Source organism: Bactrocera oleae, chromosome 3 (assembly GCF_042242935.1).
Source record: "Bactrocera oleae isolate idBacOlea1 chromosome 3, idBacOlea1, whole genome shotgun sequence".
Classification (NCBI taxonomy): domain Eukaryota; kingdom Metazoa; phylum Arthropoda; class Insecta; order Diptera; family Tephritidae; genus Bactrocera; species Bactrocera oleae.
In genome coordinates this window covers 22,823,374-23,111,731 of record NC_091537.1, presented here as the reverse complement: position 1 = coordinate 23,111,731, position 288,358 = coordinate 22,823,374, and the positions used below count along the sequence as shown (strand labels likewise).

The 288,358-nt window shown below is 35.8% G+C and overlaps 3 protein-coding genes and 1 long non-coding RNA gene across 8 annotated transcripts; 2 read left to right on the top strand and 2 right to left on the bottom strand.

Annotated features, from left to right (window-relative positions):
- Window positions 1-26,285: 26,285 nt before the first annotated feature.
- On the top strand, window positions 26,286-30,865 carry Lip4 (Lipase 4). Its single transcript, XM_014238142.3, has 5 exons — window positions 26,286-27,233; window positions 27,317-27,494; window positions 29,504-29,865; window positions 29,932-30,090; window positions 30,249-30,865. Exons 1-5 carry the CDS (start codon window positions 26,985-26,987, stop codon window positions 30,639-30,641), a joined length of 1,341 nt encoding a protein of 446 aa, XP_014093617.2. The 5' UTR covers window positions 26,286-26,984; the 3' UTR covers window positions 30,642-30,865.
- Window positions 30,866-53,577: 22,712 nt separating this feature from the next.
- Window positions 53,578-248,814, top strand: Trim9 (E3 ubiquitin-protein ligase Trim9). 4 transcript variants are annotated; one of them, XM_036366684.2, is made up of 11 exons: window positions 53,578-53,811; window positions 54,739-56,294; window positions 229,294-229,389; window positions 230,432-230,563; window positions 231,179-231,280; window positions 232,181-232,340; window positions 235,073-235,105; window positions 236,891-237,030; window positions 238,749-238,887; window positions 240,847-241,080; window positions 244,823-248,814. In XM_036366684.2, exons 2-11 carry the CDS (start codon window positions 55,329-55,331, stop codon window positions 245,110-245,112), a joined length of 2,292 nt encoding a protein of 763 aa, XP_036222577.2. In that variant the 5' UTR covers window positions 53,578-53,811; window positions 54,739-55,328; the 3' UTR covers window positions 245,113-248,814. The 4 variants fall into 4 exon arrangements, with proteins under 4 accessions (XP_036222577.2, XP_069962342.1, XP_069962343.1 ...); XM_070106241.1 differs by having other exon boundaries at window positions 54,713-56,294; XM_036366685.2 differs by having other exon boundaries at window positions 53,585-53,636.
- On the bottom strand, window positions 207,604-212,745 carry LOC138855921 (uncharacterized). Of its 2 annotated transcripts, none has more exons than XR_011395055.1 (3): window positions 212,683-212,745; window positions 207,830-208,279; window positions 207,604-207,671 (listed from the first exon to the last, which is right to left on the bottom strand). It is a non-coding gene; the product is annotated as an uncharacterized lncRNA (long non-coding RNA). The 2 variants fall into 2 exon arrangements; XR_011395054.1 differs by lacking the exon at window positions 212,683-212,745 and adding an exon at window positions 212,425-212,660.
- A 4,745-nt stretch (window positions 248,815-253,559) lies between the features above and the next one.
- LOC106626226 (lipase 1) lies at window positions 253,560-256,953 on the bottom strand. The gene is made up of 6 exons (XM_036366689.2): window positions 256,835-256,953; window positions 256,608-256,781; window positions 255,998-256,175; window positions 255,708-255,922; window positions 254,108-254,386; window positions 253,560-254,032 (listed from the first exon to the last, which is right to left on the bottom strand). Exons 2-6 carry the CDS (start codon window positions 256,728-256,730, stop codon window positions 253,640-253,642), a joined length of 1,188 nt encoding a protein of 395 aa, XP_036222582.2. The 5' UTR covers window positions 256,731-256,781; window positions 256,835-256,953; the 3' UTR covers window positions 253,560-253,639.
- Window positions 256,954-288,358: the final 31,405 nt, after the last annotated feature.

Genomic DNA, 288,358 nt, shown 5'->3' with positions numbered 1-288,358 from the left:
AGATCGATAGCTTAAAAACAGCGTATAAAAATGAGCCGAAAAACGAAAAAAATTAAAATTCAAAAATTTTCTAACAACGAATGTTTTTTTAGGCGTGTATGTTTCAATGAGTAAATTTTTTTTTTTTGAGTTAGTCCTTTTGACAGCTGTTACTTTATTTATAATCACGCGCTGTCCACTTTATAGAAGATAATGCGGAAGGATCTTGGTTTGTGGGCTTACGAATTACAGCTTGTGCAAGAATTGAAGTCAAATGACTGTCAAACAGGTCGCACGTTCGGTGAATGGGAACGAGATGACCATCGAACCCTATTTAACAAGAAAATTTGTTCAGCGATGCAGTGTACTTTTAGATGAATGGATACTAGAGTGGGTCAAAAAAAATCGAATGTGTTTTTTCGACTCGTACTCTGGAAAATTGGTTGATAGACACCTCTACCGGTTTCCAATTTTTTTTTTTATTGTCAGATAAAAAAAAATCATATCTCCCTTCCATCTACTTGAAAAATATCACGTTTCATAGATTTTGTAGGAAACTGGATGTTCTATCAAATGCTCTCAGACGTGTGGATAGCGCTACATGCTTTACTGACAACGAAAGAATCGATCTATTGAAGAAAAAATTTAGTGAGCGTATTCTCTCGCGTCGTAGGCTTTTGGCGTGGCCTACAAGATCGTACGAAGGTTATGTTATGTGAAGTCGCTTGTTTACGCAGTAGAGCATATTCAGCGCGTTATTGCTGAAATACGGTCCTAATTGCTGCAAAAGGTGGGCGAAAACTGCACCGCTCGGCTGGAACTTATTCGAGCCAGCCGCGGCGGCCACTTAACCGAAATCATTTATAAAACAAAATGGTACACCCTTATCTGTATAATAAAGCTAAATTCTTGGCCATAACTTTAAATTATACGAGTTTTTTTTCTTCATGAGAACCACATGTAAAAAAAAAAACACTCCTTATATATTTCCTAATAGTACCGCATAGTATTTCTTGATTTGAAAAATAATTATTTAATCAAGAAACATGCGTTTTGAATGGACGTTGTCGGTCTAAAATTTAGCATAATGTGTATAATATACGTTTATAATATGTAAGTATTTATATAGATACATATTTATTTTCAGGTAGCACTTTGTCCACAATGCAATTCTAAAATTAATTTCTCAATAAAAGCATAGACGACTAAAGTGATTATTGTGACTAATGTAAGGAAATTAGATGGTAAATGACATAAGAAAATCGACATAATTTCCAATTTGCAGCAAAGGATGATGTCATTTGATGTCAACATTCCCATATAAAGGTATTCAGTAGTGTATATACAAAGGCAAAATCATCAAAGGAGCTGCACAGGTATACATTTAATCGAATGAAGTGCTGCTACGCTTTAAATGGGAAACAATGCAAAGGAAGGTGTTTCATTCAGATACATATCTATATAAGTATGCATGTAGGACAATGGTTAATGGAATGACATTCACCCAGTTATGTGGAATGCCTTTGAAGAGCAAATTCAATTTAACTAAAATTTCATAAATGCAAGACAAGTAATAATTCAGAATTAAGTGTATTTATTAGTTGGCTTAGATACGTTTCTATTTGACACTAAAAAGCAGCAATAAACGATTCAATTATTGTATTCTTGCTGTGAATTTTCTGAGAAAATTTAGCACAGTAATATATATATATACCTATATATATGTATATATAATATATATTATAGAGATTTCAACGAACATAAAACCTACTGATTTTTTAAAATAAACAGATATTGTGAAGGGAAAATTTTTGATTGAAAATAAGGTTTTTTTTATATTTACTCAAAGTAAGGAGAAAAAATAATTATTTTAAATTAAAAAAATACAGTGGATTTTATATGTAAAAAGTTTAGTTTACACCAAACTTACTTAACGCGTAAGAAACAAAGTTTTTATACAAGATAAAAATAAAAAACTCCAAACTTGGCTTTTTGAGTTTTTCACACAAATTTTGAGTTATGTGAGAAAGGTAGATCTGTTCATTATCTACAACTTTGCCATATAACTTTATTTTTATCGGGCTCGTAGTTTTGCCGGAAATCGAATAAACCGGTTTTAACTCTTAAAAATTGAATCCGCACCCCCCTTCCCCCACCCGACTACAGATCGCCCTTAAATTATTTTTTCTTTCAGTTTTGTTATTTTATATTTTATACTCAATTGGTTTCAACCTACTATGATGTTTTTTTTACTTTTTATTTAACATTTTCACAAGCTTTTGCACTGGCCTATTTACTTATGCATACATGTATATAGTTGATTATTTCAAATTCAAATTTAAATAACTAAAAAAAATGTGTTTTAGAGCAATATGAAAATATATTGAGAACTTATTGTTCCAGTGCACGCACGTAAATAGTATGTTTATATGTATATGCATATAATATTTTTAATAATTGAAAATCATAAAGTAGGAAAGTCTTAAAGTTAAATATTTGTTTTCTTTTTCAATTTCATGGCTAAACAACTACAAATTTTATATTGTTTGTACATGTTTTGCTTTCTTTTCCAGAGAAGAGTGGGATAAGGGTGAAGTAGACAGAGATACAGGGATAAGTAACCATACGGATGAAATTAAAAAATAACCGCTCATAGATGGCTGGCTTGCGAAGACATAACTGTGCTTTCTAAGCCTCCACAAGCATCATTGTAATCACAAAAACTTTCGGTCATTGAATTAGACGCACTCCAAGCTTTTTGTTGTGTTGTTTTAAAATAATATTTATTTTGATTAACAAAAACAAAAAATTAAAATTAACAAAGCAATCGTCAAACGTCAAAAAATGGATATCTTTCAGTTACAAGGACTATCGAATCGAACTATTGCCAGACATGTGTAAGATAAAGGGGTTTTTTTTTGGACATGTGGGGTTCAAGAAGAAATAAAACGAATATAATTTAATGTTATAGCCAAGAACTTAATTTAATTGTAAATATAATGGCTGACCAAAATAAACTTCAATCGAGATGCCCAATTTTCGACCCCCTTTTGCAGGGAATCTTCTCTTTAAAAGTCAATTATCTCGTGGTTATTTGCGTAGACAAGCGACTTCAAATAACCCTCACGCCACAGGTCCACGGCGCGGTATAATGCGCTCACCAAAAGTTTCCTTCAATAAATTCTTTGTTCTGTTGGCTGCATGGCATTTAGCGCCGTCTTGTTCGAACCAAAGGTCGTCCACATCATAATTCAATTCAGGCACGAAAATGTTATTAATCATGGCTCTATGGCGTTCCCCATTGACTGTAACATTATGGCCGGCTTTAATTTTGAAGAAATATATACCAATGATTCCCTTTGTCCATAGAGCAAACCATAGAGTGACTTTTTGAGCATGTCACGGCATCTCAACAATGGCTTGTGGATTATTATCATTCCAAATGCGCCAATTTTGTTTTTTATCGTAACGGGACGTAAAATTGTTACAATTGTCCCAATTATTACAAAGTCAGTGTTCAGCGTACAATCAGTAATGCAAAACATCTTTAAGCCAGAGATATTAATTATATATTAATATTTTGGCTTCTGAGGAGAATTTTTTTTTATAATATTTGGTTTGATGGTCATTGCACCGTCATTCGTTGTCCAATTTTTCGCCACTTTATCTAATATATCCGGTCTCGCCAATAACTCGTCAAATATTGGTTTCTAATTGATCAATCATAACTGATTTATAAGCATAGATCAAAGGATTAACGTAACCCTACAAATCGCATGACCTCAGTTCTTGAAATAATTCAGTCACATTAAGCTGGTTCCAATTATATTTGGTGTGTGGATATTTCATGTCCTTGCTTAATGTTTTGTTGCATCCCTCCGCTAGAACCTTTTTTTTTCTAAATGCATGGAAACCCGTTTACTTAAAGTAAACATTCCAACAAGTGGCATTCGTTCATTAATCGATAACCATGATCTTAGCACAATGTGTAATAAAATATTTTAAATGTACCTACGTATGTTCGAGTACGTACATACCTATGTATATACAACAGCATTGATTTAACCACAAATTCACAGTGCAAACAGTGTGCAAATATAATATATTGAAATCACTCCTAACGAAGAGCAATCCGTATAAACAAACACTGAGGGTAAAAATCTAAAGTGCTATGATGTGGAAATTTAAATATCCTTGCGGTCATCAATGTAATGGAAGACAGTGATTTGAAAAATAATGCAAAATATATGTTAAGGGAAGCGTGTGATCATTTGTAAATATTTCGGATTGGTGTAGTAGTACAGTGTTCGCCCATTTGCTTGAAACAAATGCGTGAAATGTTGATATGTTCTTCAGTTACTATTCTTCAAAGGAGAGAAAAACAACCCGAAGAAGGGTTGGGTAGTATTGGAAAATAGCCTTTTAAAAATTGAAGAGGTATGCTAATCTACTTAGTCTTGCCATAAATTCTGTTAAAAAGTTCACAATGCATACAGAGAGGACAAATTTCCAGAAAAAATACGAAACGGCTTAAAAGGAGTTGGTATTAGAATTCAACAATAGGCGTGGCACTGCCCACCTTTAAGTAAAAAACCATAGCTCAGGCTAATTGGGCAGATTAATCAAGTTCAATCAAATTCAGTAGGTAACATTATCCTAACATCTCTATATTACGGTGTAAAAATTGGCTACATTGAACTAAAACCACGCCTACTTCCCATATGACACAATTTTATATTCCGTATTCTTTCACTTTACGGTATACAAATCAAGCAACAATGACTATATCGGTATAAAACTTTGCGCAAATAATGCCTTTAAGGTATGCCATCTTAATTCTAAAATTTGTCAAAATCAAATAAATGTTCAAGCTCGCAGATACCGAAAATGTGGGTCCCAGTGCCTAAAGCTGACTTTTTATCGAAAATATCGATCAATGTGTCAGATATATTATTGAAATTCGGAGAGAATCTTTTTCTAACAATAGCGTACCCTTGTGTCAAAAATGGATAGAATCGGGTCAATACTTCCCCTAGTCCCCATTTACCTAATTTAAAGATTTTCAAACTTCCGGTTGACTTTATATCGTATATACCGGTAAATATGTGAGATACCTTTAAGAAATTAAAATAGCATTTTTATCTAATAACAATATATTCTTATGCCGAAAAGGGATCAAATCGGGACAATGCTACACCTAGTCCTTATATCTCCATAAAATTGTATGAAAACATATTCCTGAATATACCTGAATAATGTCACAAGTTAACGCAATCAGTCCAGACCTTCTACTTGCCCAAATACACCCGATTTTATTTTATTTTCTAATTAAAATATAAATAAAATACTTAAAAGCTTGGATACTTGGACGGTATGCTGATTTTTTCAATGCAAACTCGACTGCTGTCTGTACTCGTCGAGTAGATACGGAGATTGATTCTCCAGCTGCTAATAATGCTGTGGCAAATGTCACTGTTACATAACTTGGGTCAGTAAAAATGTCACTGGTAAAAAGCCAATAAAGCATTGGCCTCAAAACGCTTCCCTGGGGAACACCCGCTTCTATCGGTTGCAAATTAGAATCTTGTTTAATGCGGAAGTATCTATCTTTTCGCAATATTTCGCAATATTGTTTGGGTAACATGCATTTTAATTTGAGCAGCAGACCCGAATGCCAAACTTTGTCAAAAGCTTGAGACACGTCCAATAAGGCCGCCAAACAAACATTCTATTTTCGATTAATGATATCGGACTTTGATATATCAAAGCTTTCATAAACATAATGTAGTTTAGCCCTGCATATGAATGAAATTGGTGTAAGCCCCTTTACGACATTATAGTGATTTCCGTTTCACTGGTTGATTTTTCCTCATATTTCAATTATATTAAATTTAACTTCTTTGAGTTGAGGTTGAGTTTTTATTGAAAATATCTCATTTCAGTTAACTAGGTTGATTTTAATACCAATATCTCTGATATACAGTATACATATATAGTATATACATATAAATACAGTAATGAGACTAGGTGAGTCTACGACCTATAATATACGTTTATAAGATACCAAACACGATTGTAATCCTTTCACACTTTCGTCGAATAATGAATGAATGTTGAATAAATAATATTTCCAAAAGAAAACGTTGGAGACCCTATAAAGTAAATACATATATAAATTATCAGCGTAAAGGGCTGAGTCAATTTAACCAGGTCCGTCGTCTGCCCGTATGTACATGTATACACGAACTTGTCTCTTTGTTTTTAAGAAATCGGTCTTAAATTTTACACATGTCTTTTCTCGAACCGACATTATAGCATATAACTGCTATGCAAACTGATCGCTCAAAATCAAGTTATTGTATGGAAAACTTTTTTATATGTTTTATTCTTAGATCTCTTCTGAGATACTAGTAAATCGACCGTACCGTGCGCATCAAAATCAGGTTTACCATTGTCGAGTAATACCAAGCCATATACTATATATCTATATTCTATACTAATATTATAAATGCGAAAGTCCGTTTGTTTGTTAAGCTTTCACGCAAAAACTACTTAACAGATTATCATGAAATTTTGTACATATACTCTTAGAGGTGTCAGAATGAACATAGGATACTTTTTATTACAAAATTTATAAATTTTTTACGGATTATTAAAAAAATTATTTTGGAAGATTATATATGTTTGGAAAATAAATTTGAAAATTTTGAAATTGAAAAAAAAAAGTTTGGCAGAAATGATTGTTTGTCGAAAAAATTAAAAATGAAAGAAAACATAAATGTATAAAAAACGTAAATCAGAGAAATAACACAAATATTATTAGTTACTCTTATTAAATATAAAAATGCCTCGAAAGCGGAAATCGGCGCTGTCAAGAAATTCTACGCCGGTGCGTAAGGCTAAATTAAAAACTATAATCCAATGGATCCATATCTACTATAATGATATCAGTTATTTATTTGATGGATTCGATGCGAGCGAAGCCGCGGGTAAAAGCTAGTATACTATAAAGAGAAGTTCGACAAAGTACATATGTAAATACATATATCGGGTGTATACATCGTGTCTCGATAACTTTGCATTATACAGTTTATAGGTTCTTATTCTGAAACATGGCATTCTTATAATGGCGGTTTCCTTGACCAAGAGTATACATAAGACGAAGCAATCAATAAATAATGCTAACTTCCCCGCGCCAATTTCGAGCAGCATCGCCACCGTTCCACCCCGCCATTTTTTTGGCGTAAACATTTTTTAAAATTGAAAATAAATAACAGCACTTACATACACACATGTGGGTAAAGGAACACATTTATTGAACTCGAATCGGTCTCTCGGTTTTCCGATCTCATGCGTACATTATTTTGTTACGGTTGTTGGTTTGATTGCTCACAGCAACTCCGCCCAACCTCTCCCCTTCGAGCAACGCAAATTTGAAATGTTGATTTATGAGCTCTAATATTCTTTAAAGAAAGTAAAAGTAACGCATGAAAAGTGCGCACAATTTTGCTTTTGCTTTGAGTGTGTGTGGATGTGGATGAATCCATTGAGATGATTTTTGATGGCTCGTTAAGAATAGAGGGGTGCCTTATATTGCAATTTTTTTACATTCTCATGTAGACTCTTCTTGTAATTCGATACATAATGGCATCGATACACGTAGCCGGTGTGCTCTCCATCCGCTTACTGTGTATCATAAATATATATTTGCGTACATACATCATATAAGAAGGGACAGATCAACGAGGAAGTGTGTGGATTGTAAAATTTAGCCGGCGAATAGGTAATATTTTACCCATTGGCATTATGCAAAGCAACCCTGTGTTTTTGCTTTTGTACGCAGGTTGGCGGTGGAATGGCGATAAAAAATGTTAGCGGTGTGAGTCCTTTCCGTTAGGGGCGTAATTTTCAACCATTTAAACATTATTCGATCATTGCATTTTATGAAACGATGAAACGAATATTATTAAAATTCATGAATTTTTTATGGTCTCCGACTTCTTTCCGTTACATTCGCCAAGTTTGTCATGCTTTTGCATAAAAAAAAAACGATTACATAGTCAAGAGTTGGCGTTTTTCGTTTGCTCTCATTCCTCTCCTTCTTTATTCAACATTGCTTTTAATTCAGGCAAATTGTGAAGTTATTTAGCGCATAAGTCTGTTGATAGGGAGGAATTGGCAACCTGAGGGAGGTGTGTAAGCAGGAATGACGTGAGAGAAAAGTTGAAAGTTGACTCAGGTTGAAAATTCCTTTGCATTTCCTTGAACTTGTCTGCAGAAAAGTGGAGTAAGTTTATGTAAAAAATAAAAATAAAAAAGTTAAGTTAATGAGCCAAAGTCAGTTTATGTGGCGGGCTATGGTAAAAGGAAAAATACGGCTTTATTAAACTTCCCGTTAAGAAATGTTGCTAGCTGACTATCAGCACTTGCGATGCAACTCTTGTTTTTAAGTAGGGGGAAGCATCGAAAGCTGGAATGCGGAACTTTGATTCGCTAAACTTAACCTACTCTCCCACTGTACCACCTGATTAAGTATTACTTTTTGGGAGTGATAGGACACTTAAGCCTCCTCTATGGTACCAACTGACGGACGCCTAATCTAATCTAATATATATGTCTCAGTTTTATCATGATTGAGGCTGCCGCTACGCTGACAGCTTTCCATTTCTCAGTGGACTGACAACCCTGACATCTGACGCATGCGCAACTGTGTTGCAATCCTATCTTTGGTGAAGCAATTTTTCTTTTCGCGTCAAAAAACGTTTTAGTAACCCGTTAGGTTTGTTTTCTATGAACACATATAATATTTCGAATAATTTGCGATTTGAGCAATTCACAATCGTAAAACTGGCTTAAAATATGCAAAATAACGCTTGATTGTATTGAAGATGGCGGTTATAACACTTTAATGAAGTATCCGTAAAACTCTCTTGGACGAATTCAAGTCGATAACTTTGTTGTTGCTTTCACATATAAATTTTTTTGACAAGAGCGCTGCTCTCTGCAAAGTTAGCGAGCAAAGAAATAGCGAATCGAAGACTGCTCTTATAGACTCAGACACCGATTAGTTAGCTACTTAACTGATTCATTATGAGTGAGAGTCAAAGGCCATTATGGGCTTATATAATGTTAGTTGATATTCTATTTCTTCAATTATAATAATAAATTTCAGAAGTGTTTGCGCTCAATTTCCTTTTGTGACTATCTCGTATATATAATATTTAAGTACACAAACAAGTATATTTTACATAAAATGTTTGTACGTTTCTTTATACTGAGTCATACGAAGTCACTTTTTAATTAGTCTTCTTTTGTTGCGGGTTAAAGGATATTGCAGCTACTCTACCAACAAGTCAACTATCGCAACGCCAAAGTTCATCATTAATTTGCGGAAGCAAGTTTCTCTGACGGCTCTGTTAATGAAAAAAAGAGTTAAATATTTGAAAAAGCAGAATTAAATAAACTTTAAGAAAAATATGTATGAATTCAATGTTAAAAGCTCTAGATCTTTAAAAAGTAAAGTAAATTTACTTGCATGAGAATGTTAGCTAACAGCGCTGGTGTTATAAATTGAACATAATGTTCTCATTCAAAGTGATTGTTGGTAACTGCAGCCGTCCGTACGTTAACGGTGCATTTGTGGTGCTGGTGGTGATTTAAATTTCTTTTGCAATAGCTAGAGACATTTGATAAATATCATCCATGCATACAATTTTGACCAAAAATATTTAATTGATATTTTAGATCCATATAGTATTGTATGTATGTACCTACATAAAAAAAAAAAATTATGCTTCATGTACTAGATACTAGAGTCAAAGAAAATCGTCATCATATTAAAACCAGTAATTTGTCCATTTCAATTTTTGTAGAGCCACGGATTTCTTTATAAATGCTCACTTGTGCAAATTTAAATCATTATGACATTTCCATACGAATAGTATAACTGAATAGTTCAATTTGACTGCGAACTAATACATATTTACGACCAACACTGACTTCATAAGGCAAAAAGAGAGTTTTGCTTTTATACCAATGACTCCACAGATATACAAATGATTACATGAATGTAGTAAGTGCATTTAAATTTGCTATCAAACCGTCTTAGAATCAAATTTGATTTATGTATGCATGCGCGAGCACAAGTACTACAGCTGTTGAAACGACGAAACGAAAAGTGTGGCCACTGTTTAAAATAAATACTATATGAGTGAAGGGAATTCCTTGCGGATTTATTATAAAAAAAAACATAAAAGCAAGAAAAAACGTTCACAATTCCATACCCAAAGATTAATACAAAAACTTGATTTTTATCGGACATGATTATGGATAGCTGCAATATATGCTATAGTGGTCCGAATAATTTCTTCGAACGTACTTTGTCAAATAGAAAAGTTTTGCATACAAGGACTTGAGTTAATCGGTCTAAATTATTTCTTTGAACTAAAATTTGTGTTAAATTTCGTAAAAATATTGCGCCCAATAAAAAAGTTTTCCATACAAGCACTGAATTTTGATCAATCAGTGTGTATGGCAGCTATATGCTATAGTAGTCGGATCTAAAATATTTCTTCGGAGATTGTACCGTTGTCGTGGAAATAATCAGTGCCAAATTTCGTGAAGATATATCGTTAAATAAAAAAGTTTTCCATACAAGGGCATGATTTCGATCGTTTAGTTTAGATGAGCCATTTCTTGAGAAGAAAAGAACGAGTACAAAAATTTAGATCGATAACTCCGAAACTGAGGAACTTATAAGGTCGCCGACATTTTCTTTAGGGTGTTACAAACTTCGTAGCAAACTTAATATACCCTGTTCAGGGTATAGAAACCGAGAAATAGTGTAACATAAACTAATCCCAAAATCCAAAGAAAATTTTATTATTTTTTAATAATTTGGAGTGCAACGGCAACACTGTTTATCATTGCGGAAAGCCAATCTGCACGCCAATTCAAGCAAAGTGCTCTCTCCCACATTCTGTTGATGATGGTACTTGTCTACACTCGTAAAGATAAAGCCAAGGATAAGGCTAACAAGCATTCATACGTTTCTCTCTTAAACTCCTTCGAATTGCCGCTTTATACTGCAAATTTTGCCGTCTTTCCGCTGCCAGTGCTGCCCCCATGCCAATTTAGTTGTGCCTAGGTATTAACGGCATTAGTTGTCAGAAATCGAGTGTTACTAGTCAAACAAATTGTGTATTTAAATCATAGGTTGAGCGATGTGTTTAGGTTCATGAATCCGTTCAAATGGTAAAAATCATTCTAAGCACTTGCATTTGAATTCAAGTGCCTTGTAAGTAGTCAAGGTTCGAAGATTAATTTGCAAAATCAAAACATTCAGTTATTTATACATTAATGTGTGCATGTATGTGTAAAAATAAATAATAACGCAACAACTCGAATTCCTTACGATTACTTTTATCGACTGGAGATTGTAAAGAAATGCCATTTCCCATTGAAAACTAGTAAGGTTTTCAAACATTTACTTTGACTTGTGAAAATAAGAAAGTTTTAAGAGTTTAGTATGTAAAACTCGAAAGAAATTTCACAGAAAAGACGCAATTGCCAATAAAGCCACTCAAACTTAAGAGATTTTAAGTTAAGAAATTTTATTTGTTTGTTCTACAAATTTATCTAAATACATACCTTAAATTGAAGTATTTGAAAATAGAGCACTGAATTTCTTGAAGTTTAAACAGAGACCTTTATTGAAGTTATTTGAATGGTAAATATGTATGTTAAAGAAATATATACAAGCTCCAGTTAAAGTAAAAATAAATCTATACCTACATATGCATTTGTATTGGGTTGGCGACTAAGTAATTGCGGATTTTTTTTTAAATATATAAAAAATATATATACTTGTAAGTTACGTTCAGTGGCAGGAAAAGCGAAATTCGACATTTATTTTATTTTTTTCTGGATTACATTAAGTAAGCGCATATACTCAATGTTGTGATTTATCGGAGGTTAATCTAAACCGATAAGACCGTACTACTGTCGGTTATATTATACTTTCAATGCTTTTAATAAAAAAACTTTAAATATTTTATCTTCAGTTATTTTTCTTTATTTTGAGACGCTCTTGTCCCATTATGTTCCTATGACAACTTTTGATCTTAAAGTCGAATAATATTGTTCATGAGTTTCTGTTGTTATAGGCAATACGTACGTAAATATTAGCTGTCTTCGATTTACCATGCGATACTCTCCAGAGAACCTGTGCAATAATGTTATGATTCTTTCTTAGTGAAGAAATTCTTTTTGTCGAGTTAAAAAACTTTGCTGTAATCCTTTATTATTGTTTTATATAATTTCTTAAATTGATATTAAGTCTAATGTTTTAAAAATATAAGAAAAATAAGAAATTTGTATTTAAATTTGTCGCTTGAACCATTCACAACAGAACTAAACTTAAAATAATCTAAGATATTGAAAACAAAACTTGGTAGCATTGAAAGTAGCGGCTATACCACTTTAAGTGGTCATTCCATGTGACGATCTGTTCTTTAGGGATTAAATGCAGGGGATGAGCTATTATAATGAATATAATAATTCGGTCAAGTCGTGTATGAGATTCGATGGAGGAAACTTTGAAAAACAGAGTTTTGAAAAGAATGCGTTTAAGTTTCACGTCCGCTTAGAATCGCTTTGAACATTTCATTCTTCGACTTCGAATTTAAAAAAATTACTTTAATCCCGTATTCTAGACATGTTAAGAAAGCAATTTAAGAAGAAAAAAAAATAGATTTTTTGAGCTCATCCCATCAAAAGCGAGCAGAAAAATGGCGAATCGAACACAGCCATGGCAACTGTTTATAATATTTAATTTTCTGTTTGGTGCAGCGAAACACACCAGAACACTTTTAGTATTGTACAAAATATATTGTTGCCTCTTAACAAATAAGCAGCTTTGTAAAACTTTAATTAATTATCTTTTAACAGTTCTGAAATATTTCATATTAGTAAAGTTCAACCATCAGCGCCATCCACTCACCACTGAGTTGCGGCCAACCATCAGATGCTGCATGGATTATTGTACAACCATAATTCCCGTTAAAACATCTACTTTAAATTACTCGAGATGTTTGTAGGTGCGCAAATACATACACATATGCATATGTATGTGAATGGATGTATGAGTGAGAGTACATTAAACTCTTTGCTTAATATTCAAAAGCATCATCCGCATTTAATGAGGAAAGTGTTAATTAAACAGCCAAGTGATGCATGGAAAGATTATGCCGAACTGAAAGCAAAATAATGGACACCGGCAACAGCGAAGGGCTTGTGGCGAAAGGAATTAACTCGATGCAACGTGAACGGTGGGCATTGTTCAAAAGTAGAATTAGGTGTTTCATAAATAAGCCAGAATATTTGATAGAATATTTGATAATGCAGCATAAGCGAGGAAAAGCGGTAACCGTTCCGAGATGCGATTCTGTAATCAATTAGCGGATTAAGAACCGCAGCACTATTGACATAGCTTAACAATTAATAACTATAATTAAATTTTCATGCAGTTATTATACAAAATTCAAAGCTAGAAAATACTAAATACTAATTACTAATCCGTAATAGAAGTAATTGCGAACATACTAGTATAATAAATTGAACTAATTAATAAGTATATAAACTTAAAAAGTTTAGTTATGCCAATATGCTCAGAATTCAATCGAGTTCATAGACCAACGTCTATGACTTTCAATCCGTCCGTGCGCTACCTTCATGAAACTCAGATCACGTTTAAATACAGGTTGGTTGAAAAGTTACTGTCCTCACCAAACGTGGTCGTACTAGGCTTGAAGACGATCCACGCGAAAGACGATCAACCGCTACCACACCAGAAATCATTGAGCAAGTTCATAATATTGTTAGTGAAGATTCAACGAGTACTTCATATTTTACCTGGAGAATTACATATGAAAGAGCTGTTTGGAAAGTTATTGCCGCACACGTTAACAATTCAACAAAAAAACTGAATCGAAAACAATTTCTCAGCATAATTTGGAGCGAATAAAATCGATTTCTTGCGTCGTTTTATAACTATGGATGAGACTTGCATCTGCCACCATGATCCTAAATTGAAAAAAGAACGATTACAGTGGACTGAAGCTGGTTGTTCAGCTCCGAAGCAGGTTAAGTCACAACGATCACCCAAAAAGGTTATGGCATCAGGTTTTTGGGATGCAAAAGGAATTTTGTTGATGATTATCTGCAGAACGGTAAAACTATCAACTCTGAATAGTATATCAGCCTTTTGGATCAGCTGCATGAAAAAAACTCCATGGAAAAAATCGCCAAACAAACTTTTTGCGTCGTAAACAAACAGCTACCAAACACACACTAATTGACATATGGAGAGCAAACTTCACACATAATGTTCATAAAAAGGATAGTACCAATCTAGGAAAAGAACTTATCGATTTGGCTTGCGCAGGTAGTTTAAATGAATATTTGTCTGTCACTTCCAAGAAGTTATACCAGTACCTATCTTTAGATATAGTTGAGAGTTTTAGGTTTTCGTTAATAAACTAATGATGTTGATGAAAATATGGACTAATATGAGAAAATAGTTTGAATAAAGTAGTTAAATGTAATTATTACGATTTTCGATTATTGTTTTTCTGGAAATGTAGTAAATAATATTAAAATTTGCGAGATGAAATGTAAATTGGCTTAATTCAAAGCGATGTGTATAAGTGTAAGTGTACGATTTATCTTTAGGTACAGTAAATATTTTTGAAGATTTTTTTAGATTCATTCCAGTTGCCGCTGTTTCTGGTAAAGCTCTAGTCGGGTCAATAAAGAACTACAAGTATCTATGGTAGAAAATATTGGCGTGCATTGTATATACATATATATGTATGTCTGATCAAAGTTATGTTCGATCCTATTTTTCTCTTTCAATTTACATTTGCACTGTCTATAGTTTTAGTTTAGCTATTAACGCAGCTTGCGATAAGGGCATAAAGAATGCGTTAGGAATTGTAGGCGATATTAAGCCTTTTTTCAGTGACCCAAAAGATAAAATGTTTCTGAAAGATGAATTTTCAAAAATTACAAAAAATTGAGCAAAGACGGGAAAAATTAAAATCCATATGTCTTGCAAGGTGGACTTTCACCAAATACAAGAGTAAGAGCATTTCTCAAACTATAATTAGCTGACATTAAAGCTCTGGAGATGTAGAAAAAACGTGACACTGCACAAAAGGCCGCTCAGCTTTAGACAGAAATATTGACTAAAGAATTTCAAATTGCCTGACACATGATCCATCCATGGTATCCATCAATTTTATCGATGAATGGGAATTGCAGACTTCGATCAAGAGAAGTCACAAAATTGTCGGATATTGGCAAATAAGTACATATGTACAAGTATGTATTAAATATTATATCGTCTATTGCTCTATATCATCTCTATCGCTATGTATTTAAATAGGGTTAGCAATATGTGGTTGACTTTAAGGTACATAATAATATATCTTCATCCGAACATATCCCTTCATCCAAACGTAATCTTTAAAAAGTATACAACACGTGAAAATTTAGTTTCTTATTGTCATTTATGTATTTTGCGATATAAAATAAAAAGCGATGATTTTATAAATTTTTATAAAATTTGAGTGTCAGAATTTGAGAAAAAGGCAACACCAAGTATGCAAATATATATGTAGTGTATATGTATATATATGTGTATATAAGGAATGTATTAATGGCATTGACAATTAAGCGCTCAATTAACTTTTGCACGCTTCCATATAAAATTTTTCAAGCATAAAATTTCGTTTTATGCGATAAACGCTTCCACCGAAAATGAAGAATATTAAAGCAAAGAAAAAATAAAGCGGAAGAAATTTTAAATGTGCATATAGATACGCGGATCCTCTCTATAAAAATATACCTACATATATATATTTTTGTATATATGTACATATATAAAAATGGATGTACATATACGGACTTTAAAGGCAATACGTATGTGTTGTATCTATGAGTGGGAATATTGTCTGGTCGTATAAATATGAGAATTGATATAAGGGTGTATATTCGTATTTATGTATACATGCACATTCCTTACACCTGAAGTGTCTTATGGTACATAAACACTTGAAGTCAAGACTACGAGACGTAATTCGTAAATATACATACACATTTGTACATCGAGTAAATTAAAAATTAAAAAAAAAAGATAGTAATAAATAATCCAGCGAAGCATATAAACACAACCCTCTGCGTTCTTGCACTGTAGCAACCACGCACTAAATATTTTGTTCATTCTTTCCTTGTTCTGTTGCTCTTCACACTCACTGGAAGATTTCACACTGTGCTCCAATTACCATCACCGGCCTATCTGACTTTACAATTACAAATTGCTTGACATTCATAATGACTGAATTAACGCCCAGCACACATCCTCACGCGCACGATTGTGTATGCATGCAGGTTGTTGGAGCAACTCCACTTGCTGCTTTTCTACACAGTCAGTGATCACCCAGGCGACAACCAGCTGGCAGCGACAACTTCTCGCCACAGTCAATTTGCCAGCACAATACGAGTAATTGCTTAGACATACATGTGATAAGTGGCGGCGACAGCAGAAAGGGCGACACAGACGACCGCTCACTTGGTCGGAACTCGGCAGAAGTCACTCAGCACTCCTTGGAGGCGCGCGGTAGCATCAATCCGACATGATTACTTGGCAGCCACCCGCTCGATTAATTTATGTTTTTAATACTCGTATGTAGACATATCCTCGGTCTGTTTCTGGTGCAAAAATAATGACAGAATTTTTGTAGTCGTTCTTGCATCTGTTGCTGACAATTTAAGAATGTGTCAAAATTATAAAAAATATATTAAAAACTGCTTAATGATAAATGCCAAAAAGTACTGGTGGTTATTTTTATTACGGTTAAGCAGAGAGTGCCATATACTTTCATGGAAGAAGATATGTATTCTTGTCACTGAAATAACTCATTCACAATTACCTTAGATGGGGAAAAATATACATATAAAATTTTAATTGGGAAAATATTTAGATATATCGAGGCCAACGATGCTCTTCGGTTATCTACTTATAGGTGGCGCCACAAAATAGTGTCACTCTTATTTATATAAATAATGTAAAAGTTTAATTATACAAAAATTTATTTATGGTCTGACTTTTCATTATAATTCCATGCTAAAATCAATTTCGACTAATTCATTTTTATATACAAGGTACGAGGAGTACCTTTTAGTATCAGTCTCTCAAATAGTTATAATAGATCGCTTAAGACTGGTTTTTCAGATAATTTATATGCTTAATTTATATCGCTACTTCTAATATGATTTAATTTTATACATATGAACCGACTGCGTTTCGTTAAAACTTAGGTTAGGTCCGCCGAAATGATCTCAAATACTCTCCTAAATTTGGGCGCTTTGAGCCTATCATAAATTTGTTGAGGCGTCCAATGTCAGTTTCGGCTATGTTTCCTGGTTTGCCGAAGGTATGACAGCCAAGATGTTTCATTCTACCTCACATTCTTCCATATAACTTTGACAATTAGCGTTCGATTGGATTTTTAGCGTTGCAGCATGAATGCTTACAATTGTGGCAAGACGGACTTTGCTCAGAGCAAGTAGTTCAGTAGATCTCTTGCATTCTACTGAAGGCCAGAATGATGAACAGAATCTGGTCGCCAACCAATTACTGGTAAGCGCAAACGAGGTGCCAGAATGCAAGATGACAACGTAGGTCCAACTCGTTCCGATTTTGATGTGGGCGAGGCTAGCTCTGGCTACCTCATCGGCTTTGTAGTTTCTAGTGATTCCGCTATGATCAGGCATCCAAACAAGTCTGATGGTGAAGTAGCTTTATTTCTAGTGAGGATAGCCACTTCTGAGTAACTTTGAGCGCACAGTTTGCGAGCTTAATGCTAGTATCGCCGCTCTGCTGTCGGAGTCAGTGCTCTCCTGCTTACCTAACTTAATAGCAGCCACTTCTGCCTGAAAAATATTACAGTAGTCCGATAGCCTAAAGCTAAGCTTGAGGGAGAGGTTCTTACATAAGACTCCCCCTCCATCCTTCCCTCCTAGCTTCGCCCTATCCGTGACAAAGCTTACAGCGCCTCTTCTCAGCTAACGACATCACAAAATGTGTACTTGCAAATTGAAAAAAAAATTGTATTTATTTCAGTAATGACTTGCTTATTTAAGTAAACACATTACTATAACTATTTTCCAAATACATGATAATGATATAATAATAATATAAAAATTGTGCTTGTAAAATAGCGAATCCAAATCATTAAGTCTCCTTACTTATGTATGTCTGATAGCTGAATGATAAATACGATATAATATAAAGGGGTAGTCTAGAGGCCGGAGTTCCTAGTGATTTTGGCTATTAATAAAAAAGCAATTGATTATTCACAATTCGTTTACATTTTCATAGAGTTATGCGCCCATGAAGTATAGGGGGAAAGACTTTTTTTTAGATTTTTTAACTTTCTGAATTTTCAAATAGAATACAAATTAGAAACTTAACATTTTTGTTGATTCATACGATATAAAGATTTTAGGCCGAATTTTGAAAAGAAATTGATTAATTATACCTTGAAATATCGTGTCCAATGCATTGAAGTAAATAGTTTCATGAAAAACGCCCTTAAAGATTTACGTTATGATAAAACCGGTCAAGTTGCCACCACATTAAAACGGGCATAATTTTGAAAATAATTTGCATTATGAAAAGTCCTTTTAGTAAAATATTTTTGAGTATCTAACTATCAAAATATTTTAAGTTTATTTTTTTCGAAATTCGTATTTCTTGCTTTTTAATAAGAATTATCTTGTTATAAAAGGTGATAATAAGAATGTAAACTAATAAACTTCTTGGCTGACATTATTAGATGCTTCAATACACGAAATATTTGTTTTTATCTAAGCGGCTTAGCAGAAATAAATAAATTTGATATAGGCAACCTAGAAAATAGATGAGACAATTTGGTAAATTATTGAAAAAAAACGAAAAATGTTAAGAACAAAATTGTCACCAAATTTTGTGTAAACATCTGTCGTAACAAAGCGATAGCTTTAATCTAATACCAAAGGGACAAAAATCACTATATACCATAGCGGTGGCAAGCAGACGGTATTGAATATGTAGCTTAATATAATATATAATATTTGGTATAGCTCTCTTGGACTCGTTATTTCTCTGCTCGCTACTGCTCTCTTGCTAAAAAAACTAGATGTAAAAACAAAGTTATCGAGTTGAATTCGTACAAGAGCAAGCATTCGAATATCTCACTAAAGTGGTATAACCGCTATCTTCAATGCTACCAAGTATTGTTTTCAATATTTTAGATCTGTTTTACTATTGTTAATGGTTCAAATGACAAATAAAAATACAAAATGTATTATTTTTTAGTCAGTCTATTTGCTAAATTAAAATATTCTTAGCAAAACAGCCCAATTCGATGTAACTGATTATAGTAAGATACCTTGTATACTACCTAAAACTAAAATTTTTATTTTTTTTATTTTAGGATATAAACTCACTATATAATTCCAAATATTCCAAAAAAAGATCAGCAAAGGAAAATATATTATTAAAGATTTTATAATTTTTATATATATTAAAAGTGAAATTAATGCTTTCGATTTTTAAATAGGACAGGGGATGGGAAGGCGGGTGTAGGATTTATTTTTATTATCTTAATATCTCAAAAATGTTGTGTCTAAATTTCAAGTCGATTGGAGAAAAATTACGAAGTTATTATGCACCGATCCTTTTGAAAATTTCAACAATGTTTTGATCAACTGAAACCGCAAACCGAACCGCCTCTTTTTACTGGCCTTGAACTCAACCATTTCAACCGTTCAAAATGAGAATCCCCAACAAGCATTTTTAAATTAAATAATACATGATAATACTGCCATACAAATTTGCTTGAATGCAACGCCATGAGATGTCATTTTTTGTTGGCATACTTTTAAAGTGATTTTTTTTTTGTAAATATTTTTGAGATGAGTGTGAATCCAGTACACAAAACTTTTATTTTGACAAAAATTAAGGAAGGATAAAGGAAAACATACAGCAAATTTGGCGAGAAACATACAAAGAAAGCAAGCCGACGTTTCAGAGAAGATCGTTGATGAAATTTCGAAGAAGAAATTCCAGAAGCACTTTACATTAAAATTTCTTTAATTAAAAGTCTACATTTTGTATGGCATGTCAAATGTGTATGTATATAATAATTACTATTTATATATATCTTCCATACTTGGTTTTATGATTAACGCTATAAAGTTTTACTAAATATTTTACACGAATTCGATCTCAATTACCTCAAGCCTATTATTTTCGTACATACATATTATGTACATATGTAAGTATGAATACGTATATGTATGGGTTTTTTGAAAACTGAACCGGTTCCTGAACCGATATATGTATTTTCTGAGTGGTTTGAACCACTGAACCGAAAAGTTACGTTTTTTGTAGTGGTTTGTAGCCCTGGTTTCCATATAATTTACGAGGTAACGCTGGAGAGTTTTTTATTAAACCGGGGTAGATAATTTTTGAAAACAAAAAAAAAAACCATAGGACGATGAAACCCATCGGAAACGAAAGTTTAAATAGCAAACATTAAACGAAAATAATTTACCTGCGAGTTCGGGAAAAGGAAAAGGAGGAGGTTGGTTGGATATAAAAAATAAGAAGGTAAATTTACACCAAATTTCGTGAAAGAAAACCCATTTTTGTACATGATGAAAATAAAAAACCCAAAAACTATGTTATTTGAATTTTTATACTCTCGCAACCTGTTGCTACAGAGTATAATAGTTTTGTTCACCTAACGGATGTTTGTATCACCTAAAACTAATCGAGTTAGATATAGGGTTATATATATATAAATGATCAGGATGAAGAGACGAATTGAAATCCGGGTGACTGTCTGTCCGTCCGTCCGTCCGTGTAAGCTCTAACTTGAGTAAAAATTGAGATATCTTTATAAAACTTGGTAGACATGTTTCTTGGTACCGTGAGACGGTTGGTATTGCAGATGGGCGTAATCGGACCACTGCCACGCCCACAAAACGCCATTAATCAAAAACAAATAACTTGCCATAACTAAGCTCCGCAATAAGATACAAGACTGTTATTTGGTACACAAGATCACATTAGGGAGGGGCATTTGCAGTTAAAACTTTTTTTTAAAAAGTGGGTGTGGTCCCGCCTCTAATAGGTTTAATATGCACATCTCCTAAACCGCTAATGCTATAATAACAAAATTCACTAAAAGCAAATGTTTTTAGCACTTCTATTGACGGTGTGAAAATAGTTGAAATCAGGTGGCAACTCCGCCCACTCCCCATATAACGGTACTGTTAAAAACTACTAAAAGCGCGATAAATCAAGCACTAAACACGCCAGAGACATTAAATTTTATCTCTGAGATGATATAAATAGGCTTTATAGGAACCGCGTTCAAAATTAGTCAGTGAGCGTGGAACAGCCCACTTTTAGGTGAAAACCCATATCTTGAGATCTGCTTAACCGATTTCAACCAAATTCGGTGCATAACGTTCTTTTCATGTTTCTATGTCATAGTGCGAAAATGGGCGAAATCGGACTACAACCACGCTTACTTCCCATGTAACACCATTTTCAATTCCATCTGATTCTTTCACTTTCCACTATGCAAATCAGGTAACAATGATTATATCGGGGTAAAACTTTGCGTGAATAATGCAATTAAAGTATGCCACCTTGCGGCCAAAAATTGTCTAAATCGAACCAAAACTGTTCAAACCCCTAAGTACTAAATATGTGGACCCCAGTGCCTATAGTTGACCTTCTACCGAAAATATCAGTCAATCCACAAAGAAATCTCAAACGAGTATACCATTTGACTTTGCGAGAGTATAAAATGTTTGGTTACATCCGAACTTAGCCCTTCCTTACTTGTTCACATAAATTTTGAGGTTATGTAAAATAAGTCAATATACAAAAGTTATAGATCTTTTCATTACCTACAACATAGCCATATAACTTTTTCTATATGAATCGTAGTTATGCCCGAAATCGAGATAAAACGTTCAACGTTTAACCCTTACAAATTCAATCTTCTTTTTCCCGACCTCAGATCGCCCGTAAATTATTTTTGCTTTAATGTTTGTGATTGTATCTTTCCTTTTCGATGACTTTCAATCGGCTATGCATTTTTTTCTTTTTTATGTTGTTGTAGCGGCAGAATTCTGCCGAGTTGACAGTCCTTGGCCGGAATAAATCCGGGTCCGTTCCGGTTACGTAGACCCGACTGTCGGGGGAACGGTCTTTCTCTCTCTTTCTTTTTTATCATTTTCAATGCACCTTGCACTACTCTACCTATACTACCCAGAGTAATTGCTGCCATTGCCAAGTTTTATAATGTTCCATTAGTTTTTAAAAAAAGAATTTAATTGTTTCATAAAAGGAAAATGTAAAAAATGGGAATCAACCCTACTCGGCTCTTAAATAGAATATAGGTATACTATATTGTATGCGGTGTACGTAAGTACTTATTTGCCGTAAGTTGCGCAATTAGCGTGTTGTCATTAATTTTCGAACAAAACGAATTCTTAGTATAATAAAAAAAAAGCTTACTAACAACGCTTCATTGATTGCTGAAATTAAAATGATGTTTTTTTGCAAGCATTACAATAATAAAATAAAGTAAGAAATGGCTAAATTCTAATACAGGGGAATATTATATACCCTCGTATTTAAAAAAAAATGAAGGCGTGTAAATATTTCCAGTTGCAATATACTTGTAATTTTATAATAGAGACTGGTGCATATTTTTATATTACGAAAACTCTACGTATATGAACAGGGTATATTAAATTTTCCACGATGTTTGTAACACCCAGATGGAAACGTTGGAAACCCTATATAATCTATATACATATATAGATGACGAGCTGAGTCGATTTAGCCATGTCCCTCTGTCTGTATACTAGCCCCTCGCGAGCTAGTCCCTCGTGAACTAGTCCCTTAGTTTTTGATATATCGATCTCAAATTTTGCATACTTCCATTTCTTGACATCGGACCACTATAGCATAACGCTGCCATACAAACTGAACGATCGGAGTCAAGTGCTTGTATTAAAAGCTTTTTCATTTGACGAGATATCTCCACGAAATTTGGCATGGATTATTGTTTAAAGCTATGGTGCAATCTTCGTTCCGAAATTGTTCAGTTCAGATCATTGCTGTATATACTTAGCTGCCATATAAACTGTCCCATCAAAATCAAGTACTTGTAAGAAAACTTGAACCTGTGAAGGGTGTGAAAGATTCGATGCAGCCGAAGTTATCGTTTTTTTTTTTAACTTACATATTAAGTTAATTAATTAAGTTTAATAAAGGAAACAGTAACTATTATCGTATTGTCGGGTTGTTTTTTTAATATAAATGGATTTCTAGTTCAAGCATGTTATCGAAAGAGTGTTTCATCTACCTGGAAATCTATATATATAAACACTGCTGTTACTAGTTAGATGAACATGCAAAGATTACATTATATTTAATGCTAATTACATCATTTTTATTTCGATGTTCGTTTCTTCTAAAATGAGGTTTATTTTTATTGTTTTGGCAATGTTTAGTTTTATGGACGTTTAGTCATTTGCGCACAAAGTTCAAAATAATTTCACGCTTTTTATTAAAAGTATAGTTCTGTTGCATTTTATTACTTAGCTGATAAAATTTTTATGTGGCGTTTCTGTGATGCATGCCCAATCAAATAATGTTGTTGGATTCTATCTACGTTAGCAATTTTCTGGGGTGTAGTTTTTTTTTTAATTTTTAGACTCATACGAGTGTATTCATATCTGCGTATACTTGTACTTTGTCATCAAAGTAAGGGTGAAGTATTTTACTCACAAAAGTATGAAACGGTGAAGTCAGATACATGAATCACTTTTCTTTAATGAACCAGATACTTCAGTGCAAACGTAAACCTCATATAGAAGGAATTGGTATATGCAGTGGTCGGTCTTTGATTTTAAACGTTTACCTTTCAACTCTACATACTAATTGTTGGATCATTTGCAAATATATTCTAAGTTTCTATGAAATATGGACAATTTTAAAGTTATTGTATATAAGTATCCACCCTAATGTGTGTAAGTTGACACATGTCTACTAGCACCGATCGTCTAAAGACATGACTCATTATTTCATGTAAAAGTTATATTTATTTACGTTCCGTCGTCAAAGTATTTGCGTGTATGGTTTTGTTGTAGTAGAAGAAAATGTTGATTAAACTAAATAAATTATATATAATATGAGTTTAATGCTTTTCTGCCTGGCAGCGATAATTTATTGCATATTTTCGTCTAAATTACGCACCGATAGATATGCATATATATACATATATTGACGTATGGAATAAAGTTAGCTTATCTCGACACCCCAATCCCAATGCTTAAGATATATATTCTATCTTAGATAATCCAGCTTTCCAATATTTGAAACTGGTTCGAAGAATGCAATAATCCTTTATGCTTTTGTTATTGACATGCCCCAGGTAGCAGAGCTGCGTTACAGGCCTTGAGCTCGCTAACAGTGCTAAATGAGTGCATGACCTCACTAGCAGCAGCATCAAGCTATTTCCATATTAAACTTGTCTGGGTGCCAGGCCACAGCGGAATCGTTGGAAACTGTAAAGCCGATGTGTTGGCATGAAAGGGCACCGTTACCCAAATCCCATCAGGGTGGGAATGAGCAGGTGTTCTCCTGTCTTTGTGCCTTCGGTTGCTGGATCTATGGGCTTTGCGCGAGCTCAGAAACCGTTGGTCAGCTACCGGTACTTGTGGGGTTGGGAAAGGCTTCTGGCCCAGAGTGGAACGAAAAAGGTCCATTGAACCGCTAGCCCTTAGCAAAGTTCTTATCGCCGTAATAATAGGTATCCTAACTGGGTACTGTCCTATTGGCTCTCACGCGGTGAGGTTAAAGATTTTAGTGAACTCAACTTGTCAAAGTAGCAGGAAGGAACAAGAAATGGAATCAACTTGACCTTTTCTCCTCGACTGTCCAGCTTTCGTCAGACTAAGGTTGAAGCATCTCGGTTGCAATACTCTTTACGAACCCTGCGAATTGGCTGGAACTGATGTTAACCGCTTCACTAAATTTTTGGTTGCTCCTAGGCGCTTTATTGATATGCGACGGACTTTTTAATCCATACCTCGGAGTTCTGGGTATCACAACGAACTGGCGTGTCTAGCTGTTGAAGTGGGACTATTCGTGGGCCCACGAAAAATCAGTATTTACCTAACCTAAGCTTAAGTATAATTTTGAACGGGTAATCCGTAATCGGGCCACTATAGTATATTGCTGACACACAAACTGAACAATCGGAAGCAAGTACTTATATGTAAAGCTTTTTCATTTGATTTTTTATCAGATATCTTCAAGGAATTTGGTATGGATTATTGTCCAAGGCAACGGTGGAATTCACGAAGAAGTTGAGTCACTATGGCATATACCATTCATATTTAGCTACAATACAAACTGACCCATCATCTCTGTCATATGATCTATTTTTAGCCATAAACTTGGTATATAACAGTTTAAAATTCAGAACAGTTTGGAGATTTGGTACCATCGACGAGACACAAAGTGTTTTTTGTTTTTGTGGATAAAAAATGTGCAGTTTTTTTATAAACTGAACAATAACTTTACTTTCGGATCACATCTGGACACCATGTACTTGTTTCACACAAGGCTAGTCTGAACTAAAACCTCTCATATGTTTCGCAGATGTGATGGCGAGTTGCGCTCAATTTGAGAAGTTAATAATTATGATTATGCATAGCTTTCTCAATTAATAGATATTTATACGGGGTAACCCTATTATAACTCTCAGCAGCTATGTATGCTTGAACTTGAGTAGCTATAAGTTAATTCCGTGATTTGCTGAGTACTATAATCAAAGGTACGGGTTGCAGACGTTCAAAGATGCTATGCAATACGAGAGAGCAAGTAAAGTATGAAAAGTGAAACTAGTGGACTGAACTTTGAGAATATCGCATTAACATGAAGTGAATTAAGAATTGCTCTTTAATTGTTTAGAAGATTTAGAAAAACTAGAACTTTTAATGCATTGAAATAAATTCATAAAAATACCATAAAAATCAGCTAATGCGAAATGTTGCCAACTACACATTGCAGCAACAGAAATACATAAAGTTCAGTGATTGTGAGAGCATGCGAATCTGAATCAAAGCGTAAGTAGTTAGCGGCTGGGCACTATCAGCGTTCGCGCACAACAAAACAGTCGGCAATTGGTGATCGTGTGTAAAAGAACGAATATTTACGATTAAGTTGTGTTTTCATTAATGCCGCGTTTGAGATTTCCGACTTGAGAGTGTATATGCAAATGCTGCAGAAGTGTGTGTAAATAAAGACAAATCCAATTTATTTGCTTATAGAGCATCGTTTGCTTGATTAATGGTATGGATCGGAGCTATAATAGTGCGGACACTCGCCTTTATGCGTCATGTGTCATCCGCTGATAAGCGTCTCTTCCATTGACCAACACTTTCGTTAATCAGTAGCGTTTATTTTAAAATAATAAACACAAAAGGGAAAAGCAACAATAATCACTTCGTATCAATACGTATAATATTGGTCAGTGTCACGCTGTGTGGGACCAAACGGTAATCGCATTCAATGTTTAATCGTCAAACAACAGAGTTGTGAAAAACGTTTGTATATTGTGCGCTCTACGTTGCCTTAAGAAAAGTGAAGCGTTGAAAAGTGATATTTAAAAACTCGCGTGCCATAGCATCAAATGTGCATACACAACAAGTGGCGAGCCCCTTTTTGTATGACAGCAAACACACATAAATAGTTTACATACTGATAAAAAAAAAGAAGAAAAAAGCTAATAAACAGACTTTCCGCTCGAATCTTGCTTTCCAGCGTTCAGTTTTAAGTTGCCCGCCACGCAATCGACAACAACATGTCACGCTTCAAAAATTTGCTTCTCTCATTCTTGGTAATTTGCGTCTGCTTGGATAGCAATGCCGAGGAGGCGAATACTTGGTCATTGAAATTTGGTGATCTCTCGTTGTTCAATATACCGCAGTTCGGCCGCTCGTTCATTGAAGCGGTTGGTGTGGTTACTGATCATCCTTTTAACATAGTGGATATTTTGCCACGTGGTTCCGGTGCAAATACAAACATTCCAGAGGATGCACATCTGAAGACGGTAAAAAGTTTTAGCATAACGTAGTTATTATGTGTAACTGTGGTTTAAGTTAAAAGTTTAATCAATACTTGTTTTACGTTTAGCCGGAATTAATAAAGAAATATGGGTACCCTGCTGAAATCCATCACGTAATCACCGATGACGGTTACATTTTGGAGCTGCATCGCATTGCTCGAGCAGGTGCTACGCCAATTTTGCTAATGCACGGTTTATTAGACTCGTCGGCGACATGGGTTATGATGGGACCTGATAAGGGACTTGGTAAGTGATAACAACAAGTATTAAATTTGTCGAGTGAAAAAAACATCAGGCAGCAAAGAGAAACAACAATAACAATATACATATGTACGTTTAAAAGTGAATTTCTTAGAGCTTTCCGCAGTCGTGTTTTAATCCAGAACCGAGATACTTATAATATTTCGATGGTCAGATATTAATTTTGTTATATTTGTGAATAATTCCTCTACCATTACTACAGTTAAATTATTTTACCAATTAATAGAAAAGTATTGTGTATAAGTGTTATTTGCGAACTAGTCCCTCAGTTTTTGAAATATCGACCTGCTATTTTTGCACACATAATTTTCTCCCAAAGAAGCTGCTCATTTGTCAGAAGCGCCGATATCGGCCCACTATAGCATATAGATGTCATACAAACTGATTGATCAAAATCAAGTTTTGTATTTCACGAGATAATTTCACGAAATTTAGGACAGATTATTGTTCGAAACAACGACACAATTTCCGAAGATACCATATAGTTGCCATACAAACTGATTGTTAAAAATCAAGGTAAAACTATTTTTTTAAGCTCCTATGCTATAAGAAATAGGTATATCTATGAAGGGCATTATAGCTTCAGTGTAGCCGAAGATAACGTTTTTCCTTGTTTTATTTAAAATTTTCTTTTATTTCGTAAAAGTGACATTTGCGTCGTCTGTATTTGATAATATCTAAGCTGCTCTCGAACATATCAGAGCGCATAACTCGAAAAGTATTTGCCGGATTTACTTCAAACTTTCAAAAAAAAAAAAAAAATTTAAAAAATCCTTACTAGCCCTAATTCCTAAAATTCTATGATCATTATCGTTTCGAAATTAAACTTCTGCGATTTTAGTACTAATACTGAATAGTACTTCACCAGAAGAGTGGATTCCAGTTTGTGTTATTTTGGGTCAAGTACATGGTATTCATTAAATAACAACTAAGAAAAAATGCCGTAAATGCGGATTAGGCAATACCTTGAGCTAAATGAAAAATAGGACAGCAACAAACCGTTTTTCATCTGCTGAGTAATGTCCCATTGTTTTACTTTCTCCCACGCATTAAAATCATTAATATCAAATTCATTTCGCCACCTCTTCTCAAAACTATTATTTCTTTAATAACATCATAATTTAAAGTCTTGAATACATTTAAACATATTAACCAAATCTAGCGCAATCTTTTTACTATTGTCAGTAACTAATCAGCAACTGACACAATACAGATACAAATTATTATGTTAAAGATACTATTGAATATCAAGTGTAATTCCCATTGGGGGGAACACTGTATATAATTAATCATATTCATTTCATTTGAATTCCTCTTTCGATAACCTTTCATGATTATTGTGATGGGTCCGAGGTCCAAAATAAAAATAGAAGTAATCAAAATAATAGTAGAGATCACAAATAAAACAAGAAAAAACCCTTCACCGGTATATTTCTTATGACATAAAAGGGTATAAAAAGATCTTTATCTTGATTTTAATTGATCGGACGGACATGGCTAAGTCGACTCAGGAGATCATTTATATATATTTTATAGGGTCTACGACGTGTCTTTTATAATGTTACATACTTCGTAGCAAACTTAATATACCCTGATCGTGGCAAACTTAATATACTCTGCAATGAAGTCAACCAGAAGTAAGAACAAGAAAAAACGTTAGCTTCAGTTGCACCGAAGCTATAATACCCTTCCGAAATGCAAAGGCTCCTTACTTGATTCTGATCATTCAGTTTGTATGGCAGTTATATGCTATAGTGATCTGATATCGGCCGTTCCGACAATTCTTATTGAGAAAAGGACAGGTGCAAACATGGCTAAACCAACTCAGCTCATCATGCTGATAATTTATGTATATATTTTATAAGGACTGCGACGTTTCCTTCTGGGTATTACGAAGTTCATAGCAAACTTAATATACCCTGTTCAGGGCATAAAAAAAGAAAATGAAATTTATTGATAAAAAGTTGTTCAAATATACACATAATACCTCACAGCATATCTCCTCTACAATACCGGCTATGATGTATGGATGCCAAATGTGAGGGGCAATACGTACTCACGCAATCATACCAAGTACAGTACGAAGCATGCTAAATTTTGGGATTACACCTTTCACGAAATGGGGAAATATGATCTCCCCGCAAGCATTGATTACATTTTGGAGGAGACGGAAAATGATCAATTACATTATATAGGTCATTCACAGGGCACCATGACCTTTTGGATAATGTGCAGTGAACATCCTGAGTACAGTGAGAAAATCATTTTGATGCAAGCATTGGCCCCAGTAGCTTACGTTAAGCACAGCAAGAGTCCGGTGGTCGAGTTTTTGGCTTTCTTCCAGGATCCCCTCAGTGTGCGTAGAATTATAATATATTTATATCAAAATATTTAAAAAATTACAGTTTTATTATCCCGTTAGGTGCTCTTAAAGCTGATTGGTGCGCATGAGTTTTTGCCTGGTAACGAGTTCATGACAATGTTCGGTCAACTGATCTGCGATGAAGACACATTTACGTTGGATATTTGTTCCGATGTGATATTTTTGATTGCTGGTTTCGATAAAGCACAGGCCAATGAGGTAAGGGCTAGCCAAATAGTCTGTAAGTTGCCTTTGGTTGCAAAAAGCAACGGGTTCGAGGTTAAGTTTCTGCAATACGTGGCAATGATCAAGAATAGATATGAAATATTGGATGTATATACTTGTAAGTTTTATTTTTATTAATTTTTTTTGCATAGACAATGCTTCCAGTCGTCCTCGGTCATTCGCCTGCTGGCGCCTCTACCAAGCAAATGCAACACTTCGGTCAATTAAAACGTTCGGGACACTTCCGGCAATTCGATCACGGTTGGATACGGAATTACTGGATATACAACAATGTGTCACCACCGGAATATAATTTTGCGAATGTTCGTAACAAGGTGGCGCTACACTATTCTCAGAACGATTGGCTGGCTACGCCAGACGACGTCGAACACTTACATCTTCAGCTGCCGAATGTAATCGGCAAATTTTTGGTGAGCTACCCAAGCTTCAATCACTTAGACTTTGTTTGGGGTGTCGATGCACGGAAGCTGCTTTATGATCGTGTCTTGCGACTGATGAGCTTAGTTGAGCGTGGTGAATTTTAAAATACATTACTATATATATGTATATGTTATTATTAGTATGTATTGTACATAGTAGAAAACTGTAGACTCAAGTGGAATTGAGTAGTTGTAACTACCTAAAGTTTATAAGTATGGAATAACTTATATGCAGGTATTATAGTTTGTGTATAGTTGTATGTTTGTTAATTTTTTATCACGTATCTTATATTACAAGAACTTGAAATAAAATGTAACATAAGAGCGAACTTTGCTTTTATTAAATTTATATCTCAAGTGAAAGAATCAAACGAAAGAATTCATAATTTTAGTTATTATTTATTATATACATATACAGGCACATGCATACATACAGCCTTGCGTCTTTCAATTTAGAATTTCATTCAGCTTTAAGTAAACACGAATGGTAATATTTAGCCCTGTGGTGCAGATGTGTGCAGTTATGTACAGACTGTGCTCCACACACTGGCATTTAACACCGAAAGAGCTTTTAAATTTAAGGAATATGCTCTTGGAGTATTCCTGGACATTTTTGGAGCAATCAATAACGTTTCTTGGCATCTATTCCGAATAGTATAAAGTCAATAGGTGTTGATCCTGCTATACAACGTTGGCTATACAATTGGTTGAACATTAATGGGGAATAAACTGTTAAGGAACTTAGATGACAAAGCTTCTAAGATAGTGGCATATGCAGACGAAATTGCTATCTTAGTAACGGTAAGGAGTCTACACAACATTAGCAGTATTATGACCACCACTCTCAATACAGTCCAGAGTTGGCCATCGGGAAAATACAAAATCCCTTCTTCCTTTAATAAATGGGACATAACTCTCTCTCAAGGACCGCACCAAATACCCTGGGGTAGTCTTGGACAGTAAACTGCTGTGGAGGCACAATGTGAAAGGAAGAGTAAGAAAGCTCAGCGAGGCCTTTAATGCATAGAGGCAGATGCTCGCCATAACCTCGGGGCTTTCTCCTTCTCTCGTGCACAGCTGCTACACAGCAATTGTAAGACCAATTCTGCTCTACGGACTGTGGATAGGCTATCTGCCTACCGGAAGCCAATGGAAAAGGTTCAGCAGCTCGCTGCGCTGTGCACTGTGCGGGAGCTCTAAGAACCACTTCAACGGCGGCTCTTCAGCTAGTGCTAAACCTGGAAAGTGCACAGCAAAATCGGCTGAGCGACTACTGGCTGCAGGAGAATTTACATACAGAACCTTCGGACATATATATGCAGCTCGGTGATGGTGGTTTGACAAACACCGACTACATGATCCCACTTTTCAATTGAGAAAGAAGGTTCAGAGTAAATATAGAAAGACATGGTCATGGACATTACACATTTATATGGTTGTATATTTCAAGCAGAGGCCTTTGCTATTGTATGTATTTTGCTATATAATTAAAATATTGAAATATCAACAAATATAATATTAAAGAATTAATGCTAAGACTTTTGACTAATTTCTGTAGCAGAAAACCCCTTTCACATAAATACATAATACTATGTTGAAATGTGTGTACATTTATTAAATGTTTGTAATTTATAATTATAAAAGATAGTAAAAAACTGTCTCTGCAAAATTCGTATATCACTTACATAATAGATAACCTGTTTCAAATATTTATGTTTTTATAGCACAATATTCACAATGTTTCTTTATTTTAATAAAAGTATTCAGTTACTAGTTAACTACTATTTGTCAAAACTAAGTGAAGTGACTTTTTTGGCGCGTCAATTATCAGTAATCATTAGAGGTTCCCATTCAGACTCCATATTAGCAACTGCTTAAATGGGCAAGTGTAGAAATTTTTATCCAAATTGATAACCTCAGAGTGAAAAATAAACATTTATTTGATATTAAATAATGGTTTATCATATATAAACATAACAATCAATATTAACAAAATTAAATTCCTAACCATATGAAAATTTTTGTGTTATTTGTTGTTGTAAAGACTTTATTATTTGCAGCATTACATTGCAAGATTATATCATGTATGTATATGTAAATACTGCATAGTACATAGAAATCAGCAGCTTCGACATTCAAGTTAAACTAAGCCAAGTAAATGTTTTATAAATAGAGATTACTACTGTTTGGTCACGTGCTTCTTTATACCATGCAACATACATAAATGTAGGGTATATTAAGTTTGCCACGATATTTGTAACACCCAAAAGGAAACGTCTGAGGTCCTATAAAATATATATATATAAATGATCAGCAGGACGAGCCGAGGCGACTTAGCCATGGCCGTCTGTCTGTCTGTATAACATACATATATGTACGTGAACTAGTTCATTCATATCTGTTTGCAAAGAGATGGCGTAACTCGATTATTATTCCATTGTTCCAATATTCCGAACATACGTTGGAAAGCTTTTGTCCTTTTGCGTCTTTTTCAGTATATGTCATTTATTTTAAGCATAATAAACAATAATTTCGGCAATGTCTCCTGGTTCGCCGAAGGTAAGGCCAACTCGTGAAAAAGCTTTAGAGTGGTCTTCTCAACATTGCACCTGTCGGCAATATTCATGGGTACTACGTGCACCGTAGGTACCAATGAGAGCCTTTCTTTCGACACGCTCAAGCTTCTTAGCGAGTGTAAATGTTGTATGAGAAAGTTACTGCATGTTTGGAACAAAAAGCTTTCGAATCAAAGTACAATCGAGGCGACCCAAATCGAAAGCCTGATCAAAGGCGATAAGAATGACTTCAACCTGAGTACAATCGGCAGTCCATTGAATGGTTGTCGGGTAAACGTCGTTAAAACGTCCGAAAACACAATAAGCGGCCGGCCAATATTTTTGATTTTTTGAATACCGATAAGTACCTGAATCAAAGGCACTCAAACATTTTCTCATTCAATCTGAATATTATACGTGAGCACTACCTAACCAGATGAGTTCAAGCGTATGCAAGAATAACCAATATACTCGTAAATTGAGAGTATGTGCTATCGTAAATACCCAATACATATGGATGTGTGGATGGATCTCAAAACACATGCACCCAGGCTTTGGCAAATTTTGGCAATTTCCATATAAAACGAAACAAAACAGTGCAACATGTTCGACATTTGTGGTTTCCATAGCCTCCATAGAGGGGCAGCAGTTGCGTGCAGTGCAGCAAAGAGACGCCTTAAGCAAACAAGCGCACATAAATACACAAACACGCCTGCCAACATCTGCGCCGGCACATTTACCGAGCTGACAGCTTGTGATGGAAACTGACGTGATAAGAGGATATGCTAATATGTGCTGTGGCAGCGCGGCTAGAGCAAATAGACCCTCAATGCGGGGCAACAAAGAGTTAAACAGCAGAGTGAGTGGAACCGAAAAAAGAATACAAGATAACCTAAGCGCAGAAAAGTGGGTGTGTGAAAAATCAGCGTTCGCTTCGATTTCCAAATATTGACTGCCATATAAGATTTTAACATGTTTCGCTGCATGAGCAATACACACGCTCTCGGAAAATGCCGTAATGCGCTGCCTCAGCGCCATTTCTTGTGTTGGACAAACAATAGCTTGGTGTGGTTTTAGGCGCAGAGCATTGTATGCTTTGACACAAACACATAGGATAACGGTCTCACACTTATACACACAGGCATACATGCAGTACTTTGGACTGCCACATACGCGACGTGTGGCAAGTGGCATGTTCCAATTGCCATTGAGTGACAGTGTCCCTTGAGGCGAGCGACTCCACACACATACACACATGTTAGTACTCATTCAGTTCGGCTCTTGTTTGTACATGTTACATATTTTGAAGCTTGCCTTTAACCCTCTTCGGGATCTTCACGCCCTCAGGCGTTGTTCTAATAAGCTGACTTTTTACTCTCACACATTTTTAATCGGATTTTGCTTTACAAGTAATTCGTGTGTGCTCCTGTTCTCTAAGTAAGAACGTGTTGCGTACAAACCAAGGCATTAAAGGTTCCCACAAATTGAACGAATTAAAGACGTATGAAGTACTAAATTTGGATACTGTTCAACATTAATCTACCTTGAACCCAATCTGATGAACAGAAACTATTCCAGATCTAAGTACAGATACAATCCAGGATCTTTAAGTATCAAATCTTTGATATTTTGTACCTCCTCGTCTACCCTCGAAGGCCTCCTCGTCGGTGGAGGTTGAAAGTCGTCCAGAGTGCGGTTCGTCTTTAACTTTTTTTTGAAGGCTTTAAACTCGTTGTACCACTTACATGTACCACGCCATAGTTTGATAAGCAAATGCCTTCCGCAACATTTCCAACGAGTCCGTGCACAAGAATATTATTTCCGCAAATAAAATTTGATGCATGATCAACCATGTAACTCGGAAATAATTAAACCTTTTGACAAACAGTCCTACCAACCCACAATTTTCCTACCTTCCTGATGCCCGGGAGTTGTAAATGAAAAAATCACCTTCCTTTTCGATCATAGTACATCAATATGAAGAGTGGGGTAGGACGGAAAACTCTTATTGATATGGAAACTACCAACTTAGGTCCAAAACCACTTACAAGTAGACGAGGTGTGTTCAAAAAATAAATGGAATTTAAAAATTTTAAATTTCACGGCTATGGAAAGTCGAATTGTAATTTACTTTTTATTATGTTGTAAACGAGTATATATCAAGGAATGCCCCTAATAAAAACCTGCAGTAAAACTTTGGTGAATCACTGACTTCAAATTCTTTTAAATTGGTACTCCAAAAATCAAAATGTTTATTTCAGTGAGTTTCTTTCTGATACATTTTATGCTAACTTATTTGCATACATTTCTTATACATATATGCATTTGATGTGAGTTTGTGTGAAAAAGTCTACACACTCTAACATATGTAAACTTCTGTTTAAACTAATTGCAAATATTTCTTAAAGTTTTATCTTGTAAATGTGTTTAGTCCTCGTATGTGTACATATGTGTGGTATGTATGTATAAACATGTACAACTCTTCGTAATAGCATCTTAGACTTTACGTACTTCTTAAGTTTAGATACTTTGTAATTTTACGAGCCGAATTGTTTTGAACTTTGTCGGAATTTCTTTGTTGGCTATAAAGCTGCTTGCAACATATAGACATACATATGAATGTACAAGTAGATGTACTGTGCTTTGTACTTTTTTGTGGCAGTATAATTACAATTAATGCAGTACGGTAGCCTAGGGACGCAGAAATAATTTCCTTAAATGATTGGCTCACAGTTTCGTGATAATAGGTTCACACTACAGCTGTTTCTACACTTTCAAAAGACTGAAGAAACAGCCCCCTTCGACTTTGTTATTTTGTTTGAATTGTAGAGAACGCTTTACCTAACTTTGTCAATGATCTAAAAAAATAAAATAAACTAGAAGAAAAATGTCAACTTCGGCTGCACCGAAGCTACAATTTCCTTCACAAATAAAAGAGCTTTCATAAAAAGTTTGCCTTGGACAATAATCTGTGCCAAATTTTGTAAAGATATCTCGTCAAATACAATGGTTTCCATACAAGCACATGATTGATAGTACAATTTTTATGGCAGCTATATGCTATAGTGATCCGATCAGAACAATTTTTTCGGACATTATACCACTGCTTTGCGCAATAATCCATGCCAAATTTATATTTGTATACATATATTTATACCCTTAACGGGGTATATTACGTTTGCCACCAAATCTGTAAAACCCAGATGGAAACGTCGGAGATCCTATAAAATATATACATAAATGATTTAGTCATGTCCGCCTATCTGTCCGTCTGTCTGTATATGTGCAAAATAGTCCCGCAGTTTTTAATCTATCGATCTGAAATTTGGCACCTGTTCTTTTCTCAATAAGAAGCTGCTCATTTGTCGGAACGGCCGATATCGGACCACTATAGCATATAGCTGCCATACAAACTGAACAATAAGAAGCAAGCACTTCAATGGGGAATTTTTTATTTGACTATGTATCTTTCTGACATTTGGCATGGATAATTATTAAAGGCAATAATGCAATTTTCGAAGAAATTGTTTATTCATTGTTAAGCATATTTTGTATACCCTATTTCCCTAATATCTAAAATTGGCAGTCAATTTTAAAGCAACAACGAAAGCCGCTTAATTGTTAATTGTTAAAGAGTGGATATGGAAGAAGATGAGGTGGAATCATCTGTGGTTGGTGGGAATAGAAATTAAACGCCTAAACATAATAGTATTGGCCACAAGACGCTTTCCCGACTTATTAGATCGGATACAGGCGTTCTATTTTTATGGCTGCATAAATGGCTGCATATAGTAGTCCAAGCGCCATCTCTGGATCAGTCAACGAACCTAACTTACTGGGTGGATTAGAGTTACTGAACACGTTCAACTCCAACGTGATTGTCGAGAGGGAAAGGTTTTATTTACAATTACCATGATTGATATGTATTTATTATTATTTGATTACAATTTTTTCTCTTGCATCTATCTAACTAAAAATCTCTCTTTTGAAATATGTAAGTGCTTTCGACGAATAAAGCTAAAAGTTTATAAGTCTATAAACGGACGTGGTCTAAACCTATGTATGGTGTAAAAGCATGGAGGCAACATTAGATGATGTAGCTCTAAAGCTCATCTCTAGCTCTAGAGAAAGAGTAATGGTGCGTCATTGTGAACTCGGCCAAAATCACGCAGACATTTATAGGCTCAAACATGGAAGATTTTTAGAACAGAGATATAAAACTGTATTATCTGTCGATAGAAGCGGCTATCTCTACGTATATTCCTTGAACCCCAGTCATAACATTTTTTCTTACCTTTTATTTAATTTTTTTTTTGTGAAGACCTCAAACAAATTTGATATGGGAAAATTCATATGGTAGATTTCAGAAACATGCTTCCTGTCATTTGGGAAATTCATCCAACTAAAGTGGGAGTATGTATGCTATTAGTGCCTAACATCTTCTTGTTTTGTCACCAGCAAACTAATATTAAACAATTGTTATTATAGCATAGCACTTAGGCCCAAGTAAAAGGTCGCTGTCAGGAAGCATTTAAGTGATGCAGGCGATTATGTTGAAAACACACTCAAACTAAACCAACATATAAACATATGAGTACTGTTTCATACAGTAGGAGGGGCATATCACACAGATGCGTGCTACATACAGTGGGAGATGTAAGTGCTGGTGGAGAAGAGCAAGGGAATCAAAACTACATGACACGAGAGTGAAAGGTTGCACATAGTTTAATAATTGGGCATATGTATGTATGTACATATGTTGCTTAACGCACCTTGGTCATTATTGCTACAACAATTTGCAACAATTACGAAAATAATACAAGACCCACAATCGTGTTAAACTAACAAAGCGTACTGAATACTGTGGGGCGATGAGCATCTTGTAAGACCAGCTGGATGCGCTGCTTCGCTTATAAATTCCTTACATATGTTTGTCACATAGCAGAGTCGTCGGTTAGTTGTGGCATGTGGCATGTTGTCGTCTTTTTGTCGTCCTCTTCGCCATCAGCGTTTGCGTCTTGGGAATAGTACACAGTTGATGTTGGTGTTGGTGTTGGATGCTTTCCATCGGATCCTTCTGGTTTCGTTCACAATGCAAAGTAATTAAGCTGGCGAAATTCTACACTACATATTGCCACTAAATTTTCCTGTTCGCAATTGCTCTTAAAACCATTTTACTGACTGTTATCGTTGTTATTGTTGCGCAAGTTCGTGTGGTCGCCGCTTTTGTTTGCTCGCCAGACGCCTGCTCGACCTCAAAATGTTGCCAGCTTGGCTTCTTTACACAAACCAACACAAGCGTTATTTGTTGTATCTTCATTGAAAATTTGAGTATGTTTTCAATTGAGGCAACATCTTGTAGACAACAATAGAAACAATAACAACAACATTAAATGTTTAAAGAATACAATAGCCGGCAAACAAGTAAACGTTACTATTAAAACACCAAACAGCAAACAAAGCAAAAAAGGTAGTAAGGGGTGCATAGGCGCGGTGTTCTGTTCAAGGGTTGCTTTTACTACTGACTCTGAGGCTGTATTTTCTGTATGTTACTCTCTACGTTACCTCTATTTCGTCATAATTATGACTAAAATCTTTTAACAAACTACAATTATGAAATTCAATATTCCTCAACTACGTTCGATAGGGGTGAGGAAAGCAGCAGCAGAAATATTATTTATGTGTGCTGTGCTGTCAACTTCAGTCTCCAGTACCACTATGTCTCTAACATTAAAGCCTTTGTGATCGTTGTCCAAGCAAAAAATATTAATGTTAATTATAATAAAGACACTAGCTTATGTATGTGCATAAACCCATTGACTACCGCATCACTCGGAAGTAATAGTCGTTCTCTAACTCTTCTCTCACTATTTCTCTCTCTTCGACCTGCTGATATGTAAATTTGAGCTCGTCGCATTTGAATACATTGTAAATGCTCCTATGATTTCATAATTTCTAAGCAAATGATATGAAAGCTTGAAAGTTGAAAGCTTTAATCTGATCTGACTGGTCACTGCCGTTGCCTTTTTCATTAATGACATAAGCAGTTATACTTTACGGTATTACACACATTAGAATATGCATATATAAGGTTGGTATTATTGGAAAAACAGTAGACTGTAATTGCCTGCTACATTGGTCTCAACAGCTTTCATTATAACGGGTGTTTTTTTCGACGTGTTGGTTTCAATGAGGCAATACTTTTTTGGAGTTGGTCTTTTTGACAGCTGTTATTTGCTTTATACTCAGTTTGCAAATCTTGCAAATTTATTACTAAAATAATGGTTCGGTTCGCCCGATGCATCGCGAGCTGCGTCTAATATTCAGTCGATATAATCGCTCAGCAGGGTCGGTAATTCGCGCCGCACTATTGCTGCTGTGGAGTAGTGTACCGAAAATAGGCCCAAAACGAGGTAGCCACCGATTCCGATTTTCACAAGAAAATTTTATTCAGCGACGAAGCTCACTTTTGGTGGAATGCGTACTTCAATAAACAAATTATACACAAGCTATTGTTGAGATGCCGTTTCATCCTCAAAAAGTCACTGTTTGGGGTGCTCTTTGGGCAGAGGGAATCATTGCTCCATATTTTTTCAAAAATAAAGCCGGCCATACATGTACTGTAACAATCAACAGCTATAGAAGCGTGATTAATGACTTTTCATACCTGAATTGAGAATGTTGAAGTCGACGACCTTTGGTTCCAACAAGACGGTGCTACATGCCTCACATCAATATTCGGTCTGCCAATACGATATCGTAGACTTTTGTTACGTTTTGTAACGAAGCTGTTTTTGGGGCACTTTGCTTATCAAAAATCGACGCACTAGAATTCTTCTTAGGTCCACGCCGCTATGACATTGGATCTACTAAGTCAATTTAATAAATATTTTTGAGAGGTCTGTTCAAGGGAATCATTGGTCTGTAAATTTATAATCTTACTTAAGTTACACATTACACCCAGGTCGTAGGTTCGACCACATTTGCCAACGAACAATTTTTTATTATGGTCGTTCTCGTCTATATGTAATATTCGATTAAAAAAATCTCTTGGTGTTAATATTTTTGTTTAATAATAAAATGTACAATATTGAGGTTTACCAGCTGACAAATAATATCTTCCAAGCGATGAATTCCATTCAGTGCTTGCCTCTTGAGCTCTTTATTTAAAGTGCCATGTAAAAATAATAATAATAACAGAACAAATAAAAAAAGGCGCATGGAGAATTTATTTTTATACTCCGCCCCATTGATTCAATTCCTCCAAAGATTTACTTTTGCTTCATCAATGCTCTGGCGTATGAGTAACGGCAGACACTCCGACTGTCTGCAGCCCATACATTACGATAAGTATTGGTGTGATGTGGACAACAAACAACGGTAATAGTTGAAAATTGAATTGGACCACAAGCTGTGAGCGAGGCGTTGCATAAACTCAACAAGGAAATCAGGAAGAAGCAACTGTTGAAGGCGAAAGAACAAGCGCAATAATAATCAGAAAACATACAGAAACATATGAAAGGAGAAACAAAGCAAAATTATTGAAAGACACTGAACAATAAAGACCAGGACAAAGACTAAAATAAAAAAAGGGAATGGAAAGCAAACCATAAAAGTGAATATTCTGCAATTTTAAAAGCAAAAATAAAACTTTACGCTGTTAGCAGTTGCCAACGTCATGTTTAGACGTTTATTTTTAACATGAGCCATTTGCCGGTTAAATACGCGCATATCCTTCCTAATTTCATTTGGCGCATCGTCGCCTTCGTTGGATCGCACTTACTCTTCATGCTGGCCATTCCAGCATATAACTTAAAGGCTTGTTGCATATTTTTGGGGGCATTACATAACAGCCACAATATATACGACAGCATTGCAGGCGGCGCACAGTGGAAGTGCATTGGCAAAATATCAATTTTTGGGCTGTTATAATACCCTAAACAGGGTATATTAAGTTTGACACAATGCTTGTAACATCCAAAAGGAAACGACGGCGACCCTATAAAAAAAAATATATACAAGTATATAAATAAATGATCAGCATGACGAGCTAAGTCGATTTAGCATTAGTCGTCTGTCTGTCCGCCTGTATTTCCCCTGCGGGTTTGGGGAAAGAATATGCCCGCGGCAAGGCATGCCTGTCGTAAAAGGCGACTAAAAGCCAATATGCACTATGACTGTTATTATATTCTTTGCCCAGTAATATCAGCATAGTATATGGAGTGATAGTGCTATAATACTCAGCTTGAACTGATATTAGAAACACTTTAAATGAAAAAGCAAATAAAAAGACATTTGAAGTTCAAGCGACAAATGTCACCAGTCATTTGAGTAATGGGGAGCTCAACTGGCAGTAGTTTAGGCTACGCAGTCTGACCGGAGACTTTCCGGTACCACGGGGAGCAGAAAGCCCTTGGACTTCTGTTCAATCTGCTCATTGGGTTCGGCCCTTTGGGGAGTATCGTGGTGGCTGTGGTTTAAACCTAAATGCTGGAAGAACTGAATTTTCAGTTCGAAAAAAGAAGTTACACAAGTAACTGGGTGCCGTACCCGAAAACGGAAGAGGTTTTAGGTCGGCCTCGAATCATACCAAGATGGTAGTGTGGACCCAGACACACTGCCACTGGTATCCAAATAAATACTTGCATAAGCTCGTTTTGTTTGGGGCGCTGATCAACGCATTGTATTGATCCGTTGTGTTTTGAACACCGTGAGGTAAGGCCGTCGCCGGCAGGTACTCACGTAAATCTACAACGAAAGTTGTCCGCCTGTATATACACCAACTAGTCTTGCAGTTTTTAAGATATCGATCGTAAATTTTGCATACTATTTTTTACCCAAGCAGCTGCTCATTTATCCGGCGATATCGGACCACTATAGCATACGAGTATATCTACCATATAAGTACAACTGACCGATCAAACTCAAATCCTTATATGGAAAACTCTTTTATTTGTTAAGGTATATTCACGAAATTCGGCATAGATTATTATCCAAGGCATCGCTACAATCTCCCAACATATTGTTCAGATCGGAACACTATAGCTTATAACTACCATTCAAACTGACCGATTAAAATCAGAATAAAGATGATTTAATACCTTTTTATGCTATAAAAATACATCTGTGGAGGGTATTATAGCTTCGGTGCAGCCGAAGTTACCGCTTTACTGTTTTTCAAAATATTCTCCATTAAGATCTATACACTTTTGGAAGCGTTTGAACCAATTTTCGAAGCACTTTTGTCATTTTGATTAAGGTATCTCCAAAACTTGCGTTCTGAAAGCAATAACCGCCTTTTCAGGTATCGGAAAACGTGGACCTCTCAGTTTATTTTCTACGTACGGAAATAAAAAGAATTACACGGTGACTAGTCAGAACTATAAGGTGGGGATAATTCCTCAAATCGATGTTTTTAGTGCTCAAAAATGCAGTTTCAATCGATGTGTGAGAGCTCGCATTGTCGTGGTGAAGAGTGATCCGTCTTCGGCGGTTGGTTTTCTTGATTTTTTGAAAGTCATCTGGCAAACAAATAATTGTGTACCACTCAGAATTTACTGTTCCATGTTGTTCTAGTGGTATGGTTGCGACATGTCCAGTTCTTTCAAACCATTTGCTTGGAAGTACTGGCGCGAACAACTTTTGTTGGATTTGGCTCATCTTAAAACACAACTACAAACGACTGCTGTTTACTTTCGGGCTCATACGCATAAGTCTTCGATTTATCACCTGTCACAATGTCATAGAAGTGTTTCGAAGCACCGCTAGCGTATTTATTTAACATTTCTCTCGACTAATCGGTAAGAAACTTTTTTTGAGCGATTGAAAAATTGTGTGGGATCCAACGTGAACAAATTATTACGGCCTATAGTTGTCTCACACACACGTTAGGTCACATGATGATCTTGCAATATCTGTTTTCTCACAGTATGAATAGTTTCCGGAACAAAAACTGATTTGGACGACCTTCGCGAAATTCGTCTTGAACTTATCTACGACCTCGTTTGAATTGACCACAAAAAATGGAATTAAATTCATCGATACACTATCGCTGAGTTAATCCACGTCGAAAGATGTGAAAAATAATCGCGCTAAAATGTTCGCGATTTAATTCCAATTTTAGGCGAGATGAATATTTAAAGTTACTGAAAGTAAGTGTAGTAATGCAACTATTTATTGATATATTGACTCGGTCTTGTTCGATCTTTGCTGTACTTTGTAATTATAGTTTAGGGAATATTCTTTCGATATATTTATCATTTATCGATTATCGCAGAGTCGAAATTATTAATTCGGAAATTAATGTGCCGACAAAACTGTTTGAACTCTTTTCTCACTTTTATTCCTTTAGAATATTGTCCAGATTATATATAAAGGCCTTCCACTGTGCGGCGAGTTGCCATGCCAGATATTTGGAAGCCAACATTGGGGAGCTCAACTAGAACGCCAGCAGCAGAACTGCTAAAGTAGAAAAATAAAGGGTGTGGGGCTCAAAGCCAAACCACATGAATATTGGTGAGTACACTTTCCGAAAAATGCATACGCGAATATGTACATACATACATATACAAGTAACTGTAACTATGTGAGCGCGCGAAAAAAGCGTTGAAAGGTGCCAAAACCGCGTTGTGCTTGAGTGTGAGAGATTGCCATACCAGTGAAAGAGAAATGCAAATAAAAGTTCAGTGCTAAAAAATTGCAAAAACAAAAATTCTGAATAAAATACAAAAGGGCTCACCCACAGTGACTACCAGTGTCCTTCGCAACAAATTTTAAACTTTTTTCATTTATATATTTTTTTTTTTTGCAAAACTAATATTATGCTGAAAACTTGTATGCATGCATATATGTTTGGGCGTGAAAGTGAGTGGGAAAGTGTTGGAAAACGCTTGCGCATTAGAAACGCTTAATGACAGCGTGTAAAAGTTACATCCCACTTACAATCATTTTTTCACAATGTGCAATTTTTAATATAATTTATACTTAATATCTCATTATTCATTTATTACGCTTGTGTAGCCCACTCTTGCTGACTTAATAACATATATACTTATTCAGCCATAATTTTTAAATATTTATTAAACATTTTCCATTTTATTTATACACTTCATCCTTCCATAGTATTTTTGCACTTTATGACTTTCATATAAAGTCCAGTTTATTTTATAGTGTCTCTTGAGTAAAGTCATTTACTCCTCGGTACTTCAAAGCAATGTCCACATTCTCGTATGAACAATTAAGCAGCAATATGGTCCGCCAGCAGTTGACGGCATCTTTCTGTATATTTTGTAGAGTTGAATTCCAACTTTGCCCCAACTGCATTGCTGTCAAAAAAGTGTAGCGCAACTGCAGCTGTTACTTAAATTTTTATTTTTGAACTTTTGACAGTAAAGCTTTATGTGCGCTTTTTCACTTTTAATATTTTTCGCTGGTATTTATCGCACGCGTTTTATAACCACAATGTTCCCAACCAACTCACCACCTAGGAAGCATTTTTTTGTCTTCCCACTCGCCCATTTTACAGTCAATGAAATTTTCAGCTCTTCTTTGAATTGGCTTTTATCCCCCCCGACTAGTGACTGTGGTCTATGAAAATATTAAAATAAATGCTGTTGATTTTTCTGGAGCCTTTATGAGCGTCAAAACAAAGAGTGCCGAATTTTTTCATTTATTCATGGCAAATATTTGGATAAAAACAGATTTAAATTTTCGGTCCATAGGCGAACATTTGCATACTTCCGCTTTTGTGTAGATTGTGCAAACAATAACTTTAGACACGACAAATTAGCCTGTCATCAAAACAAGTCAGTTTATTTCGTGATGTGCGAAAATAATTGGTATTTTTTCGGTGGCTAATTAACCGCCGATCTATTTTTGGTTTTTGTTAAAAAAAATGTTTAAAAAACTTTCGAAAAGTAAGGTGTTTATGAGAGAAGTAATCAAAAACAAGTAAGGATGTAACCGAACATTTTATACTCTAGTAATTTGCAAGGATCAAAGGGAAATATCTCTTACTACATATTTTTGCCAATATTCCAGAAAAAGATGCTCTCTGAGTTTGATTGAAGTACCTGAGTTTGATTAAAGTACCTCAAGTACCATCACTATTATATAAGGAGTAAAGTCAACCAGATATTTGAAAATCCTTATAGTAGTTTTATGGGGGCTAGGACAAGTTATAACCCGATTTTATCTATATTACAAAAATACACTGTTAACAGAAAAACACGCTCTCTTAATTTCATTAAGATAACTCATATATCTGATATGACGTGATTTGGCAGCTGGTGGCCGCCATGTTTGTTTACGGATTTGAGTCAAACGTTTCACGCTTTAGTACAACGCTTGAAATTGTCCAAGATTATTACGCAAATTTACGTTCTCAAAAAAGAAAAAAACGCTCATTGGAAAATAATTTTTTCAACAAAGTTTGGCAACTCTTTAATTGCTTTAGGCCCACGTTCAAATCATAAATCATAAATAGAATAACACTATCTGCTTACTAAAATACAACAGAACTAAGTTTGACCAAGTTTTAGTGTTTAATTTCATTTTAACATCACCTCGTTCTTGTTGGTAGAATCCAGATATGTATATAACCCTATATCTATCATGATTAGTTTGCGGAGATACAAACAACCGTGCGGTGAACACATGTAACTATATTATACTCTGTAGAAACATGTTGCAAGTGATTTAATACGATTAAGTCAATCTGACTAACAGAAATTCATATACTCACCATTTTAGAGTGACGATACGATATTTTACATATGGACTTCAATACCATACACAATTCGTATGGATCGTATCATTCAAGTAGTTTATGAGATGTAAAATTTATCCTAAACGTGTGTACCGTGGCTACTTTTTGAGTTAATCCCTATGCAAGTCTGCTATATTATCCATATATATTTTTATTTATTATATAGATTTTACCATTCTTACACTTAAACATATATGGGCAAACCGAAATGTTTCAACAGACCTTGGATGAGAGAGATGCAGTTCTTTATGAAATACGAATATGAAGAATGAACATAGAGTTCGCTGCCACGCCCACTTCTCAAACAAATGTTAACCCTCACTGTGAACCATACTGTGTGCTGTTGCGAAAGTAGAAAAGGTATACAATTTTTAGATTGCATAAAGTGTAATTTTATTTACATGCAAGTAAATAAACATAAATTTGAAAACAGATTTTAACAAATGTTTAGTAATTTGTATTGCTGCCTTCATTATAGATTTTTAAGAGTTTCGACTTGATTATTTAACTGTATTTAGTTTTGCTTTTTCACCTTTAGGTGAAAACCTATCTATGGAACTACTCCACCAATTTTAACTTATTTTAGTGCATTACATTATCCGGACAATCTTATGCCATATTACATTATGAAAATCGGACCACAACCACGCCTACTCAAATATCATAACTTTATATTTCTTCTCATTATTTCATTTTACAGTGCATAAATCGAGAGTCAATGACGTTATCGAAATAAAACTATGTGCAAATACGGCCTTTACGGTATGCCATCTCATATCTAAACAATTCTGAAGTCAGTACATAATTTTTCAAGTCTGCCTTTTAATCGAAAATATCGGTCAATCTATGAGGTATCTTAATAAACCGCAGAAAAAATCTTTTTCTGGTAATAATATGATGAGATGTTTCCACCCTACTTTCTTTCTAGCAGCTTTTGCAGCTAGCCTCTGTTAAGATTATTAACCTGTGAGAACCCCCTTTTGGCTGCTATCAAACTGGAGGTAGACGTACTGCTTCGAAGTGCAGTCTGAGTAAGAACGGTGCAAGCTAGTCAAAGAGGGTCGGTCTTCACTAGAAATAAACAATTTTTAACATCAGGCTCATTTGAGAGCCTGGTCACAGCGGAACACAGGCAACTGTATAGCCGATGAGTTTGCCAGGGGGTACACTCTTGTCACGCTCACATTGGAATGGGATTGAGTTGGATCTCCATTTTTAACCTAACTTTACTCAACAACTAGGGAGGGGCTAGCCTTACAGAGGGTAAAGAGCTCACTGGATCACTTACTATCGATTTTAGGCCAAAAGGATCTTGAGGCAGCGCATAAACCGATAGTAGCCAAGTTATCCAGTAGTAAAACAGACGAGAAGAGTAAAGTGTCGACCCGCCCAAAATGACTCGATTATTAGTTACGACGCTGAGTTACCCTTGCGTCAGCTCATACACGGTAGTCAAGAACCTTATATATAAGATATAAGGTATGTGTATTCAGCGACAATGATTGCAATCAAATAAAAAAAATTAAGGCACTAAACTTATTAAAATCCAAGCACAAAAAATACGAAAATAAAGCATGTATTGACCAAATATTGGCAAAACTTAGAAAAACATTGCATACAAGTAAGGAAGGTCTAAGTTCGGGTGTAACCGAATATTTTATACTCTCGCAACATACAAGTATCACGGCCGGGGAAATACCTTCACGTATTGATGAAATTTAATATGAAACTAGTGCAAGTGATGACGCGGTTTTATCCATTTTCGGTCCAAGGCCAAGCTGTCATTACAAAAATTATCTCCCCGAATTTCAATATTACACCTCACAAATTGACTGATATATTCGGTAAAAAATCGGTAAACACTAAGGTCCATATATTTAGAGTCTGAGTCCTTGAAAATTTGTAGTCCGATTTTAACAATTTTTGGACGTAAGATGAAATACCTTGAGGGCACTGTTTATGCAAAGTTTCATTCCGATAACTTCAATGATGTTTGATTTGTATACTGCAAGGTCAAAGAACTAGTTAGAACTTAATTGTTTGCCATATGTTATGGGATCTCCTTCACTAATGCGATCCCCTGCACCAAATTACAGTCTTGTACCTTAATTTACGACTTAGTTATACCACTTTATAGGTTCTCTATTAATGGCGATTTGTAGGCGTGGCAACGATACGAATTTGCCAAGGAATATGCGTACAAAGTTGCATTAAGATATCCCAATTTTTACTCAAGTTATGGCTTGCACGAACGGACAGACGACTCCTTGACTTTCCGAATTTCATAACTTATAATAACTTTATAACTTACTCGATAAGATAAGGTGTTGCAAAAAACAGTTAGGTGAACAAAACTATTATACTCAGTAGCAACAAGTTGCGAGAGTATAAAAATCCATGATGGACAACAAACAACCAAAAGCAATGTTTGTATGTTCGTGTATATTAATCTCATTCAAACATTTCATGTGTGTTTAGGGAATTGTGATAAAACATGACTCAAATGAAGACATTGACACATGTGTGTTTTACTGCCACTCTTACACAAATAAACAAACAAACCGCCGGCGGGACGGATCGCGTGGTTATTTTACGAGGGCAATCGTTAGGCTAGTGGGTTTCGGTCTCGAATTGCGTAGGTATGATTCTGACGCGCTTTTGTCGGTACAGTTTGAAATTCCACAAATTAATCTCTTAGGGTCTAGAGTCACTATATTTGGTTTTTAAAATTTTCTTCTGCGCTTAATGGAAATTTTAATATGCTAGTTTTCTACATCTTGATTTACAGAAAGCTACTGACATATCAAACCACCGTCGTGTTTATATATACAAATATATATATTTCCAATAAAATTGTTTATATTTTATACCTTTTTGCTGTTTTGCTGTATTGTATACGTCGTTAACTAAGAACATAGAGAGTCGGTCAATCAGTTCGGTTGGTCAACAAATACTGCGTTAGGCCACTGACTGATAAATATCGATTTCCTTATATATTTACCTTTGGTGTTACTTATAAAGATTGTGTGCCTTGCTGACTTCCCTACACTTTGTATTCCTCGCAATTGCACAACTTATTTGCTTTTCTTTTTCCATACGAATAGGAGAAGTTGCCCAAGAATTACTACTTTCATTCGCCTAACGTTTTTTCGTTTTATAAAAATCTAGCAATAACTAGCTTATGTATTATATTTCTTCCTTCCTTTTTCCACGCTTGGATTCGGTTCTGCAGTTCCGCCGCACCTAATTGTCAATCAGAGTCCGGTATTAAGTTATGAATCCAGTGAGTGAAATTGTCATATACTTGTATATGTACATATGTATATGTTAAACCTCGTGTTTCTTATGATTGATCAACTTCAAAAAATTTAAGCATAATCATCAATTCGCTGTGTTCTAGAGATTTTTCTAATATTCAAGTCTTTATGTTTAATATTGCCTTATGAGATCTTCAAAGTGTTAGCTACCACATTAAACAGTTTTTTACGATCTTTAAAAATAATTTGTGGATTTATTTCACACATTTGATATAGTACAATGGTAAAGGCGGAGTCATCCAATTTTGGCGGAGAGTTATCGAATATCTAAAGTACTATAATAACTTGATTTCATTACGCTATTTACTGTTTGTACTATCTATTGTATAAGCAAATAAGATGATGTTAATCAAAATCGTGCTGTATTGGAAATCGGTGTGGTAGTAATTTCATTTTCCGGTGCTAGAAATAATCTGGGAATGGTATTTTCGCAAAATCGTGTAGTTCTGTAAAATACTTTATGAAATGTGTTGGGAACTTAAAAAGTACGTTCTAGTAGTATTGCTTAGAGACAAAATTCATACAAATTTGATACATTCCAACTATGTTTATATGCTCGAAAAAAATGCAGGCAGTCCTAGGTGATTACTTGGTTACTTGCAAAGGAACATGTTTATACTCTTGATGAAGGAATTGTTCCCTTTTTTGTATGTATGTCATTTGAAAAGATTCGAAAGACTATAAAAAAGAAGAGTAATTTTCACGCTTTTAAAAAATAGTCATCTTTTCTATTTCTAGTAGTCCATTTTACAAGTAACCAATCTACCATCATAGCCAACAGATATTTGTGTGAGACTATTTAATACCTAAAACTATCTCAAAGCTATGTGTTAGCGGCTAAATCATACCCAAATTCAACTTATAGTGTGTAATGCGGGTTACTCTATTTAAAGATTACTTGCACAATTTTTTGCAGGGTTGTATTCAGCATGTGCATACATACATACAGTAAACGTTATGCTTGCTTTGTGTTGTTTTCTATTACAACTTATGTGAGCTATCGATTTACACTTTTGATTAATTACCTCTCAGACATACTCACACAAAAACCGACACATATGTATTACTTGTAGTTATTAAAAAATGGGTGTCAAGCGCTTGGGCATATGTTTATGGATGTATGTATGTGCAGTTATGCTCGTAACATTTATCGCGACTTCTCCATGGCAAATCTTTGGGAAAGAATCGTTATTGCAGGGACATCAAAGCGCTTCAGTCAAAAAGCAAAAAGATAAAAAAAAAACCAAAATATACACCGGGTAGTGGTGCAAAATCGATATCGGTATCAGGTATTTATTGTAAGCAAATGCTCACTATATAAAGGTATGTATGCAGGTCATACATACAAATACCTATACAATTATGTTCGTTTTAATAGCAGTGGGAGTTGCGATATGCTTCAATGAAAAAACTGAATTAATTGCAAGAGCAATTTAACTTTAAAGTGTTGAGACGAGGTGTTAAAAAGTAAGAAAAATTCGGACATCGCATATTTTTTATATAAAACGACCACAGGGCACTATTAATGTTTAATATAAGATATGAAATCGCATAAAACCAAACCAAGTCTGCTTGACTTTACTTGCAGAAAAATTCATTGATGAAAAAGCAGCTCGAATTCTGTAATATCGAATGCCATCTGCAAAAGAATATATGTATATAAAATAACCACTTTGGAGTTTATGTTTGCTTTGTTAAGCCGATTTTATTTTTCTTCTGAAAAAATTTAGATTTTGATTGATTTTCGTCATCTGATGTAAAATTATATTTAAAAGTATTCGAGTTAACGTTTTTCATTTTTGCAAGTTGCAAATTTTTGTTAATGAAACATCGAATTCAGCAATTACTCTAGCTGGATGTTCAATGTAGTACTTTTAGATCAAAATAAAATGTATAACTCAGAAGTTAAGGGTGAAAAGGAAGTATTTATCCTAGAACGATATAAAAACTATATTCCATATACGGTAGATCCGAATGTTCTCTTTGGTCAAATGGAAGTCCAAATACCGGGGAATCAGAATCATTGAAAGAGTGTGAGACAAGGAAGTAAGCGAAAGGAAGAAAGGTCAGTCCGATCTTAGATCTTTAGAGAAGATTTTATGACATGATACGTTCAAAATCCGGAAAATGTGGGTAAGCCATAAGATCCGAATATATGTATATCAGCACAACCTGTTGCAGGCTCGTAAAATCCGAAAAATCCGCAGATCTGGCAGCGCTGACTATGGCTGAAAGAGTATCATTACTGTTAAGGTAACTCAGTTAGAGTTATTTGTGACAAATAAATGTAGTTACGGTAAAATATAATTGGCCGTTCCTCAAGAGTCTATAAATTTACTAAAACTTGCACGGTACATATTTTCTACCACGACAGTGGTGTCAAGCTGCCTAAAAATTAAAAAAAAAACAAAAAGGTTGGTTGTTGCCAGAAATAAAATTTAATCGTCAAAACTATTCTAGTATTGTATGTTGAAGGATACAGTTCTGACGGAGAAGATTGCAGAACCTTAAGTATTTGCTTTGCTTGTCGTACAGTGGTGGATGGCGTATATATTGAATTTAAGGCTTAATTGACCTGCTCAAATATATATATTCAATCCATAGAATAGGTTATGCTGCCTTCGAAGAATGGCTCAAAACAGACGAGTAGCGGTATAAAAGATTTCTTTAGACACAACAATATTGGTAAAAGAAGTTGGATTACGCTATTCCTTGACTTAAACTTCAATGAAAATGTAGGAGAAAATATTGATTGAGTGCATGTTTTCAAAAAAATATGTACAAATAAGAACTTCTTGTTGAATGTAGAGCGCCAACCAGTTAGGGTGATAGGTGCATGGGATGAATGGAATACTGCCAAGATGTGGCGACAAAGCCTAATATTACTTAAATTATCATTTTATTATATTTCGCAATTGTAAGTTTTAGTTTTTTTAGTGAATTACAAGACTTATCGTAAAGAATTATTCGTATAATGTAATTGATACATACTAACATATATGCTAGTATTCCTCTACCTCGGATTTGATGATCCGAAAACAAGTTGAATTCAAAGTGTACTTCATCATATAAACCTTCCCGATTTTCTCATTCCTATATGAACACTGCTATTTTCGTGAACATAGCTGTACATACATTCGTCAAGGCAGCTTAACTTCGCACTTATGTACATCCGTACACACATGCGCACTCAACAATGATTGCATTGGAATACTTATGATATGCGATCAACAAATTATAGTTTGTAAATTATTATCGATGGCAAACAGTAGAAAGAAAGCAATAACAACACAAATAAATATTTATAAAAACGTTGACACTTCTATGCTTATACATATGTATGTATGTACCTATGCACAATATACATCGATGGCTCTCCATAAATGTACAAGTATATATATTTACATAGTTATACATGTAAATGTGTGACTTGTAAGAATGTTAAATGTCACCGCTTAGTGCAGACATTTTGATGGACTGGCCACAATTAGCTTTTAAAGTAGCTAAAAAAAGCTGTCTGGCTGATATTAACCAACTTTCCTCGCTAAAATCACGTTGGTGAGGAAACCATTAAACGTAGATACATACATATGTATGCATGTATGTATATCAAATAACCACATTTTTTCCAATAAAAATACAAAAGATCTGAACAAGATCTAAGTTAAAATTGTTCAAGAGAACATAAGTGGAAACAGCATGTAACAGGTTGAATTAGTTTTTGTATTTCTGATCTGTGTCCCTTTGCTCCGCCGCAGCATTTTCGTGCATGAAAATAAGGAATTCAAATATCAACCACGTCTATCCCCATGCAAAGGTTATGTTGAAAACCACTAAAAGTGTGTTAACTCGCTAAAAAAGTACGTCAGCTTATTAACACGAAGGGACTTATCAAACTGAAAACTTGAAAAAATAATATTAAAAAAAGTTTTATTCAGCAGCATCTAAGGTACGCTCACGAGTGCTTTTTTTATAGCATAATTGGTATTAAATGATTTTTATTCAGATTTGGATCGGTCAGTTTGCATGGCAGCTATATGCTATAGTGGAGATTGTCTCCGATCACTATTGGATATTGTATCGATGCCTTATATACAGCAAGCAACTTTTTTATTCAATTCAATAAAAAATACACTGTGCCATTAGATTCTACAGCGAAGTAGTACACTACAAAAATTTGGGAACCCTATTCAAAAATTCAAATATTTCAGTTAAAATAAACAGTTGCAGGTTCAATGTTCGAAGCACTGTTGCAATCCACCATGAAAGTGCTGCTGCAAACAAGTTGGACGTTCGCTCAACACGTTCCACAGCAGCGAACATGCTGCGATATGTTCGTAGCGTTGCTGTATTGGTTTATCGCCAGAACGGCCAAATTCAGTTATCTTGTTGTTGGCTAGACATCGCGAGTGAAAGACGTGCGTACGGTTGCTAGAATTTTGTTGATTGGATTTTCTTCACGGTGAATTGAATGAAAAGTGTGAATAAATTGCTGATTAAACGTTAAATGAGGGATGTTTGAAAAACAAAAAAAAAAACATTTGATGAAGAAGAGAATGTAAACTAAAAAGTTAAAGAGGTTAAAAAAATATATTTTTGCGTAGTGAACGGAAATTGGAAAAGTGTTGGCTGTCAAGGTGAGCGACGCTTGTGAGATAGTGCTGAGAAAACGTTGATTGAAAATCATTTCCTTGATTACGCTAAGTGCAAAATATTTTAATCTAATGGAAAAGGCAGCGGATTTTATGGCCAAATATACATATCTACATGTTCAGAAAATATAGAGATAGCGTTATTTTGTTTGTGTTATTGTTTAAGTTGTGCTATAGTGAGTTTTTCAATTTGCCGCAAATCATAACGGCAAACACTGTTCCGTGCCTCCTACGAGCAGGTGGAAGAGTTTGGGGTGCGGATTAGCATGTGTTGCGCCGCTGTGGCAAAGTGTGAAATGTGAAGCAGAAAGAATAGGAAACAGGAAGTGTTGTTGCACTTAGAGATTGACGTTGCAAAGTTTGAAAATTCACGCTGATGTGCGCTTTTGTCTGATAACCGGTGTTTGTGTTTATTCTTTAATGTCGATCATAAGTGGGTGCTCCACAGCTGGTGTAAATATTGATGATTATGTGTTTTGATTGAAAATAGAAGAGTAAAGAATAAATTTGTCCGCAAAAAGAAATATCGTAATTTAAGCGCGGATTTTTTGAGACGATTATAAATGGTGGGCTAATATTATATATTATTTGAAAGGATTACATGAAATAAAAATTTTCATACAGAAAAATAAATAAATAAATAATAATAATAATTCTGAACCTAGAACCCTAAAATATATATACCAATACAGTCGTGTTCGTTAAAGGGCTCAAATATCATGTTTTTTCTTAATAAATTGCGAAAGTTTTAATGTGAAAATGAGTTTTTCAATGCAAATAAATCAATTACTATAAAAAAATTGCTGATGTATAACTATGTTGATATATTTAAAACTTATTTTTCTACAAATGTTCACATATAATTTTAAATTACTAAATTTTTCAGTAAAATTTGTTTACTACCTCCAACAGGATTGTCAATAATACTCGTTTATGGCATGGTGCAAACTGAAATCAAAAATACCGACATAAATTTATATCGGATGCAAAAAGAAAAAGTGAATTTGTTATAATAAAAAATAAATAAATAAAATAAAAATTACAAATAGAAACCTGAGCAAAATACAGAAAATAAATTAGAAAACAAAAAAACTTCGTGCATGGAATGTAAACATAGATTTTTTGAAACATAAAATAGCTGCAGGTGAAAATAAATGGCTATAAAGAAGTGTACTTTCATGTGTAACATAAATATAATCTAATATATAAAATTATCGTACTATATAAAAATATATTAATATAAAGTGCGCTCGAAAAAAATTGTATTAAAATATTTCAAAAATATTTTGGAAATAAAATATACCATAGAGCAACAAACAAACTGAAAAGAAATCATAAACAAGCGGACGTGTGCTTCAGAGTTCAGCGGAAGTGAGAGTGTAAATGGTGAATTGCAAAATGTATTGAGTGTGAATAGTGAATTGGAAAATGTATTAAGTTCACAACTTTGAAATTGTAAACTCCGATACTAACAGTGAAATCAGTCACATCACAACGCTAGCATGGAGGAGGAACTACGCTGCCCGACATGCAAACAACTTTTCGCAAATCCGGTGCTGTTGCCCTGTTTCCACGCCCTCTGCTTGGGCTGTGCACTTGACATACAGACTGCGTACACACCCGCTGCGGCCTTGGCTGCCGCCAACGCAAGTGTTGGCCACGTCTCGAACGGCAATATCAACGGCGGCTGTCTAATACACTCCCATCCATTGCATGGCGGCGCGACAGCTCATGGTAATAGCATAACCACAACAGCAACGGTACACTCGCATGCTGGCATTAGCGCCCCAGTAGCGCCACCTTCACATCCACCATCGACACGTCACTCATCGAATAGTTCAGCCGCTAGCACCGCCAGCTCGGCTACAGGTAGCGAAAGTGTTACATCCGATCAGGATCAAGCAGATAAGGTGAGCATTTTGAGTGAGGCCGACTCTGGGGTGGTTTGCTGTTCGAACACATCACGTCCGGTTTCATACGCTGGCACTGCACAGTTACAAGGTTTGCTGCAGGGTGCTGCTGCTGCGCCACCAGGTGCTGCTTTTTACTTAACTTGCCCACTCTGTCGGAAGCTGGTGTTCTTTGATGAGGGTGGGGTGCGCAATTTACTAGCCTATCGTACCATGGAATCAATTGTTGATCGTTTTTGTGCACGCGAGGCGCTACGCTGTCAAATGTGCGAGACAGATCCAAAGGTCGCATCGATTGTATGTGAGCAATGCGAAATACGCTACTGCGATGCATGTCGGGAGCTATGCCATCCAGCACGTGGCCCGCTGGCCAAACACAATTTGGTGAAACCGCGTAATGCAGCATCGCAGAGAGAGTCTGTGTGCGGTGAACACGGAGATACATTATCGATGTACTGCTTTGTGTGCAAAATGCCCGCCTGCCCACAATGCATAGCAGAGAAACAACATCCCGGACATGAGGTGCAATCCATCAGCGTCACTTGCAAGGCACAAAAGGTCAGTGTTTAGATGTCAATATTCGTATAATTATTTTTCTTAGAAATTATTATTTTATTTGCTTAATTAAAAATATTGCATAATATGCAAGGTGATGACATTAAATAAAGTAAAGCATAACTTATTATATAAAATATGTTAAATTAAATAACTTTATCATCATCGTATGGCGTTACAGCTCCTTGTGAGCTTTGGCCGTCTGTACATGTGCCCTCCAGACATCTCGGTCATTGGCAGTTTCTTTAAAATTTTGTATGTCAAGCTTCTTCATGTCTTTCTCGAGTTCGTCAATCCATCTTGATTGCGGTGACCTCTTTTCTTCTGCGCTCTCTTGTTTTCCATTCTCATTACATGGCCGAGCCATCTTAGTCGATGCGCTTTGATAAAGCGTATAACAACTTCTAGCTCATGGTTCCAAAGATTTTTTTTAGGATTTTCTTTCAAAGATTTGCAGTTTGGTTTTCGCCTCCTCGATTAGAGTCCATGATTCTGCTCCGTAGCACAATACTGGTCGAATGATGGGTTTTTAGAGGGCCAGTTTACATAGCCTATTGAGTAACTTTGATTTGAACTCTTTCATTAGAGGCGTGTTTGACCTATTGGCGGCTTGTATTCTATCTTCGATACTCAGGCTTGTTGAGTTCTCGATACTGAATTCGAACTATAAGCAAGTAAAGGCTTTCACAGTTTCAATATGGAGTACCTTACAAACTTGAGTAATTTAGAAACTTAATTTCATAAGTCTTAGTTATTCCATTGTATTCTTCCTTTGCAAATACTTATACCTGACCCTTAATGAAGTTGAAAAGAAAACGAAGTAAAGTTAAACAAAACCTAAAAAGAAAAATCGCGTTTTCCCGCAATCTCATGAATAATAAGGAAGTGAACTAGCACACACTGTGAAAAATAAATGGTAAATAAATCAAAACATTACAACACACTGCAAAATAAAAGAACAGCAAAGCATATCGTAAACCAAAACAAACAACATTGTGTTATCTAACACCTTGCCCAAAATTAACACTCGATTTTTGTGCTAAAACATAGAGCAGTGAACATAAAAGGCAAAACCACAATCTGCACTTCCTACTTTCTTTTACAGGCACCTTCGGCAGCCTTTCCTGCCTGTGTCAGCGAAAATCCCTTCGCCACTCCATTGACCAAACTCACAACTCCCTCCAGTTAACTGTATCTTAGCCGTATCTTAAATTTTTAGACTTCGTTATTTGGTTTGTCCTGACCGCTCTGACAGCCATTTCCGCCTGCTCAGCAGAAGAAATTTTAATCGAGCCTAGAGCAACCGTGTAGTTGGTGGTATTGGCACGTCACTACCAGCCCACATCTAGTATGGTTGTAGTAGTGATTGTGAGATGTGCGAGTATTGTGAAAAGAAGAGACCTCTGCAGCACAATTTATTGCTTTGGAGCTGTCATTCTTGACTTGGGGCGCATTTGTCATGCTGGGGGTGGAGCTGGTAGCGAGTGTCCGAGTGTGTTGCGTTGCCTCTATAAGCACAAACTTTTGTATAACGGTGTTAGTAACGGATGCATACATATTTAGTGATTTCTTACAATTTTCCTTGAAGCTAATACTTCTTGTTGCTTGCGGTAAATATGGTATATGTATATGTGTATTTGTATTTACTAGAAACCCAAACAAAGCATAGCGGTGTCTGTTGGTAGGCGTTGTTTTGTGAAAGGAGTGAGCTTTAGGGTTGAATTTGCAGGGCGATAAATTAATCGAAGACTTAACTGCCATCTTAAATAGTAACTACCATGTGATTTTATTGTTACTTTATTCCTCGCCACACATACACATTTCTCGGACAATTATTATTCTTTTTGCTGTTTGTTGGCATTGTCATTGCTTTGTTGTTTTGGGGAAGACATTTAACAACAACCCAAATATTCCGATTTCTGCACATTTCGGCCAAGTCAACAAAAGCGGGCTGGTTGTTTGATCACCCAATTTTTATTTGCAATATAGATGCATACATACTTATACACAGGGTGACTTACATGTAAGTATTATCCAACTGGGCCGTCAATGTACATAACTGCTTCAAATGTGGATTCTTTATACCCTGGACAGAGTATATTAAGTAAGCCACGTAATTTCTAACACGCAAAAGGAACTGTCGGAGACTATACAAAGTCGTTTTTTACTCACCAAGAAGCTGCTCATTTGTCGGAACCGCCGATATCGGACTACTATAGCGTATAGCTGCCATACAAACTGAACGATCAAACTCAAAGTCTTGTGTGGAAACTTTTTATTTGTGAACGGTATAAAATCATCGGTGAAACCGAAGTTAACGTTTGTTCTTGTTTTGTTTGATTTGTTCTACATTTTTTGTTCGCTCTGTCCTAAGTACGTTTACTAAGTGGTAATTTATGTTCATTCCCATTGGCTATTTGATTTTGCTTTGTTTGATGAACCTACTCATGCGAATTTTTATTTACAGAGTATTTATCTCCTACATATGGCATCCACATATTTGAGAAACCAACATAACTCTATGTATATGTATGTTTATATGTTTTAAGTTTCTAAAACGAATGTATAAGTGTAAAAGTACAAAAAAGTGTTTTTTAAATTTTGAAAACACTCAATATGAGATTGAACAGAACATTTTCTTTTTACTGCAAAGACACTTACTCTATCAATCTCCACTGAAAACTGCAACAAATTGTAAGGTTAGGTACTGCTTTACTACTAACATTTGTCAATGAAGTACAGAATAAGTAAACATTTTTTCGAGATCAGAGCAATCAGCTGTTTATTCGCATCATTAATCAAGTGATATCTAGAAAAGTAAGAAGAAATTCACAAACCCCACCTAACTTAAATATTGATGATTTATTTACATTAACTCAGTATATGCGCGAACTAGCCCCTTAGTTTTTGAGATCTCAATATGAAAAGTCTTGATTTCGGTTCGTGTTAAAATAACCTTTGATACTATCAGTAATATTTAAAAAAAACTTGGCATATAAAACAATTTACATTTTTAAAGAGCATTTTATTACTTCTTTATTTGATTAAGCATTTTTAATGATATTGCTAATCAATTTAGTTAACAATCATAACCTAAAAATAAATACCAATACTTGCTTCCACATTTTTCACTTGAATCGATTTTAAAACCGCACGTAAATGTGAGTTTCTATTATAATCTACATAAGCCTTGGAGTTTACAACCATCCATCTTGACAAGAGCTACCCTTACTTGGATTTCACGGCTTAATAAATAAATAATTTTTTTTTATTGTCTTATTTAATTCTATAATTCTATTCTTATATAGTCCTAAATTTTCAAGTTGAACCGAGTAATAGATTTGGAGATACAGCCTTGAAAAGTTCGCGCTCGAGGTCAGCTACATATATAGTCACTTAAAACTTTAAACGCGTTTTTCTTTGTGTTTTTAAAGTCGGTTGTCAAGATTTCTCACGAACTGTTCAAACATTCGAAATATAATCAACGGATTTTATACAGGTCTTTAAGATATAATTTAGAAGGCCTTGAACGAAGGATTTTGATTTTTGTCTAATTACAACTATTAAAAAAAATGTCAAGAAATTTTCACCAAAATACTCATTTATTTTTGTAAAAACGTCTGCCAAAAATAAAATTTTCACTTGTTTTGTTTTTCCGTCGTTGAATATCTAGTTTATAGTCTTAATAAAAACACGTATTTTTTTCTTTTTATTTTTGATAAGCCTGTAAAAGTTCTGTTGCCAACGTGAATAAGAAAAAAATTTACTTAAATATTTAAATTTTTATATGAAATTTTTTTTTCTGAAAATGGATCTTTATTTCGTTCTAGGAAACCCATGTAACCCCTAATATCGATTTTTTTTATTTTTTAAGAAATATGTTAATTAGCCAGATACTTGGTGTACACAAACAAGTGTAAAAATATACAAATGGTATTACCTGCAGCAGCTGCTTTGTGAATCGAAGGTAAATATGGAAAAGTAAATAAAACTAACTATTTCGCAACTACCTGATACTACTCACTCACTATTATCAATGCTGTGAACGTGTTTGCGGACATGCACAAGTGCATCATACTCGTATATACATGTATCTACAAAAAACCATTAAATTTGCAGTGTACAATACAGTCAAGAGTCAGCGATTCTGTTGTAATGACGAATATCTTACCACTGCTTTTCATTTAGGTGACCGTGAACTTGCTGACGCGACTTAGCGAAGTGTGACTAATGATAGATAAGGTGAAAAGCAGCGAAACAGGTTGACGCGATCGGTATGCCACACTGGCCGCAGAAGTGCTAAAATTTGCTCTAACGCTCGCAAATTTACATAAATACACAACTAAATATTCATACATATGTTTATCTATGGTACTCTGTTGTTAACAACAATTACAGCATTTTATCGTTTCGCTTTCAACCACAACCAGCACATACACCGAGAGCGCTGGCATGTAAGCGATATGTGCGCACAGTTAGTCACTTTTTTTCCAATTTTTGCATATCTTATCTGGTATACTCCACCTCACCAGGTGTGTTTGCCGTTGCTGTGTTGTGTTTTTTTGTAAGTGTCAAATAATCTTTGTATGCTTAATGTGTAGCCAACCACTTTTTTGCTACGACCGTCTCCTCGGTGACTTCGCCAGCTACGAGCTTAATAAAGCGAAAAAAATAAAAAAGTTCGATTTGTCAGCTGTCACTGTGTAACATTTTTCATCTTCCAAACTCATTGCTTTGGTTTACCTTTCATTTGCTTGAGTCTGTTCGTCATTTTACACTCTCAACTGATAGAAAAATGTCTCTTTAGTAAATTTTAATTTTCATGCAAATATTCGTCCGTAGTCACAATATCCCAAACAACAATGCGAGTCAGACCCATATTGTATGTGCTCCTTTTCTGGCGTCTGAACTGTTAAATGGCACAGAAGACATTTCTCCAGTTAAATTAAATAACAATTTAACATTACTTTAGCGAGTTATCACCAGTGTCTTTTATTTAATTTTCTGATATTTTTACATTCCACAATATACATATGTATTTACATAGGTGCTTTCTTCTTGCTCATATATGAACAAATGTGATGTGAATATTCATTGGGTAAAGTAACTAAACTGTCATGTGCAAGCTTTAAAATTCTTTAGCCAGCCGAATAACAGCAAACAAGAAATTTTAAACTATTTTAGAAATAGAAGACAAATACTAAATATGACAATTGTGATGGAGGAATTCGAACTACGGAAATTTAAAGTAAATATAAATGTAGGACAAGAAATACAAATAAAATAAGAAAAACCGTCAACTTCGGTTGCACCGAAGCAATAATATCTTCACATCACAAATACAAAAGATTTCATACAAGAACTTGGTTTGGAACGTTCAGTTATATATTATAGTGGTTGGATCTAAAAAATTTCTTTGGAGATTGTATCGCTGCTTTAGGCAAGAAACCCTGCCAAATTTCGTGAAGATGTCTTGTAAAATAAAAACGTTTTCTTACAAAGACATGATTTCAATCGTTCAGTTTATAAGGCAGTTAATGCTATTGTGATCCTATATCGACTTCATGAGGACAGACCAAAATTTTATAGTTTAAATGGTTGAAAATTATATTTTATAAGATAAATCATCAAATTTTACCCAAAAATGGAACAGTGCTTGTGCAAACCGAATCGATAAGAAAAAAGTTTCCTAGATTGGTACAACCTTTATTATGTTCGCGTCAAGTTTGAACTCCATATGTTAATTAGTTTGGCGATTTTTACCGTGAAAAAAAATTGCACGAGTTTGCTTGAAATTTTGAGTTTCCAATTGTATCACATCTGTGGAATCGTTGAAACTGTTGCAGAAATGTTTGAGGAGTCTACTTTTTTACGAACACAATTATTTGAGTGGCACAAAGTTTTTAGTTAAGGTCGTGAAGTCATCGAAAACTTTATTAATGACGATTAAAAATTAAAGAAAAAGTGTTTGCTAAACGTCAGGTTGGCCTCAGAGATGACACATGTTGTTTAATGAGACGTGGGTTTATGAATATGACTTTGAAACTGTCCACTAATCCAGCGAATGGCGCTTCATAAATAAGCCGAAACTTAAAAATTCAAAGTTCGCTGGCTTACGGCTTTTATAACAAGTTTATGGCAAATTGGCTGAAGCGTAGACATGCTTGTATCGGTTCTGGAGTCTATTTGAAGGCGATAATAAAGATTTGAATTAAAATACTTGCGAATTTAGTTTAGTTTTTGTTAGTCCGGTTCAAATATTTAAATATATTTGGTACTTGCTACTTAAACGTAGAATGGTTTCTGAAGTAGGCAGAATTGTAACGCGCTTAAGTCGTAGAAAAAATATAAAATCGGTGCTCTTTATACTTACTACTGTGTTCAAAAAGTAAGGTGGGGTGGTTATCGCGGTGTGGTGTGCTATGAAACGGTCTGAATTATGTGCGAACAACTCTTGGTTCCTTCATAACTATTATATAATGCACCCTGCCATACTGCATGGGTTCTTCGCTACTTTTTTCCCAAAGACCCGACTCAAATCGATCCGCAACCACCGCATTCGCCTATTTTGGCTGCTTTTGACTTCAGGTTATTCAAAACACTTACCGAAAAAACCGAATAGAATTAGTTCTTGAAGGCTATACCGGAAAAATACTATTCCGACTGTTGCAAGTGCTGGAAAAAGCGTTGGCAAAATGCGCGGTATCAGACGTTGAAGGGTGATTTGAAAGTATTAATAAAGAATTTACATTTAGTAAACCAATTCACTTTGCATTTTAATCACAGTAGTCTATATCGTTAACTGGTACATATGCTTTCAGTTCATTAAATTTCAACAAATTATTTCCAAATGTGCATTTAAAATTTTAAAGTGGCTTTGAAAAAGAATATTTAAAACGAAATAATGCGAAATACGATGCTATTGGCAACGCCAATTACTAGAATTAATGCACACATTTACCGTATTACCGAAACTCTGCCGCTCGCCAATCGGCAAAGTCAATAAGTTCGTTTAAATTGCATATTTAAATAAAATATTTAACGAATTGACAGCATTTTTAATGAACCCGTGTTTGCTATCACTTCAATTGATTTACAACATTAATTTTTATTTTTCAATTATCCACATCGCGATTGTCGCACATTTATATACATACATATATAATATATTTATGCGTTAATGCGTTAATTACGAACGATTTTGTGATTTTTCCGGTGTCATGGACATTTTTTATTTTTAATTAATTATCCTTTTCACACACAATGCAGGAAGGAAGCACCACAAAACATTTAACGCGACTATGGACTAAGGTGGTAATGGTTTCGGCTGCCCTGACTGAACAAGTGATGCATCTATGCTTGATGGATGTATGGTAATTAAAGAGTAGATGACACCTGAAACAATCCTCCATTCACCAAAAAGCATGCACACAGCACGCGTAGTAATAGAGTTGAATGCTTGTTACTTTTACGGCTTGACCCCGTAAAGTAGGCTTGATATTCATAAATTTATGCTATATAATTACAACGGCATAGCCACCTTTTTGTGTGCGTGTAAGTGACTGCGCCCACCCGCAGTTAGGTATAATAGAGCGTTGAAAAAATTACGCAGGCACGCATATATCTAGATAAGCGCAAATAAATGACACAAACACGCAGCATATATGTTCATATATTCCAACAAAGCGATAAAGAGATAACACCTTCACCGTGAAATACCGTTGCGCACACTTAAAACATATAAATATTCATATGTATGTATTAGCATATAAGTCCAACTATATGTATGTACGACTGTTGCATGCCACACAACAGGGTTGGGCCGCTTCCCTACTGCGCAGCAATAAATCCACGCACACAAACGAGTATTTAAAGTACGCATAGGCTCTGTGCTGTCCATCACAAGCGCGGATAAAAGGATAATGTGAGCAAGGCCTGCTCTCACACTTAAATCAGCAACACGTTCCATACGCTCCGCTTTACGGCCGCTCCTTCGTAGGTATGATGATGATTAAATCAACTTAATTGCCAGCGCAACACGAATTGTCAGCAGAGAAAAATTACCGCAGCAACAACAAACGCCATGAATACAACAAAAAGAGAAAAAAAAAGATAAACCAAAAAAAAACCAATTAACAAAGGGGAAAACGGCGTATTGAAAAGAAGAAAAAAGGTGCAAACAAAAGTTGGTCGCGGTAATGACAATACAATGCCAGTGACAGCTGAGAAATGTGATGTGTACGTTGCGTGAGTGCGGAATGTGGGCCTGGATATGATGGCGAGCGTACACATTTGCTCACACACATGCCAAAACGCGCAGCTTTTAATGCCTGTCATAATTTATTAACAAAGAATAATCACAACGCAATAAAGGATACACCAAATGCTCACTGTACCGCGATAAAGGATATTCTGACAACAGGAGCTGGAAGCAGCTACGTAGTTATATTTAAATAAACTCAAACTTTTGGCAGGATTCACCGTTAGCATGTGATTTAAGCGACCCGATTCCTTTACACTTGGATGCTGAGTCAAAGGTGTAGTGGAAAAGATTTTCAAAGTTTATAAAAAAACCTTCCATTAAGGTTATTTTTGTTTCATTCCGAAGTTCATACTTCTTTGTTTGCTGTTTTAAAATATTCGTAATCCGAGTTCATTTAAACTTAACTCCACATTTAGTTATTTACGAATAAATTCGACCTTTTCACATATACTCGTATATTAGGTTCAAGAGGGTATATCGTACCTATAACAGTTGCCACAGGTGTATATGTGTATGTAGTTACATTTAAGCGATTTTAATAATTGGAGCACAAGAGGCCTATGCAGAGCTGTAAAATGCAAATTTGGGAAATTTTTATTGAAAAGGTAAAAATTATTGCACGCGCTACTTCAAACAGAATGCAAAGCCCACAAAAGAGCTACATATGAGTATAGGGAGAGTAGGGACATGAATAAATGTACATATGTAATTCTCATTTGCATACCTACATACACAAAACGGAATTCGCCATAAGATTCACGTACCGGTCCAACTTTAATAAAACTTAATTTTTGAAAATATTCCTGTGACTTTTTTCAGGTTTCTTAATTAAAATATTTCTTATTGCATTTTATTTTTAATTAGAATGAAGAAATTAAATATTTCATTAGGTGAATTCAAGAGTCAAGAAGAGGGCACCACCTTGGTGTATAGGTTAGAGTTAATTCTTATCTTCTCTTCTTCTATTACATTGTACTTGAATTCGATTTCATATACCAAAAGTCCAAAACATGTTTTCTAAAATGAGGGCCAACTCTTCACAGACAATGGCAATCCTACGACCACATATTTTGTTCAGGAAGAATAAAGATAAAAAATATTATATGTATATTTATTCTGTAAAAAAAATATATCTCTATGCATTTGAATATGTACAAAAAAATCTATTCCAACTAAGTTGTAAATATATATATTTGAATAAGCTCAAAGTATTTTTATACCCTTAACAGAGTATATTAAGTTTGGCATGATGTTTGTTACACCCGAAAAGAAACGTCGTAAACCCCATAAAATATATTTATATCACATATAAACAGCGTGACGAACTGAGTTGATTTAGTCATGTTTTTGAGATATCGATTTAAAATTGCACATGTCCTTTTCTCTCCAAGAAGCTGCTCATTTATCGTTAACGCCGAAATTTTTGTTAAGATCGGATAACTAGAGGATATAGCTGTCATACAAACTGACCAGTCAAGATCATCCTTATATGGAACATTTTTTTAATTGACAAGATTTTTCCATGAAATATCGCTTGGATTATTATTCAAACCACGCTACAAGCTCTGAATAAATACAGGTAAAAATACACCTGTGAAGGGTATTATAGCTCTGGTCCAGCCGAAGTAAATGTTTTTTTCGTATTCCTATTTAAATATTATTAAATATTCATATTTACATATATATTAATTATTCAGTGTTTTTAGTTATCTGTAACTGAATTTAAATGGTTTGGTCGGTTGTTTGATTTGTTTCTAATTTTTCGTTTTTGTACAGTTAATGAAACTTAATTCCCAAATCCCCGCACTAATTGAATGCTTTTGATTACTTCTTCCATACCATCGGTTTTGATTAAATATTTTTTTATCAGTCAATGCCTATAATTAGTGCTAATTACATTAAATTTTAAGTTCTTTGCAAGTCGACAAAAACTTGTTGGACATTAAATACAAATTAAAAATCGAATAATTAATTGTTTTGTTAGCGTTAGGCAAATATGGACTGAGTAATAGCTGATTGTTGAGCTGAAATTTACGTGAAAGAGGTTACGGTCGGTGAGCAAAAGCGTTGACTATGCTGGAATATTGAAAAATGTTACAAAAATGTTTGGCCAGAGTATAATAATATTGCTTATAATATTATAAATATTTAATCTGCTATTACAGTTACAATATACAAATTTACAAACAAGGCATAACATATGTAACCGTTATTCTAGTTATCTGTTGCCTAGCTAGACGAACAATTATATAACATGTTTATGATTGCCGTAGTCTTTATAATTAAGTGTTTTTATTCTATTTAAAGGAACTATAGTCCCTATTTGGAGTTTCAACTCAACTGTATTTTGGTTGAAGTTTTAAAACCCGTTACTATCGATATCAACTCAAACCGCCAAAAAAATGTTTCAGTTGAAATGTTGTCAAACTTAAACTTTTTAGTGGTATTGTGGATCAATTCTGTGCCGGTGGGGTTGACTATAATAACAACAAATTACAACTGAATTGAATCATTTTAATTTTTCGTTTAAAAACTTTCAGCTGTTAAATAATCTGTCAAATATTCACTTTCTAGGTTGGCAACACCAATCAAGCTTCAACTGAAAAAAGCTGAGGTTCGTAATACCTAAAAAGAGTTTGATTAATCTGAAGGTGCCTTATGTATTCCAGAAAGCAACTTGTGGAATTCATTCCAAACTCCACAACTGACATGGCATTATGTCTTGCAAACCATACAACTATTGATGTGTGAACTTTGCCGATAGTCATGGTAATAAAATTTTTATCAGCGACTCCGTAGTGGTACCAGTCAATTTTATTAGTGGGAGGTCACTCAACTCTGCGCATTAATTTCGATTTCAATCCGAACAACCAACAACAAAAACAAAATTAAATCAAATAAAAACCAATGCTGCTCCGCTTCCTTGCCTAGTCTACTCGACTAAAGTGTTTCTAGCGCTGTTGTTGTATCGCCAGTAGCTAATTAAATTAAATCAATGTATTCAATCTCGATTCGGCAGTACTGAGTTAGGTTCATGTGTTTATTTTTCGGTATTCAATTGACTTCTGTTTTTCAAATTGTGTTAAGACAGTGCATGGAACTAGACACAGAACTAGAGATATGTAAGTGTGTGCGAAATCGGAAGTATAGAGTATTAAGTTGATACCGATTTGGGCTGAATAAATCATTATCATATTAGTAAACTTCCTTACAAATCATTCCAACTACTTCATGCTGAAGTAAATAATATATATATTTAATAAAAATTAATTTTGCGGTTTATACACTGATTAGAAGAGTCGAAATGAAATCATAATGGAGCTTATAATGGCACGGACACCATCGGGTGTATCCACGCCCTTTTTTGGTACGCCATTTACTATCAAAACACCTGCAAAGCATTCAACACAATCCCCTCCTGCTTGGTAATGAGCATTACGCCCACAAGCCATTGTTCCAGTTTATTCACTTTTTACATCCATTTTCTAGCGCCATAAATAGTTGTTGAAAATGATTAAAACTACAATGGAAAATATAAATAAAAAAGTGCATGCAAAGGAAAGCGCTACTAAAATGGCAATTATATCGTAAAACATTTACGGCCTACGCCCCTCATACATACGTAGAAACGCCATGCACATATTACGAACCCATTCACCCGGTAGGCACCCGCTACAAAATATTAGGAACAATATATTGTTCCAAGCACTCTTGACAATTGCTCCCCAACATGCAAACAACGCATAAATAACAACACGTGAAATTATAGTTAGAATATACACCATCATACATATATGGTGTATAACTATATATGGCACATATCTATATAAGTAGGAGGCATGAACACGGGCCTAATCGCGGCGCTTGGAACCTAAAATATGACTCTGGTGTGGTAGGGTGTTAATTGCTTAGCTGCCACACACTCTTAGACCCTTTGCTGACTTTTAGTTAGTACATATTTCTGCCCATTGGAGATTGTCCGATTGCAGGGTCCACATGCATGACATAGAGTTGGCTGCTAGTGTGTTGATGTTTTCAAACACGAACACTTTTACAACATTTTAATGCTAGATGATTAGTCGCTAAATATATATAATATATATAGTATATGATATAAGCTGAGGAGTATGCTTAATCGTTCATGTTTCGTTTGCAATTTCATTTTACCGCTTAATTTTATATATTGACCAGAATTTTATATAAAGATAATATTAACATCGATACATGTTAGTATAGAGATTTATTGTTTCATAAATTACTTGTTTAAAGCTGTCGAAAAGTGATTTTAGTCTCCGGGGTTCTCAATTGTCTAAACTAAACTAACCCTTATCTCTATAGTTTATATCGATCGGTGGGTATTTCTATTATTATTGTTAAAATTTGCAAGAAATCGAAATCGGAACTGATATATTCGTGCGATACGTATATTTTTTTAAATATGAGATGTACTCAGAGATATGAAAAAAAAACAATTCTATAAAATTTGTTTGTCAGTAAATTATTTTATTTTATAAAAGTTAAAACATATCATCAGTAAATAAGGTTTCGATTTGTCTTTGCAGAAATTTGAAAAAAAAGTTAATAATTTTAAAAGTACTGGCCGATTTTATTGATGCAGTTCCAATCGAAAAGGTTAATCGTCACTAATCCTTGACAATTCATCTAAAATTAATCGAACAAAAGAACTCGATTTATAAGTAAATAATCCAGTAGCTGCTCGCAGCTGTTTTTATTTGGACTTAACCAAATGGGAACATTTTTTCCAGATACCTAAGGAAATTTTTTCCCAGATCTTCAAGAAAAAACCAACAGTTAAGTGTTTATAAAAAATCGAAATTAAGAAAATCCTTGGATTAGTTTGTCGCTAGCTTTTGATGTTTTCAAAAAGCTATATACCGAGCGGTTTTCGAGGTACAATGATTAGCGATTCAAAAAACATAGTTTTGAGAAAAACGCATTTGAAGTTTTACACGAACATTCCAGAGCGCCCGAGAACGCTTATACCTTAATAAAATGCAAAAAAAATTCTGTCTATGAATAAAACAAATTTGAGAATTTTTTTGTTTGTTGTTCATCGAAACTCTCACATTTTATTAATTAATTTGCTCTATGAGTACCATTTTTATAAGTATGTACAAAAATATGTAAAATATGAATTATATATTTACACTCGTCTACATTTTTATACACTTTTTATCAGCTGATTCTAGGAAACCACTTGCCAGTTTTTGCAAATCAATAAAGAAATCTAATCAAACCTCTGATAACTGCGCAAGGTCATATATATTTTTAAAGAGCTTACTAATAGCACTTGCCGAGAGATAGAAAATATAGAAATTGAAAGAAATTCACAGCTAAATAAAACAAAGTGTTTACTATTTACGCTAGTTGCACCCTCGCAAACGCTAAGCCATAAAATGAAGCGAAAACTTAGTCGGAGCCGCAACTGGCGCGAGCCAAAGCAAAAATGTGTTGACAGTTGGTGCTTAAAATTCGAATGAGAATAAAATATACGAGTATGGGAGATGGAGTGGTGTTTGTCTTGTTTGCATACATACCTGTGCGTTTATTTATGACATGAAGCCTGACTGTAGAGAAGGGCGTTTAGAGCCATAGAGCTGCTTGCCAAACACTGGGAGACAGAAGTGTCACATATGTCAATGCGTTCTTCTTGTTGTTGTACAACGTGTTATAATAGTGCTGATAAACGGGTAGCGAAACTGCCACATGCCACAAAAGTTTACGCATGTGTTAATGGTGATTGACTTTTATATAAATACGAAGCATTGGAACTTAAAAGATTAGGCGATAATGCGCGTGCGTTAAGTGCGGTTGACGCCGCCGCTTAAAGTGTCGCCTAGACCAAATATACATACATACAAAGATACGTAAATATATATGTGTATGTGTATACATGTGCGCTTGTTGTGCATGATAATATGTATATACATTCCCGTGCATCGTATTTGGCTTTTTGTGGCTGCCAAACCAAACATTTTTGTGACAGCACCAAACAAACGGTGATACAAACAAAAATGCAATTAAATAAAGTGATAAAATTTACCCAAAAAATACAAAAACAACGAACGAAAACAGCTACATAAATGAAGCGCACTTCATATGGCAGTCACATTAAAGTGCAACAAAAAAGTCGTAAATTCATATTTTATAACTTTTTGGTCATAAAAATATATTTTTTTTTTGTATTTCCCCTCATTCTACCGCAACACTAATGTTTTTTTTTTTAATTATACAGCGTAAAAAATTCAAAATACTATCACAAAGCTCGCATCGGGTTGTAAATGTAAGATAATGTTTTCCACTATCTGTTTGGTTTGTTTATGCTTAATTTGACGAAGTTGATTTTTCATTAAAGTTCAGTTAAGTTCGAATACTTGCACTTTAAGTAGCCAAATGCTTGCACATTTATTTGAAAAGGCATTGTGTGGCATTGTGGAGTGTGTTTGACAGGCGCCATAAATTACCGTATTGGTCATATGTGCATTTATGACACATATACATACATACATGCATTCCATGTAACACTGACTTACGCCGCGCACTCGAAGGGAGAGATTCATTCCGAAGTTCAATGGTTTTTCCTTCAACTTATACATTTATTTTTTATTTCCGTTGTGCCTTATCAAATTCTCAATTAATAGGAAATTACTTGACTTTTAGTCTTCCTCAGATTGTGCCACGATAAAAACGAAACTTAATGTGGGAAGTACAATTTTCATAAAAAAAATCATTAAAATATCACATGATTGCATCTGGCTTATTTCACAATTCACGCAGAGGAAAACTGACTGAATTACGCTCATAATTTATAAATACGTATACTTCAAATACATATACATATGTATGTTCACACAAAATTTAAAGTTTTATATTTGGCCAAAAATAAAATTTAAACAAGTAAGGAAGCGCTAAATTCGGCTGTAACCGAACATTTTATATTGACTCAAGGATATAAAAGATTTTCGTATATATTTTAATTGGTAGGAAGTATTATATCCATTATTTACAATCACAATATAAAGTCAACCGCAAGTTAGAAAATACTTATATTAGATATATAGGCGCTAAGGGAAGTATTGACCCGATTTTACCAATTTTTGGCGTAATGGCATGCTGTCATCACAAAAATATTCTCCACAAATTTCCATACTATATCTATCCCACAGCTCAATGCGCTGCAGTCCAGTTATTTAGTGTCTGGGTCCCTGAAAACTAATAACCCGATTTCGACAATTTATGGGGTTTTCTCCAGATATATTCATTGGTGTTTGATGGAATTTAAAGTTGTATTATATAAGAAGTAGGCATGATTGTTGTCATTTTTACAGTGTGTAATAGTAATGGCTGGGTAACCACACATACCAAATTTGGTTGAAATTGGTCGAGTAGTTTCTAAGATATAAGATTTTGCCTACGGGTGGCCGTGACATGCCCGTTGACCAATTTTTACACCGGCTCCTATAAAGCTCTTCCCATCATCTTAGTTGTGAAATTTAATGTTTGTCGCGCATCACTCGTATTCAGTGAGTTATCTCACTTTTCGTAGTTTTCAGCGTAACCGTTATATAAGAAGTGGGCGTGGTTATTATTTGATTTTACTCATTTTCACAGCGTATGAAGAAATGTTAAAATGACTTTTTCTCTGCAAGTTTGGTTGCTTTACCTACCTTACCCTTGTAACTGCGATCCCTTATACCAAATCACAATTATGTATCTTAAGGGGTTACATGGGATTCGTCGGGTAAAAAAAAAGACCTATTTCCAATAACTTTTTTTCTATATAAAAAATTATTTATTTAATTCAAACTTTTTCCTGTTTTAAAGATACACATTTAAAGAATAATTTTAAGATTTTCAAAAAAAAAATTAAAACTCCGCCATTTTAAGGTCATTTCCGGTGACTACTCGAAAAAAAGATGCGTCCGCGTTGTCAGCATAACTCCTGACAGGAATATCTAAAATGGATAAAAAAATATATGTGTTTTAGTTAAGACCATAAACTCGAACGAAGGAAAAAAAGTTTAAAGTGGAATTTTGGCAGACCTTTTTCCAACAAAATGAAAATTGCGGTCAAATTGGCTCGATATTTATTTTTTAAATAGTTGTTCAAACACCTCTATAAAATTTCATCAAGATCGGTTGAGTAGTTTTCGAGAAGTCTTGACAACCGACTGTGAAAACACAGTTTCGAGAAGAAAAACGTTTAAAGTTTTAAGTGACCATATAGCTGACCTCGAGTTCGCAACTTTTCAAAGATGTATCTCGAAAATTGTTGCTGGTATCAACTTGAGAATTTAGGACATACTTCTAGAGGTGTTATAGAATTAAATAAGACAATACAAAAAACATTTTATTTGTAGCCGTGAACCCCATGTAACCCTTTAAATAAATATTTGGTTATGGCACATGTAACATGATTCATCAATATATCTCAATTTTTACTCAAGTTTACTCGGAATTCAAATCGTCTCGTCATCCTGATCATTCATATATACTAACATGTATATAACTCCATATCTATCTCGGTTTTAGGTGATACAAACAACCGTTAGGTGAACAAAACTATTATACTTTGTAACAATATGTTGCGAGGGTATAATTATACATATACAAACTTTTACCGTTTGTAAAAATTTAGTTTTTATCAACACGCAAACTCAACATCAAATTCGAATAAGAAAAAACATTATAAGAATACCCTTGACAAATACAGAAGTTTCCATACAAGAATTTCATTTTGACATATCATAATGTCTTTGTTATATAGTGGTCCTATCTGGTAAATTTTTATGTAGTGCTGATAATAACCTCTGCTAAATTTCGTGTAGATATCTCGTCAACTAAAAAAATTTTTCATACAAAAACTTGATTTTGATTGTTCAGTTTGTATAGCAGCTTTATGCTATAGTAATCCTATCGGCGAAATTTCTTCAATAATAATTCCTTGGGCAATAATCTAAATTTCATGAAGATAGTTTTTAAAACAAAAAGAGTTTTTCAACAAGAACCGATAACGGCGGTTCTGACAGACGAGCAACTTCTTTGGGTGAAAAGAACGTGTGCAAAATTTTCAGAGCGATATCTCTAAAACATAGCAATTATCTCGCTGATTATGTATGTATGTATATAAATTATAGATATATGTATATAGAGTCTTTTGGGTGTTACAAACTTTGTGGCAAATGCAATATTTCCTGTTCAGGGTATAACAAGCAGTTATACCAATAACACGATAACCATTTATAAATCTGTGCAGACATATGTACATACATATGCATGTGTGCGAAAATCAAAATTTATTCTGAATTGTGCTGCACAATAGCCGATTTAGTTGCTTTTCAAACCGTTTTGTGCGGTTTTTTGTTTTGTGCAATTCCTCACGGTAATCAAATTGTACCAGCAATAAAATTATAATTCATTTTACCGCATTCAAATCGGCGGTACAAAATACTGCTAGAAAAAAAATGTTTTAATCTATGGCAGCACACCGCATGTGCAACATTTTAATCGATTTCAGCGTTAGTTCGATTTATTTACTAATAAATATTTTCCATTTATTTGCGATATTAAAAGTTTTGCATGAAATTACATTGAACATGGACCCTTTTTATACTCCTCTATCAGCTATGTATATATTATACATATATATAAATATACACTTTTGAATTCATGATAATAATTAATCTGCATATTACACACTTAAATATATACATATACAATCGGATATAGCAATTTGAAAAGATAAACCTTGGCATGCGCTTAGCTAAAAAATTACTGTTGAAAATCAGCGCAGTTAATAAAAAGTGACACATATGTAAATATATAAATAACTCTAAAGTAGTCTGGTCAAAAAATACTTCTACTGCTTTAATTATTTTTTAGTTTCTTTTATACTTTTTTTTATAGCTTTCTTTATTTAAAATCTGTAAATTTTAAAATTTTTTAGTTGAACTTAAAACAAAATTGCCGGCTTCAATTATCTAGTATTAGGAGATTGGCCAGTCCAACAAACAACTTTTATAAGGGGTTAGAGGAAGTCAAAACTTTCAATCCATTTTTCTAAAGTTTAACAACTTAGAAATATTTCTGAAAATTTGAAGTAAGCCCGAAAAATACCTTTCGATTTATTCGATAATTAGCAAATGGTTTTCGGGCATTCTGAAAATTTCGAGAGCAGGTAACTAGCAGCCAGCAGTGTTAAACTTCAAATGCAATGTATTTTTAATAGGGGACCACTCTAACTCGAAAACCGCTCGGTAAATTTTAATGAAATTCATACAGCTTCTTGAAAACATAAAAAACTAATGAGAAACTGTAAGAAAGAATTTTTAATTTAAACTTTTTTGGTTTGGTATATGGAAAAAATTTTTACAAAAAAATAATTTGCTGGCGTACAAATTATAGAAAATTGCAATTTTTTCATGTCTCTGACTACACCTAACTCCAGTCGTTTAGTTTAATATGAACACATAGAGAAAGGCTTTAGTAAGATCTACAAATATCAACTTGATAATTGCACGCAAAGCATTTTGAGATTTTAGCCACCAAATTTTTGAAGTTGTCTGGTCGATTAATTGTAGATTATAGATACTGTTGGCAGAAGATATGTTAGGGAACTAGGGTTGTTGTAATAATACAACTGTGAAATAGAGTCCAGCTAAGAGGGACTGGAGAAGTAAAACTTATGAGTTATTTTCACTTACTTATTTTGGTTTTGATATCACTGTGACTCTAAAAACATACAGACAAATAGATTTGTTCAAAAATTTCATATAGATTACAGGAATTTCAAACCGAGCTGCTTTAAAGATTCGAATTAAATCATTTTTGTTTTATATCTCTGGTTAATTTCGTTTGACCATTTTTATAGATTTTCAATAGAGTTGAGAACTGCAAATTCCGATGGCTATGTCTAGGTTTCCACGTTTCAGTATGGGATCCAAGCTTGCAACTATCTTGCCTTGTGTACAGTAAATTTTAAATAAATCTCAATTTTTCACAAAATTTGAGAAAGAATCATTACAACAATAATGTGTTATTCTTTTCAATTTAAACGCTCGATAAATAAGAATTTGGTCCTCTCAACATAAGATCAGCGACGCTCCTGTAATTTCGACTCTAATAGTACTTCGTCTCAATAATAAATTTTATCCATTCCGGCCATCAAGTTTAAATTTCTATCTTAACTAAATACAACTTTTTACCATGAACAGACAGACAGAATTCTAAATAAAGTAGTCTTTTATAAAATCTTGTGCACGTTGTTTGCGAAATTTGTTCAGAGGCTAATTTTATTTATGTTTGTATTTTTTTGTGTTGAAGGTTTTGCTGCATAATTGCTTATCAAATTTGCTTATATAATATTATATTCACATAGAATGAGCCACTCATTATGGTGTGACATAATTATTGGCTTGATATACATATGTATGCATTTAATAATAATTGCTTAAACTTTTTGCGATAACTTCCACGAATCAATATTTTCTTATCTCGTATACAGTTGTACTCGTATATATACCGTACATACAGGTGTGTTAGGTAGTACCCATATATTTCCCGAAACTTTCGAAAATGATAGATAGTTAAATATACAACAACTGATATTCCGTCAAACATACTATGTGTGAATGGAGGCTATATAATGGCACGATCTAATTATAATTTTTGGAATTGAATAAAAAAACCTTGAAAGGTTATAATGACCCCACTACATATACATATGTACAGGTTGGTTGAAAAGTGTCTGCGCTCGAAATGAAAAAATATTGTTTTTGGTATGAAATTAATTTTTTTATTCAACATAATCTCCCTTAACTTCAATTCACTTACTCCAATGATTTTCCAATAATTTTATGCCATCCTTATAATGATTTTCGGGAAGCCCTGCAAAATACCCGTCTACGGCTGTAATAGCTTCTTCATTTGACGAGAAACGCTTTCCACGAAGGAATTGTTTCGGGTTTCTGAAGAGGTAGTAGTCGCTGAGAGCCAAATCTGGTGAATACGGTGGATGCTAAGCAATTCGTACTTTAATTCGTTGAATTTTGTCATTGTTAAAACACCTTTGTGAGTTGGTGCATTGCCTTGATGAAAAATGAGTTTTTTGTGCTGCGAACCAGGCCTCTTCTCACGAATTTTTTCAGCCAGCTGATCCAAAAGGCTCCAATAATATTCAGAGTTTGATTGTTTTACCTTTCTGCAGATAATCAATCAGCAAAATTCCTTTTTGTATTCAAAAAAACTGATTCCATAACCTTCTTTCCTGATCGTTGTGACTTCACTTGCTTTGGAGCTGAACAACCAGCTTCAGTTCACTGTAAACAATCTTGTTTTAATTTAGGATCATGGTCCATGGTAGATCCAAGTCTCATCCATAGTTATAAAACGACGCAAGAAATCGGATTGATTCTGCTTAAAACGCTCCAAATTATGCTGAGAAGTTTGTTTTCGATCCAGTTTTTGTTGAATTTTTAACGTGTGCGGCACTAACTTTTCAAACAGTACTCGTTCGTCTGAGATACCTATGGCATTAGCAATTTCACGCTTAGTCAAACTTGGATCTTCACTAAGAATATTAAGAACTTGGTCAATGATTTCTGGTATGGTTGCGGTTTTTGGTTGTCCTTCGCATGGATCGTCTTCAAGCCTATTACGACCACGTTTAAATTCCCCAGCCCAAAATTCAACGATGAGTTTTGAAGGTAAGGACTCCTTATACTCTTCTAACAATTGTTCATAAATTTTCTTTACTTTTAAACCTTTCAAACCAAAGAATCTTATCACTGCGCGATATTCAGTTTTTTCTATATTAAAAATTTACTCCAACACGTCAACTTCAAATTAATTGACAGAATGAGTTGTAACTTTGCATGTGTTCTCACGACAGATGTACCAACTTGAGAAAAACAGATTTGCAGCTAGTAGTGCTATTTCTTGGTAAGCACTACTCACTTTTCTACCAACCTGTATATTTACTGGCACGGTTTTCTCCTCCTATACATATTGTATTTTACGTTCCATTGCAAAGTTCATTTAACTACTAAAGTTCGAAATACCGTTATGTGAAAGTAAGCCATTTTTGGCCAAATTGGTGAAATATAAAAAAAAAAAAATTGGTAGGTATATATGTATATAATTATATACTATTTTTACATAATTCATATCTATCGCCTAACACACAGGTGTACCTATGTACAATACATAGTTTGCCCATATAACCGCTCTAAATGATACCATTCACTAGCTATTAGTAACATAGCTGAAAATATTTTTCGATTTGTTATATCCTCAGTAGTTAACCCTTCACAATTTCTGTTTTACCGCGTTGTTATAAGGAATGTTTTCAGAAGTTCAGTACAGCTTCACGTAAGTGGCTTGTGGTAATGGGGAATGGTTTGCAGGTGGAGAGGCGAAAGATGTCTTAAATTGATTGGCTAAGGTGACAAATTTATAAGCTTTTCAAAAATGGATAAATTGACAAAAAAAAGAAAATTTAGATGTTTCTGTCAGAGACTTATAAGAAAATAAAACTTTACAATTACCAAACAGGTTCAAATACAACCTTGCGCTTGTCTAGTTTTAAATAGATTTAAGATTTATTACTTATTGTTAGGTATAGTTTAAACAAGCAAATCCAATAAATTGAAGTAAAATAAAAACAAACTAAACAAAAATATTGGCAACAATGGCATTGACAGGTGCTGTTGGTCCAGTAGTGGCGCACATTCCAGCAATTACAAATATATTCAAATATACAGTATTAGAATATCAGCATGTAAATCTAATTTCAGTCGTATGTATGAATGTATGCATGTATATAATTAATTCGGAGGTCTTGTAAGTGACATTGATTTATTATTTATAAATACAACAAGAAAAGCAATAAATAATAATTAATTCCAATTTTCTCTTTTGCACTTCTTTTCGAACAGCTTTTGTTTAAGTATAACAAGCTCATTACAAAGTCATATCAATTTATAATCAATATCTTCCATTCTCTTTCAGGTATGTACTCGTATATGTACTAGAAAAACTTATTGAATATATTCAATACTGTCTACACTGCAATTAAAAGGTATGAATTAAAAAATTAAAATATATATACTTAAACCATATACCTACATATATTTTAATTAACCTAATTTAATTTCATTTTATTTCATTTATTGAAAACGGTCGATAATTCTAAGTAAATGAAATTCTTATGTATATGTCCGTATGTTAATAGTATCGAAAAGCTACATTTCTTTGAACTTAATAGTTTAATATATATATGTAAGTACATACCTCAAAATCTCCAATAGTATTTTTATATTGAAATAGTTTTTCTTATTAAAAAATTTATTTATTATTTTTCGAACGCGGCGCTCATAAAGGATGATTTTTTGTTTAACATGAGCATCGAAATTGTCGATCACTTTTTGCAGCAATTAAGGCCGACAGCAATAACGCGGCGAATATTGTCTTCCAAAGCGTCAATCATCTCGAGCTTATCTGAGCTCCAGTTTTTGCGCGCAATGGCAGATGGACTCTTTCGGATGTTCTTGGATACATCCATTCGATCCATGGTTGCTCGAATTACCGACTCTGCTAGCCGATTATGTCCACCGAATATTGATGCGTCGCCCTAACCGAACCATTATTTTGATAATAAATTTGCAGGATTTACAGACGTTGTTCCGGATTAAGTCTGTTCATTATGAAAAAGCAAATCAAATTGAGTATAAATCAAGCCAAGCTGTCAAAAAGACCAATTCCGAAAAAGTATTGCCTCATTGAAAACCACACGTTTAAAAAAAACACCCTTTGTTTTTGTATAAGTATAAGTAAACTCCACTAACGTCAACGGTTTTTAAACTAAATATTTTAAAATAAATATATACATACATACACATATATGTACAGTTACAAACATAAGATATATGTTCATAAATTCATACATACTCGTACATAAGTACTACACCCTATTTAATGCAGTAAAATGTACGTGCTCTTCAAAATATGTTTGTCACTTTTGCGCCGGCAGCAACGATTGCCGTTATTTAATATACAGTTCTGCAAGTTATCTTTTTTTTTGTTCGCAGCATTATTAAAATGAATTTCGAATTTTACACAAACAGGCTTTTAATATCCCCGGGCTGCAATTTCCACATTGTACCTTACTTTCAGTGCACTCTCCTGCTCTCCGCGCGTTTTTTTCCTGTTGACACCCAAATGAAAAATCCTGTAAATATTTATGTGCTCTGGCCTGGAGCTTAATATTGATTAAAAGTGAACTGTTTGCGACAACCAACCGACGGCATGACTGACTGCCAGTGTCAAATTTCATCAAATATGTGTGTGTGAGTGTTTGCAAACATTTCGTTGTCTGAGCAACACAGGGACATATAGACAAACGAAATGAGACGCAACAGTCTATGCGATGCGATGCATAGTGGAGCTTTCATTCCGTTACAGCTGTAGTATTTGTTTGTTTTGATTTGCATTAAGTTCAGTATTAAACTTTTTTTATTTGTCCAGATACTAAGTGTTGCATCGATTTTTTATTTCGCCAACAATAAATATAATATCTTTATATAAAAAGTGAGTGATGAATGGATACATACATATGTATGTACTTATGTATCGTATATGCAAAACGAAATCACAAAACTATAGTTATTATTAAGACCAGAAAGAGAAAAAAATATAAAAGCGAAAACAAGAAAAACGTCAACTACTGCACCGCTGCTTTGTTGTCCTTCACAAAAAAAAAAGGGTTCCATACAAGAATTCGATTTTTATCGTTCAGTTGGTATGGAAACTATAGCATATAGTAGTCCGATCTAAAAAAAATTGTTTCTAGTATTATAGCGTTGCCTTGGATAATAATTCGTGTAAAATGTCGTGAAGATATCTCATAAAATAAAAAAGTTTTCCATACAAGAACTGGATTCCGATACATAGTTGAATTTGTATGCTAGCTATATGCTATAGTGGTCTGATATCGGCGCTTTCGACAAATGAACAGTTTCTTGCAGAGAAAAGGACGTGTGCAAAATTTCAGTTCGATATCTCAAAAATTAAAGGACTAGTTCGCTGTCACTGCTAATCCACTCAGCTTGTCAAGCTGATCATTTTGATACGACGTTGCCTTCTATGTGTTACAAAATTCGTGGCAAACTTAACATACCCTGTTCAGGCCTTAATGAACAAAGTTCCATACTTATCAGTTATGAAACTCACAAGAATACCATTGACAATAGCGAAAATCATATCTTCCGCTATTTTGATAAAAAATAAAAATAAAAACAAGATATACCAAAAGTAAATACGCGCAAAATACAAATGGAACAAATAAAATATTGCACAGGCTTATCTGCTAAGACAGCGTCGGTTGGCGGCGGTCTGTAAAGAAATGTGGCCTAACCGGACCGTTGGAGATAAGTAAATAGTTTAGGGTCAAGAAAAACCCCCAATAGAATTTAACTGCTACAAAAAATAAAAAAAGAACATTTAAAAAGTCACCGCGACCTTTCACCTTTTTGGCGCTGTTTGCTCTGTATAAATAATATATTCGTGAATTGCTAAAGTCGGCTGCCGCCGTCATCAATTTCATAGGCCTTCTTACTTGCTTCTTTTGCGATGCTCTTTGCTTATCATTACCATTTAAGTGCAGCAGTTTGAGTTAACTGCCCTGCTGTCAAGTTTTTAAAGCTCTCCTACATAAACATTCTGTTAACCTTTTATTTCTTATTTGTTTGCAACGCAGAAACAACTACAAGAGAATCAAAGCAAAAGCAAGCGTAGGCTTAATAAATCAATTTACGTTGTCCTGTCTATTTAAATGGCTTTTAATTCTAATTCATACTTGTACAAATTCCCGCCTTGGGTGAGTCCATTCTCTGGCAAGCGATTTTTTGTCGCCATATTTAATGAAATTTTCTTGACACTTAATTGAGCTTTTGCTACCCTCCAATGTAGTCTGCATATTCCTGTGGTAGTCAAAATAAACACTCGCCGGTGTAATATTCATATTTGTTTGCATCCGGCGGTTTTTTACGGTTTTAAGCTGGTAAAAAAGAGACACTAATTAAAATAAATGATGCTGTGGCACGTGAGCGGGTCGCGCCATTAAAATGTGCGTAAGGAAGAGGATGACTAATAAAGAGCGCAGCGATAAGAAGGAACGCGGAGTTAGGTAGTTTTTAGTAAATCCATTCATGTTTATGTTTTATAATAAGAAAGTTTCCGAATAATTTAGTATCTGTAATTTCATGGGCTTTTTATAAATTTACACTAGTTTTCCTAGCGTGCATTTGTTGTCGTGACAAAAACAAAATCACAATAAAAATATCAATTATAAGCGTTATTTAGTAAACAATTATATTTTAAGTACATAATCTTTGGGATGTTTGTTAAAACTTGACATTTTGTTACAATTAAGTATTATTTGTAGAAGAAATGGGTCAAGGAAAGCACTGCACAGCGGCAGAGCTTAAGCTTATTAAAAATTTGCAAAATAACGGCTATACCAAAAAGAAAATTTCAAAAATAAGAAAAAGAAATCAAAAATTTTAGTTTACTGCTTTAAAACCTCCAAAAAAAGCGAAAAACGACGTCTCAGGACGGCAATTACAGAGAGATTTTATCAAAACGCGATCCCTTCAAGTCCTATGTAGCTATCAAAAGAGAATTGGGTGTAGAAATTTCTTCGAGAACTGTAGTGTGTCGCCTTTTAGAAAATTATCTCTTCGGAAGGTTGTCCCGGAAAGTCCCAATGTTGACAAAAAGACAGCGGGACAATTGGATTGCTTTTGCTTCAGCCTACATCAATTGGACCGGTGAAGTAAATGCAAAACAAGTGACGTAAGATCCTTTGGTCCGATGAATCTATAATAAATATGGTAGGTAGCGTTGGAAAAGATTGGTTTCGACGCCCGAAGAATGCTAAAATTAATCCCTAATACACGACAAAAATTTTCAAACACGAAGATGGTAATATAATATCATATAATATATAGGGATATTTTTCGTGATACGGAGTTGGACTGTTGTTTTGAATTTAGAAAATCGTGGATCATTATCACTGCCTTAGAATTTAAAAAGATGTAATGCTTTCTTATGCTGAATGGAACTTGCCTTTAGTGGGACAGTTCCAGCATGGCAATGACCCGAAGCATACCTCGGGTGCGGTCAAGACATGGCTATAGAATTAAGGAATCGAAGTTATGACTTGGCCGGCGCAATCTTTGGATTTCAATCCTATCCTGCGGAAGATTGTAACGGAAAAATTGTGACCCATTAAATCACGAAATAAGGAGGAACTATGGAAAAAGGTCCAAGATGCAAGGTTCAATTCCGAATTTAGTCTGTAAAGCTCTAGTGGTATCGATGCCGTAAAGGTGCGCTGTCGTACTCACAAATTAAGGTTTTGCAACAAAATTATAACTTATATGCTATTTATACTATTTACGAGTTTTGGTTCCATGATTCTATTTTATTGTGAATTGAAATTCCTGACAGTTCTTTAAAAATAAATTTTATTAACTATAAAAAATAATTTTTTCTTCCTAAAAAGTGTGCTTATTTTTTGTCTTTTTTTTTTGCAAATAGTTGTATATAAAATATTGATACTTTTTTATTGTCAGTAATGGGATATTTCATTAATTTAAATTTAATGTCGTTAGAGCTCAAATTTTTTGTTATCTAAAGTTTGAAAATATGTCGCGATTTTCACCTAGTTACACCCTGAACAGGGAATTTGTAACACCCAGAAGAAAACGTTGGAGACCCCATAAAATATATATACACAAATTTTTGAGATATCGATATTTTGCACATGTTCTTTTCTCCCCTAAAAGCTACGCATTGGTCGGAACCACCGATATTGGACCACTATAGAATATAGCTGCATGCATACTCATAGATCAAACTCAGGACATTGTATTGAAAACTTTTTTTTTCGATTTACGAAATTTGGCATGGCAAATTGTTAAGATCGGACAACTATTGCATATATCTGCCATACAAACTGACTTATCAGAATCCAGCCTTTGTATGGAAAACTTTTTTTATTTAACGAGATACAAGTATATTCACGAAATTTAGCACGTGTTATTGCTTATGGCAGTGCTATAATCTCCGAGCAAATTGTTCAGATCGGATCACTATAGCGTATATCTGTCATACAAACCGACCGATCTTGTGTTTTAAAACATGTTGTCACGTAATAGCGTTGTCAAATCAACAAAGGTAACCTTGATCGTCATGTATTAAAATTACAGTACTCTGCTATTACAAAAATTATATTTAAATTAACTACACAGCATAAAGAAACAAAATTGATTTTCTTCGATATTTTTATTTAGCGTACATTAAAAATTTCAATTCATAATGATGTATTCCATTCCATACTCCTGAAATTCCTCTTTCACACGCCAAATCACCGTATTTAAATAAGCACATACTTTTAGGCGTCCACAACCCACTCTAATGGATAATTTTCTAACGCAAACTTTCGGAAACTTTCATTAGACACAGATCGCTCACTAAGTAGAAAAGTTTTGTTGTTGCGGCATTTTTGTTGTAGTCGCAACAATAAAATTCAATTAAAAAGTGCTGACGCGTAACATGAATGTCAACAACGAGATTTCAAATTGGCAATGGCAAAACTACTGCGGCAACACTAACGAGCAACAACAACATGTCAGCGAAGACCATTGATGGCAGCTCAGCAGTTGTTAGCAGCTAAGTTGCTAACCCTAAGGCATAACTATTGAAACGCTGACAAATAGCTTTGCTTTTGTCCGCGCCGGCTGCCTGTTCTCATACATACATGCATATTAATGTTGTACACGCATCCACAGCATTTATCTAATTGCCGCACAACGTCCGCTGGTTTGCGGTTTCCAGTTGAACGGAATTACAACAGTGGCGACAAGAAATAATTGCTAATACAATAATCAGCCGAAATACCAACAAAGCATCGAAGCACAAGCAGACAGCTAAGAAAAAGAAAGCTTTACTCAAAAATAGCTCCATCTTTCCCAACGAACGACACACTAATGACACGAGCATCATCAAGAGTGACGGTGATGCTGGTGGTGGTGGCTGTGAGATTGTAGCTGCTGACTCGCAAAGTTATGACGAGAAGAAATGAAATTAGTTGAAGTAAACTAATATAATGCGTAGGCCAAGCGCCGAAATGTCCTGCACAACATTTGCGAACTTGCTTTGTGCCTTTTGTGTTCGGTTGAAAGACAGTGTTGACCATTAATGTTGATTGCGATGATGATGATGCGAATGAGGCTAGAGCGCTGTCTATAAGAGTAGGTCCTGGGCATTTAGTAGCTCTTCCTCTTCGAATTGCCAATGAACACGACAACGGCTTTGTCTGCTGATATTTGCTCAACATTAATTTTTATACAATGTGAATTGGTATTGTTTGTTGTTGTGGTTGGGCGCTTGTTTGCGCTGCTGTCGCGACTCAAGCACCATCTCCCATATTTGTTTGGCCACTTTATTGCGTTATTTCAATTAAAATACTCAGATGGACGGCGTTATCAAGATCTAGCGCTAAGTTGTTCTATGATTTTAAGCGCCGCAAAGCGTTATGGATTTCATCATGTCAGAAAATGTGCGGCACCAGCTGTAGCGTTGCCAATTAATTCTTGTTCTATTCCGTTATTATCAGTGCTGCCATTACGCGTAAGTATCTATATACATCGACTTAAGCAGTTTGCTTTGACGCCTTGTCCATTTTTAATTCAATTATGCTTGGCTTTTACCGACCGCTCACAGCATCAGATCAGCACTTTTCGCATTCCTTACGAAATTCATTATTGGCATTTTTCTTTTTGCTATCATGTGCGGGCATTTCGCCTCGAAACTTTCGTCTTTTCATTACTTTGCCTATCTAATTTGTCTTCTTCATTTCATATAAATATAAACAGAACAAAAAAATTAATGAGCGCTAATTTAGTGAGATTATGCCATTAGGGTTTGATGTATTTTGTCTTTTTTCATCCTTATTCCAGTATTTTATTATTCAATTAGTGTATTTGTTTTTTTTTTACTCTTCAAAGTTGCTGAGATTTTTCATTTAGAGCTCTGTTGCGGCCATTTTATTGCTGCAAGTTGTATCCTTCTTTTCTACACCATTGCTCCCAATTTATTATTTAAGTTACCCAAATTTACTGATATAAATTACATTTCGCCTTAAAATCGTTTCGGCCTCATTCGAGGTTGCCAAACTCCTTTGTAAATGCTAATGACGGCCATTACTTTCACGATTCTGGTCGCCGCTCGTCATTTAGAAGTCATTTTATCGTGTCCGGTCCTAATCATCCTTTATCAGCAAGTCGCTCCTATAGCTAATGTCAGTAAAGTGAGATTGGAACAGTTATTAAATTGCATAAAATGAAAATATTTCTTTGTAATCGGTAATAATATATATACATCGGTATTTTAATTTAACTACTTTACTATGTTACAACAACAAAGGCTTTCCTTTAATTTGTATGCCCTGAGCAGGATATTTGAAGTTTGAAATGAAGTTTGCAGCACCTAGTACGAAACGTCGGAGACCCAAAAAAAGAATTTTTCAGATCGGACCAGTATAGCAAATATCTGCCATACAAATTGAACGATCAAAATCATGTCCTTGTATGGAAAACATTTTTTATTTGTCGAGATATCGTCACGAACTTTGGCCTGGATTATTGTACAAGGCTACTCAACACTATTCCAAGAATTTTTTGAGATCGGCATATAGCTACCGTACAAACTGACCGATCAAAATTCAAGTTTGAAATGGAATCTTTTTTATTTGTGAAGGGTATTATAAATGCGGTGCAACCAAATTAATTGTTTTTCTCGTCATAAATTAAACTGAATTTTCTTTAATCATTGTGCTTGTTTCAAAAGCCAAAATTTGTTTCGGTAGTTAACGGATAACTGATATTAAGTTAATCGAAAGAAGAAAATAAAAAGTTTCAAAAATTTCGCTTTTCTTGCCAATGTGAAAATCGTAGTCGAAGTGTTGAAAAGAAATTTTTTTTTTGTTTTTTTAATAGTCAATTGTCAGAGTTTTTGCAGTAATAAACTTATATTTAATTTTTAATTGGAATTTTTAATTTTAATTGAAAAAAATGCCAACGTTTTATTACGAGTTTATTAAATAAATTTTTAATTGACTTAATTATTTGCAAAACTTTTCGAACCAACAATTGAAATACGAGTTTTTTTCCATTATTTACCAAATACAATTTTGACTTTAACTAACCACATAAATATTTTCCGGCGTGTGCGTATAATACCCGCACCTTGTCTGTTTGTGAAGGGGGTAAGATAAAGAGGAACGTCACCACAAACACAACTTCCCGACACATATGTATGCCAACAAATATGTGGTTACAGTCAGTGAGGCAATAAAGGCGAGGTACTATGGCAAAACTGCCGACGACGGGCAGAACAAGTTCAACAATGAAACTAAAAGTGCGTTGAAGCAGAGGAGAAAGTTGCAAGCCGGCACAAAAGCTGGAGAAAAAAAGAAATGGGCAAACCTGGAGCGGTATGCAGCACAGTACATTTGGCAAAGTAGCAGTGAATTGGCCGTGCAACTATGCAGTGCGACGGTGAGGAGTATTTATTGTGCAAGATAGTTAAGCCAAAGCTAAAAACGAGAGCTGGCGGTAGTTGGCAGGATATACTCGTATGTATATAATGTGACAAAGAAAGTTTGCTGGAGTTTTTCCTCTATATTCCAAGGAGAAATGCACATGGCATGCCAGGGATAGTATGTGTAAAGTATTAACAAGCCAGCAAAGTTGAAAATTTCAACAATAAGTTTTATCAAATTTCCAAGCCCCAACATATTCATGATAGTGTGGTAAACACATAGATGTGCTACTTTTGCAATATACTCGCACTTTACACTTCGATGCATACGCATACATACGCTAGTGGCTCATAGGTGCAACATATGCTTTGGCACGTGTAGTGTGCCGCAATTCAAAAACATGAGTAATTATAAAACTTGTGGTCGACTCCACCTATCATACATTTGACTAGTTGTTTACACATAAAGGTATGTGCAATTGTGTTTCTATATAAATTTGAATTTGGGCAACAATTTTGTGTAGTTATTTTGTTAGGGCAAATACATATACATATATGTGCATTAGAGCGGGTTGATTTACATGGAGCCAAAAAAACGAAAAGATCGATCATTCTGAACATCTTTGCCTAATTAATTTAAGTGAAATTTTTTTTCGGGATTTTAAAAATTTATTTTTTTTTTTGTTTTATTTTTCTGTCATTATTAAGTATGTATTAGATAACAGTTCTGCAATATTACAAGCTCTTAGCTTTTTAAATAAAGGCAGCCAACTGGTAAGTAGAAAAATTCAATAGTTGATTGTATGGGAGTTATGTAATATATTTGGCCGATCTGTCTGATTCCGACTATTATCAATAAAATCTCAAAATGCACCTATGTCTTAAATTTCATTAGAATTGCTCAAAAATTTAGGAAAAAAATCTTATGACCCCTAAAAAAACTCCACTTAAAACTCACTGGCTCGAAACCGGTTTTGGACCTATATTCTCCCAGGCAAATATGTTCAGAATGATCAATGCAACATTTCTTGCATACGCGATTTTTTAGAAAAAAATAGACCCGCTCTAATGTACATACATATGTATGTATGTATGTATAAAATCTATAAAGAATGCATCCTGGCTTCTCACAACACAAAAACTGTTTGTGGAGTATGCTTATAGAGTATATAGATAATTTCGCAATTCTAGCCATACTCCTTCACAAAATACCCATACACACTACGCTATAGTGAATGTTCCACGGCAGTGACCTCGCTCTCACATTGTACGGCATTTTGCTCAACAGATGAGCAATTATTGTAATGAATTACGAAACATTGAAGAAGACATTGAAATTTTCTGGGAATATTATTGAAATTCAAAATGCTGTTAGAAAAAGGGTGGATCAATTCCCAAGCAAGTTCACATTCCACTTCACGGCATTGCACTTCGAGCACAGCATTTATTGTAAGTTCTCTAATACATATGTACATCCTAAGCCGATATTATCTAAAAACAAGAAAAAATGTTAACTTCGATTGCACCGAAGCGAGAATATCCTTCACAAATAATAAAAGTTTCTATACACGAACTTGATTTTGATCGATCAATTTGTATGACAGCTATACGCTATAGTAGTCTGATCTGAACAATTTCTTAGCAGATTCTATCGTTGCTTCAAGTAATAATCTTTGCCAAATTTCGTGAAGATATCTTGTCAAATAAAAAAGTTTTTCATACAAGAACTTAATTCGATCATCCAGTTTATATGGCAGCTATATGCGATAGTAGCCCGATATTGGCGGTTCCGACAAATGGGCAGCTTCTTTGGGAGAAAAGAATGTTTGCTAAATTTCAGATCGATACCTCAAAAACTGACGGTCGCGTTCACGTATACACAGGCAGACGGACAGAAGGACACACAGACGGTCATGACCCTTATAGGGTCCTCGACGTTTCCTTCTGAGAAACTTCGTAGCAAACTTAATATACGCTGTTCAGGGTTCAGGGTATAAGAGCGAAATAAAATGTATAATACGCAGAAGAAATGCCATACAAAGTTATTTCCGTTACGATCTTATTATTATTTTTCGCAAAAAAACTCACACGCCCACTGCCTTGCATATTTTTCTTGCAATTACGCGCTTCCTGTTTCCTGGAAAACAGAAACCGAGAAAAGTAAATAAAACTCGCGGAGCAACGTGCACAAGCAACATGTGTAAGGGTGCCACAGTCTACATGTTATCATACTTGTTTCTATTATTGTAGTCCGTGTTGTTGGCGTGTTTGTGTGCATAGGCATACGTGCATATATTGTGCATACACACATACATACACATATATGCAAATTTATTACGTTTGCTTTAGTAAGCATAGCAAAGACGCAATGAGACCTATCTCCCTTTTCTGGTTGCGGGGGGTGGGGAAAATAAACCGTCAAAAAAGTGAGTTGCTTAAAGAAGTTATTTGAAAGGAAATTGAGGGCTGCACAATGTACATACATACCCCTAGAAAAATGTAAACTGGTTTCAAAAATTCCTCATTCAGATTTCGTCTGTTTTTTTTTTTTTGTATCGAATACAAATTTGCACTGCCTAGCTTAAATGATGCAGAAAAGCACAAACCCATAGGCCAAATCATTGTGGGACCAGTTCTAGTTCCTAGAGGGTAGCTCTCTATAACTGTAAGTTGTCAAACCGTTACAAAAAATGAAAATAGCTCGCCTAGTACCGCTGGCTTGGGAAACTTGCGCTCTTGTACACATGTTCTGTTGCTTTCTCTTTGCAATACGTTTCACTGTCTCCGCGCCTGCAAATATGCAATGACATTACGGCGCATTCTGATACACCACCATTGGTATTTGCACAGTGTTCCGAGTGTAGCAATAGCATTCGCAAGTAAATGGAATTCAATTCGCGCGTGTGTGTGAATATTCAACTATATATATGTGTGTGTATACATATGGTGGCTTACAGTAGTATTGCTGATGTGACTTGGCTTGTTCTGCTGTATTGAAATCCCTTTTCTTATTATTCTGCTCGCATTTACGTTTTTTTTTCACAATCATTTCTACCGTATTCAAATGTAGGAATGCTTTAACCAACCTCTCCTAAAAGCCGTGTCTAACTGACTGGTAACCGTCAATGAGCTGCTGAAAACTTCCCACCTATGTTCAAGTGTGGTTTCTTGTTGGTTTTTTTTTTTTTTGTTATTTTGTTCGTTTGCACGACACTTTTGTTCGCATACATTTTAATGATTTCACTCGGAAAGTCATGTCGCGACATGTGTGCAATTGTTTCGTCACAGAGAAGGTTAAATGTTAAATGTACTTGCAACACTCCACCTTTCAGTGGTTCGAGCTCCTGCTATGGGGCGTGTGTGTACGCTGGAATAATGGGAGACAACTGGGTGGTGGCAGCTAGCTGATGAGGCTCATGTTGGTTTTACGCCACAATGCACACTTGCAACATTCCGTTGCATTCCAGTTTTTACATACTGTGTTTTGCGGAAATGTGCAAATATATTTTTTGCAGCTTCACTGTGTATGCGGGAGGCTTTAATGAAAGTCATGGAAATTTAAGTTTGCCTTAAATATTGCTGTAGATAAAAAAATGTTCAGAAAACTATGAAGAATTGAGTATTTGTGAAACACTTAAATGACATCCATAATAGAATTCGCAGGCTCATTTCTTATAGCATAAAAGTGTAAAAAGAGTTTAATCTTTATATTGGCTGGTCAGTTCATATGGCACCAATATGCTATAGTGGTCCAATACGATCTGATGTATTTTGATATTGCTGTCTTGCCTTAGATATTAATTTGTACTAAATTTCGTGCAAATATCTTGCCAAATAAAAAACTTTTGATCGGTAAATTTCTATAGCAGCTATATGCAATAGGAGTCCGATTCGAACATGTTAAGATATTGTAGTTTTACCTTGAAAAATAATGTATAGTAAATTTCGTGAAGATATCTTATCGAACAAAAATTTTTTCCAGGTAAGGACTTGATGAGCTGAACTCTTTATGCTAGCTCTCTGCGTGAACTGTTTTGCATTGAAAGTTTGACTAAAAGCTTCCAATTAGGCTTACTCTTATAGAAATCTCATATACTATTATATATTATCGATACACTTAATTTTAAACCTTTCGAACACTTTTTTGCAAGTTTACTTAGCAACTATTTTGTTATTCATTCATTTATTGTATCTATTTATAGAAGCTTGTGTACTCTTATTCCGCACTTAGATTGTGGAGATGTACCCCTAGCTAGATACTAGTATGTAATATACCAAACCATATGAGTAACATATGTAAATATTGCCCTGTTTTACCTGCTCTTCATACATTTTTAACTCATTCACTTTATACTGCCTCGAGCAGCACTCTTTCACTCGTTGAAGCTGCTTCTTTGTATTACCCTTACTCAGCGACAAAAGGATGTTAAAGTATGTGCTGCTGATTCCGGGAAGCGCTTCTGTATACAAATCCACGCATGTGTTTATGCGTTTGCGCTGGTGTTTGTGACAAAAGACATAACATCATAAGCCGCAAAGCAAGCAAAAGTAGAATATATTTCTGCTTAGAATTGTGTGTTTTGAGCACGAAAGTGCATTAAAAGGTGCAACAAAAAAGTGCTGTACCCCAGTAAATATAAGGGGGCGTAGATGAAGTTGTATTGCCTAAAGTGGATAAGCAGCAGCTGTAAAACCAGAATTGGAAAGAAAACAAAAACAAACAACCGTAGACGTGCAGCAAAATGCAACACAATGCCGCCAGTAACAATGGAAGAAAAACAGCATTGCAGGAGTTGCCAACATCAGTAAATGCACTGCGAAAACATATGTACCGTTATGCAATCGCATAACAAAGTCGTTGGAGCACGAAGTCACGACTGTATTTCTGTTTCTGTGTGTTTGTAGTTGATGTGTTGCCTGTTGCAAAGGTAGAAATTGACTTTTGCTGACGCTGAAGTGGCGAAAATAGAAGCATACTTCTAGGAAAAGTTATACCGTTATGTGATTGTGGACCAGTAGAGTAGATGTTAGCATTAGGTCGCATCATTCCTTTGATTATAACAGCAACCAGCTTACATAGCTTTGCTTGAGTTTATCTTTGTGCCGCTCTTCGGCTTGACTCCATAGCTCCATGTAGCTTCTCCGGCTATTCGTTAACTCATTTGTTGGTATGCTTGCTTTGTTATGCAGTCGTTCTCGGGCGTTTTTTTGCTTTGTTATTTCAGTGCTCTTGCTTTGTTGTCTGTTTTTATTGTCAAGTTTTGCTTTCGGTTTCGTGGTTACCTCGTTTGTAATCGTTGCATCGTTGTCTTCAGCTTTGCTTATGTTGTCGACCAGCAGGCATTTGCCGCCATCTCAAGTACTTGAGATGTGTGATTAATTTGTATTTCTGTCTTCAATTCATACAGCTTTGTGTCGTATGCTTACAACTCATTGGATTGCGAGGGTTGCTTATATATTTCGGTAATGGAGAACAAAAACGAATATAAATCATCGAAAATTATTGCTTTTCAAAATATTTTTCATTACGATCTATATACAGGGTTTTCCAATAAGAGTGATACACAATTTCTTGAAATTATCGAATCTCCAAACATTTCTCGCAATAAATCGGTTATTGCACGTACTCTGTGTCGCGTCGCCCCGTCTTGTTGCTACCAGATGTTGTCAATATAAACTTCTTTCAATTGCGGTCATAAAAAGTTGGGTATCATCGATCTATATCGCTCTACATGAACAACGGTATCATCAGCTTCATTTCGAAAGAAGTACGGATCGATGATTCCGCCAGACCAAAATCAACACCAAACTGTCAATTTAGGTGATTGTAATGGTTGTTCGAATCGACATTTTTGTTAATGTACCGCAACATTCACCGTAACCATAACGACCATAAAATTGCAAAAGCACGCGAAAAGTTGCAATTGGAGAACGATTATTTTGATAGTAAAACTGAATAAACATTGTTCTTGCGTATATCTTTCCACGATGAAAGTGTAAACATTATTGAATACAATGAAAAAAAATTACAGATCATGACATATTAAAAATGGCCGAAACGACACTTTGAAATCATTTCATCCCTATTGGAAAACCTAATACTTTTGCATGCGCTTGAACCAATTGTCGAAAATCAGGTGTCGAAAAACGTTGACCTTTTAGTTTATTTGTCAAGAATAAAAAGAAGTCATTCGTTGCTAATTTAGGATTATTCGGTAGATGACTTATCAAATCGATGTTTTGAGTGCTCAAAAAATGCAGTTGTTTCAGTCAATGTGTGAGAGATCGCATCTTTGGCGGTTGCTTTTGCTGTTTTCTTGAAAGACAACTGGCAAACAAATCGTTGTAAACCACTCGGAACTTACTCTTCTGCGTTGTTCTAGTGATATAGTTGCAAGCCGTCCAGTTTTTCCGAAATGATATACAAACATTTGCTTGGAAGTGCGCGAACAAATTTGCGTCGTGCGCGAACAAATTTTATTGGATTCGGCTCATCTTGACACGCCCATACAATGACTACTGTTTACTTTCGGGGTCAAACGCGTAAAATCACAATTCATCATCTGTCACGATGTCATAGATATATTTCGAAGCACCGCTATCGTTTCTTTGTTTAACATTTGTCTGGACTAATCGACACGAGCCCTTTTTTCAGCGACTTGGAAATTTTTTTTACAATCAAATGCTCCTGTCACCCAACGATCTTGCAAAGTCAGTTTGCGCACAATATCAATAGTTTCCGGAACAACAACTGATTTTGAACGACCTTCACGAAATTCGTCTTGGAGTGATCTACAACCTCGATTAAACTCACCATACCATCGATAAGCCACCACCAAAAATTGAATTAAGTTCCTCGATGCACTGTTGATTAGTGAATACACGTCGAAAGTTGTAGAAACGAATCAATAGGAAATATTTTCGATTTAATACAATTTTTTGGCCGAGATGAATTTTTACAGTTACTGTAAATAACACAAATAGCGCTCGTATGTCAAAACGTTCTTTGTAACATAATATCAAAAATGTCAAACCTTACGATAAAGTTGTGAGTTTCTAGATTGCAGCATTAGGGTTGCCAAGTCCTTAAATATAAAAGGCAACCCGCGTATACAATTTTTCATTTCTGTAAACTCATTTAGTTCCATTTGAGTCAAGGACATCAACAATATATCCGCTTTTGTAAAATGATGTACATACCGACTTTTTTTAATTGTGTAATTTGAAATGAGCTCTTGTTGGGCCTTAGCTTTGAAAACGAGATCTCATTCAGACACAATTTCATCTAAACGACATAAAATATATCAATTACTGCAACAACTAAGCCCTCATGCAACAGTCGTTGAACTTTAAGCGCTGCCGCAGCTACCGTGATCATCAGCAAACAGAGTGGAAAAATATTTTCTCTACTCAAAAAAGTTACATATTCTTAAACTCGCACTTCAGTGTGCGCAAAGCCATAAACACAAGGCTTGGCGAGTAACACTTCTAAGTGTATACAAATACATATGTATATATATAATAACTGTGTATACTTGTACTCATATGTGATTGCATGAAGAAAGGCTTGAAAACATGCAACAAAACTGCTGTATGCCAAATTGTATTGCATACATGTAGGCGCGCAAGCCTATGCAGCTCAGCCGGAGAAGCATGAATCAACAGAATTTTAATTGAATTTACTAGTGGCATAGTGTACTATGGCACAAGCATACCAGCAAGCGTCTGAGAAAGCAGCAGAAAAAGTAGAAGTCAGCATCAAACAACAACAGTAATTTGTCACGTGAAGTTATGCGCAAGCACTGCTTGCAGCTGTGCTGCGTTGCTGTTGTGGAATGTGGCATACAACGTTGTTATGCATTTGCTGTTGCATACATTGCGGCGCAAAGGCTTACAAGTGTTTGCTTGCATACTAACAAATTATTACAAGCGCTTGCTTCTACAAGCGGCTGGCTGGCTGCTTCGGCTTGTGGCTTCATGCGTATGTTGGCGCATTGCTAGTGTCGCCGCTTTGTGTGTGTGTGTTGATGCAACACTTGGCGTTAAAGCAATAACAACACAATATGGGTGTCGCCAGTACATGTTGTCTTAGCAAATATTTGATGCTGGTGTCTTTTTCTGCAGCACACAATTTCGCTCTTCAGCTCCCTGCAAGCCCTCTCAGCGCAGCTCTTGTCAGCCATCAGCCAAACTGTCTGCCGCTTGACTAGTAAATTTTCAACTGATGACAGGCATAAATGACAAATTGATTGCTTTTGTAGCTAAGGCCCCATCTCCTTGTCGTGGTGCTCTAACTTCAATTTCAAACTTTCGCAAGTTTTCTGCATTTATTTTGTGTATTTATTTATTTCTTTCCAACGCACGTCCATTACGTGCGCCCTTTACAAGTTGACACTGAAATATGTATGCCTCTGTGTATATTTTGGTTCGTCATGGCTATTGCTTACATCAATATCGTGTTATCTATTGTCCTTTCTTTGTGCAGTTTTCGGTTTGGCTACGCGCCTGTGTGTGTGTGTGTCTGTGTATTGTGCAATAATTTTGTTATGCAGCTGATTGAATTTGAAGAGAAGTTTCCCTGCTCAAAGTTAACATTTTCACATTTTAATTTATGTAGCTCTAATAGAATTTTCGGAAATGAAGTAAACTGAAGTAGCTGTAAATTAAAGATATAATGGATTCTGCATGCAGAAGACACTTGCTACTGCGTGGGCTGGTGTAGTTTTTCTATGAGGTTTTCCTTTTATTTACCGGAAATTTAATAAATGTTATGCAAATTAAAAAAAGAAAGTAAGAACTGTAAACTTGTTAGGTACTACTTAGGTAGTTTCACTACAGATCTCTTCATTTGAGCGCATTCGAATGCTTAAATAATAAAATATTGCAAATTTAATTAAAAAAGTATTTGTTAGCAAAGAAAATACACTGTAGTTGAATGTACTAAACCTAAATCGCTATGAAAATTTTCTTATTTTTCATATTTTCACAAATATGAAAACCTAATAAGCATGTTGTCTACAAAGTTTTCCAAAGATCAATTTGTACAATAAATGCAGAAAATACACATTTGAACTCAATATGTCTTACTTGTATGTTTTAATTCCAATTTTATCTTGAATTTTGACTATAAGCTGACTAAAATATTTTGCATTGCAATACTTTTAAGCATTTTCATTAACATTTAAAGTACATCTAGAGGGAAATTTGAAATTTAAGTTATACCTTTAGAAGTAACATACTAAAATTTTAAATCGATATCTCAAATAGTGTATGACACACACACAACTTTCTAAACATTCAAAGACCAGCTGGAATATGCGTCAGTGAAGCTCTAAGAACAACACCAAGTGAGATGATGCCATTTTACATTTACTGCCAACAGACTTGTGCTGTAAGCAACTGGCAGCAAGTCAGTTCTTAATACTTTATCTATAATAAGATACTTAATAAGTTTCCATTTCTACGCAATACCAGGGATTTTCGATATTCTTTGGAATTGAACTTAAATTCGGTCATCAATATTGCCTTCCTTTCCATAGAAGAGTGTGAAAGGGGTGAGGTGAACAGAAATACAGAGATAAGCATCTATACGGATGGGGCCAAACTAGATAATCTAGTAGGAGGTGGTATCATTTCAGCAAAATTATACACCAGAATCGCCTACCAGACCACTTAAAGAAAGACTTTTTGTTCTGACAAAGAGTGTGCTTACAACAAAAAAATATAATTTATATATACAGATAGCCAAGCGGCTTTGAAATCTCTAAAGTCTCTTGGGGTTTCATCGAAGACAGTGAAGGAATGCATTGATCCTTTAGTGGATCTGACATCCTATTTCATGTTAAACCTGCAATGGCTTCTAGCACATAGTGATACTTCTGGTAAATGTGGAGCAGATGAACTAGTCAGAGCAAGCGCCACCTTACAATTAGACTCCAAAAAAGAGGAGTTATTTAATCGACAATCATGATATAGATATACATATATAACTGAACCTCCGTGGAGTGAATCCGCAACTTATTCAAAAAGCAGACAACCGTGTCATAAATTGATATGGGCCACACATGCCATCTATTAAAATTCAACAGCAGTGACATAAGAATTCTAACAGGAGTGCTAAGCCGTCATATGACAGAAAACTGGGAATACCATACAGCGAATAATGCTTCGAATTGGGAAAATAATCGCAAATATCAGTCGAGCGTTGCTTGGTGATTTTTCGAAGGTTGCACAGATAAAACTTTTTTTATTAAAGTACTTCATCAGTAGCACAGGGTGGTTCAGAGAGGACATAATATACTTGTAGTGAGGAAATTTTAGTCCCAGTGTTTCACAATGACCCTTCTTAAGGTCTGAAAATTGATTTCAATCAGTGGAATGAAATAAACAATCATTATAGAGTCTCCGACGTTTCCTTTTGGGTAATAGAAACATCCTGATAAACCCTTCAGGGTTTATTCAGGTTACAATTCCGCTGTAAATATGCCGTATTGTGCATTTAAAATAATATATATATGTAATAAATATGAAAACCCCATTACCATTTGCTGACATTAATTAGAAACGACGCCTGTATATCCTGCAGACGTTCTTCAAACTTACGACCTTCATCTTCCTTAAATTTTGGTATTAAATAAAAGCTGGTGAAAGAAACTTAAAAACATGAAGAGAATGAAGAAATTAGCTGCAGTGCTATCAAATCCGATAGAAATTGTGTTCGACGGAAAATTATATGTGTGTGTGTGGATAGACGGCACCATACAGACACAGTGTTATACAGGGTGTTGTAGGTGAACTACTGCTGCATGAGCATCTAGGCGCGCACTCAGAAAGTTAATTATTGACAGACAGCACAGTTTGAAAGAGACGGGAAACGCTATTAAACACCAAAAGCAGGAATGAGCGGTGAATGCAGGAGGCGAGCCTAAAGTTGATTTTAATTTATGCGAAAAAAGCTGGAAAAACACACACACAATAACTTGTGGGGGAGTGTATTTGTTGGTGTGTGTATGTGCAAGTGTGGCTAAGTGCGCATAATGAAGAAAATGCCGCAAATTAGTAGCTGCCTAATATAGTGCGAGCACTAAGAGTGCGCTATATACACACAAACACACACACATGCTTACAAAAAAGCCTGCTTTTGTTTGTGTGGATTGAGTAGCTCTTTGAAATATGCAAATGCAGGCGGGCAAGCAAGTATTTGAGTGTGTCACTTTGTTGGAGTACTATATTAAAATTTATTCAATGCAAAGTTAGTTTCGTTATACAAACATACATTATATACATATGTATATATTGCGGACGCCCTTTCTGTAATTTAATATTCATAATGGCTTGTGTGCGCCGTTGCAGTAAGTAGACAAGCTTTTAAAAAGTTAATTAACGAGCTAGTATTTATGAAAATTGCCAATTTAGCAGTCTACGCGAAAGCTTTCTTCTTTTTTGAAAAGCTTGGGTTTCATAAATGGCAATTCAGGCGCGCAAAGTTGTGGGCACTTTTGATTGGAAATCGATTTTTAATCAGAATCACATTTAAGAATCGAAATTTCGTACTTCGTAGCGATTTAAACATCTTAAATTACTTCGAGTATTCTTAAAAGGTAGTTTAATAAAGTGCTATAGTCCAGCTATAAGACCATAGAGTACACGAATTAAATTATGAGTTCAGGGTCGTATTCAAGTAAGTAAGTTAACAAAAACTAAATATATATTAGATATTGTCAATTTTGACAAATACTTGACATTTGTAGCATTCAAAATAACAAAAGTAGTTTAAAATCTAAAAAGTAAAGAATACACAAGAAGAATTTAACTTTATGTTAAAGATACGGGTTTGTATTATGTTTTAAAAATGATTTCGGGCTGGTTTGAATAAATTCCAGTCAAGAAGACCAATTTTCGACCACTTTTTGGAGCAATTGGTAGCGTAAAGTTCGTCTACATCAACATCCTCAATTCAGGTACGAAGATGTTATTAATTATGTCTCTATAACATTCTCCATAGTGTGAAACATTATGGCAGACTTAATTTTTGAATAAAAATGGACCAACGATTCCCTTTGTCTCAACAATGGCTTGTGAACCAACATCACTCCAAATGCGGCAATTTTGTTACCTAATAACGAAAATTGGAATCGGTGGCCATCTCGTTTTGGGCATATTTATCGAACGTGTCATGGGTTTAATAATCGTTCAGATTCAATCCCTGCACAAGCTTGATTTTGTAAGGCAGGCAATAAATTTGCACGATGAAATGACAAACCGAACTGAGCATAAATCAAGTAATAGCTGTCAATAAGACCAACTCCGAAAAAAGTATTGCCTCATTGAAAACCACACGTCTAAAGACAAAACTCTTTATTACAAGTATTGGTTTACTAAGTTGCATTCGTAAGAGCAATTAAGGGATTCTTTCAATTCAATTCTTTAAAACCAGCACTGATTTAATTTAGCCACTTTTCGTTAAGCAAAATGCCCTTTATTTTTACACCCTCTAAATATTTCCCATCAGACAAAAAGTTAAATTTCAAACACTACGCCAACAATAAATGAACCCAATCTCGACGGCTTGCTGTCAATTGCTTTTGTCGTCACTGTGCCGTGAATCTCAGCTAATTAAAGTCAACATTAAATTCATTTGAAATTCAAATGTCAAAGAGGCAGGAGAGTCGCCAACAAAATTCGAGTTAACATTTTTCACAATGCGAAATGTGCGAAATGCCACGAACCAGCTGAACAACTACCAACTCTCATCAGTACGTACATATAAAGTAGTAGAGGAAAAGGGATCACCCTATGTGCTGCTGACCTGACAAGGGCGCTTTGCGAAGAAAGAGTAAAGTTGTGAATTGACAGCCTGATAGACGGAGGTATGCAATTGTTTGTGTTCGAATTGGAATTTTTCTCTAAAGGCACTTGATTATGATTTTAACCTCTTTGACACTCTTGCCACTCTACATTCTACACGCACATAGAAGAGCTTCAGCCTTGTTTACAGGCAGGAAGGCTGCCAAGCGAAGGCGTCTTCGCGATGCGGGTTATTAAAGTGACTTAAGTGTGGGTAGCACGAGTGACGCTATTTCGAATTGTGCGAATGAATTTGAAAAGTCCTCAATGGCCTCACGCAGCAGGGACTATTTAGCAACAGCTTCGACTTCGGTCATTTGCTACTTTTGTAGAATTCTACTGTTTAATTGATTGCCATCAAAGTATCATAAGAGTGAAGAAGCGATAAACAGCTGCGACCATAATGAGGGCAAATAATGCGACAGTTTTCTTCTTAGTTATTTTGTATATGATCAATAAATGCTGGTGAATAGGCTTGGGAAAAATTCAAACAATTCCTTATTGAAATTAATGTGTGCTAAATTTAAAGGCAGTTTTATGAATATAAATTTAATTAAGCAGAATTTGGTGACTCACATTTTTTATTGCACTAATCACGGCTTTGTGAGTAATATAAAAAATATATTTGGTATTGTGTTTGCTAGATAAATAATTTTGATAAATAGAACCTATTTTACAAAGACATAAAATTTTTCTTTTTAAAAAAATAAATACATATAAATACATTTATAAATTTTACAAAGACGAATATTTCAATTAGTTATCTTGAAAATATATGCGTCTATATTTCTTATAGATTTATGATAAAATATATTATTAGATTTATTATTAGCACTTATTCTATCAATACTATTTTATTCAAAGCAATGATAATAATGTTTGCTCAATTAAGTTATAATACGCTTCCACTGAAAATCTTATGTACAGACACATTCAGAAAAATAGCAGTGCTCATTTAGGAATTAAGCAAAATGGTAGGTTTTCAAAAGAAATTGTAATCCAATTTTAAAACGGCCGTCGGTTTTTTAAATATTGGAATCTTCGTTGCAAGCGTCTATTGAACCTCTCCACCTATAACCCGAATTTTTGCTCTACTAAAGTTTTTATTAGTCCGTATTTTTTCGAAAACATATTACTTAATATCTACTGATACATTTTAGAGTACTTTTAACTTAGGAAATTGAGCGATTGTATGAAAAGCTGCGCTAAACCATTGTTTAAGGTCCTTCATCCGTCTCGGTGATAACAGAATACTGAAGCATATTGAAGCATTTTGAGATTTCGAACGTATTTCCGGCAACATTTCCATTTATAGATCATATACTTATATAGTCAATCATCCAAGGATGATTTTATTTGGTTATCCGTAAACAGCAAACCGGTTTTTTAGTTTCACATACAGTTGTCCACAAAATAATAGGAGTGCTAATATGAAAAATGTATTTGGTGGCATAACTTTTCTGCGTCACATGTAATTGACGAGGTACAATAGCGGTACACGTAACAGGATACTGACATTAAAATACGAAACAAATTTTTATTGTGATGAGCATTATTCTAATTCAGCTTTGCTAGTTTTCGGACACCCTAGGATATTGCTTTCCACCAAAAATAGGAGTGTTAGACATTTCCTTTCAAAAGTAATCTTTTACCTAAAAAGATTCACAAAATTAGAAAAGTAAGTAGAGTTCTATGATCTAGAGACAATTTCAATTATTTATTGTTAATTTAATCATTTAATTTTTCTTGGGTGGGTAAAGCAACAGAGGTAAAGTAAAAAATGTTAGAAAGAAATTAAGAAAACTATGAAAAATGTTTAAGGAGTAAATTATTTGAATTAAAATGGAACTCCTAGAAGAAAGCGCCAAAGCTCACATTGCAGGCGATACCAATGTAGGACACTACTTAATTAATATACTTTTTAGTCAGCCGGGAACTTCAGCAATGAACCAATTTTGTTAGTTAATACTGAAACTTTTCGTAGACGATTTTCACAGAACAAAAAGTCCATGAAAAGTACCGTTACTAAAAAAAAAACAGAAAAGCTTATCTCTGTACTTTTAGTTGTATTCACTACTGGCTTTTCAATTGAGATTTAACAAATATCATTTAGTGCAAATATTTTGAGGACTTTCATTATAAAACTCCAAAACCCAAGCATTTCAGAATGGAATTTATCAACTGAAAACTCACAATTTCTTCACAGAAGCTGTCAACACAATAATTTGCGATAGATTTTTCTTTAACTTCTAAATGATAGACATTGAGGATCTTTCGGCAGATCTGTCACATCATAAAAGTCTTGAAAAATTCGTATGTTTATCCTCTTAACATACTTGTAAATATGTAATTTTTTATATGTACATACAATATATACAAACAAGTATATGCCAAGTGAAGTGGTAGTATATCAGCTAGAAGCTTAAATTATCATTTTGCACTTGCGGATTCCTTGTTATTTGTTATGGAAGATAAGCATAATAAATGACAGTTAGTGGCTGACGAACGAAAAATGACAGCGAACCAAAAAAAGTGCTTTTTAAAACATAAATAAATAAGGAGCCACAAATAAACAAAACAAGCCAACGAAAATCTTTGAAATAAAACCAAAAGCAACTGGCAAAAGCAAAGGAGAGAAGCAAAGAAATATGGGTTATATACACAAGCCTCAATTTAGTGCCGAATTTCAGCCAACTTAGCGCAATTTCCATGCACAACAACACGAATATTTCTGCAACGAATGGAACAATAACAAAGGAAGAAACCAACAAAGCAACGTGCAAAAGTAGAGGCATTTACATAAATTATCATTTGTCTTAACAAGCAGGAAGTAAAGTAAACCATACATACATACTTTACAAACGATGCTATAACCGAGCGCAACCCTCTTTGCAGTAAATATTTTATTAACATTACCGTTAACGATCCTGAGACAGCTCTACCGAATATTACAAAGCTTTTAAGCATTGCGACAGCAAATTGCCTAGACGACGACGGCTTTAAAAATGAAGGCGCTGCGCTCTACTTCTTGCATTCTATCGTGAGGTAATGTAGCGCCGGAGACGCTGTAACGTTCTCCTAGCGGCATTCTTACGCTTTTTATCTGTCAGCGTATTCTCCGAGTTGCTGCCCTACTTACTAATGCTGCCGCTTGTTTAACATATAATATAATATTTCCATAGTCATGTGGATCTCCGCAGCTAAATTGGTAATATGTAAGCAGCGGCCACTGTAGCTGCCTCCTCTCTTGCCTAGGTTAAAATAAAAATATAACAAAAAGTTCCACAAATTCAGCTAAAGCAGCATAAAGCGTTACAAATAGGAATTTATGATAGGCAAAATGCTGTTGAGGAAAATTGGTAATGTAAATAAAAATAAAATGGAAATTTAAATGTTCCGTCTGCCGGCGGGAGTTGAAGGGTCCATTGTATGCAAGCATGGCAGAAAAGTTAACCTAAAAACGCCGTACAAAAGCTATTTCCAATGATTTTCGGACGCAAACAGAAATGAGTGGAAACGAGAGAAAATGAGGGAAAATAAACTTTGGTATTTTTGTAGGCAAACGAAGCTCATTTAGAAATGTGAGAATGCTTCATGGGTAGCCGAGCCGAAACGAAGCCACAGACAAAGGATTTTATTCACGGAGAACTTGAATGGGTTAACGTAAGCACGTAAGTCGTAGGAACATTCGGTAGTTAGTGGCTTTTCATGTTATTTCTTGCTCCATACAAATATATTGTACTTAAATTAATTTAACATGAAAATGTGCTGGAGTTGCATGGCATTATACTTAGTACAACACGAATTTCATCTGAAAAAAAGTTGCCAATTTGTAGTAATGCTTATGTTGGTAAGATAAGTCACAGTATATATACTTAGAATTCTGTAATGAAATCCTAGAATTCTGTTATGAAATCCTTAGTATTTGCTTAATAGATTCAGTGTAATCATAACACTCTAAGGAAGGTTAGATGATGTCAGACTCTCCTAGATATGAGAAGTCGCCCATAATGTCTCGAAAGTTCTCTCCAGAAAGGTGTGCGAGTAATTTTAAAATAGAGTACAACCCAATTACCCTCTTTCATTGAGAGATTCATTTGACGTGAATTGATTTAAAAAAAGTAATACTAGTAGAAGAGATGACTAATGCACAAAAGCTTAAAAACGCCTTTGTTGGCTTTCAGGTATAAATGATGTAATTAGAATTCATACTATGCATATGTACATATGTATATAGATTTGTCTCCCTATGCTTTTTTTCTATTTCCGAAAGTGGAAAATCCGCTTCCGGGAACGTGCCATGAGTCCATTGACCCAATCTATACAAATCGCCAGTAAAACTTGCTGCAAAGAATTAAAAGTGGCGCCTATTAAAATAATAATAAAAACAAGAAGGAACAATATTTACCTATTATACCCTTCACAAATAAAAATTTTCCATACAAGAACTTGATTTCGATAGTTCAGTTTGTATGACAACTATGTGTTATAGTGATCCGATATCGACGGTTCCGACAGGTGAGAAGCTTCCTGAGGAAAAAAGGACATGTGCAAAATTTCAGAGCAATATATCTAAAACGGAGGGACTAGTTCACGTATATACGGACTGAAGAACAGACGAATAGACGGACGGATATGGCTAAATCGACTAAGCTCGTCATGCTGATCATTTGTATATATTATTTATACGGTCTCCGACGCTTACTTCTGAGAGTTACAAACTTCATGTCAAACTATATATACCCTGTTCAGGGTATAAAAAGAGGGGGGAATGTAATGAAAACATCATAAATAACACACTCCAATAAAAAACAAGAGGATTTAAAAACCCATAGAAAATTGAAAAAAGAAAGCAGGGAAAACAAATGCAACGAAACGAGCGAAGCGCTGCGTGCCACGCTTATGGCGCATATTGAAAAAGTTCTTTGTGCTAATTTTTCGACAAACAGAAAACTTTCTGCACAATGAATTTTACGCGCATTTTCCACCTGTATGCCCGCCCGGCTGCGTAAAGCGTAAAGCGTATTTTTCGCAACTGTGATTTTTTCCATACACATAACAAAACATAGATACATACATGCTATGTGGCGCTGAAAGCTTCCCATGATGCCTAACAGCTTCGTTGCAACGTCATCGTCGAGCAAGCTGTTGACTGCCAGTGCTGCCAATTCGATTTGTGTGCACACATTTTATGCCACGGTTTCTGGTAGCGTTTGGAGCCGCTATATTTTCATTACGCACTGCTTTGTACGTCGCCAAGTTTTTCTAGCTGCCACATGGTGGCAAGCGGCAGCTGTGCACCAAAAGTGAAAAGTTTGTACAAAATTTGTGTGGACACATTTCAGCTGAACACTGAAGTTACCGTCATGTAGTAGGTATATACCCGATATGTACTGCTATGAGCCCGTTTAGCGTCGTTGTTGCTGTTATATCACCTGCAACACAGCATATTTATAATGTTGGCCACGCTTCACCCCCCCCCAGTTTGCGATCTGTCACTTTTTTTCCTTCAATAGGGCATGCGGCTCGCCGCTTTTATGCAATACAATTTTTCTTGTGTGCCCACTTTTGTTGCTTTGCGACGCCCCTCAGTGCCGCACCATGCCCTCCACTTGATATGTGAGGCCCCACGCTTTTAAGTCCTTGACTAAAACGTACGTATTCCCATAAGTGCGCGTATTTGCAAACGAACCCCCTTATATGAAAGTACATTTGTTTACGGTTTTATGTGTTCTCTTAACCCCTGCCAAACTTTTCTAGCCATCCATATGGTAGCAAAAAATGCTGCATGCACCTTTGCGTTTACTTTGGGGCGGAAATTGCGTAAAAATCGCTTTGGCTTTTTCAACTGCAAACAAATGCTCAGCGGCAACGGTTAAGGGGTACGGTAGGTAATAAAACGCTGAAACCAAACAGCAGCGATGAGGCAGCGCCACGTGTTTGCAGAGTTGCATTAATTGGATTTTTCAGCTTTTGCTGTAACGTTGTTTTGTGTTTTTTTTTTTTTGTTTTTTTTTGGCTCTGTTTCATTTTCAATTCTCGCTGTCCTTATATCACTTGACAGCTCTCTCGCGCAACAGCTCTATCTATCGCATAGTACTTTGTTCTTGTTTCTATTGCGTGGCTTCACTTTTTTCGTCTTTGAACTGGACAATTAATCGCTTAAAGTTTTGTTTTTAGCGTTTTATCAAACTTTTTAGTGTTTTTAGACTCTCTGGGCACACAACAGAGTAGTTATGCCACTTTGTTGAAACTAGTTATGGTACTAAAGAATTTTTTTCTTTATCTGCTAATATTGTTGGGCAAGGTTGACCTATGTATGTATGTCGTAATTGTTGTTTTTAACGATGTTAAAGCATGCATACTCAAGTTATTATGTAAACAAGAAAAAAGTGAATACCCTTCACAGGTGCGATTCTTATAATATAAAAGGGTATAAAAGGTTCTTTATCTTGATTTTAGTCGGGCAGTTTGTATGGCAGATATATGCTATAGTAGTCCGATCTGAACAATTTCTGCGAAGTTTGTACTGCTGCTTTGCACAATAATATATATATACCAGATTTTGTAAAGATATCTCATCAAATAGAAAAGTTTTCTATGCAAGGACAGGATTTTGATCGATCAGTTTATATGGTAGCTATATGTTATAGTGGTCCGTTATCGGCGGTTCCGACAAATGAGCAGCTTCTTCGGGATAAAGGCATGTGTGCAAAATTTTTATTTAATTTTTTTTGTACAATCTTTTGTATTTGTGAATTGTATTATAGTTTTGTTGCAACCTAGGTTAACCCTTTTTCTTGTTTTTTTTTTTTTATATGTAAAATATAAATTGCAGATTTCAGATAAAGCTCTCGCATTTATCTAATTTCAGGTGCATTTGAAACCTTGTCGCTGGTTGTACTTTGTCACCTTTTTTCTTAATGACTGCAGTTCCATTACCCTTGAAAAACCCAAAATATTTCCAAATATTTGACACTTTATTATTTTGCTCAATTTTTTTCTTACTGTTATGCGCTGTAACAGTACAAATAACACTTAGTCAACACTAATGTGATAACTTAGAGTTCAACCCGTCTCCAAATAAAACCTGCGTAACTCTCAGTCACCATTCACAAGCAAAAGTTAGAAACTTTGTTCAATAAATTCGCTCGCTGTGTAATGTGATGCAAAAGTTCCCACCTAAAATACAATTCGAAATGTAAAATCTGACTAAAACTACCTCGATATGTTTGCGAAGAAATTCTATCAAAAAGTTTTTCTCGTAATGTGAGTTGCTACTTATTTACACACGACACGAAAGTACGAGCAAATTTGCTATGACTGCACTTCACATGTGTCACCTGACACACAACGGAAAGCTGCTTTGCGAATACGAGAAATCGAAAATTGCTATTTAGAGTCAGCGCGAGCAAATAAACAAACGGCGCTTGTTACCTTGTTACCTAGCTGCAAGCGCACATTCCATTGTATGAATAGATGTACCGTTGCAACGGCAAAGTACGAGTAACCGAAGCAGTGTAAACCATACTTAAACGGTAAAAACTTTTCACAATTGTCTCGTCACTTCTCTCCACTTTCCTTGTCCTGGTAGGACTACTTACATTTCTTAGAGTATTTACTCCCATTACACGGATACATTACGTAAGAGTAGCTGCTACAAATACATTGTTAAGTGCTGCAAGTGGAGGAATGAATATAAAAGGTATTACGAAAAGCGCATAAATGTAAACAACATCACGGCTGGAAAATGAAAAGTTTAGGAACTGCGGTGTCGCCATCAAATATGCAAGAAGTTGAAAAGGAAATTCTTCGAAAGAAATTTCAAACAGCGCAAGTAGAGAAGTATTAAATTCAGGAGCAGAGGAAATTTTTGATGTAGTTGGACCCAAGTATATATGTTTGTATGTACATACATACATATGTAAATGCGAGGTGTGTTCAAAAAATAACTCGTAAAAATATTTCTTCATTTGTCTACATTAATGTTGTCACCTTCGAAATAGTCCCCATTCGATATTATGAACTTCAGCCAGCGCTTCTTCCAATTTTTGAAACACTACTCAAATTCGATTTTGGAATAACCTTTAGCTTTTTGAGCGATTTTCCTCCATCCTTTAAAACGACGGCCCTTTATGGTTGTCTTTACTTTTGGAAAGAGGACAAAGCCACTAGGAAAAGCGAATATGGAGGCGGGGGCATCGTTACAATATTGTTTTTGACCAAGAATTCTCAAACAAATTCTTTGATCCATTTCTTTTAACATTGCGAAGCTCATAAAAAACGTCTCCCCTTAGCAGCTGCTACCGCTGCTCAAGCTAGCTGCTCAAGACAGTGAAATTTAAAATTTCCGTTTCTGAACACTCCTCAAACTTACATACCATATTCGTCTACACGAAATAGGCGCGTGTTTCGAACCCATTCAGCCGCAAACAGCAGTAACAAAAAATAATGTCAAGTCAATTGGATATATCGACCAGATCAATAACAAGCCTTATTCGAGGCGATCTTCACATGAAATCCTATCGTAGGACAACTGGTAATTTTCTGACAATGCGCTTGAAGCAAATAAGACTCAACAGATGCCAGCGACTTCTTCAGTGGCACGCGGTCAACGGCTATGAAAGTATCCTTTTTACAGATGAAAAAAATGTTCACTGTTGCAGAAGTTTCTAATGAGCAAAACGAGAAGTCATAAGTTCCGATATTCATATTTCAAATCAACATGAAAAAAGAATATCTAAAGTTTAAAAGTATGATCTCATACCCAAACAAGAATCCCCGATTGATTATTAATCGGCGCTTACGATTAACACTTAATCTCCAAATTGTCTCGTTTCCTCGCCCATTAACTCTTCAACAAACTTTCTTGAACATATGCAGGCATGTTTAACCTAAAAGCCATGAATTTATACTTTTGCTTGAAATTTTAAGCACAGCTGGTTTATATAAATATTACAATGTATGTATGCAAGTGTGCGAAACATCCATCTTGAAACAAAATTACAGAACCAAAATTACAATGGCAACAACAGCAGCAAACTCAAGGCGCAACAAAGCGTGTGGATAATATTGGGTTGCTGCTACCCTAAAAGTGTAACAAGAAAACTTTTTACACGCCCTTGTCGAATGCCAAACAAACAAACAACAAATGTAATAATTGTAATTTTCAGCAGCCAACAACAGTGCCGCTATTTTGCTGTCAGTGGCAACAACAAAATTATTATAGCGCTTGAAAGAGTACACGAGAAACAGCAATCCGAAAACATTTAGTAAGTTTTTCGTGATGAAAAAAAAAAGAAAACATTTTCATAAGGAAGAGTGTTTAACAAAATGGAAAAAAATAAAAGGAAGAGAAAATTCAAGTATATTGACGAAGGAGGCAGAACAGAATGGAGCTAGAAAGAATAAGAGAGGAAAATAGCGCCTAAAAATAGGAATAACGTGGATATTCTTATAGAAAGTGTTGCAACAAGAACAACATCACTGCATTTAATTTTTAAGTATTCGGAGTTTAACGGGAGCTGGTTTAAACTTTGAAGCTGAAGTCGGGAATCACAGTTCTTATAGTTAGCTTAATATGTAGTCCAGACGTAGCTCTGTCATGTATGCGTATAAGATTATAATTTAACTCATAACCCTATGTTTTTGGGGCATTTGCTTTGTAAGTCAACACCAGTGCTGCCAGATCTGCTGATCTGAGTCCGCGCATTGAGGGGAAAGTGGTGGCGCAGGGCGTTAAAAAATTCATAAAAATCCGACTCATATGTTTTGTATATAAAACGACGACAGGGAATTGCATAAAAGCAAAGCAAGAAAAATATAGGAAGAAAAATTCAAAATTTCCGCACAATCCAAAAAAACCGGCGATCTGGGTGCGCTTGTCAACACTCTTCATGCTGGACATGAGGAAAGGGGTTTCCGCAAATAACTTCACATTTCTATTTTTCATAGGAACTGCCACCGCAGTCTTTCAGTCATATCCAGCAATGGGAGAGTAATACAATTTTTCCTAGAATTCCTTGATATTCTTATGTAAACATTTTCATAACCCTATTCATATATTTATATGTATTTTTTTTTTTTTTTGCATATGGGAAACCTTCACTTAACTTCCGCTCACTATGTAGTGAAGGGTGAATTTTTGGTCATAAACCCATTTCTTTGCGTGCCGTGGCACAGCAATCAAAATACCAACGCCGCTGCTGCAAAGAGCTTTCTTGGCCACGAAAAGTTCAGAACAGCAACAAAAAGTCTTTCGTCTTTTCCACATGTAAGTTTGGATTTGTTTGCTCACACGTCGCCGACGTCAAATATTTTTTTTATTGCTTGACCCAATTTCGCTTGCTGCCGTTTTTATTCATGCGTGTCATATGACACTTGGTATTGTTTTTATAGGCCGCTTTGGACGAAGCCGCTCGTGTTTGCTCGTTCGGCCAGTGAAGGGTAAAGTTACAAACTTCCCGCTATACTCTAAGGTGACGCCACCGAAAATGAGCGCTGTCTTCGCTTCGATGTTTGAACTCGCATGAGTTTACTTAATATGTCCCTGGCGTGTGATTTCACTTGTAGGCTCGCTGCCGTATTAAAGTGTGCTCGAAAGGGCGTTGAAATGTTAAGCCCAAATGCACATGCTTATAAGTCGTGTCTACATCTTCTTATTTTCCGTTTTATGCTTTAAGTTAATGATATTTATGCCATTGATAACTTTGTGTGCTTCGAATTATGGAATGGAAATTTGTTCAGAACCTGCCGGCCAGAAGCTACCCTTCACAGGTGAATTTCTATACTTATACTGATTTGGATCCGTCAGTTTGTATGGTAGTTATAAGCTATAGTGGTCCGATCTGAGCAATTTTTTCGGAAATTGTACTGCGGATAATAATCCATACCAAATTTTGTAAAGATTTCTCATAAAAAAAAGTTTTCCATACAAAGACGGGATTTTGAACAAATAGTTTGTATCACAACTATATGCTATAGTGGTCTTTTATCGGCGGTTCCGACAAATGAGCAGCTTCCTGGGGAGAAAAGGACTTTTTCAAAACTTCTGATCGATATCTCAAAAACTGTAGAAATCGATTATTTAAGGTATAAAAGGAGAGCAAAATTTTGTTTACAGTAAATATAAAAAATAAGTTTTGAAAGACAAGTTTGCTTGATTCCGTTTTTCATTTTCGAAATTTTTGCCGCAGTTAACTGACCTTTAAAAACCTACCCTGAAAAGTGAGATGGTAAATGTCATTGAACGGAATTCCCAGAAAATAAAATTCTAACTCAGTTTCTAAAAATCAAACGTGGTTGCGGAAAGCACAGTAGATAACTGTTGGAAGGGGGTCGAGAAAAAACTGTCAGCAACCAGCATTTAATTAGATTTTGCGAAATTCGCACAAAATGAGATTTTACACAAATGTGTGCAAATGCAAATGCTAGCGAATACAAATGGAACTGGGTAACGGGATGAACAGATATACAAGTAGATATTTAGGCGCATGCAGGCTTTACAGTTGTGTTGCGATAAAATAACATTACCAACAACAAATGTAAAGATATCAGAGCAATTGCAGAACCGATAATGTAATTGAGTAGCGGGAGTGCCGAAGTACCAATGCTTTGTGCACCTGTGTTGCCACAATAAATAGCCTACAACAGCAACAACAAACGAAATAAAAATTCGGCTGTAAATATTATCTAAAGCGTCAGTACGGACAGGAGAGTGGGCATGAAGGCGGTATGAGCAGGGGTTACTGTCTAGCAAACATTCCGTGCATTCTACAATGGTCGAACGAAATGTGGTCGGTGAGCATACATTTGCACACCTCTTCACCTCAGCCTCTGTGTCCACAGACACCACGACCACCACGACTAGCAGTATTGTTGTTGTTTTACAAAAGCGCAAACCGAATACTACGGTGCTCCGGCCTACCGGAAAACGTAAATGCCTACGCAAATTTGCGCATTTCAATTAAATTTCCGTTTTAATCACTTTTGCAGTCAGAGAGGGGGGCAACAAAACGATAGCTAAACTTACACCACACCACACACACACTGACACGAAAAACCAGAAGCTTACATCGGAGTTCGCCCTCACGCCTGTTGCCCCCTGGAAACTATGTGAACAATCTGCAGCGCTAGAAAGCGGTCAAACAGCAACGAAGAATGTTGTGGGTGTCAGGCTTGGATGGAAGTCCTCATACACACATACTACTACGCCCCTTCACGCCACTAGGCCCATCAACAGAACTTAGTTTATTTGGAAGCGAAACGTTGTAGCTCCGGTTGGCTGGTTTTTTGGCTTTCGAGCAGAAAATGAAATACGCCTGAAAAGCGTTCTTAAATGGTTTAGAAGTGGCAAAGAGGACGCATAGGCTGCTAAGAGTTGCTCGTTTGGTCTTTTTAAAGAGGACATTTTGCCTTTACCGAAGTGGTGAAACTCACGGGCGAGCGCTAGCCAGCGAGTCAGAGAGCTCGTTTATTTTTATGCGTGAGTAATCAAGCGAAATGTTGAAGGGGTCATTTGAATTGCTGCTGTGTGGTCATAGAAAGTCAAAGCTGGTTTGCTTTGGACTTGAACGGTGAGTGGAGCGAGTGGCTCCACTTGAGCGTGCATGAGAAAGTGTAAATAATCCTATGTTTTCTTTCAATTTAATTGCGCAAAATCATGCAGATCAGTCAACTGCGTATAACAGTAAATATAAAATTTATATAGAAATAAATAAATAAATTTTGCATATATGTACATATTTTGGGTAAATATTGTTTTTCATATTTAACCAACATTGGAAAAAGTTTTTAACTTCCGAAATACCTTTGAAACCTCAAGCTACCGAGCACTTAGTCCAGTTGAATACGCTGAAATAAAATCATAGAAAAATTGCTCGCATAATCTAAAAACATTAATTTATACAATCATTATTTTATATAGTATTTACAGTTAGAAGAGAGCCCCACCTGCCGCTGATTAAAAAAACTTTGTTTTGCCTACGCGCTGAATCGTGGTAAAATTGTTTTATGGTGCCTTGAATAGCTGCTTCAACAAGGTCATACGTTTCAAGGCATTGCTTAGCTTTGCTCGATAAAAGTTTGCAACAAAAATTAACAAAGTTGAATAAAAAAAGAAAAAACGTTTGCTTCGGTTGCACCGAGGCCTCTGATAATACCCTTCATAAATAAAAACGTTTTCTATACAAAAACTGGATTTGCATCCGTCATATTGAATACAACTAAATGATATCCGATCAGAATATTTTAATCGAAGATTGTAGCGTTGCCTTGGACAATAATTTTTGCCAAATTTCGTGAAGATATCTTCTTAAATCAATGAGTTTTCCATATAATAACTTGATTTATTTAAGTCAGTTTGTAATGCAGCTTTATGCTATAGTGGTCCGATCTAAACAATTTATTCGGATATTATAGCACTAGCTTCGAATATAAACTGTGCCGAATTTCGTAAAGATATCTTGTCAACTAAAAAAGTTTTCCTTACATGAACTTGATTTGTATGGGTCAGTTTGCATGCCAGCTATATGCTATAGTGGTCCGATATCGGCGGTTCCGACAAATGAGCAGCTTATTGGTGAGAAAACGACGTTTACGAAATTTCAGATCGATATCTCAAAACCTGGGGTACATGTTCGCCTATATACTGGCAGACGGATATACAGAAGGACATAGCTAAATCGACTCAGCTCACGCTGATCAATTACGAGGTTATGTACATATATGTATTTATATACTTTATAGGTTCTCCTACCTTTACTTCTCGGTGTTACAAGCATCATGGCAAACTTAATATACCCGTACTTACAGGGTATAAATAATATATACCTTATGATTTTATTAACGAGCAGGGGAACAATAATTTTCAAACCAAAAAGAAAAACAAAACATCTAATACCATAAACATAACAACAATATTCGCAGCTGCTAAAGTTTTTTTCGGTTTTATTCACCGTGAATTGCATTTGCTCTGCCAGTTTGTGCTCAAAAGTGCGGAAAATCCACAAATATTTATATGAAAATATTTTTCTTCCTCTCCACGCCATTTGCAGGCCTTCAAGCAGAAAAACTTCAAAGCTTATAAATTATGATTAGAACAAGGTTGTATGAATGTATATAGTGGTTAGGAAATGGAATACTTATGAAACATGCAGTTGTTATATAAACAAAAAATTTAGTAAAAAAAGTAGAATAATATCGAAATAGGAATGTTTAATGATAAAATATATTACTACTATACTATTTAATACATTTACAAATTTCATCACTATGATACACACAATACGTGTGTGGTTCAATAATAAATGTTTAGAATTTCTAGTAACCCCTTAATGCGAATGCCAAAGAAGGGTATATCAAGTACTTCAGAGGTTCTATTTGCATATAATTTAATCCGTCGACTTCTTAATAGGGATACAATTGAAAAGCATGTATTCATATTTTTAATTCACTGTCACCAGTTTTAGAGAATTTGCTCACTCTTTTGGTTTTAAAATGCTCAAAATGTGATTGGTTTATTACATTTAGGGCTTATATCCACTTGCAAGTCAGAAAAACGCGTTTTTCGAGAATTTGTATTTTTGAAGAAACATTTTATTTAATAAATAGTAATAATGTACATTTACAGAATTTATCGTACTTTAATAACCGGTGATTAATTTTAAAATAAGTTTTGGCTACCCCTGATCTATTTGCCGATCGCCAGGAAGTCCTCCGAAACAAGGTATCTGGCGCTTAGGCAGATTTTCTGCTGAAACTTAACACAACTGCAAAAACCGAAAAATTATTATTACAATAGATGAGTACAGGAGCTAATGATTGATGGACTAGTCAAAATTTTGTTTACAAAATAGAGACTTTCCAAAAACAAGTAATTTTTTGTGAAAAAATTTACACTTCACAGTGGCTTTTTTAAGATAGATTTTTTAGTCTAAATACTATCACAAATCTTATTCCTACGATCATTATCTGACAAATCTGTATATTCAAGAAGGTCGTGTAAAAATTTCAAGTCGATCAGCCTGGGAGGCATCTTTCTCACCGACTCTATAAACAGTCAACTCCACTTGTCCGAAATTTGGGTTCCCGGCCACAGAAACATTTTCCGCAACGAAAAAGCAGACAAGTTGACCAAGTCAAAAGTCTCTCTAGAGGAATCCATGGCAGAGAGTTTGGCCAAGTCAGGAGCCTCTCTAGACGAATTCAAGGTATAAATAACACCGTGCCAGCTAGAAAAAATCAAAAGGAAGCTCAATACACAATTTTAACAAATAGCTCAGAAAAGATGGAAATCTACAACCAAATGCAAGATAGCAAAGCAGATATGGACAAAATATGACAAGACAAGAATTGCGGACTTATAACAATAATTGCCAAACTCGAAGAGAATGAGGAAGCGGTTCTACACCTTCTCTGTGAGCGCCAAGCTCTATCACAAACCTGACTAAGAACTCTTAGAATCCAGCAGGCACCAAAGCTTGGATATGTATCTACAAAAAACATAATGATGAAACGATATAACAAGAGTTAAATGTTCCACGGTAGTCTTTCAAAATGGCGCATCTAGCGCTTTAAAGTTTTGAGAGCCAATTACCTTAAGTTAAAAACGCGTATATCTTCAAAACTATTTGCCGTATTAACTTCAAAATTTCAGAAAATATTGGCAGTATATGTATGTATGTACATTCGATATGTAAGCAAAAAAAAATTTTATTTGTTGAAATTCATAAGTAGATATAACATCTTAATAAAGATCAATGGTGTAAGGAAGCACTAAATTTTTGCCAACTACAAAACAAAAAACTGTTGTTGTACTGAAAGTATTTGCTATGAGCTAATTATCCTACTTGCTGCTATTCTTCTTCCACAAATACGTCGAAAATGGCTGAAATTTATAGGTTACATTTCTACAATTGCTAATGGTAAGAAATTACACCTGTAAATATTTACGATTCAGAGAAGAGAGAAGCCCGATGAAAATAGTGAAGCCAACATTACGAATTACGAGTGCTAAGAGCTAATCTAGTACCAGTGAATCCCATTAATCCCGGCACTATGTGTCTGTATGTACTTGTATGTAAAAGCAACAACTTTATAAAGTACAAGATTTCGAAAGCAGGGCGTGGATTAAGATTATCTTAGTGGCAAAAGGTGATTAAAAGCCAACAAATACATTCCGAACTTAATGTGTACATACATACCATATGTATCTATGTATGTAAATCAGCATTTAGCTAGTATATATCTACTTATATATATTGTATGCACAGGTGGTGGTGTGTTTTGTGCAACTACCACAAGTGCCCTGTGGAAGTTGTAAGTTCGAAATGAGGTCAAATTACGTTTTAATGGATTTCCAAGTGTGCATAACTAGTAGACCAAAAGCACTCACAAAAGCTCACATCAGCGCACTTACTGAAAAAATATATATAAAGTATATACAAGTAGAAGTGTATATCGATTTACATAGTTTGCCAGTATATAATGCAAGACTGACTTTATTGCGAACACAACGAAAGTTAAAGCGCCTAGAAGTATACTAAGACATATTAAAGGCCGACCGACCGTTTTCACCCTCTTTTAACCTATATGTACAATGAATTCCTTAATTACTGCTGTGAATTTGTATTTTCTCTTTTTTCTACACTATCCTAACATAATCGCCTTCAAATAATATTAGAGTAGGCTGGATAATTAATCGCAACTGCACGTGTTCTACGACGGTTCTACTAGCAAGGATTCTTCATGCGAATAAGCGATAGCATTGTCATTTCTTACACATTTTTTCCTTCTTTGGTAAAAACATGTTTTCCTCCTACCCTTCCTATATACTACATATGTATGTTGCACGTATCAACATGCTTGTAAATGGTCGCAACACTGTTAATCGCTTTGAAATGCGCTCGTGGAATATTAACACTACGAACAAGCGGATCCAAGAGTACGTGGTGTTGGCTTTAATGACTTCACTGCTTTGTTGTAAACACAGTTTAAATATTTTCAGCATCGCGTGGCCTTATCGCACAGTTGCAACAACTACATATATTTATATTCATACAGAAACAACAAGTTTCTGCCTCAATTATATAATGCTTCAAACGGCGCTACACCATATTGCTGCACCATAGGTGGGCCATTTGGCCGCTTAGCAACTATGCCCCCGTCTCTTGGTATTGCTTTGCGCTCTGCATCGCTGTATTTCTTCCCTCAGCAGTTTGTGCAGTTATTCACAGTGTTTAACCGTTGCTTAAATAGAAGGTTTGTCGTGTTAACACTATTCTCCCTCTGTGCTCAGATTTAAGTAAATGCGAGTAACCAACTATTGGTAATGGTAACATGAAGCAAGTACGGGAGAGCTGAGTTCAGGTGTAATGGAATATTTTATACTCTCACAGTTTGCAAAGCGTAAAGTCAAAACTGTATATTAAACTAGGAATGCTGTCTTCACAAATCATTCTCCCTGAATTTCAATACTAGACCGAAACAGACCATTCACAGATTTTGACTGATTTATTCGGTAAAAAATCGGCCGTAAACACTGGGATCTACATATTTGGTGTCTACGTCCTTGAAAAGTTATAGTCCGGTTTCGACCATTTTTGGATGTAAAATAAAATGCCTTGAGGGTACTATTTGTGCAAAGTTTTATTCTGATAATGAAATTGTTTGATTTTTTAGGTATGTACTTAAAATTAAAGAATCAGATGGAATTTAAAAATTTGTGATATGGGTAGTAGGCGTTGATCAGATGATACATTTTCACAGTATTTGATGGGAATAATTAATTGAAATTGGTCAAGTAGTTCCTGAGATATAGGATTTCCCTAAAGTTGAGCGGCACCACGCTCATTGTCCAATTTTTTCAGTTGCTTCTTTAAAAATTTTCCACAAGCGTTAAATTTCACAACCAAGATAGTAAAATTGTGAAATTTAATGTTTGTGGATCATTTAGTCAGTGAGTTAACGCACTTTTACTCGTTTTCAAGCACAGGTATTCCTCGCTACTGTGATCCCCGTTCTAAATTACCGTTTAGTATTTTGTTGGGAAGCTTAGTAATAGCAGTATACAACGCCATATCCAAACAACCCATAGGTGAACAAAACTATTGTATGATATCTGTTCTGTTGATCTCTGTTACAACATGTTGAGAGAGTAAAAAAACGTTAACTTCGGCTGCACCCTACACAGGTGCACTTCTTATAGCATACAAATATTTTGATCGGTCAGTTTGTATGGGAGCTATTTGCTATTGTAGTCCAATCTGAATTCTGATTACTATAGAATATAGCTGTCATACAAACTGACCCAACAAAATCCCGTCTTTGTATGGAAATCTTTTTTATTGAAGAAGATATCTTTATAGATTTGGCAAAGATTATTGTATGCTACAATCTCCGAAGATATTGTTCTCCTAATATGTATTCCAAAATGCTACCCTACTGATTATGGTCTATTAAGTCTAGTACACTGAGTTAACGTTATTACTACCCATTTTTGGGTCAAACACAAATATTAAATTGTCAGAACCAGTCATTTACGTTTTGGAGTTTGAATATTCAAAGTTTGTAATAGTACTAGAAATGATGCTTACAAAATATTATATGCCCTGAAGCTAGTGGAAATTGATGAAAAAAATATATTCGGCACTTAAAACGAAAAATAATAAAACTGTTATTGTTTCGGGGAAAAGTCGAGCACGTGCGAGCTAATCCTGCCTGTTCGCCTGCGCAAGTGACGCTAAATCGTAAGCATTTCAGCTGTAACTGAGGAAATGGACGGCTGGCGGCGGGCCGTCAATGTTATGAAATATGTTTATCGCAACTGAATGAAACAACTCATACTTACATACGGCTACCTTTTTCATACGTCACAAAGCCTTTGATGCAGCATTTTGGTAACCAAGTGCACACCACCTCCCACCCCAAAAAGAGTATTCCCGGTTGCCACCGCGCTGCACTTAGTGACAAATGGCTTTAATGGTTGTTAAAGGCGGATTTTGTTTTCCAACCCAAACCATCCGGCGGCTGCGGCCAATGAGTGTCCTTCGCAACCACCAACACCACCAATATCCCTAGAAACATTGCATAGAAAATGTTTATTTGTGCGCCGTTGTGTAAGTTTATAATTTCGGCATTGACTTGATTTAACTGCTAGATTTAAATTGCTTTTTTCTTCAAAGCATTTTTGTTTTTGAATTGGGGTGACTTTCCGTTAAAATGTACATTGCTCTTGTCCACATAATTTTGTAATGATGACAGCGAATGTGTTGTTGCTGCTGGTGGTGCTTCTGCTATTTGTCAATCGGTGCGAATTTTCGTAATTTTGTAAGCTAATGCATTTTCGAATTGCAATTTTTAGTAGAACGCAGAAAAGCGTAAAGCTAGAGGGTACTAAGCTACCCAGTAAAGGCTGCTTACGAGGGCAATCAATCTACTGTACGATGAAAATTACAGTTAATTTCTTTTGGTGGGTTTTCCATTGGGAGTCATTTGTCATTTGGCGATTGATATTCGGTTGAAAAGATGGCCTTTTCAACACAGTTTTTCGCGCTTTAATTTAAATAATTAGTAGTGGCTTAGTGGAAGTAATAGTGCTACACAAAACCTAGGCTCGATTCCTGTTCCGATTAATATCAAAAAAATCGTATAGAGGGCAGCCTTCGTCAGACTCTTTTTGCCGAACTGAACGATTAAAATCAAGTTCTTATATGAAAAATTTTTTTATTTGACAAGACATCTGCACGAAATTACTTTCCAAGGCAACGCTTCTATATCAAAATTAAGTCCTTGTATGGATACTTTTTTTTCGAGAAGGATATTCTAGTTTCCATGCAGCCGAATTTAATGGTTTACGAGTTTAGGGTAGTCCTCTAAGGCAAGGATAGATATTTTTTGTTTGTGACATATTCTCATGAAAAGCCAAGGACGAGCCAACACCATTCTTAAAACCAATTATGTTTTTGATGTAATTTTTTGTAAATTTTTAATTTAACTGAAAGTTTGAGATGAGGAAGTGTCGGTCAAAACTCCCCGCCATAAGTAATGCTTAATGTTTTTTTACGGTGAAAGAACAAATGCAAACCTTGATCACAGATTTGGTCATGTCCTTTCTAACTTAGGCAGCAAATCGAATTTAAGCAGGCAATGTGCACAAGTGGCACTTGTAAGTTGATCATTGAGAGAACAGACACAGACAAAATCTAAATTCAACAACAAATTCTCGTATAATCGTGCAAATGCAATTTCGGTTGATACAATCAAGTACGGAGCCACAACAAATGAAAGCCGCAAACACCAGAAAACGTATGTTGTGTGGAAGGAGCGCTCAGGGAGAGGCGAGGACTTAACCTCAAACCACACAATCTGAAAATTATTGTCCGGCGAGGCAGGAAGTTGCCAAATCTGCTGTTGAAAATCCTTTAATTATATTGAGTGTATAAAATCCTTTAGCCACACAAGTGCAGGCTAGCAACAGTGAACTGTGACAAAAATAGCAACAACAATAATAAAGTAAGCAATAAAAATAACTGCACAAAAATGGGGCAAACAAATGACAACAATAAGAACCACAAAGTTGAAATGATATTGGTCGAGCGGTCGTTGGGTTGGCGGCGCTGGGCACTAGCTCGACTACAGAATGGGAAACTGTAAGGTGGGGAAATGCTTTAGCAAAGGGGTGCGTGGGGTGGCTGCAATGTCGTAATGCCACACAAAAAATGGCAACAATTTCTGACAATAAATGGCCATTCTTATGGAACTGTAAGCATGAATGCATTTGGTGTGGGCATGGTTTGTGTGTAACCGTATGTACAAATATATATGCATATGCGCATATACATATATTTCTTGATCTCCAACATAATCCATGTAATTTGCAATATTTGGTAATTTAGCCAGAAAAGTTGGCAAATGAATATGGCAGGAAAATATGTAAAAATATACACACACATGGACATCTGGTGGGTATTCGAAATATGCCGAGAGGATGAAGGAAGTCTGGGTGATAACATTGGCAGTTGGGCAATCAGTTCAGTGCTAAGCCAAGCGTTTATTTGAGAATATATTGGATTAAAAAGTTCGAATAAAGTCAAGGTGGAGGTCACTACCATGTGTATTCACACATGCGTACATTTGTGACCTCTGTGCCAGCAAGCGTAAAGAAGTAAGTAACGATGACCATTAGGTTTAAACGGATGTAATGAAAGCAGGCGGTGAGGAGAATATAAAATATTCGTATGTAAAATATATAGCTATTAAGCTGATAGGAACAGAGTGCGAAGAAAAGGATTTATTGATGGAGAACTTAAAATATTCCAATGTGCCATAATCCTCTGGTTGAAACATCTCGGCGAAAAGACATAGCCGAAATTGACATGAGTCGTCTCAACAAGTTGGCTCAAACGTTTGTCGATTATTGATCAACTATACAAAAGTTTTAGATCTCTTTTAGGATCGACCTCTTAACCTAATCTAACCTAGTTGGTCTACTTTCACAGTCTAATATTCTATTCAAACTTCTGTTAGTTCCGTCGAACACAGTCAGCCAATAATTTTATCCTCCTCATTCATGCATTTAGGCTTTTCTTTTTCGTACCATTCAATATTGTCTCTTTCCGCGGTAGAACAGTACTCTTTGCCATACCGATTGATTTGGTTTTCCTTAAGCTTCCTAATATTCTACTGCTTCTAAATGTTTCCTTCTTTACTCATCTTATCCTTGATATTGGAATGAACAGTTCATAGTTCGTGAGGATTTTATAATGACACCAGAAGTTCTTGCGGAAAAAATGTTTACTCCCATCAATATACTTAAAATTGCAAAAAGTTCTGTGTTCTAATTATTTGTACTTGAAGTAGTCAAGTTTTTCGACCATATTTGAAAAGAAAACGATATACTTCTGATTGCAGATCACCTTGAACAACATATTTATCGGAAACAATATACTTTTCGTTATCCTCAACGATTTAAGTTCGTGGATATGCTCAATGATTATTATACTTCGTTTAAAATTTTAATTATTATGTTTAGTGAAATTAAGAGAGAGTGTGAGAGCGAGTGAGAAAGAGATAAAGGATGTATCCATTGGAATGCTGGGTCATTGCTGAACCCCTAACTGTTGGTAAAAGTATGTATTCACGAGGACTCTTTTTGTCGACCAAACCGGTTTTTTGTAGCCAAGGCGGCGAGAACGAAAAACAACAAAAGAGAATTTGCGATAATGAGCGACTAAAAGAGTCCTCGTTTGAACGCAGCCTAACTGTTTCAAGTGTCAATTTTCTATTCTTCCCATTTTTCGTTTCGAATCCTAGCAAATTCAACTGTCAATCCTTCTGGCAGTTTAAGCCAATTGGAGCTATTCAGTCTCAAGAGACTATCATGGTATCATCTACATATATACATACAGACCTACGTACCGGAACATACTTATGTGTCTGTATGTGCTAGTGCTTTAGATGTGAACTGCAGCGCACATAGCACTCTCACTGCCTTGCCCACTGCACGTTAGCCTCCGAAGCTCGTAACTCGACTCGCTGTAGCTCAGTTGCCGCCACTTTCCTTGCACTGCCCGTCCACTTGTTGTTAATTCATAGACAGCACAGTTATTATTATTATGATTTATGGTCAGTTGCTTTGTGTAAGGGAGCACAAACACCAATGGGTAACAAGCGAGTGTTTGTAAGTAAATAGCACCGACTTTGCATATATAAATATGCATGCGCTCGTAAATAAGTACAGACATACTTACTTATGTAGATAGCTAAGTTTATATCTATGTAGGTCTCTGTATGTATAGTTACAAGTGGGTCTGCACTCCAATTTCACTGCTTTTATCTAAGGCGTTAATGTGTTTTGCCACAACCACACTAGCTCTCCCGCTTGTGCTCCTTCCATCAGGCATCGTTACCCCCTTCCCCTTTTTGTGCAAAATAATACTCGTTAAAAGCATAAAAAATAAATTTGTGCGGCACAATTTGTTCCCATTTGATTGCCATCTATGCTGGCGGCGAGACCAGCTAGAATTTGTATCCAGCTCCGACCTCCAACCATAATTTCTCCCTCTTTTACGTGAGCTATTGGCTCTGTCGCTGAAGCACTTCTACTTAAATACATACATACATGCATATAGATAATTCGAAGTGTGTCTTAGTGACAAACTTTTATAAGCTTGTTTTTCGGAATATTGTCTTTGAAGATTTATTGTTATTGCGTAATTTTTTATTTGCATATTCACACTATCATACCATACAGGGTGTGTGCATAGCAATGCATTAATTTACAAGTATACGTTATTGTATTTATGTATGTTTATAAATAAGCTTTATTTAAATTAAGTCATAATGTTCATTTGTACATATATATTTTGCATACGTTCGTGTGTTCGAATGAATTTTAATTAGCTCATGTAAATTATATTCGCAAATCTGATTACTAATTACTTCTGGAAATAAATAATTGCCCTCTTCTCCTACTTCTTTGCAGGTATGATTTCCATGGCAACAACTGAACTATATTATATTCGCATCTTTGGAAGTGTGATTAAATTATAGTAATGCGACTTAATTACGTCTAATGATGCCAGCTGTTCTTGGTTATATGTACGTATATGCTTACATACATACATACTTATATACACACAAACAAATTGACAGAGAATGTGGTATTCAAACTGAACTAAATAATAAGCTTCAAACATTTGCAGTAAATAAATAAGAGGCTGTTTTTGGTATCAATTTAAGATATTTTATAGCATATAGCAGATCACTCCATTTACCATCCCACCTCGGGGAAGAGGATCTCATAGAGACGTTGAGATGTGAGCATCGTACTTTTAATATTAATTGTATTCAATTCCGCCCAGGACCGCTTCGTAGGGAAAAAACTGGGCGAGTGAGCCCATTGGAGTTTTAGTAAGGATTCCTAACTTTTTTGAAAATATAATATAGTCTATGCTTACAGGAGAGAGTGCAGCTCCCCAATGGTAAATGAGTTTTTCAAAATCGTCAAGTAGTTTCGAAGCCTATTCAATTCAAACTAACATACAATCAATCTTTCCTCTACATAATATTAGTACAGATTTCAAGAGCTAAGTTTTGAAACAAGAGCATGATATACCTATGAGTATGTACGTGAATGATTTGAATAATTTTTGAAAGGGATGCCTGCAAAAAATGTATAATCTTCACAGATTAAAAATTGGGTCATCAGGATAGCGCATCCTAGGTGAGGTTAGGTTAGCTCGTACAGTTGATCCAAAAAAAATTAGACAGATCCTAATAGTGGATCACCAGGTCTTCACAAATGGACGGAGCAATTTGTACTTACCACAAATTCATTAAGGCGGTTAATATCAATGTCAGCTAATTCGCTAGGTTCGTCAAAGGGGTGTATACCGAGATATTTCAATCTCAGTTTGGCAAAAGAGTAAACAGTGGCAAGATAACTCCACTTCGTCTTCCACATACAGCTTTGGCAAAGAGCGTCCGATAAAATATTTAATCAACCCGTGTGTAAACCTATTAGACAGTGTCCAGTCAGAATACTTAGAATTGCGGCGAGATTAACTTTGCTATGAGCAAGTAGTTCAGCGAACCTCCTACTATTCACTCTGGGCTAGAAGGATCATATGTACAAGCCGCACAAGTTGTAATTGTTGGCCAACGCTTGCTGAGCTCACCGGAGGTCCATAGGTCTAATATGGAAGATGCTTGAAGCTAATACTTATGACGTCACACATCTCTTGACTAGTTTTGAGCGAACTGTCAGCGAGCCAAGTTTTCTAAGTTTTTCCAGACCAAGTGAATTATTTTTAAAAATGGAAAATGCAGTTTCTAGGACTTAGTTATACTTATTTACGTTCATTTGGGGCGTTGAAAACTGTACTTCGTAGATGCCATATTATAATATGGCTCCCCACACCAACCCGCTCCAGATACGACTGTGTAAGAGATCCAAATAAGGCTCCTCCTCGCAATTCGTGGTAACAAAATTTGGGCCTTCGAATTTAAATTTCTTCTCATCCAAAAATATGATATAATATAATGCCACTCTTTACACCAAGTCATGTGTGTTCGGGCAAAATTTAGGCGTATTTTTTTCGCAACCTGTTAAGTGGTGCTTTTTTCCTTAATTTCTGCCTTTTAAAATATTTAGGTTTCTTAATCACTCTGATTAGTTGATTTTCTACCTTTAATACCAGGTTTTTCTTTAATTTTGCATCTCTGAGTATGGACCTGCGGACTGCTTCGCTTTAATAGTTAAAAATGGTTTGCAGATTCTATTATATTTATAATAGAAAATTATTTTTATTCTTCCAGTTTGTTGAAAAGACGCAGAAAACTATTACCCACTTTACAGATTGTTTCGATTTTCTTGGACGAGTTCCGTAATAATGACCGCAACTCATAATATCATCCATAAAATCATCTCGTCTATGTAAATACTTTTTGACCTTAAAGAGCTTTATTCAACAAGCGGCGTAGGTTTTGTGGATTTTTCCCACAGCGATTTCGATGTTTAACTCACTGATCGCCTCGTACAAGGAATATCGTGTAACTGGCTGAAGTCGTGGCAATCTTTATACCGAAGGTGTATTTTTAATTTAAAGATAAGTTTAAAATTCAATTAAAAACAAGCGTACTACATGCTGGCCATGGCGTGGTTCGCCTACAAGTGTCGCCACTGAAGATTCTGAGCGCCATGAAGATTGCCACGCAGCGCAAAGTGGCAGACCAGACCACCTCAATGACAGCGCCACTGTATAAATTGCAATCAAACCGAAAGGATGCCAACCATAATGTCGTCAGAGTGATAATTTAATACAATTTAATTCGACGAGATGAGATGCACAAAACTGAGCTGATGTCGTGGCTATGAAGCAACGAAGCACGACGTCACGTGGAGACGTTCCGCTACACGAGTGTAAAGTTGTCATATGTGTATGTATGTTTATAGCTTCTTAGTGACGTAGAACACCTCAGACCCCTCACCACGAGGTAACACTTACGATGAAAAGGAGTGAGTGGTTGGCGCAATTTGCTAACAGCCCACACTTAAGCTGCCTGAGTTATGCTCATTGGCTGCCATTGGTGCCACACGTTCGACAGCAACGTGGTGTAAACGTTCATCGTTAAGTATAAGAAAGACGTTCAAGCAGAAGAATATACTATAATATTCTATATACTACATATATATTATAGTAATGTCAGCAAATGTCTTGTGTGGGTATGAAATAAATCTTTCCCCACACTGCGTGTGAAGCGTTGATGGCTTTTATTGATCTCCTTTGTTTGTGCCTCTTGCCACATGCGTTGAGTAATTGAATAGCACAATGCATCATGCGCCTTCTACAATTTAGCTTTGCTCAATAGTGGCAACAAAAGAATTGCCAATAATTCTAAAAGGATTAACGTGATATTTATAGCCATTCAAGTTGATTGTCTGCAAAATGCCTGCCGTTACGCAGTGGAGGACGACACCTACCTGCGGCTTAAGAAAAATCAATAATTTTCAACACGCAGTTTAACTTGATCTATAGCTATACATATTTATGCATACTAGTCAAGCTTACTTAGATGGTTTCTTTTTTTATACCCCGAACAGGGTATAATAAATTTGCCACGAAGTTTGTAACAACCAGACCGAAACGTCGAAGACCATATAAAATTTTTATATAAATGGTCAATATGACGAGCTGAATCGATGTGACCATGTTCGTCTGTCCGTCTATCTATGTATGTGCGAATTAGTTCTGCAGTATTTGAGATATCTATCTGAAATTTTGCATACGCCCTCCACTCCCCGAGGATCTGCTCAATTGTCGGAACCGCCAGTATCGGATAAGTATAGCTTATACATAGCTGCCATACAAACTGAAATCAAGTTCTTGTATGGAGAACTTGTGTTTTTACGAGCTTCTCAGGAAATTTGCCACGAATTATTCTCGATAATAACAATGGTACAATCTCCGAATAAATTGTTCAGATCGAATCACTATAGCATATAGCTGCAATTCAAACTGACCGCTCAAAATCAAGTTCTTGTTTGGAAACTTTTGTATTTGGGAAGGGTGTTATAGCTTCGGTGTAACCGCAGTTACGTTGTTTTTTCGGGTTTTACAAGACTTAAAAGTCATTTGTATTATTGTATTTATATATTATTTTTTATGCATATATTGTAACTGCTCAAATGCCACCATCAATCTCTTTCACAATAGTTGAAAATGTAAACTCTTCGTTTTTGCAATCAGCACATTTGCTGCAAATAATCAGCATCATCATCACACATAGCTTTTGGTCATTTTCAACACTATCGCGCTATGACAAGCTGTAATTTTGAAGACTGATGCCTTAAAATATCACCATTTTTCTGGCACACCTGTCGCAGAGCCAACTGGAAGAAAATGAAGAAATTAAATTGGAAGCACACCGACAACAACAACTCAGTTTCCACATAAGAAATCATATGTGCGTTACCAAATAGCTTTGTCAGTTTACTCACTTTATTGTTGTTCGGTATCACCGTTGCATGCATACCAGCCAGCATGCGTGCAACAGCGCTCAATCATCATCAATTTCTCATCAAAATCTCGTTTTTCTCTCAGCACATAGCCAAACAAAGTTTACGCGTCCCTAGTGACAAATACCTCCTAGTCTGTTACAATGCATTGCCGTAAGAGCGAACAACGGCAGGCATTTGCTGTTGCTGTTGCCGACACTTCTTAATGATTTGCACACAGCATTGCATTTGACAAAACTGTCAGGCAAGTTAGTTGTCAACATTCCTCGGCCGTCAGTCACATACCCAGCGATATCTCAACACTTCGCATCAGCTGGTAGATTGCAACTTTCTAACCCTCCACTTGTGCGTTGCAAGTGAAACTGCCGTTCGCTCTTTTATTTCGCACGTTAGTTTCTTTGCTTGTCAATTACTGCATTTTCCCATTCTTAAAAATCATGTTTTTTCCTTTTGCAATATTTCCGATGATTTTCAAACATTATTCAACATGTTTGTAACGTGCATACTTTTCCATATTTATGAAATTTTTCATTTCATTCATTTCGCTTTTTTGCATTTTGCTTACATTATATCTTGCTAGGAGTTTGTGGTATTCTTCGTTGCGGACAGCTGGTTGTTACCTTTGCACATAGGTCGTCGATACATGAAATTGATAGCACACAGCGTTGCAATGTCATGACACCAATCAGTAACATTTTCACATTGCTTGCCACGGTGTTTATGATTTCGTCAGTTTGTTTGAGAAATTCAATGTACGTAAGAGAACTGCTGCTACTAATGCTTCGCTCCGCATTCTTCTCTACTGATGCCGAGTTTAAAGACCTCTGAAAAATGCAGTTCGAAAATTTTGGAATATCGTGTCGTGTCATAATTCGAAATTAATCAATTTCGGCACTCAACTTTCTTTTTGCAAATGACTAATAATTTATTCAAAAGAAAGTTTCTTATTTGGGTAATTTCTTATGACTTTCTTTTTAATTTCTATCTGTGCTGTAATTGATTACTATATCCCATGGACATAGCAATACAAATTTAAATAAATCAGACCATATCTTTTCATGATTGGATTTCAATAGTTACTTCCAGGTGAGAATGACCTATGGAAGTGAATTGAGAAGAGGTTTCGTAGGGGAGGAGGATATTATCTCAATATATACCGACGGGTCGATCTTCATACATCTCTCTCTATCTCTCTACCAAACTCAGTTAGCATCTTCCAAGGCGTAGAGAAGACCTGTGGATTTCTACTAAATAAATACGGGAAGATTCAGATAGCTACCAGACTATGCTCGTATACACAGATAGATATTGTCATCGCCAAAGATTACAGGAACATTTTCGCAACCAACGCAAGAGCAGAAGGTTGGCCAGGTTAGGAGCCTCTCTAGACAAAGAGGCAGAGATAGTACAATGGCCGCTGGGAACGTTCAAGAGGGAGGTCAATACACAAGTTGAACAGATAGCTATATAGCTCCTATAACCAAATTCAAGATTGCGTAGCAGATATGACCAAAATAGGACAAGACAGAAACTAAGGACTTATCAATTTGGCCCAGGAAAGGTATATACAGACTTACAGCGACCATAACGGAGCCATTGACCATTTAAAAATGGGTCTGCCTTATAACAATACTTGCCGCAGCTGCAAACTCGAAGGGAATAAGAAAACGGCTCTACACTTGGCCCAGATCTATTATAAACAAAGTGAGAATAAATCATCCTTCCATTTCGAAGACATTTTCAAAGCGATATATGTTTACCTTGAAAATAGGCCTCGGATTCTGTGATTAGTTTTTTATTGTCACCAAAGTTCTTTCAATTCTGAGAATGGTAGAAACACAATTGAGGCCAGATCCAAAGAATGTGATGGTTTTCATTTACTTGTGACACGGTGCATTGTCTAGACGAAGCAACAATTTCTTTTTATTTCGAATAGGGTCCGTAGCCAACCGTACAATCTCCGAAGAAATTGTGCAGATCGGACCACAAAAGCATATAGCTGCCATAAAAGATGAAGATCTTTTGATACCCTATTATGCTATAAGAAATGCACTAGTGAGCGGTATTATAGTTTCAGTGCAACCGGATTTGTTTCTTTTACTCTTAATCAGTTACAGATGTGAGTCCTCTTTCTAGTGTCTATTGTTTGCTCGACTGAACATTACTTTTTCATAACTTTTAAATTTCCTCTTACCCCACTGCGTAGTATACGACATTTTATAATGTCCCGCGGTACCCACTTATGTCTGTACTATATCACAACACAATGCAAATTTGGCGATGGTTCTACGCTATGGTGTGGAGTACACTTGAAAAAGACATGCCGGTCAGTTGCAGCACAAGAAAAGAAGCCAACGAAATATGAGCAAAAGTGAACACAATAACTGCATCCAACAAACTGAAAAGGTGAAAGGGAAAGGCAACTTGACCTGCATTGTTATTCAGCAGGCACTTTTATTCGAATCATCGCTATTGGAGTTGTCTAAAATATGAAAATGAAACGAGCACAAGAGAAAAGCACTTCTCTCGTCTTATTGTCAATTGCAGTTATGTATGTTCATAATATTTCGTAAAGTTATTATTAATTGTTGCTTTGTTTCGTATTTAAAGTTTTCACTTTTGCCTTGTCATTGGTCATTGTTGACATAAGATTTAACATTTATTGTTTTGATTTTACTGTAAATAAATTGAACAATAATGTTATTTGACATGATAAAGACTAGTCTTTTTAAATATAGTTTACTTTATTTGGATAATTTATATATATGCGAACTTGTCAGTTAGTTTTTGAGATATCGATTTTTAACTTTGCAAATATTCTTTTCTCTCAAAGAAGCTACTCATTTTTCGGAATCACTGATATCTGAATAAAATCAATATAAAGATATTTTTTATACCCTTTTATACTATAAGAAAAGCACCTGTAAAGGGTATTTTAGCTTCGATGCGACCAAAGTTACTGTTTTTTCTTGTTTTTTGCTTTCATTCTGTTTTTGGGAATCAACGCAGCTTTATACGCCTTGCAACAATCATTTTCAAACTTTATGAAAAACAGTTTCAAAATTGTTTTACAAAGAATAAGCGTTGTTAATTATGTTTACACAGTACAATCACTCGCTTTCCCCTTGACTCAAATTTTCAAATTTGCAACATAAAAACCAGCTAGTTTTTTAGGTTAACCGCCTGCTGTGCTGTTTTGTGACGATAGATGCAACATAATGCCACCACCGTTCAGATGAGGGCTCTCTTCGTTCATCTTGCTACGTCACCATAGGATGGTAATCCTATTAGTTGAATGAAATGAAATAAAAGCGAAATAAATGCGAAAGTAGAAAATGAAAAGAAATTTTCTTTCATTCATTCAATCACTTCGTTGTGAGCTCGTGAATTACCGCGTAAACTTGCAAACTTGCACAGAAGGCGTACGTAAATCCCGAATGAAACCATTAAATCCGTCTGCACTAACAGCTACAGAAAAGAACGCCGCAACGGCAAGTCATCAACGCCAAATCGAAGCAAATCAATGCCCGTTGGCTAAAAGTAATCAGCAAAGTCAACCAGATCAGTCATGGCATGAATAAAAAGCACTTGCTTCACGCGCTCGTCTGTTTTTCCTTTCACCCTGCTTTTCACTTGCTTTCACTGACAGTATTCAGCTGTTACATAAATGTCAGGCGGCTTTATTGTGTCACCCTATAGTTTAGCTTAAGCGACAACACGCCCACATAGACGTACGCAGGCAGCCCGTCGTCGGCTATCAAACTGCTTTCAACCCAGCCCCTCGGGTCTGTTGGCCTAGCAAATATTGGCTTCTTGTATTTGACAATCGAGTTATAGAACCTTACCCGCCAACGCTCACCTCTCTAAACTATGCATATATATATACTTGCCGCATGCTGTGCCGGTAAAGCCATTTTTTGCACTCTACATTTTAATGGCTATGAGTTCTTTTTCTCGTTTTTTAGTAGACATTTCCCTACTCGTCATTTGCGTTTAGTTTGAACCAGCCGGCTTTTGTGGCGGACTTCAACAGCCGTTGCTGACACCAGGCGCACATTCAATGCCAAATTGGTTTTGTGTATCCTTTCATTCTTTTGCCGTTACGTTTTTCTTTACACATTTATTTCCATATTTGTTGTTGTTATATTATTCTTGTTGCAGTAAATGTTATGGCAATAGAAATGCCATTTTTAGTTTAAATTCACTTCAATTCTTGGCTGTCGCTCCGGACGCTTTGTAAATATGTTGTAATTTCAATTACGTCTAACAGCGACTTTGACGCGGCAGTAACGCCTCTGGCTTTGACAATTCACGCCTTCACTTCAAATCTGTGTAATTGATTGGCTTTTGAGACGTGAATGGTATAATGGTTGGCTGAGAAATTTACTGGGTTCCTAATTCATTGCAAAGGCATTGTGTTGTTGAAAGATTACAAATGGCATGAAAAGTATTTACATATTTGAGAAATTTTTTCACAATAGTTTTGGCTTAACTTCAATATTTTACGCGTTCAACTAAATTATTAACGGTTTCAAAATTCAGTCAGCAGTGAAACGGGTAATTTATTTTGCCATAATTATGCAATATATGTATCGGAACATCTAATGTATGCATTTTTATACACTTGCAAGATGTTGCTACAGAGTGCAACAGTTTTGTTCACCTAACGGTTGTTTGAATCATCTAAAACTAATCGAGATAGTTATATATATATATTTATATATAAATGATCAGGAGGAAGAGACGAGTTTAAATTCGACTGACTGTCTGTCTTGAGTAATAATTGAGATATCTGTTTCTTGGCTCCATGAAAAGGCTGGTATTATAGACGATCGGAATCAGACCAATGCCACGCCCTCAAAACGCAATTAATTGGAAATCTTTAAAGTGCCATAATTAAGTTCCACAATAAGCTACAAAACTGTTTGGTACAACTTATCGTAATAAGGAGGCAATTTAAAGGTTTTAAAAATTTGGATAAAGTTAGTGTGGTTCCGCTATCTAATAGGTTTAATGTACATATCGCCAAAACCACTAAAACCAAAACCTCCTACGACAGTGTGAAAATAGCTGAAATGGGATTATGACCCCTGCTTACTTCCCAAGTAATAGCCTTGTTTAAAACTACTAAAAGTGCGATAAATCAATAAATAAATGCGTGAGAGACATTAATTTTTACGCTCGAGATGATAGAACGAAAAGGCTGAGTAGGAGCCGGTGTCAAAATTGATCGATGAGCGTGGCCTACTTTTAGGTGAAATCATGACCTGAACTATTCGGCCTATTTCAACAACATTCGATACATAACATTATCCTAACATTCCTATGTCACAGTACGAAATCGGATTACAACTCGGACCACGCCCACTTCCCATATAATACAAATTAGTTTCTTCTGATTCTTTTCTTTTCAGCTTACAAATCAATCACCAATGACTATATCGGTATAGGACTTTAAGTTATGTCATCTCTTGTCTAAAAATTGTTGAAACCGAACCAAAACTGTTCAAATCCCCAGATACTGAATTTGAAGGGCCCAGTGCCTATTGCTAACATTTTACTGAAAATATCGGTCAATCTGTGAGATATAGGATATTGAAGAATCCTTTTCTGATAATAGTATGCCTGTATGTTAATTGAGTAATTACTTCACTTAGCCCCCATACTTAGCCTAATACATATATAAAGATTTTCGAACTTACGATTTTCAATCTTAGCAAAATTGACTAAACTATATATAATTTTGGTTATGATTTAGTTTATTGGCGAAAACATGTGAATTTAGCCCACGAATTACTCGAACTCCCATATAATGATTTTCGTTATTCTAACAAACCTTATGCCAGATATGTCGGGTAGTTTGTGAGCTATATATTTATAAAATTGTTTGAAAATGTATGCTGGTATATTTAAACCTGAGCAATGTCAAAAATTCATTTCATCAGCCCAAAGCTTTCTCTGCCCCCAATATAGGGTAACTATGTAGCAGGTGTATCGGTATAAGGTGAGCATTAAGAAACAAATATGTGGTAGGGAACATTTCTTGTGAACGAGCGTTAATTTTTTTTTTCTATTTGGTTGGCATGACATCTGTCAAACATATTCAACAGCCTTACAATCATAGAACAAACAATAGTTTTTAATTGTGTTGAAAATGTCAAATTTTGTACCGGGAAGTGATGATTTGCGGAAAGCATTATTTTTTTGTTTTCATTTGAAGAAAAGTGCAGCAGAGTCGCATCATACTCTATCAGAAGTAACATGCAAAAGCTGCTTTCAACGGTTCAGAAATAATGATTTAGATGTGAGAAATAAAGAACGTGGAAGACCACCAAAAAAGTTTGAAGACGCCGAACTGCAAGCAATATTGGATGAAGATGGTACTTTGAGTCAAAAGCAAATGGCAGCGATGTCAAATGTTGTCCAACAAATAATCTCAAACCGTTTGAAAGCTATGGAAAAGATCAAAAAGTGTGGAAAATGAGTGCCACATGAATAGAATGAAAGACAAATGGATATCCGAAAAAACACTTGTGAAATTTTGCTTCAAAAACACGAAAGAAAATCAGTTTTGCATCGAATTGTCACTGGCGATGAAAAGTGGATTTATTTTAAGAATCCTAAACGTAGAAAATCATGGGTTAATACGGGACAAATATCAATATCGAGTGCAAAGACAGATCAATGCGGTAAGAAGGTCCAGTAGACACGGCAAAGTAATTTTGCTACACGACAATGTACCTGCACACAAAGCAAAATCGGTACAGGATACAATGAAAGTACTTGGCTGGGAGCAGCTACCCTACTCGCCGCTTTCCGATTACCATTTGTTTACATCGATGGTACACGCATTAGCTGAGCAGCACTTTAATTCGCATGCAGAAGTCGAAAATTGGGTGTCCAATTGGTTTTCTTCAAAAGACGAACATTTTTTATTGACATGGTATACACAAGTTGCCAGAAAGGTGGCCAAAATTTGTAAAAAGCAATGGTCAATACTTCGAATAATTTTTTTTTAATATTTTATTTTTACATCGGTATACCTGGTATATAATGATTTCCGATTTTCCAACTGACTTGCTATAAGCTTGAAGTTCTTGCCTTTTGGTGATTTTTAAACATATCTAACTAATCGAACTTCGCATCCTTCGTAGTTTTGGTATTGATTTCGCACAAGCTTTTCGAATGCGAATCTTACTACGTATCCTTTCACCTGTGACTATGAAACTCCCTCTTGGTGGTAATTGTTGCTAATACGCATGCCTTTATGGCAAACGAATGGATAATTTATATAGCATTATCCACAGCTTACCCCACAACACTTCCATTTTGTGGCTTCCATTCAAATTAAAAGCTATAAGTAGGCAGCCACGATTTTAATAATCACGTAAACATTGGCCGAACGATAAAACGGGTCATTACAGGAAGCCTCCGGCTTCGTCTTTATCAGTCATGCAACGGCCCCGATAAATAGCACTCAATTGCTGGGGTATCCTTTACGACAGCGCGGTCGTGATGGCGTGCAAAACTGCCGAAATACACAAATCCTTTCTGATACTCATGCGCTTCCTGTACACTACTACATACGTGTATACATGCCGGTTTATGTGTGTACCACTTTGTTCGTGTCACGTGATGAAAAGTTTTCGGCTCAACTAATAATGAATGTCGTCACGCTACGTGGCCATTGTAATCGCAAAATGCACAAACAATATCATCGACATGGTATGTGGCATGTGGCAAGTGGCATGCGGTATAATATGTTTTGGTATTTCTGAACCAAAACTTATTGCAATTATCAGCGGCAAATGATGCCGGAATGGAAATTTGTGAAAGTAATATATTCTATGAATATGGCCGAAAATAATCGACCTAACAGCATACAATTTGCTATCAGTTTCCTCAGGGTAAAAATCTGTATAATGATTATTAATGCTTCTAAGGAAAATAGTACTTAAAACTGTATTATACCCGCCAAAAGGAAAACCGGTAGACCAGCCCTTGTTGACTCTTACTTTCAGGATTCCTTGTAATCATCCTTTGACGTCGAACGTTTTTCTTACACATGGCTTTGAGTGTTATTGACACATAAATGCTTGTCATTAAAGTCAAACTGAACAATCGGAAGCAAGTCCTTGTATGGGAAACTTTTTTATTTGATCAGATATCTTCACGAAATCTCACATGGATTATTATACAAAGCAATACTACAATATCGGAATCATTTTTTCAGAACGACTCTTAATAACATATAGCTGTCATACAAACCGACCGGGTAAAATCAAGTTCTTGTATGGAAACATTTTTATTTGTGAATGTTTCTTCTAGCTTTGGTGCCACCGAAGTTAACGTTTTTTCTTGTTTTAGTAAATGAAATGGAACTAAACTTTAATCTCCTGCGTGAAATTCTTGCAATGCTAAATAATAAAATAAGTGACATGCTATAAAAGCTGAGTGCATATCAAATCATAGCACATTCTCACTGCTTCGACGCATGCTGCGACCGCAAGGAAATAACATACCTACACCGTTGATTCTTGTTACGAAATTAGAAATTCTCCGCATGTCACGAACAAAGCCGGCTCAACCTAACCAAACTTAGCTCAACACAACCGCTGTCGGCTGTCGTCGGTCGGCTACACAAAATCCATATATTTTATATATGAGCACACGTTTAGACAGATATGGCAAATAGCATACTATAAGTTGTATGCGGCTTAACAGCTGCCAAGCGAGCGAAACAAGACGTCTGTGACAGCAGTTGAATGTATGAGTGCTTCGCATGTAGTCACATAGCTGAGGTGACCATGTCGGCAATTGCCTGCCAATATTGCCACATTGTTGTGCTGTGCATAAAAAACTCATAACGGTAACGGTATGCGTGTGAATTTGATGGCGAAGTTGCAAAATTTGTTTTCGTCTTTTTTTGCTTTTCACTATTTATTTGCTCTTTTTCTTCTTGCTCCATTGTACTACTTAGGTTTTTTGGTAAGTTGCCACTGCATTGCAGCCGTATTGAATGACTGGCATAACTACTGGTTAGCCGCCGCAAAGTAGGCAGCAGAGTAGGCGCTTACAATTGTTTGTACCACTTGCCGCAGCTGTTATCGTCGTGGGCCATAATGTGAGCGTTCGTGGTAAAGAGGGACTGAGCGGCAGAGCACAAACCGTGGACTCACACTAACTCGACGGCGTGTCCTTGCGTTACCGCTTCATGTGCCCTCACGTACTCATGCACTCAAGTTGCACTTCGTATCTCCGCTTGCTACCTTCCGCAGATTACTGCCAGTTCACCAAAAACGACTGCGGTTCATTTCGCTGAAATCAGTTCGTAACGTTTTGGTTGGTCTTACTTTTACTGCTGCATAATTAATTGGCAATTTTATGCGTTTTCTAAAATGAAATTGTCGACGGTTTAGACAGCGCCTCGTGATGTGCGTGACACGGCCTTCAAATAAGCATGATGTTGACGATTTTCATAAGCCAACTTCACAAGGCAATTTGCAATCTGTAAATGTGTGTGTGATCGCTCTTTCCTTACTGCCTTTCACATGTCGCACTTGTTTCTGCACCCTTTGTTGTACGGGGTGGTTAGCTGATTATACGCTTTATGAAATTTCCATAATTTCGCTTGCATTAACTGACATTTCCAGGCCATACATGCAGCGCGGTTATTTTGGCGAATGTTTGCGGTGTAATTGGTACAGTTAATGGGCGTATGTGTGATAAAAGTAGATTGCATGTTTCATGTTGCATGTGAAATTGAGTGACTTGTGAACGCAGCTTATTTGATTGGACTAAGGATGGCGTTTGATCGAAGACAGCTTTTGGCTTTAAAGTAGCTAATTCTTGAATATTTACTTGGGGTTTCACATAACATACTTGTATTGACTTAAATTTTATAGGGTTTTAGGGATTACAGCGGTCTTAGAATTTTATTTCAAGAATTGAAGCTACTCATTTGTCGGAACCGACACTAAAAACACTAAAATTTTTATCTTTTTCTAGTGTCTAAATCAGCTGTGATAATATGATGGCGCAAAATCAGAGTCGCACAGCAAGATTTCGAATAGATTAGCTTCAAATCTCCTCGGTAACGTTATGAACAAGTGTAATTTTTGGATTACGAAATCTTGCAAAATCTAGTAGATTGGTGAGATAATCTACCCAACTGCCAATATCTCGTGATGTAGTGTCGGTCGGAACATAGTATTACTATAATGGTTTAAAAGTAGCTCTAATTAATACCTTTTCTTATTTTGGTAGTTATTTCAGTAATTTTGCCTGAGTAATATCCTCGTTATGAAATGAGTTTCTTTAAATGAAAAAAAAAAACTGACATTGACTGTTACTCTTGTCAAACTCTGCATAGTATTCTTATTGGAGCTCTTGCCCTTAGTTATGTGTAATAAAATTAATGACCGCTGTGATCTTCGAGAAAATTGCTTTTTTATAGAGCGTTCGACAACCAGTTTGCATTACGTGGCTTTAGTGCAATTTAGAATGCAATAATAAGTTATCAAATTGTTTATGGTTTAAAAAAATTCCTTGGGGCGCGCCAAAGTGATTATCTCAGCTTTCCGCACATTAATATTTTTAATGAGCTTCTTAGCAAAAATCCACGTTACCATCGCAAGAAAAAATTGATAAACAGCGGCGTACATCTTTCCTTATACATATACGTAGCGCCTTCTCTCAAGCTTTGTTGGCATACATGAATATCAAAACTCACACAATTTCGCTAAGTTATTTGCAATTTATAATGACAAAACACATTTACGACTTATCTTAATGCCCCCACAAGCTCGCCGCGCGTAACGTCCACGGCGCTGTGAGGTGGCGACAGCTTATGTAATTGCTATTTTTTATTACGCCGCTGGCGCTTAAAACTCCACTCATGAATAGCAAATGAGGTTAACGTGAAGAGGCAATATATCTAAAAGCGAAAACAAAAACAACACAAACGATAATAGTGACTTAAATGTATTTAGGTATAAACTCATATGCTCAGCTAAATAAAAACTTGAAATTTATGACAATCGAAGGAGTCGCCTTCATCACAACATAAATTAGCCAAGCGACGCGTCAACGGAACGGAAGAGCAAAGTGTTACCGTGAGGCAGCGGCAGGCGACAAGTGTTGGACGTAAAAACGGCCGGAAAGGAGTTCGTATGAGAAATACTAATACTTGCACCATTACAACAACAACATAGAGCAGCCAAGTGCGAAAGCCGAAAACAACCCTAACAAGGAAGTCGTGTGGGAGTGCGTTGCAAGTAATTGCATTTAAGTTTTTTTTTCTGGCAATTTTGCATTTTTATTTCGTTACTTTTTCGTTTTTTCAAAAGTCATTAGCACTTTGTCTGAAAAGTGAGAGGCAAACAAAAAAAATTGCACATAAAAGTCGCTTTAATGCGTTTATGTCCTTGCAAAAAGACTTCATTTCCGCTTTTCTCACTTGGCGCAGTACGTCGTCAGCCATATGTTGCGCGTGCAGTCCACATTCACAGCGAACACAAATCGCAACAACGTGGAATTCGTTGAAAAAACTTTATGCTAATTTGCAAATATGAAATTCTGTAGGAGCGCAGCGTTAAAGTGCATTTATGCTTTTTTATTTTGGTGTGAAAACAACTTGTCAAAAATTTTATGAATTTACAACAAACAGGCGAGCGGATAAAGTAAATGCGCAATTTTAATGGTACAAACATTTATGCAAATATCCTTCCGGAACACAATTTTGGGGTGCATGAGTCGGCCTCGGCAAAGGCGCGATGTCCTGGTTGCTGCCTGTATGTAATGCTGCCAAACAGTAGCGGTTTTCACAAAAATGCCGCTACTTTTTTGTGGGTCCAGTTTTTATATCCTGCACAGGGTATATTAGGTTTGCCATGAAATATGTAACGCGCAGAAGGAAACGTCGGAGACCCTATAAAATATATGTGATTATAAAATCAGCATGACGAGCTGAGTCGATTTAGTCCGTCTATGTATACGCGAACTAGCCCTTCAGTTTTAGAGAAATCCATTTGCATAGGTCCTTTTCTCACAAAGAAGCAGCTTATTTGTCGAAATCGCTGACATCGAACCACTAGAGCATATAGCTGCCATACAAACCGAACGATCAAAATATTATCCTTGTATGAAAAACTAGTAAAAAAACTATACTATAGCATATACTCGTAACTGTCATACAAACTGATCAATCAAAATATGTCCCTTTTATGGAAAACTTTTTAACTTGACTAAAATATCTTTACGAAATTGAGCGTGGATTGTTGTCCAAAGCAGCGATACTTTTTTTCAGATCGGAGCTGCCATATGTAATGACCGGTCCAAATTAAGTTTTTGTATGGAATCTTTTATATTTGTGAAGGGTATCAGTTGAGAGCTGCGCCCTTCGGTTGAAGGAGCCAGTCCGAACTGCCGTCAAATCCGTCCCTGTAGTGCATGTAGCAACAAAGTTAAAATAACAACGCCAGAAGTACATATTGCAGTCGAAGTGCGAACTGGCAGAAAATATATGTAAATTGTCAAGTTTGGCATTGTTGTAAATTATAACATGCGTTTTTTGTTGTATAATTTGCCAGAAGCTAAATATAATTTAATGTGGTGTACAAATGGAACAGAAAAGCGTAACTTCAATCTGTAACACTACGGGTTAGCTAACCTATAACAGTAATACAAAGTCGTGTTGGAAGCGAGCCAGCATAAAAATTATTATATTAAAATATCGGAAAGATTCTAACATTCAATCTAGCGAATGACGCTCCAAAAAGTTTCAAAATCGGTAAACAAAAATCAAAGTGACGTTCATCGTTTTCTTTGATTATCGTGGTGTGGCTCCCATATGATAAAACGGTCAATAAGGAGTGGTACTTGGTCATTTGAAAGCGTTTACATAAAGAAATGTGTCGTAAAAGACCGCAGATTATCACATTCCAGCACTTGGGACTGAATTTTCGCTCAACTTGACTCCCTATGACTTTTCCTACAGGCAATTGGAAAAAGTCTTTTAACCATTTTGACTTCAATTGAAATAAATTTATTTGTGACGAGTCAATCGCAAATTTCATTTGCAAAAGTTGTGTGAACATTTTCGGAAGCATGCTGCTAAAGACAGTTGACGTGAAGTGTTGAAAACTGTAAATTTTAGCGCCGGTGTGCAAATTACGCAATAAGTCAACATTACTTACAGTTAGCATGTACGAATTCATCAGTTTCATGATTCAATTTCACAGCTCATACAAGTACTCGTCGATCAAAAGCCCCAATAAACACTGCCCTGCAAAAAGCAGGAGCACATCACGTAACCAACACTAGTGACCGAAGTGGTCCAAATATATGGAAAATATATAGGGACCACTATAGCATATAGCTGCCATACAAATTGGCCGATTAAAATCATATTCTTGTATTAAAAATTTATTATGAATTGTTTTGACTTTTAACTTTTGACTATTACACATATGCCCGGAACTTAGACTATATCTGAATACGATGTAAATAAATAAACGACATAAAGATCAAAGCATACACGTGAGACCATAAGCTCTTCACCATACATTCCCGCAATTAGGATGAAAGTGTATGCATAAAGTAATATCTAGTGAGATAAGCTGACAATAGGTATGAGATGCCTCACTACCACAGCTGTACAAATGTGTAGCAGGTTAAAGGATTCCTCGCTTCCACCATACAATCAGTATTTGCAATTTTAAATGGCTTCATAACTTATTTTCCGCTTGACCGAATGTTTAACAAATGATTTTTCACCATTTTCTTGCCTTAATTTTCCGGTTCAAACACACACAGATGGTAGTAGTACAGCGTACGAGCGAATGAACATAAGCTCCTCCACACTTTGCAATATGTTCAATGTTCAATGACTTTTCGGCTGATTCGAATTGCTTTCATTGGCTTCATGCTCTTTTGCCAATGATGTTTGTATTTTCCTTTAATTTTTGTAGCAAATGTATATATGTATGTATGAGTATGTATGTGTGAGATCACAAATGGTTTGTTAATACGTCAATATGTGCAGATTATTTAAAACCCGCTCTCAGTGAGCAAGATTTATTTTACTTCTCTTAAGCACAACTGAATGAACATTTGGGTTTACTGCTCAATGGGGTTTGTGGCATGTCCATATACATGCATACACAGTATATATATATATGAACCACCCTGCAAATTGCAGTTGTTGATTGTTTTCAAAGAAATTATACTCGTCATTTTCCTAAATTGTATTTCGAGAATGGTTAAGTAACGGGAGTTTTTGCGATGTGTGGTTTTCAATGAGGCAATACTTTCTTTCATTGGGAAACGCTACAGAGCCTTGATTATTTTAGTGTCTGAATCGGAGATGTTGATGTGGACGATCTTTGATTCCAACAAAACGGCGCCACATGCCTTACAGCCAACGACACAATGAATTGGGCCTCCAAGATCGTGCGATTTAACACCGCCTTACTATTTTTGTGGGGTTATGTGAAGTCGCTTGTCTACGCAGATAAGTCCGAAACGATTGACGCCCTAGAAGTGAATATTCGCCGCGTAATTGCTGACATACGGCTCAAACTGCTGAAAAAGGGAGGCGAAAATTGGGTCTCTCGGATTTTGATCGAACCAGCTGCTTCGATCACTTGCCTGTAATAATTTTTAAGACATAATGCAAAGCTCTTATCTTCACAATAATGTTAAATGTTTGAGCTCAACATTGAATTATATGCCTATTTTTTCTTCTTGAAAAACACATGTCTAAAAGAACATCATTTATACCAATCCAAGCCTTTGCTTAATTATTCATACATATATATATATATATACGTTTAAAATTTTAATAGATTTTTGTTTCGTTGCTTTCAACGATTTTGTTTATTTTTTGTCATTTTCACTATTTACTTTCGAATTCTATACTTCCATATGCGTATGTGTCAAATTTTATGCAACTCCTGTGACTGTTGGGCGTTTGTGACCAGCAAATATAAAAAATGCTTTCGCCATCAACTTATAAAAAAAAATATAACCGATGGCAATAAAAATTGCAGTGCCGAAGCGTTACAAACACATAATAAACTATTGAAAAGGGCGCTCGGTAACGCCCCCAAATTGGCCCCAAATGTGTTTCTGTAATGCGGTCGGGTAGTGTTAAGAGCAATTTGTGGTTGATTATTAATTTGCTGTTAGTGTTGCAGCAACATGGCGTCAGATGGACAATAAAATGTGAAAAAAAAACGAATGGAAGTAATCCCGTTAAAAACCCCATAAACGCAACTAAGGAAGAGCTAAGGCCGGGTGCTACCGAATATGATCTAAAACCTTAAATTTTTAATAAACGATTGTGATCTTTTCTTATCAAAACTTTCACTAAACATTTCAATGTTTGGCAGTTCTTCAGTAACAAAAGTTTTTGTTAAATCACAAATGAAAATGTGGTCACAATTCCTCGAAAAGTTTTCTTGGTTGAATTTTTGTTGAATTTTTTTTATTTTCTATACGCTTGTATCATTTTGCGGCTACATTTGTTTTTAATCCAGCATGACTGAATCGATTTTCGGAAACATTAAATTTTTTTTTTATCAAATTTCTTCCTAAAGCATTCGTGTATGTCTTAAACGCTTTTAACTGGACAATTTTCGAATATCGCTTGCACGGACAGACTGAGACATCCGGACCCAATTACTGTCATCATTTTGATGATTCTTGTATATATGGTTTATTTCTATACGGCTGCAAAACATAGAATCTCATGGCCTCTGACATGCAGAACCTGCCAATTTTCGTAAACCGATGCCGGATGATTACCCGGAACGCTATCGTTTGGAATCAACAAGGCTGTCGACGAGAAAAGGTCGACCTGCTTTAACCTGGAGAAAGAATTTAGACATCGAAATATCTAAGGTCCACAAAAGTTGAAGTTAAATCAAGAGGCCGAAATTAATGGGCGAGTCTCATTGTGGCCTTTTGCTTCCCCACGGAGCCATAGGATACAATACATATGTGAATAAATTTCTGTGGGGTACTCGACAGGCCATCTTCTCCAACTCTACCCTAATACTTCAATTCAATGAATACAAATTTGGACTTTCAGACGGACTTTCAATCAGCTGCACCTATAAGGATCCAATTATCTGTAAGTAGGATACTTTTATGGCGGTTGACCGCGTTGACGTTATAGTGCATTTTACTTTTTATCACGCACACCACTTGACCAGTTCCAACAACCAGATGAAAACGTCGGAGTCCCAATAAAATATATATATCGCAGAAGTACATATATATGATAAAATGAAACTAATGTTTTCTGTATGATTTTAGTTGATGGATCAGGGGCCCGCATCCTATATTCTCTCAAAGCAGCGATTTTCTCATTTTTTGCGTTTTCTGCGCTGCCTTTGGCCATAAACAAACGCGTTGCAGAACAGTGTAAAATATATATATGTGTATGTGTGTTACTGTGCATTGTTAGACAACAGTTGGCTTTAATTGCCTTGTTCGTGCTGCCAGTAACAGCCCCGTTTTTTTGTATATTTGTATCATAAATATCTGATATTGCGGCAGCAGTCTTTTTACACTGGGCCACACAAATCTAGTTGTGTTTCAAAAAAATATTGACTCCGTTCAAAAAAATGTTTGAATTTATAAAGTGTGGGCAACATTTGATAGACACTCGAAACGATTTGGTGCATTTTACTGTCGACAAGTGCGAGCTGTGGCAAGTGGCGGCTTATTCACCAGTGGCCGGTACGAATTATGATTTGTGTGCGCGGAGATTGCGCACTGATAACGCTGGCTATTTTGTTGTGCATACGCAAAACTAAATGTCTGTAAAGTTTAAAAAAAAAGTAACAACAAGAAATATTCGTTAGTGCATGAGTTTAATTAGAACGGTGAACAGAATGCTAAATATCGTTGACTACTAACAAATATCGGCAAAATTAAGCAAGGTTTTGTATAAGCGACGTTATACCGTTAACAATAGCTGTATTCGATTCGTCAAGTTATAAGGTGCGTGGCGAATCGAACAGACTATACGAGTTGTACAAAAAACTTCCAGCACTTAGTGCGAGTTTATAGGCGAAGCCTCTTATGTTGACCAATCTAGTAGTTTCTTGGTGAGCCGGCGACAAGCAAAGGCACTACTCTGTGTTACCTTCGACAAAATATCAAAATAAATAAATGAATAATAAACCAAATCAATTTTCTCTAACAATATTTTTTCTGCCATCGATATTCCTGCAGGGTATCTACGGATATTCATTCAACTCGCATTAGCACAGAACTATAGTAGTATAGCAAAATGTTACAGTTACATTTTAAAATCTGTGCAAATACCTTTTTTCTGTTTGCAACAATTGCTTTTATTCCGTCGTTTGTTTTCGTTTTCAGTTCAAGAGTTGATTTTTTGAACCCGTCAGAAATTGGCAGAGTTACAAATATTGAAGTTGCCACAGAAATTGCAGATTTTTTGTACTTTTTGCACTTTTTTGCTTATTAGATTTGCATTTATTGTTCTTGTAGTTTATTTGCATTAGGCCGCGATTTGTTTATGCAACTGTCAGTTTTTCGACAAGCGTTGCACTCGTTTGTTGCAATTTCTGCAGTGATTTTTGCACTTGTCTGTGATGAATGCAAATTTTTCAATTGCCAGAAAAAAAATAGATAAATGAATTTATATTCATTGGCAAATGCAAACACATGAGCAAACCTCACTGGATCCAGAGAGTTCAAAACTATCGCAACATTTCAAAGTGCAGCCGGTCGTAAATATGGCAAAGTGGCATAACTTCTAATTGGCTAGTGGATTAATATACTCGTAAACTGAGGCAATGAACAATTTTATTTTAGTCTAAAACCGATTGATTGCTAGCTTGTTTATTCAATTATAAATTTTTGCTTATATTTTTACACCCTGATTTCATTATTTCGCAAGTTAGTTAGCTTGACTAGACCTAATTGGATTTGCATTGACTGTTATACTTTTTAGATTTTTCTCGCTTTCTATCCGCCATTCTTTAAATCAAATTTAGTTGCAATTTGCCTTTCAAAACGAAATTATATTATTGGTTATTTTATAAGTTCTCAAGATTAAACCTGACTTGGCTGCGTTTCGAGTTTTGTATGATATAGCCATCATAAAACCATATTAGCTAAGTATGACATTACAATTTTCCCAGCACTGATTAGTTGGTAAAACTTAAAGAAATTATAGAATTTGACCTGAGAAATACGGTTGTGCAAAAAAGTCGGAAAGTAACACACTCAAACCTAACACTCAAACAACCGCTATTTCTCCTATATAGATTTTAATCGTTCAATTTGTATGGCAGCTATATGTTCTAATCCTCCGATATGGGCGGTTCCAGCAACTGGGCAGCTTCTTGATAAGAAAAGAACGTGTGCCAAATTTCAGATCGATATCTCAAAAACTAAGAGACTAGTTCGCGTATATACAGACAGACGGACCTGACTAAAAATGTTCCCAAGCAGCTCGAGCTGAATTTACAGCTTGTAATGCAAAACAATTTGTTGTGTATTGTGTTCCAACAAACTCGAAATAAACATCTCCTGAATACTAATATGTATCAAAATTGCCTTCCATAACGGCATTTATATAAACATCTTCTCTCCTTAATCAATCGTTTGCTGCAACTAACTGCAACAATTTATTTTCCGTTTGTCACGCCGATCAAATAAAAACGAATGAGATAAATAATGTAAATATCTTACCTAAATGTTGTCAGAAACTAATTTAAGATGCCCTCGGGATGCTTGCATACTAAACTAAATCCTGCCATTTTCATTTGTTTATTTGGCGTTGGTGCGACCGAATGTCCTAGAAGAGAGAGAGTTCAGCATTTGAATGTTCGGCTCGCGTTGCCACATTGCTTTTGGGAGCCATTTAACGGATTTTTACGTCAACTGACGACTGATGAAATCAGCAATCATCAACACCAGTTGGCTATGCATCCCTTGTAGAAGCGTGCAATTCTCTATTATACCTCTTTGAATGGCATTACTGTGACCGAGCGTGAATCAGCGAGGTGTATGGCGCTGCTTGTGTGTCGCGGAGCTTTGCAGCGTTTGCATTATCGCTGTCAATGGCAATTTGCAGCTTGAAATTATTTCGTTTCATGACGTGACCTCAACGCACTCCATCGAGCGAATGAGTATGAACGTGTGGGTGGTATGTGTGGTAACTTTTAGTGTATGAGGTGTCGGTCTGCGGCTCGACCCAGGCTGCTATTTCAATGTTACGACCGTCTAATAGCCGTATCAAGGTTACTTAATTCTCTTAAAGATTTGTTGCATTGGTGAAAAGTTGCTTTTTGCTTTTGTGGCTGTGGAATTATACGCTTTCGAGGGCCTTCCCCAGGAGTCGATTCGTTGTGAACACACTACAACGAAATAGACGTGAAGTAATTGAGAAGGCGTGATGGCGCAGAATTTTACTTTGAATTGGTTTGGTAGTATTGTGGCAAATAGAAATCGAAACGTGCTGAAATAAATGATTTCCTCGGCCGCGCTCTCACTAACTTTGACAGGCGAAGGCATTTGCGGTATTTCCAGTTGAAATGTTGTAGTTTGCGCGAAAGTACTCCGCCTGGAATGTGCTGCGTTAGTCTGTCAACGAAGGACTGTTTGACAGCAGATAAACCGCAGGCGTTGAAGCGTGTTTATGAGCTCCTAAGTAAGTACATCATACTTGTAGTTGTCTACAAAATACTACAAATATGTGTGCAACATTGGCGAAATTCTTGTAAACTCTGTTGTTGACACAACATTTTCGTCACTTCGTTATGCACGCTCATTCACCCATACATATAAGCCTCAAAATATCTTGAACGAAGCGTGAAAGCCGCATTAAAACTGGCAACACCCACACAAGCACGATATTCGATATCTGATGCTTGTTTTCAGTAGTTTTGCTTCAAAAACGACAAAAAAACCAAGTACATCACGAAATATATTTATGCTTGACAAACTTTTTAACCACAAAGCAGCATGGATGCAATCGAAAAGCTCTAACATGCATTGATCCTAATCAGCTTTGTCAAGCAAGACTAGCAGACAACTTTCAGTGCTCTGGAACTCTTATGCTTTCAGTGAAAAAGGCGGGAAGCTGTAAGAATACGGTTGGCTTGGAATAATAAATTTGTTAACCTTTTCAAATAATGGGCGTTCCATACTCCCAATGCACTTTAGCTTTAAAGTAAAAGTTGTTGCGTCAAACAAAAAGTCACATACAAATATTTTTTAAATAGGTTTTGATAGAATAGCAGAAAATGAGACTTGTGTGGGTATCTGACCATAGCGGATTCAGTGGAAACTGTAAAGCCGTTATGGCGACCTAGAAACAGCTTAGCAATTTCTTTTCGGCTTTCCAGTTGTCACTAGACTGCGCTTGCAATAGCTTGGATGTCACAGCATAATTTGTATGTCATAGCATCAGTTATTTGGACGAATTGACTGGAATCGAAATAAGCAGTATTAATAGTTTTCCGCTTCTTACTAAATCTGGATTTTCTGATCAATATCGAATAGTTGTTGCTTCAGAAAATGATGATTCGTAGTGTGTTTCGTGGTGTTTATACCCTGAACAGGGTATATTACCATACCCTTCTGCCTGTCCGTCTGTATATGCGCTAACTAGTCCCTCAGTATTTAAGATATGGACCTGAAATTGTTTACACATTCTTTTCCCTCCAAGAAGCTGCTCATTTGTCGGAACCGCCGATATCGGATCACTATAGCATATACATAGCTGTCATACAAACCGATTGAACTCAAGTTTTTGTATGGAAAACTTTATTTGACAAGGTGTCTTCACGAAATTTAGCTTAAATTATTATCCAAGGCATTGCTACAATATCCGTAGAAATTGTTTAGATCGGACAACTATAACATATATCTTCAATACAAACTAATCGAGCAAACTCAGGATCTTGTATGGAAAACTTTTTTTATATCGCTACAATCTCCAAAGAAATTGTTCAGTCCGGGCAACTATAGCATATAGCTGCCATACAAACTGACCGATCAAAATCAAGAAAAAAACGTATACCCTTTATATTATTATTCATACCCCTACTCGGTGCAGCCGAAGTTAGCGGTTTTTATATTTTCGAATAAATTTTCTGTCCCCGACACCCTGTATTAAGATACATATATACACATAGTAGGGTATCGTTACTTTCAATTCATCTGCTGTATTTTACTTTTATATTTCTTTTACTCACTTTAGTGTCAACGTTATTCTTCAACTGGGTTTCGTCACCTGTCAAGTCTCGCCATCTTTCGTATAGTCTTTGCCGCTGTTCAGCGGTTCACCTAAGCGTATGTGTTGGGTTTTGCGGCTGAGGTGTTCATATGTGCAAAATTATCATGCCGAGATGAGAAACCCCCTTTTGCTTGTTAGCAAGCTTATCTGTATCGGTCTCCTTATATGTATATATAAGGATATATGTGTATGTATATCTCATTTCAACATTTTACTCTACATTATACAAGTATACTATATTCGTTGCAGCTTCATCCCTTTTCTGTTCCACTCCGCTTTTCTCGAATATAGATGAATGCACTTGATCCTTTCTTGCTCACATAATATTCTACTCGGTTTATTTGTAAATACTCGTTGTTGTCCCAAACGGATTTGTCTTCCTGCATGTGAAATACACTCGTATCATCGCAGTTACTGGTTTGTTTATTTTCTTTGCTCCGGATTGTGGAGCAGTTCTCTGCTATGCGGTTTGCCTTTAGACTTCATCCTTTATCCTTTATGTATGCTCTTCGCTTTTCTTCCCATCTCCCCCTCTTGTTGTTATTAGCAGTGCTTGTTATTTTCATGTGACTGATAGTTCTAAACTTATTATGACGATTTCCTCATCGTTTCACTTGCATCTGTGTGTGTTTGTGGGTGTGTGTTTGCGTTTGCGGAGAGTGTCATTCACAGCAGTTTCACTTAGTTGATGAAACAATTTGTTATCTGGTACCAGTGTGTGACATAACAATGTTGAGTGATTAAAACTTTTTCCCATGGTCTATAAGTACTCTAGGACAAGTTATATAATCAGCTTGGAAGTGTTTGACCTCCGCTGTGGTGTCTTTAGTAGAAATTGTAATTAAATTACTTGAAGTTAAGTTTGCTAGCACTCGACCAACAAATAGTCGAGAAAATTATAAAACACACCACAAATGTTCTATTCGTTCGAAGTTATAATGCTACTTGATCTTCGACTATGTTAAGTTATGACGGATAAGAGTGGCATAGTAATCAGTACCTTCTGCTATTGCTATAATTGCAATCTATGCTTCTGTAGACTGGTGTCTGTTCTAAAAAATGTATATAAAAGATCAGTGAGACGAGCTGAGTTAGTTAAGTTCATTTGTGTAAACGCGAACTAGTCTCTCAGGTTTTGGAGAAATCGATCTAAAAGTTTGCGCACGTTCTTTTCTCATCAAGAAACTGCTCATTTGTCGGAACAGTCGTTATCGCACAACTATCCAACGGAAGTCCTTGTATGGAAAACTTGTTTATTTGTCAAGGTTTCTTCAAAAAGTTTGGCATAGATAATAATCCAAGCCAATCTGAAGAAATTGTTCAGATCGAACGACTAACGACAGATCGATGACTATATCGTGCCCATTTGCAATCGGTCATGTTTTAATGAGTTTTTCGAAAAAATGTCCGAGTTGGGTCTGAACCAAATTAATTTGATTCCGAATAAATTTGGTAAATGCTTAGATTTAGTATACGTTGATACCTCTGCAAAGTGTTCCGTTATTCAGAGTAATCCTCTTGTTCTACCAGAGGACTCATATCATCCTGCTTTGGAAATATCTGTCGAAATCTCAGGCATTGTACGGGATAATAATCATCAAACTTCGTGCTTCTGTACTCGGTTTAACTTTGCAAAAGCTAATTTAAAAAAATTAAATACAGAACTTTCTACAATAACATGGCCTAATTATAATGGTGACATTGAATTGAGTGTCTCTCATTTTAATAATATTATTATGAAATTATTTGAAAAGTATGTTCCAATAGTAATTGTTAACAAAAACAAAAGTATAAGTCCGTGGTTTTCGAAAGAGTTATATAAATTGAAAAACAGAAAAACTCGAGCCTTTAAACATTTTAAAAAAACCGGTTCACTTGTCGACTATTCTAAATATTCGCTATTGCGTCGACAATATTTTGACATAAACAAAAAATGTTATAATAATTACTTAAATAAAGTTAAAAAAAGTATTGTAAGTAATCCAAAATCGTTTTATGATTTCGTCAACTCCAAACGCAGGATTTCCAAATTTCCGTCCGCAATGAAATACAAATCTATCATTTCAAGTGACAATGATATTATATCCAATATGTTTGCAGAATTTTTCAAGTCAAACTACTGTAATAATTCTTCCAAAACTTTTTCTTATCAGCAAGTGCTGTGTTCGAATACTTTAATTAACGCCCCAGTTATTTCTGAAGAAGACGTCCTTTTTAATTTAAATAAGTTAAAACCATCTTTTAGTTATGGCCCAGACATGATACCCTCATGCTTCCTAAAAAATAGTGCCAAATATATTTACTTGCCTTTGACAAGGATATTTAATTCCTCTCTTAAACACGGTATATTTCCTTCAATATGGAAACAGTCATTTATAATCCCTTTGCATAAAAGTGGATTTAGATCCAACATTGAAAACTATAGAGGCAAAACTATCAGTTATACCTAAACTTTTTGAAGCTATCATCACTGACCATATAACCTTTTCGATTTCTCCGTTAATTCCCTCATCTCAGCATGGATTTCGTAAAGGGAACTCGACTATATCAAACTTACTTGAATTTGTAAACCATGTATCATTGGGTTTTAGGGAACATAAGCATACGGATGTTATATACACAGACTTTAGCAAAGCTTTCGATAAAGTAAATATCTCGATTCTCATACATAAACTTGATCTGCTGGGCTTTCAGCCAAGATTCCTTCAATGGGTATCTTCCTATCTTTATAATAGAACACAACGAGTGATATTTGAGGACACACCTTCAGATACGATTAATGTTTCTTCTGGTGTTCCGCAAGGTAGTCATCTTGGCCCGATTCTGTTCTTGTTGTTTATTAACGATATCTCTTCAGTAATAGAATTCTCAAAAATTTTATTATACGCTGACGATGTAAAGCTTTTTAAATCATACACTTCAACTGAGGAAAGGTGTCTGTTGCAAACAGACTTAAACAATTTGGTTGCATGGTGTGATAGAAATGATTTGCCATTGAATCTCAATAAATGTAAGACGATGTGCTTTTCCCGTAGATCTGTGCACCCCTCTTCTTATGTAATAAAACACCATATTCTAGAGCGAGTTTTAAACTATGTTGATTTGGGAGTTAATATGGACCCTAAGCTTAATTTCAGTCTTCATATTGATACCATGGTCTTGAAAGCAAAAGCTGTCCTCAGTTTTGTTAAACGTTGGTCTAAAGAATTTAGAGATCCGTATATTACTAAAACACTTTATACAACTTTGGTTAGACCTATATTGGAATATGGCTCTGTGGTATGGAACCCTAGCTACCAAATCCATTCTGACAAGTTAGAGTCGGTTCAAAAACAATTTTTACTTTTCGCCTTAGCGCATTTCCGATGGGATGCTAGGGTAAGTCTACCTCCATACACAAGTCGTTTAAAACTTATTAATCTACCTACACTTTCTAGTCGTAGGGAAATGCTTGGCATAATATTCTTAGTGAAACTTTTGAATGGAACTGTTTGCAGTTCTTTTCTCCTGTCTGAAATTAAATTTAATATCCCGGTTCGCCTTTCGAGACAGTTTAGACCTTTACTGCTAAAATCCTGTAGATCAAATTTTGAACTAAACGAGCCATTCCGCCGTATATGTCATGATTTTAATTCTCACTCCAGCACATTTGACTTATCTGACTCACTTTTCAAAATTAAAAGGACTTTATTGTTTTCTCTTAATAAATGAAAATGTAACAATTTATTATATTGTAACTTTAGATCTTAGCTGTTGAAATTTTTGTTTCTGTAGCTGAGCAGTTTTAGATCTCAACACTTAAAAAACTCTCTTGCCTTTTCTGACTCGGCTAATTCCGCACGTATGCGGATTGCGCCCCTCGCGTCGGTTGGGCGGGAGGAGGGTAATCGTTGGGTTTATTAAGAAAAGCATACCATATATATATAACGACTAAGGTATACATAGCTGTGTCTTTGAACGAAAAACTCTTTTTATTTGTCGAGAAATCCTCAAGAAATTTGACATGTACTATTGTTCAAGGTAACGGTACAATTTCCGAAATCAAAATCAGAAGAAAGATGTTTTTATACTCTTTTATACAAATAAAAATTTACCTATGAAGATTATTATAGCTTCGGTGCAGCCGAAGTAACCGTTATTATTTTTGAAAGCTTTTCAGAAGCTTTGCTAAACTGAGACAATATTTACTATCCTCGTCAACCTATATAGCAAATCGATATTTGGATAAATTAAGTTGCTTTCGAATCAAACAGAATAAGGAACTTAAAGTTCATACAAGCTTTTTTAAATTGAAGAGCATAAACTTACGTCATAAACAAGATTTTTGTAAAAAATTTTATTTATTGAAATACGAACCTTTTTTGTTCAAAAAATATACAAATTTTAATTTATCGTATTATAATATATTGGGCTATTTTAATTTTTATTAATATACGGATAGACCTAGTAATTAACATTACCAGAATAGTTTTGTGCGGTATGCTGGGCTTTCATTTGAAAGAATATTGCGCCTTCGAAGCAAAACGCGAGTCAACAACAACAACAATCAACGTCCCATCCATAAACATTTAATGACATTGAAACAATAGCTTTTGGTAGAGTGATACGATTTCGTATTTCCGGTCCGTTAATTTTCACAAATGTGAAATGGACAGGCAACTTAAAGCAACGCTTCAAAATGCACAAAGGTATTTATATGTCTAAGAGTAGATATATGAAACTATTCGTATATAATTTATATATATATATCTGTATATAACATAAAAGCGAACAGGTTAGAGAATATAATACGAATGAAGTGTGGTGAAAATTGTTCTAACATTTCGTCGTTGAAATATTTTTGCAAAAGCTACTAAAGGAAATGCTTGTATTTCGCCAACTGAGAGCAGTGAAAGAATTTATATATTTATTTATCTATAATCATAGAAATTCTATTTTATGACTAACAGACCAGACGTCTTCAATGGAGCACACTTCGCATGTCAAATTGCAACTGCGCACATTCTGAAACACTATATAAACCACAGCCTCAAGCCTTCCAGATGCAAACAGACACGGACATATTCCATTAGAAGCAGACGAAAATCACACAGAGTGGTGCCAACGCGAAAGTGCTGAGCACATTTGGAGTCCAAGTACCCCCACAAATATGCACAAATACACATTCAGATATACATATGTATATATGTATGTTTATATAATATGTGTGCAGTTATATTATATTTTTGATATTGGTATATCGGTCAAGGCAAATGGAGCGCGTTAGTGTGGAAGCGCCACTTTAGTGAGTTGCCGAAGCATTTATGGCCAGTTTTTGTGTGCATCGTAAAAGACGCCAAGTTATAAATTGTAGCAAAAGTTGCGAAATTTCTCCCCAACAGTCATCTTAGCGGACTTAGCCCCACACACGCACACGGCTTCTGCCCACGGCACACACCCATGCCACTTCAGCAGATACTTAGGCGGGCAAATCGATCGGGACCGTCCGCACACTAATGCCGAAATATTCCCTTCAACACGTGCTTATGCCATGTTATTGTCGTAGCTGCTTAAGAGCTGCTTCTTGTATTTTACGATTATTATTTCTAAGCATGACGACGTCGTGCAGCAGATGCGTATCTTCGGAATGTGATCACTCATACGCTCCTACTTACTTATAATCGGCCATTTAATATGGCATTAATTTACGCTTAAGTTCGCTCTGACGCATGGTGTTTGCTTTTAATGTTCGTAAATGTGCAAGCAAAGACAAGTTTAGAGATATTCCATATGTTTGTATACAGATATGCCTGTAAACGGAGAGAATGGATGCAGTGCAGCATTCTCCCTTCCCTCCAGTAGTTATAAAAAGTATACCGTTCCTATGGTTGCACATAAAATATCAATAACTCTATTCAGTCAATTTCATTGTTCTTATGTACATATTTTTATGAATTATTCTCGACCAAATCGCTCATACAAACTGCACAATCAAAATGCAATCCTTGTATGTAAAACTTTTTTATTTGAAGAGATGTCTTCAATAAATTTGACATGGATTATTTTTTAGGGTAACGGTACAACTTGTGGAGTTATTGTTTAGATCGGACTACTATAGCATATAGCTGCCATATAAAGTGATCAGTGAAAATCCAGTCCTGTACGAAAATATTTTGATTTGATGAGATATCTTCATGAAATTTGGCATGAATTATTTTTCAAGTCAATTTCATAATCTCCGAATAAATGTTTCAAATTGGACCGCTATAGCATATATCTACCATACAAACTGACCGATCAAAATCAAGTTCTTGTATAAAAGCTTTTAAATTTGTGAAGCGTATCATAGCTTCTCTTCTATACACATTGTGACAAACATTTTTTCATTTTAATATTTAATCCACCGTTCCAAATCACAAACTTTTGGCGAATATTTCAGGATATATCTTGCACACTTTTCAATTTCTTTTAATTACCTCCTCTATTTTCCCGTTTGTGCTTGGCACTTAAGCGACTGCTTTCATTATTATTTTGTCTACATTTGCTGCATCTAATCTCTATGCTGTCGTCACGTGCCGACCGCCTTTGCCTTGGCATAATGAAATTGTCAACCTCTTGTCGATTTTCTATACTTTCCGTGTTTCTTCTCTCTACACCCTACGAAGCGATTTTGGATCTTATCGTGAAGTTCATTCAATTCGATTGCGATTCGATTTGCCACACCAGCCAACTGAGCAACCGGGCCGCTGTGCGATTTCACTTATCGCGATTGCCTTGCTACATGCCACACTCCAGTTACTCCCACCCACCACCACTTCTGCAATATTCCTTGTATTTTCAATGAACAATTTTCATTCGCCATCAGCTGGTGTTGTTTGTATTCTTATATTTTCTTGTTGCCCACTCTTCATCGTTGTTGTTGTTGTCCGCATCATTTGCGGTGCAAAAATGTTGTCACTACTTTGTTGCAATAATATTTGTTTTCCTCTTTTGCAGCAGGTTGGTTAGCCCTCACCAACCGCGCATTCAAAACTTCATGTATTTTTTAATATGGTTGATAAGTCTATATGTAAGCACGATCCAACGGTGTATTTTCCTCAGCATCCAATTTAGCATCATGGTTTCATGGTTTGCTTTGCTTGTTCGCATGGTTGGTTGAGTTTTTTCTGGATGACTGCCAAAACGCTTGGTTAGTCTGGTGGTGGTGTGTGTTAGTCTACTTGCTCAAGTGGTGCCATTGACGGATCAAAATATTTTGATAGGTCGAAACTTTAAAGTGGCAACACGAATGTCCATTGAAGCACTTGAAAAATAGAGAAGCGAGAGTTGGTGTCTTTGTATAATGAAGGTTTAAGAGGATAATGGTTGAAAGTTGCTAACGAAAAAAGAAGAAAGTTGGGAAGAGAAAAATTGCAACATTTTTGTTAAATGAAGAATATAGTAGCACTTTATAATAAGTAGCCTTTCTGAATTTCATTCTATATACTAAGCGTAGGTATGAGTTAACCAGTATTTGTATACCCTGAGCAAGAAACGTCGGGGACCTTATAAGGCATATGTACAAATGATCAGCGTGACAAGCTGAGTCGATTTAGCTATGCCTGTCTTTCCGTTCGTCTGGCTATATATACGCAACAAGTCTCTCAGTTTCTGAGATATCGATCTGAAAATTTTCATCTGAAAATTTCCGAAAGAAGCTTTGTTGGAATCGCCGATATCGGACCGCTATATCACAAAGCTGCCATACAAACTGAATGATCAAAATCATACCTTCGAATAGAAAAATTTTTTATTTGACAAGATATCTGCAAGAAATTTAGCACAGATTTTTGTTTAAGGCGACGGTACAATCTCCAAAGAAAATTTATAGATCGGATTTTGCATGGACATTTTTGTTAGGAAAAGTGCGGGGAAGTGGGAATGAGAGAGACGCACATAGAACTCTAGAAATCTAGGCTGAGATAACCAGGAGCTTCGCAGTTCAAGGGACTAGATAAAGTATCAAATTATCTGATATCAAATCTCTATTAAACTTCACAAAGCGTGGACGTATCGCATGACGTAAAGTTTAGCTTGTATTAAAATGAATCTCAATCAGTCAGTACAAAGGACTTGTAGGTCTATGTATGGCGTGACAGCCAACCAGTACTAATACAACCTAATCAAACCTTAAACTATAGCTCGGGTGCAACTGTAGTTGAGGTTTTATTGTTTTTCCTTTTCGTAAATTTCTTTATTTATTTTCGCTCCCGCAGAACTAGCTAACAACATAATAATATTTGTTTTGTATGTATATATTATATACCTTATGGAATCAGTGCCACCAATATATTTGCACTTCGACTTTGTCAAATGGCAATAGTAAATCACTTAGCTCAAAGAAAATAAATTGAAAGCCAAATGAAAAAGTATCCTCGCTGAATGAAGTTTGCAACAAAGAAATGCAGGTGGGGTTGCAAGTACAATGGATTTGCTATTTGTTTACAACAACTCCATTAGTAGGATAGCCAACCGTAAATACTCAGAAAAAGTTGCCGCTTTAAATGTTAAAAGTCGTAAACATTTTGCAAGGAGTATTAAGATTTGAGTGCAGACGAGTTTAGTAAAGATGTGTGCTCACCAATATACATATATACATATATGTGAGGTAAATCGGATAAATTTGCAATGCGATCGAGAAAAGGAGATCCATGAGGTTTTAGTTCCTGTATATTCATTCCCCATTAGAGAAAAATGGACTAATGGTTATGTGATCGACAGTTCCCATGGCGAAATCTACATATTCATCGACGGCTCAAAGAGTGAAATAGAAACAGTAGTCGGCTTCTTTTCTAGTAATCCATAGGCAGAATGTAGCTTCAAACTAAATGACTACAATCCAGTCTTTCATTCCGAAATTTTTATCATAGAAGGTGGTGCCAAGTGGCCTTGAGCTACAAACAGCAAGTCCATAAAGCTTCTAGTGGACAGCCAAGCGGCAATTAATTAAATAAAATAATTATCCGTGGCGGTAATACTAAGTCTCACTGCGTTTGGTTATGCAAGCAGGCAATAACTAGACTCTCAGTAAGTAACTTGGTTAATATCATCTGCTAGAGGACAGCTGGAAACACAATACCCCTAAGCTGTCCTAGATCACACAGCTCCTTCAAGGGTTGTTTGAAGCAATGGATCCTAGGAGAACACTTCAGGTCTTGAAACGTTAGCAACTCAGGACAATTCTCAAAGTTACTTTGGGGTAGTGTTGATGGTGGGCAGACCAAAAGGCTTCTACTTCTAGGCTAAGGGAACTTAGTTAGTGCCACAGGGCACCTACCCTTAAGATCCCACTTTGAAAAAATTGGATCCGCAGAATGCATAGCATGCGCGGCGGGGGATAAGACGCTGGCAAACTTATCTTTGTGAATGCCCATTCTTCATCTAGATGAGACGCGATATATTCCACTTGTCCAGTGCTCCAACCTAAGAGACATTTTGCAAGTGTGGTGAAAAAAATTAGATTTTTATGAAATCCACTGAGCTGCTGAATAAGGCTTACATTGCTTACCAAAAGGGAGCACAATGGGCCTAGGTACGGCCGCCTGCGGTCGTTACTCCTACACCACCCTTTTCAACCAACGAACCAATCAACTATATGCCTGTTAAAGAGGTAAACTATGCCCATATCCGTTATCTCGCTCAGTTACTTTAAGACTCACCTGTCATTAACGAATTTCATACGTTTGAAGATAGTAAAAACATTTATCAATATGCTGTGAAGTTATGTAAATATTTTAAAAGGTCATTGAAAGCTGTGTTGACAAAAATTAATAATGTGCATTTTCATTTTTGCTTAGTCACTCTTTATTTTACTGATAAATATTTCTTGAAAAAACATGCATGTTTTTCCACAATATTCTGCAGTACTAATGCTTTTTGTTTTTCTCTTTTTCTTTTCAGGTACGTAATCAAAGCTCGCGATTTTTGCTACCTCATAAAAGCAAATTGTTGTATTACTACTAGTTGTATAGGCCACCGGGGGAACATCGTTGCCATTAGTGTAAAAAATGTTAGCATGAGTAAGTAATTATTCAACAACAAAAAAAGGCAATGCTGGTAGTAATGCAACTATGCCATTTCAACGATTGCTTTTTGACTCTACTTCTTAACTCCGCTTCCCAACTCTGACTTCGCAAACACTTTCTTTCTCTCCACACATAAAAGTGTAGCAGTTCTGCGCGATAGATGGCTCCGCCGCTCCAGCCCCTGCAATCGAAATCAGCGTAACCGAACTTTTGTAATTCACTCACGACACGCAACTCTGCGCCGTAATCCAACCACTTGACCCCGTACAATCGCATTGCGGCACTAAGGCAACAAAATACCGCATGTATTGTAGTATGTTGGTATTTACTTTAGTACCAGCTGAGTAGTTACGATTGCATTTAGCGTGCATTTCTTGTTACTTATCGGATAAATGTGGGCTAGAGAGTGAAGGCGCTCGGCGCTGGCACACATCCAGACTTTGCAACACAGCAACGCAAAATTTTGCAAATATTTTTTTCATACCTTTCGTATACGCTGCAACAATGCTCCTTTTCCTTGGATACAATGGTGTGTTTGTATTCTACTGTACTGCTTAATATCCGCCAGGATGTGCTCAAACTACCGTTTTGCTCTGGATTACATATTCACTAAAAGGAAATCATTGTTAGCGCGCTTGTTAAACTCTGAGCAGGGTATATAAGTGTTTCTACGAAGTTTATAAACTGCGGAAGGAAACGTCGGAGACCCTATAAAAATTATGTACAAGTATAAATGATCAGCGTGATGAGTTGACTCGATTTAGCCATGTTCGTCTGCCCATCTGTCTGTATATTGGCAAATAAGTCTCTCAGTTTTTGAGATATCGTTCTGAATTTTGCACACATCCTTTTCTTTCCAGGAAGCTGCTCATTTGTCGATACCGCCAAAACCGAATCACTATAGCATATAGGTAGCTCCCATAGAAACTGAACGATCAAAATCAAGTTCTTGTAGGAAAACTTGTATAACTGTGAAAGGTATTATAGCTTCGTTGCAAGTGACGTTAACGTTTTTTCTTGTATTTTGCGTATTTTCATTGTACTACTAACGTTTATGTGTACGTTGTTATACATATACATATATTTTTCATTTGCATCGATGTAAGAAAAGCTGTCACATCACGTACACATTTGTATTTGAAATCAAATAAGGCATGTGTAAAATTAGCGGTATACTGGAACACGATGGGGAAGAGTGATAGTGATGAAATATAAAAAAATTTAGAAGTGAGTAATATCCCGACTTCTACTCTGTGCCTACTGGCAATTTTAACGTTACCTTATGGGCAATACGTTTAGAGCCGAACAGCTCTATCTACTTATGCCGGAGACGTAGGCATTTTCGGTTTGGAACGCAATAGAATATGCCGCCATGTGAACTCACCGATCGAAATTCTTGTGAGAAATCTTTTGTATTTGTGAAGGGTATCATATAGCTTCGGTTATTGATCTTTCTGGTTATTTCTTAGAAAACATTCTACGTTTGACAGATTACTAGGAAAGTAGAACAATTGCTAAAAAAAAAGTTTGATAATTCGTTCCTTATGTCGTTTGCCTCTATCTCCATATTTTATATGTAATTCATACTTCAAAATCATTGTGTGAAGTTTTTAGTTAAGAGCATTTAATAGCGAAAATTGATAACTTTAATAATAATTCCCAATTCAGAAGATACATATATGTACATATGTACTCCTATGTATCTGTATGTACATACCGATGTAGCTGTCATTTAAATATCACTCATATTTCAGTGCTAATTAAATTTTTAATTTGCCTAAAAGACATACATATTTTCTCCCCTCCAATATAATGGCTTTGCTTGCCGTTAACCTGCAAATATTGCCATAATTGTTTTTCTTCCACAAAATTTGCTGCAATGCTGCACAATTATGCAAATGCCACACGTAGTCGATGCCAGAGATTTCATAGCATTATTTGCATTTGGTATTTCCATTGCTTGCATTCTCTAATTTTCCACACTTTCTCCCAACGCACTTTATAATATGGTACAATTCTGTTGCCGAAGAGACATATATACATACATACATATGTACTCGGCTCATATACATATACACATGTATGTGTATATACAGCTATATGCGTGGAAAATACCGCACTTGCCAACATTATTGCGTTATTTCTAAATAAATTTGCATAAATTTATGTGTTTATTCTCACATACCCAGCCTTATTCTATATATTATTTTATGTATGTAAGTGTTGCGAATTCAGTAACGTTCAGCGTGAGCTTTTTTGTGCGTCGTGGCTTCTTCTTCTTCTAAATTGCCTCAAGCCCTGTTACGCGTGTAATTTATGCAAAATGACGCTGTGAACGTATGCTGATATGAATTTCGTAAGCTCAAACGCTCAAGCTGAAACGCTTATATTATATATGTGCATACATACATAAGTACTCACTTATCTACACCAATTTATTTGTAAACCGTTTGTTAATTAAATTGCCACAATTTGATATTGTTTTACTGAGCATAAATAAATAAATAAATCTCCATACTTACCTACTTAGATCTCTGTACCTACATAAATTGTTGTATATAACTTAAAGCAGCATAAAAATTTCATCAAAACGAAATTAAATATTTTACGTATAGAAGTAGCAGTTTCAGGACAATTTAAAAACTTCGTATCGTTTTCAATACCAATTTTAGTATTAAATATATTTTGCCAACGTGACCGGCCTACCGGTTATAGATATCTTCCAACTTTTCTATAGGAGTTTTTAGCACAATTTGTCGTTTGCTTCAAACTACTACGAAATGTCGCACATGTCCCTTTGATAGCTTCGTAAAGTCAACAATTCTGATAAACCACATTTACGAACTTTGATCTTTTCATTCGTAACAGCTTTTTTTGACGCCCACTAGGTTCATCGTGTTTGTCGCTTTAAACGCCACTAAACCTCTTCTTAGAATATGCAACATTTCTTTTTACCTATTTACTTATATTTTCGAATTCCAAAACTTACGTAACCTAAAATGCTAAAGTTCAAGAAACTATTGTACGAAAGAGTTGAAATTTTTGCACTTATATTTTGAATGTTAAGTTTAATCAAAAAATATATGAATTCAATTGCAAAAGCTCCCCCCTATAGAAACGATACGTGCTTATTAGCCCCACGAAGTAGTTATATTATAATGAAAGCATTAATTTACTAGAAAAAAACCAATGCTATAATACACTCAGAAATAAAGCAGTTTCCATACCATAACTTGATTTTGATCGTTCTGGTTTTAATGCTGCTATATGCTATAGTAGTACGATCTAAAAAATTTATTAGGGGATTGTATCACTGCCTGGGACAGTAAAATTTCGTAAAGATCGTGAAGATAAAACAGTTTTCCTTACAAGAATTTAATTTCGATGTTTCAGTTTGTATGACAGTTCTGAAAATCGTGCTGTTCTTTGGGGCAAAAAGGATGTTTGCAAAATTTCAGAACGATATCTCAAAAACTGGGAGACTTGTTTGCCAATATACGGACATATGGACAGACGGACATGTCTAAATCGACACGGCTGATCATTTACTTATAAATTTAATAGGGTCTCCGACGTTTCCATCTGGTTGCTACAAACTTCGTGGCAAACTTAATATACCCTGTGCAGAATTTTTTTATGTTAGGAGGAAGCATCGAAAGACGGCGTGCGGAACTTTAATCCGATAAACACAACCTACTCCTATCTCATAACTCTCCCACGGAACCACTGCATTAAGTATTACTTTATGGGAAAGGAGAAGAAATTTAAGTATCCTCTATTCTACGGACTGACTGAGGCCTAATCTGTTGTACATGTCTCAAATTTTCCACCGTAAAACTATCGCCAAGTGTTGTTTACTGTTTTCTTTATACTTATGTAAAAACAGCAATGATAGAATACGTGTTCATAATCTGCTATGCATCTGACGAAATTAGTAAAGATAGTTTCCAAAGTACCCATGACCACTGAGTATATGGGTCAGTTGGAAATCCAGGTCTCCATATTGTCTATCTATCCGCGAATGGATGTCCGGTATTAGTCTGTGGATCCACGTCCTTTAGATGAAGTTTGCCTCCGTTGCTGCCACATTGTGATGCTTTTGGTTCACTTCTCTCGTTTTGCTGCTGTAGACAGTATATCGGTTCGATGGATGACAATGTATGCCATATTGCGGAAAGCACTTATCATGTATCACATTGCAGAAGGCACTGCGTTTATTCATATTGGAATCGCATAGATTATAAATGATTCCATTACCTTAGCTGTAAAACGCACACAACCTCTATTTGATTCATTCTAGATAAAGCATTATATATTTTATTTGCTTTACCTGTCGTGTTTCCAAGTTCTCCTTAAATTGTCAGTGTACTTTAACTTTAGCGTGTGTGATGTGTGAAGTATTCTCACATTTTCTTATGGTGAGCGATAAGTTTTCTTAAATTTTCCAGCCAGCCAAGTAGCAACGCATCGGCGCAGACTACATATAAATGATTTGATCCAGAGGTTATCTAGATGTTTCGACATGTTAGCAACCTGTTATACACCAGGTTCTATAGTAGGGGGCCTAAAACCAAGCCTTGCGGTCCTTTACTCGAAATAGAGTAGCTTTGGGTGCCCTCATTCGGGACTAATAGCAATTTTCGGTTTTCAATATTGCTAACAATAATATTTATACTCTGTGCAGATATGCAAAAAACATAAAAACATTCGAAATAAATTCAAATTAAATATATGAAAAATGTTGTGTTTGTACAAAATATTTTTTATACAAAAAGTTGAAAATATTTAAATACCAACTCGTGAAATTTGCATATGCTAAGTTCCTCGCATGTTATTAAGCACCCATCATTATGGCAACACTGCGTGAAGTAGAGGCAGCAACAAATCAACTGAATGCTGCAAAAGCCACAGCAAGACGGCTTGTACGCTGTATGCGGTAAGAGGTGTACATCGGTCCGTAAGTGCGTGAGCTGTCTGTGAGCAAATGCTTGGCAGAGCGTAAGGAATGGCAATATTGCCATAACTGTAGGAGTGCTTGATGTTTGTGTTGCCACTTCAAGTACTTGCAACATGGCATTGTGCGTGCATATGTACTTCTTCGTCGCAGTTGGCGATAGTTATGTCAATCGTTTTATTGAATGCGTATGCGTCTGCTTACAAACATACTTAAACAATTATAAGCACTTTGATATTGCGGTACATGCAACATAAGGCGATTGCTCGGTCATGTCGGTTGCTACCGCTGCAGCGTGAAGTGACAAAGCGGGCGTGTGGCAAGCGAAAACTGCTGCAATTCATATGGATTCACGAGCATGCATGTATATATGTTTGTGTGTAAACCACTTTGTGGCAAGTACGCTCAGGGTTTGTGGCAGGCTTAATGCGTACTCTATCATTTTCCCAGGAGGATTGTGCGCACAGCAGTAACAACAATAACAACAAACACACCATGAAACCAACTACACCAATAACTCTCCAACAGCACTAAAGTCGTCAATGCCGCATAACAAACGGAACATGAATGCTTGCTGCTCCCACTGCGGTGTGGGTGTTTGGCGTGTTGTTGCTTTGCGTTGCATGTACTATCGTTTGCAACTCTGCACCACCCTCACTTCAAGCGTCATCGTCGTCATCATCAGTATGCGTCCGTCCGCAATTTTACCTTTGCTTTAAATGCATTTATGTTAAGTGCTCTTCAAAGCATGGCCAAAGCGTTTGCATTTTCATTTGTTACCACAAAACCAGCAACAAAAATATCTATCAATGAGAATACAAACGCGGCAACAGCACAGCAGATATGTAAGTTTCCATTCAGATTTTATCGCACTTCCAAATGTTGCATTAGTGCAAACTAATCGCTGCTGCAAGAATAGTAAGTTCACACGATTGTTGTTACTGGATTGTTGTTTTTGTTTTTTGTTATCATTGATACTAGCTACTTACATACAGTATATATACATATGTATATACAAACAAGAAAAAAAAACGTTAACATCAGTTGCACCGAAACTATAATACCCTACACAAATACAAAAGATTCATTACAGGAACTTGATTTTGATCGACCAATTTGCATTGCAGCTACGTGCGATCTGAAAAATGTCTTTGAATATTGTCCGTTACCCTAGCCTGTTTAGGGTATAACCATTTTATCGCACAGTTTATATGGATCTGTTTGGGCCTTGCCTGGATTTGTAGATCCTGATTACAAATGCATAGAAGAATGAAATTAACAATGTTTTAATACTAATAATAGGATTATGTGGGAAAGAAAGGAATATGAACAGTCTACACGACAGTGGATTCTACGTAACCGCTGGCAGCCGGATTTTTATTCGACCAAGGATTCTACGGGCCGCAGCATTCATCAGAATTATTAATGGAATGGTTTCCAGTACTACAGCAACAACAGAAACAGAATTCCATCTTCATAATAATCTCTTTAAATATAGTGTTGAGCGCGAGCGAAGAAGTTAGAATGCCGAAAAAAAGGAATTTTCTAGAGGTTTTTCTGAGAAAACTTTGAAATTTATTGATCCAAAATTTATACACATATAATGGTATCTTTTAACTATATTTTATGACTTAGTACTAGTAACCACTATATCTATGAACTGGATCATATGAAATTAAAGAACCAAACAGGTTTCGTTAAAGTAATGTTAAATCTAGTAATTAGTCGAAGGAATAATCAAAACAAATTTTTTGACAAAATGGCGATTTCTCAAAATATAAAATCTATTTTTCACCGAAATTTCGGCCTTAAATTGTTATAAAAACAAAAATATTTATCGTAGAGAAAAATTCGACCAATTACTAATAAAATATATTTAAGAAGCTCGAGTTGAAATTTGATATAAATCGGTTAACCGTTTTCGAGTAATGTTGGTCACGGGCTTTGAAAACAGCATTCTGAGAAAAACGCGTTATAGTTTAGAATGCACTTTACATGGGATAAAAAACTCTGCAACGCCTTTTCAAATTTGCGTGTAACTTCGAAAATATTCACCGGCACGATATAAAATTTTCTGTGTGTATTCTTAAATATATGTACATTAAGAAAAAAAAATCAAAAGAAAATAAATTTTTTGAAAATTTTAACTGTATGTAACCTCATAAGACGTAACATTTAGTAATTTGAAAGCTTTCGAAAAAGTGTTTTAATGTATGTACATATGATGTATGTATGTGTGTAGGTATGTATGAACATAAAACTTAACCTGAACCTGATTTCACGTGCGCCAGATGCACAGCATATCAGAATCATACAAATTTCGAGCGGCCTGACCTAAGCGCGCATATCCAAACTTCGGCATACATGAGTCCTTAACAGCAGCAAGTCTTTAACGTCCCAACTTATTCTCTACTAAAAAATGCAGCGAAAGTTTTTCGCTAATTTTTGTCAAGTTTCAAATGTTTTATTCCCTCGCTTGTTGACTCCAACTTTAATTGGCTAGAAGTTTAAGGTCAAACAAAATTCTTGTCGTCGATGAAATGCGCGTCTTCCTGGTGCCAAACCATTTAAAAGTCAACTGCTGCCCATGGCAGATAAGCCAATCCAGCAGAGCAAACATAATCAAGCTTTATTTACAACATTTCTTACGCTGCCTTCACTCGACTATGTACACTTACGTTGTATCCTCATTCAACTTTTTAAAGCACATATATGTATATACATATGTAAACTTAATATGCCGATACATATCTCTCTGGAGCACTCGTGCAAACGTCGCTGGCTCACTCTATAATTCATATTTGCTCCGAAAGTTTTTGCCGCTCGTCATTTTACGCGTCCGTCAAATAACTCTGTAGTGCAAAGTTGAGGAAAGGCGACTGCTTCAACTCTGCCCTTAATTGTGTTCAAATGAAGCTTATTCAAGGCTATCATTTTTATACTCGTACATTTGTAAGTTTTTTCGCTTTGTACGAGTATGCTGCTTACGTCAGCTTTTGAAACTCTCCTTTTAAGGAAGCTCTTAGATTTTTTTATGAACTAAGCCACTGTTTACGCTATCGAAATCCATTTTCGGTGGTCCGTTTATTACTACTTTTTATTGCTTTTTTGCTTTTAATAATACGTTCCTTGCTGTCCACCCTTGCTGCTTTTGCATTGTCATCATTTTTTCTTAGTAGAGTCACTTGCTTTCCTCTCCGCTTTTTAAATTTTAAATAAACATTGGCTTAAATCCTTTTAATTTTTCACAGCATTCATTTATGGGTCTGGGCTTAGATGCTTGTTTGCTTTTTTTTTATCAAAATGTGCTTTCCTTTTCTCTTTTGCCTGCACACATTCTCTTACATCATTTTAGGTTTGGTGTGTTTCCATAGCCATTTCCAGCTTTGACTTGGCTCGTTTTTTCTATTATTTCCGCAAAATTGTTGCCATTGCCTATTTTTGATTCACGAAAAGTGGCGAAGTGTCTGCAAATAATTTCTGCTGCTCGGCGAGTCGAAAGACTCAAATGACAATGTAAGACTGTCAGGGTGAGTACAAGCTCCATCTCGGCGTCGAACACTTAGAAATGTGTGTGCATGTGTTGGCTTATGTCGAAGCGTATGTTTGCACTGCACTTTTGTATTTTGTCAGTGCAAATATTATTATCTATTTCTTCGAGCTGCTAACCCCTTTTACTCACTATTTGCTGGATTATTATGGAACTCTTCTAGTGGTTATCAGCACTCAGTTCCAAGTATTTGCCTTTACGCTTAAGCGTTTGAACTGCTGATAATAATTTAATCGTAATTGGATTGTGTTTTCAACTTAGTTACGTAAGAATATAATATTTAACGGGGATGTGGCCGTGTGGAACTGCGGAATACTCTTTATTTTGAGGAGCAGTACATCTACTGCTATCTTGATAGCAGCCACCTTCGCCTGAAAGACACTACAGTGGTCTGGTCAACTATTACTTCGAAGTTTGTCAATGTTTAATAAAATTAAATATTATTAAATATTAAAAAACGTTGGAAATGAATAACTACCGATAAATGCAATATTCAGAAATGATTATTCAAATCCTTAAATAAAGACTAAACGGTTACGCCTCCACAAAGTATATTCATTACACAGTAGTTTAAGGTTTTATATTTTTACCTTGTGGAGAAAAAAACAACGAATTTAATCAATTTCTTTATAATTTGAAAAATCCTGAGAAGTTACTAAACTATATTTCTTATGGTTTTCTCTGTGCATATTTGAATTCTTCCCCTCTTCAGTTGACTGGCACTAACTCACCTTATTTTTCTCATAAATATTCTTGGCCGCGCATTACTATCATAATTCTTTCTGACCCGCTCCGCATTTTCTTAAACGTTATCCTGCATATCCTTATCGTCGCGCAGTCACCATTACTTCCTTATTCTCTTAACCATTTATTTAACCACCCGCACACTCCATTTTGGCCCATTCAATCTAACAATGCATAGTGCCCACTTTGCGTCCACTTTAACTCACGCCCTTTCATTGTTCTGCGCTCAACACAGTGTTCGTGCCCGTTCTTCGTCGCCCGCCTCCGATCGCCTGATTTGTATTTGGCGTAGTAGCGAGTGATTTATTGTGCAGCTCTTTTCGATTAGCTGCCAAAGTGCGGAGTAAACTTTAACGCCCCAATGTTCTGTATTTTCGTTCCTTACTCTACTCTGTATTACTGGCATAAATATTTCTGTAGCCATGCTTAGTTTTCGCTTTATTGTTTTTCTTTTTTTTCTCAATTGCAAAACATTTTGTTGTTAGTTTTATTTTTAAACTGTATTTTCAGTTCGTGCAATATTTTGCTGCATCGCCACTTCTGTCACTGCTACTAAGTAAGTACAGCGCAGTAGTACCATTGTTGGCTGCAGTGGCCCATACTGAATGCTAGTAGCTTTATTTTTTGCTTCCAGTGTAGGTGTTGTGCCATAAACATTTGTTATCGCGGAGTAGCAGCTAAGCTATATGAAGTTTCCCATTTACTGCATTTCGTCCAACGGCGAGTTAAATTCTTCAATACAATGTCTCTTGTAAGCAAACCTTTTGCTTGGGTTAAAGTATTGTAGTTTAGGTGAGGTAAGACTCACCTTTTTCGCAATGCAGCACCAAATCGTCGGTTTTTCCTACTAAAGACAAAGTTCGATGGGCACTTAAGTCGAATTAAATTGCAAAATACTGGGTATTATTTTTCTACCAATATTCATCTTTTATTCAGATATATCAGTCTTACAGTCTTAAGAAACAGCTTCTATATCCTCCATTCCAAAGCGACTGAAACCGTGTTGGACTTGATTGACAAAATAATAAAAAAAATGTTTTTGCGGGGAGTTCTTCTTCATAAGTTTAATATAGAGAAAACATCAGCCGAAAATCATTGTATTTTGGTGCTCTAAATGAGCGAGAGTTCGAAGATGAGGAACTGGAAGTATCTTTCAATGAAGGTTGTTGTCAAAGCCAAAAAGAACTTTAAGAAAATGCTCTGTATTTGGTAGGCTCAGAAGGGCGTGCTGTATAATGAGCTTCAAAAATCGGGCCAAACTAATAAAGTGCTACGCTACCAACAACAACTTATGAAATTGAAGCGCTCGTAATTCGCAACTACACGAGTCAATAATTTTCCATCATGAGAACTTTTCGATAACCTTCCTCATGTTGCGAAACCGGTTAAAATCTATTTTGGAAACAGCGTCTGAGAAGTTTTGCCTCACCCGCCTTATAGCCCAAACCTTGTCCCTACTGACTACTTTTTGTTCCGGTCGTTGCACAACGCCCTTACTGGAATACGGGTCATATCAGAACGGGATATAAAAATTATCTTCATTTATTTTTGGCCACCAAGCCGGCGCAGTTCTTTCAGAACGGAATCCACTAATTGCTGGAAAGATGGGAAAATGTTATTGCTTCAAACTTATATTGCTTTGAAAAATCTTTAAATCCTTTACATTACTATTAATTATTAAGTTAGAAAATTATTTTTTCCTTGCACATGTTCCTTCTTTATTTCCACTCTTGAAAGTTATCGTTTAGGGAGTTCCGTTTTGCTGTGTCATTGATTTCTCCGCTTCCGGTTGCTCCTTGACAAGCTCAAAGAAGGAAGAAATTATATGTTGGGGAGTCGAGGGCTTACATAGCGAGATTTCAATGTTTAAATGAGCTAATATATGTGTGTTAGTATGTGTATGGTGGCTGCGAATATTGAAAATAATGAAAATCATAAATTATGCAGTGGAACGAGCTGAAAAGCAGCACTTTGATTAAGTCAGCTCTCAGTCGATGAATCAGTGTTACAGCACCAGCAACAAATAGCGATGTCGCAGTAGATATATACTCGTAAGTATATATAATCGCAAATTGGGAAAGCGAAAAAGCAGTGTCTTTATTTACTCCAACACCGGCCAACCAAGCTACGAACAGTAGCCAAGCAATCTGTTTCATTCAATTTCAATTTGTAACAGTTGTCTATAGCAGTTTGGCAGCAGATTAGAGGATCTGCAAATTTTCATTTGGTAAATGGCTAATTATATTTAGCATTTATTTACACCCTGTCTAAACCCGGGTGCAAAGCAAATTGTTTCGTATGCTTTTCTTTGCAGCAGTGCTTCAACGTGCGGGTGTGACGCTTTCTTTTCGAAAATAGTCATAAGTGGGCCTGGTGTAAAATCAAAGTAATCCAAACAAGGATCACTGTTTCTCAAATAGCTAATAAGTTCTGACTTCACAAGCTGCTGAATGAAATTCTGAGCCTGTTAATTGAGACATACTCTTTTTCCAGTCACTTTTTATATCCTGAAGAACATATTTTAAGTTTGCTACGAAGTCTGTAACACACAGAAAGAAATGTGGGCGACCCTATAGAAATATATAATATGTATATATAAATGATCAGCGTGACAAGCTGAGTCGATTTAGCCGTCTGTCTGTCCGTCTGAATATACACGAACTGGTCCCGACATTTGGCATATATTATTGTCCGCTATAACATATAGTTCTCATTTAAACTGATCGATCTAAATCAAGATAAAAGCCTTTTTATACCCTTCCATGCTATAAAAAATGCAATTGTGAAGGGTATTTTAGCTTAGGTGCAACCGAAGTTAACGTTTTTTCTTGTTTTCTTTAACATTTACTTTTTGAAGCACGATTAGCTTTATACTATGTTTTAAATTATTAAAACAAAATCATCGACTTTTTTTCGAAATTAGTTTACTCGCATCCATTCGTTGTTCTTGGTTTCTGTACACATTATACTACGTCACGTTATAATTCTAATTAAAAAGTTTCCGACATCTTTCAAGTTTGAAGAAAGTAAAAATACAAAAAATGCGCATGCTGAAAAACGGACGATTAGCAGACGGTTAATACTCGAAAAATCCCTTATCACAACGAGCCCGAGTGGCTGAGGAGCTAAGCGACGACACCGTAGTAATTTTGGCCAAAAGCGACTGCTGTGTATATATGTATGTGGTGCGTGTACAAGATGGAGGAGAAGGATACAAATGAGAGCAATAGTCAACTTCAAGGTGGAGGGGGTAAAGGAATGTCTTGGGGCTCTGATGTGTAAATCAAAATTTGTTGCAATTTCGCTTCAAGCTAGTATGCGACACATTCGGTATGCGTTTATCGAATTAGCGCAGAGATCCGAATGCCTTGAGGGTTACAAGAGACAACGCACAAAGGCGTGTTTGAATGGGAGCGAAGCAGTGTGAGCGTAAATGTGTGTGTATATATAGTAGTTGATGCGTAGCCGTATTCTAAACTTGTAGCTGGAAAGTGGCATATAGCATATAGTACTCTACATACATATTTACGTTGTTCAGCGCGAAGAATTTAATCGAATTGCTAAATATTTTAAACGCTTCACACATGCTATGTGTGGCAGAGAGAGCATATGGTTTGGTATATATACACATATATGTATCTATAAATTAGTAAAGGGTGTTTTGTTAGAAATGTGCTCCTAATATTATATTCCAAGCCGTCAATCGTCACGGGCTTATCTGCGTAGAGTAGCAACTTCACATAACACCATAAAAAATAGTCCAGTGGTGTTAAGTGCCACTATCTTGGAGGCCACACCACAGGCCCACAACGTTGGAACCACAGGCCGTTCACGTCAACATCCTCCAATTCAGGCACGAAAAATTCATTCAACATCGGTGATCAACTCGTTTTGGCCTGAAACCGAACATGCGACGCGCTTGACGGTCGTTTGGATTCAATTCGTTTACGATTTGGATATTGTAAGCCTGCAAACCAAGATCCTTCCGCAAAATCTTCCATAAAGTGGGTGGGCGCTGATCCAATTGTTGCTTGCGATGGCGAATAGACTCATTTGGGAATTCTTCGATACACTGTTCCACAGCAATAATAGCGTCTTCAGTGCGAACTATACGCCGTCTCTGAAAATTCGGTTAATGCTAGAGAAAACGTTGTGCGAGATCGATCCATGGTTGCTCGAATTACCGACTCTGCTGGTCGATTTTGTCGATCGAATATGGGACGCAACGAAACGAACCAAACTTTTCATGGCACGATTTCCAAACGTTCTTCCGAAGAAAGTCTGTTCAGTACAACTGAACTGTGTATTAATCAGGTAATAGCGGTCAAAAAGACCAACTCTGGAAAAAATACTGCCTCATTGAAAGCTACGCCTAATAGCACCCTTTAAATTTTCAAACTCCACCATATATATATACATATGTTTTGAAATATCGGCGGGCCCACACATTGTCTTATACCAATATAGTGTTTTTGAAATTTCTATAAAGAATTTTTATTCACTCTTCACTACACATCATAAATACATTTTCAATAAAACCTAATAAATAAATTAACGCACAATCTGTGAAGCAATTAAATTTTGACAAACAGATTGCCCCAAAGGGCAGAGGCGCTGCACATTTACCGTATAGACAAACTTAGTGTTTGTAGACTTATGCCACAAACGTCGCAGCTTCACACACAAAGCGCCTGACGCATATTTGGACGTGATAAAGCTAATAGCTTTCGCTTGATAGTTGACGATGGCTCATGATTACGCTATTTGACTGCAGCGCCCCGAAAAACCGCGCCCTCTCATAAATCAAAATGTGACTTACTTCACGCGCGCGCTTGATTGCCAATTGACATACATACCCATATATACACATTCCAAGACATATATACAAAATCAAAGTTACATACATACAGACATGCATATGTACTTAAGTATGTATATATGAATGCATTGAAAGACGACGTGTAATGTGAAATAGAAGCAGAAGTGGGGGTATAAGGGGCTCAAAGCGGGCAGGCGAGACCCGAATGAATATTACGAATCTCTTCACGCTCTTTTATCAATATTTGATTGAAGAAAAATGAAAAATTTTATAGCACACAAAAATTAAAGCTTTTAATGAAAAAGCGGTATTCGTTTGAGTAATGAGGCGCGGGCCAAACGCTACGCGACTTCTCAGTAGCGCGGACTTCATTTTCGCTTCTCCTGCCTCCAGGCTTCGAAACTCTGACTGGAGGCGCATTTAACCCATAAATCAATCGATCAGCAACGTAACGCGCAACACGACGCAGCGCTGCTGTGGCACGATTGCGGCAATTCGCTACAGATGCTTATCAGCGTGTAGCTGTTGTTGGTGGCAGCCAGAAGTCTACTGCAGTTTGCAAACGCCTGCCTGTCGATCCGCCCGCGTAGCAACACAGAGTGCAACAAAACTAAAAAAACAATGAAAACCGACCAGAGCTTGCAGTTGCAGTTACAGTTCGCCTAGATTTATGACCCTTCAGAATGCTATTAAATTTAATTGAAGCTCAAAAAAGTGCAGCAAAAGAGTGGCGCATAAAAAATGAAGTGTAAATACATAAATAAAATTGTGGCGATAAAAAGTGAGCCAGCAAATTTACAAACGCAAAATGCTCAGCCGTCAATCGAATTAATTATCAGCGTGTTGGAAAATATTGTTTTTACTGAAAAACATTTATTTTTCTTTCTCTCTTACGGCAACTATAAGTAAGTAAGCAATCGGTGACCACAGTCGCGATTTCCGTGGGAAAACGTAAAAGCTGCTAATAACAAAAATTGATTAGTTTCATGTTTACTGTTTTTAGTTCGGTTTCCATTGCAGCCAACTTCATATTTCTATGCTCGAAGTGTTCCTGGGCAGCTGGTGCTTTGTTGCATTTTTCATGCTTATCTTTAATTCACAGTATTTTGTTTTCTGGTTTTTTTTTTTTGCTTGCCGCCACGAAGATTTATGACGTTTATCGTTGTGAAAACCAAAACCAGTTAAACACAACAATGCATTTTTCACATTTACCGTATTTCAATTTTAAGTATTTATTACTTTTATAGCAATATTTCATTGCCAGCATTTAATTTAACTAAAAATCATTGATAACTATTCACAAATAAAAAAGTTTTCACACAAGAACTAGTTTTTGATCGTTCGGTTTGTATGGAAGCTATATGCTATAATAGTCCTATCTGAACAATTTGTTCAGAGATTGTAGCATTGTTTTGGATAATAATTCATGTGAAATTTAGATAGAGATATTTCGTCAAATTAATAAATGTTTCCATACAAAAACTTAATTCTGATCATTCAGGTTGTTATATGATATAGTCGTCCGATCCAAAAAATATATTCAGATATTGTTTTACTGTTTTCGATAATAATAAACAGACTAATTCAACTCAGCTCGTCACGTTGATCATATACTTGTATACGAGTATATTTTACATGGTCTCCGACCCTTCCTTCTGGGTATCTCAAATTTCAAGGCAAACTTTGTATGTCTATATGAAAATCAAATCAATATTAGAAATATATATTTTATTTTACACCCCTACTATGTAGAGGTTGCTTGTAAAGTTTCTGCTCTCACCAAGACATAGCACTACGAGCTCCAAATTCTTTATTTCTCAAGGTGAATTTAAACGTGGTCGTACTAGGCTTGAAGATGATCCACGCGAAAGACGATCAACCGCAACCACACCAGAAATCATTGACCAAGTTCTTAATATTCTTAGTGAAGATCCAAGTTTGATTAAGCGTGAAATACTGTTTGAAAAGTTAGTGCCGCACACGTTAACAATTCAACAAAAACTGGATCGAAAACAAACTTCTCAGCATAATTTGGAGCGTTTTAAGCAGAGTAAACCCGATTTCTAGCGTCGTTTTATAACTATGGATGAGACTTGGATCTACCACCATGATTCTATAATGAAACAAGAACGTTTACAATGGACTGAAGCGGGTTCTTCAGCTCCAAAGTAGGTGAAGTCACAACGATCAGAAAAGAAGGTTATGGCATCAGGGTTTTGGGATGCAAAAGGAATTTTGTTTATTGATTATCTGCAGAAAGGTAAAACAATCAACTCAGGTTCAGCTGGATGAAAGAATTCGTGAGAAAAGACGTGGTTTACAGCACAAAAAAATCATTTTTCATCAAGACAATGCACTTGCGCACAAAGGTGGTTGAACAATGACAAAATTCAACGAATGAAAGTACGAATTGCTTGAGCATGCACCGTATTCACCAGATTCAGCGACTACTACCTCTTCAGAAACCGGAAACAATTCCTTTGTGGAAAGCGTTTTTCGTCGAATGAAGAAGCTATTACAGCCGAAGAAGTGTATTTTGCAGAACTGCCAGAGGATCATTGGAATAAGTGTATTGAAGTTAAGGGAGATTATAATGCAAAAAAAAATATGATTCGTACCAAAAATAATATTTTTTCATTTCGAGCGCGAAAACTTTGCAACCAACCTGTAAGGGGTTTCAGCTTTAATTGCCAAGTATAACAGGACGTTATTTGGAATTGCGTATCGCTACTAATCTCTGTATTTTAGCTGTTTACTAGAAAATTATTAAGTTCGAAGTTTCGATAGGCTGAAGCGAAATTTAAGCTAGTTTGTTTTACAATATGGACCTAGGTTTCTTCTATCTTTTTCTACAATAGTGCCATTTCTAAGAAGATTTGCCATAGTAATGTATATATTTTTTATACCAACAGCAAGTAGAGATTTCGGCAAAGAAAACGCCTACCCTCCTTTTTTAAAAAAATCTGACATTTTCACTTGAGGATGTTCGCTTGAAGGTTAGAGTTTTTTAGTCAAAATTACGTGAAGAAATAAATTTGATTATTTCAATTTTTCATTTTTGTTACTTTAACTTTCTTTTCCAATGGGTTTCATCCTGTTACAGTATCAGGACCATAAACGCTATTCACTTTTCAGTCCCTGGCTTGCGTTTTGCCCTTATCGAAGAAAAACTGTAATATATAGCTAGTTTCTCTTAGCTAGTGTCCATCTTTGACGCGCTCTTAAACAAAACTGAATCAACCAATCACAAAACTGTCAAAACAGCTTTTTCAGTACGAAATGTCATCTTTCTAACGCCATCTAGCCGAACCCGATGGGACTTATACAAATAAACTTTTTACTACACCTAATATTATACCCTGGTCACATCAACAATTTGAAGCATTCAGGTTTTCAAATGTGTATCTACATATGCATGTCGAATAACTTCTTACTTATTGTAGAACCCGAACCCCCGCTTCAGATGTTACTCTTTAAAAAGCAAACAAAGACAATTTCTGGAAATACTTTCGGAACACAGCAATTTATTTAACTCACTTCACGGCGCATAGAAATTTGTTGCACGTACACTTGCATACTATGTAGGCATGTACTACTTTCTGCACATACTCTATTAGAGGTAGGTGGTTGTAGTGAGCTTTTCTGCATGGTAACGGTTGTTGTTAATATCCGTTTCTATTTTATAAATTGTCCTGTCATTTGGTTAAGCATGCGCACGTCTGACTCACACATATAACTGTATTTCAGCGGTTCGGGCTCTTTCGGTGTTTGCAAAACTTTCGACGCTGCGCCCAAATTTCTACATCTGACATACACGCTACTTTGTATACTCATATATGATCATATGGGAGCAGGAAGCTTCGATATCGTCACATGCTTACATATATTTAGTTATAAATTGGTTTGTGACCGCCAACTGTGTATGTATGTGTATGTACAAATATTGTTTTGTAGTTGAAAAACGTTTTGTGGCGACATCTGTTACGCTTCGAAGGAGACGATTTTCACAAATGTCGCCGTCACCAACAAAACGACAAAAGCGCACACACCAGCCACACATATCACCAACAATACACGTACTACGTATATGTGTGTGTGGTCGTGTATTCACAATAAACGACTTTTGTTGCTTTTGAGTCCCGGCCACAGACAGTGACAAATGTCCACATTGAAAGGCCATTCTTCACTAAAGCCAAATATCCGTATGGCCATTGGTTTAAACAAAAAAAAAACACTTTTTTTTCATTTGTTGGTATAAAGGAGTTTCGGCGAAAAGTGGATGAGTAAGTATTTGACATTATTTAAGCTTATATTAGTCAAAATAATAACGCGAGTTACATATTTTGTCATTTTCCATAAGGATGGTATACAGGTGAGTTGATATTTAGGCTTGGTATCACCTACTCGAAACCATTTTTTGTAGTAATCTTGGTTTTTTGTTTCAAAATAGGTAATCTGAGCGCTGAAAAACCTCGCTGTGAACCAGACCCAATTAGTACAGCGAATGCGTGGTAATTAAAGTTATTTGTCACATATCGGTTCGTCTCTATTGCGTTTGAAACGCCTCAAACCTTTCATGAAAGATATGTATGAGAAGGACATATTAATATCTGTAGAGTCTGTGCTATTTGGATCAAGTTCATTTTGCCGTGATCCAAATAAATTTGTGAAAAAAAATTTTTCATGCAAAAAGAAAGGTTTTCAATTTTTTTCTAAATTCCAAACGGGCGAAACTTAAACTGCCACAACACACCAGCCGATTGCCTGAAAGCCGGAAATCAGTACATGCATTTTAAAACCCCGAACACAAAGGTTGTAACACAAAGAAGAAAATGTCGGACACCCTATACAATTTATAATAAAGCCTGACGATCTTAGTTGATTTCGCCATATTTGTCTGTCTGTATATACACGAACCAGTCTCTCAGCTTTTGAGATATCGCTCTAAAATTTTGCATACGTTCTTTTCTCTAGAAGAGGCTACTCATCGGTCGGAATCAAGTTCTCGTATGGACAACTTTTTATTTGACGAGATATCTTCACGAAATTAAGCATTTAATTAAATTGTTCAGATCGGATCACTACAGCATATAGCTGCTATAAAAACTGAACTATTGAAAACTTTTTTATTTGTGAAGGATATTCTAGTTTCGATGACACCGAAGTTAACGTTTTTTCTTGTTTTAATTTAAGATAACAAAACGGATTCATTACACTGTGAATTGGTAAAAAAGTACACTGCTGGTGCAAATCCTACAGTTAAATTTATATACAGGCAAAGTTCATTCCATATGCTAGCTCAGTTGATACTCATAAGCTTCATTTCACAGTGATCGCCAACATGCGCTTTGAAGTTGAAATTCGACCGAAATAAGAAAGTTAACAAAGAAAAAATCAATTTAAATATGGTAAAGCAACTGAAACTTCAAGGAAGTAGGCAATTTTTTATTTTAAATTAGCTCAAGCATGAGGCGTCGGCACTACATCAGTCGCGTGGTGGCAACGGAAGCGATGTTCGTCACAATTGAGTGGCCAAGTCGTAGGCAATCGCGAATTCAATGGCTTTAGTACTTAGTAAAACAAAACGCTTGAATCTGCAACATGAGACTAAACATATTAAAAGAATAATACGCCCAACAGTAAATGATTGCTGCTCAACGATGCACGTCGAAAACTAATTTTTCTTGATTGCCGGCAATGAAGTGTGACACACCGAAGCGTAGCGGCTTGATATCAGTACCTACAAACGGACACAGTTCAACCAGCAGACTGTCACGAAGAACTGAAAGTGTTTTTCCTCTTTTTGGTAAATTGGTTGTTCGTTGACACCATCAAGTGTTGTTGTTCAAGTGCTGCGCTACGAATAACAAATTCGCGCCTACGGAAATGACGCAGTTGGTCAGTCATTTGATTTTGACTAATTCGCTCAAGTGTTACATTCACACGACTGTCTTAATGGCAAATTCTCGCAACAATTGTTGGCATCAACTTTAGTTGCAGTTTAATGGGAACGAAGTCAATATAATCGATTTTATTGTTTGTTATGTAGCTTGTGGAAATGTTTATTGGGTAGATAAAGGTTGTAAGTTTTTGATATTGATTCATATAAAACACTAAAATATGATGAACTATCTTTTAATGACGTGGTGAGTACTTTTATATATATGTATGCTTTTCCCAACTTAAGTTTGGGTTGACAAATTCAACCAGTTCCAAGATCTCTTAGAAATCTTAAGCCATCTACCTTTTGCCATTGTTGCTTCTATCAGTTGGTCAGACATAACAGAAGCTTTTTTTCGGCATGAGGTTTTTAACGTGGCAATACTTTTTTTAGAGCACAAGCACATTATTGAGACGCCATTGCATCCTTAAAAAAATCATTATTTGGTGTGGTCCATGGGCAGAGGGAATAATTGGTCCATATTTCTTCAAAAAAGAAGCCATAATGTTAATGTCAACGGATAGCGCTATAGAGCTATGATCAATGACTTTTTCGTGCCTGAGTTGGAGGAGGTTGAACGAAGAATTAATTTATTAAAACAATCAATTTATTGAAGGAAACTTTTGGTGAGCACATTATCTCGCGTCGTGGGCCTGTGGCGTGGAAGTCAAGATCGAAAATTGGAAAATTGGGCCTCTCAGCTAAAATTTATTCGAGTCAGCGACTTATATTTATAATAAAGCTAAATTTCGCATACCATTAAATTATATGCTTTTCATGTCTTCTTGAAATCCACATGTTTAAAAAAACACGCTTTACATACTGTGAATGGTCTATCAAAAATAGATTTCATCATACCAAAAAAGCTAATTGTCTTCCGCGCCTCATGTTAAAAGAAGTGTTAGTATCCAGAGTGCATACCGCCACCAGATTGGTTGCCAGTGTAACATTAGCTGCTGCTGGCCACTCAGAAAGTCAAAAATCAGTGCATTTCGCATCTATCATAGCTCATTTAGCCAGCGTTTCCGGCCAGCATGAGGCTGAGAGCAGAGTTAGTCCGTCAGCATTTTCATATCGCACAAAATCAAATTACAATTAAGCACAAAAAGCGAAGTAAGAACTCATACTCGAAGTGGCAGTAGCTGCAGCTTATTTGGATGTGGTAGTTGAGCCAAGTATTTTAACAAACAATCACAACTACACGCCAAAACCGCTTGTACAAAAATACGAATTACACGAAAAGGCATGGTAAATACATCATTCGTTCAAGTCAGCGGAAAATAAAGGAAATGTGCGGCAAGAAACATTCGTAGAAGGAAAAATATCATAATATTTAAGTAATTTTTATTAATGATCGGCCACATGCCAACTGAGAAGGAAAGGGGGTCAGCATGTGGCGGAACGGCAACGCGTGTAACAGACAGCAACACATTTTTATTTTTTAATTATTTTGACAGCCATATTACGTGTGAGATTGCGTTATTAATTCCAGCAACAGTCGCTGTGCGCTCAACCAGCGGGTGGGTAAGTGGAAAGCGTGCACACAGCCATTCAGTCTGCTATTGCAAAGTCTATCAGCGGCACAATTTATTTTCCACATTACCTCAGCTTAGCTACTGTTTTGATTGCTGTCCAAGTGGCAATGTGGTTTTGCAATTCCGGCAATGTGTGCAAGTTGTTGAACACGGCTCAGGCATTGAGTCTTAGCGCTTTATGCTTGAAATATGTGCGAAATTTTAATTATAATATGCACAGTAGAAGAGTGTTAAATTGACGGCGAAAATCTGGCTTAGTTATCAATTAAACTTTGTCAAAGAGTGAAAGACATACTGTTGTATTTACGTACAATAAAAATGATCAATTCAATATGATTTATGCTTTGCTTAGTCGCTGCAATTACCTCTCCATTATAGTTAAATTTCTCTCCAATAAACACTTTCTTGAGGAAAAACCCCTAAGAGACCAGATCCGAAATACACGGTGGTTGCTTCTGAATTTTAACCTACTCGATTTAAATAAAAATAAAAAAATGATATTTACTGCCTTTATATTTTACCTTACCTCTACATAAGCAAATCCCAGAGGGACATATTTCAACTATCAGCAAGTTATAATTGATATATACACTATTCTATCTGTTAAATTGGATCAAACTGAACACAGTGTGCTAAATTTTACACAAATCGAATCAGTAGTTTAGGTATTTACCCCGGACAAACATTTGCACTTGGTTTGCGGCCTTACAAAAATGCAATGCAAGCGCAGCGCACGTTCTGTGAATGAACCCATAACAAGATGGTCACCGAACCCGATATTCACAAGAAACTTTTGTTCAGCGATGAGAGTTGGTCTATATTATTTCAAAAATGAAGCAGGCCGTAATGTTACAGTCAATGGCGAAGACTATAGAGCCATGATCAATAACTTTTCGTGCCTGAATTGAAGGATGTTAATTTGAACGAATATTGGTTCCAACAAGAGGGGGTTACAGGTAATCAACTTATTGAGAGAAACTATTGGTGAGCGCATTATCTCGCGTCGTAAGTTTACAGTCAAGACGGAAATCATTATATATTGGGATATTTTTCGAATGCGGGATCAACTTCAAAAATGTTTATTAAAATACAATTACAACTTATTTTATACTTTTTTGTATGGGAGAAATATGTTATACATAGTTGTCCGATTGTTAAGTGTATATTAGGTGTAGGACTATTATCAAAATTACAAGCTTTTAGCTTTTTAATTAAAGGCAAGCAGATAGAATAGAATCTCAAAATGCACATATGTATTAAATTTCATTCGGATATCTGAAAAATTGACAAATACATTTTTTTATTCCCGAAAAGACTTAGGCAAAGATGTTCAGAATGATCCGTAGAACATTTCCCATATACGCGATTTTTCCGCTTTTTTGGCTCCCTGTAAATTAACCCACTCTAATGTATATATGGTATATGTATATAATAGTAATATATTTATTTGTAAATCATTGAATTCCAATGAACGATTGTTTCGATTTGAAAAGGCAACGTCACTGAACTCAATTTGATTGGATTGTCAGTCTTTTTTGACTAATTTCACAATTTAACTCTTGGTGATACGTGCTTCGCACCACAAATTCCACTGTAATTTCCTTAGCCATCAATTGATTTTCGCACTGCATTTGAAATTACTTCCGATGTAAAATAACAATTACACAGTAGCAAATAAAGTGTGCGGGAAGAGGGGCTAATGGAGCCCACGCAACATTACAATTCAACTAACAAATGAGAGCTCTTGCGACTGCGGCTATAATTAGTGGGCCTATGTGCAGTGGGAAAATTTTCTGTTAATAAAGTTTACAATTATACTTAATTAAGTATGTACATAATTGAGAATCGATTAGAAACCAACGGTGCCAACTTAGGGTACAACCACCAAGCAAAAATAAAAAAAGAGGATGAGAAATGAAAAAGGCAATTAAATATTATGCCCCTACTTGCTTTGAATGAATGTAATTGGCGTCAACTTCGCGCTTAACTTCAAGTGTTGAGATTTTAAAACTGTCTAGCAAAGGAATACAAAATCAATTTAATTGTGCTTTTTTATGTGACCAATTGGCAAAGAGTCAATGCCAAATTTGCTAAGGATATTGGCCGTCGAAGCACATAGCAACAATTGTTGGAGCCATAAAGACATTACGGCCAATAAAATAATTCGTTGTGAGTCAATGAATTCTGCTGTTTAAGTTGAAAACAGGAAGTAGATATTCCCTATATGAAGTGCCAAGAAAACAAGTAAGTATAAGTTGAGCAACAGGATTCTTAGAACGGATGCGACATCTTATATGAGTTAGTAAATTGAGAATAATTTTGACATTTACTAACACATTTCTCTTTATTTAAGCAAGTATAGTCTTACCATGAATCGTATCACAACGACATAATGAATTGAAGTACCGCGTTGATAAGCTAAATTGCCGTATTTGGAAAACACAAAATCCAATCAAGATTAATGAAGCGCCAGAGTTTTCTCCAAATCCTTTTAGGGCCTCAATCCTCCGATCATAGACGAGCTTAAGCCAAACATACGTGCTGACCGCCCAAGATGCCTGAAGGTTAATTGAAAACGTAGCAAAAGCAGTTTATGTTTTATTTCTTAAGTAATTTTAGCAAATAATAAAGAGCAAAATTAATTAAAAATTATTTCAAGTATAAAATGCATCCAAAGTTGCTTTTCATATATGCATACCGAAATAAAAATGGCGCACCCTGTAAGTAAGTACACATTGATGTAATGGCCGGACAATGTTGGCCATAGACACAGCATGCTCTTAGATAGACATTTAGCTGCAGACAGGACAGTTTTTCTCAGCCATTGTCGGGCTCCACTCCAGACCAACATGGCCATTACCTCTGACATTCACATTCCGTTATATTTTTTATTTATTATTTTTGTTTTTGTGAAAGTATATGAGATCTAGTATTGACACAACTTTATATGTATATTTTTAGCGTTACGACATAACGAAAAAAAAGATGCTCTCTGAGTTTAATTAAGATGCTTCACATATGCACCAATATATTATATAATGTGTAAAGTCAACTGGATATTTGAGCATCATTATATTAGTTATATGCAGGCTACGACAAGTTTTCTTCCGATTTTATCCATTTAAAGCACAAATATACATTTAATTAAGAGAACTTACATATTGACCGATATGTGCGGTTAAAATTCAACCGGAAGTTCGTAAATCTTTATATTAGGGTATATGTATATGGACAAGGGGAAGTATTGACCTGATCCCACCCTATTTTATTCGACAAGCAAACTACTATTAGGAAAAGATTTTCCGAATTTCAACAATATATCTTACACATTCGCCAATATTTTCGGAAAAAGTTAGACATATGCGCTGGGGTCCACATATCAGGCATCTGGTTACTTAAATAGTTATGGTCCGATTGTAAAAATGTTTAGACTTCAGATAGCATACTTTTAAGGCATTATTCGTGCAAAGTTTTATTATGATATATTAATAGATATTCGATTTGTATACTTGAAAGTGAAAGAATCAGGTGGAACTTATACAATAATTGTTTTATATGGGAAGTCATGTCAGGATAATGTTACGTATTAAATTCAGTTGAAATTATTCAAAAAAGTCCCGCGATATAGAGGATTCCAACTAGTCTCGTCATCCTGATGAGTTATAAATATATTATTCTATATCTATCTGGATTAGTTTTAGGTGTTACAAGTAACCGTTAGGTGAACAAAACTATACGTACTCTGTAGCAACATGTTGGGAGAGTATAAAAATACATAAGCTAATAGGTGCAAATACAAGTAAAATAAAATCACCCCAAAATACTCGTATTTGCATTTTGCTTCAACTCAGTACTTTCAAGCTTTTACCCACTTATGCTAAGGTTCTTTATTAAGCTTTCCTTAACGGTAGTTTTTTCATTTGTATATTTGAATTATCATGCTTTAGCTTCAATAATGAAACCGCAACACAATTATTATGAAATGTCAAAAGTTTAACCGCACTCGACAACGAGAAGTCACATAACTCCCTCCCGGTATTGTATTAATTTCACCCCTGTACTAATAATAAATATTCCTCGTGGATTTGTGTTTATCGTTCGTATTTTTCCTGCTTTTCGCTTGTGATATGTTTAGTGCTGTGCGACTTCCTCTCCTGCCGTTGACGTTGGTTAATACGAAAAGTTTATGTGATTATGTACGAAATGTCGAAACTTGTGTCAAAGTTGATAATCATTTCGCATGACGAATTTCACCAATTTCGTGTACCCTTTTGGTGCACGAGTTCAGTACGGTTCAATTTATTGCTGAGTTGTAAATATTGCTTTTATATACATATATATGTATATTAATATTCATCTATTAGTGAAAATATGTATTAATGCAAATATCGCAAAGAAAACTGCAACCGTTTGTGGTGCCCGATATAAAAACTAAAAACTTTTCTACTTTAATTACTTTTACTTAAAATACTTGTAATATTGTACTTATTAGGAATCGCATTCGTTTATTACCGCAAACCAAGTTTTATTGTTGAGCAAATCCAAAGTTGATATAAAAAAGTTGGTAGAAAGCGATTATTTCTACACGCAAAAATCTATACATATATATAAAGCGTATTTCTTTAGACATGTGGTTTTCAAGAAGAAATAAAACGCATATATTTTAATGTTGCGGCCAAGAATTTAGCTTTAATATAAAGATAAGAGTTTGTCAATATGTTTTATAGATGATTTCGGGCAAGTAAGCGCCGCGGGAGGCTCGACTAAATCCAGCCGAGAGGCCCAATTTTGACCACCTTTGCAGCAATTTGAGTCGTACGTATTTCAGCAATAATGCGATGAATATGCTCATTCAAGACTTCAATCGTTTCGGGTACATCAAGCGACTTCACATAACCCCACAAAAGGTGTTATTCCCATTGACTGTAACATTACGGCGTCACTTTTGAAGAAATATAAACCAATGATTCCCTCTGCCCATAGAGCACACCAAACAGTGACTTTTCGAAGATATAATATAATGGCGTCTCAACAATGGCTTCTAGATAATCATCACTCCAAATACGACAATTTTATTTGTGAGCTTCATCGCTGAATAAATTTTTCTTGTGAAAATCGGGTTCGGTGGCCATCTCGTTTTGGGCTCATTCACCGAATGTGCCATGTGCTTGATGGTCGTTCGGATTTAATTCCTGCACGAGTAAGATTTTGTAAGCCGCAAATCAAGAACCTTTTGCAAAATCTTCCATAAAGTGGATGATGGCTCCAAGTTAACCTAACCAAACTCAATTTAAATCAGGTAACAGCTGTCAAGAATACCGACATGTCCTTCAGAGTTCTTCTTCAGGTTCTTAAGGGTCAGTTTTGTTACCGTAATTAAGCAATACCTATACTGTAGCGTGAGTTATTTTAGTCCCACTATGAACTGGACATCATAGTTGGTTGTTTTGACGATTCATAAACGTATTAAATCGGCAATAAACACTAAAGCAAACTTAAGAGGACATTTACTGCAAATATATAACTAGTTGATCCATGTGGAGCTCTCTTTTCTATTTCTACTATTTTTAAGGGTACTGGAGTTACACTATCCCTATAGCAGCTTTAATAACATGTGACTTGATGCGAATATATAATTTCAATATTTAAGTTTCGTTATCAATGAAGAATTTAATCAGTTACATACAAAAGATTTATTCGAAAATATACTTGACCGATTTGAATGAAAAAATATATACAATACATAGACACATATGAATATATATATAACAAATATTTTTTGTTTTTCGTTCAAATCGACCAAGTGTATTTGGGTGCTTGAAAATGTCACGAGTGTCAAACCCTTGTATGTCAGTATGAATGCGCACAAACTGTAGCGACGGCGCAGGCTCACTGTTTGTATGAAGCTTTTGTATCGTTCTGGGAGACGCATTAGTATTCCTACGTTATACCGCGACGTCACGCTGTCTCAGGATATAAAACAAGAATGTTTGCGTACACATGTTCTCAGTTGTCGACACATGATTTGTTGAACGTTGTTGAGCTTCAAAAAAAATAAACATGATAACGGAATTACTAATGAAGAATGAGTGGTATCAACTCAATTCTAATCAACCAAGCTCAGCCGCAGTAATTCGACTTCAGGTTTGTGCGACTATGAAAACCTTATTTATTACCGCTGCTGCTATTGGGATTTCCAGAACACTGCCGCCAAATGTCTCCATATTTTGCTGCTATCTTTGTAATCACGTACTTGTGGGGGTTGCTCGTGTCGGGTTAAGTATGGATGGAAGTAGTAGGGAAGTGTTTTCTGTAGAGTTGCGAGCGTCTGCTACCGCTAAGCCGCCGCTTGGGATCTGCTTGTACTTATATTTCAGCAATAAGCCGCGTAGACTGGCACGTTGCGATGGGTTCGGCGGCGTTTGTCGACGGTTGGTCCTGTCGCGTGCTAAAACTTGTGCCTCGTACTTTTTTTACAACTTCTTTTTATTTACTGTATTTAGTATTGTCTTGCTTTTCATTTTTTACATATTTGATTTCCACTAAACTTACTGTACTTGTAGGCGCTCAGTTTTTCTTCTTCCCTTTGCCATTGTGCACTTATTTTTCCGTTACCTTATTTTTCTAACATTTCCAGTTGACTTTTGGCTGTGCTTCGTTTATCGTCGCTATCGCCGTCTGTTAATGGATCATTTATCAAAATTTCAAAGTCACATTTGGCCATGTCAAGCGTAAACGACAAAAGTTGCTCTACTCGAAGGCGTTGGCCCCCATGCGCCAACGGCGATGGATTTTTCTGTGTTGCCTCTGCATATGTGTGTGTATTTAGGAAAATGAAGCTTTGTGCAGCGGAAGCTGTTACGTTCGTTTGTAGTCGTGACATTTTCGTACAATACAAAATTAGAAATTTTCAGCTAGAAACTCCCACCTCAAGTGCGAGTAGAACCTTTTACTACTGTTTGCCTAGTCATGAACTTGATTTGCTTCCAAAACAGTTAGACTGACTTTTTTTGGCTGTAATCGAAAGCATACATATGTGTCTTGAGTTGTTGCTTTAATTTTTTGTTTCCCACACCCACACAACATTGCTTAGGATCAAACGTCAACCTAATGTGTTTTTAAATGGCCTAACCAGATGTGTGTATAAATATGTAGGTATTCCCCACTTAATTTTGTTATAATGACTAATGTTTTTTGGTTATTTATACGTCTTTTTGTTCTTGAGAAATTAATATATAATTGACCATGGTACTTCTTACAAAATGTAATTCTTTTCAAGTAGTATCTGTCGTCACTAGAAATAGCATCAAGCTACTTAATGATCAGACTCGTTTCGGTGCCCAGACATAAGCGGAATCACTGGTAACTGAAAAGTTGATGAGCAAGCAAGAGGGGGCACCCTTGCTCGCTTATATCGAAATTGGAAAGAGTTGGATCTTCATTGTCATCTTGCGTTCATCTTGTGGATCACTGGATTAGCAGTACTAAGCGCACTCGGTATCCTTTTGACCTAGACTAAAACGCAGGAGATCTTCTGAACTATTGGCCCTTAGCTAAGTTCATCTTTTCGCGATCGTAGTAGTTCTTACTGGACATAGTCCAAAAGGCATCTTGTCGGACTCAAGTTATCAAAGTTGTATTGAAGAAGGTGAAGTGAAAGAGAGTGAGGTGTAAACAGCCAGGACCTTTCTCCTCCATTGCCCAGCCTTTGAAAGACTGGGGTTGAAACATCTCGGAACGTCTTACTTTCGGCGTACCAGGAATCAAATCCGAAATCGACATTTTCCGTCTCAACAAATTTGTGGTAGACTCAAAGCTCTTTGTCGATTTGTTAGGGTCTTATGATTAATTATGTAGAAGTTTTAGATACCATAACGGACCGGCGTTTTAGGCAGTCCATGTGAGATTCCTGCCGGGATAGACCTCATAAACTCTAACCTAACCTAAACAATGTTTCTAACTGAACTCCACTTATCAATAACAACTCAGCCATTTAATATTTATTTGAATTTTTACCGTTTTGCAACTTTTTTGCGTTTTGAAACGGTTATCGCGCAAAAGATCGAGTTGACTCTTAATGACCACTGCAATAGTCGTTGCGTAACTTAATTATACTGCTTGCCATGCATCTGAAGAATCACACGTATATTTTATATTCTTCTCCTCGCTATCAACTACACGCTGACATAAATTGCACACTTTACAACGAACACAATTAATACCGTTACTCTTAAACCAATAGACTACTTTTTTATACAAGTAGAACAAGAAAAAAAATCATAAATAATTTATTTTTATTGCGCAATAAAATTGTTGAATTCACAAATATGCAGCATAAAAAAGAGAGAATTTAAAATAACCGTTATAAAAAACGAACTTTCATTTATGTAAAAAAAGATAAATAAATAAATGATGGAGGGGAAAAAGTAGAAAAACCAAAAAATTTATGGCGCCATAAGTTCTAAAATTTCATTACTTTCTCCAAACCAGTGGATAGGCAAGGCAATTTTATATACATATATTAACAATACAAACGACTGAGATACAATAAAATGACAAACGATAATTGCCTGAGGCCTGCATGTGCCATCATAAAGAGATAAACTGCAGCAGGAGTAGCTACTTGACAAAATGCCCCGTTTGAACTGGCACACACGAAGACTGGGGGAAGTTACGTTTGAATAAACCGTGATTGAAGAACATACGACAAGCGACGACTTCAATTCGGCTGCCAGCGATTAACTCGCATAATTTTGTAATTAGTTGAGAAGTCACGTACGTTATAGCTCCGACTCCCACCTGAGAATTGTGACCTCACTGTCTGGCTCTGTTGTTGTATATGCTATTCATCTAGACTTTTTAAATGCATGAGAATGCGTTCTTTAAATATCTCGTCAGTTAATTTACGTTATATACTTTATTATAATTTACAGATTTCTTTATATTTACAGATTTCTATATATTTATGTATATAACATAACATAAACAAGTTTTCTATTTTTATTTCAGGTAATACGACTTGAATTTCTCGAATTTTCACACAATTATTGCTTCGCATAGAAAATTAAAAATTTTAAAACAGGTAATATTTAAAAAATCGGGAATAACACAGATGCAGATACGACCACCCTAGCACAGTATGAAATTAGTTTTTATATCAAAAAACTATTGTTAACTAACCGTAATATTAGAGGGCGATTAATGATTCGAGGCATTGACAGTGTGCATTAAAGCTATGATTAAAATAATGCTCAGCACGAGAATTTTATTCAACAGTACAAATGCCTACATTTTTTAAAATGAATACATAAGATTCTCATATTAATACTCTTGGTTGCAGCCTAAAAGCTGAAATAGTTCAAGAGAATAGTTCCTTCAAAGACAAAACATCTCTCTGTACAAGTTTTATTTATTTATTTTTTTTTTTTTTTTTTTGGTTCACTGTATATATCAAAACACTCAGGTTGGATATATAGTTAGGTATTTCATATGTTTAATGCAAGGTCCAAAAAGTTTTACTTTTTTACTACAATCCTTAAGAGCACCGAGCCAATAATGTAAATAATTTAGTACATAGGTTAGGTTAGGTTAGATGGCTGATCCCTCAGCATGGCGGTGGAGGTAGATAGACTTTTATATACAGTCCTTTGTGAAGCTAGACGAAAAAACTCCTGCAGTTGGATATCAGCTATCGACAAAACGCCTTGCACCTATCACAAATCTGCTTAGGTGGTTCATTTATATTTCCATTATTTCACTTGGGTGTCTAAAAGTAAAAGACCCGAAGTGTTTCTGTCTTGATTTGGCAAAAGTGCGACAGTGTCCAGTTAGCACTCTTAGAACCATTGCAAGGTAGACTTTTTTGAAAGTGAAGAATTCACTAAACTTCTTATTATTTACCCTGGGACAGAAGCACCTTGCGACTAAGAAGCCAACGGAGCTCCTATCTGTTCCCATTCCGCAGTTATTGAGACTGAAGTTCCAGTCTTAGCAAGCTCATCAGCCTTGCAGTTTTCTGCAATACCGCTGTGGCCAAGTACCCAAAACAATCGAATTATGCAGTAACTTGATGCTAGAGATAAGAAGACTGAACATCTGGACTGGACTTCCCTAGTTTTGAGCGCACAGTCAGCGAGCTCATGGCTAATATCGCTGCCCTATGTTAGGAGTGGATAGTCACCGGAGCAGTCGATCTACTCCTCTGCCACCTCCGCTTGAAAGAGGCTCATGAATGATGGTCAGTAAGGTTTTGCTATGATTTTGGTGCGATTGGCAGAAAATCAGCTACTATGGCTGTTTCCCTACGGCTCAATCTAGACCTGTTTTGTAAACAATTAGACCGTCTGAAGGATATAATCGCCCAGAAACAGCCAGCTTTAGCCAATAAAAGAGGAGTTGTGTTCCATCAGTACAACGCTAAGCCACACATATTGATAGGAACTCGCCAGAAGCGACTCTTATGTGATTACAAATTGTTCTTGTCAATGGCGAATTACTTTGCTGATGAAAAACTCGCCTCAAGAGAAGCTTGTAAAAATGGACCGTTGGAGTTTTCTGCCAATACTGACAAGGGTTTCTAGGACACTGGCATAATGAAATGACCTTTAAAATGGCAAAAAGTTATCGAACAAAACGATGCATATTTGACTTAAATCGCATGATTCTTACTATACTACTACACAGTCAATTTAATGCAAAAATAATGGATTTTCTTTTACTACATCTTATACATAAATAACTTAACATAAGCTTTTGAAAACTGAAACGCTTTACTGAGAAGCTTATTGATGATATTTTTGAGAAATAATCCTAGTACTTGATAAGAGTTCCTGCGGACGTGCCTTAATTCAAAAGCACTCAAATTGTTACTTCCTAAAAAATGATTCAATAGCATTCAATTTCCATTTAAAATTTCTTACTGCCTCATCTAGCAATATTTTAGAAGCTTTACTTACTCACAACAGTCACCGTTACAATGATAATGATTTAAGGAGCGAAATGCCGAACTCAAAGGGGTAAAAGCAATCAACGTAACAATTTATCAAAAGTGTACTTATCAAACAAGAAAGAGAATAAATGCTGTGCCATGCAGACATTTTTTTCAAGTGAAGCCCTTAGACATTAAAAATGGCAACATTCAGTCAATCTGTACGCAGCTTTCAACGAAACGTTCACCGGCGCGTTAGAGTAGACGAAAACGAGCTTCACTGAAGCGTAAAACATCTGAATTAGGTTGTGAGGCTGTTCAAAGAGTTCGCCCAAAAGTCAAAAATCAATGCGCTTGGGTCAAAAGGTATTTGATATTTGTGCTTGGTATATATATTTGCCCATTGGTATACCTGGCTTGATGGAGGTGACAATGGTCGACCCACCTGTTTGGAAACATTTGGGTCATACACTAGTAGGAGAATGTCAAATACAAAGACCTTAGAAACCATCATCAATCAATTTTGTGCTGCTTGACAAACGAACGGCATTTAAATCGTAAGCGGGTGGGAGAAGGACTGCTAAAAGGAAATGAAAATACAAGAAATAAATAAAAATTGAAAAGCTAAAAAAAATTGCGACGTAAATTTGTCTTTAAGTCTAAAGATGGCTTGTAAAATTGTAGTTTTGAGTTCCTTTTGAATACAGCGTCATAAAAAATCAATAACACGTAGGTTCAAGAACAGCATACAAAATTTCCAAAAAATTCTATGTTGCGCGCTTTTAGGCGCTTAGCATGAACGTAATTTTTACGTGTACGCTATCATTCCAGTGAACTTTTAGTAAGCAAGGATAGGTAGCTTATGTATGAATATGCTTTTTGTTCCAATTCTGACAGTTAATTTGGCTGATTATATCAACATCCAACATATTTAGCTTTGCTTCCGCGGGATTGTCACCCTTTTCATCAGCTCTTTTACTCAGCTTTTGTATCGCCGCTATTCAATAGTGAAGTGTTAAAAAGGTTCCTCTTTTCCGCCGCAACCTAATTGCTTCGCTTTTGTTTTGCGCTCGTGAGACCTCCTATTTCCGTCCGTCCAACGCTTGCGTTGCGTTGCCTTATATCTTTCGACCCAATTAAATAACGCAGCATTCAATGCTCAATTCTCAGTTTCTCATTACACTTTTTTTCAACAATGCTCTCCTGTTGTATGCCCCGCGCCAAATGCCAGCTTCATCTGCGGTTTGTTGTGACACTTGCGAACAATGCATTCGTTATTCTGTGGCCTGGAAATTTACTGCCTTTGCCGCAGACTGCGCAATTGGGTTCGAGGTGAGGTGAATTGAGCAATGTGTGTGTGTCGTGGTATGACAATGTTGAGTCGCAAGCTCTGCGGTCGCCTACCAGATTACGCTGTTGTTGCATTACTTGCTTGCATACATACTTTACTGCTTCAGCACTTTATCGCTTTATCGCCTTTGTTTCAAGCATTTGATGGGTTAATGATTTTGTAGTTTTGCAATCGATTTGCGGCTTTTGAGTGGGTAAGACTATGGATTGGATTGTGTGAGATAAGCTTAAGTGTACGTAGTTGAACTTGCGATCGTTACCACCATATGCTCGTGGATTACAGTTGAGATAAGCAAAATCCCTCAAATAACAAATGCGACTTGAAGTTGCGTTGGTATATATATATAGGTATATATATATACAAGTATATATATGTACCTATGTATGTATAGAAATATTATTAATATTACAGCAGCAAATTTACAAATATAAAAAAAAAAATATTTTTTATTAATATTCGCAACATTGCAATGAAAAGCCCAACTCATGCTCATACCTTTCAAATATTTTCTTCACCTGAGAACTTGTTATAAACTCACTCATATTACAGCAGTAGTTCTATTGGTCCAGCGAAAAGAAAAGTGACTATCTACTACGATAGCATAACGAAAAACTTTAGGCTCACTGACCGCACGCTCGAGATCAGACTAGTATGGGTCCAGGTCGCAGTAGAATAGCAACAATTGTAAAACTGATGAGTTTGCAAGGAAAGGCAGCTTAGTCTCACTGTCATTAGAATGGGAATAGAGCGAAACTCTGATGACTACTTGAGTTTAACTCGCAAGATGCTTCTGGTCCGAGATAAGCCAGCTGCCACGTAGTAAAAGGCTACAAATCTTAACCGATGTCGTCTTGAATGTCATACCTCTAGATACCCTGGTAAATCGGCGGAAAAGAAATGAAATGCCTCAGCAGATTTTAAAGACTTCAAGGTTTACAGTTCTTTTATACCCTGAATAGGGTATAAGTTTGCCACGAAATTTGTAACAACCAAATGGAAGCGTCGGAGACCCTATGAAATATATACTTATATAAATGAACAGCATGAAGAGCTGAGTCGATGTAGCCATGTCTGTCTGGCTGAACTCGTATATACGCGAACTTGTACCTCAGTTTTTAAAATATCGATCTAAAATATTTCACGCGTTCTTTTCCCGCCAAGAAGCTACCGGAACCGCTGATATCGGACCACTGTAGCGTATAGCTGCCATACAAACTGAACGATAACAACCAAGTTCTTGTCAAGAAAACTTTTTTATCTGATAAGATATTTTCACGAAATTTTACTTGTGTTCAGAATCGTTTGTATTTGTGAAGGCTTATAACTTTCATAATACTTTTTTTTTCATGTTTATAAAGGTCGGTCTTAGTAATCCAAGTGTGAACTCCGTCAATTTGTTAGCTAGATTTCGGCTTGAATGCCACGCTATATGTATTTTAACATGAGAACAGAAATGCAACTTGTAATTTGTGTATAATTACTAATCTATTGAGGGATCAACGATCTAACTTAACCTAATCTAATTATTCCCGAAGCTTGAGCGGAAGCAAATTAACAATGCAAGTAAAGAAAGCGTGGGTTTATAATTATACAATCACCGATTTTCGTGTATATACTAATTATTTGAAATTTCTAACTATTAGATATGAGTACCTAATTAAATATATGTAAGTATAATAAATAAGGCTTCAAACACTCAACGCTCCAAATAATACGCTATATATTTCGATTAACGAATAGTCTCATGGAGTGCAAACTAAGCCATAATTTAGAAGGAAAGTACCTATTAGTGGCAATAAATTCTCGTCTAAGTGGCGCATTAGCATGTTGATAAATATTTGTACAAAGTTCTCTAAAAATAAAAATGTGTTACACAAATTACGCTAATCCTGCTAATGAGACAGTGTAAAAGAAGAAAAACTCTGAGGGAAAAAAGGTTACTCACAAATAAAACTACAAAACCAAACCGGACTGAAATTTGATATGTAGAGATGCCAACCAACGGTTTTAGATTGCAGAGCGCATATAAAAAAAAACTAGTAAAATGAGGGACATGAATTATTTGTAGTTTAAAAAAAAAGTGTGAAATTCATCATTTATTTAGTCTTTCTCTGCTAAACATACACTTTTTAAAAAGTAAAACAGGCGCTACTTGCTACTTCTCGAAAATTTGTGAGTGTCCCTAAAGGACCTAAATACCACTCTCGGGTATTAAAATGCGTGTGCAAAGTATTGTGACACGTGTGGCACATACACGCACACCTACGTTCAAATGTGTTTTCTTCATTCCCGATTTTGTGTCAGCAGCACTCGCTTCTCTTCCGATATGGGATAAGCAATTAATATGTGTTAGCGCCATATGTACGAGTATGTATGTGTGCATACACACATTTACGTTTGTAACCCTCAGGACGAAAGCAGGATAATGAGCGTGTTGCTCGTTTAGTGTGTTCACGGCTTGTGGCACGTTGCGCGAGCGACAGATGTTTTCCAATTTGATTAGATTGTTTTTGTTTGTGGATGGATAATTTTTCCTCATTTTCCTTTTCTTGCTGACGTTGTTGTTGTTGTTGCTTTTTCGATTTATACTAGGTTTGAAATATTTATGCACCCTTAGTTTTTTTCTTTTCTTGTTTTTGGTGAAATATGCTTTCAAGTTGACGGCACGTGCATGCCACGTATAAACCACTGGCTCATTGCAACATCAAAGTGCAACGCGCTGTTATGCAATGAGCTATCGAATTTATCCATTTGTTAATTGTTAAAAATTATTACTGTATGGATGTTTTTAGGCTGCCACGTACATCCCAGTGTGTACAGGGTAGTTTTCGCAAACTTCCTCCCGAGGGGAGCTTAAGTTTGCTGCAACCCTTGCGATTATTTCTCGTCTGTTTAGGTCTGTTTAGCCGGTTAGTGGCATTTATCTGTTGTTTACGGAAAGCAGGCTTCTTTACATATTTGCTGGTAAACTGTTTACAGTGGAAATCAGTCGCAGCAAACAAAGAAACACACAACAAGTTGCAAGCAAAGATAAATGCCACTTTGTAAGTTTGAAGCGGCCACCTTTGTTTTGGTACGCAACAAATTTAGCGACGTGTTCATGCATTCAAATGGAAAATTATATGCTTATAACAGCAGGAGCAGCAGCAGCAGCATTTGGAAGTTGACACCTAGCGAGACAAAGGTGTGCGTTTACTTTTGTTTGTGGAACGTGTAGCAACTGGCGATTATACAATTGTTTGCTGTAGCGTAGTTGCCGTAATCTTTCAATAATAAGTTGCAGCTATGCTCAGGTACCAATAAATGCCATAATTTCACATTTTTGGCATGGAACTGTAAAGCATGATGCTGACTCAGCAGAAACGTTGCAAAAGAAGAATAAAGGTTAACTTCGGTTCCATAGCAGCTATACAACCCTTTACAAATATAAAAGTTTCCGAACAAGAATTTGATTGTGATCGGTTAGTTTGTATGGCAGCTATATGTTATAATAGTCCGATTTAAAAACTTTGTTCTGAGATTGTAGCGTTGCCTTAAGCAATATTCTCAGCCAAATTTTGTGAAAATATTTTGTCAAACAAAAAATGTTTTCCTTAGAAGGACTTAATTTTGATTGATCAGCTTGTATGACAGCTATATGGTATATTGGTCCGATCTGAACAATTTTTTCGGAGATTGTACCGTTACCTTTGACAATAATCCATACCAAAAGATATCTCGGTAAATAAAAAAGGTTTCCATACAAGGGCTGGATTTTGATCGATCATTTTGTATGGCAGCATATAGTTATATGGCTATAGCATATAGTTCTCCAATATGGTACGGACGGTTATGACAAATGGGAAACTTCTATGAGAGGAAAGGATGTGCACATCGATATCTCAAAAATTGCTAAAAATCAAAAAAAAAAAAAATTTTATTTTCATATTTGAGAATGATTGGTCATTTGAACTATTTACAATGATAAAACTGGCCAAAAATATGCAAAACAAAACTTGGTAACATTGAAGATAGCGGTTATCCCACTTTAATAAGGTATCCACAGACTCTCTTGTACGAATTCAACTCGACAACTTTGTTTTTGCTTTTACATGTAATTTTTTTCGAACAAGAGAGCAGAAGCGTACAAAATAACAGCGAATTGAAAACAGCTGATATTAAGTACTGTCAAAATTACAATTCGCATTATTAGTAACTATTAGTAGTTAATTGGCGATAGAGTTATATTCTACGAGTATATTCATGCAACGTTAAATAATTGAGATAAAGTCAACAATTATATAACTTTTCTACTAAAAGGATTTCGATTGTATTTTTTATAGTACTAGATAGAATTCCATGAACCACAAATCTACGATATTCCTTAGAGAGTAGAGAGCCAACTGCGTCTTTTGACAGCATCAACCACCATCAAACAATTGAAAACCAGCTGTGATTTATCACAAGGCCCCATCACACAATGCGTGCAATTGGCGATGATCAGCTGGCAAAATATTTATGTAACCAAACAGTTGGCGATTGCATGAAAAGTGAGTAGGGAAGACATAACAATAAACAACATGTAGAGGAAATGGAATAAGATTGCGAACTATCTATGTATGTATGGGCATAGCAAGCATTTTAAGCAATTATAAAGAAATTATATAAGGCATTTGTGTGAAATGATGCATTTATGTATCGAATTGCCGCAAAGGTGCCCCGCTCATGACTACATAGTTAGCAAATAAAATTTAGGGAAGAAAGCAGCGCGAGGGATACTTTGCTAAGAAGAGTGTGACAAACAGATGTTTAATGAAATTAGAGTAGGGGCATGTTTAGGTAAGACATGCGGTGCTTTGGAGGAGATGAAGCATTTGGCTTCAGCTATTTTTAAATAACATCAAGACGCCAGGCTAATAAATAATAATGATTTGGAAAATTTCTAAAATTCATCATTTTATGTATATAATAATTTTTAAATATGAACATTGTTTAGACACTTTCACCCCACAAACGCCGCTCCCAAAGCTGCAGGTAAGCCATTGAAGCTTACAGTGCAGTGGTAGGTGCAAGGCAGTTCATCTTGCATGCAAGACACGGTTTTATATGTGAATATATTATGTATATACGCTATAAAAAATCAGACCTCGTCTGCGGCGGCACCAGCCGTATGCCACCAAATGACGCCAACGCCGACGCTGGTCGCAGCATAAACATAAATGCCACATAGTGCTTTGCATAATCCAAGAAAAGCGTTTGTGGCAACAAGAGATCTAGACACACGACATTCAACGCGCCACAATACGAGTATATCGAAGCAGAGGGCAAATTGAGCGCAAGCAGACTAGACAAATAGATTGGCTACATAGTACTGTTGGCAGTGCAACAACAGTGGATGCAACACATTTGACATTTAATAAAGAAAATTTAGTTTATTGCCACAATGAAATATGCGTCTAGCCGCATGGCAGGGCGAATAAATGGCATAGGGAATAGAATATTATGAAGACGAGTAGAAAAATCAGCATAAGAAGCTGCGGCGAGCATTTGGAGTGTGGTGCATGCAAAGTAAGGAGCTGCAACAGCTTGTTTGTGGCAACAAGGGCAACACAGCTCACAATAATGTGGCTACAGAGACGTTTTTGCGCCTGTTTTTATTTAAACACTTGCATTCAATTTTGTTATTGTTGCTGTTGTTGCGTTGTTTGCGTGTATTTATCCGGAAGCTTATGATTTCTACAACGATTTACCGCTTCGATGGAAGTTGGGAGGGGACTTGGATTTTCATAAGATTTGTTATGAAAACTTATGCAAAGACAAAGCACAGATGTGTGCATTTTGAATTATTGCCGCTCGCACACACACTCATACACATACTATGTATGTATCTGTGTATTTTGTAATCGAATAAAATAATATTAGAGTAAAGGGAGAAAACAAAATTAGCTGACGGTGAAAAACACGCGAAATGGGGTGTGAAAAAATGTAATTTAAAAATTGGATCACAAAAGCTTCCAATTTGAAATTTTACAACAAAAGCTGTGCGAGAAGCATTTGTATGTGTAACAAATGTAAGTTTAGATGAAAGGATTGATACGGCTCGGAAAATAAACAGTGCATATACTGTATGTATTTATATGTTTTATATACATACCATATATACTTTGTTAAATGATATTTTGAACATTTATTAATCTCTCAAATTCTAATAGAACACGTGTGTCCATTCACAGATTACCACAGAGTCTACCCTAAATCATGGAACATAGCACAAACACAATTAAATATTGAATGTGTGGCATGGGGTGGAGTGGCAGGCGTATTATTGTAATTTTAAAACGATTTCTAAAGTATGAAAAACTCATAAGAGTTTTAGTGTAGAAAGAACTGACTTTTTATGACCTTTAGAAAGTATTATAACTACAAATCTGATTTTTAATACATATTTCTCCGCAAATTTTTTAAGACCCAATTTTACCAAGTGTCTTTACCTAACAAAATGGATAACTCAAGACGATGTTCGGTTGATGGATCTGCCGATTAGTGTACTTGAACATATATGATTTAATTTGTAATGGGGTAAAACTAATTAGTGGCTAGTTACGACCTAAATTCGACAGCTGACAAAAGTAGCGTAAAAGAAAAATGAAAAAAATAAATAAAATAAACCAAAAATGGAAAGCAATAGTTAGAATACCTTTCGTCCATATTGGTTTAGAAATTCAAGCAATTTGTTAGAACTGGCATGTCTACAATGAAAATGTGCTAACACTTGATTGATTTTTATATAGCAAATAAGAGTTCCTTTATTTAGGTTGTCTTTCTATCAAATACTCCTCCTTCATATTTTCAACAACTATATTTACCTTTACTGCTTTTTACTCAAAATAGTTTTAGCTATTTCTGTGATTTCTATTATTTTTTGTGATAATTTCAGTACAAGAAAAATAAATAAATAATATAAAAGTTTTATTTAATAAATTTACTGACAACAGGTTTTGTGAAACAATATTTAAATACCCCAATTTCGTTCTAAGAGTATGCCTGCCAGCCAGAGATCTAGTAAATACAACAGCCGAAATCGAAATCTTACCGCTATTACCGAGTATAAATGTAAATAGTTTTCGGATTGTATCTTAAATAGTCTTGTGACCTAAATTTTTTGCATAAAAATTCGCATTTTTTCCTTGCAAAACTTTTTAAAATTAAAAGTGATTTGTCGTAACTTACTGGTTAGTTTGGTAGATACTGTGCTCACTTAGTTTCATATTTTTCACACCGAAATCTATTTAAAATATAATATCACTGCATTCATCATATTATTGGTGGGTAGGGTAAATTTTTACTGAAATTTACCATGCTATGCGAAATTTTTGGAACTTTTTGGCCTTTAGTAGACCTCGCCATAACACTCTGCAATAACCAAATTGGAAGAGGTACCATATTGCCGATTGCAAAAATATTAACTTCAACAGTTTTACACAGTTTCAATTTAATTGTGCAATATAACTTTGAAGCGCAGCATTTGTGCGGCTGCCGTGAGAGTGGTGAATTTATGCCTTGTGGCACTTAATCGGTGGTACCGCGCCAGGGTTATCGGTAAATGCTACTGTTATTGCTGCCACCAAAGCAAACACAATAAACTTAAGAGAGACAGAGAATGCAGTGGTTTGTAGCGGAGACCGGGCGAAATGGAGCCGGCGCAGACAGCAAAACAAACTGAGAATTCATTTATTGCGATTTTTAATTATTTTTTTTATTATGTGGCTTACATTGCTGCCAGATATGTTTAATATAATTTTGTATACCCAGAACAGGGTATATAACGTTTGCCACTCAGTTTGTAACACCCAGTAGGAAAGTCGGAGACCTTATAAAATATATATATACATAAATGATCAGCATGACAAGCTGAGTCAATTTAGCTGTATCCGTCTGTCTAACCGTATATCAGTCGGTCCGTCTGCATATACGCGAACTTACCATAGTTTTTAAGATATCGATCTGAAATTTTGCATACGTTCTTTTCTCCCAAAGAAGCTGCTCATTTGTTAGAATCACAGTAGCATAAGCTGCCATACAAACTGTTCGATAAAAATCATGTTCTTATAAGAAAACTTGAACCTGTGAAGGGTATTACAGCTTCGGTGCAGCTGAAGTTGACGTTTTTTATTTGCTGTTATATTTTGTATCGAAAGGCAGGTATTTCACTGGACTGCTCGCAGTGAATGGCGACCTGCTGCACTGATTCTGCCATTTATGCAACGAATACTGTAGCTGTTCATAATCATTGTAACTGTTTGTATAGCGCAGCGACGTAAAAAATTTTAATTGCATTTAAATGCGACATTTATTTACATGTAAAGTTATTGTTGCCTGCAAATATTTCAAATGTGCCCCACACACATACTTATGCTGCATATATACTCAGTGTAGTACACAGACTGCCTTTAGAGATGAACTCCAAACTGCGACAGACAGCAATATGAGTACGTTTTCGCATAGAAATGTTCAAACAGTTCATTCGGAAAAACAAACATACCCTCCAACCCATCACTCTTCGTTGCGTTGCAAGTGCCGAAAAATACATTTATCTCGTCTAGCATTGCCATGCAAGAATGTCAGTGTTGCACGGTGTAAATAATGTGGCTCGACGGACAACTGTGTCCAACATCGCGTGCCGGGCAATGCGTCGGGCTCACGCAATACCAACCTTGGGTGTCTCAATATAAAAAAATCGACAAAGCAAACAAATAGGACAGAACTAAGTTCGGTTGCTGCCGAATATTACTTATGTATACACTTTAACAATTTGAAAAAATAAAATCATAACATTGGTTTTCAGCTGCCCGCAATCCTTTGCAAAAAAGAAAAATATATAGACATTCGTTATTAGGCAAAATTTTGAATAACTAACTAACTAATGCCACTATTTTCATCATAATGTTGCCAAATGTCTAATATCTGGTACTAAAAGGCTTTATCCTTGAAATACTCATATTTTTTTTTGCTGATATATCCTGCTGGCTACCCCATCTAATAATAGGGTACAAGACCCTAAAATAGCTGCCGACTCGACTAAATAGCTGCTACTACGAAATAAAAAATCAGCTATGAAAAGTTTAACGGGATATTTTTTTTTGCATATTCTTGGTAATATATGTATACGTAAGTGTAAGTTTATACCACATTTCGTTAAAAAAATGTTGACAAGATAAAAATAAAAAACCTAAAAACTTGAATATATTAATTTTTCATATAAGTTTTAAGGTTATGTGAAAATGATGTTAATAAAAAAGTTGTGAATTTTTTCATTGGCTACAACTTTTCCATATAACTTTTATATATTAGACTCGCTGTTTTGCAGGAAATCGTGATAATCCGCGTTTAACCTTTAAAAACTTAACCACGCCCCTTCTCTTCCTCTTCCAGACATCAATTCGCTCGTAAATTATTTTTCCATTTGTTTTTGTTATTTTATCATTCGCTTCCGATATGTTGCAAGTTTGCTCTAGATAAATATGTACACTTAACCTAGTTGAGTTCGTCGCCAAACCCACTTTTCAAAATACACGATTACGCCGATTTGAAAAAAACATCTTCCTCGTATAGATTCTCAACCATTTAACATGATATACTTCGTGCAACATGTTGCGTTAGTATAAAAACTAACAACGATTGCAGCAATGCAACACTTGACTCTGAGCGATAAAGTCAAAAATGCATTATAAAGCAATAGTGTCACACTAAAAGCCTGCAACTGCAAAAACGGGAAGCCAGTAGCGTGGCATTAGCAACGCGCAACTCGTTTAGCTTTAACACGCTAACTGCATTCGTTGTTGTTCATTTTGCGGTTGCGTGGGTTTGTGAGACAACAGCGACGAGTTGAACAGACAGCTATGGTTTGCCGCTGTTGCCTGCAACTTGTCAAAATTTTGAGCGAAACAAAAAACAACAATCGTGAAAAGTTGTAAACAATGCGGTTAAAATAGTTTGCAATGTGGGAGAATTTTGTTTAAATTTTTATTTAAGTTAGTTACGTCTCAGCCACAAAACTTTAATGGATTTTTGTAAAATCTTACTGTTTTCTTTAAATTATTTTTGTTTATTTCTAATTTAAATCAAAATGTCTTTTATTTTATTTGTAATCTTTAAACCTGAACAAGGTTTATTAAGTTTGTTGCGAAGTTTGTAATATCCGAAAGGAAACCTCGGAGGCCCTATAAAATATTTACTATATAAATGATCAGCTTGACAAGTTGAGTGAGACCCTCAAGTTTTGAGATATCGATCTAAAATTTTGCACACGATATTTTCTCTCTAAGCAGCTGCTTATTTGTTGGAAACGCCGATATCGGACCACTATTGTATAAAACTGTCATACAAACTGAACGATCAGAATCATATTCTTGTATGGAAAACTTTTTTATTTGACGAGATATCTTCACAAAATTTGGCACGAACTATTGTCCAAGGCAATGCTACAATCTCAGAACATATTGTTCAGATCGAACCACTAGAACTTGTAGCTGTCATACAAACTGATCCATGTATAAAAACTTTTTGCTTGTGATTTTCCCTGATTTTAGTTGACTGATTTATATATATATATATTTTATTATTTTAAGTATTTTTGGCTCAGTTATGTAAAGTGGATACTGACAGAGTCCCAAATTCCGTCATCTGCTTGTTGTATTTGCTAGTCTCTAGCAAATGTTTAATTAAAACCACTCGACGGATGTAATTAACAAATTCCAGCCATTCAATTAGCAAATCGTATCTAACATTTAAAAGTTGTGGAAAATTTAAAATTGAAATTACAGAAAAAACGTGAAATTATTTATTCAAGCCCGCAGCGTGTTTTCGTTTCAATTACAGCTGGTGTTTGTCGCTAAACTGTGGCATATTTTGTGGTAACCAACGCGGCATGTGATATGAGTACACACTTATGCGTTGAAGTGCAGTTGAAAACATTGAAAGCCATTTGGGTTAAATGCCAGCCTAATACGGGCTAAATACGGTCGCATTAGTTGTCGGTCGCCAAATGCAACTGTAACTGACACCTTCGTCGCTGCTACATTGTCGAATGCGTCGAGTGATGCGCTCATTACAAATAATTACACTGTATATTATTTCGTGCATAAGTGCATACGCACACACACACACACATAAAGGGCAGACAGTCACGCTGCATCAAGCGTTTTGACACCAATCACATCAACAATGCGCCATGTTATTCGCTTTAGTTGCGCCTCTGCACTGCAAATTAATTAGTTTGTCACCAAAAACACTTAATCATTTGTGTGTGTGTGTGTGTGTGTTTGCATAATTGTGCATTAAAGCAGTGAATGTATGGGTCTGTCAATAGCCATAATGACCATCGAAATGCCTGTGGCTTCGATGGATCATAATGTAAGAGAATTAAAAATATATTTGGCAGATAATAAATTAAGAAATTTGTGGTAATAACCATTATGTATAATAACTGTACAGTAGTAATAGAAATTTACTCTCAATATATTGCTTCGTCACGTGCCAATAGTTATATATTTTACATATGCACATATCTATCTCTGCTGAGAAGTCCTGAAATCACCAATTCAGAGCATGCTTTTCACTTTATAACATAACAGGTTAATCTAATATTAAATAACTTATTGAACTGGTAGCCATAAGTCAGAACTTAGAAGTAAATATACGAGCTCAAAATATCCAGATAAATTACTCATTGCAACGACACATTTTGTTCATTTGGTCATTGCGGATAAAACAGTGAATCATAAAATGTAGGAACGAATGAATTCAATCCGTTTGAGCATTGAGTAAGCGTTTTCTACTTCATAATACCTCATCGGGCCACCGTTGTAGCTTTTTTGTTTCTATACCCTGAACAGGGTATATTTATTTTGTGACGAAGTTTGAAACAGAAGGAAATGTCTGATGCCTTATAAAGTGTATAAATGATTAGCGTGACGAGCTGAGTCGATTTAGCCATGCCCATCCATCTGTTCGTCCGTCCGCCGGTCTCTATACGCGAACAAGTCTCTTAGTTTCTGAGATATCGATCTGAAAACTTTCAAACGTTTTTTTCTCCTCAAAAAGCCGCTTATATGTCGGAGCTGTCGATATAGGCCCACTATTGCATATAGCTGTCATACAAACTGAACGAACAAAATCATATCCTTGTATGGAAAACTTTTTTATTTTACAAGATATATTCACGAAATTAGTGCTGTTATATCTAAAGAAATTGTTCAGATCGGACTACTATAGCATGTAGCTATACAAATTAAACGATCGGAATCAAGTTCATGTATGGAAACTATTGTTTATGAAGGGTATTCTAGCTTCGATACAACTGAAGTTAACGTTCTTTCACATTTTTTTTCGTTTGTTTGTTTTTCATGAATATTTAAACTTAAAATTGCATTCATTTGCTTCGCTGTAGGATTTGTCATCTTCTAAATGAGCGTGACGAGTAGATTGACGAGAGGAGGTTGCGGCAAAGCGAATGGGGAATGTGTGATAAAAGCAACTGCCAATTTTATTGACATGTACCTATGTATAGTATGGCATATTGCTAAAGTATATATTTTTTGCCTCATTAATGAACTTTGTACCACCTAAAAGTCAATGGCTGGAGTAATACCGTTTAGCTAAACTCAAGTTAGGATTTTAATTTATATAATACAATAAAAGAAACTTCAAGTTCCATAGTTCATTAAGAATATATAATTAAAGTTTACTTGATTAAGCTATGTATATATTTTTCTGGTCGATGTATGTATGTAACATATGTGATATACAATTTTTTTTTTCGTTTTGTAATTAGGAGAACAGGTAAAACTAAAAAAATTAGTCTGAATTCAGTCCAAAATAGCTCAAAATTGGTCTTGTGATTTGTTAATCATCATGGTGAATGCAGGACGATGGACTTAATTGGCCGATCAAATTCAAGTGCATATATGGTAGGCTTTAATTACGGCAGTCCTTGAAATGAGAATTTCCCCAAATATAAGGTGGGTCCACCCTCAAGAACGACGTGATGTTAAAATGAAATAAAACACTTAAACTTGGTCAAAATTGGTTCTGGTTTTTTTTTGTTATGCAGATAATTTTATGTCATTTATGATTAGAACGACATGTCGGAAAAAGGCCACCACTGTTTTGTTTGCATATCTCCACTCCTTTACGCCAATTTTCGATGATGTTGTCTTCGAGCTGAAATTTTGCACACGTCCTTTTTTTTCCCAGGATGCGGCCCATTTGTTTGAACCGCCGACTTTGCGGCACTATAGCGTATAGCTGTCATACAAACTGAACTATCAAAATCAAGTTATTGTAAGGAGACTTTTTTTACTTGAAGAAATACAAACTCCAAATAATCCTTTTAGATCGGACTACTATAGCATATGGCTGCCTTATAAAGTGAACGTTACGAATGGTATTATAACTATTTTCTTTTATATTACTTTAAACATATTGTAAGTCAGCCATAAGTGTAACTCAATATGAAATTGTCATTTAAATACCGTTCATCATCAGTGCTACTGCAAAAATACATATGTATGTATGTATGTATACAGAGATACATAAATAGTACACAAGTACGAGCGACGCATGCCACACTTATCATATAGGCCCTTTAACATAATGCGCGCCACTTGTTTCTGTTGCATGACCAGGTGGCAGTTCATAGTTGGAGCGTGGCATTTACGAGCCGTGGCTGAAATTTGATATTTTTGCGTGTGTGCAACAGACCCACTAACGCACGCTTGAGAAAGGGGCCTATTGTAAGGCATGCGATATGGCGCGCCGGTGGTAATGTCAGAAAATTAGCGATGGATCAAATTATGTAGAGCATAGCGGCAATAAAACAATGCCTAATGCCGCAGCAGAGGCAAAAACAATACGCAATAACAAAGACAACAAAAATCAAGGCGACGGTTTTAAACTCACACTGCTCGGTGGCTGCAACGACCTCACTTAGGTGGATAACAAATGGCAAACATGACATGCTCGCTGACACATTACAATGACGAGAGTACTCAAATTTACAAGTGCCAAAGGCGTCAGTCAGTCAATATGAAGGCTCACACATATTTATGTAGTTGGAATAGTTCAAAAACATCCCAGCAGTATGGCTGAAACACTAGATAGTTCATTAGCCACTGGTAACCACAACTGGTTACCCCCCAGACTACTGGATATGCTCTTTATTCATGAATTTATGTTTATACGGGAATGTCATTGACGGTAATCAATCGACCACTATTTACTAGGTACCTCACCCCCTTTGCAATGGCAGAATTACTCTAGAGCGTCTCGAAAAAAACTTAATTAATTAAAATATATTTTTAGATAATCGCTTTGTCCAAGTAATGCCGGGAGTTCTCGAAATTTAATTTTTTCTCTTTTCGAAAACACTTTTTAGGAAATACGCGACTTTTTGCGAAAAAATCAAATAATTTGTTATTATAAAATCAAAAATATTAACAAAACCACTCTCCTGCGTTACCTCATAAATTATGTGAAGAAATAATGTTCAAATTTCAAAACGATCGGTCGTTTTGTTATGAGGGGCAACGACTTTCAAAACGTGGGTTGCAGAAAAAAAGCTTTATAGTTTTTAATACAGTTGTAACACATCCTTGAGACAGGTATTAATAAAGAATGGTCTTAACTTCGTCAGTTTTAGGTAGATAGGTAAAATGAATGTCTGACGTAGCAAATAGTCCTTCAGGAGGCCCTTTGATAAAGTTCATCAGTACAAAAAGTTTCAGCTGTGCAATCTCCGAAACATCGTCCAGAAACCCTCGACCGATAGGAGCAATTTTTTTCCTATACTAAGCTTTGCATTTGACTCTACTCAGATTCAGCTATATCTACAGTTACCAGGAATTTCACTATGTCCTGGCACATATCGTGAAATAGGATGTTAAATCCTAGTTTGGATCCATCCTTATAGATACTTATTCCAGTTCTTCAGTTTTGCTTCAATTGATCTGAAGTTTTCAAACAATACTTGTAAATTGGAAATATTATGCATTTATTTGAGACAAAAAAAAATTAAAAACCCTACAAACCCTTTTAAATATGAATTTTATACAATTCACTTTATTTATAAAATATCTTTTACACCTTGAACTTTAAACAACTTCACCTAATGGAGTTGCTTTGCGGAGCTAATACTCGGCCGGCTATGAGTCATCACTCATTGCTTTTGATTCTGAAAAATTAAAAATTAATCCTTTTTAGTATTTATTTCTAACAAATTAAATTAAAATTCCTATCCTTCCCTTTTAAAGTCTGGTTTGAATTATCCTCTTTCTGTCACGTTTTCCTTTTATCGCCTTGATAAAGAATTTCATTGCCATCAATAAACATAAAAATCGCAATCAAATTAATGTTGTCAATTAAAAGTTTACTTTTTTACATTTCACCAAACATAGCCGCCACTCAGATCAACAGTTTATATTTTATATGAAACACAGCAGAAATAAAATAATAAAATATCGCTTTCAACGAACACTAACACTCCCTCATTTCGTCCGTTTTCTGGTTGTCCACAGATTTTTGCTTCGCAATCGGCGTTGCCGGCTTTGAAATCGAACTGTGGTGCAAAAAAAAAAAATTAAATAAAAAGTAGAAACAATATGATTGTAAACAGCAGCAGCAGCAGAATGACAAGAGTTTGCTTAACATTTTTGCGGGCATCACAGCGCGTTATTGTCTTTCACGGCTGTCAGCGAGCCATGCTCGCTTTTTTGTAGCTCACCACAGGGAAATATTTATTATAGTGCTCGCACAAGTTATTAAAAAAATTAAGATTATCGCTGTGAAATGAGCAAAACGCTACAAATTTTGACACGAACGCTGCAGTGCCGGCGCTACCCTTTTCCGCGAAAAAATATATAGTTAAGTCATGCGTGACGTTGCGAAGGCAGTGTTACAGTGCGCGCAAATATTGCACATCAATTTGTTGTCGAAAACATCTATTTTAATACAGAATTTTAAAGACCTTTCTATGGTCTTGACAACAATTGGTGTTGTTTTCAGACGTTTGGTTTTCACTGAGGCATTACTTTTTTCGGAGTTGGTCTTTTTAAAAGCTGTTACTTTAGTTATACTCAGTTTAGTTTGCCATTCGATAATGAACAGACTAATTCCGGGACAAAATTGTCGCATTTGGAGTGATCATAATCCACAAGCCATTGTACCAACGATGTTATATCCTTAAAATATCACTATTTGGTGTGCCCTATGGGCAGAGGCAAGCTTTGGTCCATATTTCTTTAAAAATGAGGTCGGTCATAATGATACAGTTAATGAGAGAAGCTATAAAGCCATTAATTGGAGGATGCTGCTGCGGTTTCAGCCTTTTCCGTAGAGGAAAGCTAAAAAAAAAGTTCTATCTAAAAGATATTTCAGTTTCGAGAAAAAAGCGTTGAAAGATAAACTGATTGAACTAAGCGGTTACATTTAAGAAGGCTGTCACTCAAAAACTATTTGAGATATTAATTAAAAACTCTAATATGCTATTTTTTTAGCTATAATGTATCGATATGGGAAAAAATTAACGGTTTTTTAATATTTGCTTTGACAGTTGGTAACCGGCAGCATTGGCAAAACTCCCGTCATTGCTCAAATATTTCCTGTTATATACTTATGCACATCTATATGAGAGACTACTCATAATGTTATATTTCTACGTAGGTTGTCTTTTATATATTGTCTGATTTGGTAACCCTAGTTTTGCATTCCGACAACTCACAACTTTATCATAACGTACTCAGAACGTTTTGACACACGAGCGCTATTTGTGTTGTTTACAGTAACTTAAAATATTCATTTCAGCCAAAAATTGGCATTAAATCGCGAACATTTTGGCGCGATTCTTTTTTGCAACTTTTGACATGGATTAATTCAGCAACAGTGCATCGATGAACTCTATTAAATTTTTGACGATGAAGCTCCATCAAGGAACAGTGTTTATTGATGGTATGGTCATCCAAAATCAGTTGCTGTTCCGGAAACTATTGATGCTCTGCGCAAACTGATATTGCAAGATCATCATGTAACCTTTCCTTATATTGAGACAACTATAGGTATTAGTGGGGCTACCATATATTCAATATTGCGTGAACATTTGACTGAAAAAAATTTATTCATTGCGAGCACACTGACTGAAACAACTACATTTTCGAGCACCCAAAACATCGATTTGATGAGTCATCGACCTTATAGTCCTGGACTGACACCGAATACTTCTTTTTATTACCGTACGTAAAAAATAAACGAAGAGTTCAACGTTTTCCGATACCTGAAGAGACGATTGATGAGTGCAGAACGCATGTTTTGGAGATACCTCAATCAGAGTGGCAAAAGTTCTGCGACAATTAGTTGAAACGCATGCAAAAGTTCTTAAAGTCTTAATGGAGAATATTTTGAAAAGCATTAAAACGATTTTCGATGACTAATATTTGTTTTAGTTTTCTTATCGCGAAATATAAAATGCAACCCTCGTATACATACTGGATGCCTACTCTTCGAAAGAGAAATGAGTGTTGCTATGTAGCATATTCATTGCAATAATTTTAATACTTGTAATATCCCTTTTCATGACTATATTTGCCAACTGTCTTATTGCCATATTTTCGATTGAGGGCTTTAATTGTTAAAAATTCCTTTCGCATTTAAGGCATGCCTTGCAATCGTTCAAATTTTTTTGCTACTTTTTTTCAATATACTTTTTTGGTACATTACTTTCCATGAACTTCATACATAAAACATTTTCGCAATATCGCCTGGTTTCCCATTATTTTATTTGATCCAGCTGCTAAAATATTCCATTAAATTAAATTTAATGCAACATGACTGCAATTATTCTTCACTTTTCGTCATTTTCCATACAACAATATTGTTTGCATCACATTTCTTATTGTGTTGTATATACATACATACCACATAAGTACGTATGTAGCCCTTTAAGCTGCCGCAACGTGCGGCGTAAGTTTACAATTCTCTCATCGCTTGGCGGCAGCACGTTGCAGATCATTCAATTCTAATTAACGAGCATTCGCTCATTCCCGACAATTCGCAATATACGCTCATAGGAGGCAGTTTATATATTGTACATTAGAGCGGCTTGATTTACAGGAAGCCAAACAAACGGAAAAAACGCGTATGCGGGAAATGTTCTACGGATCATTCTAAATATCTTTGCCTAAGAGAATATGGGTCTAAAACCGATTTCGAGCGATTTTTTAAGCGACGTTTTTTTTTGAGATTATAAAAATTTCTTCATCGTTTTTGAGACAACCGAATGAAATTGAATGCATAGGTACATTTTGAGATTCTATTTATCATTTGTTGGAATCGGCTTGATCGGACAACATATCTATATACATATATACCTATATATCAATATAACATATCTCCCATACAACCGATTATTCAGTTGTTTTACTTACCGGCTGCCTGCCTTTAATAAAAAAGCTAAGAGCACGTAATTTTGCTGAACTGTTCTCTAATACAACCAGTTCGAAAACCAGTTTTAGAATCATATTCTCTTATTCAAATCGACCCGCTCTAATATAAATAAGTATTTATGCATGACTTTAGCTTTAGCTTTGGCCTTAGTCAGTGTTGCAAGTAGAATTTAGCGACATCAGTATTACCAATAATGACAAGCATTATTGTGTTTGTTTTATTGTTGTACTCGTCGGCAATTTCTCAATGCGTGCATTTGATATACAATTTCTTCAACAGTAGTATAGTCCGTAGCTCGTCAGTTACAATCTCGAGTTGCTAGCTCCCTTTACTAGGTTTCTGCTGTCGTGGTTGGCATAACTAAGGCATTATTGCTGGTATTCACATCTCTTGTGCTCATGCTATCTCCTCAAATGGCCCATCAGTTATGTACGTAGTTAACTCTTAGTGATGGCTTGCAACATGCAACATATGCCACTCGCATTTTTGTCACTGTTACACTGGACTGTCTGATGTAGCTTATGGCTCGTTCTAACCTTTTCATTTTTTAATAACATTTTGTGGCCACACCACCCAGGCATCATCATTTGATATATGAAACATTAACTGTAATAAATCTGGGAGAATTCTATAAGTTTAGGTACTTGACCGACGCGGCTGTTTTAAATAAATTCCCGTCTAGAGGCCCAATTTTCGACCACTTTTCGCAGCAATTGGGTCTGGTATCAATAACGCGCCGAATATTATCTTCTAGAGCGTCAATCGTCTCGGGCTTATCTGCGCAGCCAAGCGATTTTACATAACCCTACAAAAAATAGTCCAGCGGTGTTAAAACGCACGATCTTGGAGGACACACCACAGGCCCACGTCGCAAGATAATGGGCTCACGGAAAGTGTCCTTCTATACATTAAATGTTTCGTTCGCATTATGTCATGTAGCGCTGTCTTGTTGGAACTAAAGTTCGTCCACATCTACATCCTCCAATTCAGGTTTATTAATGACTTTTAATCATGGCTCTATAGTATTCCTCATCGACTATAACATTATGAACGGCTTCATTTTTAAATTAATATGGACCAATGATTCCCTTTGCCTTTAGAGCACACCAAACAGTGACTTTGTGAAGATGTAACGGCGTCTCAACAATGGCTTGTGGACTGCCATCACTCCAAATGCGACGATTTCGTTTATTAACGGACCCATTCATTCAAAAGTCATTGCCAGTGTCCCACATTTTTTTTTAATCTCATTTTGGGTCCATTCACCGAAAGTGCAACTCGCTTGATAGTCGCTCATCTTCAATTCTTGCACGAGTGGGATTTTGGAAGGGCGCAAACCATGATCCTTCCGTAAAATCTTCCATAAAGTTAATGTGCACGGATAGACGCATTAGCGTCTTCTTCGATACTCTGCTCCACAACAGAAATAGCGTCGTCGGTGATCACTTTACGGCATCTCTGAGTATACACTTTATGCACTAGAGTAATCGTGGTGCGAAACCGATCTTTGGTTGCTCGAATTACCAACTACTTTTACTACAAAACCACACGTCTAATAAAGCACACAACATCTATATAAAATTCTTCACCGAACTAAATTCTTTTCATCTTCATAATCACCTTTATTTAAAGTCTTCATAATCATCATTATCTACTCATTCAAATGTAAATATGCGTTTCTATGCACTACACTCGTACGTGAGAACCGTTAGTTACTTTTTTATCGCAATTCAATCATCTGCGAGCGTTGTTTGCTGCCACCCAGTAATATTGTAACCACCCAGTAATATTGTAACCTCCCAGTTAACATTAGGTTTGTGCACAGCATAAAGTAGAGATCGGTATTAAAATATACATTTATGCAAGCACACTTCATATGAAGCACATTGGACCAGTTTCTACAATGCCGATATTTTTTTCGTTTTCCCCAACTTACTTTTAACTAAATTTCAAAAATCCATTACTAAATATGAAAAAGCAATATATTTGAGCTCAAAAATTTTAACCACTTCAAATAACCTGTTACTATGTTTCAATAAGGAAAATTGTTCTAAGCAGTAATCTAATTCTTGACTAAAGTCAATCTAACTGTAGACTAGATTGAGTTGAAGAAATTAATAAAATTACTTTTGCCTCTCTGTCCAACGGATGACTAATGTATTGTATTTATAAAGCACATGTTGCTCACACCTCTAGATAGCTTGATATTGCTATTATTCAGACAATCGTTCCAACAAAATGGGTCTTTATAATGCATAAATCAAGTACTAATATAACTTATGGTCTGGGGTAAGGTAAAGAGGGAGGGCCTACTTCACATATATCCATGTGTGGTGCACTGAATTCTTTCCACCCGGGTCAAACTGTCAACCAAAAACTTGACTCATATCGTTCAGAAATCACCGTATGCGACTAATTTAGCTCTGTGCATCTTCTGGCTATTCAACAAAATCAAGAAACTCAATGCGGGGACGCGGTTTTGACATAATTGAGGAGATAAAACCTAATAGAAGAAGGTTTTGAAGGCTATATCTGATGTAGACTATTCGTCTGTTTCAAGGATTGGAAAAAGCGTTGGCGAAAGTACGCTTTATTGGACTTTCTTTGAAGGTGATTGATTTGGAGGAATAAATAATTAAATAATTTTACATTTTATAAATAAGTTCACTTTACTTTTTGATCTCTTTTAATTGTAAAGTTAGTAAAAATTTTGTGAGCGCCATTTTTGTTGTACATTGGGTATGCACTAACCTTTTATTTACTATAGCATCTTACTACTTTAGCAAAACATTAACTGTCATAAGTAACTGCTGGTGCTAAATTGTGTCATATTTGCCTCAAACCCCCCCATCCGCCCCTGCGTCGCTTGCCAGCAAAGGTTTCGATTGCATAGCTGCTGGCTCCAAAAGCTTTTGAGCCGTTGACTGCACGTTTAAATATTTGCTCTGCCACAAACTCGCCGCACAGTTGTTCTCTTGATATTTAAGCCGTTAGCGTCGTTGTTTATTGAGATTTAGTGTATTTAGTGTAAATGTAAGGCAGTAAAAAGAAACTTATGTTCGAGTGCAAAGTGACTTTAAATTCATAATATATAGAATATATCTGATATTTTTTCATACCTCCCAATGATCGGGCTTGATAGCTGCTAAAACATCAGAAGGTAAGTGAAGATAATCGGAAGTATAACTAGCAAGCTCTCCACCTGCTTCAACACGCTGATAAAAGCACCAAGAATCGGGCGCTTGCAGCTGCTGCTAGTTATCTGCTCTCGTACGTTTTAGGGGGCCTGAGAACCCTTTGCTAATTATCGAATAACTCGAGAAGTATCTGTCGGATTTATTTCAAATTTTCAGAGATTATTTAAAAGATATTATACTTTAAGAAAATATCCTTAACTCCTTAAATAAAATACCCTTTGCAGCTACTTTTGCATGGGTATGGAAAGTAAGCAAATGTCTCCCAAGGAAGCTGGTGGCAATTTGCTGCCGATGACTTTATTGCGCTACACAAATATTTACATAATTTGCATGCAGTTGTTTTAGTTACGTTGCTCTGACTGTGGTGTGAGCACTTAAGCGAGTTAATAAATTATTGACGTTAAGCATTTAGTAAATGCAGCCGTTTCTTCTGCTATATTTAATACTGTGTTATAGTTTTAGCAATTTACTATTTTTTCCGCACAGTTGCATTTAATATTTTACGCTTTTGCATATGCAAGTTAACGTGAAATTCCCTCTCATTTTTGCACCACATGCATACTTGGAAAGAAATTTTTCATTTTTTTTCCTTATATATAGGTATGTTACTTGCATTTGAAATTCGACCTGAATGTGCAGCATGCGCGACGAGCTTCAAGCGATTGATATTGAGCTCTGAACGTGAGTGCAGCGCCGCTTAGGAGTGCGCTAAGGCGCATCGTCTAGTGTCAACAGTCGTTAGAAGGTGCCACGTCAGCGCTGGTGTGTTGCTCCATATACTGAAACAAACAAATAAATTCTATTTAAAACCGTAATGCACACCACTTTACCCACGATACCCTTTACCCAGATGTATCTTCAGGCGTCACAATCGCCATAATGCCGGTTTACATGCTGAAAATATCAATTTGAACGTAAATCGAGCTTAAATCTAATGGAGCTTCCTGCTCCAAACCGCTACTCCGACTGTATTATATTTAATCGCAAAAAGAAACCCAGTTCACAACGCAAGCACGACAAAGTGAAGTGAACTAAAAACCCCATAAGTTTTAGCTTATACATATCGAAGTATTTTGGGCTTGCAAAGTAGCCTGCGTTCGTCAGCTTGGCCAAACTGTGTGTTTGTTTGCAAACTTGCTTAAGTTGACCAATGTGCCATCAAATGTCCAATGACCACTTAACGATGTCCATACATAACTGTAGTTATTGGCAGAGAAAGTGCTGCGAACTAAAAGAAGAAGTTCCCAAGCTGTGTGTAAACTCCAAATATGGTCAAAATGATCAAACCAAATATCACATAAAGTAAATAAAAGAGTTGCCTTACATGTTCTTAGCCTCAGTAGTCGGCACAATAAAGCTTAAGGAAACACTGAGAGAAAGTTATGGCCAAGATGCTGGAAGTTTCTTCTATATCTTTATTATAATGTTGATAGTTTTTGAGAATATTCATGTAAACACATTTTAAGGACTTGGTAACTCGCTCGAAGACAAGTTCCTATCATCTTCGGTAAAAGCTTGAGTAAACTTTCCAAAGTAAAATAAAATTAGTTCCAGCCAAAAAATGCCTACCAAAATTACATAAGCATACGACGCGATCTAGAACCCAGAACAGATCTTCCATATCAAGATCTAAGATGATTTTTTTAACACAGTCTAATGAATCTTGTATAGTTACATTTGAAAATTTTCATAGTTTACGTAGAGTACATATTTTGTAATAGGACTTGACTTGCTCACAACTTGTGGTAAACATTTGGCATCTGTAAACCTCATTGCACTTCCTTTCGTCATTTGTGTTGAGTCAGACTACACGCCTTTGAAGGCAAAGTGTCAACAAAGAAGAGACTAAAGCGGACGGCATAATCCTAATTTATGCGCAAATAATGATGAGCACGACAATATGACTTGTTGCAACCGCAAGCAGATCGGCACCACCGGAGCAATAACAAAAAAATAATCATTCTGTGAAGCGAAAATTACATGAGAGGCGAGGTAGAAAGAAAAACTACAAATAAAACCTTTAGTGAGGAACGAGTATATATTGGAACGTTTAAACTGCACAGGAGAAATTGCATCCGATAAAAAGTGTGTGTTTGGCTAGAGGAAGCTTGTTGGCTTGGCGTCTGAATTGTGCCTTTTACAGCGACTGATTGGATTATGATGGGGTTTATTGCAAAAATATGGATAACGAATAAGAAAAATCGAAGTTCGGTCGGTCCCAAATGTTTTACCCCTGACGCCTGTGATTGGAACATTATTTGTGTATCAAATATGTTAAATAATTTTTGGACCGTCAAATCTTTGTAATGTGAATGGTTATGGTTTTGTGCAGACATATGTGCCACCTGCTGCCTTTTGTTGCACTAAGGCATTCTGCGCTGGATGCCCGTTAAAGGGATCAATAAACCTTGAATTGCCGATTGAGCGTAGTTAAAGTCGCATTTGGATATCTTCTCTTCCTTTGAACGCGCTATTTTGCACTTAAGTACTTATTAAATGGCTTACACTCATTGGAGAAAGAGCACGTGTCGGCGATTACTTATCATTTTTACCTGTTGCATCGTGTATGACAGTAATCTCCAAGTGGGTGGCGCATTTAATTTAATTAAATATTGGAATTACTCCTACGCTAGCATTATCTGAAGGTCACGTGCTGTGTAACGGTAGCTCTATTGTATTTTTCTTATTGATGTTAACACATAACTTCAGACTTCTATTAAAAAAAATATATAGTTTTTAGTAAGAAATTTGTCAACAATTCTATTTACTTATATATTTCAGTGTAATTCAGAGAGTTGCTCCCTTACTGTGGCTAGACGAATACGAATTTAAAAATTTTTCTCTACGATTCTTTTTAATTACTATTATTTTCTTAATTTTTGATGTAGAAATTGCACTTATTATACTCTCGCAACCTGTTGCTACAGAGTATAATAGTTTTGTTCACCTAACGGTTGTTTGTATCACCTAAAACTAATCGAGTTAGATATAGGGTTATATATATATAAATGATCAGGATGAAGAGACGAGTTGAAATCCGGGTGACTGTCTGTCCGTCCGTCCGTCTGTCCGTCTGTCCGTCCGTCCGTGCAAGCTCTAACTTGAGTAAAAATTGAGATATCTTTATGAAACTTGGTAGACATGTTTCATGGTACCGTGAGACGGTTGGTATTGCAGATGGGCGTAATCGGACCACTGCCACGCCCACAAAACGCCATTAATCAAAAACAAATAACTTGCCATAACTAAGCTCCGCAATAAGATACAAGACTGTTATTTGGTACACAGGATCACATTAGGGAAGGGCATCTGCAGTTAAAATTTTTTTTAAAAAAGTGGGCGTGGTCCCGCCTCTAATATGTTTAATGTGCATATCTCCTAAACCGCTAATGCTATAATAACAAAATTCACTGGAAGCAAATATTTTTAGCACTTCTATTGACGGTGTGAAAATAGTTGAAATCGGGTGGCAACTCCGCCCACTCCCCATATAACGGTACTGTTAAAAACTACTAAAAGCGCGATAAATCAAGCACTAAACACGCCAGAGTCATTAAATTTTATCTCTGGGATGGTATGAGATGACTTTATAGGAACCGCGTTCAAAATTAGACAGTGGGCGTGGCACAGCCCACTTTTAGGTGAAAACCCATATCTTGAGATCTGCTTAACCGATTTCAACCAAATTCGGTGCATAACGTTCTTTTCATGTTTCTATGTCACAGTGCAAAAATGGGCGAAATCGGACTACAACCACGCCTACTTTCCATATAACACCATTTTAAATTCCATCTGATTATTTCACTTTCCACTATGCAAATCAGGCAACAATGACTGTATCGGGATAAAACTTTGCGTGAATAATGCGATTAAAGTATGCCACCTTGTGGCCAAAAATTGTCTAAATCGAACCAAAACTGTTTAAGCCCCTAAGTACTAAATATGTGGACCCCAGTGCCTATAGTTGACCTTCTACCGAAAATATCAGCCAATCTACAAAGAAATCTCAAACGAGTATACTATTTGACTTTGCGAGAGTATAAAATGTTCGGTTACATCCGAACTTAGCCCTTCCTTACTTGTTTTACCTATAATTTTATGTATTTCCACTCTGATATATGAAAAAATTATTTTTGGTTTAAATCCTTTACATTTATATAAAAATTACCGAATGTGACGGTTTTCGACTCAAAATTTATTTTAACACTTAAGGAAAGCATGTTGTCGTTTAAGACTTTTTTAAAACTCCCACCACACAGTTTTTAAATTAAATTTTTTTACGTTGATAACTTTTAATTGGCCAGAAAGAGGACTCTCCACAGCTTCTAGAACACTTATCAAAAATTTTTTAGCAAACAAAAATTTTAACTCGAAAATTTTTTACCAAACAAAAATTTTAACTCGAAAATTTACTTTAAAACTGAGTGCCTCTAGACGTTAAAATATTTTTTTGTCCAAAAAATTTCTTTTTTTATAATCTACAGATTTTACCCTCAGGCTAAGCAAAAAACATTTTCATAGATTAATATTAGAGACATCGGTACAATCTCCCAAGAAATTGTTTAGATCAAAATCCAGTCCTTGTATGAAAAACTTTTTTATTTGATAAGATATCTTCACAAGATTTGGCACATATGTATTATTGCTAAAGGCAATAGTACAATCTCCGAAGAAATTGTTTGGATCGAACCACTATATCATATAGCTGCCATAAACACTGACCGATCAAAATCAAGTTCTTGTATTATATTATTATAGCTTCGGTGCAACCGAGGTTAACACTTTTTTATGTTTCACATTAAAATTATGACTACAACAAGAATATCACAAGAAATTTAATATTTGTTTAACCTATATTTTATATCATTCTTTATCGAAGTCATTACACACAACAAAGAGTGCAATATAAATTCAATTTGTCATGCAAAAATATTTACACTTTTATGGCAGCAGATCATCGCCTTCGCGCAGCCATTTAGAGCTGATTTAAAAAATTTATTATTTCTCTGTATAGCTACATAACGGTTTGCTGCGGCCGTTGTGTTTTTTATTTCTGCCACCCGCTCACTCACTCGTTTGTTTATTTGTTTATGTTATTACAATATGCCATTTGTTGTACGGCAAGCCTTATTGAAATTGGGTTGAGTTTATTTGGTTAGACATGCGGTCATGATGCAACTGCTTCTTGGCGGGAAAGTCAGTTCTCCCAGCAACTTGAACTTAGCATCTTTACTGCAATTCAATTGTGCAATTCGGCAACCCATTTCGAGATTTAGAGTGCTTTGCTCACTTACTTGAAGTACTGCTGCTCTGTTCGATCTAGATGTAAAGTTTTACATCATCTGCCTAGCTGTGTTCACCCTACTTCTGCGTTAGGTGTCTGCCACATAAGTTTCCCTGCTATTCTTGTTATGTATTTTCGCTTAAAATAATTCCATTATCCATTTCCTTATTTGTTTTCTCTCCGCTGCATGCAGTCTGCGCTCTTGCTCTTTTCCTCGTTTGCTGTAGTATCATGCCATAAATCAAAAATAATTCATTTAAATTCATATGCCGTCATATTGTAAGACTCACTCAGTCATATGTCATACCTTGTTATATAAAATATAGTTGTGCGATTATCTGTATTTCATAAAATATAGAGTATGCCTTAAGATTGTATATGGCTTTCATTGCTAGCTGGAGTCCTACAACTTTTATTTTCACCTGGTTTTCACCACAAAATTTACTGCAAACCATGTATTCTGTTGCGGTTGTTGTTGTTAGTTTTATTTTGCTTTTGGTAGCATTTGCCTAGGAACGTAGTCAGTTGGGCTTTAAATAGAAATTAGAGTTAGAATTCACGTTCTTTATATATTTGTTGCTAATCCAATTCACTAATTGAGCTTAAAGTATTTGGGTTAACATATTTTATGATGGTTGAGCTGGGTCTGGGTTCTGTTGCATACCACATACGTGTTAAATTTGAATTCAAATCTTATTTTTTCTGTTATTTCCCTTTTGAGCCATTGACAAAAGTAAAAACAGGTGTTTAATCTGTAAAAAAAACTTGTTAGCATGAAACATAGCGCAAGTACCACTCTTGGAAACACTTGCTTACTTTCTTATACCAATTTGAAAACGGTAACTTTGTTGTGGCTTTTAAATGTACATATTTATGGACAAAACAGCAGCGCTCAATGAAAGTGAGCAGAGAAATAGACGAAGCGAGTCAATAACGGCTAACGCTTAAGCGACTGCTATTATCACTCCATGATCTACAAATTAAAATTTAGAAACCACAACATCTATGAATTTACGAACTGAATATGGTAAAATAAAGGTTATTAATCATGTCACTATAGCGTTCCCCATTGACTGTAACATAATGGCCGGCTTCATTTTTGAAGAAATATGAACCAATGATTCTCTCTGACCTTATAGCACACCAAACAGTGACTTTTTGAGGAGGCATCGGCGTCTCAGCGATGGCATGAAGATTATCATCACACCAAATGCGAGAATTTTGTTTATTAACCCAAACCAAAAGTGAGCTTCTTCACTGAACAAAATGTTCCTGTGAAAATCGGGATCGGTGGCCAATTCGTTTTGGTCCAATTCTTACGCGGGTTGAATTTTGTAAGCCCGCAAACCAAGATCCTTCCGCAAAATCTTCCGTAAAGTTGGGTACAGCTCCAATTATTGCGCGCGATGGTGGATGGACTCATTCGGATATTTATCGATACTCTGCTCCACAGCTGCAATAGCGTCTTCGTTATGCACTGTACGGCGTTTGTGAGAATGCGCATTACCCACTAGAGTAAATATGGTGCGAAACCGATCCATGGTTACTTGAATTACCGACTCTCCTGGGAGATAATGTCGACCGATATATTACTTGGATAATAAATTTACACGATTTGCAAACGTTCTTCCGGAGAAAGTCTGTTCATTATGAAATGGCTGTATAAATCATGGTTGTCCTGTCAAAAAGACCAACTCCGAAAAATGTATTGCCGCATTGAAACACGTCACAACTTACCTATATGGCCTAAAGCAACTTCACTCGATCATAAAAAGTGATGTATAACAAGCTAAATATTTGTATTAAAAATGTAGTAACTAAAAGTTTGTATCAAATTGGAAATTGTTGAAAACACAAAGTAGTTTGTTCGCACCTACACGGAAAGCAGGTCATTTGTTCATATTTCCCAATGAAGCAAGTTGATAACAAACAAGAAAACTCGTAAGTGAATATGACGTTCGAAGATATTTACAGTTTTATGGCAATAGCCATTACTCACACACACACACACACACACACATGTACATAAATATAATCATGCCTGTGTCCTAGTTAGTGCCGTAGCAATTCACATATTTTTCGGCAATTTATGACTATAATAATCCACACAGGCAAACATACGGTGGTTAATATATTGCACATCTTTATGTGCGGCTTGTGATTAACGAGGCTGCCGAATGCACCGTATGACCCTTGTAACACATCAATGACCAACAGGTTGTTTGACAAAATGTGAATATTCTCTTGCACTCACACACACACATACATTTATAACTTTTTATGTGGTCACGTTCCATATGGTAATGCAATATTATATAATAAAAGTTCGGTATGTCGAACTAATGTTTAGGTGTCGTTAGCCAGTGGTAGTGATTAATCGCGCTGCTGTAAAATCGCCTAGTTATAAACTACTTCAGAACTAGTATGGGCCGCAAACCCAAGTAATCTAAAGCTGATTGCCCAATTTTTCACACATACTATCGTTAGTTTTTAAACGCTGCTGTTCTAGCAGATATCAGTTGTCACATTTTGGTAAGTATGTGTGAAATGTACTAGTCTCTTAACTAGTTCAAAACAGCCTAGTTCAATTTAAATGCTTAGGAGATTTTCAATTTGGATGTGGTTCAGAATTTATTGGTGCTTCTATTCAAAATTACCGAGTCACCAACGTAATTATGCGTTCCTTCTAAACTAACTTTCCAAAAAACATTGTTATAAATCTATTACTTTTCGGACTAGTTGAATTTCAGACAGCAACTTTCAGTTGAAATGCTATTTTTTCTGACTACTTTGGCGATGACCAGAAACATACTTGTATATGCTCCTATACATACATCTGTATATGTGAACTTATGTATACATGTATGTGATCATATATATTAAATATCTCCATAAAAGGCTGAACATGAAAATTGATTAGAAGCTAGCAATTTATGATTTTTGCTTGTTATTATAAAATATGTGCAAAATTTGGTTGTCAACTTTTTTGTTGAGTTTCTTCAACTTTGAACTTTTGCTAAAGTCGGCTAGGTGTTATTAAATCCATATATAGATATGGATGTAGCTTAAAAAGGCAGTAAAGTGCAATGATTTAATAGGGTCAGCATGAAATACATAATCAACTCTAATAAATAATCAAAATAAGAATACAAAAAAAGCAAGAACAAATGTTAACTTCGGCTGCACCGAGGTTATAATAACCTTCACTGCTTCAACCATTTCTACAAGACTTGGTTATGATCGACCAGTTTGTATGGCAGCTATATGCTATAGTAGTCCAATTTGATGGCGATGTATCAAATATTACTCTAAATTTAATAATAATTAAATTACAAATTACATAAAGATATCTCGACATATAAAACAGTTTCGAGAGGACTTGAGTTCGCTTGATCAGTTTGTATGGAGTTTGATATCGGCGCTTCCGACAAACAAGCAGCTTCTTGAGGAGAAAAGGGCGTGTACAAAATTTCAGAGCTATATCTCAAAGACTGAGGGGCTAGTTCGCGTATATACAGGTAGAGGGACGGACGGACAGATGGACAGACAGACAGACATGCCTAACCGACTCAACTCATCACGCTGATCATTTATATAAGAATATATATTTTATAAGGTCTCCAGCGTTTTCTTCTGAGTGTTATCAACTTCGTGGGAAACTTAATACACCCTTTTCAGGGTATAACAAAAATTAAGCAATTAAGCAAATACAATAAACTTACAAAGAAAAAAATATTACAAAATGTTTGTAATTAAACCTTACCACAAAAAAAATTCATTTAGCCCCTCTTCCTCTTTAGAAAAGCACATGTCGCTTTATTTGTTACATACCTTTTGGCTGCGACTGTTGTCTGCAGTTGTATCGTCAAGACAATAACGGTCTATAAATTAAAAAGTTTTGCGCGTATCAACAGCTTCAGCAGCCACACGCCATTTGTACAACAATACAAACAAAAGTATGGTAAATGCAGATAAGAACACACGAATAAATATACCAAGCGAACGATAAAACGAAAGTGACAGCCAAAAGTAACTGACTGCCTGAGCCTGAGTCACAGAAAGCCAACCAAACATAATAAACTTGTAGTAGCATATAAATCGTGAAATATTTTTGCAACAGTTACAAGAACATGAGTGATAAAAATTACAGAAAGAGAAGAGCTTTAGAGAAGTGGAACAAGTTTGGTGGCTAACTAGCGAGTTTAAAGAGTGGGGGGCGTAACTATTTACGAGTGTTTATTAAAATGGCTCACGCGATACAGAAATGTGTTGCGCTTACGCATGGACACGCAACACACTTAGTCGACTAAAGCAGTTTAAATTGCAGCAGCGCCAAAAACACTTTGTCACTCAGGGAGTCTGTCAAAACTGTCGCCACTGTCACCGGCATGGCCATAAACCTGACAATGTATACGAGTACCTCCATTGTCGGTAGCAACAAAATGAGCAAGAGCAATACCAATGAACAACAACAACTGCGTTGGCAATGTCATTGCTGAGCAACTCTAGGCAGACGACAGCATAAAAAAGATAGACAGAAGCGCGCGACAGGCAAAGCGCAGCACGTGTTGACGTCATAGTTTTTTTCTTCATTACAATGAGCAATAAGTTTGCAGCAAAAATGCTATTTAAAATGTAGTAGCTGCCACCGAAAGAGGCAAAGACAAGCAACTAAACGCCTTGGATCGCATTTGCAACATTTAAATTCTTGCTACGCCTAGTCGTGTTGCAAGGTTGCAGGGTCTACACCACCACGATCTTTGTTTTAATAGCGCTTGTAGTAGTTAGATAACAATCGCAGACACTTTGGCACCAACGAAGAAGCAGTCTAACGAGTTCACATGCATATTGATATGTTTATTTTGTACTCAACACTCAGAACAACTGGTTATAAAATAGTCTACAACTAGTATGGGCCATAAACGTAAGTAGTGAGTCATCCACTCCGATAACAGAGTTGCTATATAGGCCTCGAGCTCGCTGACAGTGAGCTCAAAGCTAGTCACTCTTACTCAAATGCCATCAGAATGAAAACGAGCACAAACATTTGGGCGCTGGATCTATAGGTCTCGCGCGAGCTCAACAAGCGTTGGTCAGCAACCAGCCCTTATGGGGCTGTGAAAGCCTTCTGACCCAGAGTAGAACGTAAAAGGTGCATTGAATTGCTAGCTTTTAGCCAGCTTCACATTACCGCAAGGATAAGCGTCCAAATGGACACTGCCGCATTGATATCCACGCTGTAAGGCTTAATATTTTGGATGAAGTTGCAAGGAGGAAAGAACTAGATGATCCAATGCCCACCTTTTGCCAGATTAAAATTGAAATATCGCGGTTGCCATACTTTCCGAAGAATTGGCTTGAATTAATATCAGCCGCCTCAATAAATTTGCGACAGACTCTAGGCGCGTTGTCGATATGCGACGTTTTTTTGATTCATAGCTAGGAGTTCTGGGCAGCACAACGGACAGGCTGTCCAAGTGGGATTATTTGTGGTCGCAGGAAAAGTCTGCCTATTTAACTAACCGAAATAACATAACCTAACAAAATTTGTCATGGATTATTGTTCAAGGCAACACTCCAAGATGTTCTGTCATCCAACTGATGATCAAAATTAACATACAGATCTTCATAAAATATTTGTTTTCCGTATTAAGTAAGCTTTATTCGACTTGAAGATTGGTTCTGTCAAGCAACGGGATTAAAAAAAAACTAGCAAAACGTTTTCATTTGGACGCAAAACGTTCACCGGTTGCGTTTTTAAGTTTAGAGATGTATATAAAGCAGAAAAAGCCTAAGTAATGCACCTGTGAAGAATATTATAGCTTCGATGCAACCAAAGTTAACGCTTTTTCTTATCATTACTCGTATCAAAAAAAGTTGAAACTTCTTAATTATTTTATACGAGTTGTAGGAATTGTCTCTTTCTTATCAACCCTAAAACGCCGTGCAAAAGAATACAAAATACTTTCTCTTACCTTTTGCACGTGAAATATGTAAGTCCATACAAGTATAGGGTTCATGTATTACAAAAAGCTAAACGGAATTGGGTAGCTTTTGAAAAATTATTAAATTTCCTTTGCTTAACCAACAAAATATAACCAAATTAGTCGGTATACATGGATATAAATATAATATGTATGTATCGCTACCATTTGCCTTTCACAACAAAAGCCCTTACTTTAATTCAGCGCATCTCAGGATTTAGAACAGTGCAGAAGCTTTTGAAAATGGTGAAAGAAAATCATAGTAGGTTGAAACCCCTTAGAAACGAAAGATAAATTAACTAAAATGAAATGAAAAACAATTCAATGACGATCTGAGGTGGGGAAGAAGACGGAGAGGGTTGAATGTTTAAGGGTTAAAAACGGTTTATCTCGATTTATGGCAAAACTACGTGACCTATAGAAAAAAGTTATATGAGAAAGTTGTAGATAATGAAAAGATCTACAACTTTTGTATCAACACCTTTTGGTCATAACTTAAAAATGTATGTGAAAAATTCAAATATCCAAGTCAAATTTAAGCCAATCAGGTATTAGGTAATACGCAAATCTTAAATCTTAAAAATACTTTTTCAACAAGTTGCTGATCAGCCCCTACAAAAAATTCAAACACGATTACATGACGTAGCAATTTAACTATAAACTGCAAAACTTTCAACCTGAAGAAGCGCTCTTACACATTACCTAGCACAGTTTGTAGTGGAAAGCGGAAGCGAAAACCGCAAGAAATTCTGCAGACTGACACTGACAGCTGTTGTTGTGGAATTCGAGTTCGAGAAAAGCAAAGTAGTAAGGAATCGAATAATTAAAGCAAAGAAATACAAATAAACGACGCACCTAAAGCATAATTGGTTTACATACTCGTACATAAGAAAAAGTGTGTGCAGCACGGCTTGCACTTAATTTGCAAATTTTAATTTAAAATTTCACTCACTGCCTGGTTTGGGTGAACTGGCAGTCTATCTGTTGTTTGCAGTCATTTTCTTCCAAACTTTTTACCGTTGGCACTATTGCCAGTTGTAACGCGCTAAGGGTTAGCGTGTTGGTATATCCTGTGGTTATTTTCTACTTAACATTTCAATTCATTAGAATTAACTCGTTTGTAAAGTCGCTCGGCTTCTTTTGCTGCCTTTTTCTCATTATTCCTTTGTAACAGATATGTATTTTTGTTGTTGTCATTTGTTGATGTAAAACATATTTAAACATCCTAATGATCCCGTTGCATAACACCCGACCTACGACGTAGTTCGAAAACGTGGAGCGTAAAGACACAAACCTGCCGCCAGCTAGACAAAATATATTCCATTGTGCATATGTATCCTGCTACAAGCATGTATCCTTTGCGGCTGAACCCGTGACTCACCACACGGCTATTCAATGAGATTTATTAAACATAGGCTTGTTGCTGCGTGCGCGCTTGTATTTGTGTGTCTACTCACCCAGATGAATTGTTTTGCAGGTAAATTAGCAACCAACTGCTTTGAATCCGAATGCGAACTCCAATTGCAGCGCTGACTGCAGCTTCATCCACCATGTTGCTCATACGTACTGCCAGCTTAGAGAGGGTAGAGAGCGGGTAATGGGCGGCCCTTCTGCGCTACATGCCTTTCAACGCCTATCGCTGCTGCTGCTGCTGCTGCTGCTACTGTTTAACGGCGTTTCTGCGCCATGACAGCTGCTGAAAACATTTCCTGCTTGTAGCGTCAGCATATTTACTCACACACACACTTACAATACGAGTATTTGTAACCTCACATGCACATCCGTTTACTTGCAGCTGTCCGCCACACGACCTATTCAAATTAAATGAAGTAAATTCCAAACTTTCATTCCTATGACCGCTTCATTCGCTCGGCGGCTTGGCAGCTTGGGGTCGCTGTGTCTGCCGTTTGGCGGTCGGCCGTCTCTTGTCTGTCTGTTTGCCGTTGCGCTTATCTGCAACACATCTGACTGCCGCCGTGGCAACGAGAGCAGGCGGTGGCGCCTCATGCCACCTTCATAACGGTACATATGCTGCGGAAGCATTTGGCAGAATGATATTTGTGCTTACAGCAGCACTGTACAAGTGTACTTACATATGTACTCGTATGTATTGTATATGTATGTATGTATGCCTAGTTTATAACTGTTTACATGACTCTGACTGACTGCTAGCTTTATTGGTTTGTGCTCGGTTGGTTGCCGTTTGTGTTGTCTATCTGCCTGTGTTTAACTGGCAGTGAATAGACGGCAGAGGTGGCACGAGTGGCACGGTCCGGGCGACCTTTGTTTGTTTTGTTTGTAAATATTTACTACTCAAACCTTGCTATTTCGCCGCCGGCTTTTAAACAACTTCGAGTAGTTGTGGCAATGTTATTGACATGCTGTTACATGGTAATAAATCAATCCAAGTGCTGCAACATATGTGCTTAGAGATGGCACTGCCACACACCGGAGTTGACATTCGTGTATTTAAATATTAGAGTTGCAAAAAATGCGTGAAAACAACAAGTAAAGAACGGCTAAGCGCAGGTGTAATCGAACATTTTATACTCGCGCCATTTGCAAGGATCAAAGCCGGGGTAATACTATTAGGTGTTGGCAGAACCTTATATTAAAAAAATATTGCGTAATAATTCAATATGTTTTGGAGTCTATATATATTTTGGTGGGTGTGCCATCTACCTTTAAATCAACATTTGTGCGCCATTCTGCCCAACTGCAAAACCAACTTGCCTTGGATGCCAAGCAACACATGTACCGGGTTTTCTCAAAATATCTAAATTTGTATTCAATTTGTCGCTTTCACGGACGGGCAGACAGACAGACTGCCGCCAGGACCTGCCGGATTTCAACTCGTCTCATTATCCTGATTGTTTTATGTATATATAAAACTCTATATCTATCTATCTACATAGGTTTAAGTGTTATAAACAACCGTTAAGTAAACAAAACTATACTTGATAGTAACACTTTCTGATTCCTGAACTATGCAATTTCGAAGCAAATTTTAGAAATCAAATGTGTGAAATTAAATTGTGATTGTGGATGTACAAAATAGTGTGTTCGAGCGAAAGTGTAAAAAAAAATTCACAAATATAAAATCAGATAGCTGACATGCTAAGGCTATCAAAAGATCTTGTTGAGCATATCGTTCATGAAAATTTGGGTATGCGAATGCTTGGATTGGGCTTCAAATTCAGTTCGTATCCACTGTGTCCGCTGAAACTGATCTCCTGTTCCATTCTTAAAAGAATGGGCTCTGAAATGTTCGAGTTCAAAACACTGAGATGCCTTTTAAAGAAAAGACTAATCATACCAAAAAAATATTATCTAAAAAGTGGACATGGACATGGAAGGGGAAAATATGTTATATAATAACATTTTTTTTTCAAAAAATTATTTGAATTTTTTTAACGATAGAAGCATTTTAGCCTTAAGTGTGTACAAGCCTTAAGTAAAAATTTGTACGTTAGCGCGATCTCAGCTTATGTTAGCGCTTTAATTTTTCGATTTTCGCAAAATGCCTCAGAGCAGTCGTTTATCTGCGTGGCACTGAAACTTAGAATGCTCTCTTTTCCGATTCTCTCCCGCGCTTAACACACACACACACCAACATGCATACATATTTGCTAACTAATAACTTTTCTATGTCTTATCTTTTTATTTGCAGACGGAACTCTCACATAATTTGCAGCAGTTGTCGGAGAAGGCTCGCTCCACCACAGAATTCATACAGCGATTAAAAGGCATGAGTGACAAAGTGACGGTAAGTGAGTGCTCGAGGCGAGCGCTATAGAAAGTTAAAGCGTCTGTGCCAGGGTGAATTTTACGAAAACAAACTATGCAAAAAAAAATAGAAGAAACCCAAGAAGATCCCGAGCATTAAGTGAATGCGGCAACAATTACTTTTTCGTACATTCTTCCAATCTTTTTTTTTAATATTTCAAATTTTGTAGTGTCCCTGCTCGGAAGTAATGAAAGCATGCAACGCTCGAGGGCGTCTTGGTGCGACAGTGACAACTTTCAAAGTACATGTTCTTGTTGTTGCCATTAACGTTAAGCCGAAATTCCTATAGAACTTTCATTAGGAAAACCGCGCAAATTACTGCAGCTTTCATAAAAATAGCGGTATTTACGACAGAACTTTTTAATTACGCATACTCTTTACTCTTCTGTCAAGCGAAATTACATTACCTTGTTGGGAGCGCGCATGGCTGAGCTGCTAAGACATTTCGCGTTTACCTTAGCGCTGGTAGCGAATTAATCTAAGCTAAAGCGTGAGAGTAAATAAAGACATAAAAAATAAATTAAACAAAAAATTTTAACTTAGGCTGCGCCGAAGCTATAACACCCTTTAAAATACAAAAGATTCCTTGCATGAACTTGATTTTGGTCGTTGAGTTTGTATGGCAGCTACATGCTATAGTGACTCGATCCAAACAATTCCTTCGGACATTCCACCGCCTTAAACAATACAAGAAGACGGACGGACAGACAGACTGACATGGCTAAATCGTCTCAGCTCTTCATGCTGATCATTTATATTATATATATACAGTATTGCGTCTTCGAAGTTTCCTTTTGGGTGCTAAAAACTTCGTGAAAATTTAATAAACCCTCTTCAGGGTATACAAATTATTAACAAGCATGAAAAAAGTAAACAATGCCTTTTGTATTTCTTTAATTTTAATACAACTTCATTTTCACTGCCACGTCATGTTATACCTTTCTCACAATCCTTAACTCATTTATCTTTTTTTTTCTTTTTTTTCTAATGCTGTCGCTTTTTCCCGTGGCTGATGATGCAGGAGTCCTGCATGGAGTTCGAAAGATTGGTGACGGCACAATGCGAAGCCTTAATACAAGCAATACACGACCGACGTGAATATCTACTCGAGGCTATACGTATGGATAAGGACACGAAAATCAGAATATTAAAGGTGAGTGAGACGGCAGAAAATTACTTTAGTCTTTATATATACTATATATTTATGTATAGTCATGGCTCTTTTGTAGAAAAAAGAACGGAAGTAATGTATTAATGTTATAAAAGTAGAAAAAAGTTAAAAACAAGAAAATACCGTAACTTTGGTTGCACCGAAGCTATAATACCCTTCATAGGTACATTTTTTATGCCATTAAAGGGTATAAAAAGATATTTTCCTTTATTTTAATCGGTCATTTTAATTGACAGCTATATGCTATAGTGAGAGATCTGAGCATATTGTTCGGAGATTGTACCGATGCCTTGGCTAATAATCTATAACAAAATACGAGAAGATGCCTTGTTAAATCAAAGAGATTTCCATACAAGGACTTAAGTTCGAGCGGTTGATTTGTATGACAGCTATATGCTATAGTTGTCCGATATCAGCGGTTCTTGGTAAGAAAAGGACATGTGCGAAATTTCAGAACGATATCCCGAAAACTTTCGACCCTTTTTGTGCTTTTAGCATAAATATTTAAAGTTAATAAACAATTTATTTTAGAAAATACGATTCTCTTCTCTAAAGTATCATGTTCATGCTTTGTTTCTCTCTCCATTTTTCATATAGGATCAGCAATCAAATTGCACGGGCAAGTTGCAACAAACCACTGGACTAATACAATTCTGCATTGAGGCGTTGAAAGAGACCGACAGTGCAGCCTTTCTACAAGTAAGTAGAGTAGGAGACTAATTACTGACTACTAAATTATGTAAGTCACCTTACAGGCTATACAGTTATGTGTACATGTCATAATACTCGCGGCATGTGTTCTTGTATATAAAGGGTGTTTATTTTTAGACGTATGGTTTTCAATGACACAATACATTTTTCGGAGTCGGTATTTTGACGTGACAGCTGTTGCTTACTTTATACTAAGTTTGCTTCGCCATTTCATAATGAACAGATTTATTGCGGAATCACGTTTGCAAATCGTGAAAATTTATTTCTCACTCTAGTGGATAATGCGCAACCCTGCCTTACAGTGCGCAACGAAGACGCTATTGCTGCTGTGCTCCATTGGCCACAATAATTGGAGCTGCGCCCATCCACTTTACGGAAGATTTTGCTGAAGAATCTTGGTTTGCGACCTTACAAACTCCAACTCGTGCAAGCATTGGAGCCGAGTGACCATCACGCAGATAAGCCCAAGACGCTTGATGCCTTGGAAGAGAATATTCGGTGCGTTATTGCTCCGGTGCAAAAAGTGTGCGAAAATTGGACCTATCGGCTGAAATTTATTCGAGCCAGCCGCGCCGTCTACTTGCCCAAAATCAGTTTTAAAACATAATGGCAAACCCTTAACTTTAACATGAAATTATACGCGTATTTTTTCTTCTTGAAAACCACATGTCTAAAAAACACCCGTTATGTGAGCGTGTTTCACTTTTAACGAATGCTGCGCCATTGAGCATGGGTATTCCCCTTGGTTTTCTCAACCTACTTCATTCACACATTTCATTGTTTTCTTTTCTGCATACACACACACACACACATATGTACGTTTGGTGTATATAAGTTGATTTCTAATTACACGTTTTTACTTTCCTCGGTCGGTGTTCATTCCCACAGGTCGGCTCCATGTTGATTAATCGCGTTGCCAATACGGACATGACCTGGCATCAGGAGGTGACAAATGCCGCTCCACGTGTTTCGCCAATTGTGGATTTGACGTTGGATGATGCTGCCCTGGTGCGCGCCATTGATAATTTGAATTTTATGCAGATGAAAGGTATGTCGAAAAGTTGGCAAATAAATACCGTATCTACTATATACTTGAACAAAGAAATATATAATATATACATATACCATAAGTATCTATGCGAAGTATAAACGAGTACGAGTCATTTCATACATACATACGTACTCCTAACTTTTTACATTTATGCATTGCTATGTGAAACTCCCATGTTATGGTATATGACCGCTAATTAGAAGTATTAACCGTAATATAGTATTTAAATAACATATTGTACTCCTTAAAAGCAATAAAAAAGTAAGTGTAGTTTGGCAAATGATATTCAGTAATTCATATCAGATTTCAAATGCACCAAAACCAATTAACGAAGTAATTGCTAACCAATTCTAAACCAAAATGTAATATTTTCGCCAAATTTGTGATTTACCAGCAGCACCACTAGAAAGATAAATAATAAATTATTTTGGTTAAAAACATCATCGAACATAGTTAATTATACAGTGATGTGTAATAAAATAGACTTACCGACTCTAAAAGGTATTTAGTATTGAAGTAAAAATTTTGAACTTATTTAATATTAATTAAAAAATTAATTTAAAACTTAAAAAGCAAGTTAGGCTAGGTTAAATGATTGATTCTAACAAGGATCTCCCTTTGACAGCTTATAAAGCCGATGCACTGTGGTTCCTATAAAATTGATTTTAAAGACCCTCATAAATCGACAAAGCGCTTCGAGCCGATCACAAATTTGTAGAGGCGGCTAATGTCATTTTCAGTTATGTCTCCTGGTTCGCTGAAGGTATGACTGCCAAGATGTTTCAACTTCAGCCTTGCAAAAGCTCGACAGTGTGGGTGTTTGCACCTCATCTTCCTCCACACAACTTTGTCAATTTGCGTCTGAATGGATTTAAACACACGCGAGGTCCATAGGTCCAGTGCTAGAATGTAAGGTGACAACAGAAATCCTACTCGTTCCTACTCCGATGTAAGTGGGGTACGTGTGGTTCCTCCTGCTCGCTCATCGACTTTGCAGTTTCCAGCGATTTCGCTAATCTCAGACACCCAAACATGTATGATAATGAAATAGCTTTTTGCTATATCTAGTGAGGATAGACACTCTTTCACTAACTTTGAGTGCACAGTTTGCGAGCTCAACTATAGTATTGTCGCTCTCCTGTCGAAATGAATGCTTATCCCCCCGTCCGCATATTCCTCATCGGTATGTGAGCGAAGCAATAGCCACCAGCAGTAGCCTCTGGGATACAATGGTCCAGGTTTTCAGGGATGCAATTGAAGGAGGGTAGCATTTCAGCGTGACTCTGTTTGTACCGCTTTATGAGTGCTCTTGTTACTAACCTATATTATCGTCTTGTATAGGGTTCTCAGCTACATAGTCAAGCATCTCTTTTACCACCTCAATTCGACGTCGTTTCTGCCCGTCTGTCTGTGTATATGCAAACTAGTCACTCAGTTTTTTAGATATCGACGATTTTGCACATGTTCTTTTCTTCCCAAGAAGTTGCCGGAGATTTTGTCGGAACCGATATCGGAACACTATAGCATATAGCAACCACACAAAATGACCGATAAAAATAAAGTTCTTATATGGAATCTATTGTATTTGTTAATCTTCGGTGCAATTAAAGTTAACATTTTTCGAACATGAAACAGATTTACTTAAATAAGCGTAAATAGATTTCTGCATCGATAGAAAAATAAATATAACAGCACCTTGTATATTTGCTGTTCATAGTCAGGCTAGCAATGTGCCGTGAACAAATGTATTATTGTGGTGAAACATACCAACAAAATAAACAATACCTTCTATGTGCAATGCCAACACTTTCAAGTGATTTGCTGCACATTTCGATGCCGACAACAGTGTAGCATCATCATATAGAGTAGTACGCGCTAAACACACACATAACTACAAATATTTGGTGGCTTTTAAGTCCTAAATAGCCTAGGCAAGCGTAAACCTTGACACATTGCCACATGTTGTGTGAGCCGTGGCAACATACAGTCAAAATTGTGATAGCGGCGTCGGTGGCAGCTGCGGCACAACAAATCACCAAAGCCACTTAACACTTTTCAACAAAATTTTGATTGTTTTGAAAGTGTTTCCAATTGACGCGCCGCTACATACGCACACACACACATGCTGGCAGTAACACGATACTTTTTTGAAGAGCTCTTGATTTGAATTACAACAAAACTTTGTTGAGGGCGAAAGTAGTTTAGTGCTATCCAATTAAAATAGACGTAATTGCTGCGTAATTTATTATATAATAGGTGAATTTGTATTTGAGGTATATTTGAATGCATTTACAACTTGTATATATGTATTATGTATGTGCTTTATATATGTATTTATAAGTATGCATATGTAAGTATATATGTATACTAAATCTGTATAATCTACATAATTGTGTATGTTTTGCTCTCTTTTTCTCTTGCACACCATTAAAAAAAAAAATAATCTACAATACATGCAACATCCAAACAACAACCCATCAATTATGACTCAACAATTTCAAAAACGAAAAAAATCTGCTTAAATTGAAATTCGGAAAATTAAACATTTTGAATACCCATATCACTTACCACTGACAATTAATATAATCACTTCAACGTCGTGCATTTTTACAACAAACACATGTGTATATATATATATATGCATATATCGCATTGCTGCACCAACCCCATCCACTCATCCATGAATGTGGGACCGCAAATATGAAAAACCCAAATACGCCCAAAAATAGCTGTCAAAGATGGAGAAGAGCGATTACCAGCAGGTGAGATGTTGTTACCCGTAACCGCAGCAACAACAAAAACAAATCATTATTCCACACTGAAAACAAATACAACGGCAACTGCAACTGTAACTGCTACAAGCACAAACGTTAATAATGCAACAACAACAATAACAACTAAATTTATGCGTACCGCAACACTACCCAAATCCATTTCGTCCAGATTTCAAACTGTACCCACCATCTGCTCGAACCTAACCAATATTTATACAAATGACACCTCCACCAATAAAACCAACACCAATTCAAATACCAAAATCATATCATCATCAACAACAACAACATCATCACCGTCATTGTCACCAACGTTATCATTACCAACACTATCATTATTCTCAACAACACTCTTTCCAACGTTAACAACAAAAAGTACACACACCATTTTTACTCTCATACATACACACTTACATACTACCTATAAACTTGTTTTTTAGACCGATATTATCTTCTTTTTTTTTTTAATTTGTGTCTACTGTTTTGTTTTTAACGTACAAATATAAAGTTATCCAAAAACTGTTTCTACGTATGATGTTAATCTATGTTTTGATTCAACTATCTGTTTTGAACTTTAGCTTACCTTTTTGGTGTTTTATTACCGCAGTTACCGAATAGGTGAATTTCGGTGCCTATCACTGACTTTCGTATTGAAATTCTAGGAGAATATTTTTATGATAACGGCATGCGCTTGTGTCAAAAAATGGATAAAATCGGGACTATACTTCTTCTAGTCCACATAGAAGTAAATAATACAGAATGTCCAAAAATTAGCGCACGATTTAAATTTGCCGCCATTTATATAGTAAAGTGTTGACAACCCTACAAAAAAAATTACCAGCTGACAGTTTAGGCTTAGTAAAAATTGAGCGTTACACGATAGAACAACGTGTCTTCATTAGTGCACAATATTTGAAACATAATGAAAGCTTGGTAGCCGCAGTTCGAAAATTTCATACAAAATATGGTAGGAATAGTGTTTTAACTTCGTCAACTTTAAAGAGATCAATTGAAAAATTCCGAGAAACAGGACCCGTTAGGGACGTAGAACTTACTTATCGTCCAAAAAGAAATCGTTCATAAGACAGTACAGTGCGTGGGAATGTCGGTGACAACTCAGAAACCTCAATTCGGGTGTTGACAAGGTGATGCCTTAATTCCAATCTTGCGTTAATTTTGGGACACTCTTAATAAAAAATTTCGAAATTCCGTTTAATTTTATATTGCATACGAGTATATCGGCCAGTGTCAAAATTTAATGTAATTAGTCCAAATCTTCCCCTAGTCCCAATATACCCGTTATAGCGATTTCCGGCACCGCCTTTAGGTTGAATTCATGACACATACATATATATACTTGTATATATATGTATCATTTGTTAATTAAGTTGAATTACAGGAGTATAAAATGTTCGGTTACACCCGAATTTAGCGCTTCCTTACTTGTTGTAATTATATATTTAACTATTTTTCATTTAACAAGCACAAACTTGTAATACACTAACAATGCAAAAATAAAATTTTAAGTTTTGTATTTAAAAGTATTATTATCTCGCTCACTTTTAGTTGTTGTTGTACTTGTACCGTATCATTTAGTTGCTTTACATATATTTGCATTTGTTCTTGTTAATTTAGTTGTGAATAATTAATTTTATTGTAGTCTCATTTGCGCAAACGTAATTAATTTCACTTCATTGACAATTCAAACAGTAAAACCATAATCTAATATACAAATTTGTCTGTGTTTTCCTGCTCTCCGCTGACGTACAACAGCGCCCTTAGCGCCAACAATTGTTCCAGAGGATTGTTCGGCAGAAAATAATTCGGTTACAGTAGCGTGGCAACCACCAGCCCACTCTATCGTTGATGGCTATGTATTGGAGTTGGACGATGGTAGCGGTGGCGAGTTTCGGGTAAGTTATTAGGAGCCGTAAGTCATTTGCCATCACCTGACAGGGATGATTAGGTTTTAGTCAGTCTAAGAAAACTTTCAACAATGAAGAGAGTTTTGAAATTTTTTAGACGAATTTAGAAAGTTAAAATTTCTCTCTCTCATCTAACTTGAGAATAGGTGTTTTCCACCGCTGAAAAAATAATCTTTTGAAAAATAACGCTATTTATGTCACGCTCCCATATATAATGTACTCGTTCATAATATTGCAGTATGTATAATAGAGCAGGATAGATAATTTTTGAAAGCAAAATATATTATATTGTAGTATAATCAAACCCATTGGAAACGAAAGATAAAATATAAAAAAAATAAAGGAAAAATAATTTACGAGTAATCTGAGGTCGGGAAGAAGAGGAGGGGCGTCGTGAATGTTTAAAGCTCAAAAACGCTTTTGCCATGCATAACTAGACTCTTCGAACACAAAAAATATTTACAGAGCGTTACAAAAAACGTTTACATATTTAAATGAAAATACCGTATTGCATTTGTTGTTCGACATGTAGAATTTATGTCCACATATAAAGGTTGTTTTTTTAGAAGTGTGGTTTTCAATGAGGCAATACTTTTTTCGAAGTTGGTCTTCCAGACTTACTTCGGAACAATATTTGCAAATCATGCAAATTTATTACCAAAATACTGGTCCTGTTCGCGCGACGGTCCCGCGCTGCGTCCTTATTTCGTCGACATAATCTCTCAGCAGAGTCGGTAATTCAAGCAACCATGGATCGGTTTGGTACCACGTTAACTCTAGTGGATAATGCGCATCCTCAGAGACGCTGTACAGTGTGCACCCAAGACACTATTGCTGCTGTGAAGAAGAGTACCGAGGAAGGCCTGAATATCCCAGCCGCCATCGCGCGAAACATTTGGAGCTGTGTCCATCCACTTTATAGAAGATTTTGCGGACGGATTTTCGCTCGCTTTCTTACAAAATCCAACTCGTGCATGAATTTAAGCTGAACGACCATCAAACACGTCGCACGTTTGGTAAATAGGGCCAAAACTAGGTGCCCACCGATTCCTATTTTTACAAGAAAGTTTTGTTTAGCGATGAAGGTCACTTTTGGTTGAATGGGCTGGGGAAATTAATGTTACAGTCGATGGGGTGAAGTGGAGGATGTTGATGTGGACGACCTTTGCTTCCAACAAAACGACGGCGTTACATGCCATACAACTACGAAACAATAAATTTATTGAAGAAACTTTTGGTGAGCGCATTATCTTGTGTTTTGGATCTGTGGCGGGGTGTCTGAGATCGTGCAATTTAACACCGCTGGACTATTTTTTGTGGGGTTATGTGAAGTCACTTGTCTACGCAGATAAGCCCGAAACGATTGACAAATATTCGACGCGTTATTGCTGACATTCAGCCCCAATTGCTGTAAAAAGTGGTCGGAAATTGGACCCTGGAATTTATTCGAGCCAGCCGCGGCGCCCACTTGCTCGAAATCATTTTTAAAGCATAATGCGAACGTTTATCTTTATGATAAAGCTAAATTCTTAGCCATAACATTAAATTGTAAGCGTTTTATTTCTACTTAAAAACCACATGTCTAAAAAAACACCCTTTATTTAATAAACATGCTGAATTTACTTTTCCACACAAGCATACTAATTTCATTTTCAACTAGTATATTAATAAATTTATGTATTTATATTTCCACCTTCTGTCCTTAGGAGGTGTATTGCGGTAAAGAAACGATTTGCACCGTGGACGGACTCCACTTCAATTCCATGTACAATGCGCGCGTCAAGGCATTCAACAATGCGGGCGAGGGTGAATATTCCGAACTTATTGGATTGCAAACGGCGGAAGGTGAGTGAGCACAACAATTTACGCGATATGCTTTCTTTTTATTTACCACTCGATTTCAGAATTTCAATTAACTAAGAAACAAGAATGTTTGAAAAACGAGTAGTACATAAGACTTAGAAATGTCTTGTGGACTCTTGAGAGAAAACTGAAAATGATTATTAAATTTTTTCAGTTTGCGTGAGTAAACACAACAGATGGCTCAATAATTGCCTTTGCCACCTCTCCTTAATCACTATACTCATAATAATATTATTATTTATTTAGTCCTGATCGAGTTTCTCCGCTCATCTGTATTAAGTTTTCGAATTATTCTGCAAATGCAGTATTGTACAATATTTGTTTTATTGTCGCCTTCACCTAATGTGATCCCCAATGACACTAGCAGAGGTTTCATATTTAGGGGATTATGGTTAGAGGAAATTTGGTGAATAGGCCAGGCTACACATTAATGTATTTGCTACAAAGTAATGCTCAAAAAATTAGATTTCTTGTTTCAAATTTTACAGTTGGAGCATTTTAGGTTAGTCTGACAGGCTAATAAGCAACGCAGTTTTAGTCCTTTGCAATACCAGAAAAGTTCCGTTACGAAGTCCATGAGAAGTGGACTCAACACACTCTGTGACTCTTTCCCTGGTCTTGACATTTCGTGCAGTTTCAGACTGTGACCACTGAGTATTATAATCATGTTCCTACAGTCCCTTCGATAGAGACCCAGTCGAAACTTTATATATTTCCGATTTACCGTTTTACGCATGACTTTTACAGTTTTGCACCAAGGTTTAATTTTCCTTGTCATGCTCCTGACCGTTGACGTGCACTACATTTGGCAATCTCGTCCTATATTTCATGGCCCTCATTGTCCTCAGTTGAAGAAATACAAAACTTTTTTTATTAATGATACTTTTATGAAAACTAATTTAATATTTTATGTGGCAACGGTCACGGTCCGTCGGTTTGTCTGTATATACGCGCATTAGTTCCACCGATTTGGAGATAACGATCTGAAAGACGTCCTATTCTCCGAAAGAAGCTGCTTATATGTCGTAACCGCCGATATCGCAGCATTATAGCATATAGACGCCATATTAACTGGCCTTTCAAAATTAAGTCCTTGTATGGAAATATTATTTATTTGACGAGAAATCAAAGACAAAGTTATAATATCTGAACCAATTCTTCAGATTGGACCACTATAGCATATAGCTGCCATACGAACTGACCGATGAATATTAAGTTCTTGTATAGCAACTTTTTATTTATGAAAGATATTCTAGCTTAGTTGCCACGTTAACTTTTTTCTTTTATTTTAAATACGTCAAGTGCATTATCAGCTCAAACTTAAATAGCTTCGCAGTTCAGTATACTTATATGTATAAGCATATGCCTAAATATGTACAGTATCCGTTGTCTATAATCAATTTTAAGTTTTAGCTACAATAATAAAAGCAGGCAGCAATAAGTGTGCAATAAAATGACAATTGCCACAATTGGTGGCAACTAATAAATCCTCAATAACGCAACAAGTGAATGAACGCCGGCGAATGATAATAATGCAATAAAAATTGAGAGCGTCGAAGCAGCAGAATGAGCTGTCGACTATTCGATTTTGCTGTTAGTGGCAGTGCTACAGTTGTAGCATACTTTGTGGCGCTTTCGAGAGTGCAGCCACTCATGAAAAGGATTATTGCAATAACAACTCTCAATATTGCGCTCAACTATAACGTTTGCTTTTATTAGCACTTTTGCAATTTTTTATTTTTTCATTTATCAGTTTGTTGCATTTTCTCGTAGCACCACTCGACGCACTCTACTGTGCTGTTGCCCTTCTGTTTATAAATGTATGTATGTATCTCACAACATTATTATTTTGTATTATAATAAGTTTACAATAAAATCTACTTACAGCATATAAATTTACTTATTTTTGAAATAATTCTTGTTCTTCTACATCCTTCACAGTTGCCTGGTTCACATTTGATCCAATTCTTAGCGGTGGCGCCGGGTCGGGTCTGGTTTTTAGCAACAATAATGCCACAGTATCGGTGGAGGGTTGGGAGCACCGAGTGGCTTTGGGTTCTGTTGGCTTCTCCCGCGGCATCCACTATTGGGAATTCACCGTTGACAAGTATACAATGGATACGGATCCAGCGTTCGGTGTGGCGCGCATCGATGTCAATCGCAACAAAATGCTAGGTAAGTGGAAGATTGAGGAGGTGGATGGGTGTCTTTCACAAACTCACAAATCAAAATGACACAATAAAAATTGCAGTGAATATTGTGCTAAGTGAATATAAAAATAAACTTATAATAGTCTGAAAGTTTGCTACACTTAAATGATTTTCATATTCAATGACTTTAGTATCCCATTGGCAACTTTTTGCCATTGGTTGATAATATTATTTCCATTTGCTTTAGTGGCGTATTTCCTTTGAATTACTCTTAAAGTTTGACATGACAGCAATCGCCTTTTATAAAATAACAGCAGCTTTAAAGTGAATCGTTAAGAGCAGACAAATTTAAGAGGACTGAAGTTTTAGAAATACAAATTGAATTAATTAATTAGGGACGGCTTCATTTTTGAAGAAATATGGACCACTAATTCCCTCTTCCCATATATCAAATCGGGATTTTTTGAGGATGTAACGGCGTCTCAACAATGGCTTGTGCATTATGCGAAACTTTTGTTTACTTAGACTTATTCAACAAATGGTGAGTTTCATTTACATGCAACGCTTTAATTCTTGCACGAGTTGGATTTTGTGAGCTAGCCAAAGAAAGCTTTTCACAAAACTTTCAATAAAGTAGATAGGCACAGCTTCAATTGTTGCGCGCTGTGGCGGATAGACTCATTCGGGTCTTTTTCGATACTCTGGGTACCGACTCTTCTGGGCAAATATGTCGACCGAATATTGGACACAGCTCATTCATATGAAATGACAAACCGAATTAAGTAACAGCTGTCAAAAAGCGCAACTCCGTAAAAAGTATTGCTTAATTGAAAACCACAGTTCTAAAAAACACTCGTTATATAAAATGTTGTGAAATGTGGCAACATCGTTTTTGATTAGACAAACCGACCAACGGCGTCTTAAGTATGCTTGGATTTCTAACTGTCAACATCGTTAGCTTCATCAAATAAACGAAACTATGAAAGTTTATTCGTTTTTTCTTCTGAGCTTTGTTTTACTTACAATTTAATTAAAATCCTTTATAATTTGAAAACTTTCGCATATTTTGTTTGCATTTTTTTCATTATCAATTTGTCATTTGTGACATTGCAAACATTTATTGTTTTATTTTATTTCAATATCGTCACTTTTTTGAAGTTCAACAACTTCCGCTTGCTGACTGAAAGCAATATCCTTAAGTAAATATTATCTTTTCTTACTTCCATATCCACAAAGTGCCAAGTTGTGTTCGCGCTCGAATTTGCACGAAACATTTTCAATAGATTTCTTATGCGTTGCCTTTCTGAGACACATTTCAATCGAATTGAAAATTGCAATATCGTGTGAATTTTCTTTGCCACTCGATATTTAATGACGCCAGGTATTTGGCAAAGAAAAGTGAACGCTGACATTTAGGTGTAGTTGTGGCAGCCACAGAGTCGCGTAAAAACTTTCTTACATTTATTCGCTGTGTGCCACAACACTTTTGCAAATGAAAAAGTTTCTTATTAGCGTTTCTAGAACTGAAAGTATCGGCACTTGTGCAATGAGGTGGGCGAGGCAACCCGCGTCAGTCACCCACCTCTTCCGCTTTTGTGCACCATGAAAGCTATTCATTCAGAGTGTCTCAGTTGTTCACTTAAGAAATTTTCTATCGTTTTATTGCTTTGTTTTTATTTATTTTCCGGTGTTGAGTGCTATCACCAAAACGTTTTTGCACTTTTCCATTGAACTGTAGATTTTCAAATTAAAACAAGTAAGGAAGGGCTAAGTTCGGATGTAACCGGACATTTTATACTCTCGCAAAGTCAAATGGTATACTCGCTTGAGATTTCTTTGTGGATTGGCTGATATTTTCGGTAGAAGGTCAACTATAGGCACTGGGGTCCACATATTTAATACTTAGGGGTTTGAACAGTTTTGGTTCGATTTAGACAATTTTTGATCACAAGGTGGCATACTTTAAACGTATTATTCACGCAAAGTTTTATCCCGATACAGTCATTGTTGCCTGATTTGCATAGTGGAAAGTGAAACAATCAGATGAAATTGAAAATGGTGTTATATGGGAAATAGGCGTGGTTGTAGTCCGATTCGCCCATTTTCGCACTATAATCTAGAAATATGAAAAGAACGTTATACACCGAATTTGGTTGCAATTGGTTAAGCAGATCTCAAGATATGGGGTTTCGCCTAAAAGTGGGCGGTGCCCGCTGACTAATTTTGAACGCGGTTCCTATAAAGTCATCTCATACCATCCCAGAGATAAAATTTAATGTCTCTGGCGTGTTTAGTGCTTGGTTTATCGCGCTTTTAGTATTTTTTAACAGTACCGTTATATGGGGAGTGGGCGGAGTTGCCACCCGATTTCAATTATTTCCACGCCGTCAATAAAGGGGCTAAAAACATTTGCTCGCAGTGAATTTGGTTATTATAGCTTTAGCGGTTTAGGAGATATGCACATTAAACCTATTAGGGGCGGGACCACGCCCACTTTAAAAAAAAATTTAACTGCAGATGCCCCTCTCTAAAGTGATCTTTTGTACCAAATAACAGTCTTGTATCTTATTGCGGAGCTTAGTTATGGCAATTTATTTGTTTTTTATTAATGGCGTTTTGTGGGCGTGGCAGTGGTCCGATTACGTCCATCTGCAATACCAACTGTCTTACGGTACCAAGAAACATGTGTACCAAGTTTTATGAAGATATCTCAATTTTTACTCAAGTTACAGCTTGCACGGACGGACGGACAGACAGTCACCCGGATTTCAACTCGTCTCTTCATCCTGATCATTTATATATACATAACCCTATATCTAACTCGATTAGTTTTATTTAGGTGATACAAACAACCGTTTGGTGAACAAAACTATTATACACTGTATCAAAAGTTGCCTTCGACAGTATTCCGTGTCAAATTTCGTGAAGATATCTTGTCAAATATAAAAGTTTTCCATAAAAAAAACTAATTTTTATAAGTCAGTTAGTAAGGCAACTACGAGTATATGCTATAGTAGACCGATCAAAAAAATTGTTTCGGAGATTGTACCTTTACCTTTGACAATAATATAATATTTTCGTGAAGATACATTATCAAAAAAAAAAGTTTTCCATACAAGGACTTCATTTTAATTGTTCAGTTTATATGGTAGCTTTATGCTAAAGTTCTCCGATATTGGTAGTTCCGACAAATGACTATATTCTTTCGGAGAAAAGGGCGTGCGATGCAAGATACTGGCATTCTCATTTCACATTTATTTCAATTTTCATACATGAACATCGAATTGGAATATCACTGAAAACAAATCTTACAGAAACAAATTTCATTTAATTTTTTGTTTTTCTAAATTTCAAGGACTTCCATAATTTTCAATCCTATAACGGAATAACGCTCGGAATATCACTGAAACAAGTTTCATAGAAAAGATTTTTTTTTTAACTTCAAGAACTTCCATAATTGTCAATTGAATAACGGTCGCAATATCACTGATAACAAGTCTCACAAAGAATCTTTTTTAATTCCCCGGACTTCTATAATTGTCATCACAAAGCAATAGGTTAGGTTAGGTCGTAGGGTTGATCCTAATCGACGGGTCTGACTTGGGCCGATGTTCGTCCTTTATACGTCCTTAAAATTCCTAAAAGTGAAGATTCCTAAAGAAGAAAATAAAGGAAAACTTTGTCACAAAGAAAGAACTATACATATTTATCTTCTTTGTATGTTATTTATTTAGTATTTTAATATTCTACTTATTTTCTCTTTTCAGGCAAAGACGAAAAATCGTTTGCTATGTACATTGACGGACAACGTTCATGGTTTCAGCATAATTCCGTACATGAGCGACGTGTCGAGGGTGGTATAACCACTGGCAGCACCATCGGTGTGCTACTTGATCTGGAACGGCATACTTTGAGTTTTCTCGTCAATGAAATGCCACAAGGTTCAGTAGCATTCCGTGATCTCTACGGTGTCTTCTATCCGGCCGTCAGCATTAATCGCGGTGTGACACTGACCCTACACACCGCTATGGAGGCGCCGAAAATGGATTACTTCTGAGTAAGATTGAATAAGATCCGGTGTAATCCGAGAGAATGAAACGCAGTGAGAGGGGAGTAGTAGAAGAGTTACGCTTAGACGTTCTTCAACTGTGTAAATATTTCGTATTTAAGCGCAAATTTAAATACTAGTAATCCATATTCATGCATACCTAGGCGTCTACTTACACGTTAAATGTATTTATAGGTTTAATTAGCTTACACATTTGCTTAAGTGCATAAGTATATTAATTTTTATGTAATTCGATTTGTAAGTAGCATAAATGGGTCGCTGACACATATCTTAAGCATTTAAAATGAAGTGGAATTCAAAATCGCCATAATATTCCAATTATTAATTTTTATAAAAATTTAGCATAACAACCCACATTTAAAATTCAGCATTTGCAGCATCAGAGATTTTGAGAAATATCGAAAACGAAGTTGGATTTACCACTAGCGAAAATAAAATGTAATGTTGCAGCAACAGATGAACAATATTAAAAAAAACATAAAGTAATAGTCGGTTTAAAGCATTTAGAATTGATAATGCATCAATGAAAGTTATAATATGAGCAAGCATTAACAAATGTACAAACAAATAAACAATCTAAAAAATTTAAAGAAGCTCAGCCATAACTGCATTAACCACACGACACTGTTAAAAAAAAAACCAAAAACAAAAATCAAAAAAAAAAAAAAAAATTAATTAAATTGTTGAAATAGTTGAAAAAACGGTAAATAATGTGTGATTGCCAACGAATAAGTAATAACTATTACAAAGGTAAATAATTATGCCCCAAACTCAAAGCGAAATCTTAAATACATCACAATCAAAATCTTTCATCTTATAAATTTTTTCTTACTTTTTTGCAAAATTTCAAAAATGTTAAAATATAATGGTAGAAGATTAGGAGGTTAGCTGTAGTCAGAGTCATGAAAAAATTACAATTTTTTTTCTGGTAAGTTATTTTATTTTATAAACGTTAAAACATAGCTTCATTAAATAAGATTTCGACTTGACCTGACAGAAATATGAAAAAAAAAATTATTTTAAAAATAATGGTTCTTTTGTGTTGATTCAGTTCCTTGGGATTTAGCTAAAATCGATCGGACAAAAAAACAAATTGTTTTATTAATAGATAATCCTAATCGAAGCTTTATTTTTAATTAAAAAAATAGTAAAATTTTTTTTCAAGATTTTCGGGAAAAGAAGAACAATAGTTATTTTTTGTATAAAATCGAAATTAAAAATTATTTGATCAGTTTTCCCCTAGTTCTTCATGTTTTCAGAAAGCAGTATAAATTTCATTGAAATATATCAAGCGGTTTTTGAGGTACAGTGGTCACCAGTTCAAAACAAATTTTTTTTGAGAAAGAAGGCTTTTGAAGTTTTTCAGCTGCTGCTAACTACCTGCTCGCAAACATACCAGAAGGCCGGAGAACCCTTTGCTAATTTCACGATTAATTCGAAAACTATTTGCGGGTTTACTTCTTCCGAAAGTATTTATACTTTAAGGGTTTACATGGGTTTCTTCGAGCAAAAAACGGCATATTTTCAATAACTTTTTTTCTTCTAAAAAGTTAGCCACACCTTTTTAGATTTTATTCCAAAAATACAAATTTTACAAAGATTTTGTGAAATTTTCAAAGGAAAATATTCAAAACTGGGCCATTACGACTTCTTACCGGCAGGCCCTTGGGAAATAAATTGCCTCCACGTTGACAGCGGAACTTCTTAGAGCATCTTATGTAATAAAAAGGAAAATATAAAACCATAAAACGCAGGAAAAAAAGTAAAAATTGTATTTTGGTAAACGCATTTACAAAAAAATGCATATTTTAATGAAAATTTCTCGAAGTTTTATTCTAAATAATTGTAGTTGAAAAAAAAAAATACTTCGTTCAAGACCTTGGAAATTATATCTCAAAGACCTGTGCAAAATTTCACTAAGATCGGTTGGGTGACTCGCGAGACAACCACTTTTGAAAACACAGTTTATGTATAGCTGACCTCCAGCGCGCAACTTTACGAGGCTGTATCTCCAAAACTATTACTCGGATCAACTTGAGCATTTGTCACCTTTTAAATTTTTTCCACATTTTTTGCAAATTTACAAAAATATTAAAATACTACATTACTAGGGACAGTCAATAGCTTTCGGTTTGATATTTATTTGTAAAAAAATAATAAGTTTTTTGCTTTACTATTTATTTGATATTCATTACTTTAACAGTTTTCAATCTTCGTAATGATCTCCGGATTCGTTTAATTTAATCACAGCAGTGAAATTTGGTCTCAGTTTTTCTATTTTTATTTATTCATTCGTCAGCTTGTTTTAAGTTGCTTGCGCCTTCGATTGCTTTTTGAGTTTTTTTCATGATATATATATATTACATTCGGCAGTTTACAGCCACTCACTTTAAAAACAGCTGCATAATATATTTAATTACTAGAATTACTAGACCTTAAACTGAAATTCGATACCAAAAAATTTCTCAAAGCTACAATCTACAAGTATATTCCAAAATCGCAGATTCTAAATGTTGAAATTATAAAATTAAATTCTTAGAAAACATACATCTAAATATGTACATACATATTGATATAGGTGTAAAAAATAAGGGCAAAGTTAAAATGAGAAACATTTAAGGCAGAGCAAAGTAAAATGCTTTCCCTGCGCATTCCAGCTATACCACTTAAGCTTATACCAAAAATGTCACACTAGCGTAAACTTTTTTAGAGCTTAGATACTTACTCTATAAGTGTATTGTATTATAAATGCTTGGACACAAATTACATAAAAGAAAAACTCAAAACCAAGAGACGAAAGCCAAAAGACTTCGCCAAATCATGCGAACTAAATTTAATAACTAACGATATACATAGAAGCGCTCTGTAAATAGTAGTTGTCATTTCAATGCTAACTGCAAGCTGTTTAAAAGCTTTCGAAAAAGCGGCAAAGAGTTGTACCATAAATGTTTAAAATGATGCCATAATAATAAACTGCACTTAAAAAACTGTGCCATTAGTAAAATTGTGAGAAATGTCCAACGGAGCAGAACAAAAAAAAAAAATAAAATAAAATAAAAATCAATAAAATTTACAAACATATAAACATAAATTCGTTTTTTCACCTTGTTTGCGTTTGAATCAAAGAAATGCCTGTAAATTTTGCATAAATATTAATTGTTAGTGTAGGAAACCATTTTCTATTATTGAAAACGCTGAAAAATTACAAAAAATTATAAAAATTAAAAAACTTAAATGGTATAAAAAGAGCATACTTGTATGTATATATATGTATGTGCTTGCATTTGTATTTAAAAACATACGTTTAACGTAAATATCTATATATATATATATATATATATACTAATACATAAATAAATGCGTATAAGTATGTACTTGTATGAGTGTTTTAGCGGTGAACCTATAAAATAATTTTTATTTTTAATTAAGAGTAAAACATTTAAACGTAATTGCAAAGTAAATAGTAATTTCGCATTAATCCCAATGTAATTAATTATTAAAACAAAATATGTCAGCTGATGAATTAAAAAGAAGAAAAAAAAACTTAACAAAAACAAGCTAAACCAAATGAAGTTGGCTAGAATGTTCATAAAAAAACAGCAATGTAATGATCAAAAAAATACCACAAATGATAATAAAATTTAATGGCTAATTATTAACAATCAATAAAAATACATATGTCACAAAGAAGCACCACTAGTTCGCATTTAATTTTACCAGGAGTTCTTTTTAGAGTAAACATGTAAAAAAATACATGTCCAATATTTTGCCTCAAAGAACAATAAAAAATTTTTCTATTTTTTTGCAGGAAAAATTTTTTTTAATGTAAATTTTGGATGGAATGACACATATATTTGATAGGGTCTCCGACGTTTTCTTCTGGGTCCACAAATTTCGTGGCAAACTTAATATACACTATTCAGGGTATAAAAAAATTTGAGCCTTTCGCAATAGTAGAACTTGCCTTAAAACTCTGAAACTTAAGTTAGTAGCACTGAAGACCACTTTAATGACAAATGCGTATATTATCTCACGCATAGTCAGTTTCAATCACACTGGTATTTCCAATCAATTCTTTCCTTTTATGAAGATCGTCCGAGAGTACCGATTGAGGCGAATAAGTTGACGAAACCAAATTCACACGAATGAGTATGTATATACATTAGTTATTTAGCAAAACATCCTTAATATGTTTGCGAAACTCCGCCTTCGCAACCGCTTTGATAGGCAAACAAGCTCAACCACAGGCCAACAATAGCCAAAGTGAAATCAGCTAAAATTAAATGGCAACCGTATACAATAACCTCCAGGTATTTCTAAACAAGCTACAGTGCCATCCATGGATTGCGTGTGTGTGTGCTCACTTATAGTCGCGTTTGAGGTCGACCGAGCTGCGTGATTGCCGAACCACTAGATAGCTCATTATTATTTCTAATTGATTTTGCTATGCTGGCAGAGGTCCAGCTAATCTCCAACTACCTGAAATCAGCCAATCCAGCCGCCACACTTGTCCCTCTCACAACACTTTGATGCGCCACTGCACAGCGTTGGATAAACATCAAAGCTTTTCAATTTAAATAATAAATTAAAGCCACAACAGCAATTGTAGAAACTCAATCCAAATAGAGTAAGTAAAACAAAAGAAATTGCAAAAAAAAAAACAACAAAATTGTAAAAAATTAATGCATGCACATTTTGTACACATGTATATCTATTGAATATATACAGACACATACATATAAGTAAACAAATAAAATGCAAAAGCAAAAAGTCGACAGCATTGTAGCCGGCCGACATTGAAGAAGATGAAAACCGCAAATATCTGCGGTTAAAATGAATTTGCTGCCGAGGCCATGAAGTGTCGGTGATAGCCGATTGCCACTGCTGCCACTGACATGCTGGTAAATGGCCAAGCCGCTGGGAGGTGTTGTGGTGTCAGCGTTTGTTGACCGCTTACTACTGAGCCAATGATTGTTGAAATCAAAAGCCAATGAAGTTTATACTGCAGCAAATGGATAACTCAAAATTAAATAAATAACTTGATTAACAAATCCACACATAACATACAATACATGTATGTGATGTAAGTATGTATGTTAACTTATTATTCAGCTTATCAATACATACATATATCATATACCCAAAGGCCACCCAGAAAGCTGCAGCTACTGTAATATATATTCCAAGAATTCAAATGAACTGCGGAAATATTTGCGTGTGCTATTCAATCTAGAAACTTGTTTAAGCTGTTCTTAATTAGGGTCGAAAATCTGAAACTCCTCTCCATCTGTGCATTAATTTAGTTAATTTCGTATTTGGTAAAAAATAAGAAAATACGTAACTTCCGTTGCACCGAAGCTATAATACCCTTCACAAATACAAATGGTTCCTTACAAGAATTGATTCCGATCGTGCAGTTTTTTTGGCAGCTTTATACTATAGTGCTCCGATTAGAACAATTTCTTCGGAGATTGCATTAGACAATAATCCATATACATATCCAAATTTCGTGAAGATATCTCGTCAAATGAAAAAGTTTTCCATGCCAGCACTTTATTCCGATCGTTCGTTCTGAATGACAACTATATGCTATTGATATCAGCGGTTCCGACAAATTAGCACAGCTTCTTGGTGAGAAAATGACGTGTACAAAATTTCGGACCGATATCTCGGTTAAAGTACACTAGGTTTTAAAGATATTAATCACTTGATAAAATGAGAACCTTGTTTAATAAATATTAAAATAAATAAATTATATTCCATTTTTCTTATTCCTTGTTTAAATTCTGGTGGTGTTGAAAAGGAAAAACGAGTTCCCTCAAAGCACCTACCGCCCTCATCAGGTGCCGTTCATTTTAGATTCTTATGGAATCTATGATTTGATCTTTTAAGTAAACCGTAAAAAAAAGGAAAATAAAATATAACAAAAAAACTTGAGCTTGCACTATACCGGTAACGCATTTGTTCGAGGAATATAATTTTCTTTTCTTCCAAAGGTAGCAAAATACTAAATTTACGTTTTTTTTTTGTAGCATTTCATGCAACGATTGCCCATCCATTCATTCGATTTTGGCCAAACAGTGACAAGCTGTCAAAGTGACAGTTGAAAGCCGGACAGTTTGGTGGAAGGTTTGGCGATCGGCTGAATGCCAGCGACATTGGCAAATAACTTAATTCGGCGATTGAGTTGAATAGGGAAGCGAATGGGAGAAGTATATTTGCAACACATACATATGGAACCATATACAATTTTAACCACCCACAGCTGCCAAAAAGAACATCCATGTATCCACACCCAACTCTTGTCAGCTTAAGCGGAATTCAATATTAAGCCGTCACTATGTATGCCATTTTGATGTATGAGTTTCATGCTGCCATTTTTTCGACGAATTAAATTTTTCAAATGAGTATTATTTATTAATTCAAGGATTTTTACTCTTTCGAAATCGAATGCAAAAGTTTTCAATAGCACTCATTTTCTATTGTTATTCAGCAAAAGAAAAAAAATTAATTTTGCATTGCAACTATGCAATGCCTCTTCAACATCCGTGAACTCCAGCGACAAGTGGCACTCTACGAAGCCATAAGTAGCTCTTAATTTTTGCGCCCCTCCAAAGTTAGTTACACTCTGACAGTGACGTTTACAGTTAAGTAAGCAAACAGTAGCAAATAAGTAAGCAATCAGGCCATCGAGTCAAAGCCGAACTAACAAACCCTAAATACATACTACTTGCCCTGGCGTATTTCTATGCTCTCGAGTAAGGTTTGAGAGAATTGTGTAAATAGCAGCCATAAGTTGCAACATCCAGCCGCAACAGTAACGCCCACATCATTTCTGGCGACTTGTATCTTAACAAAGCAAAGCCTCATTACATTAAATACTTGTCTCAAACCGAAAAGCGCAACCTTTGGCATAACAACAGCAAATACACGCGCCTTGAAGTAAGCCATCAGGAAAGTAATTATTTAATTACGAGCATCTGCGTACATACATATTTACATGGCTGGAGGTAAATAGCAACAACATTAGCTGTGCTAGTTGATAGCTTTTAATGTGCTCTGGCTTTCGGAAAGCAAACTTAGTGCATCGACTTTATTTAAATGCTGCACACAGCAAACAACAACAAGGGTATGACAAACATTCACTTCTTACAGCTTACAGTATAATTGGGCTGCAAATACTCAGTAAATTCAGGTAAATACTACGTTTACTACTTAAAAGACGTGACTTCTTCAAAGTATACGTGCATTTTCCATTCGATCGGTACACAAGAATTTGGACTACGGTGTTCTGTGCGAGACTTTTAAGCCGGCAAATATCCAAGGTAGGTTGTAAGGTTTGGTTTTATGAGAGGTCAACACTAGATATAAATGAATAACTTTGGTGGTTATACCAAAACGTTAAAAAACGTTAACTTCGCTTGCACCGAAGATATAATAGCCCTCACAAATCAGTTTATATGGCAGCTATATCTTATAGTGATCCGATCTCAAAAATTTCTTCAGAGATTATACCGTTGGTTTCAATAATATTCCTTGCCAATTTCATGAAAATATTTTGTCAAATAAAAAGGATTTACATATAAGGACATGATTTTGATTACTAAGTTGTATGGGAGCTATATGCTATAGTGGTCCAGTCTGAACAATTTCTTCGCAGATTATGCCGTTGCCTTGAGCAATAATCTGTACCAAATTACGTGATGATATCTTGTCAAATACAAAAGTTTTCCATACAAGTACTTTGCCAAATTTCGTAAGTATATCTTGCAAGTAAAGAAAAACTTCATACAAGAACTTAATTTTGATAGTTCAGTTTGTATGGCAACTATGTACTATAGTGGTCCGATATCGGCTTCTTTGGGAGAAAACGAAGTGTGCAAAATTTCAGAGGTATATTTCAAAAACTGAGCGATTAGCTCGCGTATATAGGTACAGACAGACAGACGGAACGGGTAAATCGACTCAGTCATCATGGTGATCATGTATACGAGGTGTGTTCAAAGGAAAAGGTGAATTTTGATTATTCGGGGGCTGTGTACTTTCGATTATTGATATTTGGTTTATGTTATAGTCGGACACATATGTTTATCATGAGCTTGCATTAGGAGCCAGATTAGTAGTTTGCTTTTGACAGTTTTATGCGACCACGTCAACAAGCGAAGAAAACAGTGAAACAGTGAAAAAGTCTTGAAAATCGTCGAATCACTATTAGGGAAGTTGTAGAGGATGTTGACATATCAATCGGCTTATACCATTCAATTTTTCGAATGTTTTGGGCAAGAAACGTGTGGCAGCGAAGCGTTTTCCGAAATTGCTAAATTTTGAGCAAAAGCAATGTTTCTCTCAAAATATTACGTACAGTATGATGCTGTATAGCGAGAATATAATGATGTTGGTTTATATACATAAGTAAAATATTTAAGAAATATCGATTAATAGAGTTAAAGATTAATATATTTTGACAACTTAATTTTCCAATGTACACAAAATAATTCTGCGTTTGCTTAATTCATTACATAGATTGCGGTTCGAATTTCTTCATTAACTCTACCATATTTTTATGAGTCAATTCGCGTGCTTCCAAACCCCATATCATCGTCATATGATTCCACTTTTTATATGGATAAAGGTAATTTTTGACAACATTTGGTAGCTCTTTGGACAGATGTAGCACATCTTTATAACTGCTAAGATGATCATTGGAGGTGTAATATAGCGCGACCGGTGCAGTGATCTTTTTGATGGGATAGTCCTTTGGCTGAGAACTATTGTAACGCTTGAGATTTTCCGTTGGTCCGTAATCATACTGACAGAAACGCCCAGAGTCGATAAGTTGCACGTAGTGTTTGAATTGCTTCAAATTGCAACCACTTGGCAGATGGGACATGTAAACTGGCGCCATTGACTGATGATTGCCGAAAAAAGTGTTATATAAACCATAATTTTTAAAATAGTTAGTCCATTGTTGTTTTTAACTCACCGCATTCCACATTTTGGAATCCTTTCCTAATAATTGATACATGTAATCAAAACAAGTATCTTCGGTCATTTTGGAGCGGAAACATGCTTTCCACAGTTCAGTACGTGGCAGAAACTCGGTAATTGCGTTTCCTGCTATAGCAAAAAGATTCCTCAAAATCGGCAGCAAAGGAGCATTTACATTTTTCATATAGGACACAGGTGCAAGTGCACTCATGATGCTAATCTTTTCATTATACTCCGGACGCATAGAAGTCATCACAAAGAAGGATGTGGTGCCCTTTTAAAAGAATATTTGCATATTTAGATACAGATTTTTAGCCATTTAAAATTAAGTGTTTACATATGTAGCATAATTTGAGACAATAATAAAGATTTGTATTGTTGTAGAATACTTGAAAATGTATGTAAATGAGAGTCAGAGTCATGCCAACTGATGAATTATGAATATGACCGTCTTATCACCATAACCGAAACAAAACCTGTATATTTCCTTATAACTATTGCGGTTTCGATTTATTCGCATTCAAAGGGTACATTTACTTACTCTAGCTTCAAGATTAAGATTGCCACTGTATAAGTATATAGTAGATTTAAGCAGTTCAATCAGGATCTCTCAATATATTCTGTTTTTGAATTATATTACTTTTCGTCGAAGCTAATAAATAGTAATCAACGACTCCTTTTTTAAAGTAGTATTCGGTCTCCAATATTGTCTTCACTTCCAGAGAAGAGTGAGATAGGGGTGAGGTGGACAGACACACCGGGATAAGTATCTATACGGATGGAGATAATCGACTAAGAGGTGTTGAATTTTTAGTAAAATTAGATATCAGAATCGCCTTTCGACTACCAGACCACTGCAGTGTCTTCGAAGCGAAAATCACACCAATTAAAAAATCCTTCTCGTTCTGACAAAAAGCGTGCTTACAACCAAAAATGTATTTATATATACAGATAGCCAAGTGGCTATAAACTAAAGTTTCTTAAACTTTTATCGAAGGTAATGAAAGAATACCTTGATCCCTTATTGGATCTAACATTCTATTTCAGGTTAAACCTGCAATGGGTTCTAGGACATAGTGATATTCCGGTAAATGTAAAGCAGAGGAACTAGCCAGAGCAAGCATCACCCTACAATCAGACTCCGATAAAGAGGGAATAAACATGCCTCTGGCTACTTGCAGACATTTAATCGACAAACATGTTATAGATAGAGCTGAACCTCGGTGGAGACAATCCCTCACTTGCTAAATAAGTAGGCAAACCTGGCCTAATGGAATATGGGCCGCACATGCCGACTATTAAAATTCAAAAGGAATGATGTAAGAATTCTAGTAGCAGTGCAAACAGTTGACTGTCTATTTGACAGACATGCCAGCAGACTGGGTATACGATACAACGACTATTGTATAAGCTGTGAGGAGTTAGAAGAAGAGGGGACTATGGAATATCTATGCGAATGCACGGCTTTGTACAGGAAAAGAATCGCAACTATCGGTCGAGAGCTTCTTATCGATGTCTCGGAAGTTTCACATGATAGGTGATTTACTAATTTGTTAGAAAAGTAAGAGCAGTCAGTATTTTAACTAAGATCTGACCTGTGAATGACCGAAATATGCGATTTTATCATAGCTCGTCTTATCCAAAACATAATCTATCGAGGCAGGCAAATCGTAAAAGCCAATTTCATGCCAACTGAAACGCCAAAATGACTTGTCGGTATCCGGATTGTAATACGTATGGTTCCGTGAATAGAAATTGCCACGTGCATTGCCCATCCACACATCGTAACCCAGATCGTGGAGATAGTAACCTGAAAATACGAGTATAGAGGTGCAACAATAAAATATAAAATGTATTTGCACATTATACAAATACTCTTACTCACCAAAAGCTGCCCACGGACCACTTAGGAGCCAAGTAATTGAGCTATCTAAAAGGCCATGCATTAGAAAAATAGGTCGCGCCTTCGGACGCGGCAAACGAAATAAGCGTAAAATATACTTGTCCTCAGTAGTGACAAAGTGACTTTCCAAAGGGTAGTGATACTTCCGAGTCAGTCCAAACTATACATGCAAGAGAAAACATAAACATAATTAAAAGTAAAACAAGAACAAACGTTAACTTCGGTTGCACCGAATTTGGAATACCCTTCTCAAATAAAAGCATTCATTACAAGAACTTGATTTGACCGGTCAGTTTGTATGGCAGCTATATGCTTTAGTGGTCCGATATCCACGGTTCCAACAAATATGTTTTTTATAGGGTCTCCTTCATTTCTTCCAGGGTGTTATAATTTTCGTGGTTAGAGGAGTTTTTCACTTTTTATATGGATCATCTCCTATAACAAAATTGGTGCTTTCTTTCCGTAACTTCATGTCATTTTAGGAGTCTAGACGAAATTTCAGCTTAGCACTAGCACTATTTGTAAAATCAAAGCCACGCGTGCCTCGATTTTTTGGCCATATACACAGAAAGTTTTTTTAGTTTTTACTAACCATATCTAAAGCACTATCTTCCAACACTGATGCCGAATATTTGTCTTCCATATAACCAGCTATCGCCGCACCGAAGAAGCACATAAATTGTAGAGTTTTGCTAAGCGTGATTAAGTGGGACATATTGGAGGATTTTCGGTTATAAAATGTTGGTTATCTGAATATTAGAACGAACTTTAAAAATTTTTAATAACCCGTTATTGTATTGTAATTCTACACTAATGTACTTATTTTCACGCTTTGCATTTTCATGGCTATGATTGGCTTGAAATATTTTAAAAATTGGCGACAAAATATCCGTTTATTTGAAGTATCTCCGCTGAAATCGAAAAATACTGTGAAAGCTTCGCTTGCACGGCGAGTGAAGTTCATCTAAATAATTACACACGTACATTATACTACAATAATGTAGGTATGTGGCTATATATTATTTATAGGTATTTAATTATATATGTATACCTATCTACTTACATTAAAAAACATATGAACAATATATGGTTTAAAACAGATTTTTGTAGCGATATTTAAAGCTCGTTAACTTGACATTAGCTTTGACAATTAAAGTAAATTAAAATTATTTGGACAAAAAAAATTCAAAACTGCATTACTTTAACGATGGTGAAATGTTATTGTACTGATATATATCAAAAGCACATTAAGAATAAATTTTGAACTTATTTTGGCACAATAAATATACCTAGCACTCAAATTTTAAAAATAGCTGTTAATTTACAAAATTATGATTGAATTGAAAAAGTAATTGCATTAACATTTGAATTAATTTTTCTTTAAATTTTTGAATATTTAATTCCAACTACCACAATGCAATAAATATTTAATGCCACAATCTGATTAAAAGTTTATTTTAAACAATTTAAATATTTAAAAAAAAATTAAAAATTTAAATTAAATTAAAAAATGAATATTGAATTAACAATTTATTTTAGCTTAGATTATGGCTATTATGGCCAAGCTAATATTTAATTAATTTTAAATTTTTTTATTTCAAATAGCGCAATGAAAAGAAACACAATTTATTTATTATTTAACTACAACTAATTAAAGAATGTTTAATACCAAATACCGTATTGAGAGAAAAGATTTAATCCCCAGTCCAAAATCCAAAAATTGGATTGAAAATTTATATTAATTATTTTTAATTCGGAGTGAAAGGAATAAAAAAATTAATTACCAAGCTTATAAATGAAAAATAACAAAAAAGTTTAAGAATTTACATTTTTACCGCTGGCATATTTCTTGTTCTACCGTTTTGTTTTTTTGGAAAGGAAAACTTGTTTTTAATAAAGTCTTTTTGTTTAAAGTTATTTGGCTTATTTATTTCTTCTTATCTTATTTCTTTCTTATTTATTTTTAATTGCTATTAATTATAGTGTTTCAGGTAGAAATCTGCAAATCTTTCCTTTTTTTATTTGTTACTTCAATTTTGAATTAAGACATAATCTTCTCTTTAAAAGTCACCGTTGATCACCAGAAAGTGTTTGTCTCTTAAGATATTATCTGTGGCGTAAAATACCCAATTAAAAACAAAAGCACACTCCAGGCCAAATTATATTTAACGGTAGTGTACTGATATATAGTGCAATGTGGTTACATACATATGTATGTATATACAAGTATGCAAAGTTATTGCGTCATATTTAATAGATCTGATAAGGAAATTAATTTTATATGACATGCATTTATTTGCATGTCGAACACGTTCAAAGAACGCTACGAATGAAATAGCTTTGAAGCTAGACTAAAATAGTAATAATAGTAATAATATCAATATTTTGAGTTTTTATCATCTTCATTATATACATATGTATGTATGTGAATATCTAGTATATTCGGACTGAAACAGTTTGCAATGAAATTTTTTGCGAAGGGCCATCTATATGTTATTCACCGATGTTCGTTATATCGTGGTTTCACGTTGGTACAAATTAATCTGGAAACAAATAAGAATTGATTAAGTTCAAGTGTGTATTTAGGGATATATATATAAACATGGAAGTCCCAAATTTTAATAGATTTAAAGAGAGTCTGGTTTATTGCTAAAGACCAACGACTTCAGATAACCCCAAAAAAGTAGTCTAATGTTGTTAAATCACAACTTCTTTATTCAATGTCACAATTTCTCAAAATTATGGAATCTCCATTTTCTCGCAATAATTCGGTTGTTGCACGGAGCCCCATCTTGTTGGAACCAAATGTTGTCAAGATCAACTTCTTTCAATTGTGGTCATAAAAAGTTATTTATCATCGATCTATACCGCTTTCCATTGACAGTAACGGTATAACCAGCTTCATTTCGAAAGAAGTACTGAACGATGATTCCGCCAGACCAAAATCAACACCAAACTGTAAATTTAGGTAAATGTAATGGTTGTTCATTTGTGGATTTCCTTTGCACCAGAATCGACAGTTTTGTTCTCAGATGATAGTGAGCCTCATCGGAGAAGATGATTTCCTTACAGAAATCGTTTTCAAGTTGTACCATACAAACTCAGCAAATTCACGACGTTTACGGTGATCCTTCTGGCTTCAGTTCTTGAGTGAAAACAATTTTATATGGATGCAAACCCAAATCCTTTCTCAAAATGCGCCAGGTTGTGGTTTGAGACAGTGTCCCAATTCTTGAGAACGTCTTGGAATCGACAAAGCGGCAGCAAAATTTTAATTACTTCGAGCGATTCTTTGCCTTATTGGCACTTGTCGGTCTATAAGTTGTATAACTATATGTATATCAATACTTGTAAACCAAAAGTACGGAATCCACCGAGTAAAAAGTGACAAAAAGTTAAAGCAGTGGCGGATCCATTATTTGGGGGTTAACCCCGCTCCCCCCAGAAATTGCTAATAATGAAAGATGGTCAAAACATTAAATTGTGAAGTAGTCAATACATCGATTTATACCATAAAGTCGGCTACCATAACAAAATATGAGCGCGAAAAATAATTTTAATTCAAATTCAGAAAAATTTACGAAGTAACATCAATATTATTATGTTGCAAGGAAAAGTTTTTCTTTAGAAAAGTGTATTCGTTTTACACTTCTTTAATTCTTCGGCAATGATGGTGCAACTGTGCAATGTTTTGCACACTTTTCAGATTTCCCCCAAAAAATCTGTTCGTCATTTGCCACTCATCTTATGTTTACAAAATGCGAAAAGTGCATTCATATTTGCTTTGATCTCGATCGATTCAATCATCAAAGCCATAGCAAAAATGTAAACATCGATTTTCCAGCTAATTAAGGGTTATATTTTACGTACATACCTATATATAGATTAAAGTGAAAATGAAATGATGCAATTCCGGTCAGCACTCTTTGCATTGTTTGCTATTGAAAGGTAATTTCCCTAAACACTTTTTATCATATCTTAATTGCTGGCCAAAATCGCTATTTAATTTTAATACGATTTTAATAGGGTTGATTAATATACCCAAAACTAAACTACTAAATGGAAAAACAGTTGGACAAAATTAGCTTTTAATGCGAACTTGATATGTTGATTAAACATATTCTTAATTGAATATCGATACTTGTAAAAATCCCAGCTTCACAAATCTCTATATCGCTTTTCAACTTGATGCTGAATCAAAATTATCCTCGTTAGATAATCGCTTTTTCCAGGTAGCACTCGGGTGTTTTTTTTTTTTTTTTTTTTTTGAAATTAAGGTTTTTCACTTTTTGGGGACACTTTGTAGGAAAAAACTCAACTTTTAGCGAAAAAATCGGCTAATTTGTTATTGTAAAATAAAAATTGTTATCAAATTTGAAAATACCTCTCCGACGTTACCTTGTAAATTATGTATAGAAATACTACTCTCACCTTAATGGGATAGAGCGCATTCAAAATATTTTCCTTATGTTGACCCAAGCTTTTTTACTCCCATATCTCCTAGGTCTGCTTTCATTCTGTATTCGCTTTATTTTAAAAAGAAAACGTCAGACTCTATAAAGTATACGTATGTATATATTTATAAATGATCAGCATGACGATTTGAGTAAATTTTGCCATGTTCGTCTGTTTGACCATCCGTCTATATAGATATCCCGGTTATCTATTTTAAAGTTCCTTATTATTTTTAAGAAAAAACACAGAAAATTCAAATTTAATGGGGAATGTTTAATATCATTCGAAAGAATATTGTTTGGCACTTATTTTTTGAAGATCATCTCGTTCAAATGTTTGCCGCGGCTACGTCTCAGATGGTCCATCCGTTAAGTCCAATTTTTTCAGGTTGTTCTTTGTCCCAAATGCGGCAATTTTGTTTGTTTACATTCCCATTGAGCCAGAAATGTGCCTCATCGTTGAACAAAATATTGCTCGAAAACGTCGGATGTTCTTAGAACTTTTCAAGAGCCCATAGAGCCAAGCGATGTCGGGATAGGAAAAACTTGAGTCTGTGAAGGGTATTATAGCTTTGTTGCTGCTGAAGTTTACGATTTTTCTTGTTTTTACCTACTTTTATTTGTACATATTTTCATTTTGACTCTCAAAAGAATAAAAAAATAAAAATAAAAAATTTGTCCCAGAGCGTGTTCATTGCACAGACCAAGTGTTGGTGGTTTTAATTTTAGCTTGTGATGCTGGCAGCGCTATCACAAATTATGTCTACAGTCAAGCGGCTTACACTAAGAGATGACTTCGCGGAGTTGCGCGCTGAAAGTGTGATTATGGTTGTTGAAGAATGAAAACTTGACAGATGAAAATGGGGAAAAGAAGGGAAATGCAATATGAAAACGAAATAATAACTAAAAATTTCACAATAACAACTATTTACATTGTTGTTGTAAATTCGCGAATGCAACCTCAACGGGTGCTGTAATATTGCACACAACTTAAGTTGTTAAGTTAGTAAGTATTGTTGTTGTATATATCGCCAACGAACGTGCGAATGCCTTGGCGAACGAACAGTAGAACTTTAGGATTTATGAAGTGTAAACTAACACAAAGAACACGCGACAACCCACTTGCTATGAGCTATGAGGGTCAGTAGAACCGCCAGTAGGAGCATCAGTGTTAAGCAGCCAATGGTAGAAGGTCCCATAAACTGAGTAAAGATATACAAACCGTGCATATGATTTGAGTAAAATGCAGTGGATGATTATGAAGTTGGAACAGTGTTTGTAAGTGGAACCCTATAAGTCCTTTTGTATTTCTTCTATCGATCTGTTTTTCAACTTCCAAGTCGAAAGAAAAACCTGCTTTGAAAAACTTTAATTGCTCTGCCCAGAATGTAGAGGGCTATGGTCTAAGGTGCATCGTTCATACTATGATAACACAGCACTACAAAATATATTTTTTTCTTTGCAAATTTTGATGGTTTTAAGTGTTCAGATTACGAATTTATTCATAAAAAGATTGGATGTGCTCTTATTTTTATCATATTTTAATTTTTTATATCTTCGCTTTTTTACCGAAAATATTCGAAATATTATACCGAAGATTTTAAGGTTTAATAAAAATAAACGTGGAGATATTAAAATCTACAGTCTACTAAATCTCCAGTTTTACTCAATGAAAATCTCCCTTTGCGTTTCAAAAGTAGTTAGCATGCTCCCAGAAATCATTACAATCCATCAGTGGAAGTAAGAGGTAGTGTGAAACATCTACGCCAAAGTTAATTTTTTTCAAAATGAACTCACAGCTTTAAAACGGGATCAATTTAGATATGATATAGCGTTTGCTAAAGCTAAATAAATTTTGCAAAATATGCTGGCAAACTAAGATTCTAATATATATGAAATATGAATGTCAAGTTAGACCATACTCGTATACCTAAGCAATCATCTAGATAAATTTTCAAAAATTGATTAAATTATAGTGAGAAGCAGAGAGAGCGGTTCCACTAATATCTAAAAGGGATGAAAGAACGGTTGATGGGATCGTCCCATTGTGGCAGACTATTGCTGATCCTTTACAGGACGTTGTCAACTGGAAAATTTTAAAGAAAAAGCGCATACAATTTAATTGAGTTATAATGTATATATTCGACATTCTTATAGTTTCTTTAATACATCCCTATTTTTTAAAACCTGATATAAATATATCTGTAATTTTGTTTTATGTTTTCTAGTTTTTGTAATGTAAAATGAAAATAAAGATTTAAAAATAAACGAGAGCAAATCTTGCAAAATCATTGATAGGAGCACAAATATATGCTAAATCGATCTTATACTTGTATCTAAGGCAACCGAAACAGAAATAAGAAACAATTTATTGGAAGAAACTTTCGGTGAGCAAATTATCTCGCGTCATAGGCCTGTGGCGTGGGCTCCAAGATAGTGCGATTTAACACCGCTGGACTATTTTTTGTAGGGTTATATGAAGTCTAAAAAACACTCTATATAATTAGCAGTCCAATATCGGTGAACTTGCCTTATCATCGGTGTATTCAGAGGATTATACGTTACGGAAACAAATTTTATATTATTGTCTTTTTATCATACCTAAAAGCTCCTAGCCTAATGTTAGGTTCCCAATTTGGATCAAAACAACACTAAATCTTTAAGTCTTCAAAAACCGGAAGAAAGCTTTAGACTAAATATTTCTATCTGTTAATAGTGACTTCCGTTATCAAAACTTTTACGCTTGGGCCAAATGAGCAAATAGCTTGCCAAAACATAAGTTTAGTTGCGAAATTTTGAAAACCTTATTCGTTATACATTTCTGTTACTTTACCGATTCCAATAGAGACGTAAATATGCCTCGAAGAACAGGTTCAACTTTGTTGCAGATGTAGGATTATATGATCTCAAAACTAACCAAATATGTTAATCATACCCTGAACAGGGTATTTTAAGTTTGTATATATATATACTTGTATATCAACATGAGCTGAGCATTTAGCCATTCCGTCCGTATAACCGTCTATCCGTCCGCCACACCTTCTTTGTTCCTGGAGAACCTGCTAATTTATCCGAACCGCCGATATCGGACCACTACAGAACATAGCTGGCATACAAATTGAACGATTAAAATCAAGTTGTACGGAAAACTTTTTTATTTAACAAGGAATTTTTCAGATCTGACCACTATATACTTATATATATAATATGACCTTGTATGAAATCTTTTCTATTTGTGAAGGGCATTGTAGATTCGGATTGCTTGCTTCTTCCTCTTTTATTTAGCAAATACGTATTCGAATATTGGTGATCATAAAACAACAAATAATAAAGTGAAGTGCATAATTTATGTGAGTGCCGAAACAAAAGCAATGCAACTTTAAAAATGGAGCAATAACCGGAAAAGCCCCACAGCCACAATATGACAGCAGTAAGAACAGAGATACCAACATTGAGAAACCGCTTCACCGCTCATCCACATGCCATTGTCTGCGTACACACATACACACATAGAAGTGCATAAGCACCGCCATCGTTCCTTCGGGTGTGGCTAGCCGCGCAACCACCTTTATTGGCAGCCACACGATGGACATCTGTTGTTGACAGTGCGCTGTGCGGCACTCGAAACAATTCATTACGTAACACTACTCGCCACCCGCACCAAACCCATTTAATATCCCTGGTGCTCCATTTGCATTTCCATATGATTATTGGAGGGCGTCGACAAGGCAGTATTAATGTGCCGTGATTGTTGTTGTCGCAAATTAATTTAATTTTATATAAATTCGTGTTTAAGCGACACATTTGAAATGCCAATTTTTTTCGCCACGAGTTTTTTATTTTCTTTTGCAATATTTTTTCTACAGTTACCGAGGTGTGATGGTTTATTTTTTAAACCGACCAAAATCCTTAAATTTTAAAATTTCTTACTTTCGAGTGTTCTTTCGACTTTATTATAAATTTATCAAATAGCAAATGTACATACAACATATTTTGTGGTGTCTATACCACGAAACCAAGACTCTGAACATAGCAAAACCAACACGCTTGAAACTTTCGCGCTATGACTCTTTATAGGGATCCAAAAAATTACAAGTACAACAAGTAAGGAAGGGCTAAGTTCGGATGTAACCGAATATTTTATACTCTCGCAAAGTCAAATGGTATACTCGCTTTGGATTTCTTTGTGGATTGGCTGATATTTTCGGTAGAAGGTCTACTATAGGCACTGGGGTCAACATATTTAGTACTTAGGAGCTTGAACAGTTTTGGCTCGGTTTAGACAATTTTTGGTCACAAGGTGGCATACTTTAAACGTATTATTCACGCAAAGTTTTACCCCGATATAATCATTGTTGCTTGATATGCATAGTGGAAAGTGAAAGAATCAGATGGAATTGAAAATGTGTTATATAAGAAATAGGCGTGGTTGTAGTCCGATTTCGCCCATTTTCGCAATATAACATAGAAATATGAAAATAACGTTATGTACCGAATTTTGTTGAAATTGGTTAAGCAGATCTCAAAATATGGGTTTTCACCTAAAAGTGGGCTGTGCCACGCCCACTGTCTAATTTTCAACGCGGTTCCTATAAAGTCATCTCATACCATCCCAGAGATAAAATTTAATGTCTCTGGCGTGTTTAGTGCTTGATTTATCGCGCTTTTAGTCGTTTTTAACAGTACCGTTATATGGGGAGTGGGCGGGGTTGTCATCCATTCCGATTTCAACTATTTTCACACCGTCAATAGAAGTGCTAAAAACATTTGCTTCCAGTGAATTTTGTTATTATTGCATTAGCGGTTTAGGAGATATGCACATTAAACCTATTAGAGGCGGGAACACGCCCACTTCAAAAACAAAATTTAACTGCAGATGCCCCTCCCTAATGTGATCCTGTGTACCAAATAAGAGTCTTGTATCTTATTGCGGAGCTTAGTTATGGCAATTTATTTGTTTTTGATTAATGGCGTTTTGTGGGCATGGCAGTGGTCCGATTACGCCCATCTGCAATACCAACCGTTTTACGGTACCAAGAAACATGTGTACCAAGTTTCATAAAGATATCTCAATTTTTACTCAACTTAGAGCTTCCACGGACGGATAGACGGACGGACGGACAGACAGTCACCCGGATTTCAACTCGTCTCTTCATCCTGATCATTAATATATACATAACCCTATATCTAACTCGATTAGTTTTAGGTGATATAAACAACCGTTAGGTGAACAAAACTATTATACTCTGTAGCAACAGGTTGCGAGAGTATAAAAATAGTCACCATCACCAGAAACTATAAAGATGAGGAAAGAATGAAACGGCTTTAACGCTTTTATTTTGGCCCTACGCTCCAACCGGAGAGAAATGAAAGAAAAGCAGATTATGTGGGACAGACAACAATATTTACACTTTATAAATATGATATTAAAATTCTTAAAAATATTATAATAATTTAAAATATTATGGAAAAATGTAAGTATTATTTATTGTTTAGGATCACCAATATTCGAATACGTATTTGTTAAATACAGAAGGAAAAGAAACAAACATTAAGCAAACACAAAAAGCTTGGAATATTCTCTTCTAAGGTGTCAATCATCTCGGGCTTATCCGCGTAGACAAGCGACTTTACATATCCCCACAAAAATAGTCCAGCGGTACTAAATCGCACGATCTTGGAGGCCGCGCCACAGTTACCTACTGTAAAGCTAAGTAAAACGGATATGATAAAAATGAAATTTTAGCAAAAAAATTCAAAAAATGGCAAAATTAGACAAGTTAAAGTGAAGATAACTAGATAGATGAACGTTACACGAACAGGCAAAAAAATGGTGTAACTAAACCAATTCTTCTGTTTGATACAATTGCAAGGTTAGGTTAGGTTAGATCTTAGGGTTGATCCAAAACGATGGATCACTTGAACAAATGTTCGTCCTTTGTGTTACCTCAAATCTTAAATATGGATCATCATTTCAGATCGAAGAAGCGTTTGGAGCTTATTACAAATTTGTTTAGGCAGTTAATATCTGCTATTTTGCTGTAGAAACTGCTACTTTAGAGAAGAAAGTGACAAAACGATTCCACCTCGCCTTTTTGCATACAGCTCTGGCAAAGAACGTCCGACAAAGTATTTAGCCGCACCGCTTGTAAACCTATTCTACAGTGTCCAGTCAGAACACCAAGAATTGCGGCGAGATTGACTTTGATGAGGGTAAGTAGTTCGGAGGAACGGTTCACTCTTGCCAGAAGAATCTCGCAGTCGTACAGGTACTGATTGTTGACCAGCGTTTGCCGAGCTTATTGAAGGTCTATAGATTCAGCGCTAGAATGCAAGAGCACATCAGAAAACCGACTCGCTTCCAATTCTATGAAATTGGAACCATCCCCTCTCGCCACCTTAACCTCCCTCTTTACTTTGATCCGTCTGTGAAAAAGCTCACTGTACCTCTTTTCCAACGGACTCGACGCGCCCGTAAACTGTAAGTTTAAAAACATATACTCTTTGCAACATAATTTGGAGTTTAATTTAAAAAAAAGTGTTGTATGATGAATGCGGTGAAGTGCAGAATATTATTGCCACATTATAAATTATTATGGAAATTATGCGAAATCACAATTCTCCACATTTATTAACCCAACATACCAGACACAGGATATTTTTTGCGACGTTCATAACCATCTCTGCACTGAACAATTATTTAAACACAAGCGGCTGCTTGCCTTCCTCACATAAGCTGTTAATGACATAATTAATGCATTGCATGCCACATAATTTATAGACAGTCAATTGAACAATGCATTTAACAATGAGCGACAGCTGAGCTGTATTCACAAATATACATATATAAGACTATGTCGAGATCTATGCTAGTGTGTGTATTTGATGACCCTGCAAAAATTGGAACTAGCCCAAGCGGACACGTAAAGTGTACCATCTAGGACCCTACTATATTATCTGCAAACAAAAAAAAGAAATTACTTTACTTGTTGAAATAGCACTGCCCCAAAATACTTTACGTTGTATATATGTATTGAGTATTATATTCGAAACTGGTATTTTAGGTATTATTGAAGTTGAAATTGAAATTGCAAATAGTCGAATCTGAACTCCAATTTTGGAATTTTCTCTTTCTTAAGACTTATTAGCTAACCAGCTAACCAATTCATCGTACATGACATAGGGATTACAATAGTTGAAACACAAGCAATGACCGGGTAACAAACAGCCCCTGTAAAAATGTAAAGTTGGTCCGACCGAAATGAATTGGTCCAGTACTACTTAACTTAAAAGGAGTTTGTAACTATTCTAACCGATTTACGTGGTTCGACAATTGTTTTTTTACTGTATTAACAAATGCGCAGCAGTGTTTTACAAGAGCAATAAAAAAGTACTGCAATAATCGTTTATTTACATGAATTAAAAAATGTAAATTTTAAATAAAAATAAAATACATTTTAATTCCTTGGTCTGATACAACCACACACCAAAAAACAGAGCGCAAATTCACGTCAAAAGTGAAAGTCTGCAATTAAGGGTCTGTCGAGTGCACATTTACCATTACATTGCGGAAGCGCAAATGTAGTGGCGATCGGCGTTGGCAATTAATTCATACCTTTTGGCAAACGCCAGTTATGCCATAGAGTCTCAAATTTTGGTATTACAATAGTGTGTAAACTACGCGTTTTTTGTTTGTTTTTGAAATATAATAACACAAATTTTTATGAAATTTAAAGGCGGTTTTACCAAAAGACGATTCTTTGGGTATGTTTGTTTAGTCCATAATTCTCGATATGCATTTTGTTACCAGCATGGCACTGAACTAGCGCTGTTAAAAATGAAGTTTCTTTAGGTTAACCTCCAACATCCATAGGCAACATCCGCAAACTTACTGCTCAATCTGGAACGAGAGCTGCTTTCAGATTCAGAAAATCTGTCTTCTTAGATTACCGCGAGCCTGTGTACTCTAAAACCTTCGCAAACGTTCATTGAATTTCAAAATACGTAGATTACCAGGTTGCCGAACCTAACCCTGGCTGTCTTTTCTCTGCGCAAAATTCAAAGCTTGCGAGGAGTACACTGTCTACTCTAAAACTATCCATCAGCTCCAATTTTAGGCTTCCTAACCACTGCAGCGTCTTCCAAGCGGAAGTGGCTGCCATAAAGGCAGCAGTAGATCTACTGCTCCGCAGCGCAGCCTCCTTAACAGTGGTGATTATCCACTCTGATTGTAGAACAGTGATATTAGCCTTCAGATAGCTGATCCGAGCGGCACTCACATTTTACCGGATGCCAGTTGCATCATCATCATCTCAAGATTCCTTCGTCTGCCAATTCAAGGCAAAAACATCTCGGATCTCATACATTTAGCCATCCAAGTGAAGTAGTGGAAATAGAAGTAAAGCACCTAAGCAGATTTGTGATAGATTCAAAGCGCTTTGCGGATAGATGTTATATAAATACAGGAGTTCTTCATCTAGCTTCACAAAGAACTGTACAACAGTCTAAGTGTGCTATTCCCGCTATGCTGAGGGATCAGCCATATTATATAACCTGACCGATCAGTGATTAAGTTAACGAAATCATCTATATCCACAGATCTTAATTTACTAATGGTTAAGTTGGCGGGTTAACTAATGTCAAAACCTTCAGCTACAGAATCTTTCTACAGCACAGTGGTCACAGCGCCACAGAAAATAACAAGCTAAAAACGCCAGATAATGAATAATTAAAAGGAAATGTTGACCTGGAAAGTTCGCAGCCATAATAAAGTGCCTGCAGCTTCTTGAGTATACAGTTATGTATGTGTGTCCACAATATAATCACGAGTGCAAGTTGTCATGACACTACTATAGACTAGTCTACTGTTTAGTAGGTCTGATTTTTATTTTATTTGCATCCTAAATGAAATTCGAATTTGGCAAAAAAGGTTGCTCAAATTATTGCCGAATACATTTAGATGAATTAATTTTGAAGCAGTTAAAATAAAGTAGAAGAAGTGGATAGAAGAATAGAAGAGACCATTAACGGCAGAAGTTGATGCTGGTTTGTTAACAGTGAATGGATGTCGAAGGACAAGATGAAATGGATGCGGTTTTTAGTTTTTTTTTAACAAGAAAATTAAGAATAATATTTTAAAAACTATGTCATTAATATCTCGAAATAGCTTCGCAGCACTTTGGGGCTCTGGAAACTGATAAAAAATAATTATTTTGCTTCAAACTATTTATAGAATAATAATAAAATAGACACACCTTAAAAGCAACGATGATAACAAATAATTGTGAAGAGAGTCCTAGGTTTTGAAACATTTCCAAGACCTTGAAAAACTATGAAAAATATCGAAATAGTGTCATTGTAGTAGCAGATAGGAGACCATTTCCCATTAGTTTTATATCCAGAAGCAATAAATATTGGTCACCAGCATCTCTTAGATTTATTGGCAGATAAACTGTCATCATTAGCATTATTTTTGTATGGCACTTGTTATCTTAATATAAAAATTAATTTGCGTTATGACATGGGGCAATTAAGTTAGAGCTTAAAATGCCAAAAAAACTTGAAGAGATTGAAGAAACACAAAAAAGTATAAAATCCTAATTTAAGACGAAAGCAAGCTTAAAGCTATAGAGAAGAAGCTAGATTATATGCAATACTTCAATAATTTTAGCAAGTTGTCCATGACTAGTTTGAGAATATTTTTTCAGTATGATAATATTTGTTTACCAAATTAACTAAAAAATATATATTTACATGTTTGTAACTAATATTTCTCAGTTGCATCTGATAATATTGTTGAGATAACTCCTGTTCCCTGTGGAGACAGGTAGTTAATTGTACTTAGTCTTGCCATAAAGTCTGTAACAAAGTATATAATGCATTTAGCAAAGATGAATTTGCAGAAAAAAGTACCGTTATTTTTAAATGTAGTTTGTATGTAGTATCTACTTATATACGAGTATAATAATCAATTTAATGTTTGGTTTCGCTTATTTACAATGGTGTGGAGCACTAAATGGTGAAATTTTGAGCATGTTTGCCGAACTTCTACAGTTGATGACAGCAAGAGAAGTGTTCGTTGATGCGAGGCTCGAACCAATTCAGCCATACAAACTTTTAAAGAACGCATTCGCAAAAATCCCCTTAGAAACCAGAAAACTATAATATCCACATGAAAACCTGCCGTCGGTCAACCTGTCATCTTTTGACAATAAGTTTGTAGCAAATTAAGCTCGACAAATGCAAGTGGCTTCTTCAGTGTCACGCGGTCAAGGACCATGAATGTATAATTTTTACATATGAAAACATTTTCACTGTGTTCCTGTTAGTGTAATGTTTTGGAGAGGAGTCTTCTGTAAAGGCTTTACAACTCTTCACTTCCGTTAAAAATGGTTGAAAACCAAACGTCTGGAAGTCCAGATTTTAATCCATTTGGCCTCAGTTTGTGGTCAGAACTGGAAGAGTCTCAAAAAATTTTTGGTTCGAGCAAATACTACTGCGATCAAAATGTAATATAAATTTGTTTATAAAATGTAAATTTATTTATTTATTTATTCTTTCAAATTAATTTCCTTTCCTTCAAAGTAGGATCGATAACACGCACTTTTACCAACGATTTTTCCAGTCTTAGAAACAGTCGGAATGGTATTTTTCCGGTATATGTCCTTCTTCTCAATCATGCCGAAACGGCGTTCTCGCATTAGCCTTTCGAGTTTGCTGAATAGACGGAAGTCGCACGGAGCCAAATCAGGCAAATACGGTGGTTGCGGAATGATATGAGTCCCGAAGAACTAAGATGCAGCATGATATGGCAATTTTGGAAAATTTTGTCCTGAAAGTCCTACTATTGTTTTATAGCCAGTAAAATTATGACCACAAATTTTTGAACGAACACCTCTAAAACTAATTTGCATTATAAACCAATTTGTCTCACCGTTAGATATGTATGTTGTTGCTGCAGCATTTCTTAGGGTACAACGATTGCTGCCATCTTTTATATCACATCAGCAACTACGAGAACCGAAAGCGATATCCACAACCACAACCAGAAAGCACTAGTGATCACAATCACTTAGTTTTACGCTCATTACAGACACCAAAACAATACCGTCCAGAACAGAACAATAATGGAAAGGTAGGGAAGGGAAGGAAGAAGTGAATCCGACACCAAACTGTTACAAGGCATGAAAATTGCCTTTCAGACCCGCATTAAGTAGCAGTTAGTAAAGTGCGACCATGTAATAACATGATTTTCGAATAGTAGAGTAAATAGGGAATTGGGGATGGAGGAATCCAACACAAGCGCACTGGACAACGAGATCACGCGGCACCAACGCCAAGCAGAGGAACTGTTGCAGCAAAGGCGAGCACAGTTTTTAATGGCAAAGTCGCTGCAGTTGCTGCCACAGATAGTGCTCTGCTGCTGCCTGACTTTGTAGCATTTCACCTTCAACACGGATCGCTGCAATGTACAATAGCCGACGATTGTGGGCGAGTGAACTGGCTTATCGGCCGGTTAACCGCCTGACCGAGCCTATTATTGAAGTCGCGGGACATACGACAACAATAACGCAAATAACAGCCTTAACTCTTAGTGTTGATTGTGTAATATCAAGCAATCGCTGATAGCTCGTTATTGCTGTTGGTGGCGACGTAAACTGACTGCCTTGTGGCATGCACTTGGTGAGCAGCACTTAATAACAATGGGGACTCCTTTTGCTCAGGCACTTGTGGTGTGTCATACCGGAGCTACCGAGCTACTTTGCAAACTTTACAGCACCCAGCCTAGGCGCACAATGCACACCACCTCAGATACACCATCGTTAAACGGCGCCTGAGGGCGCATTAAAAAAATCAGCGTAACTAACTGCTGTTCGATCGTGTTGCACGGTCGTGATTGCAACAAATTTCATCACAAGCGTATGAAAACAACTAAAGGCACTATATCAGTTATTAGCAAAGGGAAGATTCGGCAAGCCCCTCTGATTCATCTGCTAATGGCTGGTAATACCAAATTTTAAATTGATCACTTTAGCGATACCCGCACGCTTCTTTCAATTTGTTGTTTACACGAGAACACAACTAGTTGCTAAATAAAGCGTTGTAATATCATACATTCAGACAGTGGCAACAATAGCAACAACGTACACCGCTGCACTGTATCAGCACTGAATGAGGAGTTAACAACATAGGTACTCTAGCAAATATCCAAAAAGGTGACGCTGCAAAAATTTAGTGTAGAAATATTGGATGTTGGCAGCTGCAACGAGCTGGAAACTCCTGGTGCGGAATCCTTTCAGCGATGTGTTAGCGAAATGCAGTAGCAATAGATGTGGCAATAAATTGCTGATGCGGTATAAAACATGGCATTGTGGCAATTGAAAGGGAAGCATTAAGTACCCAAATGATTAGTTTCATTTTCAATTCGATTTAATGAGAATTGCAGCTGTTAGTGCAAAATCGCTATTATTATTTTATTAATTAGATGGTGAAAACATGCTAGGTTATAAAAATGTATGGAGTCTCCCACTTTGAAACTTTTGACAATAAATGATTTGTCTATTATTAATAAAAAATAAATAAATAAAAACCATTTGCCTATTAGTTGTTTATACTCTCGCAACATGCAGCACAGGGCATACTAGTTTTATTCACCTAGCGTATCACTTAAAGCTGATGAAGATAGATATAAAGGTATATATGTATATACATAAATCATCAGAATGATGAGACGAGTTGAAATCCACTTTACTGTCTGTCTGTCTGTAACTTGTTAAAAATTTAGATATTGCACACATATCCTATTAGGTTTACTGTATATTCGAGTATCTCACAAACGTCTAAAGCTACAAGTATATCAAACAAATTTGTTGAGGATGATTCTTTCAGCAATTTCAAACAAATTCGGTTAATAACATTCTTAAATAAACGAAATCACACAAAAACCACGCCTACTTCCCATATAACACAATTCCAAATTCCTACTATATTCACTTCCAATACACAAGCATCAAGCTATATTGGGTTGGCTGCACATATACTACCTTTATGGTTTGGCTTCTCATGATTCAAACCTTTTTAAATCAGACTATAACTATTCAAGCCTCCAGATACCAAATATCTGGACCCAGTATGTATGGCTAACTTTTTACCGAATATATAGGTCAATCTGTGAAATACATTATTGAAACTCGTAGAGAATAATTTGCTGTTAATGGTATGCCTGACTGTCCAAATTGATTAGAATCGGGTCAATACTTCTCTTATCTTCATATACCTAATATAAAACTTTTCATACATCAAGTTGACTACTTTAGTAATGACAAAGGTTAATGCAATCAGTCCAGATCTTCTCCTATTTGACTTTTCATTTGTCTTAAAAGCGTTTATTTTGAACAAAATGTTTGATATTTTAATAAAAATGTGTGGACAATTTCCCTTAATGTAATTAATAATGTCTTTTAGAGCATAATGTGAATAAAATTGGTCTAGAACTTGGTTCAAACATCGTATAGCTAATGTTATGCGTTCCGATTATTTCATTGACTTTTTCCTCATATACTTCACTTTAATTTTTCAACACCAAGAAAATATTTCCCTGTTTCGTCAACATCTGATAATATACCTCGGCTTTGTCCTTTACAAATTTTAAGAGTATAGAATGTAAGGTTACAGCCGAACTTAGCCTTGCCTTACTTGTTAAAAAATTATTTGTTGTGGTTGTAACGGCAGAATTCCTTGGCCGGATAAAAATCCTGGTCCGCTCCGGTTACATAGACCCGACTGTCGTGGGACCGGTAGAAAAAAAAATTTTGTTTTGTCTCCATTGAGAAGCAATCTTTTTGTTATACTTTAAGAAAACATGCCGTTGAATTTGAGAGACAGGAACAGCTTGCTATAATTAACGAAACTCTTGCTTTAGCGCAAATTGTATATACATTCATATATCTCCCCCATAATTGATGTGCTTTATATACCTTATACCTATTTACATATAATATAAACCTATATAATGTTTGCCCTAATATTACCCAAAAAATAGTCGTTCGTACTAATTTTAAAGTATCTTCAAGGAACATTTCCCTCTGTTTTGAAAATGATCTGCCTAAAAATGATGCGCTTCGATTTGGTATATTTTTGGTTGAGAAGTGCCACAGCTTGAAGACACTATATATTAATCTCAAATTCTTCATTAGTGCTTGATTTATATATGATACTGTAAGCAGGTTTAGTGGTTTTCAACATGATCAACCATTTTATGGGGGCTGGATATAGTTATTATACATTTTCACACTGTATATTAATAAGATACTAGGGGAAAGTGTGTCCAACAAATTGGTTAATCTAGTTTTAGTAGTTTGTTAAAGAATATCACCTTCATTTTGCTTTGCGTGTTTGACGCCACAGTTCATTTGACAAAATAGGTGCAGCAGTGCACTGAAGCGCAATTTTACAACTTTATACGCGTTAACAGCGTTTCTCATACAATTTTTTATGTAACAACGAACGTTGAAAATTGAAATCGTTTGATTACGTTAACTCTCTTAGCTGCATATATATACAGGGTGTGCCATCTTATATTTCGGTAAGTCAGCATTGAATAACTTCAACATTTACTAACCAGCTAAGTTAGTTGAACAAGTTTTGGAAAGCTCAATTAAATTTCAACAACAAAACAGTTTTCTTTCTTCAAAATCGTTTCAAATATACCGAAATCTCCACCCTGTAAACCCACTCCCTACAAAAAAGTACGTACATATATACCATATATACATTTAAAATCAGCGCTTTCATGTGCAATTGTAATTAAGCAATCGTTGGAGAATCAACCAGAAAAGGGTAATAATAAAACTGAAAACATTGTGAAATGATTGAAGTAAGACGAAAACATTGTGTGGATGAAAGTGGAAATAAAAAGGTATACATCACTGCAGTTAATTTTATAATTTTCCGCCTGATTGAATGACAGAGGTAAAACAGTTAAAATGGTCAATAAAAATGGAGTTTTCCTTTTTCATAATCTCCTATAAAATTCACATATGCACATATATATTGTACTTACCATGCGGTTTTAATATTTTCCGTTATAAAAATAAAAAACAACAGTTATGCAAATTTATAGACTTACCTAAATGTTTTAATAAGTAATGATTATGGGCAGTATGTAAAGTCTTTATATAATATAATTTAAACATAACGAGATGGTAGAACAATTTATAGTCATCCGTTCGGTTACTTCACTCATTAGTTGTCTAAAAGCTCTTAACTTAGATGGCTAAAGAACTATAACATGTATATGTGAAACGTAAAAATAACCTCTTTTATCTCATTTATAATACCAACCTATTTTGACGAACGGGTACCTATTCCGATGATTCGGAAAGATATCTCTGTTTTAATATGCCATATACAATAGGTGGCACTGGGTTAAACTAGACTTACGATCCGATTAAGTTTATGTTTGGATTACATTTATCTATTTGTCCGACCAATTGTGGCCTTTAGATGGTGCTGAAGTCGAAATTTCTCTCAATTTTTTAAGCTAAACCAAATGTAAAGAACACGAAAGTCCAGGATTTGATCTCCCCAAACATTTATGACCACATCAAACTCACAAAGGCACCTGATTTTCGGATATTTACCAGGAATGTCCCGACCCTCTATAGAGAAGGGGCCGCTATCAAATTGTTGCATGTCGACGAACAAAGTCGACATCACCGCTCTTCAGGAAATGCGATGGACGGCAGATGCAGCATGTGAGGTCTACTAAGCTGTTGTGAGACGATGTACAAATTTGGTGTAGGAACCGACAGAAGAAAAGGACGACGACACCAAAGAGCAATTCAACGAACGTTTGAAGGAAGCGTATGAGAAATGCGCTCGCCATAATGTTAAGCGACTTCAACGCCAAGGTGGGCAAAGAAGACATCTTTGCTTCGACGGCTGGAAATTTAGCCTTCACGACAAAACCTCCGATGAAGGAGAGATACAGGTTGACTTCGCCGCGGCGCGTAAGAGCAACTCAGTTGGTAAGGACGTATAAGGAAAAGGCAGTAGGTTACTACCGCCCACGTAGAAATACTTGGTGTGGTGACTACAAAGCCACTCTGTAGCCGATTGTGGCGAAGGCTGTGAAAGAACTATACTGAATTAGCGATTGCGAAGAGCTTAAGATGCTGGCTGGCAGGAGTTGAGACCGAAAATTTCATCAGATCACTAACAATCTACCGCGATAACCTTATCGTCCCACCACTCGACTAAGACGGGGTGAAAACAGCTCCAAGCCGACTTAAGACTAACAAAGGAGTCAATTGATTACCGACTGGCATGTTTAAAGCCAGACGAGGAGCTGAAAGTTGCATGTTCCAACTGCTAAGCATGATTGTATGTAAGTATACCCTGCCTTATGATATTCACAAGAAGGGAGATCCCGCAGTCTGCGCTAATTTTCATGGGATCAGCCTTCTTAACATTGCATATAAGATGGTTCTTTTGATATTTTTGCGCAGAAGACTTAAGCCCATTGTAAATATACTGATTGGAGCTTACCAACGTCACTTTAGGCCAGTGGTGGGTATTTCATAGAACAATTGACTTCACAAGTCAAGACAGAGACGAAATAACACCGCGCATTGTCAAGCCGCTAAAACAAAAGGGGCGATGCACGAAATTCTTTGTGATTATGAATGCATTTTGGTATAATAAATTACATTTTGTTTTTTAGGTTATTTAGGTTAAAGTTGAACAACTCTTGTCAGTAGGTGCTACTTTGGGATCAGCAGGCAATAGAAAAGCAGATCCCTATCTCAACGAACAAAAATTACACTCTATAAGTCTTATCATTCCCGTCCTATTATACGGCGCAGAAACATGGACGATGACGATCCGCGAGGAGAAAGCACTTAGAGGTGTTCAACTGGCGAAGTTTTGTGTCCTCGGCCCAAGAAAGAAGAAGAAGAAGTACAATGTTAACGATGACATCTTATTTTGTTCACAAAACTCAAAACACATTTTTTTTTAATAAAGTGCTAAAAAGTTGGTAATTTCACCTGATTATTCGCTAATATAACTGCTTGTTGAAAAATTTGCATTAATCTTTAAATAAAAATTGTGAAATTATTAAATTTATATTGCGTTTTACCTACTCCAGTAAAGCGTGCATTGCCCTTTGAACTTTAGGTGCTTTGCCAGTTCCTCAGTTGAGCTGCATTTCATGAAAAACCTATTTACAACACAACTTAAGCCTTTCCCTACTTCGACCCCTCTTTCCTATCGCTTAACTTTCATTCATCTCAATTACCCTTCATTGCATTGTAACATCAGCTGCGCATCCATGCATCGTTTGAATAAAATAAAAATGCTCTAAAAAGTAATGGAAAACCTGGTGAATGCAGTGCAAGTCCTTTCATGCTCTTCCAGCAAGCGCGCTCATGGCAGTGGCGGCGTTACTTTGTTGACTTCGTTTCAGCAGGTACCATGTGCTGCGCAGGACTGGAACCATTGTCTAATATTGTAATACCTCCACTGCTAAGCAGTCAGTATTCAGTCTCATTACCTCTATTACGGTGATATTATTTTGCCATAAATGAACTAACAAAGTTGCGAATGTGTGTGTATGTGGTTTATTTTCCCCACTGTTTTTTATTTTTACACCTCTGTGCTTTTTCTATGTCATTCGTTAATTTTGTTGTTGCAGAATGCGGTTTCAGTATGTACAGCAAGTGAATGACCGAATGCCGTTGCTATATGTACATACTTGTATATATACAAATGTAGGTATATTATACTTATGGTATATGAATGTACATATATACTATTTATATATCTGAGTCTGCATCCTAGCATAGCAAAATCTATTTACATCCAAAAGCCTGATGAAGAAATATATGTAGGAGCATGTCTCGGTAAGCTTACTCATAGTGCTATTTATCGTTTCCTACTTTTTTTCATCGCTTGAATTATTCTATAAGTTAAATTTCAGCTTAGCGGGGAAAAATAAAAAAGCAAACGGATCTTGGACAACCATTATTCAATAAATCCAATTAGTAACTAAACTTATTAAGCTAAGTCCTATATAGCTGTCTGATTTAGCTGACGTTGTTTGTTGGTGTGTTGCACTTGTCGATCCTCTTAGAATCGCTTTACTGCTTTGGTTTGTAATTACTATTACTGGTCGGGTTAAGGCAGTCAACGTGTGCAGGAAATTGAGCAATCGATGATTTGCCTGTTCGCTGCGTTTATGTAATGGCCAATGTTGTCATTGTTAACTTATTTCTGCTTTCTAATATACTATTATATTGCATGTTATTTTTATAAGGTATTAAAGTTTATGATATTACTTTTCTCCTTTATTTCGCTCCATTAATAAATTGATATAACTAAAAACTATCGCAGCACCATGTCATCAGCTTTAAAGATGTCCGTGGAGAGTGGGCGTGGAACCACAAACCTCTAGGTGAAAACCTATATCTCAGGAACTATGAGACTAACATCCAACAAACTCAGCATTGTGAAAATTGGCGAAATCTAACAACAATTACGCCTATTTCTCATATACCACAATTTTAAATTACAACTGATTATTTCACTTTACAGTGTAGAAATCAAGTTCCTCATATACCTAATGTAAAGATTTTCGAACTTCCGGCTGACTTTATACCGCGTACTATATCGACTAATATGTTTTGTGAGGTATCTGAATAGAATTAGGTGAGCATATTTTTTTACGGTGTATCTTGTGCTTAAATGTATAAAATCGTTTCAAAACTTGCCCTAACCCCCATTAAAGTAATATCAGGATTTTCAAACATCCAGTTGACTTTATTCCTTATACGCGTCTACCAATAGGGATGACGTGTCAAAATCGCTCGTGGCGGCTATGTTTGTTTACGGATTTGTGTCAAATTTTGTTCTCTGCTTTGATCCTTGCAAGTTGCAAGAGTATATAATGTTCGTTTACCATCGAACTTAGCCTTTCCTTACTTGTTAATTAAAATATAACAAACATCTGAAATCCTTGCAAATTGTGAGAGTAGAATTTTAAATTGTTTCTTAATCCTTAATTATTTTTATAGTTAACATACAACATTTTACTCATCGCCAAACCCAACCGGAACAGAAAAAAGCGACGAATAATTTCTGTCATTCGCTTCTGTCCGCTCAACAAGAAGAGTAAAAACAATCGACAATTACTGAACTCGTTAAGCTATTTTAATCGTTTGAAAGGTCAGATATTATATTATGGACTCAATAAACTTTTGTTTTGTAATTTTTCAAATTGTGAACCTAGTTATGCTTCAAATTAAATATAATTCCCCAGAGGCCTTCTGGCATTACTTGATCACCACGTCTATAAAAACTAGCTTGCAGCGGATGTACGCAATTGCTGCAAATGTGTGTGGAAAACCGAAATCGGCTCAAAGTGAAATTATTACAGAATAACAAACCAACGAAATTGTGGCTTCTTAAATTCTTCCATTTATGTCGTCCTTCACCCTTTATCCTTGGCTCTGGAAATGCCTTAAACGCTGAGAAATTGTTTATTTATGTGTAAGGCGAAATGCCGTTACACCAGCAACACTAATCTACCTCAATACAGTGGTATAATAAAAACAACAACCCTTCTGCACTCAGCTGTTCACAGCTGTGACGAAGCCACTGACAAAGTTGACACTGTTGTGGTTGTATGCAACCTAAGCATTGCCAGTGACAGAGGCACTTGCAACAAATGTAATTGACTTCAAAGTTTCATGTGACATTAAGTTTTTGAAGGCGACATTAGGTTACAACAAGTACAACCGGCAACTAGAAAATGTTACAAAAATTGATTTTACAATACAACCGATTCCGAAATAGCTTACAAAGCTTATATTGGTGGACCTAAACTCAAGTGCTGGCCGACTTAATCAAACTTAAAATAGAAAAAGATTCAAAAAGCAGTTCGGACATCGTAAAAGAAATTCCATGCAATGTACTCGTATCTGCGACGAGTACTGGACTAAGGCTTGGTACCAAAAAAGGGAATGCAAATATACAATAATTCCGACCTATGAAAATATAATGCATAAACCTGCGACCTAAAAAAAACATTAGGATGTGGGAAGTTATTGCTCATTAAATCGGGTTACCATTACAAAGCATGCTTGATCACACAGTAGCCAGAATATATAATGTGCATTCCAAAAATTTTTCAATTGCAGAAAATAACAATATTCCCCCATCCGATTCATACCAAATTTTGTAAATATAAATATATATTTCCTGAATATAAAAAAAAAAAAAAATTGGTAAAAAGTGATTAATTTTGGCCTTAAGTAGAACGCAGGATAGGCACTGAACCACTCACCTTTAGCAAAGGTCAGCTTGTCGCGGTAATAGAAGTTCTTACTAAACATTTTTTAATAGGAGATGGAAAATTCCAGGCACTTTCTCTTCCATTGTCTAGCCTTTGCAAAACTAAGATTGAGACATCTCGGCAATTTTATCTTCAGCGAGCTAGGAGACATAGCCGAAACTGTCTAATAACGCATCGGCGTTCTAAGCTGTCCAAGTGAGATCCCTGTTAGGATCGACTTCTTACCCTAACCTAAACCATTGCTCGTCCGTAAGGTGAGTGCCGAAATTGACTACGCAAAAGTAATTATTTAGTCTCGATAACAAAATCAGAGCAAACGAGTGAAACTAAAGCTGGTGGAAATAAATCAACTACTCACTACCTCACGGACTCATGTACTCTCTTGTCAAACGTCTTGAAAAAATATTAACGGAACGAAGCTACTACATCCCCTATATCTCATGACACATGTTGCAAGAGTATGACGATAAAACAAGTATAGGGTACGCAAACGAGTATAACGCCAAGCAAAGTCAAAACATGAAAATACGTTAACTTCGGCTGCACCGAAGCTATAATACCCTTCACAAATACAAAAGATTCCAAGAACTTGATTTGATCGGCATGTTTCTATGGCAGCTATATGCTATAGTGGCCTGAACAAATTCTTCGAAGATTGTACCGTTGCCTTAAGCAATAATTCAAGCCAAATCTCGTGAAGATAGCTCGTTTAATAAAAAAGTTTTCGATACCAGGACTTGATTTTGACCGTTCAGTTTGTATGACAGCTATGCATGTGCAACATTTCAGATCGATATCACAAAAACTTAAGGGGTTATCTCGCCTATACTTCTGAGTGTTACAAACATCGTAGCAAACTTAATATACCCTGTATGCAAGGTATAAATTTATCAATTTTAAGGGTTCACGCTCGCATCCTTGCACGCAAATGTGCATGCAGTTGTCTGCTATGTGTTACTACAACAACAATAATTAAGGATATTAGTTGGGAAAAGAAACAGCGCAAATTGTTGAAGCAACAGGATTGCGCCAATGGCTTCCTGCTAGTCCAGAGTTCGGTCATAGTGAGAGCGTTGAATGCATTATTCTAGACATTGACGTTGTTGTTGCTCCGCCGGTTTGTTCGCGCTTCTGTTTCCGGTTGGTAGTATGCCACTGTCGCGCTGTTGAGAATGCCATTGTTGTTGGTTTTGTTGATTGGATGGTGCTACTCCAGTTGTCTGCTTGCTTGTTTGCGTTTTTCTTTTTTTGCTCCTGTTGCTTTTACCTTCCTGGATTATGTTTTGATAATCGAATTTGTGCAAACAAGTGGAAGCGCACACTTCTGCAGTTATATGGTAAATGCAAGAGAAAGCATCTGGCTGTTCTTGAATATTCACTACTTCGGCATCGTTGCCAAGCCCCATTAACAGGGTTCAATTAACGTTGAGACTAGTGCAAAACGAGCAGCGCAAACATCAACAAAAAACACAATAGCAACTACAACGCTACTCGCACAAGTCATCGCAATATGGATGTTTGTGCCTGTGGATTCTTCCTGCCAAGTAGAATCTTTGTCCTATCAAGGAGTATATTTTCTCCGGCGGCACTTAATTGGCCAAAGTGGCTGCTGACGCTGTCAACCATTTATGCCAAGGTAGTCTTGCTATCAGACGCTTATTATATTATATAATATAAGTATTGTGCTTTTCATACTTCTCTTCCATAATTTATAGATATTTAGGTACTTCAGCGCACTTCGGCATTATTGACATACCTAAGAAGTAGCGACTTCTCGGGGCGTTATACAGCGGAAGTACTTTTTTATTCAGAATTTTGATTGCACTGAAGAAATATTTAAATACCTATCTGAGGAACATTTATTACTGTTACACAGCTAGGTATGGTAAAGGTGAAGCTGTCGTGAAATTTTATAATTACATATCTACAGACAATGGGAAATAGCAAACAAATCGAAAAACTCAACGTTTATATTTAAGCATAAATTAAAAATACATTCTTTTAGAAAATTTCATTACTAGGACGTTTGGAAGTCTTGTTTTCAATGAGGCAACACTTTTTTCGAAGTTGGTCTTTTTGACCGCTATTACCTGATTTATACTCAGGTTTGTCATTTCATTATGGGCAAACTTACTCCGGAACAATGTTTGCAAATCGTGCAAATCGTGCAAATTTTCCAATATTCGATCGACATAATCGCTCAGCAGAGTAGGCAACTTGAGTAACCATGGTTCGGTTTCGCACCACGTTCACTCTAGTGGATAATGCGCACCGAACACAGAAATTGTAAAGCGAACCATGGGGGTTAGCTGAGCCGCTTTCTTGCAGGCTATTTTCGGGACATAATTTGATATTCTTGTAAAGATATGAATTGGCATCGCAAAAACTAAAAGCTTTGACTTAGAAAGCGAAAATAAGGCAAATTAACCGCAGCCGTCAAGTTATATAGTATTTGTTACTTAATGTGAATACCGACAGTTAAAACACCAGTGGGAAGGGAATAATTTGCAAAACATAAAACTTCCTGAGACTCTGTCCCAAAATTCAAAATGATAATTGTTTTAGATAATCTTTCTATTAGGTATATGGAGGCTAAAGGAAATACTGACCCATTTTAACCAATTTTTGCATTACGGGCCTACTATTATTAAAAAAGAATTATCTTTAAATTTCAAGAATAAAAAGAGTGGCTTGAACATTTATGGTCTAATTTTGACAATTTTTAGCTTGAGACGGCATAAATTCAAGGCCCTATTTGTGAAAAGTTTTAACCCGATATATCTTTGTTGGTGAATTCAAAGTTGTGTTATATGGGAAGTAGGCGTGATTGTAGTTAGATCTCGCCCATTTTCGAACTTTAACATATGAATATCATAATATGCATGTACCTATATCTGTAACCGTTAAGTTATTTATTTCTAACCAACTTATGTATGCAAAACTCGACTGAACAGTTAGTCTCAATTCAAAACCGCTATATGTTAAGCGCGGGATAACAGCGCAAAATTAATTTTCATAATTTATGCCAAAGCAGGTACAGGTAGGTTTACATATGCTTTCCCAAAAAAATGGCATATGCGGCTGAGCAAAAATTAATGTGCATAAAATCGCAAAATCCCATTATTTTGCTCCCCTGTGATATTAATAAATGCGATTTGAAAAAAATATTGGCTGAGAGTGAACTTTTTGCGCTTTCACCTTTCGCTTTAAGTGCGCATACATATATGCTCATACGTTAGAACAATGTCAATACCAGCGACAAACACATGACTGCTGATAAGAAATGTGGAACACAAGAGTTTTTAGTTAAAAATTTATCAATTTTATATACAACAACAGCAATGAGGGCTGAATGTCGAAATGCCATTAAAGTTCTTGTCTATGCAGAATCATAACTTCCTTAAATAAACCAATTTTTCATGAAGCATAGGGCAAAGCGTTTTATGAAACCATCTTTTAATGATGCAACAGAATACAATTGCGATATATTTCCCAATCTTCGGATAACTTATTTTTCTCAGCATTCCGCAAAATAAAAATCGAATACTTTCACGACACGCCTTTGAGTTTAAATTATTCACGTGTTCGACACGAGTTCTATATCAAATCGCTTGTCACGCGCTTTCAGTTTCACACACTTTTCTTTGTATTAGGTACAATATTATCTTAACACCGCTCGCCGAATAACGAAGCCCATGAAGTAATAATAGAGATCACACGTTGCCAAAACCAACAAACATTGCAACGCCAGACAAAAGCCACTGCAACAGCATTCGAGCGCTAAGAAGCCATTGGCGCGTTCCTGACAACCTAATTGATGAAAGTGACAGACATGTCTCACGGTTTCATATCAACCTTGCCATATCAGCCATCGTTATCCTGCAGCTTGCACGTAATGCAGTAATAACGCACGCTTCAGCTCCTACTACCAGCTACTTAAAATCGCTTTAAGCACCAGCAACGATGCACATATTCATAATGACACACATAGCAACATTAACCCCGTTGGCCTTGGATTCTGTGGTGTCAAGCTTTCGAGCTGAGCTAACCTACCGACGTTTTCGGCAGGTCGCGGATAGCCGGACGGCCTATTCTAGCAAGTTAGTTGCGAAATGGGTAATAACAAATAAGGGAAATTCCGACAAGGAGCGGCAGGAGTGGAGGATGCGGTATAAAAACGCCGATGAAACTCCTGTAACAGAGGCGAGTCGATGCTATCTCTCTATATTAACAGTCCCCCTCACCATACATGGGCATGGTGGGTAATACAAAAATCCAGTCGGGACGGACTCACAATGAGCGGCATGCTGGTCAACGTCTGTTCACCATGTTAGGTGCGTCTGTAACTATTTCCGGTCTATATTGTGGCGCATTGGGAGTTCCACGAAACGCCATCCGCTGTTGCCTACTTGTGGTGTACAGACGCTGATGTGAGCTTGCTCTTTCGAAGTGTTAGACACGTCGTGAATCAATAACCAGTCCATTCGGGTCTTTGTCAGAACTAGTAGGCAGGGTTGCTAGGCACACCACCGGTTCGTCCGTGTAATCCGAAGGATAGTCCTCAGCGACCTGATAAAACTGGTTAATGTGGACAACAATGAAAAAAAGTAACAAAAATAATAGCAACAACAAAAAGGACGTTGTCACTGGTAGCTCAAGCGCATATTCATAAACAGTCCCCTTGAAGAAGGCTTCGCTTCTGTTGCCTGCAAAGGTGATTTATGGGGATAAACCCGCGTACCCAAAATCGTCACCACTGGCAATACAAAAAAACACGAACTCGATAAATAAATGACAATTCAAATGTAATAATATACACGATTTGGTAGAATGATCCAAAAGTTAGCGGATATGATGCACCCGCTCCATCCATGAGCACAGTGGCGTATATATAGGGGGCTTAGCTCCATTGGCATATGGGAAAATAATATAATATTATATTAACTTGGCGTGGTCTCGAATGAGGTGTACCTATTATCGGACAGTTCAAATCATGCATACTGCATACGATTAAGTACCAGTATTATGTTAGATTCTCGACCCCCCCCCGTAAGAAAAAATATAAAACACACACACCCAAAATCTTCTTATATTTATATATCATATGTTAACAAGGTTAAACTTATATGTATATACCATCTAATAGTAAATATATATGTGCATATTTACATATAATACATTTACACCTTACGTGCAACGGTGCCGTGAATGCACAAGACTTGACTATTCTCGCACATGCTTCGATGGGTGTGGGTGTACACAGCAGTGATGAGATGGCTTTTATAGGATAACAAGAAAATGCTCCATTATTTGCTTCGACATTTGCTACTGATAAAGTCACTAAAAAGTGGTGCGCACGTAGCGTCGAAACCAACAAAAAGGTCAATAATGAAAGAAAGACTAAGTTCAGGTGGAGCCAGCCATTATAGGTTGCACCTAAAAGATTGAAAGATTTGCAGATTATTTTTAAGTGAACTATGTATGTTTGATCGAAATCTGATTTTATTATTTATTAAACTGTACGTAGAATAGACATGAAGATAATTACAATACAATTGTAAAAAGAAAATTATTAACGAAATTGAAAAAAATTGCAGCGTTACCTCGTCAATTATGTATAAAAATAGTGTTCAAAATTTCAAAACGATCGCTTCAGTAGTTTTGAAGTTATGAGAGGTGCCGTCTTTGGAAACGTGAGTTGTGGGAAAAGCTCTATAAACTTTTGAAAATTAATGTAAAACGTGTCTTAAAAAAATGTAAAAAGTACTTATAACTTCGTCAATTTTGCTCCAATCGACTTGAAATTAAGACACAACATTTTTGAGATATTATGTATTCATTTAAGACAAAATTTAAAAACTACCCTACTCTGCCTTCAAATCATTGGGAAATCGCTGAGGATGTTGCCATTTTGATTCGCTCATGGCATGAAATTTTTTCGAATGTTTTGGGTATGAAATTTGTTGAATTTTGAACAAAAGCAGCGCCAAAAGGAAGTTGCTCAAGTATAAGTAAATGAAGTAAATGGCGATACAGAATTAGTGACACGTATTATAACAAGTGACAAAACGTGAATTTACGGATATGACGTTGAAACTAAAGCTCAATCGTCTCCGTGGAAGCATTCTGACTCACCAAGACCGAAAAAGACTACCTACAAGTTCAACGCCGTTTGCGTAAAGCAATCCAAAAAAACGTTCGGAATTGTGGAAAAACAATTCATTCACCTGCACACACTTCGTTGCTTGTTCGCGAAAACTTGGCCAAAAACAATACTGCTGTATTCAAAACTACCAAACTAAACATGAAATATATCTCAACATCCTTTCTGCATATAGACTTGTTTGTCGGTGTGTAGTCGTTGATTTAAATTTAGGTATATACATTTATGGTAAATAGGTGCGAAAGGAGGAATAATGTCTCTTAGTCGCTATTGCACATACCAATTTTCTCCTCCAAATACAATGTAGTATAAACCGTACATACATATATATATAACTGTTCTCGTGTATTTAAGTATGGACTCGATGACGCGAGTGCCCAATGTCACGCTCTCTAAGCCATTAACGCATCTTCTCTGCCTGGATCTGATTAATATTTCGCATGTTCATTCTCGGTAGGCTCGATTAAATCCGTAAATGTCAGTTTGTAAGAAGAGGAAGTATTTAGATCATATTTTCACATTTGCAAATGTAATATTAGACTGCGTTTACACGAGGATTATTCTTTTTTTGTGTCGTTCATTGCGTTCACAAGAGCGACACGAGTTCTGCAACTTGAGTCGGATAATTTCCTGCATTTTGTTTTATACCACATTCTCAAATTTAACAGTAAGGGTATATTATACTTCTAACCCAAGGTTGTAAAAAGGGTTAGGAATATACGGATCTCTAAACTCCAACGTTTAACAAAACTGAGAACACCTTTTGCTTTCAAAACCATGGTATCAATATGAAGACTCAAATTAATATAGTAACTCCCAAATCAATCATGTTGAAAACTTGCTCGAGTCTATAGTTTTTATTACATAAGGAAAAGGTTGCACAGGTCTACGGGAAAAGCACATCGCCTTACATATTTTGAGATTCAATGGCAAATCATTTCCATCACACCAAACATTTAAAGAACTTTCCGCCGTCGGCATATAATAAAGTTTTTTGTATTTTATTACAGAAGAGATATCGGTAATAAATAACAAGAACATAAATATTATAAAGAGATGAAGATACCCATTGAAGAAGTCTTGGCTGAAAGTCCAGAAGATCAAATTCATGTACGAGAGATTTACTTTTTCGAAACCTTTGCTAAGGTCGGAGTATATAACATCCGTATGCTATTGTTCCCTGAAACCCAATGGTACATGGTTTACAAATTCAAGTAAATTTGATAGAGTAGATTTCCGTTTATGAAATATGTGCTGTGAAAAAGAAATTAACGAAGAAATCGAAATTTTAGGAGAATCAGTACAGTAGTTTGACTTGAAAAATTCTGCCACCTTATGACCAAAAATTATCAATACTTCCCTTAGCCCCCAAA

What these genes read in the sequence shown, in the direction of transcription:
- Lip4 (XM_014238142.3), top strand. Translation starts at nt 26,985, where the DNA reads ATGTCACGCTTCAAAAATTTGCTTCTCTCATTCTTGGTAATTTGCGTC. An exon ending in GGGACCTGATAAGGGACTTG is followed by an intron (nt 27,495 to 29,503) that starts GTAAGTGATAAC and finishes AATACCTCACAG; the next exon opens with CATATCTCCTCTACAATACC. An exon ending in TCTTCCAGGATCCCCTCAGT is followed by an intron (nt 29,866 to 29,931) that starts GTGCGTAGAATT and finishes TTATCCCGTTAG; the next exon opens with GTGCTCTTAAAGCTGATTGG.
- Trim9 (XM_036366684.2), top strand. Translation starts at nt 55,329, where the DNA reads ATGGAGGAGGAACTACGCTGCCCGACATGCAAACAACTTTTCGCAAAT. An exon ending in GCATGAGTGACAAAGTGACG is followed by an intron (nt 229,390 to 230,431) that starts GTAAGTGAGTGC and finishes CTGATGATGCAG; the next exon opens with GAGTCCTGCATGGAGTTCGA. An exon ending in GAATTTTATGCAGATGAAAG is followed by an intron (nt 232,341 to 235,072) that starts GTATGTCGAAAA and finishes GCCCAAAAATAG; the next exon opens with CTGTCAAAGATGGAGAAGAG.
- LOC106626226 (XM_036366689.2), bottom strand. Translation starts at nt 256,730, where the DNA reads ATGTCCCACTTAATCACGCTTAGCAAAACTCTACAATTTATGTGCTTC. An exon ending in AAGATAGTGCTTTAGATATG is followed by an intron (nt 256,176 to 256,607) that starts GTTAGTAAAAAC and finishes TTGCATGTATAG; the next exon opens with TTTGGACTGACTCGGAAGTA. An exon ending in TGGTCCGTGGGCAGCTTTTG is followed by an intron (nt 255,923 to 255,997) that starts GTGAGTAAGAGT and finishes TCGTATTTTCAG; the next exon opens with GTTACTATCTCCACGATCTG.